At 38.2% G+C, this 288358-nt stretch overlaps 1 protein-coding gene across 1 annotated transcript; it reads left to right on the top strand.

Annotated features, from left to right (window-relative positions):
• Positions 1–1768: 1768 nt before the first annotated feature.
• LOC107810761 (transcription factor DIVARICATA-like) lies at positions 1769–3411 on the top strand. Its single transcript, XM_016635586.2, has 2 exons — positions 1769–2581; positions 2661–3411. The coding sequence occupies exons 1-2, from the start codon at positions 2211–2213 to the stop codon at positions 3112–3114; spliced, it is 825 nt and encodes a 274-aa protein (XP_016491072.1). The 5' UTR covers positions 1769–2210; the 3' UTR covers positions 3115–3411.
• Positions 3412–288358: the final 284947 nt, after the last annotated feature.

Here is a 288358-nt window from a genome sequence, read left to right as displayed (position 1 = left end):
TTTTGGGATCGGTTTAGGAGTCGCGCTCGGAGGGAAAAGCTTTTGTATGTACTTTTTAGAATCTAAGCCCTTTAATATCGGTGGTGCCCCGAGGATCTGATCAACCTTGGAGTTATATGTTTCCACTTTTTTGTCGTTTGTCTCGATCCTCCTTTCTCCTGACTCTATTCGTTTTGTCAGTTCTTCGAACATCTTAACAATTTCGGGATTAGTCCCCGATTCTTGCTCATTTGACCTTACTATAGCTGGCCCCATTTTGTGGGTGACTTCTTGGGGTGGACTGGGCTCGAGTCTGGTCGGTGCCTGGGTTTGGTTCTGCAACTGGGCTATTGCTACTTGTTGAGTTTGCAACATCTCGAAGATCATACGCAGGCTGATTCCGTTTTCCTCAGCGTTTTGGGTATTTCGAGCTGCAGACCGAGTTCCACCATGAATGTTGTTTTCAGGGTCTAAACGTTAGTTCGCCTCGATGGTCGCATGTGAATTGACGTCTATTGGCTCTTCGACCCGAGCTCCAACGAGATCGACGGGTGGCCTTCCATCCCCGGGGTTAAGTTGTTGTTCTCATCTTGAAGGCCAGCTTCGTTGTCGATAGGTAGGGTCATTAATTGAATATTCGTCGTTTTCAACCTGAAATCAAAGATACTTCCAAGAGCAAGTGTAAAATGGTGTGTTTTGTATTGATTCGTACCAAACAACCACTGTTATCCTTAGCCCCACGGTGGGCGCCAAACTGTTTACCCGAAAAACGGATAGAGTTGAATTTGTACGTAGTTCTAAGGGTACGTGGTATAACTTGACACAAATTATAAAAGTGGGTATAAATATGGAATATTGACCGTAAACAATGAAATACAAACAAAGGTAAAAGGGGAATGATTTATGAATAAGCAAGATGATTCAATGTATAAAGCTCAAAGGGATAATCTCTCAGAATGGGAGTGTATCAACAATATCTGAATTATATTCTATCTCACTGCCTTGATGGTCCCTTTTACAGAAATATATCCATCCCTCTTATAGTGGAGGGATCCTACTTTAGATATAATTTAAAATACATAGTTGGAACCCATGATAAATCAGTTTTTTTCTAATTCCCGCCAAGATTCTCTCCCTTAGTGCGGCTGTAACGGCTCTTGTTTATGAGCTCGATCTTGTTTGGACTTGATATTGATCGATCTCCAAATTTAGAGCTCGATATTGACTCAAGCTAGATATTGATTCAGGGCTCGGTATTTATTCGGGCTCGGTATTGGTCGATCTCTGGCTCTTAAGCTGGATAACACCGCTTCATATCAGAGTTCGATTTGGACTAGAGCTTGGTAATGACTTCGACCTCGGTATTTGATCGGTCCCTAAAACTCGAAACTTGGTAACCTGGCTTCAGACCTCATCTCGATATTATGAAGACGCTCTTCGGTCCATTAAGTTCCCATCTTGACCAATAGTACGAAGGTCGAAACTGGTTTTGACCGTATACACAACCCAAGGGAACTGAACGTAAGATTCACATTGAATCCGAACGAGTATAAAAATTCTGGTATCTTTAATTTCTGCACTTTAATTCTACTTTACTTTTATTCTGTTCTTATCTCTAGTCGACTAATTGATAAATTAGTCAACTACTTAGAATACAAAGAAGAAAAATCGACAATTCACTCATTCTTGTACTTTCATTACATGTATCGAATCTTATGACTGGTGGACACCAAGCGTCGTCCGGTGTCTCCTTTTTATTACGTATTTTCTAAGTTTTGTTCCACTCGTCATTTCATATAATACAACCACGATTCACTGATACATCACAAAATATGCTGCCACTGTCCCATCAGTTTCCTTCAAACTAATTTTCCTATTTTCTTCTCTCATTCTGTTGTCTGAAAGGTCTCAATTTCATTACATCTTCTTAAGTTCTTTTGAGGGCCATTAACCCCCTGCTTTCCAAGAAAATTCATTAGCTTTTAGCTTAAATTCTTTGTAGAGTTCTCAGTTGGCTTTTTTCTAATTATCCAAGATTCTTTTGAATCTGAAAAGTTGGATCTTTCACTAAATTCTCTAATCTATGATGCTGTTCAAAAGGGTATTCTTATTCCCAGTATACGATTCTGAATTAATACCTTTTGGGTGTCATAAAAATCTCATCCTCTAGTCATTTGCACATCAAATACTTGTACAAGATCTTATTGTCCTGTGTCTGATAAGCTCTGGAAATGGAAACTATATTTCCTATTTCATCAAGTTGGATGATGCAGCAGAACAAGAGCTCAATATGGACTAAAGAAGAGAACAAACTGTTCGAAAGTGCTATTGCGATATACGATGAGAATACTCCGAATAGGTGGTTTCAGGTAGCAGATATGATCCCTGGAAAGTCAGTGCTTGATGTGATGAAGCAATATCAGGAACTAGCTGCAGATGTTTGTGACATTGAAGCTGGATTGGTCCCAAATCCTGGTTATTTCGCGTCTTCTGTTACGTTAGAATTGGTCGATGATTGTGGATTACAAACATTTAGAAAGAGAGGCAGATCTTCTGATCAAGAGAGAAAGAAAGGTGTACCATGGACAGAGGAAGAGCACAGGTGCATATATATTTTGGTTTGTTCTTAGCACCCTTTTTTCTTAAATTGGTTAATAAAAGTTTTTGTTTATTTGATATAGGCGATTCCTAATGGGTCTAGACAAGTATGGAAAAGGGGACTGGAGGAACATATCCAAGAAAATGGTAATCTCAAGAACACCAACACAAGTGGCAAGTCATGCTCAGAAATACTACCAGAGACAGCTCTCAGGATGCAAAGACAAGAGGAGACCTAGCATCCATGACATTACGACTTTCCATTTCGTGGCCGACACATCTGGAAACAACATCAATTCTCTATCTAAAGAAAAGTTTTATTCAACCCCTTTGCAGAAATTCACAACTACAACAGATGTTGTGAACTACTGGAATAGCTCAAGTGATGAAGATCTGATGGATTTTGGATCATCTTATGGAAGTTCAGTTGTGGCATACCCGTCTGAGATTACTTCACAGTCTTGGGATGGACATGGAGCTAACGGTAATTCGCAGCTCCAGATCCAATCAACGAGATACGAGATATGGGATTCATGAGTGGCACCGTTGAAAAATGTCCATCTAGGATTCTGTTTTATGTTCTTGGTGTAATGTATATCAAGTTTAGTTTGTTATAGTGTAACGGTCTAGTTTCTTTGGTCATGCTTTCAGACTTCAAATGAAAATCTTCGACTAATTAAGTCTCCTGAATCTCAGTCTTCTTTCATTTGATCATGTAAACATATGCGTCTGCCCACAAAAGAACCGAGTGTCCTGCCCTTACATAGTCGCTGCGCTGCGTATGTTTGTAGTTACTACTGTTGTCATAGTTAATATATTTGGTTTTACAAGAAATGGATATTTAGTTTATTTTTCGAATAAATTTTGTGTTATTGAGCTTGATAAACATTTTATCTCTTGTGGTACAAGGATACATGACCTTGTTATTGTTAATGTCTCTCCTGAACTGAATAATGTTAGTCTACCTCATAAGAGAAAATATTTTTCAAAATTGAGTAGAGCTTATGTGTGCACCCGCATCTAAGTCATATTTATCTAGATAGGATATCAAGTTGATCAAGGATGGACCTTAAGGTTCATTGAAAGTAGAGGCACTGCCAACTTGTGGATCCTATTTAGAAGAAAATTTGACTAAAGAATGTTTCCCTTCAAAAAGAAATAAAGTTGGTGATAAGTTAGAATGTATCCATTCTGATTTGTATAGTTCAATGAACATACTGGTAAGAGATAGTTTTGAGTCTTTTTGTGATATTCATAAATGATTACTCAAAATATTTATATATTTATTTGATGCACCGTAAGTCTGAATGATTTGAGTAATTCAAGGTTTTTAAGACTTAAAATGGAGAAACACCAAGAAAATATATTAAGTTACTGCGATTTGATTGTAGTGGCGAATACCTCTTTAAAGAGTTCATATGTTATTTATCAGAATAAGAGATTACATCTCAATTGTCTATAACGGGAACTCCATAATAGAGAGGAATGGCAAAAAGAAGAATTAAGACGTTTTTAGACATAGATAGATTAACTGTTATTCAGATTTTCCTTGCTCTTTTTAGGAATATTCCCCGAAAACTGCAAATCACATTTTGAATTTAGTTCCTTCTAAGTTAGTACCTATGTCACCTATAGAACTGTGGACTGAATGTAAGTTCAGTCTGCGGCATGTTTAGATATAGGATTGTCTAGCATATGTGCTGAAAGAAAAAGCGAATAAGTTGAAATTAAGAATGGATAGGTGCATATTTATTGAATATCCAAGGAAATGAATAGATGTTTATTTTATTGTCCTAAAGAAATTAAGGCAATTGTTAAAATAAATGCCAGTATTCTAGATAAGGCCTGTCTAATAAACTATGTTCCTAGAAGTAAACTAGTTTTACAAGAACTGAGGAGCTAGGCAAAGAAATAACAAGATGTTCAAGAATATCAAAACTCACACTTAGGAATTGACGTTCTACTGCATTTAAGTAGTGGGAGAACGTTAATAGACATAATATGCCTTTATCGAGTGTGAGTGATGTTTGAACATTGAACACTATAGTAAGAAGTCACTAATATTTCAATGTTGTGAGGTAACGAAGATAATATTAGTAGTACTTCGTCGTAGTGGGAGAATACTAAGAAAAATCATAGTTCGGTGTACACTCTTGGGATAGTTTCGGTAACAGGATCCCTGAAGAGTTTAATACCAAACTAGATAGTTACGACAAAGCACTACTGGACAAAGATTGCATTAGAAAATAACTTGGCAAGATTCTTTGACAAAATTTTATTTGGCGAAAATTTTTAGTAGTCATATAAAAAGAATACATGAGAAAGTTGTAAATACATGGTTATAAGTCTAAGTGGGAGATTGTTAAGACAGATACTATTAAATAGTATATTCTAATAATTATCATGGTAATAGTCTAAGTGGGAGATTGTTGGGATATATACTATTAATCATGTGTTTGGTTTGGATATAGTATTTATTATGGAATAATTGTTTATTTAGTTTTAATAAAATTTTAAATAGATCCATATATTAGTTTGTATCCTTCGCTTATATAGTAGATGAATTAGTGCATAGAGTTTAGCTTATATACGGAAGATTAAATCATCGGTTCTTATAAGTTTAAAGTTTGAGTTCACAATCTAATGATGAGATTGGACAAACCAACAGGAATGATTGTAGCACAAGATTAAATTAAATTAAATTTATTTTAATTATGGGAATGGTTTAATTCTAACTTATTGTGCTAGTACATTTTGTATGTATTGAATGAACCAAGTAGAGATAAGTATTTTCTATTGATTTAATAAAATAAACTCTCTAGCCATTAAATGCACTTATACTCTTAATCTTAATATAATATTATTAGCTGTGTATATTATTATTGTTTTGATTTATTAAAAGGTGAGATTCTGTCGTGGGTCAATATGCCTGGTAAATTGAATAATAATAATGGCAAAGTAATAGTTAGTTGATGGAGTCCATGTCTCGGTTTAGAGATAGATGATACACCTTTATGAAAGTTTATAAGTTTTCATGTGTAAACCCGACCGGTGAATTCTGTATCTGACACATGAAATAAGTTAAGCGAAAGTCTAAAGAAAATAATCAATAAATTAAATTGTCAGTAATTTAATTTAATTGACTAGTATCTGAATCTTAATATGGGGCCTTAAATAAGATTTAATAGATGAATTTCGAAATTGAATAAGGAGTGCAATTGCGAATTTATAGTTAAATAATTCATAATTTATTATGATGGATATTAATTTAGAAAATTAGAAGTTAATTCCACAAGTGGAAGTCTTGTTAATTAAATTATGTGGTCCCTGCAGTGCCTAAATAATAGGAAATAAAGGAATTTGTTTTCTTTGTGTAAAAGAAAACCCAACAGGTTTTGGAAAAAGGGTTTTAACCCTTAAAACTTATACTATAAATACATAAGGTTTTCACCTAGAGAGAGATGAGAAGAGGGTAGCCGAATTTTAGGCCCTTATTCCTAGAATTTTTTTTTTTACACGAAATTACTATTTTCGGATGTTATTTGAGTAACACAGTAGAAGATCGTGGAACGTTCAAGAATCGTGATCGTGCTGATGGTGGAGATTTCACTGAGTTGTTGTGGAACTAGAGGCTCACGTGATAAAGGAGTTTTATCACGCTTCAAGAGGTAACCCGCGAAATTCCGTATGTGCTAGTTGTCTAAATTATATGTGATTTTGATACTGAAATTTTGCTTCCGCCGCTCATAATAATTCATCAAAACATATTTTCCCCGGTTTATTTCAGCATTGGAAGCTGGCAAAGATTCTGTTGCTCTCATTTTGTGTATGGAATGATGGAACTATTGGTTGTTGATTAATTTTTCTTTATTTTCCTAGCCAAACACAAAAGTGTAAAAAGTTTCTGTTTTCTTTTCAAAAATTTCCAAACAATTCCATATAGAACTTTCTGACAATTACTTCGGCTCTGGGTTTCCACTAGCTAATAATACTAGTACCACTTTTAGAATAGTGCAGGAACCTTTTTTTTTCTTTTTCTTCTTTTTATTAACTATTGGCAAAACGGGGACCTCTTGGCTTGTGTTGTGCATACATAGACCCTGCCCTTATTTTGTCCATTTCTTAAATCGACTCCAAAACAATGAAACATTAGGCAAGAAGCCATGTCAGTGAAAGCAGAGACCAATCCAGCTCACTCAGGCTATCTGTCACTTTGCATCATTTGAAACCGGAGAGGTAGCCCAAATGTACTCTTTACCATGGTACGATACTGTTCGATTTGAGTTAAAATCGCAAGGTTTTCTCTAAAGGTCTCATACTATCAAAAGAATTTGTATAGCTTATATAGCTTTAAAAAAAAAATCAATTTCTAATAAAATTTCGTTCAGACAACAACCAGTTGCTCCTTTCTCCTTTTTAGGTTGGGTTACGAAGTTAGGAAAAAAGATGCAATTTGCCAAGTTGACTGGGTTTGATCCTGCAAGTCACTTTTTCAGGCTGCTGTTGAGGTTGCATTCCACTAATTTCAGAATCACCCCTTTTTGTTCGGAATTATTTTGTTCACATTAGGATTTACTACTCAAGAGTATTACCATTACTGATTTCGTCCGCTTTTTCCTATTACTGCATCACGCAGTTTCTTGTACTATTATTCTTACGCTATATACCATTTGACATCTAGTTTAAACAATTATTTTGAAGAGTTGCCCTCAAATTCAAAGAAGAAACTAAGAAAATTAAATCTGTCCTTTGCAAGTTTAAATTCATAAACTTTGTTATATGTCAAAACGGAGCCTTTGAACAACGTTAAAGTTGTTTCTATGTAACATATAGGCCATGGATTCGAATCGTGGAATCAATCACTAACACATAGGCTGCCTATATAACACCTTCTTGGGATGTGGCCCTTCTCCGTACCCTGTGTGAGTCCGGGATCCTTCGTAAACCGGACTGACCTTATAAGTTATCTGGCGTATTACCCCTATAGAACATAGAATTAACGTCGCATAAATGTTAGGTAGTATTTACTAGTCAACACAATAAGATCTTACTTATAGGAGATCACCCTCTAACTAATGTTACTAATAAAGTTAAGGTCTCTTGCGAATTCCATATTATAAAGTAAGTTTAGCTCCACCAGTTGGGGAGATTCGTATCCAGGAAAGGTCCAATGATTCTGATTGATTGTCCATTACATTGATGGGTTCAATATAGACTACTCAACTTTGGTAAATGACAAGCGACGGAATACTATTACAAGAGCAGCACTTTTTGCAAGTTGCAAAATAAAGAAGCACAACAGGGAATTCCTTTTTAAATTTGATCAAATTTTTAAGGAGATTTAGACCCCATCATTTGGAAATAAATTCTCATACTTTTGCTTTCGTTTTTCCTTCAGGTAAAAGAATGGAAAGCAATCGGAAAAGAAACTTTTTTATTTCGCGTAAATTTCATAGGTGATATTCCCACTTATCATTTATTGCAGAGGAGTACCTAATCAAATTTTGTAACTAGAATATACCTAAACTATATCTATATACAACTAAAATTACAACTAACCGGAATCCAATTGATCTTGACTACTTATAAGCATTTTTTGTGTTTATGAAGTGCATAAATGAGCCCAAAAGCGCATATAAACTGATTTAATACACCCTTTAAGTATTTTTTGCAGTGCTGACCTCTCGATATAAACAGAATCTGCCTCTATTGATTGAGTCCAACAGGTAACTAGAGTTATAAACATTGCCTACAATGGTCGAAAAAAAGAAAGAGCCAGCAAGCACAAACACAACTAGACATAATTAAACGGAGAAACAATCAAGATAAATCAATAAAGAAAAGTTGATATTTGACACAATGCTTAAAAGGAACGCAAAAGCGATACCGCTAAAACAAAATCTGATCGAAAATCACACATGAAAAAGAAACAAAGGATGAAGCAGTGCAACCCAACCTAATTAGCTTTTAGAGATCGTACCATAAGATGCAAGAGAAGTCATAAACAACAATAACTAAGTAATGCAAGAGTATATTTGTCACGACCCCAATTTACTTTCGTAGGATGTCGTGACGGCACCTAGGTAAGCCTAACAAATATGTGGAAATAACCGAAACACTAATTTAAAAATCTCAAAACCCAACAACAAATATAAGGAAAAATCTCCACAGCCCTGTGTGTATACAATAGCCCAAAACCCGGTGAAATACAAGTCACATGCTCTATGCCAATATCAAAGTCTTCCCAATACAATTGTATCTAGTAAAGAAGAAAAAATATATAAATGGAACAAAGGTGACTCCGAGGCCTGCGGACGCGGGCAGGTGTACCTTGAAGTCTCCAAATGCGAACTCAGCTCACTGGTGCCGGGACTGATAGAAGGTACCTGGATCTGCACAAAAAGATATGGAGAAGCGTAGCATGAGTACACCACAACGGTACCCAGTAAGTGCCAAGCCTAACCTCGGTAGAGTAGCGACGAGGTCGGGTCAAGGCCCTACTTAAATAATAAGAAATATAACGAAAGATTTAACAATATATTAATAATGACAATGGAAATGAAATAAGGAGTATACCAAAATTTGACTACACAGAATAATTGCAAATAATATATCACGGAAGAAAACAAGGATTGACATATTAAGGAAACAAAACAACCAAAGGCAAGTACAACAAATAGAGAAAGATCAACAAGGGTTACTACCGAGGTACCGCCTCGTAGTTCCAAATCACAAGAATAACTCACAATCTTTCCTTATAGTTTTAAAAATTATTTTTCTGAAATAGCATCCCGCGTTTTAGTCCACCTTATCACACCGCATGACTTCTAGTAGTTCCCCTACTAGCCACGCGTATCAAGCCCACCTTATCTCACCGCATGCGTATCAATATCATAACGTATCACAAATCGCACCTCAAGTGCTCAATACCACAACTTGCCAGAGAAACCAAACAACAACAGTATTTTCATAGCAAAGAGTCCATGGCTCAACCACAATGTACACAGAAGTCTCAACAATAACAACCGGAAAAGAACAACTCAACATAATGGTATTTCACAACTTAACACTTTGCTTCAATGTGAATCACGGCCTTCATATCTCAATACCAATTTCAACAACCAGATATTCCATAATTTAACAGCTTCAAGTAAAGGAATCCACGATTAAGTAAGGAATACGGAATAAATGAGACTAGAACTTCAACTAAACATGTAGAGCAATTAGCAAGTAAGAGGTGAGACAAGTAGACATGTGAAAATATGCTAGAAATGATGACTATAACATGTTAAGGTAACTTAATTAAAGCATGAAAGGAATCTACATAGCTAAAACGAGTAATTTTCACATTTAGCCTTGCGTACACGGCTTTCACATATCATAATTATCACAACTAACTCAAATTCTAAGGGGCAATTCCCCCCCACAAGGTTAGGCAAGTCACTTACCTCGAAACATGCTAACTCAATCGACTAGAAGGCCTTTCCCTCGATTATCCAACTCCGAACGGCTCGAATCTAACCAAAACAACTTCATACAATAAATATAAACTATAGGAAACTAATTCGAACAATAAAATTACGATCTTTACAAAGAATTAAAAAGTCAACTCAAAAAGTCAACCCGGACTCGTCTCGGAACCTGACCAAAATTACAAAATCCTAATACCCATTCGATAACAAGTCCAACCATACAAGAATTACTCAAATCCGACCTCAAATCGCCTTTAAAATCTCAAAATTTTTGTCTAAGAAATTTCTACCGTTTTTTCCCAAATTTTCAACTCAAACCACTAATTAAATGATGAGATTAACAATAGGTTCATGTAAATTAACCAAAATGGAGTAAGGATTCCTTACCCAAAAAATTTTCTTGAAAAACCCTCGAAAAATCGCCTCCCACCGAGTTCTCTAAGTCCAAAAATGGATTATGAATCAAACCCTCGAATTTTCTTATTTCTTCTCTCTAAATATTTAGCAAACATTTGCAACAAATGAGTGATTTGAAATATAAGTTTCCAAGAACTTGCTTAACATGTAAGATCTTGAAGCTTGATCTTCTTTAACATCTTCAACTGAATCCTTCTTGTAGGAGATTCAACACAACAATCTAGTGCAACTTTCATGATTGATGCCACACAATCTAACTTCTGTATGAAATGATTATCCTCTTCTGTTACTAAGCTGGCATCTACAACATCCATTATAACTGCCGCTGGGAGTGAACAACTCACCCATTGCTTCAAGCTAAGATCTCATCAAATATTTCATTATTAGGCTTTGTCCTTATAAATATTTCCATCAACATGATCCCGTAACTATAGACATCATATTTCATTGTCACAAATTCGTCCCGTCCATATTCTACAAATAATTAATTATATATATACATATTTACAATTTCTTTGGCAGGTAAAGGAAAGAGAAGTCAATATTTACAACAAAATTAACCAAGGGTCTTACCTGGAGCAATATAATCCAATGTTGCCAAGGTTTTACTGTATGAGCCTATCTCATCTTCACCAAGTAGTTTTGAAGTACCAAAGTCACTAAGGTGCGTAATAATATTCTTGTCAGCAAGATGTTACTAGGTGATGATCCCATGGTGAAGGTATTCTAGAGTACATGTTGCATCTATCATTATGCTTATTCTCAGCATGATGTCTAAGAAGTAGTTTTGTGAATACAACCACTTATCGAAGCTCCCATTAGGCATGTACTCGAGTACTAAAGCCTTAAAGTCAAGATTGGAACAACTAGTGATGACTTTAGTAAGATTCCTATAGTCGAAGGTTGCGCAAAACTTCACATTCTGTATCAGAACTCTTAAAAGCTGCTTACAATTGCATATTAAACACTTTTACTGCAATAGGAGTTCCATTTCTAAGAATGCTTTGTAAACAAAGCCAAAACTCCCAAAACCAATCCTGTTACTTCTGATAAACGAATCGGTTGCTTGAAAAAGTTCATAATATAAAATTCTTCTACCTGTTGAGATTGACAATGATTCAGCTTGCTGAGGAACCTTTTCCCCTCTTTTATATCTTATCCATACAAACACTATAGTGATAGGAACCATTACAAGTGCAGTTCCCAATAGAAAGAGAATAAGTATTTTATTCCTCTTAGATCTATGCTTTGAAGATGTGTAGCATGTTAGGATTTTGCCCTGAATTTCTAAACTATTAGGACTCTTTTTCTTGAGGAGGGGAAAAGACTCCTAAAAGGAATAAATCTCCTTTATATGCCTTATCCTTTTCTTGGAGGAGAAGTTTTGTACTTCTATAAATTGACGTTCTCTTCTCACAACAAGAACAACAACAATAGCATTCACAATGTAGTCATTAAAGAGTCTTATTTAGGAGAGATTTTTCTCTCAATAATTTTTATACTTTTATACTAGTTTTTATATGTAGGTCAATTTACCAAACCCCATAATAATGTCATATTCTTTAGTGTATTTTTTTCTTGTCTGATTTATCGTCTACCAGCTTTATATTATTAGCTTTCGCATGCACCATGTTATTTCGATCCCCACAAGTGGTATCAGAGCCAATGGTTAAAGCAAGGTTGAAGATAAGTTCAAGGAGGATTCAGATCAAGCAACAATCAATTTGACGATAATGAAGATTTATCCAAAAAATAAAGTTTGAATGTGATGCTACATGTGGAGATAAATTTACAATCACAAGTATTCAAACCCCCTACTGGTGCATCTTTACAGAAATATAAACTCATTTTAACCCATATTTTGGCCACTTTTTAACCAATGCCAATTTTAACCCATATCTATTGTAACACATCGGCCGCAATGCCAGTTTAACTCATGCTTCTTTTTAATACACGAGCTTCTTTCAATCATGTCAGTTTTAACCTATGTTTAGTCTTAATGCATGGGCTCCTGTTAACCCATTTTTGGGCTTCTTTCAACTAATACCAAATTTTTTAAACCTATACCTATTTTTAATCATGTCAAGCAGCAGTGACAAAAATTATGTGAAGAAGTCGAATCAAGCTTTGTCAAGAAAATTCAGACCAAGGGGAGAATTGTTAGGATTTCACCCTGAATTTCTAACCTATTAGGACTTTTTTCTTGAAGAAAGGGAAAAAGACTCCTAAAAGGAATAAATCTCCTTCATATGCCTTATCCCTTTCTTGGAGGAGAAGTTTTTTACTTCTATAAATTGGCATTTTCTTCTCACAACAAGAACAACAACAATATCATCCACAATGTAGTCATTAAAGAGTCTTGTTTAGGGATAATTTTTCTTTCAATAGTTTTTATTTTTTTATACTAGTTTATATATGTAGGTCAATTGACCAAACCCCATTATAATATTATATTCTTTAGTATTTTTTCTTTCTTCTCTAATTTATGGTACACCAACTTTGCATTGTTAGCTTCCGCATGCACTATGTTATTTGGATCCCAACATAGCATGGGGTTGGGCCGCCTGGGGGACAAAAAATCTTGGAGAACCACGCAATGCCTTATTTAACGGGATTTCACAATATAACTTGTTGAAGGAGATGTTGAGATACTTGAGATTTTAAAGTTTCTCAAAAGACTTGGGAATCAATCGTGATATATTATTATGAGACATATCTAAAAATTTCAAACCTAGCATGTTGCTCATTGACTCAGGTATAGATCCCTGTAGCTTGTTGCATCTAAGAGAAAGGTGTTCCGATTTTTGCAAGCCTCCAATTTCTACGGAGATTCCATTTGAAAATTAATTGATTGATAGATCTATATGTATGGAAACCTTTAGACTTCCAATTTCTAGAGGTAAAAATCCAATGCCATGTAGTTTGCTGATAAGTCAAGCACCAAACGATCTTTGAGATTTCATAAGTTTGCTAGTATATTGGAGCTCAAATAATTGCAACGAAGATATATTTTTTGAAGGGAAGTAATATGCCCTAAGCAATTAGGAAGAGATCTTGAAAATTGATTCTGACCCAAGTACATCTAATCCAATTTCTGCAATTTACATAAACAATCTCCCATAGATCCTCAAAGTTTTGTTGTTAGTCTTGTTCAATCCTTGAAGGTTTCTCCAGTTGCTAATTATTGTGGGAATATATCCAATCAAGTCGTTATCAGAAATATTAAGATCTACTAAGCCACTTATGTTTTCAATTTTAATTTGTTGACCTAAGCTGAAAATTAATTTTGATGATTAACAAACAATTGTCTAAGAACCAGGTCTCTTGAAGAAAAGAATGCGTGATTTTCTAAAAGGCGAAGATTTGGAACTCTGGGACATTGTTGAGAAGAGTTCCAAGATTTTCATGGAAAAAGATGATAAAGGTGTTGTAACAAGCCCCAAGATCAGGGAGCAATACTCTAAAGAAGACGTCAAAAATATTCAAAAGAATGTCAAGGCCAAGAAGATTTTGATTTGTGGCATTGAACCGGACGAGTACAATCATATCTATGCATGTATTAATGCTAAGGAAATTTGAGATGTACTGTAGACTGCTCATGAAGGTAGAACCAGGTCAAACTAACTTTCGCTAAAGATTTTGATATACATTCTTCTATAGATATGAAAATAGAATGGAAATATAGAATTTTAAAAAACAAATTGAATAATAGGTCGATGGAAAAAATGGAACTCCCCAACTTGGAGTAGAAATAATATTTATTCTTTTGTCAACAAAAAGTTATTATTTAGTAAATAGAGGATTTACTAATTCTATTATTTTATCTATTAATCAGAAAAGTGAAGCGAGTTCTATTATATATTTATTGGTGAGCTAATCAAAATATGAAAGGAAAATTGTTAAATTATTCAGTTATTCTAAGATCGATATTCTCACAAGGCAGTATTTATGATCTTTTTAAGATGAAAGATGGGGAATCTCTCTAAGATATGCATATCAAGTTCACATAGATTACTAAAGAGTTAATCTCACTTGGATAATTTATTCTCATAAACTTTATAAGAAAAATTCTAAGTATATTGCCAGTCTCCTAGGAAGTAAAGTCAATGCTTTCTCTGAAGTAAAGAATCTTAATACAATGACTATTGATGATCTTATTGGAAATTTAAAAACTTATGAATTGAAAAAGGTTCAAGATTGCCAGATGACCGAGCACCGCAAGGAAAAGAACCTGGTTCTCAAAGCCAATAAGAAATTAAAACTTGATGATGATGAGATGGCACTACTGACATGTAGGTTCAAAGAGATGATTAGCAAAGGTGGATTTAAAATGAAAGGTAGTAGATCAAAAGCTAAAGATCTTGATAAGCACAACACTAATGAGTGCTACAAATGTGGTCGTCGAAATTACTTTATTAGGAATTGTCCAATGTGGGAGCTTGAATGGAAGAAAAACAACCCTGGCAAAGTGAAAGAGCATAAAAAGGATCGGGTTCCTGATAAAAAGATGACAGAGGAGAGCAGATAAGATTGTAAAAAAGGCTCTAACATCTATGGGTAATACCTCCAATAATGATTCTAACAATGATAGTGATGACGAAGATCAATCTTTGATGGCCAATGATGGCTCTAACTCAGATGATGAAGATCTTCTTGCTTTGATAGCCAACTCAGATTTTGATGTCAAAGATGATCAATCTGAGGTTAATTTTCATGACACTAAAGAAAACATTCATACTTAATCTAAAAAGAAACTGGTCTCATTGTCTAAGGTCTTAATTGATGCATATCATGCTCTCTGTACTGAAAAGGAACAACATGAATATGCTTCTCTTAAGTTGATAACAAAGACCTATATGTAAGTAAAGAAAACCTAGAAGACACTGTTAAAACATGAAGGACCAGATTCTCACACTAGGTAACGGAAAATTAGTTTTAGAACTTGAGAATAAAATACTTCTTGATGCACCTAATAAAGGAAAGAGACATGCTAGTGATATTCAGGAAAATCTAGAGTATGAATTGAAAAATATCAAAAGTAGTCTCTCTATTGAATGTAAAAATAATAGGGTGCTCCAAGAAAATATGAAGAAATTTAAGTATTAATTGGAAAAAATTCTAAAGTGGAACAAGTCCTCAGAGATGTTAACCGCCTTGCATGAAAACCATAGAATAAAATAAAATTAGAATATAAAAAGGTTAAGGCCCTGTACAATTCCAAAAGCATTCATGTCTTTATCCTTGATAATTATTTGTGCGCACACTGTAGAAATAACGGGCACATTTAAAGTATTGAAGATTAAGTTTTGATGATCAACAAACATGTTACCTGGTGGTTGTTCTTGCCCACCATAAAAATCCTAGTGAGGCTAGGGTTCACTTTCATGCTAGATGAGGATGTATTTCTACTATACTGACCTAGCAGCCACGTGATAATGTCAAAAACTTTTGGCAGATCTTTACGCCTTGATTTTAGGCCATGATTTAAGCAAGTACTTATATAAGTAAATTTTACTTCTTTAGAAGATCGCAGGAAAATCTTTTTACTTCTTTTATTTGCTAGAGTTAGGAGATTTGATTCAACTTGGTTAACACTCTATAACCTTGCACGTCTACTATGTATTTGTATATATAGTACAAGTTTGTTTTTGCAATTGTTACGCACCTACACACAAAATTGAGAGATCCTTTACGTGCGCAACAATTTTGCAACAACAAGAGGAAGACAAATTGAAGAACTAAGTTTCAACAATTGATTCAAGCCCAACTTAGTTTGTCTGGATCTTGTAATAGGTGATTGAGTTGTAATCTTACACATTGTGTTCTAGGAGCATTTTGGAAGAACTATTGAGTAACAATCCTTTGTTCTAGACTAAAAGATTAGTTTAGAGTGTGTAGCTATAATCATCTGGATTGTATGCTGTATGAGTGACTAGATTTAATCTTTCAGGTTATAACCTGAAACTGCTCGTTAATTTTAGTAAAATTGTGAGAAAAAAATTTCAGAGTTGGATTGTAATTTTTACTCCCTTGAGCAAGGAAGTTTTCCATGTAAAATTTTATCTTCTTTATTTTTCGTATTTATTAGTTACAGGAATTACAAGAACCAGTTGAAGAATCTGGTTCTAGGAAAAACGTAAAACTTATGCTAAAAAATTTTAGTTGATAGATACACTATTCACTTCCCCCTCTAGTGTATAATTGGCGCACTAAAACTAAAAAGTGGAATTAGAGCAAGCTCTCAATTACTAGGCTTACATCTTTGAGAGTTTCACTAGATGAGTGCACCACCTAGGATGAATGAGGGCCAGTCTACCACACATCCACGTTTGTTCAATGTCAAGTACTACAGCCAGTGGAAAGCAATGATGGAGAACTGCTTACATGCTGAAGATTACGAGTCATGAAAAATTATTCTGGATGGACCAAATATTCATATCAACCCTGATGCTTGAGGAAGAGAAGTTCCTAGGGAAAGAAGTGGATTTAATAATATTGATCGCAAATTCATGAAAAAAATGCTAAATCCAAGAAGATACTTATTTGTCGCTTGGGCCCTGATGAGTACAATTGAGTTTCTGTATGCACTGATGCAAATTATATATAGATACTTTGCAAACTTCACATAAAGGAACATCTCAAATGAAGCAATCCAAAAATGAAAGGCTCTTGAGAAACTATAAGTTGTTCACCATGAAAGACTATGAATCCAAGCTATAACCACTAGGTTCATAGTCATTATAAATAAGTTGAGATCACTTGGTAAGATCTTTACATCTGAGGTTTGGTGAGAAAAGTTCTCAAAATATTCCCTGCCTCATAGGAAAGCAAAGGAATTGAGCATAATCACCCTGCATGAACTAGTTGGAAATTTGAGAATATATGAGATGAGAAATATATAGTTAAATAAAGATGACTCCAAGAGGGACAAATGACTGTTACTCAACGCATCCGAAGAAGCTGGTTTTGATGAAGAAGAAGAAGAAATTGATGTAAGTCTATTGGCCAGACAATTCAAGAGGTTTTTGAAAAATTTAAAAGGAATCGGAAAGAGAGAAGCTCCTAGAAAATCAAAGGTTGTAGAAAAGACAAACTTCAGTTGCTACTATAAATTTGGGAATCTTGATCACATAGTCACGGATTGTCCATAGTGAAAAATTGAATGGAAAAAGTAATATGTCAAAAAACAGATGAAGGACCTAATGAAGGACCGTGGTCCTGGCTATAACGAACCAGCCAGTCGTTTTGAGTATTTGTATTTTCGTTCAGCTATTTGAAGTCTTCAGTAACATTGTATGATATATTATGACTTGTGTAAATCGCCGGTTTTTATTTTCAGGTTATTCGGAATTGATTTCGAAAAATAAATTTCATGATTGCAGCTTTAAAGTTAGAAAAGTTGACCAAGTTTGATATTTTAGTATTTGACCTCAGTTCAAAGTTTTGATGGTTCCGATAAGTCTAGATGGTAATTTTGGACTCGGACGTATGCCCAGATTTGCATTTGGATAATTCTAGAAGGTTTCGGCACTAATTGGCGAAAGTTAGAAACTTGCAGGTTTGGAAAGTTCATAAGTTTGACTGAGAGTTGACTTTGAGGATATCAGATTTGGATTCTAGTTTGGTAAATTGAAATAGTTTCGTTATGTCATTTGAGACTTGTGTGCAAAATTTGAGTTCATTTCGAGTGGATTTGATATGTTTCGGCGCAAGTTTTGGAAGTTGAAAGTTCAAAGTTTATTAAGTTTGTTTTGAGGTGCGATTCATCGTTTCAGTGTTGTTATGCGTGATTTGAGGCCTCGAGTAGTTCCGTGTTATGTTATGGGACTTGTTGGAATGTTCGGACGGGGTCCTGAGGGACTCAGGCATGATTCAGATTGTCTTCGGACCATTTATTTTCAAAATTGCACTACTGGTTATGCTGATGTCTGGTGCACCCAGTGTTCTTCGCGATCGCGAATTGAGGGATGCGATCGCGTAGGGGAAAATCTGGAGCTGAGTATTTCTTTTTCATGTTCGCGAATACTGGTCCACGTTCGCGTAGGTTACTGCAAATTGAGCATCCCGTTCGCGCAAGTGTGCACGCATTCGCATTGTAGAGTTGAGATGGGCAGGTCTTCATGGATTCTTCATCGCATTCGTGAGCCTGGGGCCGTGTTCGTGTAGAGACTTTTCGAGGCTGAGCAGTTTGTTCTTCGCGATCCCGAAGCTTGTTCCGTGATCGCGTAAAGTATTTCTTGGGCAGTTCATCTTTCTTCTTCACGAACGCGATGGTATTTTTGCGAACGCGATTCATTAATTCGTCCAGTGATTATAAGTACTCTATTTTCGGGGGTTTCGACTATTTTTGCATATTTGGAGCTATGGAGCTCAGATTGAGACGATTTTTGAAGCGATTTTGTCACGACCCAACTAGAGGGTCATGACTAGCACCCGAGCTATACTTGCCGAGCACCAACGTATATTTTATCTAACCTTCCTTATTATCTTTAAGGGCCGACAAGATCAATATAAATGGTAGACATGGATCATGAACATCCAACAATGAAAGATAATGTTATGAACCTACATAACATAGGACGACAAGACTGTCAAGAAACTATATATAAGGTACGAGCTACCATGAGTCGACACCTGTCTATGAGCCTCTAAAGGAACATAAGTTCTACAACATTGCCGGAACAGGGCCCCGACATACTCATAATGTCTATAACAAAAATGCAGACCAAGACCACGGCAAGTCCGGAGAAGGGATCTCGCCAATAACCGCTGAACTGGACAGCCTACTATGGTGGAGGAGCTGCGTCTACCCGTCTATCAGGACCTGCAGCACGACATTCAGCATCCACAAATAAAAGGGACGTCAGTACGAATAAAGTACTGAGTATGTAAGGCAGGAAAGCATAAGTAAGAATAGTAATGTAAACAGGGATAGGGAATATACAACCTGTGACATCTGGGTACCTCTGAGGGCTACTGACATGAAATACATGATACATACATATATATACATAAACTTTTAAAACATACGCCATTGTGGGCATCACCATCATCATATCGTACCTGACCGTAATAGGCTCGGTAAAATGTACCCGACCACGTGGAGCTCGGTAAAACCCGACTGATCAGTGGTTGCACAATAGGTGCCGTACCCGGCCGACTATAGCGCAGTTCGGTAGAGTAAAATAGATACATATATATGATGCATGCTGGACTCATTGGAATCACATTTTGAACCTTTCGGAGTGATGTAAGGTCGGTATCCTTTGTACACGTTATTAGGATTAACTCTTCATCAAGAATCTTATAAGAATCAGGAACTACCAACAACATTGATAATATAAGAATAAAAGAAGTAACATCAATATCAATCGTTTCATAAGAAGGGCAGCAATGTAAGTACTGTTAGCTTCTAAGAGTAGAGTATCTTTGGGAGCTCATTCATTACATTATGTACAATCGGAGTCGTGCAAAAGAATGAAGGGGATAGCCTCACATACCTTGTATATACTGCCCAACCTCAAGCTATGCAAATGTCACGACTCCTTAGTCTACAATAAGAGAAATGACACTATCATTATCGTTTAAGCGTCGTAACTATTATGTATCGACCGCAACCTATTTTACGATGAAACGGACAGCACCTCCCCTATTTATATGACTTCACACAAGTCAATACAATCACCAAACATCCCAAACAACATCATTAATAATCATATTGAGCCTCCCAAAATAGTCCACCAACCAACAACATTACTACCAAGCCTTTCGATATATATTTCACAAGTTCTAGCTTCAACGACTTAGCCACAACTTGGATAATATTAAATATATATATATAGAGTAAGAGGTTTCTTACCTTTAAACAGAAATAACAACTCCAATTTGACCTTAATTTTCCACGAAATATCTCTCCAATTCTGCCACAAGAACAAGGAAGCGAAACTAGCAATTAATTCGGGTTTTTCGGCACTAGAATTACTTTAGAAGACTTGACATCACCTAGGGTTGATATTAAAAACTTGAAGTAGTATTTACAAAACATAAAACACTTAAAACAACCTCCCACACGAGCTGGAACAACACAAAAATCAGCAACAACAAGAAGAACAAGAAACTTACTAGCGCCACGGGATTCCCGACATTTGATTTGTGTTGTTTGCCCTTTGTTTGGGTCTTGGATCATGAGAGAACCTTGAGAGACTGTTTTTAGGGTTATAAGGTCTGAATATACTGAAAAATAATGACTTAAAACGGGGTTGAGGTATCTTATATATATCCATATGTCTTAAACCGCCTATGTGGGCCCCATAGAGAGCTGCTTGGTGCACTCTCACGAAAATGCGAATATCTCTCTATTCCAGATCGTATCGATGAACGGTTTAATGCGTTGGAAACTAGACTCATAGATCTTCAATTTGATAGGTAGATCACCCCATAATTCCAAGCACATTGGGAGAAAAATGCAGTAACATTTAACCTAAAGTTTAAGTAGAATTATAAACCTAAGTTGCGACAACTTTTATCGACTTTTGTTTCATAACTCGCTTGACTTCAAGACTTATGATACGGATATTATATGATTCAAATACATTAAAACAAGACCTCTTGGGACAGTTAATCACCTCTAGTGTTACCCAAAAATACGGGTTACAACATCCTTGATTTGTTAACTACTCTTATACACCCTTGTATCGTTTAAGACCAATAGGATTAACTTCTTATCATCTCAAAGATAATCTCTTCTTGGATTTACGTCGACTAACTTACGGCGTGATCTATGGTATGCGAATTTGGGTTGTAACACCCTCTCCCCCTTAGGAACATTCGTCCTCGAATGTAAGGGTTTATGGGGTGTCTAACTCATCGTGGATTCCGACGGAAATTTCCGGCTGAGCTTCCCCTATAAAATGGACACTAGCCAAACTTGCAAGCAGTTAAACCCAACCTATGGCCTTACAAGACTATACAAAGCATTATGGATATGTACATTATCTGCATATCACCATTTTGTATTAAAAAAAGAGTATTCACAAGCTATTGCTTACCTCATAGAGCCGTTTCACCTTATAATGCGTCCTTCTTTCCCCCGGCATCCTCGTTATCTTCATTCTGGAGTAGGTAAGGGTATTTAGACTTCATCTCCTCTTCTGTTTCCCATGTCATTTCTTCTATATTCTTGTTCCTCCATAATACTTTCACGGAAGCTACATCCTTTGTTCTCAGCTTGCGGACTTGTCGATCTAATATAGCCACTGGCACTTCATCATATGATAGATCCTTTGTAACTTGTACATCTTTGATAGGGACGACCCGAGAAGGGTCTCCAATACATTTCCTCAACATAGATACATGGAATACCGGGTGGACAAATTCCAATTCAGATGGCAATTCTAACTCGTAAGCAACCTGTCCAATTCGTCGAAGAATTTTGTACGGCCCAATATACCGCGGACTCAACTTACCCTTCTTCCCAAAACGCATAACACCCTTCATCGGTGAGATCTTCAGGAAAACCCAATCACCAACCTCAAATTCCAGATCACGACGTCGGACATCGGAATAAGACTTTTGCCTGCTTTGTGCCGTCCTCAGTCGCTCTTGTATCACTTTCACCTTCTCAATGGCTTGGTGAATCAAATCTGGCCCATATAATTCTGTCTCACCGACTTCGAACCATCCAACTGGTGATCTACATCTCCTCCCGTACAGTGCCTCATACGGGGCCATTTTAATACTGGAATGGTAACTATTATTGTAGGCAAATTCTATAAGTGCCAGATGGTCATCCCAATTCCCCTTAAAATCTAGAACATATGCTCGTAGCATATCTTCAAGCATTTGGATGGTACGTTCAGCCTGTCCGTCAGTCTGCGGATGGAATGCAGTGCTGAGATTTACTTGTGTGCCTAAACCCTTTTGAAAAGACCTCCAAAAGTTAGTCGTAAATTGAGCTCCTCGGTCTGATATAATAGATACCGGCACACCATGAAGCCTAACAATCTCCTTGATATACAACTTCGCATAATCTGCAGACGTGTAAGTTGTCTTAACTGGTAGAAAATGGGCAGATTTTGTAAGTCGATCAACGATCACCCAGATGGAGTCAAACTTATGATAAGAGCGAGGTAATCTAATAATGAAGTCCATATTAATCACCTCGCATTTCCAGGTCGGAATATCTATATTTTGAATCAATCCACTGGGTTTTTGATGCTCGATCTTTAATTGTTGACAATTAGGACACTGGGCTATAAATTCTGCAATAGACTTTTTCATGTTATCCCACCAATACTGCTCCTTAACGTCATGATACATCTTTGTCGAGCCAGGATGGATAGAATATCGGGACTGATGAATCTCAATCATAATCTTCTCTCGCAGCCCTGCCACACTAGGCACACATAATCAGCCTGGTATCTCAGTGTCCCATCTCATCCGATCTTGAAAGCTGTAATCTTACACTGCTGAATTCCCTCTCTCAATCTTACTAAGGTAGGATCTTCATTTTGCCGTGCTTTTACCTCGGCTACCAAAGATGATTCTGCTGTATTCTATACAGTAACACCTCCGTCATCAGAGTCCAACAATCTGATTCTCATATTGGCCAGCTGGTGAAGCTCTTTGGTCAACCCTTGTCTACCTGCCTCAATATGTATTAAGCTTCCCATTGACTTATGGCTGAGAGCGTCTGCCACAACATTGGCTTTACCGGGATGGTACAATATCTCGACGTCGTAGTTTTTCAGTAATTCAAGCCACCTACGCTGCCTCAAATTTAACTCCTTCTGCTTGAAGATGTATTGTAAACTCTTGTGATCTGTGTAGATGTCAACATGGACGCCGTATAAGTAGTGTCGCCATATCTTCAAAGCATATATTACTGCAGCCAATTCCAAATCATGAGTCGGGTAATTCTTTTCATGCTTCTTTAATTGTCTTGATGCATAAGAAATCACCTTCCCACGTTGCATCAATACGCACCCCAAACCTATACCTGAGGCATCACAATATACCACATAACCTTCTGTTCCTTCTGGGAGAGTGAGCACTGGCGCGGATGTCAATCGATTCTTTAGCTCCTGAAAACTATGTTCACAAGCATCAGACCACTGGAACTTGGTAGTTTTCTGTGTTAACTTAGTCAATGGTGCTGATATAGAGGAAAACCCTTCTACAAACCGCCTATAATATCCTGCTAGCCCCAGGAAGCTGCGGACTTCTGACGGTGTTGTAGGTCTCGGCCAATTCTTCACTGCATCGATCTTCTGAGTGTCGACACTAATACCCTCATCAGATATCACATGGCCAAGGAATGCTACTGAGTTCAGCAAGAATTCACATTTAGAGAGCTTAGCATATAACTTATGATCCTGAAGGGTCTGGGCATAAGCCTGAATACGGGAAATATCCATGCCCTCTACCAAGGAGGCTGTTGTGCACTCATTTATCAGATGTGGTCCCAACCCGTTCACGAACAGGTGCACCCTATCACTCATCTCGGCCACCATATGGGGAGTATACCTTGCTAAAGAATCAAACTGTATACTATACTCTCGTACACTCATATTACCCTGTCGAAGGTTCAAGAACTTATCAACTGTAGCTCGTCGTATCTCAGCTGGCAAGTAGTGACGAAGAAAGGCCTCAGAAAATTCCTTCCACACGGCTAGAGGAGCGTTCGGACCCCTAGATCTCTCCCAACTATCATACCATAAAATCGCTAAATCCCGTAACCGATAAATAGCCAACTCTACTGCCTCCGTATCACTAGCATGCATAACCCGCAATGTACAATGAACCTGATCAATAAATGTTTGCGGGTCCTCCTTGGGGTCTGATCCGGTAAACACTGGAGGGTCTAGATTAATAAAATCACAAACTCTCGCACTAACCGGTTTATCAGCAGCACCGGTATTCTGCCTCTAAGCCTGAGCAGCTACCAAGCTAGTCAACAACTGCACCGCACTATGCATATCGTGGTCTGTAGTGCCAGACGGGGGAACTGGATGTACTGGGTGCTTCCTAATATCCTCTGGAGGAGATAGAGAGGTATGAGACGACATCTCACTCTGAGGCTCACTTTGGCCTGCTATGGCTAGAGGCACCTGAATGTTACCCTCTCCCACAACTGTATTAAGTCGTTTACTAATCGCTTGCTTCCTAGTCGATCGCGAAAAGAAAACAAGGTGAATATTCGATATGAACACTTACGACTCAACTCTATGCACGATCTAGATTCAGGAAGAAGGTAACAACCCTAGATGTCACGTAGCCTCCTGATTATAAATGTGGCGCGCTACACATCCATAATCAAAACTCTACTAGACACAGCTCATAGACAACCCCTAGGACAGACTTGCTCTAATACCAAGTTTGTCACGACCCAACTGGAGGGTCATGACTAGCACCCGGGCCATACTTGCCGAGCACCAACGTACATTTTATCTAACCTTCCTTATTATCTTTAAGGGCCGACAAGATCAATATAAATGGTAGACATGGATCATGAACATCCAATAATGAAAGATAATGTCATGAACATACATAACATAGGACGACAAGACTGTCAAGAAACTATATATAAGGTACGAGCTACCATGAGTCGACACCTGTCTATGAGCCTCTAAAGGAACATAAGTTCTACAACATTGCCGGAATAGGGCCCCGACATACCCATAATGTCTATAACAAAAATGCAAACCAAGACCACGGCAAGTCCGGAGAAGGGATCTCGCCAATAACCGCTGAACTGGACAGCCTACTGAAGTGGGGGAGCTGCGTCTACCCGTCTATCAGGACCTGCAACACGACATGCAGCGTCCACAAATAAAAGGGACGTCAGTACAAATAAAGTACTGAGTATGTAAGGCAGGAAAGCATAAGTAAGAACAGTAATGTAAACAGGGATAGGGAATATACAACCTGTGACATCTGGGTACCTCTGAGGGCTACTGACATGAAACACATGATACATACATATATATACATAAACTTTTAAAACATACGCCTTTGTGGGCATCACCATCATCATATCGTACCCGGCCGTAATAGGCTCGGTAAAACATACCCGGCCATCATATGGCTCGGTAGAATTATACTCGGCCACATGGAGCTCGGTAAAACTCAACTGATCAGTAGTTGCACAATAGGTGCCGTACCCGGCCGACTATAGCGCGGCTCTGTAGAGTAAAATAGATACATATATATGATGCATGCTGGACTCATTGGAATCACATTTTGAACCTTTCGGAGTGATGTAAGGTCGGTATCCTTCGTACACGTTATTAGAATTAACTCTTCATCAAGAATCTTATAAGAATCAGGAACTACCAACAATATTGATAATATAAGAATAAAAGAAGTAACATCAATATCAATCGTTTCATAAGAAGGGCGGCAATGTAAGTACTGCTAGCTTCTAAGAGTAGAGTATCTTTGGGAGCTCGTTCATTACATTATGTACAATCGGAGTTGTGCAAAAGAATGAAGGGGATAGCCTCACATACCTTGTATATACTGCCCAACCTCAAGCTATGCAAATGTCATGATTCCTTAGTCTACAATAAGAGAAATGACACTATCATTATTGTTTAAGCATCGTAACTATTATGTATCGACCGCAACCTATTTTACGATGAAAGGGACAGCACCTCCCCTATTTATATGACTTCACACAAGTCAATACAATCACCAAACAGCCCAAACAACATCATTAATAATCATATTGAGCCTCCCAAAATAGTCCACCAACCAACAACATTACTACCAAGCCTTTCGATATATATATTTCACAAGTTCTAGCTTCAACGACTTAGTCGCAACTTGGATAATCTTAAATATATATATAGAGTAAGAGGTTCCTTACCTTTAAACAGAAATAACAACTCCAATTTGACCTTAATTTTCCACGAAATATCTCTCCAATTCTGCCACAAGAACAAGGAAGCGAAACTAGCAATCAATTCGGGTTTTTCGGCACTAGAATTACTTTAGAAGACTTGAAATCACCTAGGGTTGATATTAAAAAATTGAAGGAGTATTTACAGAACATAAAACACTTAAAAAAACCTCCCACACGAGATGGAACAACACAAAAATCAGCAACAACAAGAAGAACAAGAAACTTACTAGCGCCACGGGATTCCCGACATTTGATTTGTGTTGTTTGCCCTTTGTTTGGGTCTTGGATCATGAGAGAACCTTGAGAGACTGTTTTTAGGGTTATAAGGTCTGAATATACTGAAAAATAATGACTTAAAACGGGGTTGAGGTATCTTATCTATATCCATATGTCTTAAACCGCCTATGTGAGCCCCATAGAGAGCTGCTTGGCGCACTCTCACGAAAACGCGAATATCTCTCTATTTTGAGATCATATCGATGAACGGTTTAATGCGTTGGAAACTAGACTTATAGATCTTTAATTTGATAGGTATATCATCCCATAATTGCAAGCACATTGGGAGAAAAATGCATTAATATTTAACCTAAAGTTTAAGTAAAATTATAAACCTAAGTTGCGACAACTTTTATCGACTTTTGTTTCATAACTCGCTTGACTTCAAGACTTATGATACGGATATTATATGATTCAAATACATTAAAACAAGACCTCTTGGGACAGTTAATCACCTCTAGTGTTACCCGAAAATAAGGGTTACAACATCCTTGATTCGTTTAACTTCTAATACTTGTTAACCACTCTTATACACCCTTGTATCGTTTAAGACTAATATGATTAACTTCTTATCATCTCAAAGATAATCTCTTCTTGGATTTACATCGACTAACTTACGACGTGATCAATGGTATGCGAATTTGGGTTGTAACATAGTTTTACCATATGGATTGGCGTAAGTATTCTCTACTCGATTTTAATTATATTTTATGAATCTATCCTCATTTTGGCAGTTAGTCGATGGTTTCAAAAGAGAAATTGGGGTTTTAGTCCAAAGTTTCATAGAGTGAATTTTTGACTTTTGAACATCGATTTAGAGTCAGATTTGAATAAAACTAGTAGGGTTGGACTCGTAATTGAATGGGTTGTCGAATTTTGTGAGTTTTATCCGGTTCCGAGGTGCAGTCCCGGGTTTGACTTTTTGGTTGACTTTGGGCTTTTGATTAAAGATTCGACCTTTATCAATTGGGTTTGTTTCCTTTGGTATTATTTGATGTTCTTGAGTTGCTTTTGGTTAGTTTCGAGCCATTTAGAGGTCGGTAGCGTGGGATGGCATTTTTGGAGCATTATTTGGCTTGCTCGGTATTGGATTTGGCTTGTTCAAGGTATGTAACACTTCTAAACTTGGTGCTGAGGGTATGAACCCGTGAATATACATGATATGTGTTTGGTATAGTGAGGCCGAGGGCCTGTTTGTGAGTGATATTTATGGGATCGGGCTGCACGCCGCATCAGGCTTTATTGATTCATGCCATGATTGGCTTATTATAGTGTTTGGGCTGGATATGCCCCTCCAGAGTCTGCACACCCCGTGTGAGAGCGGTTTATATTGATTCACGATGGGATCAGGCTGCGCTCCGCAACATGATTTATTAGCGTTTGGGCTGGATTTGCCATGTACAGTGCTGAGTGACTACGTGTGTTGAGTGATTGAGCGTGATGAGTGGGAGTGTGAGACAATGAGATTGAATACTCTGAGAGTGTGATTACATGAGTTCAATGACATGCATACTTGACATACAGGCATATAGATGCATTTCCTCATGCTACCCGGTTTTGGTGACATTCATGATTTCACGTGCACATTGACATATAGGCATAGAGAAGTAATTTCCTCATGCTATATGATAATGAAACATCTTATTTATTGTTGAAAGATTTTTGAAAAAATCATAGTTTCATGATATACTCACATTTTGGTGATTTTGGTGAAAGATTTGCATTCTTACTGTTATACCTGAAAAGCATGCCTATTTTCCGTAATCGTGGACAAGCTGAGCATCATATCTTTGAGTTATTACTTGAACTACTTTATTTATATTGTTACGAGTTGTTCATGGCTATTGGTGTTGGACTCTGACCATTGTCCATTCTCGTCACTACTTTCAACCTAAGGTTAGGTTTGTTATTTATTGAGTACACATGGTCGGTTGTACTCATCCTACACTTCTGCACCTTGCGTGCAAATTTTGGTTGCTGATGTTTCTGTGTATGGTGGGAGCTGGCATTGAAGATGTACTTGCATTCAGTCATAGCTGCCTCTTATTCTTGGTAGCTTTAGAATTATTAATCTGTTCATGTATATTTCAAATTGATGATGTATTTATTTCGTACCAGCTTTGTAAACTCTAAATCATAGAAGCTCATGATTTGTAGTACCAGTTCTTGGGAATTCTTTGTATAGAAGTTCAATTATATTAACTTATTTCTCTTAGTAAATCTCATTGGTATTGCATTTTTGTTAAATTGGCTTACCTAGCGGGTTGGGTTAGGTGCCATCACGTCTAATTGGATTTTGGGCCATGACAAGTTGGTATCAGAGCTCTAGGTTCATAGGTTCTACGAGTCATGAGCAAGTGTCTAGTAGAGTCTTGCGGATCGGTATGATGACGTCCATATCTGTCTTCGAGAGGCTACAGGGCATTTAGGATAAACTTTTCATCTTTCTTTCTTTATCGTGCGACATTGATTCAGCTTGAAATGTATAACTTTTAATTCCTTCCACTCACTCGTATGCGTATATGAGCGCTCGATATCAGCTGTGCATTGACGACTTATGATTCCATGGTTGAGGTGTGAGATCTGATTTCTGTGTGCTGATGATGGGCCAGTTTGGAGGACTTGAGGCCGAGTTTTGACTGTAGCCTGAGCACGACGATTTCGGTTGTTTGAGCATATGCTTTTGGACTTATATGTCTGGTAGTGTCCCTATGAGTGGAATTTGTGGCTCGATGAGTGGTTGGATGGATATATGATGAGTAAGATGTGACTGCAGGAAGTGTTCAGATGGTTTGAATGTGACGAAAAGAGTTTGCTTGAGATTAAAAAAGGACTATCGGGTGCTTCATTTCTGTGTTGATGTGACGTATTGATAACAACACGATAGGGGATTCAAGAATTAGTAAAGAAAAATAAGAAAAATCAAGAAATATGCGGAAGCTAAAAGAAAATAAAGAAACAAAAAAGAAGACAGAAATTAAAGATAGATTGAATTCAAGAAAGAGTTTCTTGAATTCAAGAAGTCTATTCTTGAAGTTAAATCCTAACAACAACAATTAGCTAACGAAGAACTAATCGCCTTTGGTAGAGACTTAAAAACAAGAGATAGATTGTGAAATCCGACCCTTTAGAATAACAAGAAAAACAATAAGCCTAAACTTATCACCTTTCTTGAATACCTAGAAGTGATCTAAGATTTCGAAGAATTCATCTTACCACCTTAAGTTGAGTCTTGAAGGTTGAAGAATAAATCCAAGAGTAGCCACACACAAGAGTGCAAGAAAAGTCTCACAATTTTTATTGATATTGTCTATAATAATCTAAAATCTAAAAACAAAGAAGACACCCCTTTATATATAGAGGGGGTCACGAAATTCCTTCCTAAAAACAAGGAAATAAAGTCCTAAACTACTTTGGATAATAAGTCCAAATACCTTAGGAAAAGGAAAAACACTAGGAAACAAAAACCAAGTCAATCGTGGAAAGTAACTCCAACAATCTTAGGAAAAGGAAAACATAACCTTAACTACCTAGGAAAGCAATAAATTCAGTACCAAAATATATGGAAATAAGTTATAACCAATCTAGGATAGAATCTTGAAAGTCTCAAACCAATCATGGATAGGATCTTGGAAATCTTGAAGGCAACTTGCAAGTAACTTGGCGGCACCAACTTGTACCCAACTTCCATCACGCCTATTGAACGTTTCTTGGGAAGCAAGTAAGTCCTTTTTATGTTATAAAAATATGGTTTCATGTAGGACTTATTGGGCTGAAAGTTTGGACACATTTTAGGTGCCAAATAGGTCCAACATTGCCCTAATTTGGACCTTCTTCAGAGGATGTCTCTTGGAATCTAATCCACCTCTTCTTGGACATGAATTTGGACCATAAAATAATTATAACACCTAGACAACTCATATTCTTTATCCTTGAGCTCTTCCTCCTAACTAATAATTTCTTTATTCACTCCTGAAGTCCAATGACCTTGTTTTGCAACCTTTTAGCTTGAGATCTTGTTAAAGGCCCTCTTCGAAATTCTAAAGCTTCATCCTTATTCTTGAATAGAGTTGAGCTTCCTAGGATGCTATCATTCCCCTCTTCTTGAAGAAAATTCGTCCTCGAATTTTGACCTTGCAAGAAAAAGAAGACAACCACTAGTAAATGGCATCCACTAATATGAAAAAATGGTAGGAATAAAACAAGATAGTGACCATGTGTCCACTTAATCCAGTTAAGCCTAATAGGTGTAAATACTCCTTTATAAAGCATATGGACATCATCATCCCAATAAAATTTATGCCTACTTAGAGTTGTCCAATAAAAACCTCTCTTAGATGCACTATGTAATAAAATTTGCAATGCGATCTTGTCAATAAGGTAGTCCAAACATGTGCATGCTAAAGAAATTATAAAATATTGGTCATGCATCTATTTAACACAAGTATCTCTGCCACATGTATCAAATAAGACACTTTTATGATATAGCCAAATATCAATTACAAATCCCATGGATTCTTCTACATCTAAGCTATTCAAAGAAGTACATAAATTCTCAAGAAGGTTAGAAGAACCCATAATTCCCAAAATAAAAGTTTAAATACATTCAAGCTCATGATTATAACTCTCCCTAATAATATCCCCAACATCAATGGATTCAAAACAATTGCTCAAGCTATCACAGAAAGAGTCATAGATAGGTTCATGAAAACGTATTTGATCACTAGCGTCACAACAATCATACATATCTTCATTACTAGTAGAAAACACTTTTACAAGATCACAATCAACATGACTTGAAGAATGACTCCCCATCACACAACAAAAATCATATTCTAGCAATTTATCGCATGAAAACTCATTAGACACTTGAATAAGAGAAGAAGAAATATTTAACTCATTCGCAAGCCTTTTCTCATAAATTTCATGTCTCTTTCCAACAAGTTGGAATATATAATCATCTATGTTATACTCAATTTCAAAAGGAAAAAAATTACTTTTGCACTTGAACTTAGATATTACAGTTAATGACTTGATATGCATCAAAATATCATCATCCACAAAAATAATAAAGTCACCAACATAAGAATTAAGAGCATAGTTCATTACCTCCAAAAATACCTTAGGTGTTCTAGAAAGGCCTAGAATGTGAATAAACCAATTGTAAATACCATACTTGGACTTATTTACTAATGGAACAATATCACCTTGTATTCTTTATGCAATGATTCCAGCTTAGCAATGGCTTTAGGAAATTCCATGTCATAAACCTGTAAATAAGAATTAAAATAGTCAAAAGGTTCAATAACAAAGAATTTAACCAAGCTTTTATCTTCCACCATCCAATAAGAATTGATTTAGCCTAATTCATGTTGGAATCCAATTGGATCCTTTGCCACTATTTCTCGCGCCTCACCTCCCCTTTCAAAAGGTCTTTCGACACATGGCTGCACAAAATCACAAGAACTAAAATAAGAATGAGTTAATGGGTTAGGAAGTAAAGAAATTTTGTTCTTGCTTACACTCTCTTTGGCTTTTATCACAAAATTAATTTTTTTCTCACCCTTAGCCTCTTTTCTCTCACTAAAGATTTTTTTTTCTTCACTCAAACCCTCTTGTTTTTTCTCTCTCTATCTCATAGACTTTTGTTATCTCATTTCCTTCTCTCTTTTCTTTTCCCTCAAGCTCACTCTTTTTCTCACTTGACATCCCATTCTCTTCACTCAACACAACCTCTCCTTTTTCCTCTCTTGGGATGTCGACATGCACTCCCTTACTCCTCTCATTATTTTATCTCTCATATTTTTTCATATTCTCTTTAACAGTCTTTTGATCTTAATAAATTTATGAGGGAGTCAAAGGTCCAAGAATGAGTTTCTTCCCGTTAACCTCAAAAGAGTATCTATTTTTTTTCATGCTATATGAAGATCTTCTATAGAAATACTATGGCTTTCCCAACAAGATATGATAATTATTTATGGGAATCACGTCACACCAAATTACATCCTCGTACCTATCAATTGAGAATAGTAATAACACTCTTTTATCTACCTTTACCCCTCTTAATATGTAGGGTTCAATATGATCAACACAAGGCAAGTTCAATTTCTCAACCATATATGTGCTAATTGAGTTATAGCAAAACTCTTTGTCAATTCTAAGGGCACAAATCGCAGACATCACTTTAGCTCTTGTTTGAAAAATAATTTTATCATTGTCTTCCTTGCACTCGGTCTGCAAGTTCGACTTTTCAAGTTGTTGAGTCATAGCTCGCCTCCTCTCTTACCCTTTTTCACTCAAAGCAACTCTTGGTCGTTAATCTTTAGATTTATTAATAAACCTAACAAGTCACAACCCGCAGTGATAAGAATAAGGAGTTAGAAAAAGAAAGAAAAGTGAATGACCAAACTTAGGAAGAATAGGAATTGGTTAGTAGGAAAAAAGAAGAAAGAAAAAAAAAAGAATTTAGGAAACCCAAAACCCACAAGAATAAGGAAAGAAGTTTTTTTTTAATCTTCAAGAACAAGGATCCCCTCTTCTTGTTTCCTTTCTTGACTTGGAAACCAAATAATACTTGAATTCTAAAAATAATAATGAGCAATAACACTTTTTTTTGTTTTTTTTTTTGCTCAAGAACCTCCCAAGATTATCAAGATTGAAATCTTGATTAACCTATGCTCTGATACCAATTGATAACAACACGATAGGGGATTCAAATTAGTAAAGAAAAATAAGAAAAATCAAGGAATATGCTGAAGCTAAAAGAAAATAAAGAAACAAAAAAGAAGACAGAAATTAAAGATAGATTAAATTCAAGAAAGAGTTTCTTGAATTCAAGAAGTCTATTCTTGAAGTTGAATCCTAACAACAACAATTAGCTAACAAAGAAATAATTACCTTTGGTAGAGACTTAAAAACAAGAGATAGATTGTGAAACCCGACCCTTTAGAATAACAAGAACAACAAGAAGCCTAAACTTATCACCTTTCTTGAATACCTAGAAGTGATCTAAGATTTCGAAAAGGTTTTAATCTTAACACCTTAAGTTGAGACTTGAAGAATAAATCCAAGAGTAGCCACACACAAGAGTGCAAGAAAAATCTCACAATTGTTATTGATATTGTCTATAATAATCTAAAATCTAAACACAAAGAAGACACCCTTTTAGATAGAGAGGGGGTCACGAAATTCCTTCCTAAAAACAAGGAAATAAAGTCATAAACTACTTTGGATAACAAGTCCAAATACCTTGGGAAAAGAAAAATACTAGGAAACAAAAACCAAGTCAATCTTGGAAAGTAACTCCAACAATCTTAGGAAAAGGAAAACATAACCTTAACTACCTAGGAAAGCAATAAATTTAGTACCAAAATATATGGAAATAAGTTAAAACCAATCTAGGATAGAATCTTGAAAGTCCCAAATCAATCATGGATAGGATCTTGGAATCTTGGAAATCTTGAAGGCAACTTGTAAGTAACTTGGCACCAACTTGTACCCAACTTCTATCACGCCTATTGAACCTTTCTTGGGAAGCAAGTAAGTCCTTTTTATGTTATAAAAACGTGGCTTCATGTAGGACTTATTGGGCTGAAAGTTTGGACACATTTTAGGTGCCTAATAGGTCCAACATTGGCCTAATTTAGACATTCTTTAGAGGATGTCTCTTGGGATCTAATCCACCTCTTCTTGGACATAAATTTGGACCATAAAATAATTATAACACGTAGACAAATCATAATACCTAGACACATAGATAATTATGTCACAACCCAATTTTCCCTCTAGGCAAGCCTAACATTTACTCAATAACAATAATAGATAACATCTAACAACCTTAGAAATAGAATTCTATATTAAATTTACAATTCTCAAAATCGGTAGTACAAGTCATAAGCCCTTCTAGGAGAAGTTTTACATAATGAATACGTCACTGTTCCGAAATAAGAGGAAACAATGGAAATAAATACAATAAAAGGTGACTTCGGAGCCTGTGAACGCCCAACAGGTGTACCTTGAAGTCTCCAACCTCACCGAGCATAAATCTCAAACCAACTTGATACAAAGTACCTGGCTCTGCACAAACAAAAGTGCAGAAGCGTAGCATGAGTACACCACTATGGTACCCAGTAAGTATCAAGCCTAACCTCGGTAGAGTAGTGACGAGGCCAGGTCAAGACACTCACTGAACATCTAAACCTGTGCAGGATATGACATAAAGCTAACAAGAAAGGAATATTCAAGAAATGTCAATAGCAGTAGAAATCAAATTACAAACAACAGTAACGATAAGGGAAACACGAATGGCAACGTGAATAATCAAATAATTGTGCGACAACATAGCTAGATACAGACAAGGGTTAATGTACTCAAGTAGGGAAAATGATGTTAACTCAACCAATCAAGTCATAACTAATACACGATCCCAATAATCTAAATTTTCGAAATCTCATACCATAAATCACATCCTTCAAACCTTTAACACGCACGGCACCTTGTGCCCACATCTTTCCATCTCATTTTACACGACAAACTCCACGTGCTACACAATACATAATATTCATGACAAATGCTAAATAGGATGTTCAAGAGATGTTATGTATATGTCGAAAAGTAAAACTACGACTTCTGAACAAGTATGAAGTCAATGAGAAAATGAGTTTATTTGGAAATCATTTGGTTAATGAAAATAACCTCTTTCAAATGAATGCAACCCCGGATAAGCTACTGAATTTAATATAGAATTTATTGAATTACAATATAATAACAATTCCTTTTAAAGTAAAATAAAACCTCAGACAAGCCAAGGAGGTTAAGTTGAGGAATCAATTGAAGTAAAATATGACAACTAGTAGAAATGATAAGTATCGAAATAAACGGCGGGTCCTAACCTAAAAGTCACACAAGACAGCGTGATATTAATTATTTTATTTATTTAAAATCACTATTTTACTAACAACTCAGCAGGAGAGGATGCAATGATTCAATGTAGTAAATTCACCTAGAAAATCAATTTACCAGAATAATAGTATTAGGAAAAAGAACTCAGGAAATGACGGCAAGGCGCTAAGTCAACGACAATAACTCAAATCCTCGGAAAAACAGTAAAGAACCTGGAATACAAATTCTCTGAATCATGTACGAAAGAACCGAACCAATGCGACAAAGCAGGGAAATACAAAGCACAAAGTATATTGCGGCGCGCGACCCGATCCCATCATATAATATCATTATCATAATTCACCGTTATTCCACCGTATCAATTCACCCTTATTTCACCTGTTGCGGCGTGCAACATGATCCCACCGTACAGTATCAATATCATGCCAATACACAAACATATGTTGCGGCGCGCAACCCGATCTCATCATATAATATCAATATCATAATTCACCCTTATTTCCTCATAACAGTCCACCCTTATTTCACATGTTGTGGTGTGCAACCCGATCCCACCATATAATAGCAATATCATAATATAAATATCCTCCCTTATTTCACCACCTCCTTTATTTCACCTGTTGCGGCGTGTAACCCGATCCCCCCTTACAATAATTCAAATCAACAATAACAATTCAATGACTTCATTTACAAGAATTTCTACAATCAAGGGTATCAGTACCCAACGACAAAGAAACCACATAAAACCTGGAGGAACACAACAATTATACAAAAATGACATGGCAGATAAGGTACGTGGTAACTAAGTATGCAATCATAATAATTAAGACAGATAGCAGATAAGTGCAAGACATGGAACAATTCAACAGTTAAGCGGTAACAAGACTATGAAGACAGTAACTTCAACTACGGCATATAAGGCCAAATAACGAGTGAGGAGTACAGTAGGTGTCAACAATGTCAGATAAAGCATGTAAGAGTAGACTAACAACGAGATACCACATATTATAACAATTCAATTAAATGCATGAAAAGACATTAGACAACCTAAATTGGTCAAATACCACATATAGACCGTGTACCCACTCCTCACCATGCATACACGACTTTCACATAACAAGATAGCACAAATAACTCAATTTCTAAGGGGTGGTTTCCCCCAAACAAAGTTAGGCAAGACACTTACCTCAGAGAAGACAAACCGATACTCTAAATAAACTTCTCGGGTGAAATGACCTCCGAACAGTCCAAATCTAACAAAAATAACTTCAAAGCACAAATAAAACTCATAAGAAACTACTCCGGATCATAACGTCTAAATCTTTATCAAAATCTAAAAGTCGGTCCAAAAGTCGACCCCCGGACCCGCACCTCGGAACCCGGTAAATTTCACAAAACCCAAACACCCATTCTGATACGAGTTCAACCACACTAAAATTACCAAATTCCGATACCATTTCGTCCCTCAAATCATGATTTTTCATTTTAAAAATTTTCTTCAAAAATCACCATTTTCCTCAACTCAAAACACAATTTAAATGGTAAAAATAAAGATAAGATCATGGAATATATTAAATTCTAGGTGAAGAACACTTACCCAATCGATTTTCTTGAAAAACCCATGAATAATCGCTCAAAACTGAGCTCTACAAGTCAAAATATGATAAAATTGGCCTAACCTTAGATTTGGAAAACTTATATTCTGCCCAGGTCTGAAAGCATCGCGAACGCGGAGAAAGGCTCGCATTCGCGAAGAAGGAAAGTAAGGCTGTCCAGAAAACCCCTTCGCAAACATGAGGGAAGGAGTGCGAACACGAAGAACAAGGGACAGAACCTACGCAAACGCGAGACGGCGAACGCGAACGTGAAGAAGAAATATGAGGTTGCCAGGAAGAGCTTTGCGAACGCGGGTGTCTAATCGCGAACACGGTGGAGAGGAAAAGCAAACCTTTGTGAACGCGAGAGGTTGAACACGAATGCATAGAAGGATCTCGAGTGGTCAGCAGAGACACTTTGCGAACGCAAAAGGAGCTTCGCGATCGTGAAGAAGAACACCAGAAAAACAGACCAGCAGTTCAAAAATAGGAGAAATTGACCCGTAGCCCACCCCGAACACACCCGAGGCCCCCGGGACCCTGTCTAAACATACCAACACGTTCCATAACCTAACACGGGCTCGCTCGGGGGTCTCATATCATATCAAACAACGTCGAAACTAGGAATCACACCATGAATCGAACTTATGAACTTTCAAATCTTCCAACTTCTAAAACTCGTGCCGAAACCTCTCAAATCAACCCGGAATGACATTAAATTTTGTAGGAAAGTCCCAAATAACATAATGGAGTTGTTCCAACTCTCGGAATTGCATTCCGACCTTGATATCAAAAAGTCCACTTCTAGTCAAAATCTCCGAAAATTCGACTTTCGCCATTTCAAGACTAAATCAGCTACAGACCTCAAATTCACCGTCCAAACACGCTCCTAAGACCAAAATCACCCAACAGAGATAACAGAACCGCCAGAACTTCATTCTGGAGTCGTCTTCACACAGTTCTATCTACGGTAAAAAAATCCTAAGACTTAAGCTTCCGTTTTAGGGACTAAGTGTCCCAAATCACTCCGAATCATCCGGTAACTAAATTCAACCCCGCACGCAAGTTAATACACATAATATGAAGCTGCTCAAAACCTTATACTGCCGAATGGAACTTAAAATCTTAAAACGATCGGTCGGGTCGTTACATCCTTCTCCCCTTAAACATACGTTCATCCTCGAACGTGCCCGGAGTAATTCCAAAGCCCTCAAATCACTGCATGAGCTCACCATACATACACTCGAGGGTGATTCCCCATCACCCAAACCTATGTAGGCCTGACAACTCCACTTAACTAAAGACCTCACTTCATCCTTAGTCCTCAACTCAAGACAGAACCCAACCCTTAACATCTAAAACTCCTCATAGGATCCGAATCTCGCATCATCACGTTGTACAAACTTGAACAAGATGAATCAAGCCACAATTTCAACCCAGGGCACGATCACATGATGTTCCACACAACTTAACTGACCATAGCAATATCCTCCGACCATCATACATGTCCAATAATAGTCTGGATGCCGGCGATATGCTTCTTATTAAATAAAACCTCGTTCTGGACCACCACGACGCTGACCAAGATACAAGAAACATGCAGAAATTCGCAACCACCCATGAAAGAAGCAAGCCAAGAAACTCTCCCGTCCCTCAAGAGCCATTGCCCAGATCTGAGCGGAAATAACATTATCTTTCCAACCACTCCTCACCCCCAATACGATAGTACAAATCTTAGGTCTAAGAACCCCTTCTCAGCCAATACCATCAACCCAGCTAACAACTCATCGCGGGACCACACAGATTCTCACAAAACAAGGTCCATAAACCAAACAGGCAATAACCCAGACATGTAGAAAAATAGAAGGAAAGCAAGGTACAAGGATTATCTAACAAGTGCAACAGATATAATGACAAAGTACAGTTTCATCAACTTATCCCACAGAAGGAAAACATAACACAATATAAACACAAGGAAAGGGTATCTCACATAACATCTGATGCGGGGTGCAGTCCGACCCAAAATATATCAATCCACATAGGGATACTCGTCGAGCCAAAATGCTCGGGTTCACTGATCACATGAATGCTGATATCCAACACAATAGGGTGCACAAGTATACTGTGGGAAATGAATAGAAATAGAACAACGTGGAGTAAAACAAGCACAACTAAGGTGCAATGAGCAAATCCACATCACGAGGGCCATCTTGCCCACATCGCCATAAGGCCCGAACGGAATTACACATGCGTAGAGAATAATTATACAACCTCACGGCATAAGAGAGTAGCACATAACATAGGCTAGAGGCACAAATAATATCCATAATGCCCGGTAGCATAACCATGATATCAACTTCACAAGAGTACCCAAACCTGATCCGATATAAAGTACACATTCTCGTTGGGCTTTCAAATAGCCCCCAAACCAAATCCTTATCATTCCCAAATAGGTAAATATCCCTCCATAAGTCCATAGCCACCTACCGACAACTTATGCCATTAGTTATCCCATTCTCAACATTTCCTCACAAGTCGCAAACAAGAAATAGTCCGCATATGAGGACATCCAGCCCCAAAACCTCAGGAATACCATAGTTTCCATATCCGATCTCAACTACGCTACCAGAATGGTTGATACATCACTCACACCCCATCATCTTACTGAAGCACCCATGTAGATTTACCGGCCGCGTAACAAAACCTGAACCTCAAGAAGCCTCAAAACCCAGAAATTACCATGCTACCAGCCGCACACCCGCAAATCAAAACTCAAGGTTCCTTCCTAAAATGTACGCTCTTCACATATGATACCCAACAATGCTAACATTTTATTAACTTTTGATACCCATCCGGGAGAAAACCATCATGTACAACATATTTCTTATGCCCATAGTAGACAGCCGACTCAAGCCGTGGCCGAAACCATCTAGAACTCTCTGAGACCCGCCCATACACAACTAAGCCATGGGGACTGCATCTTCCCAAACTCAACCGAGTCACACAAACTGTCCAACCCAAAAGTACTGCCACAGATGCCTATAGAGAATTCCCATTCAAAAAAGACCAATTACTTCCATTGCTATGCTGACCCATCACCATATAGCTGACCCATTTCTTCGAATACTCATCGACTTTCCTCTGGGGTAACACTTCTCTCTGTCGATACACAATGATCCCAACCAAAACCCAATGCAGAATATCCTAGCACGAACCACGTAGCCCAGAAGCTCATAAACCATTGTATTTCCTCTGAAGCACACCATAATGCCGAAACCATAATGCCCACACTGAATAGACCTCCTATGAATCTGAAGTTGTTTCTCCGACTACCTTTGATACTGAAATGTAGATCCATTAATGACGCAGAAACACCGCAAGACCCAAAATTATCTCATGCAAGATCTTAGATCTCAATCATATGCAAAATTCGGGGAACCGTCCAATACCCTATATATATACACATATCCGACCAAAACTGATGTAACACCTAACGCTTCTATCTGAATGCTGCTAGTGGACTCCCCCACTTGGCACGAAGCCATAGAAAACAACATCTGATGATCCACAAAACTAACATTCACAGCTCGTACAACACCAATCACAGGGTACTCTAATCATCTACTAAGCGCACGTCCATTCTCGTGACAGTCAAACTCGCTTCCTTCAGTGCCTTGAATGATAAAATGTACCTTCCACTAAGTAGAAATCCCATACGACCCACATAGTCTCCAATACCACCGACTATTCTCAAACCAACATCCACCTCGTGACCCTACCATGATCACGACGACTAGTTAGCCAATTAAACCTTCCCAAGCTCGTACTTATCAACCAGATGCCAGAACCTGCTGCACCTCCGCGTGAACAACTAAATAGTCTCTCAGTACCTCTACATCATCAGTCTGGATGACACATTGAGACAATGGTTGAGCATCCCTGGCCCTCTTGTAGCCCATCCACGTTATCACGAACCGTTGGGGCAGAGTTGATATCGAGTGCACAATATGATACATGAGTGGATGCGAAGGAACATAAGATATATGCTTCGAGCTGAATCAATGTCGCACGATAAGGAATGAAAGAGGTGGAATTTCCTAATAGTTTTAGTAGCCTCTCGAAGATAAGTACAGACGTCTCTGTACCGATCTGCAAGACTCTACTAAACCTTCTTATGACTCGTAGCACCTATGAACCTAGAGCTCTGATACCAGCTTGTCACGACCCAATTGCCCCCTCGTTGGGTATCGTGATCGCACCTAGTCTTAGGGACTAGGTAAGCCTAATATTTACTGAATAACAATAATAGATAACATCTAACAACCTTAGAAATGGAATTCTCTATTAAATTTACAATTCCCAAAACCGGTAGTAAAAGTCATAAGCCCTTCTAGGAGAAGTTTTACATAATGAATACATCATTGTTCCAAAATAAGAGGAAACAATGGAAATAAATACAATAAAAGGTGACTTTGGAGCTTGCGAATGCCCAACAGGTGTACCTTGAAGTCTCCAGCCTCACCAAGCATAAATCTCAAACCAACTCGATCCAAAGTACCTGGCTTTGCACAAACAAATGTGCAGAAGCGTAGCATGAGTACACCACAGTGGTACCCAGTAAGTATCAAGCCTAATCTCGGTAGAGTAGTGACGAGGCCTGGTCAAGACACTCACTGAACATCTAAACCTATGCAGGATATGACATAAGCTAATAAGAAAGGAATATTCAAGAAATGTCAATAGCAGCAGAAATCAAATTACAAACAACAGTAACGATAAGGGAAACACGAATGGCAACGTGAATAATGAAATAATTGCGCGACAACATAGTTAGATACAGACAAGGGTAAATGTACTCAAGTAGGGGAAACGATGTCAACTCAACCAATCAATTCATTACTAATACACAATCCCAATAATCCAAATTTCCGAAATCTCATACCATAAATCACATCCTTCAAACCTTTAACACGCATGGCACCTTGTGCCCACACCTTTCCATCTTATTTTACACGACAAACTCCACGTGCTACACAATACATAATATTCGTGACAAATTCTAAATAGGATGTTCAAGAGACGTTATGTATATGTCGAAAAGTAAAGCTACGGCTTCTGAACCAAGTAGGAAGTCAATGAGAAAATGAGTTTATTTGGAAATTATTTGGTTAATGAAAGTAACCTCTTTCAGATATTAATTATTTTATTTATTTAAAATCACTATTTTACTAACAACTCAGCAGGAGAGGATGCAATGATTCAATGTAGTAAATTCACCTAGAAAATCAATTTACCAGAATAATAGTATTAGGAAAAAGAACTCAGGAAATGACGGCAAGGCGCTAAGTCAACGACAATAACTCAAATCCTTGGAAAAACAGTAAAGAACCGGGAATACAAATTCTTAGAATCCCGTACGAAAGAACCGAACCAATGCGACAAAGCAGGGAAATACAAAGCACAAAATATGTTGCGATGCGCGACCCGATACCACCATATAATATCATTATCATAATTCACCCTTATTCCACCATATCAATTCACCCTTATTTCATATGTTGCGGCGTGCAATCCGATATCACCATATAATATCAATATTATAATTCATCCTTATTCCCTCATAACAGTCCACCCTTATTTCACCTGTTGCAGCGTGCAACCCGATCCCACCATATAATAGCAATATCATAATATAAATATCCTCCCTTATTTCACCACCTCCCTTATTTTACCTGTTGTGGCATTCAACCTGATCCCCCCTTACAATAATTCAAATCAACAATAACAATTCAATGACTTCATTTATAAGAATTTCTACAATCAAGGGTATCAGTACCCAACGACAAAGAAACCACATAAAACCCGGAGGAACACAACAACTATACAAAAATGACAGGGTAGATAAGGTACGTGGTAATTAAGTATGCAATCATAACGATTAAGACAGATAGCAGATAAGTGCAAAACATGGAACAATTCAATAGTTAAGCGGTAACAAGACAATAAGGAAGACTGTAACTTCAACTGCGATATATAAGGCCAAATAACGAGTAAGGAATACAGTAGGTGACAACAATGTCAGATAAATCATGTAAGAGTAGACTAACAACGAGATAACACATATTATGACAATTCAATTAAAGGTATGAAAAGATATTAGACAACCTAAACCAGTCAAATACCACATATAGACCGTGTACCTACTCGTCACCTTGCGTACATGGCTTTCACATAACAAGATAGCACAATTAGCTCAATTTCTAAGGGGTGGTTTCGCCCACACAAAGTTTGGTAAGACACTTACCTCAGAGAAGACAAACCGATACTCTAAAATGAACTTCTCGGGTGAAATGACCTCCGGACGGTCCAAATTTGACAAAAATAACTTCAAAGCACAAATAAAACTCATAAGAAATTACTCCAGATCATAAAGTCTCAATTTTTATCAAAATCTAAAAATCAATCCAAAAGTCGACCCCCGAGTCCGCACCTCGAAACCTGATAAATTTTACAAAACCCAAACACCCATTCCGATACGCATTCAACCATACTAAAATTACCAAATTCCACTACCATTTCGTCCCTCAAATCATGATTTTTCATTTTGAAAACTTTCTTAAAAAGTCACCATTTTCCTCAACTCAAAACACAATTTAAATGGTAATAATAAAGATAAAATCATGGAATATATTAAATTCTAGGTGAAGAACACTTACCTAATTGATTTTCTTGAAAAAATCACGAAGAAACGCTCAAAACCGAGCTCTACAAGTCAAAATATGATAAAAATGGCCTAACCCTCGATTTGGAAAACTTATATTCTACCCAGGTCTAAAAGCATCGTGAACACGGAGAGAGGCTCGCGTTCGCGAAGAAGGAAAGTAAGACTGCCCAGAAAAACCCTTCGCGAACGCGAGGGAAGGAGTGCGAATGCGAAGAACAAGGGACGAAACCTACGCGAACGCGAGACGGCGAACGCGAACCTGAAGAAGAAATATGAGGGTGCCAAGAAGAGCTTCGTGAACGCGGGTGTCTAATCGCGAACAAGGTGGAGGGAAAAAGCAAACCTTCGCGAACGCGAATGCGTAGAAGGATCTTGAGGTGGTCAGCAGAGACACTTCACGAATGCGAAAGGAGCTTAGCGATCGCGAAGAGGAACACCAGAAAAACAGACCAGTAGTTCAAAAATAGGAGAAATTAACCTATAGCACACCCGGAACACACCCGAAGCCCCCATCTAAACATACCAACAAGTTCCATAACATAACACGAACTCGCTCGGGGGTCTCAAATCATATCAAACAACGTCGAAACTACGAATCACACCATGAATCGTACTTATGAACTTTCAAATCTTCCAACTTCTAAAACCCGTGTCGAAACCTATCAAATCAACCCGGAATGACGTCAAATTTTGCAGGCAAGTTCCAAATAACATAAAAGAGCTGTTCCAATTCTCGGAATCGCATTTCGACCCCGATATCAAAAAGTCCACTTCCAGTCAAAATCTCCAAAAATTCGACTTTCTCCATTTCAAGCCTAAATCAGCTACAGACCTCAAATTCACCGTCCGGACATGCTCCTAAGTCCAAAATCACCCAACGGAGCTAACGAAACTGCCGAAACTTCATTCTGGAGTCGTCTTCACATAGTTCCATCTACGGTCAAAAATCCTAAGACTTAAGCTTCCGTTTTAGGGACTAAGTGTCCCCAATCACTTCGAATCATCCGGTAACTGAATTTAACCCCGCATGCAATTCAATATACGTAATATGAAGCTGTTCAATATCTTATGCTGCTGAACGGAACTTAAATTTTCAAAACGACCGGTCGGGTCGTTACATTGTCTATAATAATCTAAAATCTAAAAATAAAGAAGACACCCCTTTATATAGAGAGGGGGTCACGAAATTCCTTCCTAAAAACAAAAAAATAAAGTCCTAAACTACTTTGGACAACAACTCCAAATACCTTAGGAAAAGAAAAAATACTAGAAAATAAAAACCAAGTCAATCTTAGAAAGTAACTCTAACAATCTTAGAAAAAGGAAAACATAACCATAACTACCTAGGAAAGCAATAAATTCAGTACCAAAATATATGAAAATAAGTTAAAACTAATCTAGAATAGAATCTTGAAAGTCCCAAACCAATCATGGATAGGATCTTGGAAACCTGCTTGGTAGCAGGCTTGTGTGCGAGCTTGGTCCGGTTTCGATTCCTAAAGCCCACGGAGAAGGGTGTGGAGCCTCGCTTTCCATGCTGCTCCCCCTGCCAGTGTGTTGGCGTCGATGAAGGTTTAAAGCCTCTTTCCTTCAACACCGAAAAGCTAGTAATTTTATGTGTCTTCTTGAGCGAGGCTTCATGTAGGACTTATTGGGCTAAAAGTTTGGACACATTTTAGGTGCCAAATAGGTCCAACAGTGGCGTGATTTGGACCTTCTTCAGAGGATGTCTCTTGGGATCTAATCCACCTCTTCTTGGACATGAATTTGGACCATAAAATAATTATAACACCTAGAAAACTCATATCCTTTATCTTTGAGCTCTTCCTCCTAACTAATAATTTCTTTATTCACTCCTGAAGTCTAATGACCTTGTGTTGCAATCTTTTTTCTTGAGATCTTGTTAAAGGCCCTCTTTGAGACTCTAAAGCTTCATCCTTATCCTTGAATAAAGTTGAGCTTCCTAGGATGCTATCACGTATAGTCTCGAGTTATGAGTATGTTGAAGGATCTTTCATGTTGTTTAATTCTAGAACGAAATAGATTTTCATGTCTTGTTACGAGTTCAGACTCTGGAAGATTAAATGATTGCGTAGTAGTTGTGCCTGTGAAAGGGTATAGAGAGATGTCAGTTTGAGGTTAAGTAGGTAGGTTATAACCTGCGGGGTTATCTACGGATGTGTAATCCTTATGATGTTGTGTGGAGGGTTTTATTTTTTACCAGTGGGTTATAGGTATTACGATTTGAGTTTGGATTGGTTCAAAAAGTTGACCTGACTGTCACGAGGATGAATGAGTGCTTAACAGATGATTTGATGTACTGTATGATTTGTTTATAAGAGCTTATCGATTTAGTTGAATCTCACTGCAGTATTATGGCAGTAATAGAGTATGGGCATTGTGAGTTATCGAGTGTTTTGATCTATGAATTTGAGCCAAGTGGGGGAGTCTGCTATCGACTATTTGATTGCATGGTTACGTGTTGTGTTGGTTTCGATTTGAGGCATACTTGTGGATCGGTTATGACTTGTAGAGACTGGTTTTGAGGATGACTTAATCAAGGAAATTTCTAGATGCATTGTGTACTACCTGTTATGAATATATAGTAATCTTGGAATGATCCGGGTCTGTTGTTCGTGGTAGATGTAATGTACTAAGAAAATGGATTCACTCGGTTGCTTAGAGGTATAGATTACTTCTTTAGGTGTTGTCATGCTGATGGAGCACAGGTCATTCGGCCCATTTGGGTGGTATATTTGACATTTGAGCAGAGTAGATAACTCGCGAGAAGGTTCTAATAGATTCAAGAGTTATATGTAGCAATTGGAATTTTCAGGATTAGTATATGGCTAGAATCTGAGATTTACATTGGATGATGTTGAGACTCGTGGTACTTCTATATCATTATGGATTCTACATTTCAGTATTAGGGAGGTGAAGGAAACAACTTTAGATTCAGAGAAAACCTCTTCAGAGTAGGTGTCTCGGTTGTGGTACTTTTGGGGTGCTTAAGAAGGAATACAATGACTTATGGGCCTTAGGGCAGTGTGGTTTTATGCTAGGGTCTCGTGTTTCGAGTTTGGGTTGAGGATCGTGGTATTATGGCGAGGAGAAGTATCAACTTGAAGGCAATTCAAAAGAAACTCAGAGAAGTAGGACAACTTGATAGTAGGTTGGATCACCACAGTAATGTATATGATCGGTTTGGGTACTTATGATGTGGTGAGTCTCTACAGGTATTTTGTGGCAATGCTCTTGAGTTTTAACAACCTGCATGGCTTGGTTGAGTTAGAGGGATTCAGTTTCGATAGCTTGGTTATGTGCAAATAGATTCCAAAGTGTTCTCGATGGTTTCTACCACAGTTTGGGATATATATTTCCTACCGGTGTGAGGAGCATGTTGTGTATTGTGATTTTCTCCTAGATGGGATCAAATAGAAGGTTTCTAACTGATCGGGTATGTATTCTACTGGTGACTCAGAGTTGATTATGAGATTTTCATACTTTTCATATGATGGCATGATGGATGCGGTGTGTTTTGGGGGATTGAGATTTGCGTGTGGAAGGTCATAATTTAGTTTTGAAGGGAAGGTCATGAATCTTGAACAATATAGATGGTTTTAGATGTTTAGATGAATGCTACTACTACTTGGCATTGCTTGAGAAGGGTGCGCATTTCAGAAGGTGCACTGAGTTTTGACTTACAGATGCTTCATTGGCATTGCAGTACTCTTCTGGCTGATCGACTATTGATATTCAAATTTTTGCTATATGGAACAGAAGAATTATAGAAGTACTTCTCGTGGGATGATCGTGTATGAGAGATGTATTAGAAATTCGACCGTTGGAGTTGGGATCAACTATGGTGATTTATGTGTTCTATGCATTTGGAGACTGGGAGTTCTCAGAAGTAGATTGTTTCGTGGTTGTGGACCGTGGAGATGTGGCCAAAGCTAGCTAGATGATAGTATATGTTATGGTTAGGTCATTGTGGACTTTCGGAGGGTTAACTATCTATTTGTGGATGACCAGGGTTGACCTGGGGACTCATTGGTAGGCCTAATGAGGATGTGTATTCTACACCGGGTCGAATTGGTTGGCTCTGTCCTGCTATTATTGAGGGATGTGCCATTCGGTTAGAATTGATCTCATTCGTATATGGTATGTTCTATGTATTACTCTTCTATTCTACGAGGGGTTATGATTTGTTGGTTATATGCACACATGGTGTCGTTCTGTTTGGGCCTTGTATCGGAATCCGAGCGAAATGGTGATTGGGGTGTGGAATGGTCGATTGCGCCTTGGTTATGGCCTTTTTTCAGTTGTGATATATTGTGTTGTTTGCTTCTCCATGGTTATGGTTATGCACTTGTATACTTGGTGTCGAATTGCTTATGGTTGTTGATTTTGAGCATTGGGGCTCGAGGTATTTTATATGGATCGGTGTTTGGATGGGTCACGTATTGCAGCTGGGTTATGATGGGATATGATCCTTTGTGATAGAATCGTGTGTTTTAGTTCTACTGTGTGTGATGGGTTTTTAGCATTGCGTTGTGGTGGTACTTGTTGAGCTTGCGGAACAGTTCTCTCATTTGAGTCATTTTACATTTTTGGGTGAATTTGAATTGTTGCGTTATGGTGCACGTATTGCACAACTTGTGACTTGAGGTTGTATCAGTGTGGCATGTCAGTAGAGTGGTTGTATTTGATGAGATGAGGTCATTGGACCTAGAATGGGTGCTATCGAATTTGGTTACGGTACATTTGGAAGGATAGTGTCACCGATCGACTTAGAGATTGGCTATTGTTCTTGTCGAAGGAGGGGGAGCTCCATGACTTGTTGATCTAATGAGTGGTTATGAGTTTCCATGTGTTTCTTTCATCATCGGTAGTGTATGAAGGTTTTGAACAAGGTTTTATTTGAAATGAAGTTTACTACCGGTATCGAGTTTGTTTTGAGCAATTTCTGTGATTGGGAATTACTGATACGAGTATGCGAGTTGCGTGGTATATCATGTGATTATATCTTGAGTTATGGTTATGGCTTGATACAGCTTGTTCAGACTTATACAGTGTGTAGGGGCAAGATTCGGGTATTGTAAGGAATTCCGAATGTGGAAATTAGATTCTAAGTTTTACGGTCTAAGGTTGAAGTAATGATCTCCCGTTATGTTGTGTTGTCAAGCCTATATGGAATAGGGTGACGTGGGATCACCCCCGGGTATGTGCATGGTAAGGTGGCACGGTGATTTGATGGCTTTGGAACGATTCTTGGTACGTTCAAGGATGAACGTATGTTTAAGTGTGGGAGAATGTAACGATATAGCCGGTCATTTTGAGCATTTGCATTTCCGTTCAGCTATTTGAAGTCTTGAGCAACATCGCATGATGTATTATGACTTGCGTGAATCGCTGATTTTGGTTTTCAGGTTATTCGGAATTGATTTGGAAGAATTAATTTCATGATTGAAGCTTTAAAGTTGGAAGAGTTGACCAAGTATGACTTTTTAGTATTTCGATCCTGGATCAGAATTTTGATGGTTCCGTTAGGTCCGAATGGTCATTTTGGAATTGGGCATATGCCCGGATTTCAGCATAAATTGGCGAAAGTTGAAAATTTGAAGGTTTAGAAAGTTCATAAGTTTGACCGAGAGTTGACTTTAAGGATATCAGATTCAGATTGTGGTTCCGTAAATTTGAATAACTTCGTTATGTCATTTGGGACTTGTGTACAAAATTTGAGTTCATTCCGAGTTGATTTGATATGTTTCGACGCAAGTTTTGGAAGTTGAAAGTTTAAAAGTTCATTAAGTTTAATTTCGGGTGCGATTCATCGTTTCGATGTTGTTATGCGTGATTTGAGGCGTCGAGTAGATCCGTGTTATGTTTCTTCATAATTGCATTGTTGGTTCTGCTGATGTCTGGTGGACCCAGTGTTCTTCATGATCGCGAATTAATGGATGCGATCGCGTAGGGGAAAAATCTAGAGCTGGGTATTTCTTCTTTGCGTTCGCGAATACTGGTTCACGTTCACGTAGGGTACTATAGATTGAGCATCCTGTTAGTGCAAGTGTGCACACGTTCGCATTGAGAGTTGAGCTAGGTAGGTCTTCATGGCTTCTTCATCACGTTCGCGAGCCTGGGGCTGCGTTCCCGTAGAGACTTTTTGAGGCTGAGCAGTTTGTGCTTCGCGATCCTGAAGCTTGTTCCGTGATCGCGTAAATATTTATGCGGCAGTGCATCTTTGTTCTTCGTGATCGCGATGGTATTTCCACAATCGCAATTCATTAATTCGTCCAGTGATTATAAGTACTCTATTTTCGGGGGTTTCAGCCATTTTTGCATATTTGGAGCTATGGAGCTCGGATTGAGATGATATTTGAAGCAATTTACACCATATGGATTGGGGTAAGTGTTCTCTACTCGGTTTTGATTATATTCCATGAACTTATCTTCGTTTTTGGCATTTGGTCGATTGTTTCAAAAGAGAAATTGTGTTTTTTGTCCAATGTTTCATAGAGTGAATTTTTGAGTTTTGAAAATCGATTCGGAGTCTGATTTGATTAAAACTAGTAGGGTTGGACTCGTAATTGAATGGGTTGTCAAATTTTGTGAGTTTTGCCGGGTTCCGAGGTGCGGGCCCGGGTTTGACGTTTTGGTTGACTTTATGGTTTTGATTAACGATTCGACCTTTATCGATTGGTTTTGTTTCCTTTGGCATTATTCGATGTTCTTGAGTTGCTTTTGGTTAGTTTCGAGCTGTTCGGTGGCCGGTACGCGCGGGGTGGCTTTTTTGGAGCATCGTTTGGCTTGCACGATATTGGATTTGACTTGTTCGAGGTAAGTAACACTTCTAAACTTGGTGCTTAGGGTATGAACCCCTGAATATACGTGATATGTGTTTAGTATTGAGATGACGCACATGCTAGGTGACGGGCGTGTGGGTGTGCACCGTGTGAATTATGACTCGATTGATTCTGTGGTACTGTGTAGTGATCTAATCTTGTTTCTATTCATGAAATTTCTACGTGCTAGAGTAATTGAGGTACGATCCATGTTAGAAACCATGTTTAGGCTATATGCTTATTCTGTTGGGACCCACTCAGGTCATATCTGTTGTTGAAGTTATTTGCTTAAATTGTAGTTACATACTCAGTCATACTCATTCATTTGCATATCATATCGCAGTCTCTGTTGCTATTTATTGATACATTATATCATAATTTTTGGGCTAATTTTCATGACATTGTGAGCCCGAGAGACTGGAGAGATTGATGACAGAGTGAGGCCGAGGGCCTGTTTGTGAGTGATATTTATGGGTTCGGGGTGCACGCCGCAGCAGGATTTATTGATTCATGACATAATTGGCTTATTATAGCGCTTGGGCTGGATCTGCCCCTCCGGAGTCTGCACACTCACAGTGAGAGCGGTTGCTATCGATTCACGATGGGATCGGGTTGCGCGCCACAACAGGATTTATTAGCATTTGGGCTAGTTCTGCCCTGCACAGTTCTGAGTGACTGAATGTGTTGAGCGATTGAGCGTGATGAGTGGGAGTGTGAGTACATGAGTTCATCACTATGATACATTGTATTTGACATGCATACTTGACATACAAGCATAAAGATGCATTTCCTCATGCTACCCGGTTTTTGTGACATTCATGATTTCACGTGCACATTGACATGTAGGCATAGAGAAGTACTTTTCTCATGCTATCTGATAATGAAACATTTTATTTATTATTGAAAGGTTTTGTGAAAAGTCACATTTTTATGATATACTCATATTTTGGTAATTTCGGTGAAAGATTTCGGTTTTTACTGTTATACCTGAAAAGCATGCCTATATTTTGTAACCGTGAATGAGCCGAGCATCATATCTTTGAGTTATTACTTGGACTACTTTATTTATATTGTTACGAGTTGTTCCTGGATTTTGGAATTGGACTCTGACCTTTTTCCAAGCTCGTCACTACTTTCAACATAAGGTTAGGTTTGTTACTTACTGAGTACATGGCGTCGGTTGTACTCATACTACACTTCTTCACCTTGCGTGCATATTTTGGTTGTTGATGTTGCTGTGTATGGCGGGAGCTGGCATTGAAGATGTACCTGTGTTCTGGTCATAGTTGCTTCTTGTTCTTGGTAGCTTTAGAATTATTAATCTGTTCATGTATATTTCAAACCGATGATGTATTTATTTCATACTAACTTTGTAAATTCTAAATCTTAGAAGCTCATGATTTGTACTACCAGTCTTTGAGAATTCTTTGTATAGAAGTTCAATTATATTAACTTTATTTCTCTCAATAAATCTCATTGGTATTGGATTTTTATTACATTGGCTTACCTAGCGGGTTGGGTTAGGTGCCATCACGACTAGTTAGATTTTGGGTCGTGACATTAGCTCTGGTTACAATAAAGCTGGGGTAGCTAAAATGATGGTTGCAGAAGAGGCCATGAAGCAAGTCTTCCTGGCTGCATATGAAAATGTCAATGATGACAATTAGGATGGGATTCTTGTCCATCTGGATGGATAGAGGCCATTCAAATGTTGATTGCCTTTACAGCTTATATGGAGTTCAAATTGTACCAGATGAATGTGAAGAATGAATTCTTTAATGGATACCTCAAAGAGGAAGTGTATGTGTATGAACCTCCTAGATTTCAATTGCCAGGTATGGAAGAACATGTCTACAAGCTAGACAAGAATTTGTATGGGCTGAAACAAAATCATAGAGCATGGTATGAGAGACTGTCTAAGTTTCTTTTTGAATATGACTTCACTAGATGTAAATTTGATAATAACTTATTTCTTAGGAATAAAGGTAATAGTCTTCTGATTGTACAAGTATAAATTGATAACATTATATTTGGTGCCATTGATGAATCTTTGTGCAAGGAGTTTTCAGGACTGATGGGTAAAGAATTTGAAATGAGCATGATGGTGAGTTAAATTTTTTCTTGGGATTACAGAGTAAGAAAACTCCTCATGGAACTCTTATTCATCAACAAAAGTACATAAAAGAGTTAGTGAAAATATTTGAGATGGAAAATGCAAAACCAATTGACACACTCATAGCCACTACTAATAGACTAGGCATAAATGAACATGGAGAGACTGAAGATGAAAAATCATAGGTATCTTATACTTAACTGCTGGAAGACTAGAAAACTCCTCTTTGAAATCTCACATGAAAGTAATCAAAAGAATTCTCAGCTACCTAAAGGGGAGTTAAGACCTACGGTTGTGGTTCCCTAGAAGTGGGAGTTTTGAACTTGTTGGCTTTGCTGATACAAACTATGATGGGTATCTAGTTGAAAGAAAAAGTAAATATGGAATGACTCATTTTCTTGGTCCTTGCTAGTTTTTTGGGCTATTAAGAAATAGAACTCGATAGCTCTATCCACTACTGAAACTGAATATGTAGATGCTGCCTCTTGTTGTGCTCAACTTCTGTGGATCAAGCAACAAACATAGAGGATTATGGCATTTCATGTTGGTGCATACCTATCTATTGTGACAACATAAGTGCTATTAACATTGCCAAGAAACCTGTCAAACAAAAGAGAACAAACACATAGATATCATGCATCACTTCTTGAGGGATAATTTTGAAAAAGGCCTAATCTCTACGAAGTTCTGTAATACTGAAGATCAAATTGCTGACATCTTCACGTAAGCACTCAATGAAGTTGTATTTGAGAGGAATAGACTAGAGCTTGGTTGGTTTAACTTCTCTTGATTACTGGTGTGATTCCTCCCCAAATGATTGTCTAGAAAAAGAATTAAAAATGAACTAACTATTTATTGAATATTTTTTTTAGTCTTATTCTATAACAGGTATGCCTTCAAACCAAGGAAAGTATGTTCTTGTAAAAATCTAATGATATTACCCTTATGGTCAAGAATGAAGATTCTTTGCATAGTGGGACAAGACAGAGACCTAGAGTCTCCTAAGTACATATATGCATGCACTGTCTACTTAGCTGATGTCATATCCAGACTCATTTCTTGCTTAAATTTTACACTGCCCTAAGTTCTCTAAAATCTAACCATCCATGTGTCACTACCGTTGCTGTCAAATTAATTCCTTTCCAATAAAATAAAATAAAATCATCTCTCTCTCACTACCTCCAAAATGGAAAAAATATCCAATTCCACCCAACTACAACTTTCTTCCTAATTTCTCGCATAAACCTTAGCCCCTTTACTCCCATTAAATCGTCAATTAACATGCCTAGATCTTCAAAACCTAAATCTAAACCACGAGCACGTAGAATTGAAGCTTAAATTGTCCAAAACCCTTCTATCTCATCTGAATCTCTTGGAAGTCATTCAACAACAATGACAAAGAAATTGGTTGTCAAAAAGAAGCCTCTGATAGAGGAGGAAAAGTAACGTCTACGGGTTGAAGCCCAACAAAAAAGGGAGAAACGAGAAAAGATGATACAACTGGGAAAGGATCCAAATACTAGTTCAAGCACGGAAGACACTAAGGCGGAACCAAATTCTTCCAAATCGAATACTACGGTAATAACTGAACCTATTGTTAATTCATATGACGTACTTTCTTATTAGTCCATTCCAACAGAATCATACATTTCTATATTTAGAAACAATCTAACTTTAAACTTTTTATTACACCCTCTTTACCCTCAATGAGAAGTTTTTATAGCCACACAAATATCATGGCCCCACTAAACTTTTGTCCCTTAAGATTTTAGTATCACATGTTTCAAAAGTTTTCTTTTTTTTCTTAAACTTTGTTCCAAGTCTAACTATATCATCTAAATTAAAACGGAGGGAGTAAAAAATACATCTATGGGAATAACAAGTAGAGAAGAATATAGGGTTGTGCCTGAACAAAGTGTTAGTTAAAAAGGAAAAATATTGAAAAATCTAGGGTTGTTGGTATTGTGGAGGTTTTTGAAAAGGAAGGTGAGGAGACAATGAATGAAGGTGATGATGTAACTGAGTCTCTGGGTACTGATACTCGGGGGGAAGCAGGTGTGGAAGATGGAGCACCAGTTGATGGGGTACAAGGACCTACTTCTGGGAAAGTAAGAGAGGAGATAATAGAGGATATGTTAGGTTGTGATACAGAGAGGGAACCTACATAGGAATACATGGCACCAGCTGATGACCATGAGTCTAGAGTTGTTCCCTTGACTGATGATGAAGCAGCAGTGTGACTACCCAGCCGGTCGTCTTGAGAGTTATAGCCCCGATCCCCTATTAACTATTTTTTCCATATCTATTTCTGCTATTGTGACTTGTTGGGAGGTTTCGTTTTGGTTTTTGGAATGTTTTGGGACACTTAGTCCCTAAAACGGAAAGTTTAGGTTTTAGGATTCGGACCGTAGTTGGAATTGCATGAAGACAACTTTGGAATGGAGTTCTGTCAATTCTGTTAGCTCCGTTGGGTGATTTTGGGCTTAGGAGTGTGTCCGGATTGTGTTTTGGAGGTCTATAGCTCATTTAGGCTTGAAATGGCGAAAGTCGCATTTTTTAAGTTTTGGACCGGTAGTGGAATTTTTAACATCGGGGTCGGATTCCGATTCCGAAAGTTGGAGTAGGTCCGTAGTATTGATTATGACTTGTGTGTAAAATTTGGGTTAATCGAACGTGGTTTGATAAGTTTCGGCATCGGTTGTAGAATTTTGAAGTTTCAAGTTCTCTAAGTTTGAATTGGAGGGTGATTCGCGATTTTAGCATTGTTTGATGTGACTTGAGGGCTCAACTAAGTTCGTATTGTGTTTTAGGATTGGTTAGTATGTTTGGTTGAGGTCCCGGGGGCCTCGAGTGAGTTTCGGGTGCTTAACAGACTAGTTTTTGGAGTTGAAAGATAGTAGATTTCTGGTGTTTTTGTTGCAGACAATCCTTCATCGCGATCGCGTAGCGCATCTGGGAAAGGCAGTTGAGGTTGTTCTTTACGTTCGCGATGTCATTCCCGCATCCATGAAGGTATGGAACACTAAGGCTATGCGTTCGCGATAAAGACCTCGCGTTCGCATAGAGTCAACGGTCAGATGGGTTCATGTCACAAAATTGAATTGGGAGCTTGGTAGAAGACGCAATTTCGAGAGTTTTTCAAAGGGAGTCATTGGGTAATGATTCCTAACTCCTTTATGGTTATAAACCCACTAATCTATCATTAATTTTATCATTTAATTTCGGATTTGGGGTGAAAATTGGGAAAAATTGAGAAAAGTTCTTAGACCAAATTTTGGGGTTTTGATGGATATTTTTGTATCAGAGTTGAGTAAATTTGGTATGGTTAGACTCGTAAGTGAATGAGTGTTCGTATTTTGTGACTTTTACCCGATTCTGAGACGTGGGCCCAGAGAGTTTTTTTGGGCGTTTTTCTAATTTCTTGCCTTAACTTTGATTTCATTAGCTAGATTAGTTTCTTGTAGCTATATTTATGTTATGTAATTGGTTTTGGCTAGATTTGAGCCATTCAGAGCCGGATATTCGTGGAAAGAGCATTGTGACTGATTGATCTGAGCTTGGTTTGAGGTAAGTGGCTTACCTAATCTTGTATAGGGGAACCCCTCCCCCCCTCCAGGATTTGGTACTGTTTGATATGTGAACGCCGTGTACGTGAGGTGACGAGTACGTACACAGTCTATTTTTTTAAAACTCCATTTTTCTCTTAGTCATAACTTGTTTTCTCCTTAACTGAAACACACTAGCATATGTAAATATCTTGTTTAGACTAGAATAGCATGCCTACTTGTTTAACTGCCTATTTGAACTCTGTGCAGTATGTTTAGTGAAATTACCTACTTTCCTTGACCTGAACTTAGTCCAAACTGTAGGAATTCTTGTTGTAACTATTATTTCAGTGGGTTGTGCTGCATATATATTTTGGAACTACGGAACGTTATTCCGGGAGACTCGCCTGTACTGCATATTTACTTTGGGACTACAGAATGGTATTCCGGGAGATCCCCATGTTTTGCATATTTATTTTGCGACTACGGAACGGTATTGCGAGAGATCCCCCTGCACATTTATATTTGGGACTACGAGACGGTATCTCGGGAGATCCCCTATTGTTATCACTGTGTTCTGAGCTGTTGTCTTTCATTGATTCTTTTCTTGTTAGATTTTCATATTTATTTTACTACGATATTTCATTCTGTCTTATTTCATTATATTTATACCAGTAGGGCCCTGACCTGATCTCGTCAATACTCAACCGAGGTTAGGCTTGGCACTTACTAGGTACCGTTGTGGTGTACTCAAGCCCTTTCCTGCACATATTTTCGTGTGCAGATCCAGGTTCATCTTACCAGCCTCATCACTAGTTGCAGTCGCTGCTGCTTATTGGAGACTTCAAGGTACATCTGCTCGCGCCCGCAGATCCTCAGAGTCCCCCTCTATCCCCCTATGTTCATTTTTCCTTCTTTCTGTAGAAATGATGTGTAGAACGGTTAAGACTTCTTAGTAGCTTGTGACTTACGGTATTCCAGGTTTTGGGAAATTGTTTTGTACATTTTCAGAGGTGATAATTGTACATGCCGAGTGGCATTCAGTTGCTTAATATATATTTGTTACTGTTAGTAGTTAATGTTCATGCTTTAGTTCCACTTCCGCAAAATTGTTAGGCTTACCTAGTCGTAGAGACTAGGTGCCGTCACGACGGTTCATGAAGGAAGAAATTGGGTCGTGAAAAGTTGGTATTATAGCTCTAGGTTCATAATAGTCGTGAGTCACAAGCCGGTTTATTAGAGTCTTGCGGATCGGTACGTAGATGCTTGTACGTATCTTCGGCGGGGCTATGGAATTGTTAGGAACAAACATACTTCTTTTGATTCCTTGTCATGCGAATTATAGGCATCAAATTCTAAAAATTCTCTATTCTATTCTTTCTCGTAGATGGTAGGGACCGTACCAGGCACCAACTCCACCTACTAGAGCTGCCAGTGGCCGGGGCCTGGGTAGAGTACGACCATGCGGTGTAGTTAGAGCACCCACGCGAGTTGCGACAGAGGAGCTCCCCGTAGTTCTAACTGGAGGGCAGGCACCGGAGGTTCCTATTGCTGCACCAGCCCTCCAGGAGACTCTAGCATGTTCAACACCTTAGCTCAGGCTGGATTGATTCTGTTAGCTCCCGCAACATCTCAGGACGGGGGGAGGGGGGGGGGGGGGACAGACTCCCGCAGCCCACACTCCTGAGCAGAGGGTCCAGGTTGATCAGGCCCCAGAGTTCATTCCTATGCCGCTGGTATCCCCGGTTCAGCATGAGACTGAGCGGGATATGCGCTGCCGTTATCCTCATCTTTTCACAGCTTCAGGTATGTCTCTATACTCGTTCGAGGATGAACGATTATTTTAAGAAGGGGAGGATGTGACGACCTGACCTGTCGTCTTGAGAGTTATAGAGTCGATCCCCTATTAACTATTTTCCCCGTATCTAATTCTACTATTATGACTTGCCGGGAGGTTTCGTTTTGGTTTTTGGAGTGTTCTGGGACACTTAGTCCCTAAACGGAGAGCTTAAGTTTTAGGATTTGAACCATAGTGGGAACTTTGTGAAGACGGATCCGGAATAGAGTTTCGTCGATTCAGTTAGTTCCGTTGGGTGATTTTAGGCTTAGGAGCTTGTCCGGATTGTGTTTTGGAGGTCTGTAGCTCATTTAGGTTTGAAATGGTGAAAGTCAAATTTTTGGAGTTTTGGACCAGTAGTGTAATTTTTGATATCAGGGTCGGATTCCGATTTCGGAAGTTTGAGTAGGTCCATAGTGTTTATTATGACTTTTGTGTAAAATTTGGGGTCAATCAGACGTGGTTTGATAGGTTTCGGCATCAGTTGTGGAATTTTAAAGTTTCAAGTTCTCTAAGTTTGAATTGGAGGGTGATTCGTGATTTTAGCGTTGTTTGATGTGACTTGAGGGCTCGACTAAGTTTGTATGGTGTTTTAGGATTGGTTAGTATATTTGGTTGAGGTTCCGAGGGCCTCGGGTGAGTTTCGGGTGCTTAACGGACTAGTTTTTGGACTTGAAAGATAGCAAATTTCTGGTGTTTTTATTGCAGATAATCCTTCATCGCGTTCACGAGAGATGTCTCGCGATCGCATAGAGCATCTGGGAAAGGCAGCTGAGGTTTTTCTTCATGTTTGTGACGTCGTTCCCGCGTTCGCGAAGGTATGGATCACTAAGGCTACGCGTTCGCGATAAGTATCTCACGTTCGCGTAGAGTCAACGGTCAGATGGGTTCCAGGCATGATAACTTACGCGTTCGCGATGAGTGTTCCGCGTTCGCGTAGGGGTTAGGCTAATTGAGCTTCACGTTTGCGACCAGCGCATCACATTCGCGATGAGTATATTTTGGTCTGAAGCAGCTTGAGCTTCGCGAACGCGAGGCTTTGACCGCGTTCACGAAGAAGGGCATACCTGGGCAGAATTTAAAGTTCAAAAACGAGGGTTTTGAGTTCATATCACAAAATTGAATTGGGAGCTCGGTAGAAGACGAAATTTTGAGGGTTTTTAAGAGGGAGTCATTGGGTAATGATTCCTAACTCTTTTATGGTTATAACCCACTAATCTATCATTAATTTTATCATTTAATTTCGGATTTTGGGTGAAAAATTAGGAAAATTGAGAAAAGTTCTTAGACCAAAGTTTGGAGTTTTGATCATGATTTTTGTATCGGATTTGAGTGAATTTGGTATGGTTAGACTCGTGAGTGAATGAGTGTTCGTATTTTGTGACTTTTACCTAATTCCGAGACGTGGGCCCGGGGAGGCTTTCTGGGCATTTTTCTAGTTTCTTGCCTTAGCTTTGATTTCGTTAGCTAGATTAGTTTCTTGTCTATATTTATGTTATGTAATTGGTTTTGGCTAGATTTGAGCCATTAGGAGTCGAATATTAATGGAAAGAGCATTGTGACATATTGATTTGAGTTTGGTTCGAGGTAAGTGGCTTGCCTAACCTTGTGTAGGGGAACCCCCCCCTTAGGATTTGGTATTGTTTGATATGTGAGCGTCGTGTACGTGAGGTGACGAGTACGTACACGGGCTATTTGTTGTAAAACTCCGTTTTTCACTAAGTCATAACTTGTTTTCTCCTTAATTGAAACACACTAGCATATGTAAATATCCTGTTTAGACTAGAATAATATGCCTACTTGTTTAATTGCCTATTTGAACTCTGTACAGTATGTTTAGTTAAATTACCTTCTTTCCTTGAGTTCAACTTAGTCTAAACTGTAGGAATTCTTGCTGTAACTGTTATTTCGGTGGGTTGTGCTGCATATTTATTTTAGGACTACAGAACAGTATTCCGGGAGATCCCCCTGTACTGCATATTTACTTTGGGACTACAGAACGGTATTTCGGGAGATCCCCCTGTTTTGCATATTTATTTTGGGACTACGGAATGGTATTCCGGGAGATCCCCCTACACATTTACGTTTGGGACTATGAGACGGTATCTCGGGAGATCCCCTATTGTTATCACTGTATTCTGAGCTGTTGTCTTTCATTGATTCTATTCCTGTTAGATTTCCGTATTTATTTTATTGCGATATTTCATTGTCTTATTTCATTATATTTATACCAGTAGGGCCCTGACATGATCTCATCACTACTCAACCGAGGTTAGGCTTGGCACTTACTGGGTATCGTTGTGGTGTACTCACGCCCTTTCCTGCACATGTTTTTTGTGTGCAGATCCAGGTTCATCTTACCATTCTCATCACTAGTTGCAGTCGCTGCTGCTTATTGGAGACTTCAAGGTACATCTGGTCGCGCCTGCAGATCCTCGGAGTCCCCCTCTATCCCCATATGTTCATTTTTTCTTCTTTCTGTAGAAATGATATATAGAACGGTTAAGACTTGTTAGTAGCTTGTGACTTACGGTATTCCAGGTTTTGAAAAATTATTTTGCACATTTTCAGAGGTAATAATTATATATGCCGAGTGGCATTCAGTTACTTATTAGATATTTGTTACTGTTATTAGTTAATGTTCATGCTTTAGTTTCACTTCCGCAAAAGTGTTAGGCTTACCTAGTCGTAGAGACTAGACCGTCATGACGGTTCCCGGAGGAAGAAATTGGGTCGTGACAAGCTGTGAGGGAGACAGATAGATGAGGAAGATGATGATGATAACGTACCCCTGATATTTGTTTATGGGAAGAAACAAGGGAAGAAGGGAAAGAATAAAGAATTGAGACATGGTGATTCTACTCCAAAGATCTCAAAAAAGAGAAGATTAGTGAGGGGAACTAGAGAGCCTATTAGAATTGTGAACGCAGAACTTGCCTCTATGCCTTCCCGGTAGAAGGCCATACAGGGAAAGCAAGAACCAGGCTGAGGCTGAATCTCTTAAAGCACTTGAGAAGAAGAGGAAAGGAAAAAAGAAAGATAGATGAATCTGGTGCTGCTGGAGATCCTACTGAGGTACTTGATAAAGGTGTGAATGTTAGAGTAGTAAAGAAAAAGAAAGTTAAGAGCAAAAGAGGTGGAAAAAGATGGTAGTAGAAGACTGGTTCTAGAGAGAAAGGAGAAGAAAATGACAGTGTCTTGAGGTCTCCAAGGCCAAGGTGATGATTGTTTTCACTCGAGATGGAATGGTAGAACTGGTTGAGAAACTGGAGAAATAAGTTTAGAAGACCCTGTTTATAAAACAAGACAAGAGGCTCTGTCAAGAGGAGGTAGTGGAATTCTTTTATCCACTACAGTGTAACTGAAGGAGTAGTAACAAGCACCATAGGAGGCACAAATATTGTCTTTGATAATTAAAAGCTTGGTAATATGGTAAGGGTTTTTGCCACTGTTAATGTGAGTATGTTAAGGGATCTGGCCAAGTAAAGAAACAAGTATCACTCCTCAGTCCATCTCAAAGAAGTTCTCTAGGAAAGAGGATAAGAAATAGAGTAAGGCATAGGAGAGGGAGATAGCTCCTTTCCACAAAATGTTGTTTGAATTTGTGCATAAGCTCGTGCTGCGCAGGTTAGAGAGGAGACATAAGGCCAATGCTCTTGACATAAGCTATAGGGATATGTTGGAAAAGGGAAGATAAGATAACTTTACATGGGGTAATGATCAATCACATAGCTAGAGTGGTAGACATGTCCAAGAGTGCGCATCCAATTCTTTATGGTTGTCTGAGGTCATTGCTCATTATGCATCTCCTGTCAAGAAGTGGAAATCTGAAAAATATCTTGAAAGAATTTGAGGAAGAAATTTTGAACAACTGTGGATATAAAGAGGAGGCTAAAGAGGAACCGATTCCTGATGGTGGTTCTTCTAACACTGCTAATATTTTAATGCTTCAACAATAAGTGTTGGAACTACAACAGTAGGTGGAGATACAAGTTGCAGAGATTGCCAGAATAAAGACTGTAAATCAAAAGATGGAGGAGGACTTGACAAGAGAAAGGGAGCAGAACTCCAAAAATCTAGCTGCACTAGGTCCGCATTTCCATTTTGTCTAAACATTTTTTGAAAATGTAATTAATAGTTTATGACTTGGTTTTTATGGATTTATGATGCGGCCTTAACTGTTTTACCATTATTTCCTGGTGATTCCTGTGTGCATTGAAAATTGAAATGACTGGTGTAGGATGAATAGGCACGAAAGTGAATAGCATGTAAAATGAATAAAAAATTAAAATGACAGAATATTCTTTATCAGTTTGTAGATCATATGTTATGATGGAGGTTTCGTGTACATTTGTTTGTCCTGATCAAAAAAGGGAGAATCTTTTGAAAATTGAGTTTTGATGATCAACAAATATGTTACATGCTAAGTATTAGACCTTGGGTCTGGTGGTATTTCTTGCCCAATATAAAAATCTTAGCAAGGATATGATTCACTTTTAAGCCAAATAAGGATGTATTTCTACTATGCTGACCTGGCAGCCACGTGATAATATCAGAAAATCTTTGTAGATCTTTAGGTTTGAGTTTAGGCCAAGATTTAAGAAGTAATTATAGAAGTAAATTTTACTTCTTTGGAAGATCGCAGTAAAATCTTTTTACATCCTGTATTTGCTAGGATTAGGAGATTTGGTTCAACTTGGTTAACACTCTTCTATAACCACCCTGGCTGTCTACTATATTCGTATATATATATATATATATATATATATATATATATATATATATATATATATATATAGTACGAGAAAGTCAAAGTGCAACTATTACACTACACCCAATGGGACAAATATTAGTAGAAATTTTGCAACAACAAAAGCAAGACAAATTGAAGAACCAAGTTCCAGTAATTGATTCAAGTCCAACTTAGTTTATCTTGATCTTTTAATAGGTGATTGAGTTGTTTCTTACGCATTCTGTTCTACAAGTGTTTTGTAAGAATTATTGCGTGACAATCCTATTCTAAACTAATAGATTAATTTAGAGTATATCTACAATCATCTGAATATAGGTTGTGTGAGTGACTAGATTTTGTCTCTTAGATTATAAAAGAGTTTTGTAACCTAAAATGCTTGTTATTTTTAGTGAAGTTGTGAGAAAAAAATCTAAGAGTTGGCTCATGATTTTTACTTCCTTGAGCAGTGAGGTTTTTCACGTAAAATTCTTATCTTATCTATTTTTCTCCATTTATTAGTTACAATAATTGCAACCTCTAGTGTATAATTGGTGCACTAAAACTAACATAAAGCATTATAAAATTATTAAATATGTCGAGGAAAGAAAAGTTGATAAACTTGGTTTTTTATTGAAAAATACAACGCTGCTAGGTTTGGCCAAAAAGAATTTAAATTGTCCTTTTACCCAAAGAAAGCGACCCAAGCTAGTCTTGATTCTTAAAAATAACCATTAAATTATTTTGCAGGTTAATGTTAGGGGAAACAAGAATAGATAGTACGTGGATAGTGCTTTCTTTCAGCATATGATGGGTAAAAGAGAAATTTTCTCTCACCAAAAGCCTATCAAAGTGGAAGCGTGGGATTCGGTAACAGTAAGAAATGAGATAGTATCGGCATAACTAAGGTTGGTAAGTCCCACACCCATAATATTGGAAATATGTACTACATTAAAGGTTTGAAACATAACTTGCTAAATGTGTCTTAAATGTGTGATAAAGGAAAAATGGTAGAATTCACTTCTGATGCATGTATGGTTTCAAATCTCAAGTCTAGAAGTCTAGTTCTTAACGGAAAAAGACCCAAGACTATTTATAAAGTTGATATTATGACCACATCAGAAACTGAACTAACATGTTTTAGTGCACTCAATAATGATTCATTATTTTGGCACAAAAGGTTAGGACATGCAAGTTTCTCATTGTTGAATAAGCTAATTCTAAAAGACTTGGTTGTCGGCCTGCCCAAATCAAAATTCAAGGATGAAAATTTTTGTGATGGTTGTGAAATAGGTAAACATGTGAAGTCCTCCTTCAAATCAAATAAAGTGACAAGTACTACTAGACCCTTGGAACTACTGCATATGGATATGTGTGGTCCAATGAGGGTAGGTAGAGGAGAAAAGAGGTATGTATTTATGATTGTTGATGACTACTCTAGGTTCACTTGGACCTTGTTTCTTGTATCTAAAGTTTAAATATATAAGTTGTTTGTCATATTCATTAAGAAATTTCAAAGAAAAATGGATAGTCAATTAGCTAGCATTAGATCTAAACATAGTAATGGATTTGAGAATGCTAAACTTTTCTGTACCTAGGACTCCTCAGCAAATGGTGTTGTTAAAAGAAATAATAGAATTTTAGAGGATATGGCAAGAACCATGTTAACTACTAGTGGCCTATCTTAATCTTTTAGGACTAAGGCTGTTAACACTGCTTGCTACATAATCAATAGGTGTATGATTAGACCCCTACTCGAGAAGACCCCATATGAATTATTTAAAGGCTGTAAACCTAATATAACTCACCTAAGAGCATTTGATAGTAAATATTTTAGAAAAATGATATAAGAAAGATTGATGCAAAAAGTAATGAGGGTATCCTTTTTGGTAATTCTTCACATAGTAATGCTTATAAAGTATATAACAAAAGAACATTGTGTGTTGGAAAAAGTGCAAGTAATTTTTGATGCAAATTATACACTTGGTTGAGAAAGGTTCGCAAGATGATGATGCTGGTGAAATTGGGCAGACACAAGCATATGCTAATGGACCAGATCAAGGTATTCTGAAGAATACTGTTGTGCAAGCAAATATAGCAGAAGAACATGTTTCTCAGGAAACAATGCATGATGTACAACTGGTAGGGGGAATCAAACAAACTAATATTGGAATGACTGGTAACGATCAAACTGGTCCCTCTACTAATTACGAAGTGAATAGTGTAACTCAAGGCTAGCAAATAAATAACTGGAAGACACAAGAGTTCTCATTCAATTGAGAATATTCTTACCCATGTAGATTCTAGAATGATGACGGGATCTAAAGTAAGAAATACGTGTGCCTTCTCTATCTACTTGTCCATGATTGAGCCTAAGAACATTAAAGAAGCTCTACAAGATGTTGACTGGAATGTTGATATGCAAGAATAACTTTATCAGTTGAAGAGGAAAAAATATGGCATTTGGAACTTCGACCAAAGGATAGAACAATCATAGGAACCGGGTAAATTTTCAGAAATAAGTTGGATGATCAAGGTACCATCACAAGAAATAATAGAAGATTATTAATACGAGGTTACAATCAAGAAAATAGAGTAGAATATAATGAGACATTTACACTAGTTGCTAGAATGCAGGTAATACGGATTCTCGTTGCATTTGCATCTTACATAGGATTCAAATTTTACCAAATGTATGTTAAAAGTGAGTTCCTTAATGGGTATCTGAAGGAGGAAGTATTTGTATGTCAACCTCTAGGTTTTGAGACTAATGAATTTCCTGTTCATGATTACAAATTGAACAAGGCACTATATAGATTGAAGCAAGCACCTAGGGTATGCTATGAGAGATTGTCAAAATTCCTTCTAGAGAACGGGTTCTTAAAAGGTAAAATTGACAATATTTTATTTCTGATGAAGAAAAGTAGAAATTAGTTAATTGTCCAAATATATGTTGATGATATTATTTTCTGTAATACTAATGAATCTCTATGTAAGGGGTTTGCAAAGTTGATGGGAAGTGGTGAGCTAAACTTCTTTCTTGAGCAACAAGTTAAACAGACTGAGGATGAAACAATGATACATAAATAAAAGTATATCAAGGAACTACTCAAAAGATTTGAGATGGACAATGCAAAAACAATTGATACTCCAATATTGACTGCTACGTGACCGGATATAGATGAATTTGGTTCTCAGGTTGATGAAAAATTATTGTTACGACCCACTTTCCCTAATAGGCCGTGATAATGCCCATTGCCGCCGTCAGGCAAGCCAAAGAAAAATAACAAAACGATCCATACTTTATAACAGTTTTTAAATCAAGTAATGAAATAAATAAGCGGAATTTGGTATAGAAATCGTGATAAAATACCAACATCTTCGCCAAGATACGAAATATGAACAAAGTAATAAGATGAATATCATAACAATGATACAACCATAATAACTATAAAAAATCCCCAAAACCCGGTATCACTACTGCATGAGCATCTACTAGAATATACAAAACTGCTACAACTACTTTCTGGAATAAAAAGTAGACAGAATACAAAATATATAAAGGAAAGAGACTCCTGTGCCGCGAGCCGAAACATAGAAGGCAACTCACCACTAAGTCTTCCAACAAGTACGCCTACGCGCTCGTGTGACTACCAGAAGTACTTGTCTCGGCACCTGTAAAATTAGTGCAGAAGTGTAGTGTGAGTACGTATATTAACGCGTACCCAGTAAGTATCTAGTCTAACCTCGAAGAAGTAGTAGCGAGAGATCGACATCGACACTTACTAGTGGTCCAATAAATAATGTACATAAAATACAGTAGACATGTAAGAAAAATGGCAAGTAGCAGCAAAGTAAATAAATATGTACAACATGTATTTCATTAAAAGAAACAGGTACAAATCCGTCAAGATACTCAGGTACGCACAAACTAACTATCAAGATATTTCAAATAACCCTGCCAAAGCGAACTGCCGGGTCCTATAAGAATGGTCTTACACAATCATGCTTGGCCCAATTCAATAAGAATAGTATTACGTGATACTGTCGAGGCGAACATCCAGATACCGTAAGAGTATTGCCGAGGCAAATAGCCCCATTCCATAAGAATAGTATTTCATAGTACTGCCGAGGCAAACGGCCCAATCCCATAAGCGTGGTGAAACTTCCAACGGGTCACTGGCCCAACTCGTGAAGATATGTGCGAGTTAATAAGAGGAATCATAACTCTACAAATAATCAAGTATAGTCTCAAGCTAAATAATAAATTGGAGCATTTAAACAGATAAGAACAACTCAAGTAATACAGTTAAAGAATGGTGTAAGTCTAAGTCTACCCGAACATATCAAGAATCTAGCATACACACGAATGCTCGTCACCTACTACATGCGTATAGCTCCTATAACACATGGCATGTAGCAAATATAGCACCTACGGGGATAAGTTCCCACTTACAAGGTTAGGCAGGAGAATTACCTTGTACTGAAATCCGATAATCGGATCCAACGCCTCTCTAAAACCTCAAAAATCAATGCCAAACAATCCGAATCTAGCCAAAGGAACGTGCAAACCAATTAAAATATACTCAAGAACCCATTACTTAACAATTAGAAATAATTCTCAACCCTACACCAAAAGTCAACCCCGGGCCTACGCACCCGGATTCCAATAATTCTCGAAGATAAATATACTCATAGCATCAAGAACTACAATATATAATTTATTTTCAATTTCATGGTCAAATCCCTTTTATTTTTATTTTATACCAATTTTAGGTTTTCCAACAAAATCTCCCGATTTCTACTAATTTCATGTACAAATCCATATGCAATCCATGTGTTTAGCTTACAACAAGTAGAAATCACTTACTTTGTGTTAGTAGATGAAAATGGCTCCTCCAAATCTCCTTAGCAAGAGCGAAATGAGATAAAATGAGCCTAACCCCGAATTGCAAACTTATATTCTGCACAGGCGTCCCTCTTCGCGATCACGGAAATACCCTCGCGAAGGCGAAGGCATACACTACCTCTACCAAATTTCCCTCCTTTACGAATGTGAGGGACCTCACGCGATCGCTATCCATAACCAACCTATCCTACGTGAATGCGATCACGAAAGACCTCACGTGAACATGAAGAACAATTGCCAACCTAGGCCAGGCCTGCTAACCCATTGCATTCGCGACCCTTACCATGCGAACACGAAGCACAACTTGTCCATCAACTGCTTTGCGATGCCTCCTTCCACGATCGCGAAGAACAAGTCTTCCCTAACTTTACATAACACTCTGCGATGGTGAGACCTTTTTTGCGATCACGATGCACACCTGATAACAGCAAAATCTTCCAACTTCAGCATTGCTCCGGGTGGTCTAAAAGTCTCTCGAGTCACGTGGGACCTCGTCCAAATAGACCAACAAGTCCATAAACATAATTCGGACCTACCGAGGCCTCAAAACACGTAAAATAATATCACAACCAAGAATCGCACCCCAAACCAAGCTAATCAATCTTCCAAACCTTTAACTTCTTTCAACTAACTTCGAACGCGACGAATCATACTTCGACAGCTTGGAGTGGAACCAAATTTCACACACAAGTCCAATATGACAATACGAGCCTATCCATGGGCTCAGAATACCAAACAAGATCCGATATCACCAAAGTCCACTCCAAGATAAACTTAGCAAGGTCTAAAGCCTTCAAAATGCCAACTTCCAATAATAACGCCGAATTGCTCACCGACCACCTGAAACTCGATCCGAACATACACCCAAGTCCAAAATCACCATACGAACCTATTTGAACCTTCAAAGTGGAGACATAAGTCAAACTTGGCCACCTTAGGCAACTACGAGGGAACTAATCATTTCGAATTCAACCAGAACCCTTCCAAAATCAAACCAACCATCCCAATAAGTCATAAAATAGGAAAAGCACTTATGGTAACTCTTAAATAGGGAAACAAGGTTCTACAAAGCAAAATGACTGGTCGGGTCGTTACATTCTCCACCTCTTAAACAAACGTTTATCCTCGAACGAGTTTAGAACCATACCTGGAAGGTCGAATAAATATGGATATATGCTCCGTATGTCCTCCTCGTTCTCCCAAGTTGACTGGTTAACCACTCCACTGAACCTTCACAGCTGAAATCTCCTTAGACCTTTACTTGCGAACCTATCTATCAACAATGGCACATGGCTCCTCCTCTTACCTCAAACTCTCATCCATCTAAACTTTGCTATAATCCAACACATGAGACTTGTCAGCATGGTACTTCCAGATCATAGACACGTGTAATACCGGATGAAATCTCTATAGGGTAGGAGGCAAAGCAAGCATATATGTAACCTTACCAACTCACTTCAAAACATCAAATGGACTGATTAACCTCATACTCAACTTGCCTCTTCTCTAGAATCTCATGATACCCTTCATCGGCAAGGCCTTTAGAAGTACCTTCTCGCCCTCCATAAATGACAAATCACGTTCTGCGTAACTCTTTTGCCTGAACTGAGCTGTGTGAAGCGTCTCCTGAATCAACTTTACCTTATCCAAGGCATTCTTAGCAAATTTGTACCATACAACCTAGCCTCGTGGGGCTCAAACCAACCGATGGAGGAACGACATCGTTATCTATAAAAGGCCTCAAATGGAGCTATCTCGATACTAGACTAATAGCTGTTGTTATACGAAAACTCGGCCAACGGCAAGAATCGATCCCATTGCCCTCCGAAGTCAATCTCAAATGCCCTGAGCATATCCTCCAAAATCTGAATTGTTCGCTTCAACTACCTATCGGTCTACGAATGAAAGACCATGTTGGGCTCTACCCGAGTGCCCAACTCATCCTATACTGCCCTCCAGAAATGCAAAGTGAACTAGGTTGCTCGATTAGAAATAATGGAAATAGGCACGTCATGCAACCAGACGATCCCCTGAATGTAAATCTGGGACAACCTCTCTGAAGTATATGTAGTCATCACCGAAATAAAGTATACAAACTTGGTTAGTATATGGACAATAACCCAAACAATATTAAATTTCCTGAACATCCGTGGCAAACCAACCACGGAATCCATAGTGATGCGCTCCTATTTCCACTCTGGTATAACCATCTGATGAAGTAAATCACTTGGCCTCTTGCGCTCATACCTAACCTGTTGGAAATTAAAACACCTTGATACATACCCAACTATGTCCTTCTTCATCTTCCGCCACCAGTAACGCTGCCACAGGTCACGATACATCTTCGTGGCATCAGGATGAATAGAATAACACAAACTGTGAGCCACCTCCAGAATCAACTCTCTTAGGCCATCAAATAAGAACACATAAGTGACCCTGGAGTCGCGGAACACCATCATCACCAATAGTCATCTCCTTGACATCACCTCGTAATATCGTATCTCTAAGAACCAATAAGTGTGGATCATCATATAGACGTGCCTTAATCCACTCGAATAACAAAGACTATGCCACAACACATGCAAGAACTCGACTAGGCTCTAAAATATCCAACCTCACAAGTCGGTTAGGTAAGGACCGAATTTCCATAGCCAATGGCCTCTCCTCTGCTCGAATGAATGCCAAACTATCCATACTCTTGGCCTTTCTTCTCAAGGCATCCACGACCATGTTCGCCTTGCCCGGATGATAAACAATGGTGATATCAAAGTCCTTTAGTAACTCAATCCACATGCGCTGCATCGGATTAAGGTCCTTCTTCTCAAAACGAAGCTACAAACTGCGGTGATCAGTATAGATCTCACACGATACCCCATAAAGATAATGCCTAAAAATCTTAAAAGCATGAACTATTGCGGTCAACTACAAATCATGCACATGGTAATTATTCTCGTGGAGCATTAATAGACAAGAAGCATCAACAATCACTCGCAATTCCTGCATCAATACACAACCCAACCTAACGCGTGAAGCGTCACAATACAAAGTGTACATCCTTGAACCAGAAAGCAAAACCAACATTGGTGCTGTAGTTAATGCGGTCCTAAGCTTCTTAAAGATCGCCTCTCAATCATCCGACCACCTAAACTAAACACCTTTCTGGGTCAATCTAGTCAAAGGTGCTGCAATAGAGGAGAATCCCTCCACAAACCGATGATAATAACCTACTAGCTCCAAGAAACTTCTGATCTCAATCACAGTGGTAGGATGAGGCCAACTCTGAATTGCCTCGATCTTCCTAGGATCCACCTTAATATCCTCACCTGATATAACATGCCCTAATAAGGCCACATAATCTAACTAGAACTCACACTTAGATAACTTAGAGTATAACTTCTACTCCCTCAGAGTCTGAGGCAATACCCTCAAATGCTACTTGTGCTCCTCCATGCAATGCTAGTAGATCAATATGTCATCAATGAAAATTATGAAAAAAGAGTCAAGTTATGGCCTAAACACCTACTTCATCAAATCTATAAATGCCACCGGGGCATTAGTCAGGCCAAAAGATATTACTAGAAACTCATAGTGTCCATATCTAGTCTGAAAACCCGTCTTTCGAACATCCGAAGCACAAATCCTCAACTGATGGTGCCTAGATCTCAAATCGATCTTCAAGAACACCCTAACAGCCAGAAGCTAATCAAATAAGTCATCAATGCTCGCAACATATACTTGTTCTTGATGGTGGCCTTATTCAGTTAGCGGTAATTAATGCACATTCGCATATCTTTCTTCTTTAGAAATAATACCTGATGTAGCCCAATGCGACATAGTCGGCCTGATGAATCCATTCTCATGCAACTCCTGAAGCTGCTCCTTTAGCTTTGCCAACTCCAGAGGAAACTTACGATAAGGCAAAATAGAGATAGGCTAGGTGCCTGACGCCAAATCAATGCCGAAGTCGATATCATGATCCAGTGACATGCCTGGTAAGTCAACAGGAAATACATCGGAAAACTCCCTCACCACATGCACTAAATCTATAGTGGGAGTCTCCATAGTTGTATCTCGAACAAAGGCTAGATAGGCCAAACAATCCTTCTCAACCATATATTGAGCCTTAACGAAAGAAATAACCCGACTGGATGCGCTACTAGATGAACCTCTCCAATCCAGCCTAGGAAACTCTGGCATCACCAATGTAACAGTCTTGGCATGGTAATCAAGAATGACATGATACAGAGACAACTAATCCATGCCAAGGAAAATCTCGAAGTTAATTATATTGAGCAATAGAAGATCCGCTCTATTAAAATACCCACGAAAAGTTATAACATAGGGCCAGTAAACTCAATCCACAACAATAGAATCACCTACCAGCATAGACACATACACAAGACTACACAAGGACTCACGAGATACATACAGATAAGGAGAAAAATGAGAAGATCCATAGGAATAGGTAGACCATGGATCAAATAATACTGATGCATCTATATGACAGACATAAATAAATCATATGATCACAAAGTCAGAGGTTACTGCCTCTGGCCTAGTTGGAAAGGCATAAAATGTGGCCACAGCATCACCTGGCTAGCCTCAACCTCTAGGGAGACTCCTACCCACTTGCCCTCTGCCTCTGGTCGGCTAGCCAGGCACTGCGGTAGCTGGTGCTGTAATCATGGGCTGATGGACCAATTGTATTGCCTTGCCCCAAAGTCTAGGATGAAACTTCATTACGTGACCAAGCTCCCCGCACTCGAAAATACCTCTAGACGTGGGAAACTGCTAACTCTTGATTTGGACCTGGCAACCTATGTGCCCACTATGGGAATTGTGAATAGCTGGTGGATGGTAGGTACTCTTTGGAATGGCGCTAAAGTAAGGCTGCATTGGAGCACCCCAAATAGGCCGCGGTGCTGAATACATAGGCCTCCTAGGATGGCCCTCCCAAATTTTCCACTGCCTCTAGACAAGGTGCCGCTAAAACTTCTATAATATCGAGGCCATTTCACCCTTGACGTGACCTCTCTTCTCTAATAGTAGATACGCTCGATCCTCCAAGCTATCTCCACAGCCTGGTGGAAAGAAGTCCCAACTCTGCCTCTCAGGCCAAAGTAACCTTAATCGTATAGCGCAAGCCCGAAATAAACCTATGCACCCTCTCTGCCTTTGTGGGAAGTAATATGGATGCATGATAAGACAACTCAGTCAATCTCGTCTCGTTGTTAGTCATAGACATGTGACCCTGTTGGAGCTGCTCAAATTAAACCTTAACTCCTCCCTCCAAGAGGATGCAATATACTTGTCCAAGAAGATATGGGTGAACTGATCCCAAGTCAAGGGAGGCGAAGCTACTGACCTACCAGAAAATAAGACTGCCAACATCTATGGGCTTTCCCCTCCAACTGAAAAGTGGTGAAGTCTACCCCATTGGAATCCACTAGTCCCAAATTATGCAGCATGTCCCTGCAATGGTCAATAAAATCTCGTGGGTCCTCTAATGGCTCACCGCCGAAGTGGGGAGGACGAAGCCTAGTGAATCTGTCCAGCCACTTCTTCTCCTCGATAATCACGACTGGTCTAGTCTCTGCTCTAGCCACTGTAACCGACTGAACTCTGCCTGTAGGTAATACTCCTGGGTTTGATAAATAGCAATTACGTGACCTAGCACATAATCGGTATGGGTCTGGGCTCCTCTACGGCCTGAGATGTGGTCAGGTCTGCTGGAAATAGTGCAGCCTGAGTCATAGATTCCATCAACCGCAACATACGATCCATGACCTCCTGAAAGCCTTGTGTAATCCTGAACTCTGTCGGGGCCTGCTCAGCTGCAGGTATATCATCTTGCTCCTCAATAAGAGGATCTTCCACTGGATCCACTGGTGGTGTCGCTAGGGCTATTCTGGGACACCCTCGTCCCCTAGCAGGAGCTCTAACCCCCCTCGGCCTCTGCCTCTATCTTTGACAATCAATGGTGCAACCCCTCTACCGTCGGATAATGCCATCGCACGCGTTCTCACCATCTCTGAGAGAATAAGAAAAAGATTCGGACATAGAACAATATCGACAAATGAAGAAAGAGAAGTTTCCTAATACCTTATAGCCTCTCGAAGATAAGTACAGACGTCTCTGTATCGATCCACAAGACTCTACTAGGTTTGCTCATGACTCGTGAACCTAGTACTGTGATACTAAGCTATCACGACCCACTTTTCCCCATAGGTCGAAATGGCGCCCAACACCACTATGGCAAGCCAACGGAAAGCAACACAATGATCAATAGTTTATAACACATTTTAAATCAAGTAATGAAATAAATAAGCCAAACTTAGTTTAGAAATCATGATAAATACCAACATCTGTGCCAAGATACAAAATATGAACAAAACAATAAGATGAATGTCATAACAGTAATACAACCATGAACAACTGTCAAAATTCTCCAAAACCCGGCGTCACTAGTGTATGAGCATCTGCTAGAATATACAAAACTACTACAACTACTGTTTTAAATGAAAAGAGGACAGAATACATTAGATATAAAGGAAGGAGACACGGTATGCTGCGAGCCGAAACATAGAAGGCAACTCACCACTAAGTCTCCCAGTAAGTGCGCCTACGTGTCCATCTGACCACTAGAAGTACCTATCTCAGTACCTGCACAATTAGTGCATAAGTATAGTATGCGTAGATAAATTAATGCGTACCCAGTAAGTATCTAGTCTAGGCTCGAAGAAGTAGTAGCTAGAGGTCGACATCGATACTTACTAGTTTTCCAATAATCACTGTACATAAAAAATAGTAGACAAGTAAGAGACATGGAAAGTAGCAGCAAAGCAGATAAATATGTACAACAAGTATCTCAATAAAAGAAATAGGTACAAATCTGTCAAGATACTCAGGTACACATGGACTACATATCAAGATATTTCACATAACCCTGCCAAGGCGAATGGCTCGATCCCAAAAAAATGGTGTTAAACATTCCTGCCAAGGCAAATGACCCGATCCTATAAGAATATTATTACATGATACTGTGGTAACTATTACACCCTATATTTTCGTACGTAAAAGTGCGTCGTAAGCAAACTAATGTAGGACCAAAAATGAGATCATCTTTGGAAGTATATAAAGTACATTAATCATGTTACCTCAGAGGTTACAAATATTGAAGATCATGAACAACAAGTACAAAGAGGGTTGGGAGGTTCAGAAGCTAAAGGAATTGAAGAAAATAACATTTCGTCGAAAGTCGACAAGTTGGGAATGTTATAACATGTACTTTTGGGGTGAGACTAGGGTGATTAATATGATAAGGATGTTATGTTATGAGTTATTTTAGTAGTATGATAGTCGTATGTTATGTTTTGAAGTCAAGCGAGTTGTGGAACAAAAGTCGATGAAAGTCATCACAAGTTACGTTCAAAAGTTTTACTGAAATTTGGGTCAAATGTAACTGCGCTTTTCTCCCAATATACTTAGAGTTTTGGGGTGTTCCACCCATAAAATTAAATATCTATGCATCTATTTTCTAATGCATTAAACCGTTTGTCAATACGACATTGGAGAAGAGAGATATATGCATTTTTGCGAGACTGCACAAGCTGCTAGGTGACAAGTAGGTGTGTCACCTACTTGCTTAAATGAGAGTCCGAAAATGGGCCAGTTCGGGTCATCCAAAGAGACATTTTAAAGGCATTATTTCATTAATATAATACAATGATAAGAGGTCACAATAACCATACCTAAACCCCTGCAAACATCCTCTCAATAATTACACACAAACCCTAATTGAATTTCTCTCCTGTTCAAGTTCTAGTTGGAGGTAAAACCTAGAGTTTGAAGAACCAAGATAGGAGCTAAGTTATACAACAAATAAGGTAAGTTTACTTCTCTCTTTTATCCATTTTTTCTGCTGTAGATGTATGGAAAGTCGTTCTATAATTGTAAGAACTCACGGGACGGTGATAGGAAGCTGTGAGTTCGAGTTAATCACTTGTAGCGGATTGTTTGGTGGACTGTTTTGTGTTGATGTTTGATTGCATGTTTTACTACTGTTTTATGGAGTTTTGGATGAGGGAGGGTGTGGATAAATAACACATAAATGCAGGGTGGTGAGCTGGTCATTCGTCGTAATATTTTCGGGCTGTTTGACACTACTACGGTGGTCATTTTGTGTATGAAGAGATTGGGGTGTGTTGGGCCATTTTGTAATATTTTGTGGTGTATATAAGGTTGGAAAATAATGTATATATTTTGATATTGTTGTGTTCTTGTGTTTTTGGTATTATCTTGAATTTGGAGGAAGTAAGGATTATAGGGGAGATGCTGCCCGTTTTAATACAAAATAAGCTTGTCGTTCGTTGTGCAATAGTTGTACCTTTCGTAACTTAATGATAGTATTATTATCGTTGTTGTAGATTAAGGTGCGAAGAGGCGAGTTCAACTTGGTGATTGGAAAGATTGTGATAAGGTATGTTAAGGCTAAACCTTTCTTCATTTTGGCATGATCCCGTGACTACATGAGTTTGATAACGAGGCATAATGAGAAGTTCGTATTCCTGAACTTATGTATATTATCCTAGTCTCATAAGTTACAGTATTCTCCCTTATCGGGATTTTATATTCGCTTAAGTATTGTCTTCTTTCAGTCGAGAGAGCAGACTCTCTCTCTCTCTCTCTCTCTCTATATATATATATATATATATATATATATATATATATATATATATATATATATATATATATATATATATGTATATATACGGTATTTTCACCACCATCGAGCTATAATCGATGGGCAGGCCCTATTGGGCAACCTCTGATCAGATGGTAAGTTATATACTAAGCCTATTGTGGTCAAGCGCCTATGAGCGAGCCCAGAATAGCCGAGATACCTAGCCTAGTATAGATGAGCGCCTATGAGCGAGCCTACTACGGCCGAGCAGTTACACGTACCGAGCCTTATAGGCCTGGACATTTATTTTACTTACTATATTGAGAGAGTTGAGTCAGTATTAGCAGGTAAGTATATCTCCAGATCATCTTTGACTCCCAGTTACTTTTAGTTATTATATTATCAGTTCAGTTTTAGCTTTAAGTTATTTTATTGTCTTACATACTCGGTACATTATTTCGTACTGACGTCCCTTTTCTGGAGATGCTGCATTTCATGCGTGCAGGTTCAAATAGACACACGGGTAGACTTCCTCAGTAGGTGTTGCCCGAGTTCAGCTTGATCGGTAAGCTCCACGTCCTTCAGAGTTGCCGGATCTAGGGTTTTGTGTACATATTGTGTATATATGTATATATGTATATATGTTATGGGTAGGTCGGGGCCCTGTTCTGATCACAGTACATCCATCTGTAGAGGCTTGTAAACATATTACACCAGTTAGTGCAGCATTTTGGGCTTGTAGGCTTTGTATGTATATTTTGTTGGTTTGTCAGCTGTCGAAATTATGACGGCCTTGTCGGCCCAGTTTTATATTGATGTTTAGTTAAAGCTAGTTTCTGTTCTGTTTTATATTTTGCTTCACAAATTGTCTTTCAATGTGGCCCCATGGCAAAGTATGATATTGTATGTTCAAAGTCCCTCAGTTGCAAGTTGGTACGCTAGGTTAAGTGAGGCACCGGGTGCCGATATCGCCCCCAGGTTCGGGGCGTGACAAACTTGGTATCAGAGCAGTTCTTTCCTAGGGAGTCTACAAGCCGTGTCTAGTAGGGTCTTGTTTATAGATGTGTTATGCACCACATTAAATAAGCAGGGAACTACAGGGCATTTATGAGTTGGTTACCCTTCTTTCAAATCTAAATCGTGCTGTAGAGATGAGTTATAGGAAATTTGAGTCAAACTTACGTGTTGGTGTTTGCATACACAGATGACGATGACTAGGAAGACTACAGCTAGTTAGAGGGGAGACACAACAGTGGGTGAGGGGACTAGTAGGGTACCCCCAGTAGATGGGGCCTAGTCTGAAGCCTAGGGAGAGACCCTTACTCAGCCATTACCGACTCCTCCACCACTTGAGTAGATTCCTAGGGATATCGCACATCTAGTTCCCCATCCACTTCCATCAGATCAAGACTTGAGGAGTGTGATGCATTTGTTGACACGGTTGGTAGCTACCCAGTAACAGTCTAGGGCATCAGCTAGTGCAGGATCTTCTGAGGGGTCTGGCAGTTCAAGGGTCCGAGAGTTTATTCTTTTGAGTCCCCCAGAGTTCACGGGGACATATCAGAGGGAGTGTCACGCCCCAAACCTGGGGAGGCGTGGCTGGCACCCGATGCCGTACTGGCCCGAGCGAACCACTCTGTAACTCTTTTTTTTAACCATCATGGGCCAACATGGCCACATTTCATAATGTACAATTGTAAGTGAGCAAACACTGTATCAATGAACCATCATATTTAAAACATAAATATACAGGAGCCGTCAATCGGTGTCCGTAACCCGGACCAAATGGTAAATATATCCCTTATTGATCATCTTTGTGGCCTTAAGGTAAGAAATAAACCTATCCTTTGGCACTACATCATCACCCTTCCACTCAATAACTGGCTCATTTTAAAATTTGAACCTAGCAGTTCTGGTTCGTCAATCAAGCTTGGCAAAACATGAATAAAGCTAATCCATCCCCATTATCACATCAAAATCGGCCATTCTCAATTCAATAAGATCGGCCATGGTGCCCCGACCACGCAACATGACAACACAATCCATATAAACCCGCGTGACCAAAATAGACTCACCAACTGAAGTAGATACAGAGAACGACTCATAAAGCTGTTCTGGTTCTATCCCAAATTCCATAGCAACATAAAGTGTGACATATGACAAAGTGGAACCGGGATCAATAAAAGCATATACATCATGAGATTGGATGGTTAATATACCTGTGACAACATCTGGAGAAGCCTCTGAATTATGGGGACCCCTCATAGTATAGAAACGGCCAGATCCTCCCGAACTCTGTGCTCCACCCCTAGCTGCACCATGACCTGCGGGTGTTGGAGAGCCTCGAGCTGGAGGAGGTGCTGTGGATGTAGTAGCTATAGAATTAGCTGGTTGTGCCATGCCCATGCCCGTACCCTGGCGGGACGAACGACAATCCCTCTGAATGTGACCCCTCAATCCGCATCTGTAGCATATGGTTAAGTCCCTGTAGCATATTCATAGGTGCATCTTTCCACACCTAGGGCATGGGGGCTTTCTCTGCTACTGGAATCTACCACCATGATGACCCTGCTGATTGGATCCCCTGTTACCCTGACTGGGCCTGAAACGGCTCCACTGCTGCTGCTGACTAGGCCCTAATGGCGGTGCACTAGCCGAAGACTGAGCAAAGGACTGTGATGGCCTTGACGACCCTCCTCTAAATGTTGACTTGCCACAACCTGAAGAACCACCAAAGTTGCCCGTAGACCGGGCCTTATTACCCTCTCGCTCCATTCTGTTTCTTAATTTGCGGGTCTCTATGGCTTGAGCGAATGCCACCATCTTTCCATATTTCATATCAGAATTAAAAACAGTTGTAGCAGCCTCATTAATTACCAAGGGACTAAGGCCCTGCATAAATCGGTGTACTCTATCCTCCATAGTGGGCAACATGTAAATAGCATATTTAGACAGCTACGTGAATCTCATATGGTAATCCCACACACTCAGGTTACCTTGCCTCAAGTTCTCAAACCTAGCAGCACGGGCTGACTTAGTCTCGGCTGACAAGAAATGATCAATAAAGGCATCGGCAAACTCACCCCACCTCGCCGGAGAGCTCTCTTCTTCACGGGACTCCTCCCATAGTTCAAACCAAGAATATGCCACCTCTTTCGGGCAGTAGGAGGCCAATTCCACTTCCTATGTTTCAGTAGCACGCATAACTCTGAGAGTCTTATGCATCTAATCAATGAAATCCTGGGGATCTTCCTCTGGGTTAGTACCCGTGAACATTGGAGGATCCAACTGGAGAAACCTGTTTACCCTGGAACCAGTAGAATCCCCTAGCTGACTGAAAGAAATGGGTGCAACATTTGACCTTTGGGTCTGGGAAGCCACTATTTGAGCCAACATCTGTATGGCTCCCCTAAGATCAACATCAGAAACACCAGAATCGGAAGTTGAAACTGGAGGTGGAACTGGTATATCAGTTGGAGGAACCATTGCAACTTCAGTAGGTATAGGGACATGTGCGGTTTGATCAGTTGTAGTAGAGTCAGGCAGTGTAGTAGCTGGAGGAATATTCTCACTCCTCGGGTGCTCACCTGCATCATCAATTATACGACCAACTGTCACTCCTGGGGTGACATTGGCTCTTTGGCCAGTTCTTGCCTTCTTCTTAGGTGCCATGTACTGAAAATTAGAGCAACTCAGGAGTTAAAGGAGGAACAATCTTACAACAAGCTTTATCGCACGATCAAGAACATGAAAGAAGGGTATTATTCCTAAATGCCCATGTAGCATCCTAATTATAGATGTGGTCGACAACACACCGATAATAAGGACTCTACTAAACATGGCTCCAAGACATCCTAGGACACTTTAAAACCTTAGGCTCTGATACCAAGTTTGTCACGCCCCAAAACCGAGGAGCGCGACCGGCGCTTAACCGAGTGAACCTGACCGAGCAAGCATGTTAGATTTCATTCTACCCAAACTCATCCATGAATAGAGATAATACATATTATCATTAATTAGAGAAAAATGTGTTCATGTCTACAATACCCATTCATTTCCAATAGTTTCATCATTTTTAATGTCTTAAATGGACAAGTAATAGAATAACAACATAACATAGTTTGTCTTTCCCCAGCACCAATACACAACCCACACTATGTCAGCGGAGCCTCTACAGATAAAGAAGAGTACAATGATAATGCTGACAACAAGGCCCTGGCTATACCTCAAACCGAATATACAACGTACAAAAGATACATGACCCCGGAATGAAGTGGGGCTCACCAAGTCAGCTGGGAAGAAGGTGTACTGCTATCACTAATCAATATCTCCTGCTGTGGAACTACCTGCATCCATTTAAAGATGCAGCGCCCCCGGCAAAAGGGACGTTAGTACCGTCGAATAGCACTAGTATGTATAACTAAACAGTCTCTCAATAGAATGACAAATAATACAAACAAGATTATCATAATATCAATGACAGCCTTAATTAACATCAAACATCAATTTAGGATCAAGACAGTGTTCAAATTAATTCCCATAACTCACATTGGGAGATTTTTAGTATCGATATACCATTGTCCACAATACCATTATTCACAAAACCAGTACCACCGTACTCTTATCACGGAGTCCGATCACGACCCGACCGGCTATCAATTATGAATTATCGCATTTCGTATTACTTCACATATTTTCATTTCATTGGCACTAATGGCCATAATTATAAGATCATTCTTGGCACGTTGGACATATTTAGTATTTCATGCTCACCTTATCAATTTCAAATATTATTATCATCATCAACAACAAATACAACTCAAATCAAGGTGTGTAGTACACATGTGAGCAATTTAGAGTCTAAGGCACATAGAGATATTTCACAAAATTTGGCATAATAGCCTTCATTTGAACTTGACTTAAAGTCGAAACATTATTAATGCACAGCCCATATTTTAACACATCCTTAATTGGTAACATAAAATGAATAAAGCACTTGGGATGCTTGTTGAACATATATCTTTCAACCCAATCTTACTCGGAATAGCAGTTTCATAATGAATCACTCGGGACTTACATAATTTACATGAATATTGTGGGATTCAATTCTAAGAGAAGAGTTTAGCCAACATACCTCACTTGAGCTTCCTTAAACTCTAAAACGTTCCGGAATTCTTAGCAACTTCAATCTATTGTAAAAATATAACAATTTGAATCAAAATTTGGAAGATGATCATGGTTCTAGCTCACTTGAGCATTTTATCAAACACTAGGCGTGCTTAAGGTTTCAATGTCCTTTTTATGAAGGATTCCATCATCCCACAACCCAATCTTTACCATTTTTAGCTCAACAATCTTCCTACACCCTTTGATAACACATGCATGTAAAATAAACAACTCTCATGCACAAAAATTATTTTGCTAGTTACCCATTTTCAGAAGATTTCGAAATTAGGGTTTAGTGTGTAGAATCTTACCTCTAGGCTGAAGACCTAGTGAGCTTCCCTTCTTAATCTTCCAGAACTTGAGCAAGAATTGAAGAAAAATTATTGAAGAACACCTTCTCACTCTACGACACTCTCTCTCACTCTAAAATATCAAATTATGTCTCAAAAATGGCCCAAAGAGTGTATTTAACAAAATAGGGTCGGGTTTTAAAAACCCAAAAATGGAGCTCCGGAACAAGGTATGCGATCGCATAACCAATATTCGGACCGCATATCGGTCACATATTTGGTTACAAAATAGCCAAAAGAACTGTCTGTGTATGCGGTCATTATGCGGTCCGCATAACTGTTATACGGTCGCATAATACACTTCATAACAGTTATGCGGTTGCATAGTTGACCGCATAGTTGCTTCCAACTGACCCAATTAACTGCCTTACTCTGCGGCCATTATGCGGTCCGCAGAGTGGTTCTGTGGTCGCATAATGGTCCGTAAAGTGGTTCTGCGGTTGCATAATGGACCGCAGAAATGCACTCTTCTGCCAAAAATTTTCCTTTACATTCTGATGCCTTGTTCAACCCAAACAGTCCGAGCCAAGAATTTCTACAATCCTCAAACACATAAGCCTAGTCCGGCACCATGAAACATTGTTTTCTTTGTAAATTTTACCGGGCTTTACACTTAAGTTCTTCAAAATTTTTCGGCGTGTTACACTTATGAGGCTGGTACTTTTCTAACTGGCTTTATCGTAGAGCTGTTATAGAATATGGTTGTTGTACTATCTCTCTTGCACCTCTAATTTTTAAGAGTGATCCTGCGATGTTCTCAATCACGAGGTCTATAATTTTCTGGGTCCAATAATCAGACTCCTGATTTACATAGTTGATGCAACTCTTTTAGTGTCCTCTTTCCTCTGATCAGCCTGTATGTAGACTTAAGCTATCTTCCGATCTGCGGCTCATGATATTAGTTATTACTTTAGCCTTTCATGAGCTCTATGAAATATCCATGATACAATCTTCTAACAATTCAATCCTTTGTCTATGAACTGGACTCAATTCTTTCTTTTAACTTATACCGGAGTTTTCTACGGTTGTATGATTGTCAACATATATGCTGCATGGATAATACTCCGAAATCTTGAGTGCATTCATAATGTAACTAACTCTGGATTATCGATCGAATAATTCCTTTCGTTCCTCCTCAACTTTCTTTAAATGAAAGCAATTACCTTCCCTAGTCTTTCTGCCCCCCTTGTTGCGTGCATACTTAGCTTATCTTAGTTCTCATGCATGCCGAAGTTTTCGTGCAACTCATATGATCTCGAATCCTACTTTTGATTTTACTTCCCATTCATTAGCCACTGTAGGTGCCGCTTTCTTATAGAGTGCATACAATGTTGTAGTGAGACTGTTTTTACATGACCATTCCTTCTTCAAGTTACTTATGCTTAGGTTGAAGCCTTCTTCCTTATTTTCTCAGCTAGTCTTTCATTGTAGTACTTAGGGAGGACCCTCTTGATAGCATCAAGGACAAGGATAGAGTTTTGGAAGCTCCAAGGCCATTTACAAGATCTCAAGCTAAAGAGTTGCACTCTAAGGTTGCAGGATTTCAATGGCAAATAAAGAAGCTTTTATTGTAGAGGAAGAGCTCAAGCCCAAAGTAGATGAATTATCCAAGTTTTACAATTATTTGGTGATCCAAATTGAAGTCCAAGAGGAGGAATATTGGGCCACCAAATCAGCCCTTGAAGACCAAAGGGGCTCAAAATGAGCGTAATAGAGGTCCAAAATGATAACAACACGATAGGGGTCCAAGAATTACTAAACAAATCACGAAATGTGCGGAAGCTAAAAGAAAATAATGAAACAAAAAAACAACGGAAAATTAAAGATAGATTGAATTCAAGAAAGAGTTTCTTGAATTCATGAAGTCTATTCTTGAAGTTGAATCCTAACAACAACAATTAGCTAACAAAGAACTAATCGCCTTTGGTAGAGAATTAAAAACAAGAGATAGATTGTGAAATCCGACCGTTTAGAATAACAAGAACAACAATAAGCGTAAACTTATCACCTTTCTTGAATACCTAGAAGTGATCTAAGATTTCGAAAGAGTTTAATCTTACCACCTTAAGTTTAGTTTTGAAGGTTGAAGAATAAATCCAAGAGTAGCCACACACAAGAGTGCAAGAAAAATCTCACAATTTTTATTGATAATAATCTATAATATTCTAAAAATCTAAAAACAAAGAATATACCCCTTTATATAGAGAGGGGGTCACGAAATTCATACCTAAAAACAAGGAAATAAAATCCTAAACTACTTTGGACAACAAGTCCAAATACCTTAGGAAAAGGAAAAACACTAGGAAACAAAAACCAAGTCAATCTTGGAATGTAACTCCAACAATCTTAGAAAAAGAAAAACATAACATTAACTACCTAGGAAAGCAATAAATCTAGTACCAAAATATATGGAAATAAGTTAAAACCAATCTTGGATAGAATCTTGAAAGTCGCAAACCAATCATGGATAGGATCTTGGAAATCTTGGAGGCAACTTGCAAGCAACTTGGCACCAACTTGTACCCAACTTCTATCACGCCTATTGAACCTTTCTTGGGAAGAAAGTAAGTCCTTTTTATGTTATAAAAACTTGGCTTCATGTAGGACTTATTGGGCTGCAAGTTTGCACACATTTTTTAGGTGCCAAATATGTCCAATAATGGCCTGATTTGGACCTTCTTCAGAAGATGTCTCTTGGGATCTAATCCACCTTTTCTTGGACATGAATTTGTACCATAAAATAATTATAATACCTAGACAACTCACATCCTTTATCCTTGAGCTCTCCATCCCAATTAACAACTTCTTTATTTGCACTTGAAGTCTAATGACCTTGTTTTGCAACTCTTTAGCTTGACATTTTGTTAAAGGCCCTCTTTGAGATTTCAAAGCTTCATTCTTGTCCTTGAATAGATTTGAGCTTCCTAGGATGCTATCATAAAAGGGGGTATTTCAAAAGGAGCCGAATTGGAGTCCAAATCAATGGCCCAAACTAGCAGTTTTAAGGTCCAAATCTACCCCAAAGGGATTTGGCCGCTCCCCACCTAGTTGTAATGACTTTTCTTACTCCTTGGCAACCACCCTACCTAATTGTAATGACTTTTTATGCCTTATCAACCACCCAACCTAATTGTTAGGACTTTTTATGCCTTAGTACTCCTATAAATAAGGAGTTCTTCTCATTCATCGAGGGACTTGATTATTGATTAACTATATCATACTTTGAGAGTTCTTTTGAACCTTTTGTTACTTGTGCTTTGAGATTTATCTTTCAACCTTTACTAGTTCATAGTTCAAGGTAGTAAGATTACTTCTCTATTGTGATATCTATGATTCCTTTGTGGTATTCTTAGAAGGTAATTAATACTAGTTATTAATTGTTGTCTCAAGTTACTCGTAAAGCGGTCAAGATCCGAATCTATTGTTTTGATTTGCTTTTAAGTAAAGGCGTTTGATTTCTTCAATAAATCAAGACGTTGTTGCTTTGATCTTGTCAAGGCTATAGAACTTGCATTCTTGGAATTCTTTACTTGAATTTTCCCATATCCTTTATTTTCTACCCTTTAGTTCTAGTTGTTCAATTCCTTATTGTTATTGCTTCCGCATTTACTTTTTAAATTCTTACTCTAGCTTGGATTCCCGACCTAGTCGTTATTAAGTGGTATCAGAGCGGTTCTATCAAGGTTTCGTTCTTGATAATTCTGTGTATTTCTTGAATACTAAGAGCAAAAACAAAAAAGGTATAAAAAACGCAAAAAAAACGAAAATCAATTTTAAAAAAACAATTTCTTGCTCTCCGGGAACTTACTTTTGTATCTAATTTGTTTCCAAAAACTATCAAAGGAAACAAGAAGAGGGGATCCCAGATTTCAAAGATAAGACAAAAATTTCAATTTTTCTTACTCTTTCTAATCTAAATATATAATCATTTCCTTTTTATTCGTGTTTTGTTTCAACCGAGCCTAATAGTTCTAGGATTTGGTTCTTCTTTCATTTATTCCCTAAAAATCTATATTTTACTACTAAGAACTTTATACGAGTTGGGTTTAACTATAAATCTACAAAGTATTTTGTTCAAAGGTTATTTCGAGAGAGAAAAAAAGGCAAAGTGTGTGTGAGAGCAATTGAGGAAAAAGTCAATTTGTCTGATACAGTTTAATTATTTAAGATGTCACATACAGGTAGTGATGGTGAACGAAGGGTTCTTCAAGAAGCCGAAATCAAAGCAAGAAATGATTTTACCTTGCAAGCTATGCATCAACAATTCAAAAGATGGAATTTGCAACTCCAAGAGACGAGGGACACCATTGCTGAGCAAAATAATACAATAGCTGAACTTAGAAGGGAAACTAATGTTAGGACGAGCTAGGAGAAATGTACCCCTTGCTCCCATTGTAAATCAAGAAAACCCTATAGATGATTTTAATGATATTGATTTTGATAGGGTGGGAAGAGATAGGAGGGGACAAAGAGGTAGAGTAGAAGATGATAATATAAGCAGTATAAAGATGAAGATGCCATCTTTCATGGGAACAAGGGATCCAAACTTGTACCTTGATTGGGAGAGAAAGGTTGAAGCCATCTTTGACTGTCACAACTACTCTGAGGGTAAGAAGGTTAAACTTGCTATTGTTGAGTTTTCTGACTATGCTGCTATTTGGTGGAAAAAGCTTACTAGGGACATATTGCAATAAGGACAAGCACCAATTGCTACTTGGGCTGAGATGAAGAGGGTGATGAGAAAGAGATTCATACCATTACACTTTCAAAGAGAGCTACAACAACGTCTTCAAACATTGAAGCAAGGGTCCATGTGTGTGGATGAGTACTTTAAGGCTATGGATATGGCTATGATCTAAGCTAATTGTATGGATGAGTTATTTGATTTGTTTGTAAAGGTAGAAAATCAAAATAAAAGAAAGCAAACTAGCTCGTGGAAAGGTCAGTCAAACACAATCTCCAAGAAGCCATGGTCGAATCAAGAGATGAAGAGTTCTTCTAGACCTCAAGAAGACAAGGATAAAGGTAAATTTGAGAATAAAGAGGGAGGTAAAACCTTTAATCCTAAACCTTTAACACCTTCTAGTTCTATTCAATGTCATAAATGTAAAGGAAGGGGACATATGATGCATGAATGTCCAAGTAGAAGAAACATCATTCTTAGAGAAGATGGAGGATATGAGAGTTAAAAAAGTGAGGGAGAAGAAGAGGGAGATGTGAGTAATGATGATGATATAGAACTACCTAATGATGGCATGATTAGGGTAGTTAGGAGGATTATTGCTATCAATTTGGGAAGCAATAGTGAAGACCAAAGGGAGAATATATTCCATACTAGGTGTGGGATAAAAGGGAAAACTTGTTCTATGATCATTGATAGTGGTAGTTGTGCTAATGTGGTGAGTTCATACTTCATGGAAATATTGGGACTTGCACGCATGGAATACCCTACTCCCTATAGACTCCAATGGTTAAATGATAGTGGTGAACTAAAGGTAAACAGACAATGCATGATTTCATTCAATGTTGGTAGATATGAGGATGAGATTCTTTGTGACATAGTCCCTATGCAAGCTTGTCATATCTTACTGGGTCGTCCTTGGAAGTATGATAGGAATGTTTTTCATGATGGAAGAAAGAATAGATATTCTCTTGAGCTAAATGGCAGGAAATTTATTATGTTTGAAGATTAAAAGAGATTAAGGGAGACAATGGGAAAACCAAGGAGAGGGATAAAAAGTGAGCTTGAGGAAAAAGAAAAGAAAGGAGGCCAAGATTTAGAAAAAAAAAGATGGCAGAGAGAAAGAGAGAGAGGGCAACAATTTGAGAGAAGAGATTAAAAGGGGCTTGAATGAAAAAATAGAAAGTCTTGGCGAGAGGAAAGAGGCTAAGGAAATAAAAAAAAAGGAGTTTTTATATAAAAGCCAAAGAGTGTTTAAATGCAAGAAAATAGGGTTTGCCCATAATACTAATTACTTACAAAGAAGCTTTGATTAATTCTGAGTTACTAACTTCTTCTTTGCCAAGTAGTATTTCTTCTCTTTTGCAGGATTTTGAAGATGTCTTTCCTGAAGATATTCCTAATGGATTGCCACCTTTACGTGGAATTGAGCATCAAATTGATTTTGTGCCTGGATCACAAATCCCAAATAGGCCTGCTTATAGGAGTAATCCAGAAGAGACAAAAGAGATTCAAAGGCAAGTAGATGAGCTGCTTGAGAAAGGCTTTGTGAGAGAGAGCATGAGCCCTTGCTCTGTTCCCGTCCTATTGGTACCTAAAAAGGATGGAACTTGGAGGATGTGTGTGGATTGTAGAGCAATCAACAAGATAACGGTAAAGTATCGCCATCCTATTCCTCGTCTTGATGACATGTTGGATCAATTACATGGATCCAAAATCTTTTCTAAAATTGATCTAAAAAGTGGTTACCATCAGATTCGAATGAATCCTGAAGATGAATGGAAAACTGCTTTTAAGACCAAATATGGGCTTTATGAGTGGTTAGTTATGCCTTTTGGCTTGACTAATGCACCTAACACTTTCATGAGATTAATGAATCATATTTTAAAGGATTTTTATGAAAAATTTGTTGTGGTGTACTTCGATGATATCTTGATCTTTTCTAACACTTTAGAAGAGCATGTAGAACACCTAAAACAAGTTTTTGAAATTCTTAGAAAGTAACTCTTATTTGCTAATCTTAAAAAGTGTACTTTTTGGGTGGATCGTGTGATTTTCTTGGGTTTTATGGTTAGTTCTAAAGGAGTTGAGGTTGATGAAGAGAAAATTAAAGCAATAAAAGAATGGCCTAAACCTAAGAGTGTAACTGAAGTTAGGAGTTTTCATGGACTTGCTAGTTTTTATAGAAGGTTTGTGAGAGATTTTAGCACCATTGCTTCTCCTTTAACTGAAGTTATTAAAAAGGATAAGATTTTTACGTGGGGAAAAGAACAAGATGATGCTTTTAACTTGTTGAAAGCAAAGTTATTGTTCCATTGTTACAATTGCCTGGTTTTTCTAAATCTTTTGAAATTGAATGTGATGCTTCTGACAAAGGAATAAGTGTTGTTTTGATGAAAGATTCTAAACCTATTACCTACTTTAGTGAGAAGTTGAGTGGAGCCACATTGAACTATTCCACCTATGACAAAGAGCTATATGCTTTGGTAAGGGCTTTAGCCACATGGCAACATTACTTATGGCCAAAAGAGTTTGTCATTAAAACTGACCATAAATCCTTGAAATACTTGAAGAGTCAAGGTAAGCTTAGTAGAAGGCATACTAAGTGGGTTGAGTTCATTGAAACTTTTCCTTATGTAATTTCTTACAAACAAGGGAAAGAGAATGTTGTTGCGGATGCACTTTCAAGAACGTATGTTTTAGTTTCTACCCTAACTTCTAAATTGATGGGTTTTGATCAAATCAAGGGACTTTATGCTAATGATGTTGATTTTGGCAAGATTTTTGCAGATTGTAAGTTGGGTCCTTTTGAGAGGTTTAACCTCCAAGATGGGTTTCTCTTTAAGGAAAATAAGTTGTGTATCCCTAATTGCTCTTTACGTGAAGTATTTGTAAGGGAAGCACATTGAGGAGGGCTTATGGGTCACTTTGGAGTCCCAAAGACACTAGACATACTTGCTGAAAATTTCTTTTGGCCTGGAATGAGAAAAGATGTTGAAAGAATGTGTGCACAGTGTTTGGAATGTAAACAAGCCAAATCTAAAGTGTTACCACATGGTCTTTACACGCCATTACCTGTTCCTACTTCACATTGGATTGATATTTCTATGGATTTTGTGTTAGGTTTGCCTAGAACAAGGTATGGTAAAGATAGTATATTTATCGTGGTAGATAGGTTCTCCAAAATGGCTCGTTTTATTCCTTGTTTAAAGACTAATTATGTTTCACATGTTGCCAATCTTTTTGTAAAAGAAGTTGTTAAATTACATGGTATACCTAGAACTATTGTTAGTGATAGGGATGCTAAGTTTTTGAGCCACTTTTGGCGTGTATTTTGGGGGAAATTAGGTACTAAATTGTTGTTTTCTACTTCTTGTCACCCACAAACTGATGGACAAACTGAAGTAGTTAATAGAACCTTAGGAAACATGTTGAGGGCTGTTTTGAAAGGTAAATTAACTTCCTGGGAGGCTCACTTACCTATGATTGAATTTGCTTACAATAGAACAATCCGTTCTTCTACAGGTATGTCTCCTTTTGAGGTTGTTTATGGTTTTAATCCCTTCACTCCCCTTGATTTATTACCATTACCTACTAATGATATTGTTAATATTCATGGTAGGACAAAGGCTGAGATGATGAAAAAAATTCATGAACAAACAAGGCTTGCAATTGAGAAGAAAAATGAGCAAATTGCCTTCAGAAAGAATAAGGGTCGAAAACAAGTTATTTTTAAACCTAGAGATTTAGTTTGGGTTCACTTTAGAAAGGAGAGATTTCCCTCCATAAGGAAGTCAAAGTTGCACCCTAGAGGAGATGGCCCATTTCAAGTCCTTGAAAGGATTGAAGACAATGCTTACAAGCTGGACCTACCTGGTGAGTTCCAAGTAAGTGCTACATTCAATGTTGCTGACTTGTCTTTGTTTGATATAGGATCAAATTCGGGGACGAATTCTTTTCAAGAAGAGGGGAATGGTAGAATCAAGGACAAGGATAGAGTTTTGGAAGCTCCAAGGCCATTTACAAGATCTCAAGCTAAAGAGTTGCACTCTAAGGTTGCTGGACTTCAATGGCAAATAAAGAAGCTTTTAATTGTAGAGGAAGAGCTCAAGCCCAAAGTAGATGAATTATCCAAGTTTTACAATTATTTGGTGATCCAAATTGAAGTCCAAGAGGAGGAAGATTGGGCCACCAAATCAGCCCTTGAAGTCCACCAAAGGGGCTCAAAATGAGCTTAAAAGAGGTCCAAAAGGGGGTGTTTCAAAAGGAGCCCAATTGGAGTCCAAATCAATGGCCCAAACTAGTAGTTTTAAGGTCCAAATCTGCCCCAAAGGGATTTGGCCGCCCCCACCTAATTGTAATGACTTTTCTTACTCCTTAGCAACCACCCTACCTAATTGTAATGACTTTTTATGCCTTAGCAACCACCCTACCTAATGTTTAGGACTTGTTATGCCTTAGTACTCCTATAAATAAGGAGTTCGTCTCATTCATTGAGGGACTTGATTATTGATTAAGTATATCATACTTTGAGAGTTCTTTTGAACCTTTGTTACTTGTGCTTTGAAATTTATCTTTCAACCTTTACTAGTTCATAGTTCAAGGTAGTAAGATTATTTCTCTATTGTGATATCTTTGATTCCTTTGGGGTATTCTTAGAAGGCAATTAATACTAGTTATTAATTGTTGTCTCAAGTTCTCGTAAAGCGGTCAAGATCCGAATCTATTGTTTTGATTTGCTTTTAAGTAAAGGCCTTTGATTTCTTCAATAAATCAAGACGTTGTTGCTTTGATCTTATCAAGGCTATAGAACTTGCGCTCTTGGAAGAACTTGGAATTCTTTCCTTGAATTTTACCATATGCTTTATTTTCTGCCCTTTAATTCTAGTTGTTCAATTCCTTATTGTTATTGCGTCCGCATTTACTTTTCAAATTCTTACTCTAGTTTGGATTCCCGACCTAGTAGTAATCACTTCTGATTCTTGTAAATCTGCGAGCTCATTACATCGTATATTCGACGGAATTTTTGTTGTCCTTCCTCACTTATAATTATCTGTAGTTACTTACCTCCACGCCCTTGTGCTTGTAGGGTTTCTCCTGAACTGATATTTTGACTGTCTTCCTAGTGGTACTCTCTTTTATTTCCGTAATACTCATACGGTACCTTTAACTACCCCAACTCCTCTCTGAATATTTCTCAAGGATCACGATGTCATACCTACGAGACTGAATTCCCCATGTTGGGATTCACTATGTTTATCTTGCACGATCTGTTGATTTGTATGTATCCTTTTGTCTAGCCATAACTAGGCTCTTCCTGAATCAACTACTAACTATTCATTGGCCCATTCTCATATCAACATTCCGCGTAATATTTCTTGGGTTATTTCCTTTGTCTTAACTTATATCTCGCACTGGCTCCTTATCTATCAATAACATCTCGGGCAGGAACCCTTACTTCCTCTCCTTGATGTCATGTTTGCATAATGTTCAGAAATCGCAGCATATCTGTAGGATTTGAATAAGTGCAATCTCATCCCTTTTCTCATTTTTATCGCATTCTTCCTTCACCATTCCATAGTTACTAGAACCACTTAATTTTGACTTAATGCCACAACACTCCATATTCCCCCCCCCCCCAAGGGGAGTACTAAGATTTAATGCTACGATGATCTAGGTATAGATGTTTTACCTCTTCATCTTTGGCGTGTTTTCACATCATCGATGACCCTTACCCGCCTGCGGTAATCCTTCTGTACTAAGGATAACAAAATTCCTTACCCACGAGGGTGACACTTAGTGTAACTGGCACACATAGTCCCTTAAGCTTAACTTTGCTCACATTGCTTGCTTTAGGGAAGAGTCTTCCTGAATGACCTTTAAAGAGTATTCTTCTGTCGTCCATTCTATTATTGCCGGAATGCAATATCTGAAATTCTCATGATGCCAACTATTATCAAATCACTCAATCCCTAATTCATGTTTAGTTTATCTTGTTCACCAGCCCATACTGATTTTTATTACTCTGGGGTCTAACTTTTCCTTCTGGTAGTTGCGTTGGAGTCACGAACTTATTTCTCGAAATGAGGATATGACTTTATGGCCTATTCTCTTTTGTTATCTCAAGGCCTGTCACCTCTCATCTTTTCCTTCCCTTGACTATAGACTCTGTAATACTGTCATTTTTTTCTACCGTTGCCATCCATGTATCACATCTTACTCATATTGCTTCATTAACTCTCTTATTATTTCCCTGCTAACATTTTTGTCAATCACCTTATTCAGAAAACTTCAACAAGACATCCTTTTGCTTTTAGCTCCCCTTTGCTTCATCCACTAGCTCTTCGGATTGCCTAACATTCTTTCTCTACTAGGGACGGGAGCCACACTAAGATAATATTCATCCTTTCCAGGCTTCCAGTGCCTATCTTTGTAGTACTCATATCTAGTTGTACTATTTTAGAGTGCACCATTTGAGTGTCTCACAAGGAAATCTATTAGCACATTTGCAATATTCTTCAGAAATGTCAACTAACGCGAGCAATCCATCCACCATTTTGGGTTACTCTAACTCCAGCCGGATCCTGATATCCCGTCCTTCTCTTAAACCATATTTGTTAGCTCCCATAGGGCATAACTAAGATGGGTATGGCCGATTGTACATACATAGGTTATTGTTGAAGGTAACTCAAAAGGTTTATATTTCTCTTCCTGAATTGTAGATAATGATCATCTTCATTAACTAGGTACCTCGTACCCTTCTTCACCTTGCTTCTTTTACTTGTTGAAACTTGCATCTACCTTCTGAATCTCTCGTTGCTTTTTACCATATGGGTAGATATATATTCATGCCTTATGGCTCCTTTTCCAAAAGCTCACACGTCTTAGTACACACATGATCTGTTGGAGACCTTACATTTACTCATCATAAGCATGATGCAAAATCGAGTTCCTCTGACTCAACTCTTCCACAGCCGTATTCAATCCCTTACCAACCGTCTCTCTAGATATAGGCATCATCCTATTATGAATAAGATAGAATTTATGAAATTGAGTTCTTACAACCGAGCTCTACCACGTGATCTAGAGTAAGAAGAAAGAGTGACAGTCCTAAATGCCCTGTAGCTTCCTGCTTATAAGTGCGGTGCACAACACACCCATAAACAAGACTCTACTAGACACGGCTTGTAGACTCCCTATGACAGAACTGCTATGATACCACTTTTGTCCCGACCCAAACCGATGGGCCGCGACGGGCACCCGATACCTTACTCAAACGAGTACCAACGTAATGTATCTTTCGTATCATACTATCATAGGTAAGTGAGCCGGAGAGGCCGTCGTGAGATAAGTAGATTAAAACATGAGGAAATACTCAAAACATAGGCCGACAAGGCCATACAAGTATCCGTATACATGACATCTATCTACAAACCTCTAAGAGTACATAAATATCATAAAGGTCAGGACAGGGTCCCGCCATACTATTCAATACATGTCCAAATCATACTGACTAAATAAGCAACTTCGGAGCAAATGGAGCACACCAACATCTTCCGCTGAGCTGATATCCTACTTGGAGGACTCTCAACCTATCTATCGAGACTTGCGGGCATGAAACACAGCGTCCCCAGGCAAAAGGGACGTCAGTGCAAATAATGTACCGAGTATGTATGGAATAAAAATCAGTAAATAAAAGACATAGAGAAACATGGAGTAAAAGACTCACCATATAAGTCTGAATAGCTCTATGAATCATTTCATATTTATAATGTCATGCATATTCGTATATATGTCATACCATGCATAGGTATATGCGTTCATAACATCATCAAGCCTCTGAGGGTATCCCATTATATCATCTCGGCCACTGTGGGCAAAATCATCAACGTATACCAGTAGATCAGGTGGTGGTGTGTATATAACGTCGTAACCTTTTTCCATATCCCATATACATATTACATATATATATACGCATATATAACATCATCTGGTCATGGGTCAATGTAAATGAATGCAATGCATGAGAAGTACGTCAATAAAATTTCTCGGAATGTCATAAGACCATTATGCCTTTGATTAATATCATGAAATAAACTTTATCAATTCACGTATTTTCTGAGACCTATGAACAGACGATAGAATAATATAACATGGGAAATCAAGAACATAGGAACCTCTAGTATTTCTATGAATAGAGTCATTTGTGAAAATTGTGCATTTGCTCATTTCGTTTGTATCGCATGGATCATGCCAAAAGGAAAGAAGGGATAGCCTTAACATACCTGAACCGATTCTCTTGACAATCCCTCTAACACCCGTCTTTTTCGAAAAACGTGTAACGGCGGATCGAAGTAGGGAAACATTCGTATGATATTCTTGAGAAAGATTGTACCGTATTGATTAACATTGCAAATCTCACGCTACATTGTGTTATGAAATTTCAAATGAGCTATGAAGCTCCATCCGTTAGCATGGCCCTCATGTACAACGTTGATGATATTTTCCTAAAATGGTTAGCTTCTCCAACAATAATGTAATGAAATTTCTCAAAATGGTTGGTCTTTTTGTGGGCCCCACATGTTAGATGACTAAGCCGCATACTCCTCTAAATGTGCCACCTTTATGTGAACTTTAAGAGTCAAATTTTTTGGCTTTGTTGGCTGCCACGTTAAGGAATCCCTTGGTCTTATCCAAGGTTCTTAATTAATCATCTACTAATTCCTAATTAACTAGTTAATCTCCCATTAACTAATAATTAACCAATTACTCACATAATTAAGAATTATCTTAAATTACTTAACATACTACTTCCTTTTAACACAGTTTATACATCTTACTATCATAGTCATGTGGTACCTTGTATGAGACTAGTCCATAAATACCAGGTATTATAGCTCGGACCATATTTTATCCCAAATTGACAACCTTCGACGAAGCTCATTTTTTCCCACTCGTTTACCCTATGACCTTCAAGGCTTTACTTATCACTTGTTTGAAATAGAATAATACTTATAATCTCAAAATAATCTCATTCCCGAGCTTATGTCGATTAACTTATGAGGAAACTTTAACGTACGAAAATGCGGGATGTAACATCTCATTTCCGAGCTTTTATCAATTTACTTATGGTGTACTTTCACGTACAAAAATATGGGGTGTAACTGGTTTTCTTCGCATTAATTTCCTTAATTAATAAAACTCATGATTTCAAAAGTAATAAAATGAATAATTATGTTGATAGTTTACAGTTGGCTTGCCTAACGGCAACGTTGGGCGCCATCACAACCTATGATGGGAATTGGATCGTGACAATTATACTATAAGAATCAAGTCTCGTGGATAAGATACTATGTTGATAAACTAGTGTACAATTATGATATGGCGATATTAAGTGAACTAGGTTCATAGCAGAATGATGTCGCATACTGATCAGACGTGTGGAGATTTAACATGCGTACAAGTTGAGAAGTTAATTCGTGTGCAACAAAGAGATATTTTAGCTGAAGGAGTCCAAGTGCTAAAGGTATTTAAACAAATAAGGGATAACTTGCATGGAAGGAAAAAGTTGAGGAGGTGGAAACAAATAAGGAAACCAAGTCAAATTGGGAGAGATTTTTCTTAACTAAAATATTTTAGGTTTTTGAGCATTAATTGGAGAAGGATTTCAGCTACCCTCATACCTATATAAAGAGACCTATTGTTGCAGCCTATAATTAATGCTATTCACATAAATAAAGTATTTACTTTTGAAAATAGCAATTATGGCAAGAAGGTGGTCTCAAAGAATTCAAGCTGCTCAACTGAAGAACCTATTCCAGAAGATGAAGTTGCCTAGTTCTTTAGTTGTTAGGTTGAGTCTATTGTTCTTGATTTGTAACCGATTTGCTTTTGAGAAGTGTAATCATAGGTTAGCACAAAGATATTGAAGTTTTTATTTCGCTTTCTAGACTAGAGTTAGTTTGTAAAGGGTTCGTGTAATGACCGGGCCAGTCGTTTGTATTTGAGTCACGTTCTCCATATGTTTGATTGTTTTTCTATGACTTTCAGGGATGGTTGGTCTGGCTTCGGGAAGGTTTTGTAGGGAATTGGAACACTTAGTTCCATAGTTGGTAGCATAAGTTATAAGAGTTGACCAAGGTTTAACTTTTATATAATGGACCTCGGATTCGTGATTTGATGGTTCCAATAGGTTTGTATGGTTATTTTGGTTTTAGGCGTATGTTCGAATTCAGATTTGGAGGTTCCTAGTATGTTTTGGCTCTATTTGCTGGAAGTTGGCAACTTGAAGGTTTGGAGAGTTTATAGGTTTCATCGGGAGTTGATTTTGATGATATCAGAATGAAATTATGGTTCTGGGACTTGGAATAGGTTCAATTTGTAATTTGGGACATGTTTGAAATGTTTAGATGTAATCGAGATTGGTTAGGCTTGAATTAGACGCTTGGTTTGAAGTTTGGAAGTTCTTGCACTTAAGAGAAGTTCAATTTTGGTTTGACCTTCTATTTGTAGATGTGATGCTATTCTATGTTTTTGGTTACTTTTGATAGGCCCGAGTAGTGTTTATGGACTTGTTTGTATGATTGGACGGGGTCCTGAGTAGCTCGGGTGAGTTTCGGACCACCCGAAGCATTGTTGGAACTGCAGATTATTTGCTGGTGTGAGGTTCTTCTTAGCGATTGCGGAGGGAGAATCGCGATCGAGGAGTGTATTTTGAAGCTGGGGGAAGATTGTTCTTTGCGTTCGCGACAGTGGGGCCGCGTTCGCAAGCTTTATGGAAGATTGGCTTTCACGTTTGCATAGCAGTGAGGAAGGCTGGGAATTGGCAGGTGCTTGGCCTTTGCGATTGCGGGAGGGGGCTCATGTTCGCATATACTGGGCCGACTGTACATCGCGTTTGCGAGGGTGAAGCCATGTTCACCAAGGGTTATTTGAGGCAGCGGCATTTTGTGCTTCGTGAACGCGAGGCAGTGAACGTGTTCACGAAGGGTATCGCTGGGCAGAACACTTAAGTGCTATATTACGGGATTTTAATCCATTCTCTTATATTTTGAAGCCTAGACTTGGAGAGGGCCGATTTTCGAAGTGGATTTTCACACAAGGAAAGAGGGTAAGTAATTTATTCTTTATTTTAATATTATATTTTGCTTATCCATGGATTATTACACATAGATTATGGGATTTGAAAGAGAAATTTGGGGGTCTTGACTATAATTTTGGAGAGTGTAAATTGGGGATTTAGGGGTCTATTTGGACTCGGTATTGGAATCTAACCAATATTTGGACTCGTGGGGTTATGGGTAGTCATGATCTACCCCTCGTCTCGGGTTTTGACCATGTGTGCCATTTGACTTTTGTTGACTTTTGGGGATTTGATTAAAGATTGAAACTTGAATGTTTGGAATTAATTCTTATGGTTTTGTTTGATGTTATTGAGTTGTATTTGACTACATTTGACTCGTTTGGAGGTTTATTTGAAGGGAAGGCTATTTTGGAAGGTTAAAGATTGCCGGGTGGAGGTAAGTCTCTTGTCTATCCTTGTAAGAGAGACTTCTCCCCATAGGTGATTTATTTGCTACTTGTTATTCGATTTGGAGTCATGTATATGCGAGGTGATGAATGTATATACGTAGCTAGGTTGGCCATATTCGTTAAATGTTCGGAGTAAGATTATGCCTTATTTTGACTATGCAAATTTTTCATTTATGTTTTACTGATTCTATGACTACATGATTGTCATGACCCAAGCCCATGACATGTATTGCCCGCGTTTGTCCTAGGTCTGCACAAATTTGTCTTTTGAGATACGCCACCTCAAGCTCTTAAAGCGCGCATACCATATGAACGTGTGCCATGCCTTATAAGGAACTTCACTTTTCTCTCTCATTCCGATGTGGGATTCGCTTAAGGTGACATGTGCACCCCTTCTTCAGAAGCTTGCCAGCCAGTCCTGCTTGACCTGCCCTCATCGCCCCACGGCAATATGTTAGTTGACCTCACATGTCGTTCTCTGAAACTAAAGAGTTTTGAAATAAGGTTCATAGGGGTGAGACAATGTTCGCGTGACTTGTGTGTGATTGTGTATGTCAACAACTCGAAAGAAAAATGTAGTGACATTTTATAGAAAGCGGTAACAGATAATTGTGAGAAACATGTGATAGTATTTGTGATGACCCAATTCCCACCATAGGTCGTGATGGCGCCCTACGCTGCCGTTAGGCAAGCCAACAATAAATCCACACACCGATCAGTAGTTCATACCATATTTTGAAACAAGTGATGAAATAATAAGCGAAATCGTTCCATTTTTGTATTAACTACTGACATTATCTTCAAGGTTAGAATATGATCAAAATATAAAACCTAATATCGTAACAGAAATACAATCATGAACAATGGTTTAAAATCTCCAAAACCCGATGTCACAAGTGCATGAGCATTTACATACATAATACTAATCCAACACTGTCTGATATAGGAAATAGACATAATATAGTATATGAATAAGAAGGGGGACTCCATGTGCTGCGGATCGTAACATGGAATGCAGCTCAACACAAAGTCTCCTTAGCAGCTGCGCCTACGCGCTTGTATGACCACAAAATATACTTGCCTCAGTACCTGCACAATTAGCGTAGAAGTGTAGTATGAGTATGTAAATCAATGCGTACCTAGTAAGTATCTAGTTTAAACTCAAAGTAGTGGCTAGGGGTCGACATCAACACTTACTAGTGGTCCAGTAATCAAAGTACAATAAAAGTAGATAGGTATGAAGCATATGAAGTAACAACGAAAATAGATATATGTGTATAATATGATCCTCAATAGAAAAATAAATACCGAATACTACCTCATGTGGAATATATATCACCAATATCAGCTGCAAACATCAAATCTGAGGCAGTATACTTATATATGTGTTGACTACCTATCGAAATATTACGCACGATTCTGCCGAGGCGAGCCCCCGATCCCATAAAAGTGATTTACAATATCCCATCATGGTCGTATGACCCGATCCATAGATGCTTCTCAAATACTGCCGAGGGCCAAACAACTCGGTCCATAAGTGTATCTCATAATCCTGCAGAGGCGAACGACCCGCTCCCATAAGAATAGTGCTGAGGCGATCAACCCGATCCCATAAGAATAATGAAACTTTCGACGGGCCATCCGCCCAACTCGCTAATATACGCGTGAGTTAAGAAATCAAAAAACTTCCGGACAAATAAGTACAACACAGAGTATATTCGTAAAAGAAGGTATAATTTTCGCGGCTAATCAAGTAGCGTACTCTATATGACTCTAGTCTTAGAATAAAATATGAATTAAAGCATTTAACTATGCATTATTAGATAAAGTATCACAATAATCATGGTGTAAATCTAATCTACCCGGACGTGTCAAAATCTAGCATACGTACAGATACTCGTCACCTCGTACGTACATATCCTCCATAACACATAGCATGTAGCAAATATAGTACCTACGTAGCTAAGTTCCCTCTTACAAGGTTAGGCAAGAGACTTACCTCGCTCCGAAATTCGATAACCGGCTCCAACACCGCTCTAACACCTTAACCAATGCCGAACAATCCAAAACTAGCCAAAGAACGTGCGAACCAATCAAACATACTCAAGAACCCATAATTTATAAATAAGAAATAATTCCCAACCCCGCACAAAAAGTTAGCAAAAGTCAATCTCGGGCCCACGCACTTGGATTAAGAAAATTCTTCAAAAAAATATTAACCATAACTTATATAGTCTATATCCAGAAAATCATCCAATTTCGTCCATTAATTGACCCTCAAATCAAGGATTTACCATTTCTCAACTTTGGGGCTCAAAACCCCAATTCCTAAAATCCAAATATGGATAAAAATGAAAACAAATGGAAATAATCATCGAAAAATATCAAAATAAAGGCTAGATGTTTACCCCCTTTCGAAAATGAGAAGAACACCGTGAAAACCTCTCGAACATCGAAACCAACCATATACGCAAGTCATAATGTGTAATGATCCGGCCAGTTGTTTTGAGTATTTTAGCCCCGTTTCCCCTATTTGATGCTCTACTTATGTGTACTTTTGGTTATGGGACTTTCCGGGGTGGTTGTTTTGGTTTCGGGGATGTTTTGGGGTGAATTAGGACACTTAGTCCCAAGGTTGGATGCTTGAGTTGTAAGAGTTGACTGGAGTTTGAAATTTGTATAGACAAACCCAGAATTGTGTTTTGTTGGTTCCAATAGCTTCGTATGGTGATTTTGGACATAGGCGTATGTTTGGATTTGGATTTGGAGGTTCCTAGGTCATTTTGGCTTTAATTGGCGAAAGTTGGAAGGTTGAAGGTTTTTAAGGTTGATAGGTTAGACCAAGAGTTGACTTTGTTGATATCGGGTTCGAATTTTGGTTGTAGGAGATGGGATAGGTCCATTGTGTCATTTGGGACTTGCATGAAAAATATGAGGTCATTCCGAGTTGTTTAAGCATATTTGGCGTAATTTTTGATTTTTGGAATCTTGGATTAGCTCCTTAGGCTTGAACTGAGGTGTGATTTATAGTTTTGATATTGTTTTGGGTAATTTGAGGCCTCGAGTAGGTTCGTGATATGTCTTAGGGATTTGTTCGTGAGACTGAACAGGGTCCCGGGGTCCTCGATTGTGTTTCGATTTGATCTCGGATCATTTTTGGACTTGGTTGCATTGCTGAAGATTTCTAGGCTTCTAGTGTTTTCTCATCTACGGAGGTCAAGCCTTAAATGCAGAGCCATAGGTGCATCTGTTGTTGCGCATGTGCGAGGTTGGTTTGGCAAAGGGGGAGCCCTCATATGCGGATATTGTTCCATAGAAGCGAATGCACTTCTGCGAGGAGGTGGATGCAAAAGCGGAAGCGCATGTGCGCTGGTTGTGTCGCAGAAGCGGAAGGTAGGGTGCTTAGAGGGGATTGCAGATGTGGTCGTTTTACTGCAAAAGCAAAACTGTAGAAGCGGTTAAGTGTCCGCATATGCGGATTAACTGGGCAAGATTTAATATCGAGGGTTTGGTCATTTTTCTCATTTTTGGAGTTGTGGAGCTCGGCTAGAGGCACTTTTTGGAGGGCTTTTCATCACAATTGAAGGGGTAAGTGATCCTTATTTGATTTTGGTATTAGATATTAATTACCCATAGATTATTACACCTAATTTTCATGAATTTAAGGTGGAATTTAGTGGGTTTTTACTATGAATTTGGAGAGTGAGATTTGATGATTTGAGGCTCGATTTGAGGTTGGAATTGGATGAAGACATATATTTGGACTCCTATCGGAATGAGTGTTAGGAATTTGTGAGTTTTTTGGGTTCCAGGGGGGAGGGCCCAGGGTTGACTTTGCTTAATTGATTCAAGATCATAGCATTATCTTTTGGAATCGTTTCTTATGGATTTTAGTGATGATACTAAGTTATTTTGGCTAGATTCGAGCCGTCCGGAGGTAGATTCGCGCAGGAAGGGATTCTTAAAGTACTGATTTGGCTTGCTTGAGGTATGTATCTTACCTAAACTTGGTTTAGGCACTGGTTGCCTAAGTTATTTGTGACAGCTACGTGCTATGGGTGGTGCACATGTGTGTGGTTGAGCCCATGTGCGTGCAGGGGTATTTATCCAAGCTTGGGGTAGTGCTTAGGCTATGATAAGCCTTGAGTTGATTGCTAAGCTTCATGTTGTGATGTTTCTCCTATCTTTCGCCCCTTTTGTGAGCTTATTGTACCATGTTTGAGGTTATATAGAGGTTATTCTACTAATTGAAACTGGATTCATTGATCATTGATCATATACCAGCCCAAAAGGTTATTCTACTAAAATGTCACTTATACCAGCCCAAGAGTTTGAATTTGATGTTCATTGATCATATACATGTATTCTTGTATATCTGCTTTCTGTGTGATATGGATTGAACTGGTAGCCAGTTACCACGCCAGGCAGATTGTGATATTCAGTCTGTGACCACGCCGGGTGGATTATGATATTGAGCTTGTGACCACACCAGGCGGATTCTGATAATAGCACATGAGTTGTCCGTGCAGCACGTGTGTTGTCCATGCAGATCCGAGATATTGATATTATTGGCACGTGAGTTGTCTGTGTATCATATGAGTTGTTTGTACGGTTGATATTATTAACATGTGAGTTGTCCGTGCAACTAGTTAGTTATTCGTGCAGCATGTGGATATGGATTCATCCCCCTAGGGTCACTCTCTCATGTTCCTTCTTGATGGTGTACACACGGTTTGAGGAAAACTGATCAGTGGTTTGGTACGATTGTGGAAATTTTGAGGAAAAGCTGGCTAATGTTTGATTTGGTTATTGCATTTCACCTTTACTTGCAATTTCCTTGGTTGTTTACCTAATTTGTTGCATATCTTCTTTATATGCTGGATTGTTGACTAAGCGAAGTACATTAAGTTATTGTGTGCACCAAGGTGATTTTATTTGTCATTCATGACTTGATCATATTATTGTTCTGTACTTGTTAGATTTAATGAACTGTACAGGTGATTAACGAGTATCATTTATAATTCTTGCTTCTATTACCTCGCCGAGGTTCGTTATGATACTTGCTGAGTACATGATGAAAGTACAGGGGGGTGAATTCTCTATTGTTATATCTTTGATTCCTTTGTGGTATTCTTAGAAGGCGATTAATACTAGTTATTAATTGTTTGTCTCAAGTTACTCGTAAAGCGGCCAAGATCCGAATCTATTGTTTTGATTTGCTTATAAGTAAAGGCGTTTGATTTCTTCAATAGATCAAGACGTTGTTGCTTTGATCTTGTCAAGGCCATAGAACTTGCGTTCTTGGAAGTTCTTGGAATTCTTTCCTTGAATTTTCCCATATCCTTTATTTTCTACCCTTTAGTTCTAGTTGTTCAATTCCTTATTGTTATTGCTTCCGCATTTACTTTTCAAATTCTTACTCTCGTTTGGATTCCCGACCTAGTCGTTATCACTTACCCTCTCACCTTCAAAAATTTACTTATCACTTGTTTGAAGTAGCATAATACTTATAATCTCCAAACAATCTTGTCCTTGAACTGAGGTCAATTATCTTATGACAATTTCAACGTACAATACTACAGGGTGTAACATCGTCGTAATATAATACTACGGGGCGTAATATCAACGTAATACTGCGGGGCATAACATCATTCCCCTTTTGGAACATTCGTCCTCGAATGTTGACTGATGCACTTATCATTCTCATAATGTCACGTCCCAAACCGATGGGCCGCGACGGATGCCCTAGTCTGACCTGTCGAATACCCTTAAGCATGCATCTAAGATATAAACATGAATAGTGTACGTGAGGGGAAACCTGTCTAAAAGACATGTATACATAAACATGCGGAATATAGTGGGGCGAGCCAGCAAGGCTGCTATAGACAACTATATATCCAAAACTGGAAGCCGGCGAGGCCACATACTATCCAACTATACATACTGTCTACCGACCTCTGATAGAATATATAACTGTACAAGGATGGGATTGGGCCACGTCATACCCATACATGTTGATAGCAGCCTAGGAAGCTCAACTCTATTCAAGGACAAGGATGAAGCTTTGGAATCTCAAAGATGGTCTTTAATAATATGTCAAGCTAAAGAGTTGCAAAACAAGGCCATTAGATTTCAAGTGCAAATAAAGAAGCTTTTAATTGTGGAGGACGAGCTCAAGACCAAAGGAGATAAATTATACAAGTTTTACAATTATTTGGTGGCCCATATTGAAGTCCAAGAGGAGAAAGATTGGGTCCCGAACTCGGCCCTTGAAATCTAGCAAAAGCGCACCTAGAAGAGCCCAAAATGAGCTTAAAAGAGGTCCAAATTGGGGTGTTTGAAATGGAGCCCAATTGGAGTCCAAACCAAAGGCCCAAACTAGTAGTTTTAAGGCCCAAATCTGCCCCAAAGGCATTTGGCCGCCCCCTACCTAATTTTGTGACTTTTCTTATTTCTTAGCAACCACCCTACCTAATTTTGATGACTTTGTTACCCCTTAGCAGCACCTACCTAATTGTAATGAATTTTTATGCCTTAGGAACCACCCTACCTAATTTTAAGGACTTTTTATGCCTTAGTAATCCTATAAATAAGGAGTTCTTCTCATTAATTGAGACACTTCATTATTGATTAAGTATATCATACTTTGAGAGTTCGTTTGAACCTTTGTTACTTATGCTTTGAAATTTATCTTTCAACCTTTACTAGTTCATAGTTCAAGTTAGTAAGATTACTTCTCTATTTGTGATATCTTTGATTCCTTTGTGGTATTCTTAGAAGGCAATTAATACTAGTTACTAATTGTTGTCTCAAGTTACTCGTAAAGCGGTCAAGATCCGAATCAATTATTTTGATTTGCTTTTAAGTAATGGCGTTTGATTTCTTCAATAAATCAAGACGTTGTTGCTTTGATCTTGTCAAGGCTATAGAACTTGCGTTCTTGGAATTCTTTACTTGAATTTTCCCATATCTTTTATTTTCTGCCCTTTAGTTCTAGTTGTTCAATTCCTTATTGTTATTGCTTCCGCATTTACTTTTCAAATTCTTACTCTAGTTTGGATTCCCGACCTAGTCGTTATTAAGTGGTATCGGAGCAGTTCTATCAAAGTTTCATTCTTGATAATTCTGGGGATTTCTTGAATACTAAGAGCAAAAAAATCAAGTTAAAAAAACAAAACAAAACGAAAATTAGTTTTAAAAAAAACAATTTCTTGCTCTCCAGGAACTTTCTTTTGTATCTAATTTGTTTCCAAAAACTATCAAAGGAAACAAGAAGAGGGGATCCTAGATTAAAAAAGATAAGACAAAAATTCAATTTTTCTTAATCTTTCTAATCTAAATATATAATCCTTTCCTTTTTGTTTGTGTCTTGTTTCAATCGAGCCTAATAGTTCTAGGATTTGGTTCTTCCTTCATTTATTCTCCAAAAATCTATATTTTACTTCTAAGAACTTTATACGAGTTGGGTTTAACTATAAATCTATAAAGTATTTTGTTCAAAGGTTATTTCGAGAGAGAAAAAATAAGGCAAAGTGTGTGTGAGAACAATTGAGGAAAAAGTCAATTTGTCTGATACAATTTAATTATTTAAGATGTCACGTACAAGTAGTGATGATGAACGAAGGGTTGGGGTGTAGATCTTACCTCTAGGATGAAGACCTAGTGAGTTTCCCTTCTCAATCTTCCAAACCTTGGGCAAGAATTGAAGAACACCTTCTTACTCTAGTGAACCCTTTCTCAGTCTAAAATGTTAGATAATAGCTCAAAAATGACCCAAAGAGTGTATTTAACGAAATAGGGTCGGATTTTAAAAACCCAAAAATGGAGCTCCGGAACAGGTTCTGCAGTCGCATATGCGACTGCATAATGGTTATGCGAACCGCATATCGGTCGCATAATTGGTTACAAAATAGCCAAAAGAACTGCCTGTGTATGCGGTCACTATGCAGTCGCATAATGCACCGCATAGCAGTTATGCGGTCGCATAGTCGACCACATAGCTGCTTCCAGAATAGCCCTCTCCTGCTCACTTCTGCGGCTATTATGCGGCCTGCAGAGTGATTATGCGATCGCATAATGGACAGCATAAACACACTTTTCCGGCAAAAAATTTCCTTTACTTTCCTGTGCATTGTTCAGCCCAAAAAGTCCGAGCATAATTTCTATAATCCTCAAACACGTAAGCCTAGTCCGGCACCATGAAACATTATTTTTTTGCAAAATTTACCAGGCCTTAAACTTAAGTACTTTAAAATTTTCCGGGGTGGTGTCCCGACCACGCAACGTAACAACACAATCCCTATAAAACTGCGTGGCTAAAATAGACTCACCAACCGGAGTAGATACAAAGAACGACTCATAAAGTTGTTCTGGTTCTATCCCAAATTCCATAGCAACATAAGGCGTGACATATGAAAAAGTGGAACCGGGATCAATAAGAGCATATACTTCATGAGATTGGACAGTCAATATACCTGTGACAACATCTGCAGAAGCCTCTGAATTCTGGCGACCCCTCAAAGCATAGAAATGACCGGATCCTCCCGAACTCTGTGCTCCACCCCTAGCTGCACCATGCCCTGCGGGTGTTGGAGTGCCTCGAGCTGGAGGAGGTGCTGCAGATGTAGTAGCTACAGAACTGGTTGGCTGTGCCATGCCCCTGTCCGTACCCTGACGGGACGAACGACAATCCCTCTGAATGTGACCCCTCAGTCTGCATCCGTAGCATATGGGTAAGTCCATGTAGCATATTCCTATGTGCATCTTTCCACACCTAGGTCATGGGGGATTTCTCTGCTACTGGAATCTACCACCATGACGACCCTGCTGATTGGATCCCCTGTTGCCCTGACTGGGCCTGAAACGGCTCCACTGCTGCTGCTGACTAGTCCCTGATGGCGGGGCAATAGCGAAAGACTGAGCAAAGGACTGTGATGGCCCTAACGACCCTCCTCTGAATGTTGACTTGCCACCACCTGAAGAACCACCAAAGTTGCCCATAGACCGGGCCTTATTACTACCCTCTCTCTCCATTCTGTTCCTTAATTTGCAGGTCTCGGTGGCTTGAGCGAATGCCACCATCTTTCCATAGTTCATATCAGAATTCAAGGCTGCTGTAGCGGCCTTATTAATTACCAAGGGACTAAGGTACTGCACAAATCGGCGAACTCTAGCCTCCATAGTGGGCAGCATTTAAATAGCATATTTAGACAGGTACGCGAATCTCATATGGTAATCCCACACACTCTGGCTACCTTGCCTCAAGTTCTCAAACTCAACAGCACGGGCTGCCTTAGTCTCGGCAGGCAAGAAATGATCAATAAAGGCATCGGCAAACTCACTCCACCTCGTCGGAGGGCTCCCTTCTTCACGGAACTCCTCCCATAGTTCAAACCAAGAATATGCCACCTCTTTCAGGTAGTAGGAGGCCAATTCCACTGCCTCTGTTTCAGTAGCACGCATAACTCTGAGAGTCTTGTGCATCTCATCAATGAAATCCTGGGGATCTTCCTCTGGGTTAGTACTCGTGAACACTGGAGGATCCAACTGGAGAAACCTGTTCACCCTGGAATCAGTAGAATCCCCTGGCTGACTGGAAGAAGTGGGTGCAACATTTGACCTCCGGCTCTGGGAAGCCACTATTTGAGCCAACATATGTATGGCTCCCCTAAGATCAACATCAGAAACACCAGAATCGGAAGCTGGAACTGGAGGTGGAACTGGTATATCAGTTGGAGGAACTGTTGCACCTTCAGTGTAACACCCTGAAAAATTTCAAAGTACTTAAGTGTAAAGCCTGGTAAATATTTCCAAAGAAAATACTTTTTGGGTTGAACAATGCACGAGAATGAAAAGGAAAATTTTTGGCAGAAAAATGTAATTTTGCGGTCCGTTATGCGACCGCAGAATCACTCTGCGGGCCGCATAATGGCCGCAGAAGTGAGAAGGAGAAGGGCCAGTCCGGGGAAATTATGTGGTCGATTATGCGACCGCATAACTATTTTGCGGTGCATTATGCGATCGCATAATAGTTATGCGGACCGCATAGTGTCCGCATACACAGACAGATTTTTGGCCAACTTTGGACACCAATATGCGACCGATATGCGGTCCGCATAACCATTATGTGGTCGCATATGCGACCGCAGAACCTGTTCCGGAGCTTCATTTTTGGGTTTTTAAAACCCAACTCTACTTTGTTAAATACACGTTTTGGGCCATTTTTGAGAGATAATCTGACATTTTAGAGTGAGAATGTGTTCTCCAATAATTGTTCTTCAATTCTTGCCTAAGTTTTGGAAGATTGAGAAGGGAAACTCACTAGGTCTTCATTCTAGAGGTTAGATTCTACACCCTAACCCTCAATTTCGAATTTTGTGTAGAAATGGATAATATGCAAGATAATTTCTGGGCAAGAGGATTAGTTATTGTACATGCATGTGTTATCAAAGGGTGTAGAAATTTTGTTTAGCTAAAAATGATAAAGCTTGGGTTGGGGGATGATGGAATCCTTCTTAAAAAAGGACATTGAAACCTTATGCACATCTAGTGTTTGATAAAATGCTCAAGTGAGCTAGAACCATGATCCTCTTCCAAATTTGATTCAATTTGTTATATTTCTATAATAGATGGAAGTTGCTAAGAATTCGGAAACATTTTAGAGTTTGAGGAAGCTCAAGTGAGGTATGTTGGCTAAACTCTTCTCTTAGAATTGAATCCCACGATATTCATGTAAGTTATGTAAGTCCCGAGTGATTCATTACGAAACTGGCTATTCCGAGTAAGATTGAGTTGAAAGATATATGTTCAACAAGCATCCCAAATGCTTCATTCATGTTATGTTACCAATTGAGGATGTGTTAAAATATGGGTTGTGCATTAATAATGCTTCGACTTTATGTCAAGTTAAAATGAAGGCTATTATGCCATATTTTGTGAAATATCTCTATGCGCTTTAGACTCTAAATTGCTCACATGTGTACTACACACCTTGATTTGAATTGTATTTGTTGTTGATGATGATGATAATTGAAATTGATAAGGTGAGCATGAACTACTGAATATGGCCAACGTGCCAAGAATGATCTTATAATTATGGCCATTAGTGCCAATAAGATGAAAAGATGTGAAAGTAATACGAAATGCGATGATTAATATAAAAAGGTTGATGTCTCAAATAAGACAGCCTAGCCGGTCGAGTAGTGATTGGACACCATGTCGCACACATGGTGGTGATTGTGCTGGAAATTTATAATTTGAAATTGTAATTGTGGTCGATGTCCCTAATAGATAGCCTAGCCGATCGGGTCGTGATCGGACTCCGTGTTAAAGACGGTGGTATTGATATTGAGAGAAATTTTGGTTGATGTCTCTAATGATATGGCCTAGCCGATCGGGTCGTGATCGGATTCTGTGCTAAGAGTACGGTGGTACTGGTTTTGTGAATAATGGTATTGTGAATAATGGTATTGTGGACAATGGTATATCGATACTAAAAATCTCCCAATGTGAGATATGAGAATTAATTTGAACACTGTATTGATCCTAAATTGAGGTCTGATGTTTATTAAGGCTTTCATTGATATTATGATAATCTTGTTTGTATTATTTGTCATTCTATTGAGGGACTGTTTAGTTATACATACTAGTGCTATTCGACGGTACTAACGTCCCTTTTGCCGGGGGCGCTGCATCTTTAAATGGATGCAGGTGCTTCCACAGTAGGAGATATTGATCAGTGATAGCAGTACACCTTCTTCCCAACTGACTTGGTGAGCCCTACTTCATTCCGGGGTCATGTATCTTTTGTACTTTATGTATTCAGTTTGAGGTATAGCCTGGTCCTTGTCGCCGGCATTATCATTGCACTCTTTTTTATCTATAGAGGCTCCGTAGACATAGTGTGGGTTGTGCATTGGTGCTGGGAAAGACAAACTACGTTATGTTATGGTTGTATTACTTGTTCTAGTTAAGACGACTAAAAATGATGGAACTATTGGTAATGAATTGGTATTATGAACATGAACACCTTTTTGTCTAATTAAGGAAAACATATATTCTCTTTATTTATGAATGAGTTTGGGTAGAAGGAATCTAATAGGCTTGCTCGGTCGGGTTCACTCGGTTGAGCGCCGGTCGCGCTCCTCGATTTTTGGGGCGTGATATTCAGTAGGTGTAGGGACAGGTGCGGTCTGATAAGTTGTAGTAGAGTCAAGTAGTGTAGTAACTGGAGGAATATTCTCACTCCTCGGGTGCTCACCCGCATCATTAATTATAGGGTCAACTGTCACTCCTGGGGTGACATTGGCTCTTTGGCTAGTTCTTGCCTTCTTCTTAGGTGCCATGTACTGAAAATTAGAGCAACACAAGAGTTAAAGGAGGAACAATCTTACAACCAGCTTTATCGCACGATCAAGAACATGAAAGAAGGGTATTATTACTAAATGCCCATGTAGCATCCTAATTATAGATGTTGTCGACAACACACCGATAATAAGGACTCTACTAGACACGGCTATGAGATATCCTAGGACACTTTAAAACCTTAGGCTCTGATACCAAGTTTGTCACGTCCCAAAACCGAGGAGCGCGACCGGCGCTCAACCGAGTGAACCCGACCGATCAAGCCTGTTAGATTTCATTCTACCCAAACTCATCCATGAATAGAGATAATACATATTATCATTAATTAGACGAAAATGTGTTCATGTCTACAATGCCCATTCATTTCCAATAGTTTCATCATTTTTAAAGTCTCAAATGGACAAGTAATACGTCCATAACATAACATAGTTTATCTTTCCCCAGCACCAATACACAACCCACATTATGTCTACGGAGCCTCTATAGATAAAGAAGAGTACAATGATAATGCCGGCAACAAGGCCTGGGCTATACCTCAAACAGAATACACAAAGTACAAAAGATTCATGACCCCAGAATGAAGTGTGGCTCACCAAGTTAGCTGGGAAAAAGGTGCACTGCTATCACTGACCAATCATCGCATTTCAACCTTTTTATATCAATTATCGCATTTCATAATACTTTCACATCTTTTCATTTCATTGGCACTAGTGGCCATAATTATAAGATCATTCTTGGCACGTTGGCCATATTAAGTATTTCATGCTCACATTATAAATTTCAAATATCATCCTCATCATCAACAGCAAACACAATTCAAATCAAAGTGTGTAGTACACATGTAAGCAATTTAGAGTCTAGTGCACATAGAGATATTTCACAAAATTTGGCATATTAGCCTTCATTTGAACTTGACATAAAGTCGAAACATTATTAATGTACAACCCATATTTTAACACATCCTCAATTAGTAATATAACATGAATAGAGCATTTGTGATGCTTGTTGAACATATATCGTTCAACCCAATCTTACTCGGAATAGCCAATTTCATAATGAATCACTCGTGACTTGCATAATTTACATGAATATCGTGGGATTCAATTCTAAGAGGAGAGTTTAGCCAACATACCTCACTTGAGCTTCCTCACACTCTAAATGTTCCGGAATTCTTAGCAACTTCAATCTCTTTTAGAAATATAACAAATTGAACCAAAATTAGGAAGATGATCATGGTTCTAGCTCATTTGAGCATTTTATCAAACACTAGATGTGCATTAAGGTTTCAAGGTCCTTTTTAAGAAGGATTCCATCATCCCACAACTCAACCTTTACCATTTTTAGCTCAACAATCTTTCTACATGCTTTGATAACACATGCATGTAAAATAACCAACCCTCTTGCCCACAAATTATCTTGCTTATTATCCATTTCTACACAATATTCAAAATTAAGGATTAGGGTATAGAATCTTACCTCTAGGATGAAGACCTAGTGAGTTTCCCTTCTCAATCTTCCAAAACTTGGGCAAGAATTGAAGAACAATTATTGGAGAATACTTTCTCACTCTAGGGCACCATCTCTCACTCTAAAATGTCAGATAATAGCTCAAAAATGACCCAAAGAGTGTATTTAACGAAATAGGGTCGAGTTTTAAAAACCCAAAAATGGAGCTCCGGAACAGGTCCTGCGGTCGAATATGCGACCGCATAATAGTTATGCCGACCGCATATCGGTCGCATAATTGGTTACAAAATAGCCAAAAGAACTACATGTGTATGCGATCACTGTGCGGTCCACATAACCATTATGCGGTCGCATAATGCACCACATAACAGTTATGCGGTCGCATAGTCGACCGCATAGCTGCTTCCAGAATAGCCCTCTCCTGCTCACTTCTGCGGCCATTATGTGGCCCGCATAGTGATTATCCGGTCGCATAATGGACCACATAAACACACTTTTCCGGCAAAAATTTTCCTTTACTTTCCTGTGCATTGTTCAACCCAAAAAGTCCGAGCATAATTACTATAATCCTCAAACACGTAAGCCTAGTTCGGCACCATGAAACATTATTTTCTTTGTAAAATTTACCGGGCCTTACACTTAAGTTCTTTGAATTTTTTCGGGGTGTGACAGGGGGTGTTTGAAATGGAGCCTAATTGGAGTCCAAACCAATGGCCCAAACTAGTAGTTTTAAGGCCCAAATCTGCCCCAAAGGGATTTTGCCGCCCCCTACCTAATTTTGTGACTTTTCTTATTTCTTAGCAACCACCCTACCTAATTTTGATGACTTTGTTACCCCTTAGCAGCCCCCTACCTAATTGTAATGACTTGTTATGCCTTGGTACTCCTATAAATAAGGAGTTCTTCTCATTCATTGAGACACTTCATTATTGATTAAGTATATCATACTTTGAGAGTTCTTTTGAACCTTTGTTACTTGTGCTTTGATATTTATCTTTCAACCTTTACTAGTTCATAGTTCAAGGTAGTAAAATTACTTCTCTATTGTGATATCTTTGATTTCTTTGTGGTATTCTTAGAAGGCGATTAATACTAGTTATTAATTGTTGTCTCAAGTTACTCGTAAAGCGGTCAAGATCCGAATCTATTATTTTGATTTGCTTTTAAGTAAAGGCGTTTGATTTTTTCAATAAATCAAGATGTTGTTGCTTTGATCTTGTCAAGGCTATAGAACTTGCGTTCTTGGAAGTTCTTGGAATTCTTTCCTTGAATTTTCCCATATCCTTTATTTTCTGCCCTTTAGTTCTAGTTGTTCAATTCCTTATTGTTATTGCTTCTGCATTTACTCTTCAAATTCTTACTCTAGTTTGGATTCTTGACCTAGTCATACCCATACATGTATACAAGCATATCATACCAAAATCAAAAGCAGCTCCGGATCAAATGCAGCATGCCAACCCTCGCTGATCAAGGATCCTAAGAAGGGGGATCGTCGACTTGTCTACCTGCACCTGCGGGCATGAAATGCAGGCCCCGGGAAATAGGGCGTCAGTACGAATAATGTACTGAGTATGTAAGGCATAAAAATCAGTACATAAAAGACATAGATGAAACATGGAATAAAGAAATCCACCTATAAGACATAGATGAAACATTGAATAAAGAAATCCACCTGTAAGTCTGAATAACTTTGTAATCCTGAAATATTTCTAATGTCATGCACGTGCATATAAATGTCGTATCATGCATAGGTATAGGTGTACATAATATCATCAAGCCTCTGAGGGCATCCCATCATATCATCTCGGCCACAGTGGGCAAAATCATCGACATATACCAACTGATCAGGTGGTGGTGCGTATATAACGCCGTAACCTTTTCCCATATCCCATATAAATATTATACATATTTATGCATATATAACGCCATCTGGTCATGGGTCAATGTAAATGAATGCAATGTATGATAAGTACGTCAATAAAATCTTTCAGAGTGCCATGATAACAACACGATAGGGGTCCAAGAATTACTAAAGAAAATCAAAAAACGTGCGGAAGCTAAAAGAAAATAAAGAAACAAAAAAACAACGGAAAATTAAAGATAGATTAAATTCAAGAAAGAGTTTCTTGTATTCAAGAAGTCTATTCTTGAAGTTGAACCCTAACAACAACAATTAGCTAACAAAGAACTAATCGCCTTTGGTAGAGAATTAAAAACATGAGATAGATCGTGAAACCCGACCTTTTAGAATAACAAGAACAACAATAAGGCTAAACTTAGCACCTTTCTTGAATACCTAGAAGTGATCTAAGATTTCGAAAGAGTTTAATCTTACCACCTTAAGTTGAGTCTTGAAGATTGAAGATTAAATCCAAGAGTAGCCACACACAAGAGTGCAAGAAATATCTCATAATATTTATTGATAATAGTCTATAATAATCTAAAATCTAAAAACAAAGAAGACACCCCTTTATATAGAGAGGGGGTCACGAAATTCCTACCTAAAAAAAAAAGAAATAAAGTCCTAAACTAGTTTGGACAACAAGTCCAAATACTTTAGGAAAAGGAAAAATACTAGGAAACAAAAATCAAGTTAATCTTGGAAAGTAACTCCAACAATCTTAGGAAAAGGAAAACATAACCTTAACTACCTAGGAAAGCAATAAATCTAGTACCAAAATATATGAAAATAAGTTAAAACCAATCTTGGATAGAATCTTGAAAGTCCCAAACCAATCATGAATAGGATCTTGGAAATCTTGAAGGCAACTTGCAAGCAACTTGGCACCAACTTGTACCCAACTTCTATCACGCCTATTGAACCTTTCCTGGGCAGCAAGTAAGTCCTTTTTATGTTAGAAAAACGTAGCTTCATGTAGGACTTATTGGGTTTCAAGTTTGGACACATTTTTAGGTTCCAAATAGGTCCAATGGTGGCCTGATTTGGACCTTCTTCAGAGGATGTCTTTTGGGATCTAATCCACCTTTTTTTGGACATGAATTTGGACCATAAAATAATTATAACACCTAGACAACTCATAGTATTTATCCTTGAGCTCTCCATCCCAATTAACAACTTCTTTATTTGCACTTGAAGTCTAATGACCTTGTTTTGCAGCTCTTTAACTTGACATCTTGTTAAAGGCCCTCTTTGAGATTCCAAAGCTTCATTCTTGTCCTTGAATATATTTGAGCTTCCTAGGATGCTATCATTCCCCTCTTCTTGAAGAAAATTCATCTTCGAATTTTGACATAGCAAGAAAAAAAAGTCGCGCACTAGTACATGGCATCCACTAATCTGAAAAAATGATAGGAATATAACAAGATAGTGACCATGTGTCCACTTAACCCAATTAAGCCTAATAGGTGTAAATACTCCTTTATAAAGCATATGTACATCATCATCCCAATAAAATTTATGCCTACTTAGAGTTGTCCAATAAAAACCTCTCTTAGATGCACTATGTAATGAAATTTGCAATGCGATCTTGTCAATAAGGTAGTCCAAAGATGTGCATGCCAAAGAAATTACAAAATATTGGTCATGCATCCATTTAACACAAGGATCTCTGCCACATGTATCAAATAAGACACTCTTATAATATAGCCAAGTATCAATTATAAATCCCATGGATTCTTCGACATTTAAGTTATTCAAAAAGCACATAAATTCTCAAAAAGGTCAGAAGAACCCATAAATTCCAAAATATAAATTTCAATACATTCAAGCTCATGATTATAATGATTGCTCAAACTGTCACAGAAAGAGTCATAGATAGGTTCATGAAAGAGTATTTGATCACTAACGTCACAATAATCATGCATATCTTCTTTACTAGTAGCAAACACTTTTATAGGCTCACAATCAACATGACTAGAGAAATGACTTCCCATCAAACAACAAAACTCACATTCTAGCAATTTACATGAAAACTCATTAGACACTTGAATAAGAGAAGAAAGAACATTTAACTCATTAGAAAACTTTCTCATAAATTTCATGCATCTTTCCACCAAGTTGGAATGCATAATCATCTATGTCATACTCAATTTCAAAAGGAAGCAAATTACTCTTGCACTTTAACTTAGATATTACACTTAATGACTTGATATGCATCAAAATATCATCATCCACAAAAATTATAAAGTCACCAACATAAGAAATAAGAGTATAGTTCATTACCTCCAAACATACCTTAGGTGTTCTAGAAAGGCCAAGAATGTGAATCAACCAATTATACATACCATATTTGGACTTATTTACTAATGGAACAACATCACCTTTTATACGCTTATGCAATGGCTCTAACTTAGCAATGCCTTTAGGGAACTCCATGTTATAAACCTGTAAATAAGGATCAAAATAGTCAAAATGTTCAATAACAAAGAAATTAACCAAGTTTTTATCTTCCACCAGGCAACAAGAATTAATTTCGCTAAATTCATGTTGGAATCCGATTGGATCCTTTGCTACCATCTCTTGTTCCTCACCTCCCCTTTCAAAAGGTCTTTCTACATATGGCTGCACAAAATCACAAGAACTAAAACAAGAAAGATTTAATAGGTTAGGAAGCAAAGAAAATATCTCTTGCTTACACTCTCTTTGGCTTTTATCACAAGACTAACTTTTCCCTCACCCTTAGCCTCTTTTCTCTCACTAAAGTTTTTTTCTTCTTCTTTACTCAAACCTTTTTGTTTTTCTCTCTCTGCCTTAAAGACTTTTCTTATCTCATTGCCTTCTCTCTTTTCTTTTCCCTCAAGCTCACTCTTTTTCTCAATTGACATCCCATTCTCTTCTCTCAATACAACCTCTCCTTTTTTCTCTGTTGGGATGTCAACCTGCACTCCCTTACTCCTCTCATTCTTTTCCCTCTGATATTTTTTCATATTCTCTTTAACAGTCTTTTCATCTTCATAAATTTGTGATGGAGTCAAAGGTCCAAGAATAAGTTTCTTCCCGTTAACCTCAAAAGAGTATCTATTTTTTCAATATTATATGAAGCTCTTCTATAGGCATACCATGGCTTTTCCAACAAGATATGATAATTATTTAGGGGAATCACATCACACCAGATCGCATCCTCATACCTTCCAATAGAGAATAGTAATAACATTCTTTTATCTACCTTTAATCCTCTCAACATGTAGGGTTCAATATGCTCAACACAAGGCAAGTTCAATTTTTCAACCATATAAGTGCTAATTGAGTTATAGCCAAACTCTCTGTCAATTCTAAGGGTACAAATCGCAGACATCACTTTAACTCTTGTTTGAAAAATAATTTTACCATTGTCTTCCTTTCATTCGGTATACTGTAAGTTCGACTTTTCAAGTTGGTGAGTCATAGCTCGCCTCCTTTCACTATAACTACCTGTTTGAAACATCTTGAACAAAGATTAGAAGAATTATGTATCTCTCAAACTTTGGCTTTTTCCTGTAATGTTCTCGCCTCTCTTACCTTTTTCCACTCAAACCAACTCTTGGTCATTAAACTTTAGATTTATTAATAAACCTTACTAGTCACAACCCTTAGTGATGAGAATGTGGAGTCAGAAAAAGAAAAGAAAAGTGAAGGACCAAACCTTGGAAGAATATGAATTGGTTATGTAGAAAAAATAAGGAAAGAATTTAGGAAACGCAAAACCCACAAGAATAAGGAAAGAAGTTACTTTAATCTTCATGAACTAGGATCCCCTCTTCTTGTTTCCTTTCTTGACTTGGAAACCAAATAACACTTGAATTCTACAAATAATAATCAGCCATAATGCTTTTCTTTTGGCTAATTTTTGTTGTTTTTTTTTTTTGTTTTTTGTTTATTTTCTTTTTCTCAAGAACCTCCCAAGATTATCAAGATTGAAATCTTGATTAGCCTATGCTCTGATACCATTTGATAATAACAAAATAGAGGTCTAAGAATTACTAAAGAAAATCAAAAAACATGCGGAAGCTAAAAGAAAATAAAGAAACAAAAAAACAATGGAAAATTAAAGATAGATTGAATTCAAGAAAGAGTTTCTTGAATTCAAGAAGTCTATTCTTGAAGTTGAATCCTAACAACAATAATTAGCTAACAAAGAACTAATCGCCTTTGGTAGAGAATTAAAAACCAGAGATAGATTGTGAAAATCGACCCTTTAGAATAACAAGAACAACAATAAGCCTAGACTTATCACCTTTCTTGAATACCTAGAAGTGATCTAAGATTTCGAAAGTGTTTAATCTTACCACCTTAAGTTGAGTCTTGAAGGTTGAAGAATAAATCCAAGAGTAGCCACACTCAAGAGTGCAAGAAATATCTCATAATATTTATTGATAATAGTCTATATTAATCTAAAATCTAAAAACAAAGAAGACACCCCTTTATATAGAGAGGGGGTCACGAAATTCCTACCTAAAAAAAAGGAAATAAAGTCCTAAACTAGTTTGGACAACAAGTCCAAATACCTTAGGAAAAGGAAAAATACTAGGAAACAAAAACCAAGTCAATCTTGGAAAGTAACTCCAACAATCTTAGGAAAAGGAAAACATAACCTTAACTACCTAGGAAAGCAATAAATCTAGTACCAAAATATATGGAAAAAAGTTAAAACCAATCTTGGATAGAATCTTGAAAGTCCCAAACCAATCATGAATAGGATCTTGGAAATCTTGAAGGCAACTTGCAAGCAACTTGGCACCAAGTTGTACCCAATTTCTATCACGCCTATTGAGCCTTTCTTGGTCAGTAAGTAAGTCCTTTTTATGTTATAAAAATGTGGCTTCATGTAGGACTTATTGGGCTGCAAGTTTGGACACATTTTTAGGTTCCAAATAGGTCCAATAGTGGCCTGATTTGGATCTTCTTCAGAGGATGTCTTTTGGGATCTAATCCACCTTTTGTTGGACATGAATTTTGACCATAAAATAATTATAACACCAAGACAACTCAAATTCTTTATCCTTGAGCTCTCCATCCCAATTAACAACTTCTTTATTTGCACTTGAAGTCTAATGACCTTGTTTTGCAGCTCTTTAACATGACATCTTGTTAAAGGCCCTCTTTGAGATTCCAAAGCTTCATTCTTGTCCTTGAATAGATTTGAGCTTCCTAGGATGCTATCATTCCCCTCTTCTTGAAGAAAATTCATTCTCGAATTTCGACCTAGCAAGAAAAAAAAGTCACGCACTAGTACATGGCATCCACTAATCTGAAAAAATGATAGGAATATAACAAGATAGTGACCATGTGTCCACTTAACCCAATTAAGCCTAATAGGTGTAAATACTCATTTATAAAGCATATGGGCACCATCATCCCAATAAAATTTATACCTACTTAGAGTTGTCCAATAAAAACCTCTCTTAGATGCACTATGTAATGAAATTTGCAATGCGATCATGTCAATAAGGTAGTCCAAAGATGTGCATGCCAAAGAAATTACAAAATATTGGTCATGCATCCATTTAACACAAGTATCTCTGTCACATGTATCAAATAAGACACTCTTATGATATGGCCAAGTATCAATTATAAATCCCATGGATTCTTCTACATGTAAGTTATTCAAAAAGCACATAAATTCTCAGAAAGGTCAGAAGAACCCATAAATTCCAAAATATAAATTTCAATACATTCAAGCTCATGATTATAATGATTGCTCAAACTGTCACAAAAAGAGTCAAAGATAGATTCATGAAAGAGTATTTGATTACTAACGTCACAATAATCATGCATATCCTCTATACAAGTAGCAAACACTTTTATAGGCTCACAATCAACATGACTAGAGGAATGACTTCCCATCAAACAACAAAACTCACATTCTAGCAATTTACCTGAAAACTCATTAGACACTTGAATAAGAGAAGAAAGAACATTTAACTCATTAGCAAGCCTCTTCTCATAAATTTCATGCCTCTTTCCACCAAGTTGGAATGCATAATCATCTATGTCATACTCAATTTCAAAAGGAAGCAAATCACTCTTGCACTTTAACTTAGATATTACAGTTAATCACTTGATATGCATCAAAATATCATCATCCACAAAAATTATAAAGTCACCAACATAAGAAATAAGAGTATAGTTCATTACCTCCAAACAAACCTTAGGTGTTCTAGAAAGGCCAAGAATATGAATGAATCAATTATAAATACCATACTTGGACTTATTTACTAATGGAACAACATCACCTTTTATTCTCTTATGCAATGGCTCTAACTTAGAAATGCCTTTAGGGAACTCCATGTTATAAACCTGTAAATAAGAATCAAAAGAGTCAAAAGGTTCAATAACAATGAAATTAACCAAGCTTTTATCTTCCACCATCCAACAAGAATTGATTTCGCTAAATTCATGTTGGAATCCGATTGGATCCTTTGCTACCATCTCTTGTTCCTTACCTCCCCTTTCAAAAGGTCTTTCTACATATGGCTACACAAAATCACAAGAACTAGAACAAGAAAGATTTAATAGGTTAGGAAGTAAAGAAAATATTTTCTTGCTTACACTCTCTTTGGCTTTTATCACAAGACTAACTTTTCCCTCACCCTTAGCCTCTTTTCTCTCACTAAAGTTTTTTTCTTCTTCTTTACTCAAACCTTTTTGTTTTTCTCTCTCTGCCTTAAAGACTTTTCTTATCTCATTGCCTTCTCTCTTTTCTTTTCCCTCAAGCTCACTCTTTTTCTCAATTGACATCCCATTCTCTTCTCTCAATACAACCTCTCCTTTTTTCTCTGTTGGGATGTCAACCTGCACTCCCTTACTCCTCTCATTCTTTTCCCTCTGATATTTTTTCATATTCTCTTTAACAGTCTTTTCATCTTCATAAATTTGTGATGGAGTCAAAGGTCCAAGAATAAGTTTCTTCCCGTTAGCCTCAAAAGAGTATCTATTTTTTTCCATATTATATGAAGCTCTTTTATAGGCATACCATGGCTTTCCCAACAAGATATGATAATTATTCATGGGAATCACATCACACCAGATCGCATCCTCATACCTTCCAATAGAGAATAGTAATAATACTCTTTTATCTACCTTTACTCGTCTCAACATGTAGGGTTCAATATGCTCAACACAAGGCAAGTTCAATTTTTCAACCATATAAGTGCTAATTGAGTTATAGCCAAACTCTTTGTCAATTCTAAGGGCACAAATCGCAGACATCACTTTAGCTCTTGTTTGAAAAATAATTTTACCATTATCTTCCTTCCATTCGGTATACTGTAAGTTTGACTTTTCAAGTTGTTGAGTCATAGCTCGCCTCCTTTCACTATAACTATCTGTTTGAAACATCTTGAACAAAGATTAGAAGAATTATGTATCTCTCAAACTTTGGCTTTTTTCTCTAATGTTCTTGCATCTCTTGCCTTTTTCCACTCAAAGCAACTTTTGGTCATTAAACTTTAGATTTATTAATAAACCTTACTAGTCACAAGCCTTAGTGATAAGAATGTGGAGTTAGTAAAAGAAAAGAAAAGTGAAGGACCAAACCTTGGAAGAATATGAATTGGTTATATAGAAAAAATAAGGAAAGAATTTAGGAAACGCAAAACCCACAAGAATAAGGAAAGAAGTTACCTTAATCTTGAAGAACTAGGATACCCTCTTCTTGTTTCCTTTCTTGACTTGGAAACCAAATAACACTTGAATTCTACAAATAATAATGAGCTATAATGCTTTTCTTTTGGCTGATTTTCGTTGTTTTTTTTTGTTTTTTTATATATTTTGTTTTGCTCAAGAACATCCCAAGATTATCAAGATTGAAATCTTGATTAGCCTATGCTCTGATACCACTTGATAACAACCCGATAGGGGTCCAAGAATTACTAAAGAAAATAAACAATTATGCGGAAGCTAAAAGAAAATAAATAAACAAAAAAATAATGGAAAATTAAAGATAGATTGAATTCAAGAAAGAGTTTCTTGAATTCAAGAAGTCTATTCTTGAAGTTGAATCCTAAAAACAACAATTAGCTAACAAAGAACTAATCGCCTTTGGTAGAGAATTAAAAACAAGAGATAGATTGTGAAACCCGACCCTTTAAAATAACAAGAACAAGAATAAGCCTAAACTTATCACCTTTCTTGAATACCTAGAAGTGATCTAAGATTTCAAAATAGTTTAATCTAACCACCTTAAGTTGTGTCTTGAAGGTTGAAAAATAAATCCAAGAGTAGCCACACACAAGAGTGCAAGAAAAATCTCATAATTTTTATTGATAATAGTCTATAATAGTCTAAAATCTAAAAATAAAGAAGACACCCCTTTATATAGAGAGGGGGTCACAAAATTCCTACCTAAAAATAAGGAAATAAAGTCCTAAACTGCTTTGGACAACAAGTCCAAATACCTTAGGAAAAGGAAAAATACCAGAAAACAAAAATCAAGTCAATCTTGGAAAGTAACTCCAACAATCTTAGGAAAAGAAAAATATAACCTTAACTACCTAGGAAAGCAATAAATCTAGTAACAAAATATATGGAAATAAGTTAAAACCAATCTTGGATAGAATCTTGAAAGTTTCAAACCAATCATGAATAGGATCTTGGAAATCTTGAAGGCAACTTGCAAGCAACTTGTCCCCAACTTGTACCCAACTTCTATCACGTCTATTGAGCCTTTCTTGGGCAGCAAGTAAGACCTTTTATGTTATAAAAATGTGGCTTCATGTAGGACTTATTGGGCTGCATATTTGGACACATGTTTAGGTTCCAAATAGATCCAATAGTGGCCTGATTTGGACCTTCTTCAGAGGATGTCTTTTGGGATCTAATCCACCTTTTCTTGAACATGAATTTGGACCATAAAATAATTATAACACCTAGACAACTCATCCTTTATCCTTGAACTCTCCATCCTAATTAACAACTTCTTTATTTGCACTTGAAGTCTTATGACCTTGTTTTGTAACTCTTTAGCTTGACATCTTGTTAAAGGTCCTCTTTGAGATTTCAAAGCTTCATTCTTGTCCTTGAATAGATTTGAGCTTCCTAGGATGCTATCATGTCATAAAACCATTATGCCTCTGATTAATATCATGAAATAGACTTTATCAACTTACGTATTTTCTGAGACCCATGAACAAACGATAGAATAATAAGACTTATGGGAAAACAAGAATATACACATCTCTAGCATTTATACGAATAGAGTAATTTATGAAAGTTGTGCATTTGCATGTTTTGTTTGTGTCGTATAGATCATGACAAATAGAAAGAAGGGATAGCCTTAACATATCTGAGTTGATTCTCCAACACACGTTAATTGCGACAAAACACGAAACAAGTTATATGAAAAGATTGAAGCAATAACGTTGCTTATGCAAAGACCATCTTGGCTGAAATATTTCCTTAAGTAACTATAAAATGGGAAGCTTGAATGAAGCTCTTAGAAAATGACGTTACTGATGTTATGGAAAGTTTTGTTGAAATTCTTTCATAAGATATTATAGTTGTTATTCTCAACTTTTTAGGTGGCCCCACATAATTAATCTTGGTGTCACACTTATTTCTCAAAGTGTGACACCTTGCAACCTTTAATACTTAGTCATTAAATGGAAAGGGATGATTGCCACATTGGGGGGAGGGGTTAAATCTTATCCCACTCATTAATTAATTACCCAATAATTAATCAATTCCCCACATAATTAAGAATTATCTCAAATTACTTAAAATACTACTCACTTTTAATACATTTTATATACCCTACTATCATGGTCATGGGGTACCTTGTGTGGCACTAGTCTATAAACACCGGGTATTATGGCTCGGATCGTATTATATCCCAAATTGACCACCTTCGACGAAACTCATTTTCTTTGATTCGTTTACCATTTAACCTTCACGGCACTTATTTATCGCTCGTTATATATAGCATAAATGCATATAACCTCAAGATAATCTCATCTCCGAGTCTTCGTCGATTAACTAAAGACGAAACTTTAACGTACAAAAACGTGAGATGTAACATCCTAACCCGTAGCTCTTGCAAATATTTTTAAACTCTCCTTGCCATTTAGGAAACTGTTCTTTGAATAAATCCAAAGGTCAGGGCATTCCCCCTTTTAGGCCTCTTTCTCATACCATGACTTGTGGTCGGAATTCTTTCAATCTCGTAACTATTGCTACCTTCTATCATGTAGCTTGTACGACTCTGACCTTGTATGTGCGCCTACGTGACTATTCTCTCCTCTTTCCTCCAGCTTTTAGCCAATCTCTAGGCCTCACTTTGTGAATGTATACAAAGTTATGACAAGCTGTCCCTCTGGGCGTCATTAGCTTTACTACATCTAAGTAGGCCATACTATACCATAACTCTTACTTCGATTTATGTCACGACCCAAACTGATGGGCTGCGACGGGCACCCGACACCTTACTCAACCGAGTACCAACGTTACATATCATTCTTAACGTACTGTCATTGGCAAATGGGCCAAACGGGCCTTCATGGGTTAACCAGAAAAAACATAAGGGAATATTCAATATAAGACGACCCAATCCGATATAAAAACTTATACATGTGACATAGGGCCTATAAGACCAAAATTACACTGAACATAGGCCGACAAGGCCGTACAATCTTTCATGTACATGACACATGTCTACAAGCCTCTAAGGATACATAAATGTCATAAAGGTCGGGATAGAGCCCCGCCATACCAATCAACACATGTCCTAATCATATTGACCAATAGCAACTCCGGAGCAAATTGAGCGCACCAACATCTTTCGCTGAGCTGATAGCCTACTTAGAGGACTCTCGACCTGTATATCGGGACCTGCGGGCATGAAACGCAGCGTCCCCATGCAAAATTGATGTCAGTACAAATAATGTACCGAGTATGTAAGGAATAAAAATCAGTAAACAATAGACATGAGAAAAATATGGAGTAAAAGAATAGGTATATGTGTTCATAACATTATCAAGCCTCTGAGGGCATCCCATCATATCATCTCGGCCACTGCGGGCAAATCATCAACATAAACCAGCTGATCAGGTGGTGGTGCGTATATAACGCGATAACCTTTTTCCATATCCTATATACATATAATATACGCGTATATAACGCCATCTGGTCATGGGTCAATGTACATGTATAAATGCATGAAATGCATAAGAATTACGTTAATAGGATTTCTCGGAATGTCATAAAAATCAATATGCCTTTCGGATAAACTTTATCAAATACGTATTTTTCTGAGACCCATGAACAGAAGATATAATAATAATTCACATGGGGAATCAAGAATATAGACACCACTAATACTTCTATGAATAGAGTCAGTTATGAAAATTGTGCATTTGCTCGTTTCGTTTGTATCGTATTGATCATGCCAAAAAGAGAGAAGGGATAACCTTAACATACCTGAGCCGATTCTCTTGACAATCCCTCTAATACACGTCGATTGCACAACACGTAACGGCGGATCAAAGTAGGGAAAAATCTGTGTGATATTCTTGAGAAATATTATACCGTTCTCCATTAGAACTTGCAAATCCCGTTGCTATTACATAGTATAACTTCGTACTAAATTCTTGAAGCGATTTACGTTGCTATCATCTAATCGTGTATGAATTATGTGGCTCCTTGTTGCTTGACTTGGAAATTCTTTTATATAAGTTTGCTGGAGAGAATTCACGTTGCCATAAGCCTTATAAATCCATTTGTTTCTTTTGTAGTAAACATCTCCATAATGTAATTTAGAGGAGCTTTATATATTGGGGATTATTTTATACAAAACATCTCCTAACATGCCACCAACTCATGAAGACCAATGAGTCATTATATGGGCATTAGTGGGCTGCCACGTTTGTTATCAAGTCTTATCCAATAATTTCCCCATTTCCATAATAAATTATTAATCCCCCACGAATCCAATAATTAACCAATTATCCATATAATTAAGAATTATCTCAAATTACTTAAAATACTACTTATTTTTAACACACCTTCTACACCTTACTATCCTGGCCATGTAGTACCTTGTATGGCACTAGTCCATATATATCGGGTATTATAGCTCGGACCGTATTTTATCTCAAAATGTCACAATTTGACAAAATTCATTTTTTTCGATTTGCTTACCCCCTCACCTTCAAGAATTTACTCATCACTTGTTTGAAATAGCATAATGTTTATACTCTCAAGATAATCTCATTCACGAACTTATGCTGGTTAACTTACGACGAAACTTTAACGTACAAAAATGCGCGATGTAACATCACATTATTTGAACTTCCATCAATTTACTTATGGCATATTTTCACGTACGAAAATATGGGGTGTAACATTATTCCCTCCTTGGAAAATTCGTCCTCGAATGTTGACAGATGCATTTATCATTTTCATAGCTTATGTCTTCCGAATACGTTAGTACTCCCCTTGTCATCTAGGCGACTGTTCTGTGAATAATTCCAAAGGCTAGGGCATTCCCCCCTTTAGGCCTCTTTCTCACACCACGACTTGTGGTCGGAATCCTTTTAATCTTGTAAATGTTGCTACCTTTTATCATGCAGCTTGTACGATTCTAACCTTGTAAGTGCGCCTATGCGACTCTTCTTTCCGTTTCTTCCAGTTTTTTAGCCAATCTCTAGGCCTTACTTTGTGAACATATATAGAGCTTGACAAGATGTCCCTCTGGGCATCTATAAGTACACTTACATTCTTTGCTCGGTACTTTTTTGAACATACGAATATTGCTATATCTTATTTCATAGACCCGGTTATCCATCCGTATGCTTTTACTGCATCTAGGTAGGTCATACTATACCATAACTCTTACTTCGATTTATCGTTACTGAGGTCTGCTACCAAACTCCAGGTTACTCTCTCGCTGCTTATCATGTATGTATAAATCTAAGTCCTTTAATGCTTCTTCATTACTGTTTATCTTAAGAATGGCAACCTGATCTCATCTCATACTGTTGTAACATTTTTTTCCATCCATTGTTGATTCACCTCAATGTTGATCTACAATCTACCACTGATAACTTGAAACCTCTTACGTAATCACTAGGGCTCACGCTGCATCGAGGAACATTTGAAGTGATTTTCCGGACCCACCTGGGGGTGATACCAAACTTTCATAACCGTATTTTATAGCATCCCAACGTGATTCATCTTATAGGTGAGGGTATTCTAATCCCGTGTCGTCAACGAAATCAAATCATTACTCAATCGAAGGCCCAAACGTTATCCTTTACCTATCACCATTACACCCTTATTTTACTATGACGGCAGCATTCAATCTCTTCTAAATGCTATTAGTCTTAGAATCCTTTGAGTTCATTTAGGCTATACTGAGCTTTCTATAACTTAGAGAAACCATCAGCTCTCTTGTTTTCACGGGCTTAATCCCGAGGGCTTATCTATTCTCGTCACCTTCTCACTCGCCCTTTTAATTCCTTACTCATGACTTCCTAATACATTGTCGCTTTACCATACTTTAGCTTGCGACCCACACATATCTATTTATACTACTCGTAACCTTCCTTTAACTTGCTTACATCATAGATTTCCTTGTGTTATTCTAGAATATCAAGCGAGACATCACATCGTCTCTAACTCTTTTTTACTCTCTTGACTAGATCTCTTGGTGCTTGGAAACTATAGGCTGGAAGATATGCTACTTACAATACTGCTATCATTCCTGGATACTAAATTCCCAGCGCTTCTATACCTCTATCTGCAGTATGGATTATTCGCAACCTTCTGTATTTGAGTATCTCGTACGTTGTTCACCTTTACCTTATTTACCTTAAAATTTCGCATCACATCTTCTATCTCTTTCATGAACTTGCTTTCACACAGGTATAATTCACCTCCACAAGCTGAAGCTCTCTTATAATACTTGCACCTCTGGTGCATACACAATCCGGTGGGAGCTTTATACTGACTTCTTATGAGGCTGGTACTCTTCTAACTGGCTTTATCGTAGAGCCGTTATAGAATATGGCTACTGCAATGTTCTCAATCACGAGGTCTTTAATTTTCTGGGTCTAATAATCAGACTCCTGATTTACTTGGTTGATGTAACTCTTTAGTTTCCTCTTCCTGCTGATCAGCCTGTATGTAGGCTTAAGCTATCTTCCGATTTACGGTACCTGGTGTTAGTTATTACTTTAACCTTTCATGGACGCTATGGAATATCCATGATACAATCTTCTAACGATTCAATCCTTTTTCTATGACCCGGACTCAATTCTTTCTTTTAACTTATACCAGAGTCTTCTACGGCTGTATGATTGTCAATATATATGCTGCATGGATAATACTTCAAAATCTTAAGTGCATTCATAATGTAACTAACTCTGGATCATTGATCAAATAATTCCTTTCGTTCCTTCTCAGCTTTCTTTAATTGCAAGCAATTCCTTTTCCTGGTCGTTCTGTCACTTGCTGCATGAATACTTGGCTTATCTTAGTTCCCACGCATACCAGAAATTTCGTGCAACTCATATGACCTCTAATATTACTTTTGATTTCACTTCCCGTTCATTAGCCACGGTAGGTGCCACTTTCTTATGGAGTGCATACAATGTTGTTGTGAGACTATTGTTACAACACCATTTCCTCTTTCGGTCACTGTGCTTAGGTTGAAGCCTTCTTCCTTATTTCCTCTGCTAGTCTTTCATTATCGTACATAGGGAAGACCCTCTGACTCTTGTAAAGCTGCAAGCTTATTACATCGTATACCCGATAGAATTTTTGATGTTCGTACTTACCTATAATTATCCTTAGTTACTTACCTCCACGCTCATGTGCTTGTACGGTTGCTTCTGAACTGAAGTTTTGACTGTATTCCCAGTGGTACTCTATTTTATCTCCATAATACTCATACGGTACCTTTAACTACCCCAGCTCATATCTGAATATTTCTCAAGGATCACGATATCATTATATGCGAGACTGGATTCGCTATGTTGGGGTTCACTATGTTTATCTTGCGCGATCTGTTGATTTGTCTGTAACCTCTTGTCTATCCATAACTAGACTCCTTCTGAATCAACTACTAACTGATCATTGGTCCATTTTCATATCTGTATTCCGCGTAATCCCTCTTGGGTTATTCCCTTTGTCTTAACTTATGTTTTGCACTGGCTCCTTATTTATCAATAACATCTCAGGTACGAACCCTTACTTACTTTCCTTGACATCGTGTTTGCATAATGTTTTGGAATCATAGCATATCTATAGGATTTGATTTAGTGCAATCTCATCCCTTATCTAATTTTTTTATCGCATTCTTTTACCATTCCATAGTTACTAGAACCACTTAATTCTGACATAATGCCACATCACTCCATATTCCCCCCTTTAGGGGGTACTAAGAATTGGAGCTACGACGATCTACGTATAGATGTTTTACCTTTTCATCTTTGGCATCTTTTCACATTATCGATGATCCTTACTCTCCTCGCGGTAATCCTTCTGTACCAAGGATAACAAAATTCCTCACTCGCGAGGGTGACACTTAGTGTAACTGGCACATACAGTCCCTTGAGTTTAACTTTGCTCACCTTGCTTGCTTTCGGGAAGCGTCTTCCTGAATGACCTTTAAAGGGTATTCTTCTGTCCTCCATTCTATTATCGCCGGGATGCAATATCCGAAATTCTCATGATGCCGACTCAGTCCCTAGTTCATGTTTAGTTTATCTCGTTCATCAGTCCATTACTCTGGGGTCTAACTTTTCCTTTTGGTAATCACGTTGGAGTCACAAACTTATTTCTCGAAATAAGGATATAACTTAATGGCTTATACCCTTTTGTTGTCTCAAGGCCAGTCACCTCTCGTCTTTTCCTTCACTTGACTATAGACTCTGTAATACTATCATATTTTTGATCTACCGTTGTCATCCATGTATCACATCTTACTCATAATGCTTCATTAACTCTCTTCTTATTTCCCTGCCAACATTTCTGTCTATCACTTTATTCTGAAAACTCGAACAAGACATTCTTTTTCTTTTTAGCTCCCCTTGCTCCATCTACTGGCTCTTTGGGTTGCTTAACGTTCTCGCTCTACTAGGGACGGGAGCCACATTAAGATAATATTTATTCCTCCAAGGCTTCCAGTGCCTATCTTTGTAGTATTAATATCTAGCTGTACTATTTTAGAGTGCACCATCTGGGTGTCTCATAAGGAGATCTATTAGCACATATGCAATATCCTTCCGAAATGTCAACTAACTCAAACAATCCCTCCACCATTTTGGGTCACTCTAACCCCAGCCGTATCCTGATATCCGTCCTTCTCTTATACTACTTCTGTTAGCTTCCATAAGGAATAAATGAGATGGGCGTGGCCAATTGTGCATACCTCCGTTACAATTGAAGGTAACTCAAAATGCTTTTATTTTTCTTCTTGAATTGTAAATAATGATAATCTTCACTAACTGGGTACCTCGTACCCTTCTTCATCTTGCTTCTTTTACTTGTTGAAACTTGAATCTATCTTGTAAATCTCCCATTGCCTTTCACCATAGGGGTGGATAGATATTCCTGCCTTAAGGCTTCTTATCAAAAGGCTTACACGTCTTAGTACACACATGATCAACTGAAGACCTTACATTTACTCATCATAAGCATCATGCAAAATCGAGTTCTTCTGACTCAACTCTTTCACAGCCACATGCAATCTCTTACCAACCGTCTTTCTAGATGTAGGCATCGTCATATTCTAAATAAGAAAGAGTTTAGGAAATTGAGTTCTTACAACTGAGCTCTACCACACGATCTAGAGTAAGAAGAAAGAGTGACAGTCCTAAATGCCCTATAGCCTCCTGCTTATAAGTGCGGTGCATGTCACACCCATAAACAAGACTCTACTAGACACAGCTTGTAGACTCCCTAGGACAGAACTACTCTGATACCACTTTTGTCACGACCCAAACCGATGGGCTGCGACGGGCACCGGGCACCTTACTCAACTGAGTATCAACGCTATATATCATTCTTATCGTACTGTCATTGGCAAATGGGACAAACGGGCCATCATGGGTTAAGCAGAATAAATATAAGGGAATACTCAATATTAGACGACCCAATCTGATATAAAAACATATACATGTGACATAGGGCTTATAAGACCAAAATTACACTGAACATAGGCCGACAAGGGCTTACAATATTTCACGTACACGACACATGTCTACAAGCCTCTAAGGATACATAAATGTCATAAAGGTCGGGATAGAGCCCCGCCATACCAATCAACACATGTCCTAATCACAATGACCAATAGCAACTCCGAAGCAAATGGAGCGTACCAATATCTTTCGCTGAGCTGATAGCCTACTTGGAGGACTCTCGACCTGTCTAGCGGAACCAGTGGGCATGAAACGCATCGTCCCTAGGCAAAACGGACGTCAGTACAAATAATGTATCGAGTATGTAAGGAATGAAAATCAGTAAACAATAGACATGAGCTTCATCCATGTTATTCTAAAGGGTCGGGTTTCACAATCTATCTCTTGTTTTTAATTCTCTACCAAAGGCGATTAGTTCTTTGTTAGCTAATTGTTGTTTTTAGGATTCAACTTCAAGAATAGACTTCTTGAATTCAAGAAACTCTTTCTTGAATTCAATCTATCTTTAATTTTCCATTATTTTTTTGTTTATTTATTTTCTTTTAGCTTCCGCATAATTGTTTATTTTCTTTAGTAATTCTTGGACCCCTATCGGGTTGTTATCAAGTGGTATCAGAGCATAGGCTAATCAAGATTTCAATCTTGATAATCTTGGGATGTTCTTGAGCAAAACAAAATATATAAAAATACAAAAAAAAACAACGAAAATCAGCCAAAAGAAAAGCATTATAGCTCATTATTATTTGTAGAATTCAAGTGTTATTTGGTTTCCAAGTCAAGAAAGGAAACAAGAAGAGGGTATCCTAGTTCTTCAAGATTAAGGTAACTTCTTTCCTTATTCTTGTGGGTTTTGCGTTTCCTAAATTCTTTCCTTATTTTTTCTATATAACCAATTCATATTCTTCCAAGGTTTGGTCCTTCACTTTTCTTTTCTTTTACTAACTCCACATTCTTATCACTAAGGCTTGTGACTAGTAAGGTTTATTAATAAATCTAAAGTTTAATGACCAAAAGTTGCTTTGAGTGGAAAAAGGCAAGAGATGCAAGAACATTAGAGAAAAAAGCCAAAGTTTGAGAGATACATAATTCTTCTAATCTTTGTTCAAGATGTTTCAAACAGATAGTTATAGTGAAAGGAGGCGAGCTATGACTCAACAACTTGAAAAGTCAAACTTACAGTATACCGAATGGAAGGAAGATAATGGTAAAATTATTTTTCAAACAAGAGCTAAAGTGATGTCTGTGATTTGTGCCCTTAGAATTGACAAAGAGTTTGGCTATAACTCAATTAGCACTTATATGGTTGAAAAATTGAACTTGCCTTGTGTTGAGCATATTGAACCCTACATGTTGAGACGAGTAAAGGTAGATAAAAGAGTATTATTACTATTCTCTATTGGAAGGTATGAGGATGCGATCTGGTGTGATGTGATTCCCATGAATAATTATCATATCTTGTTGGGAAAGCCATGGTATGCCTATAAAAGAGCTTCATATAATATGGAAAAAAATAGATACTCTTTTGAGGCTAACGGGAAGAAACTTATTCTTGGACCTTTGACTCCCTCACCGCGCGAGTTTATAGGGATTGTGTTGTCACATTGTGTGGTCGAGACACCGTGGCCGATCTTATTGAATTGAGAATGGTCAATTTTGATGTGATAATGGGGATGGATTGGCTTTATTCATGTTTTGCCAAGCTTGAATGCCGAACCAGAACTATTAGGTTCGAATTTCCAAATGAGCCAGTTATTGAGTGGAAGGGTGATGATGTGGTGCCAAAGGGTAGGTTTATTTCCTACCTTAAGGCCACAAAGATGATCAACAAGGGATGTATTTACCATTTGGTCCGGGTTATGGATACCGATGCTGAGGCACCTACACTTGAGTCCGTGCCTGTTGTGAATAAATTTCTGGGAGTATTTTCGGATGAACTCCCTGGGATTCCACCAGACAGGGAGATTGATTTTGGGATTGATGTGATGCCAGACATGCATCCTATATTTATTCCACCCTACAGAATGGCACCGGCAGAGTTGAAGGAGCTAAAGGAACAATTGAGAGATTTGTTAGAAAGGGGTTTTATCCGGCCAAGTGTGTTGCCTTGGGCGTACTGGTCCCTTTTGTAAGAAAGAAAGATGGGTCACTGAGAATGTGTATTGACTATCGGCAACTTAATAAGGTCACAATCAAGAATAAGTACCCATTGCCAAGGATAGATAATTTATTTGATCAATTGCAAGGTGCCAGGTACTTCTCCAAGATTGATTTAAGATCCGGGTATCATCAATTAAAGATTAGGGAGCGGGATATTCCGAAAACAACTTTTAGAACCCGGTATGGGCATTTTGAATTTCTGGTGATGTCTTTTGGGCTAACAAATGCCCCAGCAGCCTTCATGGATCTTATGAATCGCGTTTTCAAGCCATTCCTCGATTCTTTTGTGATAGTATTTATTGACGATATTATTGTATATTCACACAATCGAGAGGACCATACCGGTCACCTCAGGGCAGTGTTGCAGACTTTGTATCAACACCAGTTGTATGCAAAATTTTTGAAATGTGAATTTTGGCTCGAGTCTGTCACATTCTTGGGTCATGTTGTCTCTAGTGAGGGGATTAAGGTTGATCCTCAAAAAATTGCGGCTGTGAAGAATTGGCTAAGGCCTACAACTCCAACAAAGATTCGCAGTTTCTTAGGCTTAGCTGGATATTACAGAAAGTTTGTGGAGTGGTTTTCTACTCTTGCCTCTCCATTGACTAAAATGACGCAGAAGGCAATTAAATTCCAATGGTTAGATGCTTGTGAAAAGAGTTTCCATGAATTGAAAGCAAGATTGACTACGGCGCCGGTGTTGACTCTACCAGAGGGTATAGAGGGATTTGTGGTGTATTGTGATGCTTCAAGAATCAGGCTTGGGTGTGTATTAATGCAACATGGGAAGGTGATAGCTTATGCTTCTAGGCAACTAAAGAATCATGAGAAGAACTATCCAACACATGATTTAGAACTTGCGGCAGTGGTATTTACATTGAAAATTTGGCATCATTATTTATATGGGGTCCATGTTGATATATTCACGCACCATAAGAGCCTTCAATATATTTTCAAGCAGAAGGAATTGAATCTGAGGCAGAGAAGATGGCTTGAGTTACTCAAGGACTACGACATTGATATTCTATATTATCCGGAAAAGGCCAATGTTGTGGCTGATACTCTTAGCTAGAAATCTATGGGTAGTTTGGCTTACTTGGAGGCATATCAGCTGTCATTAGCCAAGGAAGTTCACCGATTGGCTAGTTTGGGAGTTTGTCTTGCGGACTCTAGTGAATGAGGGGCAATTGTGCAAAATAGGGCTGAATCATCGCTTGTTGTGGAAGTCAAAAAGAAGCAATACAATGATCAGAGGCTCCGTAGACATAGTGTAGGTTGTATAATGGTGCCGGGGAAGTCAAACTCGTGTGTTGTGCTTGAATTACTATTTAAACTTCAGATTATGAAAAATGTGTTTGGAATTGAGACTTTAAAATAAAGTAACTGATGGTGCGAAATTGGTATTGCAACATGATCACTTTATTTGTTGATTAACGATAACATGTATATTCTCTTTATTCATGAATGAGTTTGGGTAGAAGGAAATCTAATAGGCTTGCTCGGCCGGGTTCACTCGGTTGAGCGCCGGTCGTGCTCCTCGGTTTTGGGGTATGACATTGGTACGATATGCTTGTACACATATATGGGTATGACGGGGCCCAGTCCCGTCCTTGTACAGTTGTATATTCTATTAGAGGTCTGTAGACAGTCATGTATAGTTGGGTAGTATGTGGCCTTGTCGGCTTCCAATTTTGGATATGTAGTTGTCTATAGCAGCCTTGTCGGCTGGCCCTACGTATTTCACACGTGTATATATATATGACTTTTGAACAAGTTTCCTTACGTATGCTACTCTCGTAGTTCAGCAGATGTTATTCATATTTATATCTTAGACGCATGCTTAAGGGTGTTCGATACGTAGCACTCGGGCACCAGTCGCGGCCCATCGGTTTGGGTCGTGAGATATTATTTTAGGTGAAGGTATCCAGGTTGATACACAAAAGATTGAGGAAGTAAAGACATGGCCTAGACTTACGACACCGACGGAGGTTCGTAGCTTTCTCGGTTTGGCAGGTTATTACAGGAGATTTATAGAGGGATTTGTCACGACCCAAACCGATGGGCCGCGACGGGCACCCGGTACCTTACTCAACTGAGCACCAATGTAACGTATCTTTTCGTATCATATTATTATAGGAAAATGAGACGGAAAGGCTTCCGTGAGATAACTAGAATAAAACATAAGGGAATATTTACTATAGGGTGACCCAACTTGATATACCGACTTATACATATGACGTACGGGGCCTATAAGGCCGGCATGATCCTTATTATACTCAAAACATAGGCCGACAAGGCCATACAAGTATCCATATACATGACATCTGTCTACAAGCCTCTAAGAGTACATAAATATCATAAAGATCGGGACAGTGCCCCGCCATACTAATCTATATATGTCCAAATCATACTGACCAAATAAGCAACACCGTAGCAAATGGAGCGCACCAACATCTTCCGCTGAGCTGATATCTTACTTGGAGGACTCTCAACCTGTCTATAGGGAGCTGCGGGCATGAAACGCAGTATCCCCAGGAGAAAGGGATGTCGGTACAAATAATGTACCGAGTATGTAAGGAATGAAAATCAGTAAACAATAAACATGAGAGAAACATGGAGTAAAAGACTCAACCTGTAAGTCTGAATAACTCTACGAATCATTAATATTTACAATGCCATGCATATGCGTATAAATGTCAAACCATGCATAGGTGTATGCGTACATAACAACATCAAGCCTTTGAAGGCATCCTATCATATCATCTCGGCCACTATGGGCAAAATCATCAACATATACCAGCTGATCAGGTGGTGGTGCGTATATAACGTCGTAACCTTTTTCCATATCCCATATCCATATAATATACGCGTATATAACGCCATCTGTTCATGGGTAAATGTACATGTATAAATAAATGAAATGCATAAGAAGTACATTTGTAAGATCTTTCGGTATGTCATAAAATCAATATGCCTTCGATTAATATCATGAAATAAAAATTATCAACTTACGTATTTTTTGAGACCCATGAACAGATGATAGAATAATAGGACACATGGGGAATCAAGAACATAGGCACTTCTAGTACTTATATGAATAGAGTCATTTATGAAAGTTGTGCATTTGCACGTTTCGTTTGTATCGTATAGATCATGCCAAAAGGAAAGAAGGGATAGCCTTAACATACCTGATCCGATTCTCTTGAAAATTCCTCCAACGCACTTTAATTGTGACAACGCACGTAACGGCAAATTGAAGTAGGGGAAATGCGTATGATATTCTTGAGAAAGATTGTACCGTACTCCCTTAGAATCACAATTTTCACGCTGCTATAATATTAAGTAGTCTCTTATGAATTTTGTAGCAATTCACGTTGCTATCATTTTGTATAAGTTGCTGAAGCAATTTACATGATAATCTCGTATGAATTCTTTGCTGAAGCCTCACCCGTTACTTAGTAGATGTAAAACATCGCCTTTCCATTTTGTGAATTAAAGAGAGGTCGTTTAATAGAATTCTTCAACAAGAATGAGATAAGATGCACGTACCTTTAAATTTTTTCCATCACCTCCTTAAGCACCTAATTAGATGGCAATTTGCTGCCACAATTCTACAATCCCACGTGGATGTGTTGTCCCCTAATGATTATCCAAAGTCTTACTTAATAATTATCCATAAACTTCTAATTTAATACCATAATTATCCCCACAATTAATCAATTATTCACATAATTAAGAATTTTCTCAAATTACTTAAAATACTACTTACTTTTAACACACTTTATACACCCTACTATCATGGTCATGTGATACCTTGTATAGTACTAGTCCATAAATACCAGGTATTATAGCGCGGACCGTATTTTATCCCAAATTGACAACCTTCAACGAAACTCATTTTCTTCGATTCTCTTACCCTCTTACCTTCACGAATTTACATATCACTTGTTTGAAATAGCATAATACTTATAACCTCAAAAATAATCTCATTCCCGAGCTTACGTCAATTAACTTAGGACGAAATATTAACGTACGAAAATGCGGGATGTAACATCTCATTTCCAAGCTTTTATCAATTTACTTATGGCGTATTTTCACGTACGAAAACATGAGGTGTAACATCATTCCCCCCTTTGGAACATTCGTCCTCAAATGTTGACTGATGCACTTATAATTATCAAAACCTATAGCTCTTGCGAATAATTTAGTACTCTCCTTTCCATCTAGGCAACTGTTCCGTTAATAAATCCAAAGTCCAGGGTATTCCCACATTTAGGTCTCTTTCTCACCCCCACGGTTTGTTGTCGGAATTCTTCCAATCTCGTAACTCTTGCTACCTTCTGTCATGTAGCCTGTACTACTTCTTCCTTGTATGTGCGACTATGCGACTCTTCTCTCCAGCTTTTTGCCAATCTCTAGGCCTCACTTTGTGAACATATACAGAATTTCGACAAGCTGTCCCTCTGGGTGCCTATGGTTTTACTACATCTAAATAGGTCATACTATACCATACTCTTATTTTAGTTTATTGTTACTGAGGTATGCTACCAAACTCCAGGTTACTCTCGTTGCTTATCCCATGTGTATAAATCTAAGTCCTTTAATACTTCCTTGTTACTGTTTATCTTAAGAATGATGGCCTAATCTCATCTCATGCTTTGTAACTTTTATCCATCCATTATTGATTTACCTCAATATTGATCTACAATTTTCCACTGATAACTTGAAACCTCTTACGTAATCACTTGGGCTCACGTTGCATCGAGGAACATTTGAAGTGATTTTCCAGATCCACCTGGGGGTAATACCATACTTCCATAATCGTATTTCATAGCATCCCAATGTGATTCATCTTAGTGGGGGGGGAGGGGTATTCTAATCCCGTGCCATCCGTGAAATCTCTTTTTTTTTTCCAAATCATTACTCAATCGAAGGCCCAAACATCATCCTTTTTCTATCATAATTACATCCTTATTCTACTACGAGGGCAACATTCCATCTCTTCTAAATGCTATTAGTCTTAGACTCCTTTGAGTTCATTCAGGCTATACTGAGCTTTCTATAACTTAGAGAAACCATTAGCTCTCTTGTTTTCATGGGCTTAATCCCGAGGACTTATCCCTTCTCGTTGCCTTTTCACTCGCCTTTCCTTATCCTTACTAATGTCTTCTTAAAACTTTGTCGCTCTACCATACTTTAGCTTGCGACCTACTATCTATTTATACTATTCGCAATCTTCCTTCAACTTGCTTGCATCATAGATTTCCTTATGTCATTCTGGAACATCAAGTGAGACATCACGTCATCTCTAACTCTTCTTTACTCTTTTAACTAGACCTCTCGAAACATAGAAACCATAGGCTGGAAAATATGCCACTGACGACGCTGCTATCATTCCCAGATACTGAATCCCAATGCTTCTAGCCTTCTATCCGAAGTATGGACGATTCACAACCTTCTGTATTTGAGTATCTCGTACATTGTCCACCTTTACCTTACTTTACCTTAAAATCTCGCGTCACATCTTCTATCTCTTTGATGACCTCCCTTCCATATAGGTATAATTTACATTGACAACTTGAAGCTCTATTATAATACTTGCACCTCTGGTGCATACACAATCCGGTGGGAGCTTCATACTGACTTCTTATTAGGCTGATACTCTTCTAACTGGCTTTATCGTAGAGCCGTTATAGAATATGGCTATTGTACTATCTCTCTTGTACCTCTAATATTAAGAGTAATTCCTCTATGTTGTCAATCACGATTTCTATAATTTTTTTCTGGGTCCAATAATTAGACTCTTGATTAACTTAGTTGATGTAACTCTTTAGTTTCCTCTTCCCTCTGATCAACCTGTATATAGGCTTAAGCTATCTTCCAATCTGCGGCTCATGTTATTATTATTAATTTAGCCTTTCATGGGTGCTATGGAATATCCATGACAAATAATTTAATCCTTTGTCTATGACCTGGACTCAATTCTTTCTTTTAACTTACACCAGAGTCTCCTACGGCTGTATGATTGTCAACATATATGCTGCTTGGATAATACTTCATCTTAAGTGCGTTCATAACGTAACTAACTCTGGATCATTGATCGAATAATTCTTTTCGTTCTTTCTCAGCTTTCTGCCCTTTGTTGCGTGCATACTTAGCTTATCTTAGTTCCCACGCATGCCGGAATTTTTGTACAACTCATATGATCTCGAATATTACTTTTGATTTTTACTTCCCGTTCACTAGCCATGGTAGGAGGCACTTTCTTATGGAGTGCATACAATGTTGTAGTGAGACTGTTTTTACAAGACCATTTCCTCTTCAATTTACTATGTTTAGGTTGAAGCTTCCTTATTTCCTCAGCTAGTCTTTCATTGTAGCACTTAGGGAGGACCCTCTGACTCTTGTTAAGCTGCAAGCTTATTACATCGTATACCCGATAGAATTTTGGACGTTCTTCCTCGCCTATAATTATCCGTAGTTACTAACCTCCCCACCCTTGTTCTTGTAGGGTTGCTTCTGAACTGATATTTTGACTATCTTCCCAGTGGCACTCTCTTTTATTTCCGTAACACTCATACAGTACCTTTAACTACCCCAACTCCTATCTGAATATTTCTCAAGGGTCACGATGTCATATCTGCGAGACTGAATTTCCCATGTTGGGGTTCACTATGTTTATTGTTATACCCCATGTTGTCGTACGTGGAAGTACGCCATAAGTAAATTGATATAAGCTCAAAAATGAGATGTTACATCCCGCATTTTCGTACGTTAAAGTTTTATCGTAAGTTAATCGACATAAGTTCGGGAATGGAATTATTTTGAGATTATAAACATTATACTATTTCAAATAAGTGATGAGTAAATTCGTGAAGGTGAGAGGGTGAGCGAATCAAAAATGAATTTCCTCGAAATTTTATATTTTGGGGTAAAATATGGCCTAAGCTATAATACCCCGTATTTATAGGCTAGTACCGTACAAGGTACCACATGACCATAATAGTAAGGTGTATAAAGTGTATTAAAAGTGAGTTACTATTTTAAGTAATTTGAGGTAATTCCTAATTATGTGGATAATCGGGTAATTATTGGTTAATGGGGGATTAACAAATTAATTAAGAGATTAAGTGGATAATCATTGAGTGGAAAATGTTCCCCAACGTGGCAGCCATAGCTAGCCATTAGGTGACTCTTAAATGAATTTGTAAGATGGCACCTTTTTAAGAGATAAGGAGTTTATGCCATTTGCCTAGAGAATGTTATCAACAAAGCCAACAATGTCACGGTCATAATCCTTGCACATAGTAGCAAACGTTCCATTTCCTAATCAATAATCTTGTTCATAAGCTTTAAAGAGGAATGCTTATATTTCCTAAGTCATGGATGAAGCTACAACAAATCCATGCGAGATTTCATAAGGTAATAGCGACGGGATTTTATGATTCTAAGGGAGTACGGTGCAATCTTACTTAAGAATATCATATGGATTTTCCCCTACTTCGATCTGCCATTACATGTTTTTGCAAAAGACGTGAGTTAGAGGAATTTTCAAGAGAATCGGTCCAGGTATGTAAGGTTATCCCTTCTTTCTTTTTGGCATGATCCAAATAATACAAATGAAACGAGCAAAATACGCAACTTCCATAAATGACTCCATTCATAAAAATACTAGGGGTGTCTATATTCTTGATTCCCCATGTGAATTATTATTATATCTTCTGTTCATGGGTCTGAGAAAAATACGTATTTGATAAAGTTTATCCGAAAAGCATACTGATTTTATGACATTCCGAGAAATCTTATTAACGTATTTCTTATGCATTTCATGCATTTATACATGTACATTGACCCATGACCAGACGGCATTATATACGCGTATATATATATATTATACATGTACATTGACCCATGACCAGACGGCATTATATACGCGTATATATATATATATATTATATTATCGGATTTAAGGAGTGGGCTGGCCGTGAGTTTCCATCTTTCTACAACTAGTTTGATTTATGATTCATCAATATGAATTCATATGTTGCCTTAAAATCCAAATTGAATCTCTTATAGAAGAGTGGCTGATCGTGAGCTCTTTAAAGAGCAAAACAAATCCGTACCAAGAATTGATAACGTTGGTTGATTGATTTTGTAAAGCGTAAATTGCAAATTCTACGAGAATAGATTCAGGTAAGTTAAGGCTATCCCTTCTTTCTTTTGGCATGATTTATACGACACGAACGGAATGAGAAAATGCACAACTTCCATAAATGACTCTATTCATAGAAATATTAGGGGTGTCTATATTCTTGATTCCCTGCGTGAATTATTATTATATCTTCTGTTCATGGGTCTCAGAAAAATACGTATTTGATAAAATTTATCCGACATGCATATTATTTTTATAACATTCCAAGAAAATCGTATTAACGTATTTCTTATGCATTTCATTCATTTATACATGTACATTGACCCATGACCAGATAGTATTATATACGCGTATATATGTATATTATATTTATATGGGATATGGGAAAAAGGCTACGACGTTATATACGCACCACCACCTGATCAGCTGGTATACGTTGATGATTTGCCCATAGTGGCCGAAATGATATGATGGGATGGCCTCAGAGGCTTGATGATGTTATGAACGCATATACCCATGCATGGTATGACATTTATATGCATATGTATGACATTATAATATTAAATGATTCACAGAGCTATTCAGACATACATGTTGAGTCTTTTACTCCATGTTTCTCTCATGTATATTATTTATTGATGTTCATTCCTTACATACTCAGTACATTGTTTGTACTGATGTCCCTTTTGCCTGGGGACGCTGCGTTTCATGCCCGCAGGTCCTGATAGACAGGTCGAGAGTCCTCCAAGTAGGCTATCAGCTCAGCGGAAGATGTTGGTACGCTCCATTTGCTTTGGAGTTGCTTATTTGGTCAGTATAATTAGGACATGTATTGATTGGTATGGCGGGGCTCAGTCCCGACCTTTATGATATTTATGTACTCTTAGAGGCTTGTAGACATATGTCGTTTACGTGAAAGATTGTACAGCCTTGTCGGCCTATGTTCAGTGTAATTTTGGTCATATAGGCCAGTATATCATATGTGTAAATTTGCATTCCCTCATGCTTTACTCCAGTTCATTTACCTATGATAGAATGATACGAAAGATACGTTACGTTGGTACTCGGTTGAGTAAGGTACCGGGCACCCATCGCGGCCCATCGGTTTGGGTCGTGACAGGAGATAAGGAAGAAGGCTTCAACCTAAGCATAGTAACTTGAAGAAGAAATGGTCATATAAAAACAGTCTCACTACAAAATTGTATGCACTCCAAAGGAAAGTGGCACATACCGTGGCTAATGAACGGGAAGTAAAAAATCAAAAGTAATATTCGAGGCCATATGAGTTGCACAAAAATTTCGGCATGCGTGAGAACTAAGATCAGCTAAGTATCCATGCAACAATGGTGCAGAAAGACCAGAAAAAGTAATAGCTTATGTTTAAAGAAGGCTGAGAAGGAACGAAAGGAATTATTCGATCAATGATCCAGAGTTAGTTACGTTATGAACGCACTTAAGAGTTCAAAGTATTATCCATGCAATATATATGTCGACAATCATACATCCGTAGAGGACTCCGGTATAAGTTAAAAGAAAGAATTGAGCCGAGGTCATAGACAAAGGATTCAATTGTCAGAAGATTGTATCATGGATATTACATAGCGCCCATGAAAGGCTAAAGTAATAACTAATACCAGGAGCCGCAGATCAGAAGATAGCTTAAGCCTACATGAAGGCTGATAACAACACGATAGGGGTCCAAGAATTACTAAAGAAAATTAAGAAACGTGCGGAAGCAAAAAGAAAATAAAGAAACAAAAAAAACAACGGAAAATTAAAGATAGATTGAATTAAAGAAAGAGTTTCTTGAATTCAAGAAGTCTATTCTTGAAGTTGAATCCTAACAACAACAATTAGCTAACAAAGAACTAATCGCCTTTGGTAGAGAATTAAAAACAAGAGATAGATTCTGAAACCCGACCCTTTAGAATAACAAGAACAACAATAAGCCTAAACTTATCACTTTTCTTGAATACCTAGAAGTGATCTAAGATTTCGAAAGAGTTTAATCTTACCACCTTAAGTTGAGTCGTGAAGGTTGAAGAATAAATCCAATAGTAGCCACACACAAGAGTACAAGAAAAATCTCATAATTTTTATTGATATTGTCTATAATAATCTAACTCTAAAAGCAAAGAAGATACCCCTTTATCTAGAGAGGGGGTCACGAAATTCCTACATAAAAACAAGGAAATAAAGTCCTAAACTACTTTGGACAACAAGTCCAAATACCTTAGGAAAAGGAAAAACACTAGGAAACAAAAACCAAGTCAATCTTGGAAAGTAACTCCAACAATCTTTAGGAAAAGAAAAACATAACCTTAACTACCTAGGAAAGCAATAAATGTAGTACCAAAATATATGGAAATAAGTTAAAATCAATCTTGGATAGAATCTTGAAAGTCGCAAACCAATCATTGATATGATCTTGGAAATCTTGAAGGCAACTTGCAAGCAACTTGGCACCTACTTATACCCAACTTCTATCACGCCTATTTAACCTTTCTTGAGCAGTAAGTAAGTCCTTTTTATGTTATAAAAATGTGGCTTCATGTAGGACTTATTGGGCTCCAAGTTTGGACACATTTTTAGGTGCCAAATAGGTCCATTAGTGGCCTGATTTGAACCTTCTTCATAGGATGTCTCTTGGGATCTAATCCACCTTATCTTGGACATGAATTTGGATCATAAAATAATTATAATACTTAGACAACTCATATCCTTTATCCTTGAGCTCTCCATCCCAATTAACAACTTCTTTATTTGCACTTGAAGTCTAATGACCTTGTTTTGTAACTCTTTAGCTTGACATTTTGTTAAAGGCCCTGTTTGAGATTCCAAAGCTTCATTCTTGTCCTTGAATAGATTTGAGCTTCCTAGGATGCTATCATTCCCCTCTTCTTGGAGAAAATTTGTCCTCGAATTTTGACCTTGCAAGAAAAAGAAGTCACGCACTAGTAAATGGCATCCACTAATCTGAAAAAAATGGTAGGAATAAAACAAGATAGTGACCATGTGTCCACTTAACCCAATTAAGCCTAATAGGTGTAAATACTCTTTTATAAAGTATATGGACATCATCATCCCAATAAAATTTATGCCTACTTAGAGTTGTCCAATAAAAACCTCTCTTAGATGCACTATGTAATGAAATTTGCAATGCGATCTTATCAATAAGGTAGTCCAAACACGTGCATGCCAAAGAAATTACAAAATATTGGTCTTGCATCCATTTAACACAAGTATCTCTGCCATATGTATCAAATAAGACACTCTTATGATATAGCCAAGTATCAATTATAAATCCCATGGATTCTTCTACATGTAAGTTATTCAAAGAAGCACATAAATTCTCAGAAAGGTCAGAAGAACCCATAAATTCAAAAATATAAATTTCAATACATTCAAGCTCATGATTATAACTTTCCCCAATAATCTTCGCAAAATCAATGGATTCTACATAATTGCTCAAACTGTCACAGAAAGAGTCATAGATAGGTTCATGAAAGAGTATTTGATCACTAACGTCACAATAATCATGCATATCCTCTTTAATAGTAGCAAACACTTTTACAGACTCACAATCAACATGCCTAGAGGAATGACTTCCCATCAAACAACAAAACTCACATTCTAGCAATTTATCACATGAAAGCTCATTAGACACTTGAATAAGAGAAGAAAGAACATTTAACTCATTAGCAAGCCTCTTCTCATAAATTTCATGCCTCTTTCCTCCAAGTTGAAATGCATAATCATCTATGTCATACTCAATTTCAAAAAGAAAGCAAATTACTCTTGCACTTTAACTTAGATATTACAGTTAATGACTTGATATGCATCAAAATATCATCATCCACAAAAATTATAAAGTCACCAATATAAGAAATAAGAGTATAGTTCATTACCTCCAAAAACACCTTAGGTGTTCTAGAAAGGCCAACAATGTGAATGAACCAATTATACATACCATACTTGGACTTATTTACTAATGGAATAACATCACCTTTTATTCACTTATGCAATGGCTCTAACTTTGCAATGCCTTTAGGGAACTCCATGTTATAAACCTATAAATAAGGATCAAAATAGTCAAAAGGTTCAACAACAAAGAAATTAACCAAGCTTTTATCATCCACCATCCAACAAGAATTGATTTCACTAAATTCATGTTGGAATCCGATTGGATCTTTTGCTACCATCTCTTGTGCCTCACCTCCCCTTTCAAAAGGTCTTTCTACATATGGATGCACAAAATCACAAGAACTAAAACAAGAAAGATTTAATAGGTTAGGAAGTAAAGAAAATATTTTCTTGCTTACACTCTCTTTGGCTTTTATCACAAGACTAACTTTTCCCTCACCCTTAGCCTTTTTTCTCTCACAAAAGTTTTTTTCTTCTTCTTTACTCAAACCCTCTTATGTTTGTCTCTCTACCTTAAAGACTTTTCTTATCTCATTGCCTCCTCTCTTTTCTTTTCCCTCAAGCTCACTCAATACAAACTCTCCTTTTTCATCTGTTGGGATGTCAACCTGCACTCCCTTACTCCTCTCGTTCTTTTCTCTCTCATTTTTTTTTTCATATTCTCTTTAGCAGTCTTTTCATCTTCATAAATTTGTGAGGGAGTCAAAGGTACAAGAATAAGTTTCTTCCCGTTAACCTCAAAAGAGTATCTATTTTTTTTCCATATTATATGAAGCTCTTCTATAGACATACCATGGCTTTCCCAATAAGATATGATAATTATTCATGGGAATCACATCACACCAGATCGCATCCTCATACCTTCCAATAGAGAATAGTAATAACACTCTTTTATCTATCTTTACTCCTCTCAACATGTAGGGTTCAATATGCTCAACACAAGGCAAGTTCAATTTTTCAACCATATAAGTGCTAATTGAGTTATAGCTAAACTCTTTGTCAATTCTAAGGGCACAAATCGCAGACATCACTTCAGCTCTTGTTTGAAAAATAATTTTACCATTGTCTTCCTTCCATTCAGTATAGTGTATATTCAACTTGTCAAGTTGTTGAGTCATAGCTCGCCTCCTTTCACTATAACTACATGTTTGAAACATCTTGAATAAAGATTAGAAGAATTGTGTATCTCTCAAACTTTGGCTTTTCCTCTAATGTTCTCGCCTCTCTTGCCTTTTTTCACTCAAAACAACTCTTGGTCATTAAACTTTAGATTTATTAATAAACCTTACTAGTCACAACCCTTAGTTATAAGAATGTGGAATTAGGAAAAGAATAAAAAAGTGAAGGACCAAACCTTAGAAGAATAGGAATTGGTTATGTAGAAAAAATAAGGAAAGAATTTAGGAAATCCAAAACCCACTAGAATAAGGAAAGAAGTTACCTTAATCATCAAGAACTAGGATTCCCTCTTCTTGTTTCCTTTCTTGACTTGGAAACCAAATAATACTTGAATTCTACAAATAATAATGAGCCATAATGCTTTTCTTTTGGCTGATTTTCGTTATTTTTTATTTATTTTGTTTTGCTAGGTAACCTCCCAAGATTATCAAGATTGAAATCTTGATTAGCCTATGCTCTGATAACACTTGATAACAATACGATAGGGGTCCAAGAATTACTAAAGAAAATTAAAAAAACATGCGGAAGCTAAAAGAAAATAAAGAAACAAAAAAACAACAGAAAATTAAAGATAGATTGAATTCAAGAAAGAGTTTCTTGAATTCAAGAAGTCTATTCTTGAAGTTGAATCCTAACAACAACAATTAGCTATCAAAGAACTAATCGTCTTTAGTAGAGAATTAAAAACAAGAGATAGATTGTGAAACCCGACCCTTTAGAATAACAAAAACAACAATAAGCCTAAACTTATAACCTTTCTTGAATACCTAGAAGTGATCTAAGATTTCAAAAGAGTTTAATCTTACCACCTTAAGTTGAGTCTTGAAGGTTGAAGAATAAATCCAAGAGTAGCCACACATAAGAGTGCAAGAAAAATCTCACAATTTTTATTGATATTGTCTATAATAATCTAACTCTAAAAGCAAAGAAGATACCCCTTTATATAGAGAGGGGGTCACGACATTCCTACATAAAAACAAGGAAATAAAGTCCTAAACTACTTTGGACAACAAGTCCAAATACCTTAGGAAAAGGAAAAACACTAGGAAACAAAAACCAAGTCCATCTTGGAAAGTAACTCCAACAATCTTAGGAAAAGAAAAACATAACCTTAACTACCTAGGAAAACAATAAATCTAGTACCAAAATATATATGAAAATAAGTTAAAACCAATCTTGGATAGAATCTTGAAAGTCGCAAACCAATCATGGATAGGATCTTGGAAATCTTGAAGGCAACTTGCAAGCAACTTGGCACCAACTTGTACCCAACTTCTATCACGCCTATTGAACCTTTCTTGGGCAGCAAGTAAGTCCTTTTTATGTTATAAAGACGTGGCTTCATGTAGGACTTATTGGGCTGCAAGTTTGGACCCCTTTTTAGGTGCCAAATAGGTCCATTAGTGGCCTGATTTGGACCTTCTTCAGAGGATGTCTCTTGGGATCTAATCCACCTTTTCTTGGACAAGAATTTGGACCATAAAAAGATTATAATACCTAGACAACTCATATCCTTTATCCTTGAGCTCTCCATCCCAATTAATATCTTCTTTATTTGCACTTGAAGTCTAATGACCTTGTTTTGCAACTCTTTAGCTTGACATCTTGTTAAAGGCCCTCTTTGAGATTCCAAAGCTTCATTCTTGTCCTTGAATAAATTTGAGCTTCCTAGGATGCTATCAAAGGCTGATCAGAAGGAACAGGAAACTAAAGAGTTTAATGAACTAAGTAAATCAGGAGTCTGATTATTGGACCCGGAAAATTACAGGAATCGTGATTGAGAACATAGTAGAATCACTCTTAATATCAGAGGTACAAGAGAGATAGTACAACATCCATATTCTATAATGGCTATACGATAAATCCAGTTAGAAGATTACTAGCTTAGAAGTCAGTATGAAACTCCCACCGGATTGTGTATGCACCAGAGGTGCAAGTATTATAATAGAGCTTCAAGTTGTGGATGTGAATTATACCTGTGTGAAAGTAAGGTCATGAAAGATATAGAAGATGTGATGCGAGATTTTAAGGTAAATAAGGTAAAGGTGAACAACGTACGAGATACTCAAATGCAGAAGGTTATGAATAATCCATACTGCAGATTGAAGGCTAGAAGCGCTGGGATTCAGTATCCAGGAATGGTAGCGGCATCGTCAGTGGCATATCTTCCAGCTTATGGGTTCTAGGTATCGAGAGGCCTAGTCAAGAGAGTAAAGAAGAGCTAGAGACGATGTGATGTATCGCTTGATGTTCCAGAATAACATAAGGAAATCTATGGTGCAAGCAAGTTGAAGGAAGGTTGCAAGTAGTATAAATAGATATGTGTAGGTCGCAAGCTAAAGTATGGTGGAGCGACAAGGTTTTAGGAAGACAGGAGTAAGGATAAGAAAAGGTGAGTGAGAAGGTGACGAGAATGGATAAGTTCTCGGGATTCAGCCCATAAAAACAAGAGAGCTGATGGGTTCTCTAAGTTATAGAAAGCTCAGTATAATAGCCTGAATGAACTCAAAGGAGTCTAAGACTAATAGCATTTAGAAGAGATAGAATGCTGCCCTGGTAGTGGAATGAGGATGTAATTGTAGTAGATAATGGATGACGTTTGGGACTTCGATTGAGTTATGATTTGAAGAAAAAACGGGGATTTCATGAGTTGTACAGGATTAAAATACCCACGTAAGGTGAATCACATTGGTATGCTATGAAATATGGCTATGGAAGCATGGTATCACCCCCAGGTGGATCATTCTAATCATTTCAGTTGTTCCCTGATGAGACGTGAGCCCTAGCGGCAGTGTTACATAAGAGGTCAAGTTATTAGTGGTAGATTATAGATCAATATTCAGGTGAATCAACAATGGATGGATAAAAGTTACAAAGTATGAGATGGGATTAGGCCGTCATTCTTAAGATGAACAGTAATGAGGAAGCATTAAAGGACATAGACTTATACATATAGGATAAGTAATGAGAGTAAGATGGAATTTGGTAGCAGACCTCAGCAACGATAAATCAAAGTAAGAGTTACGGCATAGTATGACCTACCTAGATGCAGTAAAGTCATACGGATAGATGACCGAGTCTCTGAGATAAGATATAGCAATATTCGTGAGTTCAACAAAGTACCGAGCAAAGAACTTCAGTATACCTATAGATGCCTAGAGGGACATCTTGTCAAGCTCTGTATATGATTACAAAGTAAGGCCTAGAGATTGGCTAACAGCTAGAGGAAAGAGTCATATAGGAATACATACAAGGAAACAGTTACAGGCTGCATGACAGAAGATAGCAAGAGTTACGAGATTGTATTTATTCACAGAACAGTTGCCTAGATGGCAAGGAGAGCACTAAAGTATTTGCAACAGCTATAGGTTATATTGATGATAAGTGCATCAGTCAACATTCGAGGACGAATGTTCCAAAGGTGGGAATGATGTTACACCCCATATTTTTGTACATAAAAGTATGCCATAAGTAAATTGATGAAAGCTCGAAAATGAGATTATTTTGAAGTTACAAGTATTATGCTATTTCAAACAGGTGATAAGTAAATTCGTGAAGGTGAGAGGGTAAGCGAATCGAAGAAAATGAGTTTCGTGGAAGGTTGTCATTTTGAGATAAGATACGGTCCGAGCTATAATACCCGATATTTATGGACTAGTGCCATACAAGGTACCATATGACCATGATAGTAAGGTGTATAAAGTGTGTTAAAAGTAAGTAGTATTTTAAGTAATTTGAGATAATTCTTAATTATGTGGGTAATTGGTTAATTATTGAATTAGTGGGGGATTAATAAAGTTGATTAAAGAATTATTGGGTGATTAATTCAAATCTTTGGATAAGGTTTGATGAACCCATGTGGCAGCAAGTAAAATGAGACTCAAAATCAATTTGTGACTCTTAAAATAGGTTCAAAGGTGGCACATTTAAGAGAATTATGTGACACCAAGTCTTGAAAGGTGGGGCCCACACCACCAAGACTTAAATCCCTTCTCTAATTCACAAATGAATATGTATTACATCTAAGTTAAAGAGAAAGGCTTCAGCAAGATGGGAATTTCATTAGCAACGTGAGTTGCTTCAATCTTCCATTCAAACGAGATTTCTTAATATTATAGCAACATGGGATTTGCGATTCTAAGGGAGTATGGTGTATTCTTCCTCAAGAACATCATACGGATTTTTTCCTACTTCGATCCGCCGTTACGTATTTTCGCAAAAGACATGTGTTAGTGGATTGTAAAGAGAATCGGCTCAGGTATGTTTAGGCTATCCCTTCTTTATTTTTGGCATGATCCAAATGATACAAACAAAACGAGCAAAATATGCAACTTTCATAAATGATTCTATTCAATCCCCATGTGAATTATTATCATATCCTCTATTCATGGGTCTCAAAAAAATACGTATTTGATAAAGTTTATCCCAAAGGCATATTGATTTTATGATATTCCGAGAAATCTTATTAACGTATTTCTTATGCATTTCATGCATTTATACATGTACATTGACCCATTACTAGATGGCGTTATATACGTGTATATTATATATATATGGGATATGGTAATAGGTTATGGCGTTATATACGCACCACCACCTGATCAGCTGGTATACATTGATGATTTTGCCCACAGTGGCCGAGATGATATGATGGGATGCCCTCAGAGGCTTGATGATGTTATGAACGCATATACCTATGCATGGTATGACATTTATATGCATATGCATGACATTATAATATTAAATGATTCACAGAGCTATTAAGACTTACATGTCGAGTCTTTTACTCCATGTTTCTCTCATGTCTATGATTTACTGATTTTCATTCGTTACATACTCGGTACATTATTTGTACTGACGTCCCTTTTGCATGGGAACGTTGCGTTTCATATCCGCAGATCCCGATGGATAGGTCGAGAGTCCTCCAAGTAGGCTATCAACTAAGCGGAAGATGTTGGTGTGCTCCATTTGCTCCGGAGTTGCTTTTTTGGTTAGTGTGATATGGACGTGTATTGTTTGGTATGGCGGAGCCCTGTCCCGACCTTTATGATAAGTATGTACTCTTAGAGGCTTGTAGACAGATGTCATGTATACGGATACTTGTATGGCCTTGTCGGTCTATGTTTTAAGTATACAATGGATCACATTGGCCTTATAGGCTCGTATGTCATAGGTATGAGTTTCTATATCAGGTTGGGTCATTCTATATCAGGGATTCTCTCATGTTTTCTCTATTTATCTCATGACACCCCATCTGGCCCACTTACCTATAATGATGTAATAAGAAAGATACGTTATGTTGGTACTCGGTTGAGTAAGGCACCGGGTGCCCGTCGCAGCCCATCGGTTTGGGTTTTGACATTAGTACTGATACTCCTACCGTTGGGTTTGTTCCGGTGGTGTGTGAGTTCCCATATGTGTTTCCAGCAGACTTATCGGGCATGTCACTCGACAAGGATATTGATTTTAGTATTAATCTAGTGTCGGACACTCAGCCCATCTCGATTCCACAATATCGCATGGCACCAGTGAAGTTGAAGGAATTGAAGGAACAACTTCAGGAGTTGCTTGATAAGGGTTTCATCAGACCGAGTGTCTCACCTTGGGGATGCTCTAGTTCTATTTGTGAAGAAGAAGGACGGTTCTTTGAAGATGTGCATTTACTACAGGCATTGAACAAGGTTACCGTCAAGAACATGTATCCATTACCGCGTATTGATGATTTATTTGATTAGCTTTAGGGTGCTAGGGTATTCTCAATGATTTACTTGAGATCAGGGTGCCATCAATTGAAGATCCAAGCTTAAAGTATTCTGAAAATAACTTTTAAGGCCCGCTATGGTCATTATGAGTTTTGAAAGGGAATAAAATCCCCCTACAAATCTCTTGTAATAACCTGCAAAACCGAGAAAGCTACGAACCTCCGTCGGTGTCGTGGGTCTAGGCCAAGTCTTTACTGCCTCAATCTTTTGTGTATCAACCCGGATACATTCACTCAAAATGATATGCCCAAGGAAAGCTACAGAGTTTAACCAGAATTCACATTTAGAGAATTTTGCATACAAGTTCCCTTTTTGTAGAACTCTGAGCAAACTACGCAAATGATCTGCATGCTCAGCCTCTGAACGAGAATACACCAAATATCTTATTTCATAGGCCCGGTTATCTATCCGCATGACTTTACTGCATCTAAGTAGGTCATAATATACCATAACTCTTACCTCGATTTATTGTTACTAAGGTCTGCTACCAAACTCCAGGTTACGTTCGTTGCTTATCCCAAGATGACTCACCTTACATGGGTATTTTAATCCCGTATAATTCATGAAATCCTCTTTAAGTCATTACTCAATCGAAGGACCAACATCATCCTTTATCTATCACAAGTACACCCTCATTCTACTACCAGGGCAACATTCCATCTTTTCTAAATGCTATTAGTCTTAGACTCCTTTGAGTTCATTCAGGCTATACTGGGCTCTCTATAACTTAGAGGAACCATCAGCTCTCTTGTTTTCATAGGCTTAATCCCGAGGACTTATCCATTCTCGTCACCTTCTCACTCACCTTTTCTTATCCTTACTCGTGTCTTCCAAAAACCTTATCACTCTACTATACTTTAGCTTGAGACCTATACATATCTATTTATATTACTCGCAACCTTCCTTCCACTTGCTTGCACCATAGATTTCCTAATGTCATCCTGGACATCAAACGAGACATCACATCATCTCTAACTCTTCTTTACTCTCTTAATTAGACCTCTCAATACTTAGAAACCATAGGTTGGGAGATATGCCACTCACGACGCCTCTACCATTCCTGAATATTGAATCCCAACACTTCTAGCTTTCTATCTGCAGTATGGATTATTCGCAACCTTCTACATTTGAGTATCTCGTACTTTGTTCACCTTTACATTGCTTACCTTAAAATCTTGCATCACATCTTCTATCTCTTTCATAACCTCACTTTAACAGACGTATAATTCACATCCACAACTTGAAGCTCTATTATAATATTTACATCCCTAGTGCATACATAATCCGGTGAGAACTTCATACTGACTTCTTATAAGGCTAGTACTCTTCTAACTGGCTTTTTCGTAGAGCCGTCATAAAATATGGCTGCTGTACTATCTCTCTTGTACCTCTGATATTAAGAGTGAATGTGTTATGTTCTCAATCACGATTCCTGTAATTTTCCGTGTCCAATAATAAGAGTCCTGATTTACTTAGTTGATTAAACTCTTTAGTTTCCTCTTCCTTCTGATCAACCTTCATGTAGGCTTAAGCTATCTTCAGATCTGCGGCTCCTGGTATTAGTTATTACTTTAGGATTCCATGGGCACTATGGAATATCCATGATACAATCTTCTGACAATTCAATCCCTTGTCTATGACCTGGACTAAATTATTTCTTTTAACTTATACCAGAGTCTTATACAACTATATGAATGTCAGTATATATGCTGCATGGATAATATTCCGAAATCCTAAGTGCATTTATAACATATCAACTCTGGATCATTAATCGAATAATTCCTTTCGTTCCTTCTCAACTTCCTTCAAATGTAAGCAATTACTTTTCCTGGTCTTTCTGCCCCCTTGTTGCGTGCATACTTAGCTTATCTTAGTTCCCACGCATGCCAGAGTTTTCGTGCAACTTCATATGATCTCGAATATTACTTTTGATATTTCTTCCCGTTCAGTAGCCACGGTAGGTGCCACTTTCTTATGGAATGCATACAATGTTGTTGTAAGACTGTTGTTACATGACCATTTCCTCTTTAGGTCACTGTGCTTAGGTTGAAGCCTTCTTCCTTATTTCCTGAGCTAGTCTTTCATTGTAGTACTTAGGGAGGACCCTCTGATTCTTGCAAGGCTACGAGCTTATTACATCATTTATCAGGCGGAATATTTTTTTTATGTTCTTTCTTACTTGTAATTATCCTTACTTACTTACCTTCATGCCCTTGTGCTCGTAAGGTTGATTCTGAGCTGATATTTTGATTGTCTTCCCAGTGGCACTCTCTTTTATCTCCGTAAACCTCATACGGTACCTTTACTACCCTAACTTCTATCTTAATATTTCTCAAGGTTACGATCTCATATATGCGAGACTGAATGCCTCATGTTGGGGTTCACTATGTTTATCTTGCATGATTTGTTGATTTGTCTGTATCCTCTTGTCTAGCCATAACTGGGCTTTTCCTGAATCAACTACTGACTTCTAGTTGGCCCATTCTCATATCAGTATTCCGCGTAATCATTCTTGGGTTATTTCTTTTGTCTTAACTTACCTCTTGCACTGGCTCCGTATTTATCAAAAACATCTCGGGCGGGAACCTTTACTTCCTCTCCTTGTCAGCGTGCTTGCATAATGTTCTGGAATCATATCATATCTGTAGGATTTGAGTAAGTGCAATCTTATCCCTTTTCTGATTTTTATCGTATTCTTTCTTTACCATTCCATAGTTACTAGAACCACTAAATTTTGTCTTAATGTCACATCACCTCATATTCCCCGATTTAGGGGAGTACTTAAGAGTTGGAGCTACGGTGATGTACCTATAGATGTTTTACCTCTTCATCTTTGGCATTTTTTCACATCATCGATGACCCTTACTCGACTTGTGGTAATCCTTCTGTACCAAGGATAACAAAATTCCTTACTCGCGAGGGTGACACTTAGTATAACTGAAACATACAGTCCCTTAAGCTTAACTTTGCTCACATTGCTTGCTTTAGGGAAGCGTCTTCTTGAATGACCATTTTGTGAATTTCTCATGAATCTTCTTCTGTTGTCCATTCTATCATCGCCGAAACGAAATCTGAAATTCTCGTGATGCCGACTATTATCAAATCGCTCAGTCCCTAATTCACGCTTAGTTTATCTTATTCATCAGTCCATGTTGATTTATTATTATTATGGGGTCTAACTTTTCCTTTTGGTAGTCGCGTTGGAGTCACGAACTTATTTCTCGAAATAAGGATATGACTTTATGGCCTATACTCTTTTGTCGTCTCAAGGCCTGTCACCTCTTGTCTTTTCCTTCACTTGACTATAGACTCTGTAATATTATCATCTTTTTGATCTACCGTTGTCATCCATGTATCACATCTTACTTCATAATGATTCATTAACTCTCTTCTTATTTCTCGCTAATATTTATGTCTATTACTTTATTCTGAAACTTGAACAAGACATTCTTTTGCTTTTAGCCCCCTTTGCTGCATCTACCGGCCCATCGGGTTGCCTAACATTCTTTCTCTACTAGGGACGGGAGCCACACTTAGGTAATATTTATCCCTTCAAGGCTTCCAGTGCCTATCTTTGCAGTACTCAAATCTAGCTGTACTATTTTAGAGTGCACCATCTGGGTGTCTCACAAGGAGATCTATTACCATATTTGCAATATCATTTGGAAACGTCAACTAACACAAACAATCCATTCACCATTTTGGGTTTCTTTTACCCCAGCCGGATCCTGATATCCATCCTTCTCTTATACTACTTTTGTTAGCCCCCATAAGGCATAAATGAGATGGGTGTGGCTAATTGTACATACCTCTGTTATTGTTGAAGGTGACTCAAAAGGCTTATATTCCTCTGCCTGAATAGTAAACACTGATATTCTTCATTAACTGGGCGCCTCGTACCCTTCTTTACCTTGCTTCTTTTACTTGTTGAAACTTCTATCTATATTCTATATCTCTCATTGCTTTTCACCATATGGATGGATAGATCTTCTTGCCTTAAGGCTCCTTATCAAGAAGCTTACACGTCTTAGTACCCACATGTTTTGCTGAAGACCTTACATTTACTCATCATAAGCATCCTAAAAATAAATCGAGTTCCTCTGACTCAACTCTTCCATAGCCACATTCAATCTCTTACCAACTGTCTTTCTGGATGTAGGCATCATCGTATTATGAATAAGATAGAGCTTAGGAAATTGAGTTCTTACAACTGAGTTGTACCACACGATCTAGAGTAAGAAGAAAGAGTGACAGTCCTAAATACCCTGTAGCCTCCTGCTTATAAGTGTGGTGCACAACACACCCATAAACAAGACTCTACTAGACACGGCTTGTAGACTCCCTAGGACAGAACTGCTATGATACCACTTTTGTCATGCCCCGAACCTAGGGGGCGAGATTGGCACCTAGTGCCTCACCCGGTACCTTACTCAACCGAGAACCAACATAAGGTATCTTTCATATCATTCCATCATAGGTAAATGAACCAGAGTTAAGCATGAGGGATTAAGCTTATACATATGACATACTGGCCTATAAGACCAAAACGATCACTCGTACACTGAATATTGGCCGACAAGGCCATACAATCTTTCATATACATGACATCTGTCTACAAGCCTCTAAGAATACATAATTGTCATGAAGGTCGGGACAGAGCCCTGCCATACCAAACAATACACATCTAAATCACACTAACCAACCAATAAACTCCAGAGCAAATGGAGTGCACCGACATCTTCCGCTGAGCTGATCGCCTACTTGGACGACTCTCGACCTGTCTATCGAGACCTGCGGACATGAAACGCAGCGTCCCCCAGTAAAAGGGACGTCAATACAAACAATGTACCGAGTATATAAGGAACGAAAATCAGTAAATAATAGACATAAGAGAAATATGGAGTAAAACTCGACATATACGTCTCAGTGAATCATTTCATTTTTTTAATGTCATGCATATGCATATAAATGTCATACCATGCATAGGTATATGTGTTCATAACATCATCAAGCCTATGAGGGCATCCCATCATATCATTTCGGCCACTATGGGCAAATCATCAAGGTATATCAGCTGATCAGGTGGTGGTGCGCATATAACGTCGTAACCATTTTCCATATCCCATATACATATATACGCGTATATAATGCCATCTGGTCATGGGTCAATGTAAATGAATGCAATGCATGAGAAGTACGTCAATAAAATCTTCCGGAGTGTCATAAGATCATTATACCTCTGATTAATATCATGAAACAAACTTTATCAACTTACGTATTTTCTGAGACCCATGAACAGACGATAGAATAATAAGACATATGGGAATTCAAGAACATAGGCACCTCTAATACTTCTATGAATAGAGTCATTTATGGAAGTTGTGCATTTGCTCGTTTCGTTCAAGAACATAGGCACCTCTAATACTTCTATGAATAGAGTCATTTATGGAAGTTGTGCATTTGCTCGTTTCGTTCATGCCAAAAAGAAAGAAGGGATAGCCTTAACATACCTGAGCCGATTTTCTTGACAATCCCTGTAACACATGCTAATTGCGACAACACGTAACGGCGGATCAAAGTAGGGAAAAATTCTTATCATATTCTTGAGAAATATTGCACCGTACTCCCTTATAATTGCAAAATCTCGCATTTTGAATTGTTGAAGATGCTATGAAAAGTCACGTTTTGAAGGAAATATTGAAGCAACCCACGTTGCTAAGATGATAAGGAATTATTTTGGTTGAATTCTTGGAGTCTCATCCGTAAGCTTTAGCATCCAAAAATGAAGCATAGCACTGTAAAATGAATTCTTCAAAAATGTTAGTTGGTAGGCTCCACTAATTTTGATGACTTAGCCCCCTTAGTCTTCCAAATGTACCATGTTGCTTCTTAATTCAAGAGCCATTCTTTTAGCTCTTATTGGCTGCCAGGTTAGGGGATTCAACCATATCCAAAGATTTTTATTAATTAATCTCCCACTAAAATTTATTAATTACCCAATTATCCACCTAATTAGGAATTATCTCAAATTATTCAAAATACTACTCACTTTTAATACACTTTGTATACCTTACTATTATGGTCATGTGGTACCTTGTATGACACTAGTCCGTAAATACCGGGTATTTTAGTTCGGGCCGTATTTTATCCCAAAATGTCAAACTTCGACAAAATTTATTTTCTTTAATTTGCTTACCCTCTCACCTTCACGAATTCATGTATCACTTGTTTTAAATAGCATAATACTTATAATCTCAAAATAATCTCATACCCAAACTTACGTCGATTAGCTTATGACGAAACTTTAACGTACGAAAATGCGGAATGTAACATCTCATTTCCGAGCTTATATCAATTTACTTATGGTGTACCTCCATGTACGAAGACATGGAGTGTAACATCATTCCCCCCTTTGGAACATTCGTCCTCGAATGTTGACTGATGCACTTAGCATTTTCATGACTTATGTCTTCCGAATACTTTAGTACCTCTCCTTGACATCTAGGTAACTATTCTGTGAATAATTCCAAAGGCCAGGGCATTCTCTCCTGTAGGCCTCTTTCTCACACCACGACTTATGGTCGGAATCCTTTCAATCTTATAACTGTTGCTACCTTCTATCATGCAGCCTGTACGACTCTGACCTTGTAAGTGCGCCTATGCAACTCTTCTCTCCTTTTTCCTCCAGCTTTTAGCCCATCTCTAGGCGTCACCTTGTAAACATATACAGAGCTTGAAAAGATGTTTCTCTGGACATCTATAGGTATACTAAAGTTCTTCGCTCGGTACATGGTCGAACTTACGAATATTGCTATATCTTTATTTCATAGGCCCGGTTATCTATCTGCATGACTTTACTGCATCTAAGTAGGTCATAATTGTCACGCCCCAAAATCGGGGAGCGTGACCGGCGCTCAACCGAGTCAACCCGACCGAGCAAGCCAGTTAGATTCCTTCTACCCAAACTCATTCAAGAATAAGGAGAATATATGTTTTCCTTAATTAAACAATAAAGTGGTCATGTCTACAATAACCAATTTCTTACCAATAGTTTCATCATTTTTAAAGTCTCAAATGGACAAGTAATACAACCACAGCATAACATAGTTTGTCTTTCCTCAACCCCAATACACAACCCACACTATGTCTACAGAACCTCTATGGATAAAGAAGAGTACAATAATAATGCCGGCAACAAGGCCCCGGCTATACCTCAACCATAATACATAAAGATCAAAAGATACATGACCCCGGGATGAAGTGGGGCTCACCAAGTCAGTTGGGCAGAAGGTGTACTGCTATCACTAATCAATGTCTCCTGCTGTGGAACCACCTGCATCCATTTAAAGATGTAGCGCCCCCGGCAAAAGGGATATTAGTACCGTCGAATAGTACTAGTATGAAAACTAAACACCAATTTAAGCTGTCATGTCGCCTCACCCCAATATATATGTGGGTGGAGGTGTATCACAATCACAATCTCTATACCATAATCCCCACACAAAGCGGTCATGCCGCCTTACCCCCAATGTATGCGGGTGGAGGTGTATCACAATCACAATCACTATACAACTTTGCATAATTACTTTCACATAAATCATGACTAGAAACTATTACATGTGGATACATAATCCATAGTTTGGGACACATCCTCAATTTATAATGCAATATGATAAGAGCATTTGAAACATAGATTGAACATATATCTTTATCACAGAACTTATCGGGATACTCGATTTATAATCAACATCTCGGAACTTACAAGGATAATGGGAATTCAAATTCTTAAAGAAGGGTTTAGCCAACATACCTCACTTGAGATTCCTTACACTCTAAAAGTTCCAAAATTCTTACCAACTTCAATCTATTTTAGAAATATAACAAATTAAACAAAAATTAGGAAGATGATCACAGTTCTAGCTCATTTGAGCATTTTATCAAACACTAGAGGTGCATTAACGTTTCAAGATCCTTTTATGGAGGATTCCATCATCCCACAACCCAACCTTTACCATTTTTAGCTCAACAATCATTCTACACCCCTTGATAACACATGCATGTAAAATAACCAACCCTCTTGCCCAGAAATTATCTTGCTTATTATTCATTTCTACACAAAGTTCAAAATTGAGGGTTAGGGTGTAGAATATTACCTCTAGGATGAAGACCTAGTGAGTTTCCCTTCTCAATCTTCCAAAACTTGGGCAAGAATTGAAGAACAATTATTGGAGAACACCTTCTCACTCTAGGGCACCCTCTCTCACACTAAAATGTCAGATTATAGCTCAAAAATGACCCAAAGAGTGTATTTAACGAAATAGGGTCGGGTTTTAAATACCCAAAATTGGAGCTCCAGAACAAGGTATGCGATCGCATAACCGATATGCGGACCGCATATCGGTCGCATATTTGGTTACAAAATAGCCAAAAGAACTGCCTGTATATGCGGTCCGCATAACTGTTTTGCGGTCGCATAATGCACCGCATAATATTTATGCGGTCGCATAGTCGACCGCATAGCTGCTTCCAGAATAGCCCACACCTGCTCATTTCTGCGGCAATTATGCGGCCTGCAGAGTGATTATGCGGTCGCATAATGGACCGTATAAATGCACATTTCCGGCAAAAAATTTCCTTTACTTTCCTGTAAATATCTTATTTCATAGGCCCGGTTATCTATCCGCATGACTTTACTGCATCTAAGTAGGTCATAATATACCATAACTCTTACCTCGATTTATTGTTACTAAGGTCTGCTACCAAACTCCAGGTTACGTTCGTTGCTTATCCCAAGATGACTCACCTTACATGGGTATTTTAATCCCGTATAATTCATGAAATCCTCTTTAAGTCATTACTCAATTGAAGGCCCAACATCATCCTTTATCTATCACAATTACACCCTCATTCTACTACCAGGGCAGCATTCCATCTTTTCTAAATGCTATTACTTTTAGACTCCTTTAAGTTCATTCAGGCTATACTGAGCTCTCTATAACTTAGAGGAACCATCAGCTCTCTTGTTTTCATGGGCTTAATCCCGAGGACTTATCCATTCTCATCACCTTCTCACTCACCTTTTCTCATCCTTACTCATGTCTTCCAAAAACCTTGTCGCTCTACCATTCTAAAGCTTGCGACCTACACATATCCATTTATACTACTCGCGCCCTTTCTTCAACTTGCTTGCACCATAGATTTCCTTATGTCATTCTGGGACATCAAGCGAGACATCACATCATCTCTAACTATTTTTACTCTCTTAATTAAACCTATCAATACTTAGAAACCATAGGTTGGGAGATATGCCACTCACGACGCCTCTACCATTCCTGAATATTGAATCCCAGCACTTCTAGCTTTCTATTTGCAGTATGGATTATTCGCAACCTTCTACATTTGAGTATCTCGTACGTTGTTCGCCTTTACCTTGCTTACCTTAAAATCTCGCATCACATCTTCTATCTCTTTCATGACCTCACTTTAACACACGTATAATTCACATCCACAACTTGAAGCTCTATTATAATATTTACATCCCTAGTGCATACATAATCCGGTGAGAGCTTCATACTGACTTCTTATGAGGCTAGTACTCTTCTAACTGGCTTTGTCGTAGAGCCGTCATAAAATATGGCCGTTGTACTATCTCTCTTGTACCTCTGATATTAAGAGTGATTCTGTTATGTTCTCAATCACAATTCCTGTAATTTTTCGGGTCCAATAATCAGACTCCTGATTTACATAGTTGATTAAACTCTTTAGTTTCCTCTTCCTTCTAATCAACCTTCATGGAGGCTTAAGCTATCTTCAGATCTGCGGCTCCCGATATTAGTTATTACTTTAGGCTTCCATGGGCACTCTGGAATATCCATGATACAATCTTCTGACAATGTAATCCCTTGTCTATGACTTGGACTAAATTCTTTCTTTTAACTTATACCAGAGTCTTATACAGCTGTATGAATGTCAGTATATATGCTGCATGGATAATATTCTGAAATCCTAAGTGCATTCATAACGTAACAACCCTGGATCATTAATCGAATAATCCTTTCGTTCCTTCTCAACTTCCTTCAAATGTAAGCAATTATTTTTCCTTGTCTTTCTGCCCCCTTGTTACGTGCATACTTAGCTTATCTTAATTCCCACACATGCCAGAGTTTTTGTGCAACTTCATATGATCTCGAATATTACTTTTGATATTTCTTCCCGTTCAGTAGCCACGGTAGGTGCCACTTTCTTATGGAGTGTATATAATGTTGTTGTGAGACTGTTGTTACATGACCATTTCCTCTTTAGGTCACTGTGCTTAGGTTGAAGCCTTCTTCCTTATTTTCCTGAGCTAGTCTTTCATTGTAGTACTTAGGGAGGACCTTCTGATTCTTGCAAGGCTGCAAGCTTATTACATCATTTATCTGGCGGAATTTTTTTTTTGATGTTCTTTCTTACTTGTAATTATCCTTACTTACTTACCTTCACACCCTTGTGCTCGTAAGGTTGCTTCTGAGCTGATATTTTGATTGTCTTCCCAGTGGCACTCTCTTTCATCTCTGTAACCCTCATATGGTACCTTTACTACCCCAACTTCTATCTTAATATTTCTCAAGGTTACGATTTGATATCTGCGGGACTGAATGCCTCATGTTGGGGTTCACTATGTATATCTTGCACGATTTGTTGATTTGTCTGTATCCTCTTGTCTAGCCATAACTAGGCTTTTCTTGAATCAACTACTGACTTCTCGTTGTCCCATTCTCATAACAGTATTCCGCGTAATCATTCTTGGGTTATTTCTTGTCTTAACTTACCTCTCGCACTGGCTCCTTATTTATCGAAAACATCTCGGAAAGGAACCTTTACTTCCTTTCCTTGTCAGTGTGCTTGCATAATGTTCTAGAATCATAGCATATCAGTAGGATTTGAGTAAGTGCAATCTCATCCCTTTTCTTATTTTTTATCGCATTCTTCCTTTACCATTCCATAGTTACTAGAACCACTAAATTTTGTCTTAATGCCAAATTAATTCATATTCCCCCTTTAGGGGAGTACTTAAGAGTTGGAGCTACGGTGATCTACCTATAGATGTTTTACTTTTTCATCTTTGGCATCTTTTCACATCATCGATGACCCTTACTCGACTTGCGGTAATCCTTCTGTACCAAGGATAACAAAATTCCTTACTTGCGAGGGTGACACTTAGTATAACTGAAACATACAGTCCCTTAAGCGTAACTTTGCTCACATTACTTTCTTTAGGGAAGCATCTTCCTGAATGACCATTCTGTGAATTTCTCTTAAATCTTCTTCTATTGTCCATTCTATCATCGCTCAGTCCCTAATTCACGCTTAGTTTATCTTGTTCATCAGTCCATGTTGATTTATTATTATTATGGGGTCTAACTTTTCCTTTTGGTAGTCGCGTTGGAGTCACGAACTTATTTCTCGAAATAAGGATATGACTTTATGGCCTATACTCTTTTGTCATCTCAAGGCCTGTCACCTCTTGTCTTTTCCTTCACTTGACTATAGACTCTGTAATATTATCATCTTTTTGATCTACCGTTGTCATCCATGTATCACATCTTACTTCAAAATGCTTCATTAACTCTCTTCTTATTTCCCGCTAACATTTATGTCTATAACTTTATTCTGAAACTTGAACAAGACATTCTTTTGCTTTTAGTTCCCCTTGCTGCATCTACCGGCCCATCGGGTTGCCTAACATTCTTTCTCTACTAGGGACGGGAGCCACACTAAGGTAATATTTATCCCTTCAAGGCTTCCAGTGCCTATCTATGTAGTACTCATATCTAGCTGTACTATTTTAGAGTGCACCATCTAGGTGTCTCACAAGGAGATCTATTATCACATTTGCAATATCCTTTGAAAATGTCAACTAACACAAACAATCCATTCACCATTTTGGGTTACTCTTACCCCAGCCGGATCTTGATATCCGCCCTTCTCTTATACTACTTTTGTTAACCCCCATAAGGCATAAATAAGATGGGTGTGGCCAATTGTACATACCTCTATTATTGTTGAAGGTAACTCAAAAGGCTTATATTCTTGTGCCTGAATTGTAAATATTGATATTCTTCATTAACTGGGCACCTCGTACCCTTCTTCACCTTGCTTCTTTTACTTGTTGAAACTTTTATCTATCTTCTGAATCTCTCATTGCTTTTCACCATATGGATGAATAGTTCTTCTTGCCTTAAGGCTCCTCATCAAGAAGCTTACACGTTAAGTACCCATATGTTTTGCTGAAGACCTTACATTTACTCATCATAAGCATCCTAAAAAAAATCGAGTTCCTCTAACTCAACTATTCCATAGCCACATTCAATCTCTTACCAACTGTCTTTCTGGATGTAGGCATCGTCGTATTATGAATACGATAGAGTTTAGGAAATTGAGTTCTTACAACTGAGCTCTACCACACGATCTAGAGTAAGAGAAAAGAGTGACAGTCCTAAATGCCCTGTAGCCTCCTGCTTATAAGTGTGGTGCACAACACACCCATAAACAAGACTCTACTAGATACGGCTTGTAGACTCCCTAGGACATAACTGCTCTGATACCACTTTTATCACGCCCCGAACCTGGGGGGGGGGGAGGTGGGCAATACCGGCACCCGGTACCTTACTCAACCGAGTACAAACATAACGTATCTTTCGTATCATTCCATCATAGGTAAATGAACCAGAGTAAAGCATGAGGGAATAAACTTATACATATGACATACTGGCCTATAAGACCAAAACGATCACTCTTACACTGAACATAGGCCGACAAGGCCATACAATCTTTCATATACATGACATCTGTCTACAAGCCTCCAAGAATACATAATAGTCATAAAGGTCGGGACAGAGGCCCGCCATACCAAACAATACACATCTAAATCATACTGACCAACCAAGCAACTTCGGAGCAAATTGAGTAAACCAACATCTTCCCCTGAGCTGATCGCCTACTTCACGAATTCACTTATCACTTGTTTGAAATAGCATAATGCTTATAATCTCAAAATAATCTCATTCCCGAACTTACATCGATTGGCTTACGACGAAACTTTAACGTACGAAAAAGGGGAATGTAACATCTCATTTTCGAGCTTATATCAATTTACTTATGGTGTACTTCCACGTACGAAGACATGGGGTGTAACAGCTTGTTTATGGTTTGGTGTTTATTATTTTTCCTTGTTCACGCTTTAATTTGTGGAATTAATGGTTGCAAACATTAGTTCATGCCTAATAGACTTAGTCTCTACTTGAGAAAGAGAGACTTAGTCTAGAAAAATTTGGCTAACAAGAAATTGGGTCAATCGAGATATTGATAATCCCAATTAAAGGGTTGAACCTAGAGATGGTAATAATCCGACTTGAGCTTTTATCAATCATTTCGTGCAATACCTATTTGGACTTGAGAAAGCCAAATTGGGCAAACTTACTCTCTGACCGAGAGGTATTGAGCGGGTAATTGAGAGTTGATAGCTATAATACACCCCGATCAATAAAAACAAGCATTAAGGTTTATATCCAATTAGGCAAACACCTAGGTGATGGTCATTGCCCTACGCTTTTTACTGTTACACCCCATGTTTTCGTACGTGGAAGTACGCCATAAGTAAATTGATATAAGCTCGAAAATGATATGTTACATCCCGCATTTTCGTACATTAAAGTTTCGTCGTAAGTTAATCGATGTAAGCTTGGGAATGAGATTATTTTGAGATTATAAGTATTACACTATTTCAAACAAGTGATAAGTAAATTCGTGAAGGTTAAAGGGTAAACGAATCAAAGAAAATGAATTTCATTGAAGGTTGTCAATTTGGGATAAAATACGACCCGAGCTAAAATACCCAAGATTTATGGACTAGTGTCATATAAGGTATATAAAATTTGTTGAAAGTTAGTAGTATCTTAAGTAATTTGAGATAATTCTTAATTATGTGGATAATTGATAATTATTAATTTCTAGTGGGAGATTAATTAAAGAATTTGGGTAAGATTAACCCCCCCCCCCACCCAAACCATGCGGCAGCAAACCACCCGAAGATTCATGACTCTTAAGTCATTAGGAAAAGGTGGCAAATTAAAGGTATGTGATTAAGCCACCACATCAAGTGGGCCCACACCACTATAATAAGAAGCCTCTCTAATTCATTTAATAGCGATATGATACAGATTTGCAATGGTAACGTAATTAGATACAACAAAAGGCTTCTCTAAAATCATAAAATGAAGATGGTCATATTCACTAAGTAACGGATGAAGCTTCAGCAAATTATACGAGATTATATCATGTAATAGCAGCGTAAGATTCAATTCTAAGGGAGCCCGGTATAATCTTTCTCAAGAATATCATACCGATTTTTTCCTACTTCGATCTGTCGTTACGTATTTTTGCAAAAGACGTGTGTTAGAGGGATTGTCAAAAGAATCGGCTTAGGTATGTTAAGGCTATCATTCTTTCTTTTTGGCATGATCAAAATGATACAAATGAAACGAGCAAAATACGCAACTTTCATAAATGACTCTATCATCATAAAATACGTAAATTGATAAAGTTTATTCCATGACATTAATCAAAGGCATAATGGTCCTATGACGTTCTGAGAGATTTTATTGACATATTTCATATGAATTGCATTCATTTATACATGTACATTGACCCATGACCAAATGACGTTATATACGCATATATTATATGTATATGGTATATGGCAAAAGGTTACGACGTTATATACGCACCACCACCTGATCAGCTGGTATACATTGATGATTTGCCCACAGTGGCCGAGATGATATGATGGGATGCCCTCAGAGGCTTAATGATGTTATGAACGCATATACCTAAGCATGGTATGACATTTATACGCATATGCATGACATTGTAAATGCTAATGAATCACAGAATTATTCAGACTTACATGTTGAGTATTTTATTCCATGTTTATCTCATGTCTATTATTTACTAATTTTCGTTCCTTACATACTCGGTACATTATTTGTACTGACGTCATTTTGCCTGGGGACGCTGGGTTTCATGCCCGCAGGTCCCGATAGGCAGGATGAGAGCCCTCCAAGTAAGCTATCAGCTCAGTGGAAGGTATTGGTGCGCTCTATTTGCTCCGGAATTGCTTGGTTGGTCAGTATGATTTAGATGTGTATTGATTGATATGGCGGGGCTCAGTCCTGCCCTTTATGACAATTATGTATTCTTAGAGGCTTGTAGACAGATGGCATGTATATGAAAGATTGTATGGGCTTATCAGCCTATGTTCAGTATACGAGTGGTCATTTTGGTCTTATAGGCCGTATGTCTTATGTATAAGTTGGTATTACATGTTTTATTCTAGTTATCTCACGGCAGCTTTTCCGTATCATTTTCCTATGATAGTATGATACAAAAAGATACGTTATGTTGGTACTCGGTTGAGTAAGGTACTGGGTACCCGTCGCGGCCCATCGGTTTGGGTCGTGACATTTACAAAACTTGAGAAACAACAAAAATAAATCTTTTAGTTTCATTTCTTAACTCTACAATCTTAGTTTAAATTAGACATAGAATCAACCCCAATTTGTGGAAGTGTAAATCGAGGTAGTTCAAACTCACGTACTACAATATATACGCCTAACTCCTATATATAACTCCCTGTGGAAATCGACCCCGACTCTTGTTGGATACTACTATTGCAATCGACCATTTCATAACCTTGAATTGAGGTGTGAAATTGGACGAGATCAATTTTTGGCGCCGTTGCCGGGGAGTTAAAAAATGGTATTAACTATATATTTAGGTGTGTTTTTGAAATATCTTATTTTCTTTCCTTATTACTAACGTGTTGAGAAATTGTAGGTGCAATCATGGCAAACAATGAGCTCGAAAACATAGCTCTGGGGGACGTGGACATTGAGGATGATCAAATGGATGAGGTCCCTCTTGAACCTCAAGCAAATAAACGAGGTAGAGCGCCTTATGACAATGTTCCCGCTCCACCCCCATCTCCACCAAGAGCGGCTCCACACCGGGTGTTGCCGAATGAAGGGTATGCAAGTTCTATAGTCCCTCTCCGTATTAGGGCGGGCAACTTTCAAATAACCAATGTGATGCTCACTTTGCTCGAGCAATGAGGGTTCTTCACCGGTGCACCAGGTCAAAATACATACAAACACTTGAAGGGGTTTGTAGATACTTGTTGGGGGAGTAAACAAACTAATATCTCCAAAGATGCTTTGAGTCTAAGGCTTTTTCCCTTCTCTCTATGAGGGAAAGCTTTAGATTAGTTGGAACGTTTACCAAATCATTCCATTCATACTTGGGATGAATTAGCGGAGAAATTTATTTATAAGTACTTCTCTCCCGGACACATAACTGTTCTTCGGGATGAAATTCTAGCATTCAAGCAAGAGCTCAATGAACCACTACACGAGATATGGGAAAGATATAGAACAATGGTGAAAGAGTGTCCCAACAATGATATGATGGAGAACATGATTCAACAAACTTTCTATCGAGGGATCAATACAACCAACCAATGTGTAGTGAATCAACTTGCCGATGGGAACTTTATGACTACGCCTTATGCGAAGGCGTGTGATATTTTGGATGAGATGGCGGATACTTCATCGGCATGGCAATCGTGGGCTAATGTTCCACAAAGGGATCCCAATGTGATTCACCTTCACAAAGAATTGCAGAACCATAGGGTAAGCCATAGCCGAATTGACCACCACCATGAACAATTGGAAAAGGCTCAACTTCAACAAGTGCAAAACCTGAGGCAAGTCAATGCAATGGAGGGAGTAATTATGATGGTGAACAAACGGAGAACAAAGGGTCCGCAAGTGAAACAAAGAGTAGAAACTTTTGTGCAAGAATATAATGGGTTTGAGCAAGAGGATTCCTACAATGACCAAGAAGAAGAGGTCCAATATGTGAACAACTTTCAAGGGCAAAGAAACAACCTCCAAGGCCCAAGCCAACAACAATGGAGACCTCAAAACAATTAAGGAAATTAGAATTCTCACAATCAAGGTAATTGGAGTGGTGAAAACAATCAAAGCAATTTGAATAATAACAACAATCAAGGCAATTGGAGTGGAGGCAATAACCAATGGAATTGGCATAACAACAATAACCAAGGCAATTGGGGAGGCAACAATCAAGGCGAGTGAAATAACAATCAAGGAAATCCGAGATGGTATGACATTTATACATATGCATGACAATATAAATGTCTCATGATTCACAGAGTTATTCAGACTTACATGGTGAGTCTTTTACTCCATATTTCTTTCATGTCTATTATATACTGCTTTTCATGCCTTACATACTCGGTACTTTATTTGTACTGACATCCCTTTTTACCTGGGGATGCTGCGTTTCATGCCCACAGGTCCCGATAGACAGGTTGAGTGTCCTCCTAGTAGGCTATCAGCTCAGCAGAAGGTCTTGGTACACTCTACTTGCTCCGGAGTTACTTATTTGGTCAGTATGCTTTGGACATGTATTTATTGGTATAGCGGGGCCCTGTCCCGACCTTTATGATGTTTATGTACTCGTAGAGGCTTGTAGACAGATGTCATGTATATGAAAGATTGTATGGCCTTGTCGGCCTATGTTCGGTGTACGAGTGATCATTTTGGTCTTATAGGCCCCGTATGTCATGTGTGTAAGTTTGTATTACATGTTGGTTCGTTATATGCCGAGTATTCCATTTTTTTTTATTTTGGTTATCTTATGACGACCCTTCTTGCCCATTTACCCATAACGGTATGATAAGAAAGATATGTTACGTTGGTACTCGGTTGAGTAAGGCACCGGGTGCCCGTCACGGCCCTACGGTTTGGGTCATGACAAAAGTGGTATCAGAGCAGTTCTGTCCTAGGGATCCTACAGGTCGTGTATAGTAGAGTCTTGTTTATGGGTCTGTTGTGCACCACACTTATAAGCAGGAGGCTATAAGGCATTTAGGATCGTCACCTTTTCTTCTTACTCTAGATCGTGTGGTAAAGTTCAGTTGTAAGAATTCAAACTCCTAAATTCTACTTTATTCGTAATACAACGATACCTACATCCACAAAGACAGTTGGTAAGAGATTAAATGTGGTTGTGGAAGAGTTTAGTCAGAGGAACTAGATTTTGCATCATGCTTATTGTCACGACGCAAACCGATTGGGCCGTGACGGGCACCCGGTACCTTACTCAACCGAGTACTAACATAATGTATCTTTCGTATCATACTATCATAGATAACTGAGCCGAAGAGGCTCCCGTGAGATAAGTAGAATACAACATGAAATACCAACTTATACATAAGACATGTGGGCCTATAAGACCAAAATAACCACCCGTACACTGAACATAGACCGACAAGGCCATTTAAACTTTTACGTACATGACATCCGTCTACAAGCCTCTAATAATATATAATTGTCATAAAGGTCGGGACAGAGCCCCGCCATACCAAACAATACACGTCTAAATCATACTGACCAAACAAGTAACTCCAGAGCAAACGGAGCGCACCAACACCTTTTGTTGAGCTGATAGCCTGCTTGGAGAACTCTCGACCTGTCTATCGGGACCTGCGGGCATGAAACGCAGCGTCCCCAGGCAAAAGGGACATCAATACAAATAATGTACAGAGTATGTAAGGAATAAAAATCAGTAAACAAAAGTCATGAGAGAAACATGGAGTAAAAGACTCAACATGTATATCTGAATAGCTCTATGACTCATTTAATATTATAATGTCATGCATATGCGTATAAATGACATACCATGCATGGGTATATGCGTTCATAATATCATCAAGCCTTTGAGGGCATCCCATCATATCATCTCGGCCACTGTGGGCAAATCATCAACATATACCAGCTGATAACGCCATAACCTTTTCCAATATCCCATATATATATATATATATATATACATATATACGCATGCGTATATAACGCCATCTGGTCATGGGTAAATGTACATGTATAAATGAATGCAATGCATGAGAAATATGTTAATAAAATCTTCCGGAATGTCATAAGACCATTATGCCTTTGATTAATGTCATAAAATAAATTTATCAACTTACATATTTTATGTGACCCATGAACAGATGATAAAATAATAGGACACATGGGGAATCAAGAATATAAGCATCTCAAACATTTCTATGAATAGAGTCATTTATGGAAATTGTGCATTTGCTCGTTTCGTTTGTGTCGTATTGGTCATGCCAAAAGAAAGAAGGGATAGCCTTAACATACCTGAGTTGGTTCTATTGACAATCCCTCTAATACATGTCAACTATGATAACATGTAATTGGCAAGATCGATGTAGGAAAAAATTTATATGATATTCTTGAGAAAGATTGTACCGTACTCTCTTAGAATCGCAAAATTCCGTTGCTATTACGTAGAATAATTTCGGATAAAACAATTTGCTAAAGCTAAATCACGTCAATCTATCTCACTTTGTAAAATATTTGTATGAAATATTGTTTGAGAATTTCCATCCGTTCCTACATGTATAAGCATCTCAATTTATGATTTTGAAAGGCCTTTTATATAAGTAGGTGTGGGCCCCACACTTTGTATGACTAAGCCACAAAGACTCCTCCAATCTTGCCACCTTATTAAGTGATCTTAAGAGTCACGTTAGGCTTGATTTAAGCCTTCATGCTTGCTTCCACGTTAGGGAGTTAATTCCTTATCCAATAATTTATTAATTATAAGTTAATTTCCCACTTAAAAATCCATAATTACCCAATTATTCGTGTAATTAAGAATTATCTCAACTTACTTAAAATATTGCTTGCTTTTAATATACTTTATACACCTTACTATCATGGCCATGTGGTACCTTTTATGGTACTAGTCCATAAATACCGGGTATTTTAGCTCGGTTCGTATTTTATCCAAAATGTCAAACTTCGACGAAATTCATTTTTTTCGATTTCCTTACCCTCTCACCTTCACGAAATTACTCATCACTTGTTTGAAATAGCATAATGCTTATAATCTCAAAATAATTTCATTCCCGAACTTACGACAAAACTTCAACATACGAAAATACGGGACGTAACATCTCATTTTTGAGCTTATATCAATTTACTTATGGCGTACTTTCACGTACGAAAACATGGGGTGTAACATCATTCCCCTATTTGGAACATTCTTCCTCGAATGTTGACTGATGCGCTTATCATTTTCCTAACTTATGTCTTTCGAATACTTTAGTACCCTCTTTGCCAACTAGGAAACTGTTCTGTGAATAAATCCAAAGGCCAGGGCATTCCCCCCCCCCCCAGTCCTCTTTCTCACATCATGACTTGTGGTCGGAATCCTTCCAATCTCGTAACTATTGCTACCTTCTGTCATGCAGCCTGTTAGACTCTGACCTTGTAAGTGCACCTATGCGACTCTTCTCTCCTTTTTCCTCCGGCTTTTAGCCAATCTCTAGTCCTCACTTTGTAAATATATACAGAGTTGATAAGATGTCCCTCTGGGCATATATGGGTATACTGAAGTTCTTCGCTCGGTACTTTGTTGAACTTACGAATATTGTTATACCTTATTTCATAGATCCGTTTATCTATCTGTATGACTTTATTGCCATAACTCTTACTTTGATTTATCGTTACTGAGGTTTGCTACCAAACTCCAGGTTACTCTTTTGCTGCTTATCATATATGTATAAATCTAAGTCCTTTAATGCTTCCTCATTACTGTTCATCTTAAGAATGACGGCCTAACTCACCTCATATTTTGTGACTTTTGACAATCCATTGTTGATTTACCTTAATGTTGATCTATCATCTACCACTGATAACTTGATCTTTTCTGTAACACTGCCGCTAGGGCTCACGTCTCATTAGGGGACATCTGGAGTAATTAGACTGATCCACCTAGGGGCGATACTATACTTCCATAACCGTATTTTATAGCATCACAATGTGATTCACTTACGTGGGTATTTTAATCTTGTACAATTCTTGAAATCCCTTTTAAAGTCATTACTCAATCGAAGGCCCAAACGGCATCCTTCATCTAACACAATTACACCTTCATTCTACTACCAGGCCAACATTCCATCTCATTTAAATGCTACTAGTCTTAGATTCCTTTGAGTTCATTTAGGCTATACTGAGCTTTCTATAACTTAGAGAAGCCATCAGCTCTCTTGTTTTTATGGGCTTAATCCCAAGGACTCATCCGTTTCTCGTTACCTTCTCACTCGCCCTTTCTTGTCCTTACTCCTGTCTTCCTAAAATCTTGTCGCTCTATCATACTTTAGCTTGCGATCTACACATATCCATTTATACTACACCTTCCTTCAACTTGCTTACACCATAGATTTCCTTATATTATTATGGAACATCAAGCGAGACATTACATCGTCTCTAACTCTTCTTTACTCTGTTGACTAGGTCTCTCGGTACCTGGAAACCATAGGCTGGAAGATATGCCATCAATGACACAGCTATCATTCCTGGATATTGAATCCCAACGCTTCTAGTCCTTTAGCTGAAGCATGGATTTATTCGCAACCTTCTGCATTTGAGTCTCTCGTACGTTGTTCACCTTTACCTTACTTACCTTAAAATCTCACATCACATCTTCTATCTCTTTCACGGCCTCGCTTTCACACAGGTATAATTCACGTCCATAACTTGAAGCTCTATTATAATACTTGACCTCTGGTGCATACACAATTCGGTGAGAGCTTCATACTGACTTCTTATGAGGATGGTACTTTTCTGACTGGCTTTATCGTACAACCGTTATAGAATATGGCTACTGTACTATCTCTCTTGTATCTCTGATATTAAGAGTGATTCTACAATGTCCTCAATCACGATTTCTATAATTTTCTAGGTCCAATAATCAGACTCCTGATTTACTTTGTTGATGTAACTCTTTAGTTTCCTCTTCTTTCTGATCAGCCTTTATGTAGGCATAAGCTATCTTCCGATCTGCGGCTCATGGTATGAGTTATTACTTTAGCCTTTCATAGACGGTATGGAATATCCGTGATACCATCATCTAATAATTCAATTCCTTGTCTATTGTTACACCCCATATTTTCGTACGTGAAAGTACGCCATAAGTAAATTAATGTGAGCTTGGAAATGAGATGTTACATTCCATATTTTCATATGTTAAAGCTTCGTCGTAAGTTAATCGACATAAGTTCAGGAATGAGATTATTTTGGGATTATAAAGATTATGCTATTTCAAATAAGTGATAAGTAAATTCGTGAAGGTGGGGGGGGGGGGGTAAGCAAATCGAAGAAAATAAATTTCGTCGAAGTTTGACATTTCGGAATAAAATACGGCCGGAGCTAAAATACCCGGTATTTATGGACTAGTGCCATACAAAGTACCACATGGCCATGATAGTAAGGTGTATAAAGTATGCTAAAAGTGAATAGTATTTTAAGTGATTTGAAATAATTCCTAATTATGTGAATTATTAGTTAGTGGGAGGTTAACAATTTAATTAAGGATTTGTGGATAAGCTTAATTAAGTTATTGGATTATCGTTATAAAGAGAAAAACGTGGCAGCCCACAAAGCCATGGATTGTGACTCTTAAGTTCATAAAATAGGTGGCACACTTGGAGTATTTTGTGGCTTAAACATCACAAAAGGGTGGGCCCCACAAATCTCAAAGATAAGAGATTAATACACATAAGTTAAGAGGGAAATACATAAGCTCGAAGCTTACAGATGAAAAAGCTTCAAGCAAAGATCACATTCTTCAAAACATGAGCCACATATCTATTTTTTAAGAAAGAGTCACTCACATATCCACTCCTAAAGAAAGGTCTTATATCAGAATGTTAGGCAACGGATATTCAGGCAAGAATTCAAGCAAGAAGTTCCTTAAGCCTCTTAGCAACGTGACTCTAAAGAAGCCCGGTATAATTTTTCTCAAGAATAACATACGGATTATTCCCTACTTTGATCTGCCATTATGTGTTATCGCAAGACTTGTGTTAGAGGAATTATCAAGAGAATCGGTCCAGGTATGTTAAGGCTATCCCTTCTTTCTTTTTAACGTGATCCATACGATACAAACGAAACTAGTAAACGCATAATTTTCATAAATGACTCTACCCATTGAAGTATTAGGGGTGTCTATGTTATTGATTCCCCATGTGAATTATTATTATATCTTTCGTTCATGGGTCTCAGAAAAATACGTATTTGATAAAGTTTATCTGAAAGGCATATTGATTTTTATGACAATCCAAGAAATCTTATTAACGTAATTCTTATGCATTTCATGCATTTATACATGTAGATTGACCCATGACCAGATGGCGTTATATACGTGTATATTATATGTAAATGGGATATGAGAAAAGGTTATGGCATTATATACGCACCACCACCTGATCAGCCGGTATACGTTGATGAATTGCCCACAGTGGCCGAGATGATATGATGGGATGCCCTCAGAGGCTTGATGATATTATGAACGTATATACCTATGCATGGTATGAAATTTATACACATATGCATTGTAAATATAAATGATTCACAGAGCTATTCAGACATACATGTTGAGTCTTTTAATCCATGTTTCTCTTATGTCTATTATTTTACTGATTTTTTATTTCTTACATACTCGGTACATTATTTGTACTGACGTCCCTTTTGCCTGGGGACGCTGTGTTTCATACCCGAAGGTCCCGTTAGACAGGTTGAGAGTCCTCCAAGTAGGCTATCAGCTCAGCGGAAGGTGTCGCTGCGCTCCATTTGCTCCGGAGTTGCTTGTTTGGTCAGTATGATTTAGACATGTGTTGATTGGTATGGCGGGGCTCCGCCCCGACCTTTATGACATTTATATATACTTAGAGGCTTGTAGACATATGTTGTGTACGTGAAAAACTATACGGCTTTATCGACCTATGTTCAATGAAATTTTTGTCTTATAGGCCCTATGTCACATGTATAAGTCTTTATGTCAGATTGGGTCGTCTTATATTGAGTATTCCCTTATGTTTATTCTGGTTAGCCCATGACGGCTCGTTTGGCCCATTTTCCAAAGACAGTACGATAAGAATGATATATAACATTGGTACTCGGTTGAGTAATACATCGTTGCCCGTCGTGGCCCATCGGTTTAGGTCGTGACAAAAGTGGTATCAGAGCAGTTCTATCCTAGGGAGTCTACAAGCCGTGCCTAGTAGAGTCTTGTTTATGGGTGTGTTGTGCACCACACTTATAAGCAGGAGGCTACAGGGCATTTAGGACTGTCACTCTTTCTTCTTACTCTAGATCGTGTGGTAGAGGTCAGTTGTAAGAACTCAATTTTCTAAACTCTATCTTATTCATAATACAACGATGCCTACGTCTAGAAAGACGGTTGGTAAGAGATTGCAGGTGGCCGTGAAAGAGTTAAGTCAGAGGAACTCGATTTTGCATGATGCTTATGATGAGTAAATGTAAGCCTCTTGATAAGGATCCTTAAGGCAAGAATATCTATCCACTCCTATGGTGAAAGGCAATGAGAGATTCAGAAGATAGATACAAGCTTCAACAAGTAAAAGGAGCAAGATGAGAAGGGTACGAGGTACCCATTGTAAGTTACCTTCTACAGTAACACAGGTATATTGGCCACACCCATCTCAGTTATACCCTATTGGAGGTATAGTTTAAGAAAAGGACGGGATATTAGGATCCGGCTGGGGTTAAAGTAACCCAAAATGTTGAATGGATTGTTTGTGTTAGTTGACATTTCCGAAGGATATTAAAAAATTGCTAATAAATATCCTTGTGAGGCACCCAGACGGTGCACTCTAGAATATTACAATTAGATGTGAATATTAGCAAGATAAAAAAAAATCAGAAGATAGGCACTGAAAGCCTGGAAGGGATAAATATTACCATAGTGTGGCTCGCGTCCCTAGTAGAGCGAGAATGTTAAGCAACCCGAAGATCCACTGGATGGAACAAAGGGGAGCAAAAAGCAAAAGCATGTCTTGTTCGAGTTTTCAGAATAAAGTGATAGACATAAATGTTAGCAGGGAAATAAGAAGAGAGTTAATGAAGCATTATGAGTAAAACGTGGTACATGGATGACAATGGCAGGAAATTTACTCTTGCACCTTTATCTCCTTCTCAAGTGTTTGAAGATCAAAAGAGATTAAGGGAAACAATGGAAAAACCAAGGGAAGGGATAAAAAGTGAGCTTGAGGAAAAAGAAAAGAAAGGAGGCCAAGAGTTAGAAAAAAGAGAGATGGCTGAGAGAAAGAGAGAGAGGGAAACAATTTGAGAGAGGAGATAAAAGGGGGCTTGAATAAAAAAATAGAAAGTTTTGGTGAGAGGAAAGAGGCTAAGGAAATAAAAAAGAGAGTTTTTATATAAAAGCCAAAGAGTGTTTAAATGCAAGAAAAGAGGGGTTGCCCATAATACTACTTACTTACAAAGAAGCTTTGATTAATTTTGAGTTACTAACTTCTTCTTTGCCAAGTAGTATTTCTTCTCTTTTGCAGGATTTTGAAGATGTCTTTCCTGAAGATATTTGTAACACCCCGGAAAATTTCAAAGTACTTAAATGTAAGGCCTGGTAAATTTTGCAAAGAAAATAATATTTCATGGTGCCGGACTAGGCTTACGTGTTTGAGGACCGCAGAACCTGTTCCGAAGCTTCATTTTTTGGTTTTTAAAACACGACCCTACTTCATTAAATACACGTTTTGGGCCATTTTTTAGAGATAATTTGACATTTTAGAGTGAGAGAAGGTGCCCTAGAGTGAGAAGGTGTTATCCAATAATTATTCTTCAATTCTTGCCCGAGTTTTGGAAGATTGAGAAGGGAAACTCACTAGGTCTTTATCCTAGAGGTAAGATTCTACACCCTAACCCTCAATTTCGAATTTTATGTGGAAATGGTTAATAAGCAAGATAATTTCTGGGCAAGAGGGTTGGTTATTTTACATGCATGTGTTATCAAAGGGTGTATAAAGATTGTTGAGCTAAAAATGGTAAAGGTTGGGTTGTGGGATGATGGAATTCTCCATAAAAGGACCTTGAACCTTAATGCACACCTAGTGTTTGATAAAATGCTCAAATGAGCTAGAACCATAATCATCTTTCTAATTGTGGTTCAATTTGTTATATTTCTAAAATAGATTGCAGTTACTAATAATTCCGTAACGTTTTAGAGTTTAAGAATGCTCAATCGAGGTTTGTTGGCTAAACTGTTCTTTAAGAGTTGGAATTCTCATTATCCTTGTGAGTTCCGAGATGTTGATAATGAATCGAGTATTCCGATAAGTTTTGTGATGAAGATATATGTTCAATTTGTATTTCAAATGCTCTTATCATATTGCATTATAAATTGAGGATGTGTCCCAAACTATGGATTACGTATCCACATGTTATAATTTCTAGTCGTGATTTATGTGAAAGGTATTATACCAAGTTGTGTAGAGATTGTGATTGTGATACACCTCCACCCGCATACATTGGGGTGAGGCGGCATGACCGCTTTGTGTGGGGATTATGGTACAGAGATTGTGATTGTGATACACCTCCACCCACATATATATTGGGGTGAGGCGGCATGACCGCTTTGTGTAGGGATTATGATATAGTGGGACTGCACCTCCACCCGCTTACATAGGGGTGAGGTGGTACGACCACTTTGTGTATAGATTTGGTATTGTTGTGGCACCACCACCCGTATACATTGGGGTAAGGCGGCATAGCCGCTTTGTGTAAGTTCTTAGTACTGTGGTTATATATCCACCCGCATACATTGGGGTGAGGCGGTAGGGCCGCTTGATTAGAGTTGTGATATTGTACGTACACCTCCACCTGCATACATCAGGTGAGGCGGCAGGGCCGCTTTGTGTGAAGATGGTTACATAGGATCTCATCTTAAATCCTATAAATGTTGTTGATAGCTTTTAATAAGCTTGCTATGGTTGAGACAGTTATATATATATTATTCTATTGTCGCACTGGTTCATCATAATTATCTTGTATTTCTAAATTCTTAAATTGGTGTTTAGTTTTCATACTAGTACTATTCGACGGTACTAACGTCCCTTTTGCCAGGGGCGCTGCACCTTTAAATAGATGCAGGTGGTTCCACGGCAGGAGACATTGATCAGTGATAGCAGTACACCTTCTTCCGAGCTGACTTGGTGAGCCCCACTTTATCCCAGGGTCATGTATCTTTTGATCTTTATGTATTATGGTTGAGGTATAGCCGGGGCCTTGTTGCCGGCATTATCATTGTACTCTTCTTTATCCATAGAGGCTCTGTAGACATAATGTGGGTTGTGTATTGGTGTTGGGGAAAGACAAACTATGTTATGTTATGGTTGTATTACTTGTCCATTTGAGACTTTAAAAATGATGAAACTATTGGTAAGAAATTGGTAATTGCAGACATGACCACTTTATTGTTTAATTAAGGGAAACATATATTCTCTTCATTCATGAATGAGTTTGGGTAGAAGGAATCTAATAGGCTTGCTTGGTCGGGTTCACTCGATTGAGCGCCGGTTGCGCTCCTAGGTTTTTGAGGCGTGACAATATTCCTAATGGATTGCCACCTTTACGTGGCATTGAGCATCAAATTGATTTTGTGCCTGGATCACAAATCCCAAATAGGCCTGCTTATAGGAGTAATCCAGAAGAGACAAAAGAGCTTCAAAGGCAAGTTGAGGAGCTGCTTGAGAAAGGCTTTGTGAGAGAGAGCATGAGCCTTTGCTCTGTTCCCGTCCTATTGATACCCAAAAAGGATGGAACTTGGAGGATGTGCATGGATTGTAGAGCAATCAATAAGATAACGGTAAAGTATCGCCATCCTATCCCTCATCTTGATGACATGGTGGATCAATTACATTGATCCAAAATCTTTTCTAAAATTGATCTAAAAAGTGGTTACCATCAGATTCGAATGAATCCTGGAGATGAATGGAAAACTGCTTTTAAGGCCAAATATGGGCTTTATGAGTGGTTAGTTATGCCTTTTGGCTTGACTAATGCACCTAGCACTTTCATGAGATTAATGAATCATATCTTTAAGGATTTTCATGGAAAATTTATTGTGGTGTACTTCAATGATATTTTGATATTTTCTAACACTTTAGAAGAGCATGTAGAACACCTAAAACAAGTTTTTGAAGTTCTTAGAAAGCAACTCTTATTTGCTAATCTTAAAAAGTATAATTTTTGCGTAGATCATGTGATTTTCTTGGGGTTTTGTGGTTAGTTCTAAAGGAGTTGAGGTTGATGAAGAGAAAATTAAAGCAATAAAAGAATGGCCAAAACCTAAGAGTGTAACTGAAGTTAGGAGTTTTCATGGACTTGCTAGTTATTATAGGAGGTTTGTGAGAGACTTTAGCACCATTGCTTCTCCTTTAAGTGAAATTATTAAAAAGGATAAGATTTTTACATGGGAAAAAGAACAAGATGATTCTTTTAACTTGTTGAAAGAAAAGTTATGTTCTGCTCCATTGTTACAATTGCCTGATTTTTCTAAATCTTTTGAAATTGAATGCGTTAGATGTTCAGGCCTTAGCCAGCCAGTTTGTGAGATTGGATATTTCTAAGCCGAGTCGAGTATTGGCTTGTGTGGTCTCTCGGTCTTCTCTTTATGATCGTATAAGGGAGCGTCAGTATGATGATCCCCATCTGCTTGTCCTTAAGGACACGGTCCAGCACGGTGATGCTAAGGAGGTCCCTATTGGGGAGGATGGTGCATTGAGGATGCAGGGCAGACTATGTGTGCCTAATGTGGATGGTTTGCGTGAGTTGATTCTCCAGGAGGCTCACAGTTTGCGGTACTCCATTTATCCGGGTGCCGCGAAGAAGTATTAGGACTTGAGGCAGCATTACTAGTGGAGGAGGATAAAGAAGGACATGGTGGAGTTTGTAGCTCGGTGTCTAAATTGCCAACAGGTTAAGTATGAGCATCAACGGCTAGGTGGATTGCTTCAGAAGATAGAGATTTCGGAGTGGATATGGGAGCGGATAACTATGGATTTCATTGTTGGACTCCCACGGACTCAGCAAAAGTTTGACACAATTTGGGTGATTGTGGATAGACTGACCAAGTCAGCTCATATCCTTCCTGTGATGACTAGCTATTCTTCCGAGCAACTGGCTCGAATTTATATCCGCAAGATTGTTAGACTTCATGGCGTACCGGTATCTAAGGTACAAATCAGGCCACTATTGGACCTATTTGGAACCTAAAAATGTGTCCAAACTTGCAGCCCAATAAGTACTACATGAAGCCATATTTTTATAACATAAAAGGACTTACTTGCTGCCCAATAAAGGTTCAATAGGCATGATAGAAGTTGGGTACAAGTTGGTGCCAAGTTGCTTGCAAGTTGCCTTCAAGATTTCCAAGTTCCTATTCATGATAGGTTTGGGACTTTCAAGATTCTATCCAAGATTGGTTTTAACTTATTTCTGTATATTTTGGTACTAGATTTATTGCTTTCCTAGGTAGTTAAGTGTAACACCCCAGAAAATTTTGAAGAACTTAAGTGTAAAAACCGATAATATATGCAAAGAAAATAATGTTTCATGGTGCCGGACTAGGCTTATGTGTTTGAGGATTGTAGAAATTATGCTCGGACTTTTTGGGTTAAACAATGCACCAGAAAGTAAAAGAAAAGTTTTGGCGGAATTGTGCATTTCTGCGGTCCATTATGCAACCGCAGAATCACTCTGCGGGCCGCATAATGGCCGCAGAAGTGAGCAGGTGAGGGCTATTCTGGAAGCAGCTATGCGGTCGACTATGCGATCGCATAACTGTTATGCGGTGCATTATGCGACCGCATAACTGTGATACGGACCACATAGTGACCGCATACACAGGTAGTTCTTTTGGCTATTTTGTAACCAATTATACAACCGATATGCGGTCGCATATGCGACCACATAACCTGTTCCGGAGCTCCATTTTTGGATTTTTAAAACCCGACCCTATTTCATTAAATACACTATTTGGGTCATTTTTGAGCTATTATCTGACATTTTAGAGTGAGAGAGGGTGCCCTAGAGTGAGAAGGGAAACTCATTAGGTCTTCATCCTAGAGGTAAGATTATACACCCTAAACCCTAATTTCAAAATCATCTGAAAATGGGTAATTAGCAAGATACGTTTTGGGCATGAGAGTTGATTATTTTACATGCATGTGATATCAAAGTGTGTACGAAGATTGTTGAGCTAAAAATGGTAAAAATTGGGTTGTGAGATGATTGAATCCTTCATAAAAAGGACATTGAAACCTTATGCATACCTAGTGTTTGATAAAATGCTCAAGTGAGCTAGAACCATGATCATCTTCAAAATTTTGATTCAATTTGTTATATTTCTACAATAGATTGAAATTGCTAAAAATTCCGGAATGTTTTAGAGTTTAAGGAAGCTCAAGTGAGGTATGTTGGCTAAACTCTTCCCACGATATTCATGTAAATTATGTAAGTCCCGAGTGATTCATTATGAAATTGGTTATTCCGAGTAAGATTGGGTTGAAAGATATATGTTCAACAAGCATCCCAAATGCTCTATTCATGTTATGTTACCAATTGAGGATGTGTTAAAATATGGGATGTGCATTAATAATGTTTCGACTTTAAGTCAAGTTGAAATAAAGGTTATTATGCTAAATTTTGTGAAATATCTCTATGTGCATTAGACTCTAAATTGCTCACATGTGTACTACACACTTTGATTTGAATTGTGTTTATTGTTGATGATGAGGATGATATTTGAAATTGATAATGTGAGCATGAAATACTGAATATGGCCAACGTGCCAAGAATGATCTTATAATTATGGTCACTAGTGCCAATGAAATGAAAAGATGTGAAAGTATTATGAAATGTGATGATTGATATAAAAAGGTTGATGTCTCAAATAAGACGGCCTAGCCGATCGGGTTGTGATCGGACACCATGCCGCACACATGGTGGTGATTGTGCTGGAAATTGGTAATGATAGTAATTGTGGTTGATGTCTCTAACAAGATGGCCTAGCCGATCGGGTTGTGATCGGACTCCATGCTAAAAGTACGGTGGCATTGGTATTGTGAACACTGGTATTGTGGACAATGGTATATCGATACTAAAACAATCTCCCAATGTGAGATATGGAAATTAATTTGAACACTGTCTTGATCCTAAATTGAGGTTTGATGTTGATTAAGGCTTTCATTGTTATCATGATAATCTTGTTTGTATTAATTTTTATTATATTGAGAGGGTGTTTAGTTATACATACTAGTACTATTCGACGGTACTAACGTCCCTTTTTCCGGGGGCACTGCATCTTTCAATGGATGCAGGTGGTTCCACAGCAGGAGATATTGAGCAGTGATAGCAGTGCACCTTCTTCCCAGTTGACTTGGTGAGCCCCACTTTATTCTGGGGTCATGAATCTTTTGTACTTGTGTATCCTATTTGAGGTATAGCCGGGGCCTTGTTGCCAGCATTATCATTGTACTCTTCTTTATCTATAGAGGCTCCGTAGACATAGTGTGGGTTGTGTATTGGTGCTGGGAAAATACAAACTATGTTATGTTGTGGACGTGTTACTTGTCCATTTGAGACTTTAAAAATGATGAAACTATTGGAAATAAATTGGTATTGTAGACATGAACACATGTTTGCCTAATTAATGATAACATGTATTATCTCTATTCATGGATGAATTTGGGTAGAATAAAATCTAACAGGCTTGCATGGTCGGGTTAACTCGGTTGAGCGCCGGTCGTGCTCCTTAGTTTTGGGGCGTGACATTAAGGTTATGTTTTCCTTTTCCTAAGATTGTTGGAGTTACTTTCCAAGATTGACTTGGTTTTTTTTTCCTAGTGTTTTTCCTTTTCTTAAGGTATTTGGACTTGTTGTCCAAAGTAGTTTAGGACTTTATTTCCTTATTTTTAGGTAGGAATTTCGTGACCCCCTCTCTATATAAAGGGGTGTCTTCTTTGCTTTTGGATTTTAGATGATTATAGACGATATCAATAAAAATTGTGAGATTTTTCTTGCACTCTTGTGTGTGTGGCTATTCTTGGATTTATTCTTCAACCTTCAAGACTCAACTTAAGGTGGTAAGATAAACTCTTTCGAAATCTTAGATCACTTCTAGGTAATCAAGAAAGGTGATAAGTTTAGGCGGGTCGGGTTTCACAATCTATCTCTTATTTTTAATGCTCTACCAAAGGCGATTATTTCTTTGTTAGCTAATTGTTATTGTTATGATTCAACTTCAAGAATAGACTTCTTGAATTCAAGAAACTCTTTCTTGAATTCAATCTATCTTTAATTTTCCGTTGTTTGTTTATTTCTTTATTTTCTTTTAGCTTCCGCACGTTTCTTGATTTTATTTAGTAATTGTTGGACCCCTATCGTGTTGTTATCAAGTGGTATCAGAGCATAAACTAAACAAGATTTCAATCTTGATAATCTTGGTAGGTTCTTGAGCAAACAAAAAATGAAAATCAGCCAAAAGAAAAGCATTATGGCTCATTATTATTTGTACAATTCAAGTATTATTTGGTTTCCAATTCAAGAAAGGAAACAAGAAGAGGGGATCCTAGTTCTTGAAGATTAAGGTAACTTCTTTCCTTATTCTTGTGGGTTTTGGGTTTCCTAAATTCTTTTTTATTCTACTAACCAATTCCTATTCTTCCAAGGTTTGGTCCTTCACTTTCCTTTTCTTTTTTAACTCCACATTCTTATCACTAAGGGTTGTGACTAGTAAGGTTTATTAATAAATCTAAAGTTTAACGACCAAGAGTTGCTTTAAGTGGAAAAAGGCAAGAGAGGCGAGAACATTAGAGGAAAAAAGCCAAAATTTGAGAGATACATAATTCTTCTAATCTTTGTTCAAGATGTTTCAAACAGGTAGTTATAGTGAAAGGAGGCGAGTTATGACTCAACAACTTGAAAAGTCGAACTTACAGTATACCGAATGGAAGGAAGACAATGGTAAAATTATTTTTCAAACAAGAGCTAAAGTGATGTCTGCGATTTGTGCCCTTAGAATTGACAAAGAGTTTGGCTATAACTCAATTAGCACTTATATGGTTGAAAAATTGAAGTTGCCTTGTGTTGAGCATATTGAACCTTACATGTTGAGAGGAGTAAAGGTAGATAAAAGAGTGTTATTACTATTCTCTATTGGAAGATATGAGGATGCGATCTGGTCTGATGTGATTCCCATGAATAATTATCATATCTTGTTGGGAAAGCCATGGTATACCTATAGAAGAGCTTCATATAACATGGAAAAAAATAGATACTCTTTTGAGGTTAATGGGAAGAAACTTATTCTTGGACCTTTGACTCCCTAACAAATTTATGAATATGAAAAGACTATTAAAGAGAATATAGAAAAATATGAGATAGAAAAGAATGAGAGGAGTAAGGGAGTGCATGTTGACATCCCAACAAAGGAAAAAGGAGGGGTTGTATTGAGTGAAGAGAATGGGATGTCAATTGAGAAAAAGCGTGAGCTTGAGGGAAAAGAAAAGAGAGAAGGCAATAAGATAAGAAAATTCTTTGAGGTAGATAGAACCAAATCAACATAGGGACCTCCAAATCCAGACATACACCTAAGTCCAAAATCACCATACGAACTTGTAATGACCCGGCCGGTCGTTTTGAGTATTATAATCCTGTTTCCCCATTTAATGCTTATATTGTGAATTTTAGTTGTTATTTGGCTTGCCGGGGGTAATTGGTTTGGGTCCGATGAGGTTTTGAAATGATTTGGAGCACTTAGTTCCAAGGTTTAGAATTTAAGTTGAAAAGGTTGTCCGGATGTTGACTTATGTGTAACGACCCCAGCAAAATTTTGCTATGGAAAATAAGGTTTGGTGGTGCCGAGGTAGATCAATTAGAATAAAGATTATAGAAATTTCTGGGTTGAACAATGCACCGATGTGTAAAGAAAAATTTTGTCGGAAAAAGGTCATTTCTACGACCACTATGCGGTCGCAGAATCACTCTGCGGACTGCTTAATGGTCGCAAAGTGGATCAGGAGAGGGTCAAGATTTGAGGAAAATATGCGGTGCACTATGCGACCGCAGAACAAGTATGCGGGCCGCATAATGACCGCAGACCGGGTCAGTAACGCCTAGCTTTGGAGGCCAAATTATGCAGTCGGTATGCGGACCACATAACTGCATCGGAGCTTCCATTCTTTTTAATTTTTGACCAGACCCAACTTCGATTTGTAGCCCTTGAAGCTCATTTTTGAGCCAAAATCTGATATTTTAGAGAGAAGTGAGAGCATTTTAGAGAGAGAAAGTGAAGACTTAGTGATTTATCCATCAATTCTTGTTCAAAGTTTGAGGATTTCACAAGGATCTTGCTAGGGCTTCAAAGAGGTAAGAATTTCTTTCCCTAATTCTTCAATTTCGGATTTGGAGTAAAGATGGGTGATTAATTGTATGATTCTTGGGTGTAGAGTATCATATATACATATCAATAAGGTTGTGGAAAGATTGTTAAGTTCAAATGGGTAAGGATTGGGTTGAAAATGGTAGAAATCTTTATAGACTTTAATTGAAGATTTGAGGGTCGAGTTGGTGTCGGATTTTGGTGAAATTTATATTGTTGGACTCGGGGTTGGATGGGCGTTCATATTCTGTAACTTTTGTCGGGTTCCGAGATGTGGGCCCTACGGGCAATTTTTGAGTTAATTTCGAATTTTATTGGAAATATTAGTATTTTCTTATGGAATTAATTACAATAATTTGTATTGACTGATTCGAATTAATTGTGGCTAGATACGATGCTTTCGGAGAAAAATTCTCGTGGCAAGGGCATAGCGAATTAAATAATTACACGGGTTGAGGTAAGTAACAATTATAAATCTGGTCCTGAGGGTATGAAACCCCGGATTTTGGTATCATGTGATTATTTTGGAGGTGGCGCTCATGCTAGGTGACGGGCGTGTGGGCGTGCACCGAGGAGATTGTGACTTGGTCCGTCCCGGGAAACTATAAAGTTGAATAATTTATTGTTAGCTATATGATCTCTATGTGTTGAAGAAACTTGACTATAAATCATGTTAGAAATCATGCTTAGGCTATGTTATAGTACTATTGAGACCTGTAGAGGTTGCGTACTTATTGAATTATTTGCTAATTGTTGTCTTGTACTCAGTCATGATTTTTCTTGTGTATTATACCTCAGTCTTTATGGATATTTATTGATATACTATGTTATCTTTGTTTGGGCTGATCTTTGTGATTTCTGAGAGCCCGAGAGACTTGAGAGGTTGAGTATTAAGTAAGGCCGAGGGCCTATCGGTGAGGTAAGGATATTATGGCACGTGAGTTGTCCGTGCAGGATATTATAGCACGTGAGTTCTCCATGCAGCACGTGAGTTGTCCGTGCAGATTATGGCGCCTGGGCTGTAGGAGCCCCTCTGGAGTCTATACACACCCCAGTGAGCGCGGGTACCCATTGAGTGTGAGTGCTAAGGGCTGAGAGCCGAGTGATTGAGTTGTTGTGATGAGCAGAGTGACTGTTGCCTGAGAGGTTGTACTTGCTTTGCATTTGTTGTTGCACTTAGCTGCTATCTGACATTGTTGTGAAAATTCTGAAAGAATATATATCCAGATTACTTGAAATTGAACTGTATAAATTGATTTGAGTTAAACTGCCGGATTTGATAGCATGTCTATTCTTTGCTGGAACTACTAAAAGTGAACTATGACTGTGTAGCTCGTCATTATCTTCAGCTCCTTAGTTATTATTGTTACTTGCTGAGTTGGTTGTACTCATACTATAACCTGCACTTCGTGTTCAGATGCAGGTGTTCCTGAACATAGCGAGTGTTGATCATTTCGCGCAGTTGACTTTCAGGAGATTTTGAGGTAGCTGCCGTGTTTCGCAGACCTTGTCTCTCCTTCTCTATCTCCTTGTTTATTGTATTTGGTCTCGGATTATTATAGACCGTATTTTCCAGACTTGTACTCATATTAGATGCTCATGTACTCAGTGACACCAGCTTTTGGGAGTGTTGTATCGGAAATTGCTAGATCTTTGGTATTGTATTAAACGTTACGTTTTTAAATTTAAAGGAAATCGTGGGTTATTGATGTTGTCGGCTTGCCTAGTACTGAGATAGGCGCCATCACGACAGGTTAGGATTTTTGGGTTGTGACAAGTTTATTGTAACCATCAAAACACTATTCTCGTGTCGTCTACACAAAAGTCAAATTTCGGTCAACTCTTACAACTTAAGTCTCCAACCAAGGGACTAAGTATCTCAATTTAATCCAAAACTCTCCCGAAACCAATCCAACCAACTCGACAAATCACATAATCACACATACACATATGAGGAGCTTCAAAAGGGAAAACGGGGCTAAGATACTCAAAACGACCGGTCGGGTCGATACATTCTCCCCCTCATAAACAAACGTTTGTCTTCGAACGAGTATAGAGACATACCTAGAGTGCCAAAAATGTGAGGATATCAGCTCCACATATCATGCTCATTCTCCCAAGTCGCCTCCTCGATCGATTGACCTCTCCACTGAACCTTCACCGATGCAATGTTCTTCGACCTCAACTTCCGAACCTGCCTTTTCAAAATAGCCACCGACTCCTCCACATAGGTCAAATCCTTATCCAATTGCACTAAGCTAAAATCTTACACATGTGGCGGATCATCATAGTACTTCCGGAGCATAGAAACATAAAACAGTGCGTGAACTCCCGACAAGCTGAGTAGCAATGCAAGTCTGTAGGCCACCTCACCAACTCTCTCAAGAATCTGAAAAGGACCAATATACTGAGGGCTCAACTTGCCCTTCTTCTCGAACCTCATCACACCCTTCATGGGCTAAACTCTGGCAGAACCCTCTCACCCATCATGAATGCCATATTATGAGGCTTCCTATCAGGATAACTCTTTTGCCTGGACTGTGTTGTCCGAAGACACTCCTGAATCAACTTCACCTTCTCCAAAGCATCACAGACCAAATCAGTGCCAACAATCAGAGAACGATATCGCCTCCCATGTAAGGCCTCATAAAGAGCCATCTGGATGCTCGATTGATAGCTGTTGTTATAGGTGAACTCTGCTAGCGGTAGAAACTGATCCCATCGACCCCCAAAATTGACACAGGCTCATGACATGTCCTCTAATATCTAAATAGTGCACTCGGATTGCCCGTCTTTCTGGGGATGAAATGTTGTAGCTCGACCTGTGTGCCCAACTCAAGTTGTACGGCACTCCAAAATTACGATGTGAACTGTGTGACTCGATCCGAGATAATTGATACGGGCACACCACGAAGGCGAACAATCTCCCGAATATAAATCTGAGCCAGCTGCTCTAAAGAATAGGTAGTTATGACTGGAATGAAGTGTGCAGACTTGGTTAGTCTGTCCACAATAACCCACACTGCTTCAAATGTCCTCAAGGTCCGTATAAGCCCAACTACAAAATCCATAGTGATGCGCTCTCACTTCGACTCTGGAATATCTATCCTCTGAAGCAAACCTCAGGTCTCTAGTGCTCATACTTAACCTGTGGACAGTTCAAACACTGAGCCACATACTGCATAATATCTTTCTTCATTCTTCTCCACCAGCAGTGCTGCTTCAAACATGGTACATCTTCGCGGCGCCAGGATGATTGGAATACTGCGAACTATGGGCCTCCTCAAGAATCAGCTCCCGCAAACCCAACCACATTGGGCACACAAATCCGGCCCCGAAGTCTTAATACCCCATCATCACCAATGGTCACCTCTTTGGCATCACCTTGATGCACCATGTCCTTAAGAACAAGCAAGTGAGGACTATCATACTGATTCACCTTGATGCACTCAAACAAAGATGACCGTGAAACCACGCAAGCAAGAACCCTGCTAGGCTACAAAACATCCAACCTCATGAATCTGTTGGCCAAACCTTGAACATTCAAAGCTAACAATCTCTCCCAAGCTGGGATAAAAGCAAGACTACCCATGCTCTCAGCCTTCCTATTCAAAGCGCCGACCACTACATTGGCCTTCCCGGGATAATAAAGAATGGTGATATCATAGTATAGTAGCTCTAACCATCACCGATGCCTCAAGTTCAGATCCTTTTGCTTGAATAACTGTTGAAGACTCTTGTGATCTGTTAACACAAGATGGCGTAAAGATAGTGCCTCCAGATCTTAAGAACGTAGACAGTGGTTGCCAACTGCAAATCGTGTACTCGTAGTTCTTCTCATGGTGATTCAATTGAAGCGAAGCATAAGCAATCACTCTACCCTCCTGCATCAACACACACCCAATACCAATATATGAAGCATCACAATAGATTGTATAAGAACTCGATGCTGAAGGCAAAACTAGAACTGGAGTTTTAGTCAAGGTAGTCTTGAGCATTTAAAAGCTCTCCTCACACTCGTCAGACCACCTGAATGGGGCACCCTTCTAAGACAATCTAGTCAAAGGAGCTGTAATAGACGAGAAACCTTCTATAAACAACGATAATACCTAGCCAAACCTAGAAAATTCCATATCTCAGTAGCGATAGAAGGCCTAGTCCAACTCTGAACTGCCTCATTCATCTTCGAATCCATCTTAATCCCCTCACTAGACACCACATGGCCCAAGAATGCCATCGAGCTAACCAAAACATGCACTTGGACAATTTAGCATATAACTTCTTCTCCCTCAAGGTCTGGCGCACGATCTTCATCAAGTGTTGCTCATGCTCCTCTCGGCTGCGAGAATAACCAATATATCATCAATGAACAACGATGATGAAGGAATCAAGATACGACTGAAACACGATGTTCATCAAGTGCATGAAAGTTGTTGGGGCATTTTTCAGCCCAAAAGACATCACCAGAAACTCATAATGACCATAGCGGGCCTTGAAAGTTATTTTCAGAATATTTTAAGCCCGGATCTTCAATTGATGGCACCTCGATCTCAAGTAAATCTTTGAGAATACCCTAGCACCCTGAAGCTAATCAAATAAATCATCAATACGCGGTAATGGATACTTGTTCTTGACGGTAACCTTGTTCAACTGCCTGTAGTAAATGAACATCTTCAAAGAACCGTCCTTCTTCTTCACAATTAATTGTTATGTGAATTGCATGTGAACGACGTATAGACGAGATGACGAGTGTCTATATGTCGTCAAATTAATTATTTGCCTGATTACTTGAAAAATCATAAATTAATTTAAATCATAAATTAATTATTATAATAATTGTTTCTCTCTTATTCTTTGTCAAATATTAATTCTTGATTTCCTGCATTAATTGTTACATGCTATTTGAATTATGTGCCTTAATTGTTATTTGACATTTAGCATATTAAATATTAAATTGCATATTTTCTCTCTGATTTCCATAATAATTTGCTATTTGCCTTGTTTGTTTCATAACTAAATCATAATTATTGTATGGTTGTTGTCTTATAATTTTATATTAATTGTTGCATTTATTGGGAAAATTTCTTCTATAAGAATTGGTAAATGAATATGTTGGAGGATCGGGTTGCACGCCGCAACAGAATTGATTATAATAAATATATTGGAGAATCGAGTTGCATGCCGCAACAGAATTAATGATAATGAATATATTGGAGGATCGGGTTGCACGCCGCAACAGACTTATTAAAAAGTCCATATTGGTGGATCGGGTTGCACGCCGCAACAGAGTTATTAAAAAATTCCATATTGGAGGATCGGGTTGCACGCCGCAACAGACTTATGAAAAAGTCCATATTGGAGGATCGGGTTGCACACCGCAACAAACTTATTAAAAGTCCATATTAGAGGATCGGGTTGTATGCCGCAACGGATTTATTTAAAAGTCGACATACATATATATATATTGGGGGATCGGGTTGCATGCCGCAACAGACTTGATTAAAATGAATATTTTGGAGGAGCGGGTTGCACGCCGCAACAGAACTGAATGTGAATATATTGTGAGAGTGAGTTGCACCCTGCAACAGAACTTAATGTGAATATAGTGTGAGAGTGGGTTGCACGCTGCAACAGAATTGAATATGAATATATTCAGTTACCTGATTTATTTCTATTATTGTTGTTGTTACTAATATTGCGTACAGGAAATATAATTGACCTGCCTTAGCGTCGTCACTACTTCGTCGAGGTTAGGCTCAGCACTTATCGGTACATGGGGTCGGTTGTACTGATACTACACTCTGCACTTCTTGTGCAGATTTATGAGTTGGTCTCAGTAGCGTATCATAGACTTGGTCGAATTTCAACTACTCAGAGGAAACTTGAGGTATTACTGCACGGCGTTCGCAGTTCTGAAGTCCCCATCCACTTTACTTTAGTTGTGTGTTTATTTCCAGACAGCTTTATTTTATTCAGACCTTTATTTGTATTTATTCTAGAAACTCGTGCACTTGTGACACCAATTCTGGGATATGGATTAATCACTATATTTTAGACCTCACTTCCGCGTTTATTTATTTGTTATTAATAAAAGTTAAAGATTGGTTAAAATTTTGTTAATATCATTCTAACGTTGGTTTGCCTAGTAAGTGAAATGTTAGGCGCCATCACGGTCCGAAGGTAGAAATTTCGGGTCGTGACACTTTAGTACTCTCCTTGCCATCTAGGCAACTATTTTGTGAATAATTCCAAAGTCTAGGGCATTTCTACCTTTAGGTCTATTTCTCACACCATGACTTGTGGTCAGAATTCTTCCAATCTCGTAACTATTGCTCCCTTCGGTCAGGCAGCCTGTATGACTTTTCCTTGTAAGTGCACCTATGCGATTCTTCTCTCCTTTTCCTCCAGGTTTTAGTCAATCTCTAGGCCTTACTTTGCAAACATATGTAGAGCTTGACAGGATGTCCCTCTGGGCATCTATAGGTATACTGAAGCTCTTCACTCGGTACTTTGTAGAACTTATGAATATTGCTATATCTTATTTCATAGACCCGGTTATCTATCCGCATGACTTTACTACCATAACTCTTACTTCGATTTATCGTTACTGAGGTTTGCTACCAACTTCCAGCTTACTCTCGTTGCTTATCCTATATGTATAAGTCTAAGACCTTTAATGCTTCCTAATTACTGTTCATCTTAAGAATGACGGCCTAATCTCATCTCATACTTGTAACTTTTATCCATCCATTGTTGATTCAACTCAATATTGATCTACAACCTACCACTAAAAACTTGAAACATTTTACGTAATTACTAGGGCTCACGTTGCATCGAGGAACATTTGCAGTAATGTCCATAACCGTATTTCATAGCATCCTAATGTGATTCACCTTACGCGGGTAATTTAATCCTGTACAATTCATGAAATCCCCCTTTTTCTTCAAATCATTACTCAATCGAAGGCCCAAACATCATCCTTTATCCATCACAATTATACCCTTATTCTACTACCAGGGCAGCATCCCATCGCTTCTAAATGCTATTAGTCCTAGACTCTTTTGAGTTCATTCAGGCTATACTGAACTTTCTATAACTTAGAGAAACCACCCGCTCTATTATTTTCATGAGCTTAATCCCGAGGATTTATCCATTCTGCTCACCTTCTCACTCGCCTTTTCTCATCCTTACTCCTGTCTTCCTAAAACTTTGTCGCTCTACCATACTTTAGCTTGCGACCTACACATATCTATTAATACTACTCGCAACCTTCCTTCAACTTGCTTGCACCATAGATTTCCTTATGTTATTCTGCAATATCAAGCAAGACATTACATCATCTCAAACTCTTCTTTACTCTCTTAACTAGGCCTCTCGGTACCTGAAACCATAGGCCGAAAGATATGCCACTAACGACGCTGCTATCATTCCTGGATACTAAATCCCAGCGCTTCTAGCCTTCTATCTGAAGTATGGACTATTCACGATCTTCTACATTTGAGTATCTCGTACGTTATTCACCTTTACCTTACTTACCTTAAAATCTCGCATCATATCCTCTATCTCTTTCATGACCTCCCTTCCACATAGGTATAATTCACATCCACGACTTGAAGCTCTATTATAACACTTTCACCTCTGGTGCATACATAATCCAGTGGGTGCTTCATATTAACTTCTTATAAGGCTTGTACCTTTGATATTACGAGTGATTCTGCAATGTTCTCAATCATGATGTCTATAATTTTCCAGGTCCAATAATCAGACTCTTGATTTACTTCGTTGATGTAACTTTTTAGTTTCCTCTTCCTTCTGATCAGCCTTAATGTAGGCTTAAGCTATCTGTAACACCCCGGAAAATTTCAAAGTACTTAAGTGTAAGACCTGGTAAAGTTTGCAAAGAAAATAATATTTCATGGTGCCAGACAAGGCTTACGTGTTTGAGGATTAAAGAAATTCTTCGCGGCGAGCTTGCTCGCCACGGCACAGACTATTTGGGTTGAACAATGCACCGGAAAGTAAAAGAATTTTTTTGGCGGAAGTGTGCATTTCTGCGGTCCATTATGCGACCGCAGAACCACTATGCGGATCGCATAATGGCCGCAGAGTGAGGCAGTTAATTGGGTCAGTTGGAGGCAACTATGCGGTCGATTATGCGACCGCATAACTGTTATGCGGTGCACTATGCGACCGCATAACAGTTATGCGGACCGCATAGTGACCGCATACACAGGCAGTTCTTTTGGCTATTTTGTAACCAAATATGTGACCGATATGCGGTTCGCATATCGGTTATGCGATCGTATACCCTATTCCGAAACTCCATTTTTGGGTTTTTAAAACCTAACCCTATTTCGTTAAATACACTCTTTGGGCCATTTTTGAGACATAATCTGACATTTTAGAGTGAGAGAGGGTGTCCTAGAGTGAGAAGGTATTCTCCAATTATTGCTCTTCAATTCTTGCCCAAGTTTTGGAAGATTGAGAAGGGTAGCTCACTAGGTCTTCATCCTAGATGTTAGATTCTACACCCTAAACCCTAATTTCGAAATCATCTGAAAATGGGTAATTAACAAGATAATTTTTGGGCATGAGAGTTGATTATTTTACATCCATATGATATCAAAGGGTGTAGGAAGATTGTTGAGCTAAAAATGATAAAGATTGGGTTGTGGGATGATGGAATCCTTCATAAAAAGGACATTGAAACTTTATGCACATCTAGTGTTTGATAAAATGCTCAAGTGAGCTAGAACCATGATCATCTTCCAAATTTTGATTCAATTTGTTATATTTCTACAATAGATTGAAGTTGCTAAGAATTCCGGAATGTTTTAGAGTTTAAGGAAGCTCAAGTGAAGTATATTGGCTAAACTCTTCTCTTAGAATTGAATCCCACGATATTCATGTAAATTATATAAGTCCCGAGTGATTCATTGTGAAATCGGCTATTCCGAGTAAGATTTGGTTGAAAGATATATGATCAACAAGCATCCTAAATGCTCTATTCATGTAATGTGACCAATTGAGGATGTGTTAAAATATGGGTTGTGCATTAATAATATTTCGACTTTAAGTCAAGTTCAAATGAAGATTATTATGCCAAATTTTGTGAAGTATCTCTATGTGCATTAGACCCAAAATTGCTCACATGTGTACTACACACTTTGATTTGAATTGTGTTTATTGTTGATGATAAGGATGATATTTGAAATTGATAATGTGAGCATGAAATACTGAATATGGCCAACGTGCCAAGAATGATCTTATAATTATGGCCACTAGTATCAATGAAATGAAAAGATGTGAAAGTATTATGAAATGTGATGATTGATATAAAAAGGTTGATGTCTCAAATAAGACGGCCTAGCCGATCGGGTCGTGATCGGATACCATGCCGCACACATGGTGGTAATTGTGTTGGAGATTGGTAATGATAGTAATTGTGGTTGATGTCTTTAGTGAGATGGCCTAGCCGATCGGGTCGTGATCGGACTCCGTGTTAAAAACGGTGGTATTGATATTGAGAGTAATTGTGGTTGATGTCCCTAATGGATGGCCTAGCCTATCGGGTCGTGATCGGACTCCGTGCTAAAAGTACGGTGGCATTGGTATTGAGAACACTGGTATTGCGGACAATGGTATATCGATACTAAACATCTCCCAATGTGAGATATGGAAATTAATTTGAACACTGTCTTGATCCTAAATTGAGGTTTGATGTTGATTAAGGCTTTCATTGATATTATGATAATCTTATTTGTATTAATTGTCATTCTATTGAGAGGGTATTTAGTTATACATACTAGTACTATTCGACGGCACTAACGTCCCTTTTGCCGGGGGCGCTGCATCTTTCAATGGATGCAAGTGGTTCCACAGCAGGAGATATTGATCAGCGATAGTATTGCGCCTTCTTCCCAGCTGACTTGGTGAGCCCTACTTTATTCCGGGTCATGAATCTTTTGTACTTGTATATCCTGTTTGAGGTATAGCTGAGGCCTTGTTGCCGGCATTATCATTGTACTCTTCTTTATCTATAGTGGCTCCGTAGACATAGTGTGGGTTATGTATTGGTGCTGGGGAAAGACAAACTATGTTATATTATGGATGTATTACTTGTCCATTTGAGACTTTAAAAATGATGAAACTATTGGAAATGAATTGGTATTGTAGACATGAACACATTTTCGTCTAATTAATGATAATATATATTTTCTCTATTCATGGATGAGTTTGGGTAGAATGAAACCTAATAGGCTTGCTCGGTCGGGTTCACTCAGTTGAGCGCCGGTTGCGTTCCTCGGTTTTGGGGCGTGACACTATCTTACGATTCGTGGCTCGTGGTATTAGTTATTACTTTAGCCTTTCATAGACGCTATGGAATATCCGTGATACCATCATTTAACAATTCAATCCCTTGTCTATGACCTGGACTCAATTATTTCTTTTAACTTATACCGGAGTCTTCTACGACTGTACGATTGTCAACATATATGCTGCATGGATAATACTTCTAAATCTTGAGTGCATTCATAACGTAACTCACTCTGGATCATCGATCGAATAATTCCTTTCGTTCCTTCTCAACTTTTTTTAAATGTAAGTATTACACCTCATGTTTTCATACGTGAAAGTACTCCATAAGTAAATTGATGAAAGCTCGGAAATGAGATGTTACATTCCGCATTTTCATACATTAAAGTTTCATCGTAAGTTAATCGACGTAAGCTCGGGAATGAGATTATTTTGAGGTTACAAGTATTATGCTAGTTCAAACAAGCGATAACTAAATTCGTGAAGGTAAGAGGATAAAAAATCAAAGAGAATTACTTTCGTCGAAGTTTGACATTTTGAGATAAAATACGGTCCAAGCTATAATACCGGTATTTATGGACTAGTGCCATACAAGGTACCACATGACTATGATAGTAAGGTGTATGAGGTAAGTTAAAAGTGAGTAGTATTTTAAGTAATTTGGGATAATTCTCATTATGTAGGTAATTGGTTAATGGGAGATTAACTATTAAACTAAGGATTTGGTGGGTGATTAATTTAGGCTTTTGATCAGCCTAATCCTCCCTTTAACGTGGCAGCCCAAGTAAAGACTCTTAGTCATTAAAATAGGTGGCATATTAGGGGCCTTTAGGCCAAAGCTTAGTCATCCTAAGTGGGGCCCACACTTAAAGGTTAAGGACAACCTTTCTAATTCACAAAATGAGAGGCTCACATCTACTAAGTTAAGAAAGAAAGCTTCAGCAAAGATGATAATTTGCTATAGCAACGTGATTGCTTCAAAATTCCTACGAGACGAATTAATATCTTAGTAACGTGAGAATTTGTGATTCTAAGGGAATACGGTGCAATCTTTCTCAAGAATATCATACAGATTTTTCCCTACTCTGATCTTGTCATCACGTGTTTTGTCGCGATTGTCGTGTGTTAGAGGGATTGTCAAGAGAACCGGCTCAGGTATGGTAAGGCTATCCTTTCTTTCTTTTTGGCATGATTCATACGATACAAACGAAACGAGTAAACACACAATTTTTATAAATGACTCTATTCATAGAAGTACTAGGGGTCTCTATATTCTTGATTCCCCATATGAATTATTATTATATCTTCTATTCATGGGACTCGGAAAAATACTAGTTGATAAAGTTTATCCGAAAGGCATATTGATTTTATGACATTCAGAGAAATCTTATTAACGTATTTCTTATGCATTTCATTCATTTATACATGTACATTGACCCATGACCAGATGGCGTTATATACGCGTATATTATATGTATATAGGATATGGGAAAAAGGTTATGGCGTTATATACGCACCACTACCTAATCAGCTGGTATACGTTGATGATTTTCCCACAGTGGCCGAGATGATATGATGGGATGCCCTCAGAGGCTTGATGATGTTATGAACGCGTATACCTATGCATGGTATGATATTTATACGCATACGGATGACATTATAAATATGAAATGATTCACAGAGCTATTCAGACTTACATGTTGAGTCTTTTACTCCATGTTCCTCTCATGTCTATTATTTATTGATTTTCATTCCTTACATACTCGGTACATTATTTGTATTGATGTCCCTTTGCCTGGGGAAGCTGCATTTCATGCCCGCAGGTCCCGATAGACAGGTTAAGAGTCCTCCAAGTAGGCTATCAGCTCAGCGGAAGGTGTTGGTGCGCTCCATTTGCTCTGGAGTTGCTTATTTGGTCAGTATGATAAAGGTCAGGACAGGGCCCCGCCATACTAATCAATACATGTCCTAATCATACTGACCACATAAGCAACTCCGGAGCAAATGGAGCGCACCAACATCTTCCGCTGAGCTGATAGCCTAATTGCAGGACTCTCAACCTGTCTATCGGGACCTACGGGCATGAAACGCAGCGTCCCTCGACAAAAGGGACGTCAGTACAAATAATGTATCGAGTATGTAAGGAATAAAAATCAGTAAATAATAGACATGAGAGAAACATGAAGTAAAAGACTCAACATGTAAGTCTGAACAACTCTGTGAATCATTAATATTTACAATGCCATGCATATGCGTATAAATGTCATACCATGCTTAGGTATATGCATTCATAACATCATCAAGCCTCTGAGGGCATCCCATCATATCATTTCGGCCACTGTGGGCAAATCATTAACGTATACCAGCTGATCAGGTGGTGGTGTGTATATAACGCCGTAACCTTTTCTCATATCCCATATACATATATATTCATATATATACCTGTATATAATGCCATCTGTCATGGGTCAATGTAAAGGAAAGCAATGCATGAGAAGTACGTCAATAACTTTTCTCGGAATGTCATAAGACCATTATGTCTTTGATTAAAATCATGAAATAAACTTTATCAACCTACGTATTTTCTGAGACCCATTAACATATGATATAATAATATGTCACATGGGGAATTAAGAACATAGACACCCCTAGTATTTCTATGAATGGAGTCATTTATGAAAGTTGCGTATTTTGCTCGTTTCATTTGTATTATTTGGACCATGCCAAAAGGAAAGAAAGGATAGCCTTAACATACCTGAGTCGATTCTCTTGACAATCCCTCTAACACATGTCAATTGCAGCAAAACACGTGATGGCAAGATCAGAGTAGGGAAAAATCCGTATAATATTCTTGAGAAAGATTGCACCGTACTCCATTAAAATTGCAAAATCTCACGTTGCTTAAGATGCTATGAAATATTTGTTTGAATTATTGAAGATCTGTACCTTAGAGTCATTAATTGTTGAAGATCACGTTGCTTAAAATTGCACCGTACGCATAATTGGATCTTGTATGATTTTTGTTGACTTATAGGAGTTTGCGGGAGCACTTCACTTTACTATGAAGATTGAAATGTGTCTCTCTTTGAATCTTTAAGATGTCTTTTACCTTAGTGGGTGTGGGCCCCACTAAGGTGATGAGATAGCCACAAAAGATCCTCTAATTGCCACCTATTTTAATGACTATGAGTCATTACTTGGGCTTTAAAATCAAGACCCCTTGGCTGCCACATTAGGAGATTAATCAACTTTATCCAAATATGCTTAATTAATTAGTTAATCTCCCACTAAAATTAATAATTACCCAATTATTCACATAATCAAGAATTATCTCAACTTACTTAAAATACTACTCACTTTTAACACACTTTATGTCCTCTACTATCATGGTCATGTGGTACCTTGTATGGCACTAGTCCATAAATATAGTGTATTATATCTTGGACCGTATTTTATCCCAAAATATCAAACTTCGACGAAACTCATTTTCTTCGATTCGCTTACCTTCTCACTTTCATAAATTTACTTATCACTTGTTTGAAATAGCGTAATACTTATAATCTCAAATAATCTCATTCCCGAGCTTACGTCGATTAGCTTACGACGAAACTTTAACATACGAAAATGCGGGATGTAACATCTCATTTCCGAGCTTCCATCAATTTACTTATGGCGTACTTTCACGTACGAAAACATGGGGTGTAACATCTTTCCACAAAAGGAAAGAAAATTACTATTGCACTTTAACTTAGATATTACAGTTAATGACGTGATATGCATCAAAATATCATCATCCACAAAAATTATAAAGTCACCAACATAAGAAATAAGAGTATAGTTCATTACCTCCAAAAACACTTTAGGTGTTCTAGAAAGGCCAAGAGTGTGAATGAACCAATTATACATACCATACTTGGACTTATATACTAATGGAACAACATCATCTTTTATTCTTTTATGCAATGGCTCTAACTTAGCAATGCCTTTAGGGAACTCCATGTTATAAATCTGTAAATAAGGATCAAAACAGTCAAAAGATTCAACAATAAAGAAATTAACTGATAGCATCCTAGGAAGCTCAACTCTATTCAAGGACAAGGATGACGCTTTGGAATCTCAAAGATGGTCTTTAACAAGATGTCAAGCTAAAGAGTTGCAAAACAAGGCCATTAGACTTCAAGTACAAATAAAGAAGCTTTTAATTGTGGAGGACTCACTCAAGGCCAAAGGAGATAAATTGTACAAGTTTTACAATTATTTGGTGGCCTAAATTGAAGTCCAAGAGGAGGAAGGTTGGGTCCCGAACTCGGCCCTTTAAATCTAGCAAAAGGGCACCCAAAATGAGCTTAAAAGAGTTCCAAAGGGGGGTGTTTGAAAAGGAGCCCAATTGGATTACAAACCAATGGCCCAAACTAGTAGTTTTAAGGCGCAAATCTGCCCCAAAGAGATTTGGCCGCCCCTACCTAATTTTGTGACTTTACTTATTTCTTAGCAAGCACCCTACCTAATTTTGATGACTTTTGTTACCCCTTAGCAACCCCCTACTTAATTTTAAGGACCTTTACTCCTATAAATAAGGAGTTCTTCTCATTCATTGAGAGACTTAATTATTAATTAAGTATATTATACTTTGAGAGTTCTTTTGAACCTTTGTTACTTGTGCTTTGAGATTTATCTTTCAACCTTTACTAGTTCATAGTTCAAGGTAGTAAGATTACTTCTCTATTGTGATATCTTTGATTCCTTGGTGGTATTCTTAGAAGGCGATTAATACTTGTTATTAATTGTTGTATCGTGTTACTCGTAAAGCGGTCAAGATCCGAAAATATTGTTTTGATTTGCTTTTAAGTAATGGCATTTGATTTCTTCAATAAATCGAGACGTTGTTGCTTTGATCTTGTCAAGGCTATAGAACTTGCGTTCTTGGAAGTTCTTGAAATTCTTTCCTTGAAGTTTTCCATATCCTTTATTTTTTGCCCTTTAGTTCTAGTTGTTCAATTCCTTATTGTTATTGATTCCGCATTTACTTTTCAAATTCGTACTCTAGTTTGGATTCCCGACCTAGTCGTTATCAAGTGGTATCGGAGCGGTTCTATCAAGGTTTCGTTCTTGATAATTTTGGGAATTTCTTGAATACTAAGAGCGAAAAAAAAAATAAGTCAAAAAAAAAAATCAAAAAAAAAACGAAAATCAATTTTTTTTAAAAAATTGCTTGCTCTCTAAGAACTTTCTTTTATATCTAATTTTTTTCCAAAAACTATCAAAGGAAACAATAAGAGGGGATCCCAGATTTCAAAGATAAAATAAAACTTTAATTTTTCTTACTCTTGATAAAACAAAACTTTAATTTTTCTTACTCTTGCTAATCTAAATATATAATCATTTTCTTTTTATTCGTGTCTTGTTTCAACCGAGCCTAATAGTTCTAGGATTTGGTTTTTCTTTCATTTATTCCCCAAAAATATGAATTTTACTACTAAGAACTTCATACGAGTTGGGTTTAACTATAAATCTATAAAGTATTTTGTTCAAAGGTTATTTTGAGAGGAAAAAAAAGGCAAAGAGAGGTGAGAGCATTATAGGGAAAAAAGCCAAATTTGAGAGATACATATTTCCCTTAATCTATGTCAAGATGTCTCAAACAGGTAGTTACAGTAGAAGGAGGAGAGCTATGACTCAACAACTTGAAAAGTCGAACTTACAGTATACCGAATGGAAGGAAGACAATGGTAAAGTTATTTTTCAAACATGACCTAAAGTGATATCAGCAATTTATGCCCTTAGAATTGACAAAGCATTTGGATATAACTTACAACAACAACAACAATAACAACAACCCAGTATAATCTCACTAGTGGGGTCTCGGGAGGGTAGTGTGTACGCAGACCTTACCCCTAACATGAGGTAGAGAGGTTGTTTTCAATAGACTCTCGGCATCCTTCCCCCCAAGAACTCCCCTTATTGCTCTTGGGGTGACTCGAACTCACAACCTCTTGGTTAGAAGTGGAGGTTGCTTACCATCAGAGCAACCCCTCTTGTCTATGGTTGAGAAATTAAACTTGCCTTGTGTTGAACGTATTGAACCCTACATGTTGAAAGGAGTAAATGTCGATAAAAGAGTGTTATTGCCATTCTCTATTGGAAGGTATGAGGATGTGATTTGGTGTGATGTCATTCCGATGAATAGTTTTCATATCTTGTTGGGAAGGCCATGGTATGTCTATAGAAGTGATTCATATAGTATTGAAAAAAATAGATACACTTTTGAGATTAATGGAAAGAAACTCATTCTTGGGCCTTTGACCCCCTCACAAATTTGTGAAGATGAAAAGATTGTTAAAGAGAATATGGAAAAATATGAGAGAGAAAAGAAGGAGAGGAGTAAGGGAGTGCATGTTGACATTCCAAGAGAGAAAAAAGGAGAGGTTGTCTTGAGTGAAAAGAGTGGGATGTCAAGTGAGGTAAAGAGTGATATTGAAAAAAAAGAAAAAAGAGAAGGTAATGAGATAAACAAAGTCTGTGAGGTAGAGAGAGGAAAACAAGAGGGATTGAGTGAAAGCAAAGAAAAACTCTTTAGTGAGATAAAAGAGGCTAAGGGTGAGGAAAACGTTAGTTTTGTGATAAAAGTCAAAGAGAGTGTAAGCAAGAAAAAAATTTCTATACTTCCTAACCCATCAACTCTTTCTTGTTTTAGTTCTTGTGATTTTGTGCAGCCACGTGTTGAAATACCTTTTGAAAAGGGTGGTGAGGCGCAGGAGATGGTGGCAAAAGATCCAATTGGATTCCAACATGAATTTGGCGATATCTATTCTTGTTGGATGGTGGAAGATAAAGGCTTGGTTAAATTCTTTGTTATTGAACCTTTTGACTATTTCAATTCTTATTTACAGGGTTATGATATGGAGTTGCCTAAAAGCATTGCTAAGTTGGAGCCATTGCATAAAAGAATACAAGGTGATGATATTCCATTGGTAAATAAGTCCAAGTATGGTATGTATAATTGGTTTATTTGCATTCTTGGCCTTTCTAGAACACCTAAGGTATTTTTGGAGGTAAGGAATTATACTTTTATTTTTTATGTTGGTGAGTTTATAATTTTTGTGGATGATGATAATTTGATGCACATCAAGTCATTAACTGTAATATCTAAGTTAAAGTGCAAGAGTAATTTGCTTCCTTTTGAAATTGAGTATGACATAGATGATTATGTATTCCAACTTGGTGGGAAGAGGCATGAAATTTATGAGAAGAGGCTTGTGAATGAGTTAAATATTTATTCTTCTCTTATTCAAGTGGCTAATGATTTTTAATGTGATAAATTGCTAGAATGTGATTTTTGTTATGTGATGGGGAGTCATTCTTCAAGTCATGTTCATTGTGAGCTTGAAAAAGTATTTGTTACTAGTAAAGATGATATGCATGATTGTTGTAACACTTGTGATCAAATACTCTTTCATGTAGAGGAATCCATGAGATTTGTAATTATAGATAGTTGGATATATCATGAAAGTATCTTCTTTGATACATATGGTGGATAAACTTATATTAAATGGATGTGTGGTCAATATTTTATAATTTCTTTGTCATGTATACCTATGGACTACCTTACCGACAAGATCGAATTGCAAGTTCCATTGCATGGCGCATCTAAGAGAGGTTTTTATTGTATTGATCTAGGTAGGCATAACTTTTATTGGGATGATGATGTCCATATGTTTTATAAGGGAGTATTTATACCTATTAAGATTAATTGGGTTAAATGGACACATGGTCACTATCTTGTATTATTCCTACTATTTTTTCATTTTAGTGGATGCCATTTACTAGTGTGACTTTTCTTTTTCTTTCAAGGTCGAAATTCGAGGACGCATTTTCTTCAAGAAGAGGGGAATGATAGCATCCTAGGAAGCTCAACTCTATTCAAGGATGTCACGACCCCAAATTATCCCTCCGTAAGGTGTCGTGATGGCACCTAGTCTTTACGACTAGGTAAGCCTAATATTGCTAAAAATATAAAGAAACACAATATTTTAAAGATAAACAACATATTATAAATAGCCAAGAGTAATACCACTCGGCATATACAAAATAATTTCCCAAGACTCGGAATATCGCTAAGTCACAAGCTGCTATAATTTATGTAGCTCTATACAAAATTCTGAAGATAATAAAGAAAAATCTCTAGATGAGGGAGTAGAAGGGGACTCCGAAGATCTGCAGAAGCAAGCAGAAATACCTTGAAATCTCCAAGAATCAGCAGCACGCGCTAACCCCAAGGCTGATAGCTCGTACCTGGATCTGCACACGAAAAAACATGTGCAGGAAAGGGGGATCTCTCGGTCAAGTAGTGACGAGGTCAGGTTAAGGCCCTACCGGAGTAAATATAGTAATTTAAACAGTAAAAGATATAAGTAAAATTTACCATAACACAGTTAAAAAGGGAGCCCTCAGCTCATAACAAGGTAAACACAGTGGGAAATCTCTCGGGATATCGTCTTGTAGTGCTGGGGAAATCTCTCGGGAAATCTCCCGAAATACGTCCGTAGTCCCAAAGTAAATATGCAGTGCTGGGGGATCTCCCGGAATACGTCCGTAGTCCCAATTTAAATATGCAGTACAGGGGGATCTCCCGGATTACGTTCGTAGTCCCTATTTAAATATGCAGTACAGGGGGATCTCCCGGAATACGTCCAGAATACGTCGAGTTATACAGTTTATACTGGACACAGATAAGGCAAATAAGGACATAACTAAACATGACGCACAGAATGTCAATTAGGCAGTTAAAACACGTAAGCATGCTTCTCTAGTGTAAGTTTCACAATTAAACAAATTAGTGCAATTTAATAAGGAAAAAATAACAATTTATGATTCAGAAAGGAAAAACGGGATTTTTGCAATAATAGCCCGTGTACGTACTCGTCACCTCACGTACACGGCGCCCACACACCAAATAATTTTAAGATATCCTAAGGGGGAAGTCCCCAACATAGAGTTTGGCAAGCCACTTACCTCGAACCGCTCAAATCAATCTGATATCACGTTCTTGCAACGAGTATCCGACTCCAAATGGCCCGAATCTATTCAAAACAGTACAATACCATCAATACGCGCTAATGGAATGAATCCCACAAGGAAAACTACAAAATTAGGCCAAAACTCGAAATTGGCTCAAACCCGGCCCACGGGGCCCACATCTCAAAACCTAAAAAAACTCACGAAACTAGGAAGCTCATTCACTCATGAGTCTAACCGTATCAAATTTACTAAAATCCGACACCAAATGGTCCTCCAATCCACAATTCAAACTCCCAAATCCCTAGTCTCCAACTTCAAATTTCCACTTTAAATACACATTAACTAGGGGGGAAAATACATGGCAAGGCAAGATTATTGACCAAAAATAAGCACAAGGAACTTACCGCAAGAAATGCCTCAAAAATGCTCTCAAAAATCGCCCTAACCCGAGTTTGCAAAGCCAAAAATGATAAACATCGCGAAGCCTTTCGGTTTTAATCACTGCCCAGGTATTTCCGCACCTGCGAAACCCAGGCTCGCACCTGCGGGTGCGCTTATGCAGAAAAACGTGCTCATCTGTGCAACTCACTTACCACCTCTGCCTTCGCACCTGTGACGGAAGGGCCGCACCTGTGCACTCGCGCCTGCGGACAACCTTTCCGCTTCTGCGCATCTTGCGCATTTGCGAACAGCCTTGTGCATTTGCAGGCATCGCTGATGCGGAACTTCCTCGCACCTGCGACCCCAGGCCAACTCTCGATTTTCTCGCATCTGCGCCTGCAAGCCACGATTATGCGAGGCCGCACCTCCGGACTCCCCACCGCAGGTGCGAAAACACCACCAAACATACTAACCAATCCTAAAACACCATACAAACTTAGTCGAGCTCTCAAATCCCACCAAATAACGCTAAAATCACGAATCACCCTCCAATTCAAACTTAAAGAATTTGAAACTTCAAAAGTCTACAACCGATGTCGAAACCTATCAAATCACGTCCGATTGACCTCACATTTTGTGCACAAGTTGTAATCAACATTACAGACCTACTCCAACTTCCAGAATTGGAAAAAGACCCCGTTATCAAAAATTCCACTACCGGCCCAAAACTGCAAAAAATTCGACTTTCGCCATTTCAAGCCTAAATGAGCTACGAAACTCCAAAACACAATCCAGACACGCTCCTAAACCCAAAATCATCTAACGGAGCTAACGGAACCAACGGAATTCCATTCCGGAGTCGTCTTCACATAGTTCCGACTACGTTCCAAATCCTAGGGCTTAAGCTCTTATTTAGGGACTAAGTGTCCCAAAACACTCCGAAACTCAAAACCAACCATCCCGGCAAGTCACAATAGCAGAAAAACATTTGGGGAAAGCAGTTAATAGGGTATCGGGGCTATTACTCCCAAAATGACCGACCGGGTCGTTACATCCTCCCCCTCTTAAAACAATCGTTCGTCCTCGAATGTGTATAAAGACATACCTGAAACTGTGAAAAGATGAGGGTACTGGCTGCGCATATCTTTCTCGGTCTCCCAAGTCGCCTCCTTAACCGGCTGACCCCTCTACTAGATCTTTACTGAAGCAATATTCTTTGACCTGAGCTTTCTGACCTGCCTGTCCAAAATGGCTACTGGCTCCTCAACATAAGATAGATCTTTGTCCAACTGGACTGAGCTGAAATCCAATACATGAGTCGGATCACCGTGATACTTTCGGAGCATAGACACGTGGAATACCGGGTGAACTCCTGCTAGGCTGGGAGGCAAGGCAAGCTCATAAGCAACCTCCCCAACTCGCCACAATATCTCAAATGGATTAATGAACCTTGAGCTCAGCTTGCCTTTCTTCCCGAACCTCATGACACCCTTCATAGGCGATACCCGAAGCAAGACCTGCTCACCAACCATAAATGCCAAATCACAAACCTTACGATCCGCATAACTCTTCTACTTGGACTGTGCTGTGCGAAGTCTCTCCTGAATCACCTTCACCTTATCCAGGGCATCCTGGACCAAATATGTACCCAACAATTGGGCCTCGCCCAGCTCAAACCATCCCACTGGGGACCGGCACCGCCTACAATACAAAGCCTTATACGGTGCCATCTGAATGCTAGACTGATAACTGTTGTTGTAAGCAAACTCTACAAGTGGCAAGTATCGGTCCCATGACCCTCCAAACTCCATCACACAGGCACGGAGCATATCCTCAAGAATCTGAATTGTGCGCTCGGACTTTCCGTCCGTCTGAGGGTGAAAGGTTATGCTCAACTCCACCCTAGTACCCAACTCCTGCTGTACGGCTCTCCAAAACCGTGATGTGAACTGTGTACCTCTGTCTGAAATGATGGATACTGGAATACCATGAAGGCGGACAATCTCTCTGATATAAATCTCAACCAAACTCTCCGAAGAGTATGTAGTCAGCACCGGAATGAAATGGGCTGACTTGGTCAGCCGATCCAAGATCACCCAAATAGCATCGAACTTCCTCAAAGTCCGAGGAAGTCCAACCACATAGTCCATGGTGATCCGCTCCCAATTACACTCTGGGATCTCCAACCTCTGAAGTAATCCATCCGGTCTCTGATGCTCAAATTTAACCTGCTGACAGTTGAGAAACTTGGCCACAAACCCAACCATGTGCTTTTTCATTCTTCTCCACCAATAGTGCTGCCTCAAGTCTTGGTACATCTTCGTGGCACCCGGATGAATGGAGTACCGCGAGGTATGGGCCTCCTCAAGAATAAACTCCCGAAGCCCATCTACATTGGGCACACATATCCGGCCATGCATCATCATCACACCGTCATCACCAATAGTCATATCCCTGGCATCACCTCGCCGAACACTGTCATGAAGAACTAGAAGATGAGGATCATCATACTGGCGCTCCCTGATACGGTCGTAAAGAGAAGACCGAGCAACCACACAAACTAATACCCGGATAGGCTCTGAAATAACCAATCTCACTAACTGGTTGGCTAAGGCCTGAACATCCAAGGCTAAGGGCCTCTCAGCTGCCGGAAGATATGCCAAACTCCCCAAACTCTCTACCCGGTGACTCAGGGCATCGGCCACTACATTGGCCTTCCCCGGGTGGTATAATATAGTGATGTCATAGTCTTTAAGCAGCTCCAACCACCTCCGCTGATGCAAATTAAGATCCTTCTGACTGGACAAGTACTACAAACTTCAGTGATCAGTGTAAATCTCACAGTGAACACCGTACAAATAATGACGCCAAATTTTCAGGGCTTGAACAATAGCTGCTAACTCGAGATCATGAACTTGATAGTTCTTCTCATGCACCTTCAACTGTCTAGACGCGTATGCAATCACCCTACCGTCCTGCATCAATACCGCTCCAAGGCCAATCCTCGAGGCATCACAATAGACATTGTACAACCCTGAACCTGTAGGCAATACTACTACTAGGGCTGTAGTCAAAGTTGTCTTGAGCTTCTGAAAGCTCTGCTCACACTCCTCGGTCCATCTGAACGGAGCACCCTTCTGGGTCAGCCTGGTCATAGGTGCTGCAATGGATAAAAATACCTCCAAAAAGTGACGGTAATACCCCGCCAAACTAAGGAAACTGCGGATCTCCGTAGCTGATGACGGTCTAGGCCAACTATGCACTGCCTCCACCTTCTTCAGATCTACCTTGATCCCATCACAAGACACTATGTGGCCCAAGAATGCCACTGAATCAAGCCAGAATTCACACTTAGGGAATTTTGCATACAACCTTTTCTCCCTCAAAGTCTGAAGCACGGTCCTCAGGTGTTACTCATGATTTTCCCGAGACCGGGAATATACCGGGATGTAATCAATAAACACAATGACGAAGGAATCAAGATAAGGCCGGAATACACTATGCATCAAATGCATAAAGGCTGCTGGGGCATTGGTTAGCCCAAATGACATGACAAGAAACTCATAGTGACCATATCTGGTCCTAAAAGCAGTCTTCGGGATATTCGGCTCTCGAATCTTCAACTGATGATAGCCAGAACGCAAGTTAATCTTGGAGAACACCCTGGCACCCTATAACTGATCAAATAAGTCATCAATGCGATGCAAAGGATACATGTTCGTCACTGTAAACTTGTTCAACTGCCGATAATCAATACACATACGCATAGAACAATCCTTCTTCTTCACAAATAAGACCGGAGCACCCCAAGGTGATACACTAGGCCTGATGAAGCCCTTATCAAGCAACTCCTGCAACTGCTCCTTCAAATCCTTTAATTCAGGAGGAGCCATACGATATGGAGGAATAGAGATGGGCTGAGTGCCCGGCAAGAAATCAATGCCAAAATCAATATCTCTGTCGGGCGACATGCCCGGAAGATCAGATGGAAACACATCTGGGAAGTCCCTCACTACTGGAACTAACTTAACTGTAGGGGTATCAATACTGACATCTCTCACATAGGCCAAATACGCATCGTACCCCTTCTCAACCATTTGCTGAGCTTTAAGAAATGAAACGACCCTGTGGGGAGAATACTCTAAGGTACCTCTTTACTCTAATCTCGGCAAACCTGGCATAGCCAGCGTCACGGTCTTAGCGTGACAATCAAGAATAGCATAATGGGGCGACAATCAGTCCATGCCCAAGATAACATCAAAATCTACCATACTGAGAAATAACAAATCGACTCTGGTCTCAAAACCACTAAGAGCAATCAAACACGACTGATATACGTGGTCCACAATGAGAGAATCTCCCACGGGAGTAGATACATAAACAGGGGAACTCAATGAATCCCGAGATATCCCTAAATGTGGGGCAAAATAAGAAGGCACATATGAATACGTAGAGCCTGGGTCAAATAATACTGATGCATCCCTATGACAGATGGGGACGATACCTGTGATAACTGAATCTGAAGCAACAGCCTCTAAACGGGCTGGAAGGGCATAGTACCTGGCCTGGCCTCCCCTCTCTAGGGCGACCTCGACCTCCCCGACCTCCACCTCGAGGTGGCTGAGGAGGTGGCGTAGCAGCTGGTGCTGGAAGAATGGCTGGAGGACCTAGTGGAGCACGTGGAGGTTGACAAGTCTGTGGAGGTGAACCTCTCCTAGATCTGGGGCAATCTCCAACCAGGTAACGAGTGTCACCACACTCAAAACAACCTCTCGGAGGACGCGGCAGCTGAGACTGACTCGGACCTGGCCTGCTGGACTGGCCGCTAATAACACCTCGAGTAGGAGGCATAGTGGATACCAGCGGTGCATAATAGGGCTCCTGAGGTCTAGGAGGAGCTGGGACACCGCTGGCTGCTGGAAGAGATGAATGAACAGAGCGACTCATAAAACCCCTACCATAGCGTGCTGCTGGTGCACGAGCTCCTGAATAATGACCAGTCTCTCGAGACCTCTTGGCCTCTCTCTCCTCTCGATCACGGGCGAACATGCCTTCTACTCTCCTGGCAATGCTTACCGCCTGCTGATAAGTGATGTCCATCTCCAACTCCCTCGCCATACTGGTCCGAATACTGGGGTGGAGTCCCTCAATTAAGCGACGAACCCTCTCTCTGACTGTAGCAACCAGAGCCGGTGCATGGCAAGCTAACCCACTAAAACGGATTGCATACTCCGACACAGTCATAGAACCCTGCCGCAACTGCTCAAACTCTGCGCACCAAGCATCCCTGAGGCTCTGAGGAACATACTCACGCAAGAACATCTCTGAAAAGTGAGTCCAAGTGAGTGAGGCTACCTCGTCCGGACTACTCAGCTCATAGGCACGCCACCACTGATATGCTGCTCCCCTCAGCTGGAAAGCGGTGAAAGAAACCCCACTCGTCTCCACAATGTCCATTGTGCGGAGAATACGATGACACTCCTCAAGAAAACCCAAAGCATCATCTGAAGCTAGTCCACTGAAAGTAGGTGGGTGGTACTTTTTGTACCTCTCAAGTCTGAGTTCTCTACCTCAGAAGCAGCTACCCTGATCTCATGCTGAACTGGAGCTATTAGAAATAGTCCAGCCTGAGCTAGAGTGATGAACATGCTCAAGAACTGAGCTAAAGTCTCCTGGGAGGGCTGGAGTAGCAATAGGGATCTGCGGCACTGGCCCTCCAGCTGGAGCTGCTGGGGGCTCCTCTAACATATCTCTCGCAGGTGCTCGGGCTGCATCGCGTGGTCGTCCTCTACCCCGACCCCGGCCTCTGGTGGCTCTGGAAGGGGGCTCGGGTGCCTGATCATCGGTCCTCCCATTGCGGGTCCTCACCATCTGTGAGAAAGAATAGAATAGAATCTTAGAATTTTTGGTGTCAATAACTCGCACGACAAGGAAATCAAAGAAATATGATTGTTCCTAACAGTTACAGAGCCTCCCGACGATAAGTACGGACTTCTCCGCACCGATCCGCGAGACTCTAATAAACCGGCTTGTGACTTGCGACTCCTACGAACCTAGTGCTCTGGTACTAACTTGTCACGACCCCTAATTATCCCTCCGTAAGGTGTCGTGATGGCACCTAGTCTTTACGACTAGGTAAACCTAATATTGCTAAAAATATAAAGAAACACAACAGTTTAAAGATAAACAACATATTATAAATAGCCAAGAGTAGTACCACTCGGCATATACAAAATAATTTTCCAAGACCCGGAATATCGCTAAGTCATAAGCTGCTATAATCTATGTAGCTCTATACAAAAGTCTGAAGATAATAAAGAAAAATCTCTAGACGAGGGAGTAGAAGGGGACTCCCAAGATCTGCGGACGCAAGTAAAAATACCTTGAAGTCTCCTAGAATCAGCAGCGCGCGCTAACCCCAAGGCTGATAGCTCGTACCTGGATCTGCACACGAAAAAACATGTGCAGAAAAGGGCATAGTGCCAAGCCTAACCTCGGTCAAGTAGTGACGAGGTCAAGTTAAGGCCCTATCGGAGTAAATATAGTAATTTAAACAGTAAAAGATATAAGCAAAATTTACGATAACACAGTTAAAATGGGAGCCCTCAGCTCAGAACAAGGTAAACACAGTGGGAAATCTCTCGGGATATCGTCCCGTAATATCAAATGAATATGCAGTACATGGGGGATCTCCCGGAATACATCCGCAGTCCCAAAGTAAATATGTAGTGCAGGGGGATCTCCCGGAATACGTCCGTAGTCCCAATTTAAATATGCAGTACAGGGGGATCTCCCGGATTACGTCCGTAGTCAAAATTTTAATATGCAGTACAGGGAGATCTCTCGGAATACGTCTGTAGTCCCAATTTAAATATGCAGTACAGGGGGATCTCCCGGAATACGTCCGTAGTCCCAATTAAAATATGCAATGCAAGATGAAATGGCAGGTATGGCATCGAGTTATACAGTTTATACTGGACACATATAAGGCAAATACGGACTTAACTAAACATGATGCACAGAATGTCAATTAGGCAGTTAAAACACGTAAGCATGCTTCTCTAGTCTAAGTTTCACAATTAAACGTATTAGTGCAATTTAATAAGGAAAAAAACAATTTATGATTTAGAAAGGAAAAACGGGATTTTTGCAATAATAGCCCGTATACGTACTCGTCACCTCATGTACACGGCGCCCACGCACCAAATAATATCAAGATATCCTAAGGGGGACGTCCCCAACACAGGGTTTGGCAAGTCACTTACCTCGAACCGCTCAAATCAACATGATATCACGTTCTTGCCACGAGTATCCGACTCCAAATGGCCCAAATCTATTCAAAATAGTACAATACCATCAATACGCGCTAATGGAATGAATCCCATAAGAAAAACCCGAAATTGGCTCAAACCCGGCTCTCGGGTCCCACGTCTCGAAACCCGACAAAATTCACGAAACTAGGAAGCTCATTCACTCACGAGTCTAACCAAATCAAATTTACTAAAATCCGACACCAAATGGTTCTCCAATCCACAATTCAAACTCCCAAATCCCTAGTCTCCAACTTCAAATTTCCACCTTAAATACACATTAACTAGGTGGGAAAATACATGGCAAGGCAAGATTATTGACCAAAAATAAGCACAAGGAACTTACCTCAAGAAATGCCTCAAAAATTCTCTCAAATATCGCCCTAACCCGAGTTTGCAAAGCCAAAAATGATAAAAATCGCAAAGTCTTTTGGTTTTAATCACTGCCCCGGTATTTCCGCACCTGCGGAACCTGGGCTCACACCTGCGGGTGCACTTATGCGGAAAAACCTGCGTATCTGTGCAACTCACTTACCACCTCTACCTTCACACCTGCGACGGAAGGGTCGCACCTGTAGACAACCTTTGCGCTTTAGCGCATCTTGCGCATTTGCGAACAGCCTTGCGCATTTGCGGGCATCGCAGATGCGGAACTTCCTCGCACCTGCGACCCCAGGCCAACTCTTGACTTTCTCGCATCTGCGCCTGCAAGCCATGCTTCTGCGAGGCCGCACCTGCGGACTCCCCACCGCATGTGAGAAAACACCAGAACCAGCAAAATTCAGAAATTTCTCTAAGTCCAAGGTTTCACCCGTTAAGCATCCGAAACATACCCGAAGCCCCCGGGACCTCGACCAAACATACCAACCAATCCTAAAACACCATACGAACTTAGTCGAGCTTTCAAATTCCATCAAACAATGCTAAAATCACGAATCACCCTCCAATTCAAACTTAAAGAATTTGAAATTTAAAAATTCTACAACCGATGTCGAAACCTATTCCAACTTCCGGAATCGAAAAACGACCCCGATATAAAAAATTCCACTACCGGCCCAAAACTCCAAAAATTTGACTTTCGCCATTTCAAGCCTAAATGAGTTACGAACCTCCAAAACACAATTCAGACACGCTCCTAAATCCAAAATCACCTAACGGAGCTAACGAAATTCCATTCCGGAGTCGTCTTCACATAGTTCTAACTACGGTCCAAATCCTAGGGCTTAAGCTCTCATTTAGGGACTAAGTGTCCCAAAACACTCTGAAACTCAAAACCAATCATCCCGGCAAGTCACAATAGCAGAAAAAATATTTGGGGAAAGCAGTTAATAGGTGATTGGGGCTATTACTCTCAAAATGACCGGCTGGGTCGTTACAAAGGACAAGGATGACGCTTTGGAATCTCAAAGATGGCCTTTAACAAGATTTCAAGCTAAAGAGTTGTAAACCAAGGCCATTAGACTTCAAGTGCAAATAAAGAAGCTTTTAATTGTGGAGGACGAGCTGAAGGCCAAATGAGATAAATTGTACAAGTTTTACAATTATTTGGTGGCCCAAATTGAAGTCCAAGAGGAGGAAGATTGGGTCCCGAACTCGGCCCTTTAAATCTAGCAAAACGACACCCAGAAGAGCCCAAAATGAGCTTAAAAGAGGTCCAAAGGGGGGTAAATACTGCCCCAAAGAGATTTGGCCGCCCCCTACCTAATTTTGTGACTTTTTTTATTTCTTAGCAACCACCCTACCTAATTTTGATGACTTTTGTTACCCCTTAGCAACCCCCTACCTAATTTTAAGGACTTTTACTCCTAAAAATAAGGAGTTCTTCTCATTCATTGAGAGACTTCATTATTGATTAAGTATATCATACTTTGAGAGTTCCTTTGAGCCTTTGTTACTTGTGCTTTGAGATTTGTCTTTCAATCTTTACTAGTTCAAAGTTCAAGGTAGTAAGATTACTTCTCTATTGTAATATCTTTGATTCCTTTGTGGTATTCATAGAAGGCGATCAATACTAGTTATTAATTGTTATCTCAAGTTACTCGTAAAGCGGTCAAGATCCGAATCTATTGTTTTGATTTGCTTTTAAGTAAAGGCGTTTGATTTCTTAAATAAATCGAGACATTGTTTCTTTGATCTTGTCAAGGCTATAGAACTTGCGTTCTTGGAAGTTCTTGGAACTTGTTTCTTTAGTTCTAGTTGTTCAATTCCTTATTGTTATTTGCTTCCGCATTTACTTTTCAAATTCTTACTCTAGTTTAGATTCCCGACCTAGTCGTTATCAAGTGGTATTAGAGCGGTTCTATCAAGGTTTCATTCTTGATAATTCTGAGGATTTCTTTAATACTAAGAGCGAAAAAAATAAGTTAAAAAAAAAACCAAAATCAATTTTTAAAAATATTTTCTTGCTCTCTAGGAACTTTCTTTTATATCTAATTTGTTTCCAAAATCTATCAAAGGAAACAAGAAGAGGGGATCCCAGATCTCAGAGATATGACAAAAGTTTAATTTTTCTTACTCTTTCTAATCTAAATATATAATCATTTCCTTTTTGTTCGTGTGTTGTTTCAACCGAGCCTAATAGTTCTATGATTTGGTTCTTCTTTCATTTGTTCCCCAAAAATATGTATTTTACTACTAAGAACTTCATACGAGTTGGGTTTAACTATAAATCTACAAAGTATTTTGTTCAAATGTTATTTCGAGAGGAAAAAAAGGCAAAGAGAGGTTAGAGCATTATAGGGAAAAAAGCCAAATTTGAAAAATACATATTTCCCTTAATCTATGTCAAGATATCTCAAACAGGTAGTTACAGTAGAAGGAGGAGAGTTATGACTCAACAACTTGAAAAGTTAAACTTACACTATACCGAATGGAAGGAAGACAATAGTAAAGTTATTTTTGAAACAAGAGCTAAAATGATGTCTGCAATTTATGCCCTTAGAATTGACAAAGTATTTGGCTATAACTCAATTAGCACCTATATGGTTGAGAAATTGAACTTGCCTTGTGTTGAACATATTGAACCCTACATGTTGAAAGGAGTAAATGTAGATAAAAGAGTGTTCTTGTCATTCTCTATTGGAAGGTATGAGGATGTGATTTGGTGCGATGTCATTCCGATGAATAGTTTTCATATCTTGTTGGGAAGGCCATGGTATGTCTATAGAAGTGCTTCATATAGTATTGAAAAAAAATAGATACGCTTTTGAGATTAATGGGAAGAAACTCATTCTTGGGCCTTTGACTCCCTCACAAATTTGTGAAGATGAAAAGATTATTAAAGAGAATATGGAAAAATATGAGAGAGAAAAGAATGAGAGGAGAAAGGGAGTGCATGTTGACATTCCAAGAGAGGAAAAAGGAGAGGTTGTCTTGAGTAAAAAGAGTGGGATGCCAAGTGAGATAAAGAGTGATATTGAAAAAAAAGAAAAGATAAACAAAGTCTGTGAGGTAGAGAGAGGAAAACAAGAGGGATTGAGTGAAAGCGAAGAAAAACTCTTTAGTGAGAGAAAAGAGGTTATGGGTGAGGAAAACGTTAGTTTTGTGATAAAAGCCAAAGAGAGTGTAAGCAAGAAAAAAATTTCTATACTTCCTAACCCATCAACTCTTTCTTGTTTTAGTTCTTGTGATTTTGTGCAGCCACGTGTTGAAATACCTTTTGAAAAGGGTGGTGTGGCGCAGGAGATGGTGGCAAAAGATCCAATTGGATTCCAACATGAATTTAGCGATATCTATTCTTGTTGGATGGTGGAAGATAAAAGCTTGGTTAAATTCTTTGTTATTGAACCTTTTGACTATTTCGATTCTTATTTACAGGGTTATGATATGGAGTTGCCTAAGAGCATTGCTAAGTTGGATCTATTGCATAAAAGAATACAAGTTGATGATGTTCCATTGGTAAATAAATCCAAGTATGGTATGTATAGTTGGTTTATTTGCATTCTTGGTATTTCTAGAATACTTAAGGTATTTTTGGACGTAATGAATTATACTCTTATTTCTTATGTTGGTGACTTTATAATTTTTGTGGATGACGATATTTTGATGCACATCAAGTCATTAACTATAATATCTAATTTAAAGTGCAAGAGTAATTTGCTTCCTTTTAAAATTGTGTATAACGTAGATGATTATGTATTCCAAATTGGTGGATAGAGGCATAAAATTTATGAGAAGAAGCTTGTGAATGAGTTAAATATTTCTTCTTCTCTTATTCAAGTGGCTAATGATTTTTCATGTGATAAATTGCTAGAATGTGAGTTTTGTTGTGTGATGGGGAGTCATTCTTCAAGTCATGTTCATTGTGAGCTTGTAAAAGTATTTGTTACTACTAAAGATGATATGCATGATTGTTGTAACACTTGTGATCAAATACTCTTTCATGTAGAGGAATCCATAAGATTTGTAATTATAGACAGTTGGATATATCATGAAAGTATCTTCTTTGATACATGTGGTAGAGAAACTTATATTAAATGGCTGTGTGGTCAATATTTTATAATTTCTTTGTCATGTATACCTATGGACTACCTTACCGACAAGATCGAATTGCAAGTTCCATTGCATGGCGCATCTAAGAGAGGTTTTTATTGTATTGATCTAGGTAGGCATAAATTTTATTGGGATGATAATGTCCATATGATTTATAAGGGAGTATTTACACCTATTAAGATTAATTGGGTTAAATGGACACATGGTCACTATCTTGTTTTATTCCTACTATTTTTTCAGTTTAGTGGATGCCATTTACTAGTGCGTGTTTTCTTTTTCTTGCAAGGTCAAAATTCGAGAACACATTTTCTTCAAGAAGAGGGGAATGATAGCATCCTAAGAAGCTCAACTTTATTCAAGGACAAGGATGACGCTTTGGAATCTCAAAGATGGCCTTTAACAAGATGTCAAGCTAAAGAGTTGCAAAACAAGGCCATTAGACTTCTAGTGCAAATAAAAAAGCTTTTAATTATGGAGGACGAGCTCAAAGCCAAAGGAGATAAATTGTACAAGTTTTACAATTATTTGGTGGCCCAAATTGAAGTCCAAGAGGAGGAAGATTGGGTCCCGAACTCGGCCCTTGGAATCTAGCAAAAGGGCACCCAGAAGAGGGCAAAATGAGCTTAAAAGAGGTCCAAAGGGGGGTATTTGAAAATGAGCCCAATTGGAGTACAAACCAATGGCCCAAACTAGTAGTTTTCATGCCCAAATCTTCCCCAAAGAGATTTGGCCGCCCCTACCTAATTTTGTGACTTTTCTTATTTCTTAGCAACCACCCTACCTAATTTTGATGACTTTTGTTACCCCTTAGCAACCCCCCTACCTAATTTTAAGGAGTTTTACTCCTATAAATAAGGAGTTATTCTCATTCATTGAGAGACTTCATTATTGATTAAGTATATTATACTTTGAGAGTTCTTTTGAGCCTTTGTTACTTGTGCTTGGAGATTTATCTTTCAACCTTTACTAGTTCATAGTTCAAGGTTGTAAGATTACTTCTCTATTGTGATATCTTTGATTCCTTTGTGGTATTCTTAGAAGGCGATTAATACAAGTTATTAATTGTTGTCTCAAGTTACTCGTAAAGCGGTCAAGATCCGAATCTATTATTTTGAATTGCTTTTAAGTAAAGGCGTTTGATTTCTTCAATAAATCGAGACGTTGTTGCTTTGATCTTATCAAGGCTATAGAACTTGGGTTCTTGGAAGTTCTTGGAATTTGTTTCTTTGAATTTTCCCATATCCTTTATTGTTTGCCCTTTAGTTCTAGTTGTTTAATTCCTTATTGTTATTGCTTCCGCATTTACTTTTCAAATTCGTACTCTAGTTTGGATTCCCGACCTAGTCGTTATCAAGTGGTATCAGAGCGGTTCTATCAAGGTTTCGTTCTTGATAATTCTTGGGATTTCTTTAAAACTAAGAGCGGAAAAAAAAAAGTTAAAAAAAACGAAAATCAATTTAAAAAAAAATTCTTGCTCTCTAGGAACTTTATTTTATATCTAATTTGTTTCCAAGAACTATCAAAGGAAACAAGAAGAGGGGATCCCAGATCTCAAAGTTAAGACAAAAGTTTAATTTTTCTTACTCTTTCTAATCTAAATATATAATCATTTCCTTTTTGTTCGTGTCTTATTTCAACCAAGCCTAATAGTTCTAAGATTTGATTCTTCTTTCATTTGTTCCGCAAAAATATGAATTTTACTACTAAGAACTTCATACGAGTTGGGTTTAACTATAAATCTACAAAGTATTTTATTCAAAGGTTATTTCGAGAGGAAAAAAAGGCAAAGAGAGGTGAGAGCATTATAGGGAAAAAGGCCAAATTTGAAAAATACATATTTCCCTTAATCTATGTCAAGATGTCTCAAATAGGTAGTTATAGTAGAAGGAGGAGAGCTATGACTCAACAACTTGAAAAGTCGAACTTACAGTCTACCGAATGGAAGGAAGACAATGGTAAAGTTATTTTTCAAACAAGAGCTAAAGTGATGTCTGCAATTTATGCCCTTAGAACTGACAAAGTATTTGGCTATAACTTAATTAGCACTTATATGGTTGAGAAATTTAACTTGACTTGTGTTGAACATATTGAACCCTACATGTTGAAAGGAGTAAAGGTAGATAAAAGAATGTTCTTGCCATTCTCTATTGGAAGGTATGAGGATGTGATTTGGTGCAATGTCATTCCGATGAATAGTTTTCATATCTTGTTGGAAAGGCCATGGTATGTCTATAGAAATGCTTCATATAGTATTGAAAAAAATAGATACACTTTTGAGATTAATGGGAAGAAACTTATTATTGGGCCTTTGACTCCCTCACAAATTTGTGAAGATGAAAATATTATTAAAGAGAATATGGAAAAATATGAGAGAAAAAAGAATGAGAGGAGTAAGGGAGTGCATGCTGACATTCCAAGAGAGGAAAAAGGAGAGGTTGTCTTGAGTGAAAAGAGTTGGATGCCAAGTGAGGTAAAGAGAGAAATTGAAAAAAAATAAAAGATAAACAAAGTCTGTGAGGTAGAGAGAGGAAAGCAAGAGGGATTGAGTGAAAGCAAAGAAAAACTCTTTAGTGAGAGAAAAGAGGTTATGGGTGAGGAAAACGTTAGTTTTGTGATAAAAGCCAAAGAGAGTGTAAGCAAGAAAAAACATTCTTTACTTCCTAACGCATTAACTCTTTCTTGTTTTAGTTCTTGTGATTTTGTGCAGCCACGTGTTGAAATACCTTCTGAAAAGGGTGGTGAGGCGCAGGAGATGGTGGCAAAAAATCCAATTGGATTCCAACATGTATTTGGCGATATCTATTCTTGTTGGATAGTGGAAGATAAAAGCTTGGTTAAATTCTTTGTTATTGAACCTTTTGACTATTTCGATTCTTATTTACAGGGTTATGAAATGGAGTTGCCTAAAAGCATTAATAAGCTGGAGCCATTGCATAAAAGAATACAAGTTGATAATGTTCCATTGGTAAATAAATCCAAGTATGGTATGTATAATTGGTTTATTTGCATTCTTGGCCTTTCTGGAATACCTAAGGTATTTTTGGAGGTAATGAATTATACTCTTATTTCTTATGTTGGTGACTTTATAATTTTTGTGGATGATGATATTTTGATGCACATCAAGTCATTAACTGTAATATCTAAGTTAAAGTGCAAGAGTAAATTGCTTCCTTTTGAAATTGTGTATGACGTAGATGATTATGTATTCCAACTTGGTGGAAAGAGGCATGAAATTTATGAGAAGAGGCTTGTGAATGAGTTAAATATTTCTTCTTCTCTTATTCAAGTGGCTAATGATTTTTCATGTGATAAATTGCTAGAATGTGATTTTTGTTGTGTGATGTGGAGTCATTCTTCAAGTCATGTTCATTGTGAGCTTGTAAAAGTATTTGTTATTAGTAAAGATGATATGCATGATTGTTGTAACACTTGTGATCAAATACTCTTTCATGTAGGGGAATCTATGAGATTTGTAATTATAGATAGTTGGATGTATCATGAAAGTATCTTCTTTGATACATGTGGTAGAGAAACTTATATTAAATGGATTTTTGGTCAATATTTTATAATTTCTTTGTCATGTATACCTATGGACTACCTTACCGATAAGATCGAATTGCAAGTTCCATTGCATGGCGCATCTAAGAGAGGTTTTTATTGTATTTATCTAGGTAGGCATAAATTTTATTGGGATGATGATGTCCATATGCTTTATAAGGGTGTATTTACACCTATTAAGATTAATTGGGTTAAATGGACACATGGTCACTATCTTGTTTTATTCCTACTATATTTTCAGTTTAGTGGATGCCATTTACTAGTGCGTGTTTTCTTTTTCTTGCAAGGTCGAAATTCAAGAACGCATTTTCTTCCAGAAGAGGGGAATGATAGCATCCTAAGAAGCTCAACTCTATTCAAGGACAAGGATGACGCTTTGGAATCTCAAAGATGGCCTTTAACAAGATGTCAAGCTAAAGAGTTGCAAAACAAGGCCATTAGACTTCAAGTGCAAATAAAGAAGCTTTTAATTGTGGAGGACGAGCTCAAGGCCAAAGGAGATAAATTGTACAAGTTTTTAAATTAATTAGTGGCCCAAATTGAAGTCCAAGAGGAGGAAGATTCGGTCCCGAACTCGGCCCTTGAAATCTAGCAAAAGAGCACCCAGAAGAGCCCAAAATGAGCTTAAAAGAGATCCAAAGGGGGGTATTTGAAAAGGAGCCCAATTGGAGTACAAACCAATGGCCCAAACTAGTAGTTTTAAGGCCCAAATCTGCCCCAAAGAGATTTGGCCGCTCCCTACCTAATTTTGTGACTTTTCTTATTTCTTAGCAACCACCCTACCTAATTTTGATGACTTTTGTTACTCCTTAGCAACCCCCTACCTAATTTTAAGGAGTTTTACTCCTATAAATAAAGAGTTCTTCTCATTCATTGAGATACTTCATTATTGATTAAGTATATTATACTTTGAGAGTTCTTTTGAGCCTTTGTTACTTGTGCTTTGAGATTTATCTTTCAACCTTTACTAGTTCATAGTTCAAGGTAGTAAGATTACTTCTCTATTGTGATATCTTTGATTCCTTTGTAGTATTATTAGAAGGCGATTAATACTAGTTATTAATTATTGTCTCAAGTTACTCGTAAAGCCGTCAAGATCCGAATCTATTGTTTTGATTTGCTTTTAAGGAAAGGCGTTTGATTTCTTCAATAAATCGAGACGTTGTTGCTTTGATCTTGTCAAGGCTATTGAACTTGCGTTCTTGGAAGTTCTTGGAATTCTTTCCTTGTATTTTCCCATATCTTTTATTTTCTGCCCTTTAGTTCTAGTTGTTCAAATCCTTATTGTTATTTCTTCCGCATTTACTTTTCAAATTCTTACTCTAGTTTGGATTCCCGAACTAGTCGTTATCGTTAACCAAGCTTTTTATCTTCCACCATCTAACAAGAATTGATTTCGCTAAATTCATGTTGGAATCCGATTGGATTCTTTGCTACCGTCTCTTGTGCCTCACCTCCCCTTTCAAAATGTCTTTCTACATATGGCTACACAAAAACACAAGAACTAACACAAGAAAGATTTAATAGGTTAGGAAGTAAAGAAAATATTTTCTTGCCTACACTCTCTTTGGCTTTTATCACAAGACTAACTTTTTCTTCACCCTTAACTTCTTTTCTCTCACTAAAGTTTTTTTCTTCTTCTTTACTCAAACCCTCTTGTTTTTCTCTCTCTACCTCAAAGACTTTTCTTAACTCATTGCCTTCTCTCTTTTCTTTTCCCTCAAGCTAACTCTTTTTCTCAATTGACATCCCATTCTCTTCACTCAATACAACCTCTCATTTTCCTCTGTTGGGATGTCAACATGCACTCCCTTACTCCTCTCATTCTTTTCTCTCTCATATTTTTCCATATTCTCTTTAACAGTCTTTTCATCTTCATAAATTTGTGAGGGAGTCAAAGATCCAAGAATAAGTTTCTTCCCGTTAACCTCAAAAGAGTATCTATTTTTTTCCATGTTATATGAAGCTCTTCTATAGGCATACCGTGGATTTCCCAACAAGATATGATAATTATTCATGGGAATCACATGGAGGGTTCAATATGCGCAACACAAGGCAAGTTAAAATTTTTCAACCATATAAGTGCTAATTGAGTTATAACCAAACTCTTTTGTCAATTCTAAGGGCACAAATCGCAGATATCACTTTAGCTTTTGTTTGAAAAATAATTTTACCATTGTCTTCCTTCCATTCGGTATATTGTAAGTTCGACTTTTCAAGTTGTTGAGTCATAGCTCGCCTCCTTTCACTATAACTACCTGTTTGAAATATCTTGAACAAAGATTAGAAGAATTATGTATCTCTCAAATTTGGCTTTTTCATCTAATTTTCTCGCCTCTCTTGCCTTTTTCCACTCAAAGCAACTCTTGGTCATTAATCTTTAGATTTATTAATAAACCTTACTAGTCACAACCCTTAGTGATAAGAATGTGGAGTTAGAAAGTGAAAAGGAAAGTGAAGGACCAAACCTTGGAAGAATAGGAATTGGTTAGTAGAATAAAAAAGGAAAGAATTTAGGAAACCCAAAACCAACAAGAATAAGGAAAGAAGTTACCTTAATCTTCAAGAACTAGGACCCCCTCTTCTTGTTTTCATTCTTGACTTGGAAACCAAATAACACTTGAATTCTACAAATAATAATGAGCCATAATGCCTTTCTTTGGGCCGATTTGTGTTTTTATTTTTTGGTTTTGTTTTGCTCAAGAACGTCCCAAGATTATCATGATTGAAATCTTGATTAGCCTATGCTCTGATATCACTTGATAACAACACGATAGAGGATTCAAGAATTAGTAAAGAAAAATAAGAAAAATCAAAAAATATGTGGAAGCTAAAAGAAAATAAATGAACAAAGAAGAAGACAGAAATTAAAGATAGATTGAATTCAAGAAAGAGTTTCTTGAATTCAAGAAGTCTATTTTTGAAGTTGAATCCAAACAACAACAATTAGCTAACGAAGAACTAATCGCCTTTGGTAGAGATTTAAAAACAAGAGATAGATTGTGAAACCCGACCCTTTAGAATAACAAGAACAACAATAAGTCTAAACTTATCACCTTTCTTGAATACCTAGAAGTGATCTAAGATTTCGAAAAGGGTTGAATCTTACCACCTTAAGTTGAGTCTTGAAGGTTGAAGAATAAATCCAAGAGTAGCCACACACAAGAGTGCTAGAAAAATCTCACAATTTTTATTGATATTGTCTATAATAATCTAAAATCTAAAAATAAAGAAGACACCCCTTTATATAGAGAGGGGGTCACGAAATTCCTACCTAAAAATAAGGAAATAAAGTCCTAAACTACTTTGGACAACAAATCCAAATACCTTAGGAAAAGGAAAAACACTAGGAAACAAAAACCAAGTCAATCTTGGAAAGTAACTCCAACAATCTTAGGAAAAGGAAAACATAACCTTAACTACCTAGGAAAGCAATAAATCTAGTACCAAAATATATGGAAATAAGTTAAAACCAATCTAGGATAGAATCTTGAAAGTCCCAAACCAATCATGGATAGGATCTTGGAATTCTTGAAGGCAACTTGCAAGCAACTTGGCACCAACTTGTACCCAACTTCTATCACGCCTATTGAACCTTTTTTGGGCAGCAAGTAAGTAATTTTTATGTTATAAAAACGTGATTTCATGTAGGACTTATTGGGCTGCAAGTTTGGACACATTTTTCAAATAGGTCCAATAGTGGCATGATTTGGACCTTCTTCAGAGGATATCTCTTGGGATCTTATCCAACTCTTCTTGGACATGAATTTGGACCATAAAATAATTATAACACCTAGACAACTCATATCCTTTATCCTTGAACTCTCCATCCCAATTAACAACTTCTTTATTTGCACTTGAAGTCTAATGACCTTGTTTTGCAACTCTTTAGCTTGACATCTTGTTAAAGGCCCTCTTTAAGATTCAAAAGATTCATTCTTGTCCTTGAATAGATTTGAGCTTCCTAGGATGCTATCAATTACCACTTGATCAGCTGGTATACGTTGATGATTTCGCCTATAATGGCCGAGATGGTATGACATTTATACACATATGCATGACATTATAAATATCTCATGATTAACATAGCTTTTCAGACTTACAGGTTGAGTCTTTTACTTCAAGTTTCTTTCATGTCTATTATGTACTGCTTTTCTGTCACGACCCAAACCGATGGGCCATGACGAGTGCCCGAGTCCTACATGTCGAACACCCTTAAGCATGCGTCTAACATACAATCATGAATAACATCTGCTGAATTACGAGAATAACATGCGTGAGGTAAACCTGTCCAAAAGACATATATACATATACGTGCGGAATGCGTAGGGCGAGCCGACAAGGGTGCCATAGACAATTATATATCCAACTATACATAATGTCTACAGATCTCTAATAGAATATACAACTGTACAAGGATGGGACTGGGCCCCGTCATACCCATATATGTATACAAACATATCGTACCAAAATCAAGAGCAGCTCCAGATCAAATGGAGCACACCAACTATCGCTGATCAAGGATCCTAAGAAGGGGGACTGTTAGCTTGTCTACCTGTACCTGCGGGCATGAAACACGGGCCCCGGGAAATAGGACGTCAGTACGAATAATGTACTGAGTATGTAAGGCATGAAAATCAGTACATAAAAGACATAGATGAAGCATGGAATAAAGAAATCCGCCTGTAAGTCTGAATAACTTTGTAAATTCTAAAACATATATAATGTCATGCATGTGCGTATAAATGCCTGTCATGCATATGTATAGGTGTACATAATATCATCAAGCCTCTGAGGTGGTGGTTCGTATATAACGCTATAACCTTTATCCATATCCCATATACATATAATATACGCGTATATAACGCCATTTGGTCATGGGTGTCATGACCCAAACTGATGCGCCGCGACGGGCACCCGGTACCTTACTCAACCGAGTACCAACGTAACGTATCTTTCGTAGCATTCTATCATAGGTAAATGAACCGGAGTAAAGCATGAGGGAATACAAACTTATACATATGACATACTGGCCTATAAGACAAAAATTACACTGAACATAGGCCGACAAGGCCGTACAATCTTTCACGTACACGACATATGTCTACAAGCCTCTAAGAGTACATAAATTTCATAAAGGTCGGGGCAGGGCCTCTCCATACTAATCAATACATATCCTAATTATACTGACCACATAAGCAACTCCGAAGCAAAACCAACACCTTCCGCTGAGCTGATAACCTACTTGGAGGACTCTCAACCTTTCTATCGGGACCTACGGGCATGAAACGCATTGTCCCCAGGCAAAGGGACGTCAGTACAAATAATGTACCGAGTACGTAAGGAATGAAAATCAGTAAACAATAGACATGAGAGAAACATGGAGTAAAATACTCGACATGTATGACTGAATAACTCTGTGAATCATTAATATTTACAATGTCATGCATATGCGTATAAATGTCATACCATGCTTAGGTATATGCGTTCATAACGCCATCAAGCCTCTGAGGGCATCCCATTATATCATCTCGGCCACTGTGGGCAAATCATCAACGAATACCAGCTGATCAGGTGGTGGTGCGTATATAACGCCGTAACCTTTTCCCATATCCCATATACATATAATGTACATATATATGCGTATATAACGCCATCTGGTCATGGGTCAATGTACATGTATAAATGAATGCAATGCATGAGAAGTACGTCAATAAAATCTCTCGGGACGTCATAAGACCATTATGCCTCTGATTAATATCATGAAATAAACTTTATCCACTTACGTATTTTCTGAGACCCATGAATAGATGATTGAATAATAAGACATATGGGGAATCAAGAATATAGACACCCCTAGTATTTCTATGAATATAATCATTTATGAAAGTTGCGTATTTTGCTCGTTTCATTTGTATCATTTGGATCATGCCAAAATAAAGAAGGGATAACCTTAACACACCTGAGTAGATTCTCTAGACAATCCCTCTAACACATGACAATCGCGACAAAACACGTGACGGCAATATCGGAGTAGGAAAAAATCCGTATGATATTCTTGAGAAAGATTTTACCGTGCTCTTTTAGAATTGCAAATCCCGTTGCTATTACACAGTATAATTTCGTATGAAAATTCTTGCTGAAGACCCGTCACTTAGAAGATGTAAATGTCTTCATTTTGTTGTGAATCTCGTTGCTAACACATTTTGTGTGAATCCCGTTGCTAACACATGTCTTGGAGATTTTGATGTAAGCATCTCCATTTTGTTGAAGATGGTATGAAAATCTCAGTTTACTTATCACATATGCATCTCTTTTTGTATGATACCTCTCTTTGCTATTTCATTAAGAAATCTCATTTGAATTTTGTTCAAGAAAATCACGTTGCTATGTAGATGAGATACAAGCATTTCTCAAGAAAATCACTTTGCTAAGCATCATTCTTTATGACTTTGAGAAGTCTTTTACCTTAGTGGGGGTGGGGCCCACTTAGGTGATGACTTAGCCAAGAGCTCCTCTAAGTGTGCCACCTTGTCTTGTGGGTAAGAGTTACTTAATTTAGGCATTAGCTTGCTTCCATGTTGGGGATGGTGTCCCCCTTAAACATTATCCACAAATTCAATTACATGTTAATCTCCCACTTAAAAATCCATAATTAACCAATTACCTACATAAGTAAGAATTATCTCAAATTACTTAAAATACTACACACTTTTAACACACTTTATACACCTTACTATCATGGTCATGTGGTACCTTGTATGGCACTAGTCCATAAATACCGGGTATTATTGCTCGAATCGTATTATATCCCAAATTGACAACCTTCAACAAAACTCATTTTCTTTGATTTGTTTACCCTTTCACCTTTACGAGTTCACTCATCACTTGTTTGAAATAGCATAATACTTATAATCTCCAACTAATCTTGTCCTTGAACTGATGTCAATTATCTTACGACAAATTCAACGTACAATACTACAGGGTATAACATCGTTGTAATAAAATATTGCGGAGCGTAACATCATCATAATATAATACTGCGGAGCCTATAATCATTGTAATATAATACTACAGAGCGTAACATCATTCCCTCCTTTGGAAAATTCATCCTCGAATGTTGACTGATGCACTTATCATATTCATAACCCATGTCTTCCGAATACTTTAGTATTCTCTCCTTGCCATCTAGGCAATTGTTCTGTGAATAAATCCAAAGGCCAAGGCATTCCCCCCTCTAGGTCTCTTCTCTCATACCACGACTTGTGTTCGGAATCCTTCCAATCTCGTAACTGTTGTTACCTTCTATCATGCATATTGTATGACTCTGACTTTGTATGTGTGCCTATGCGACTCTTCTCTCCTCTTTCTTCCAGCTTTTAGCCATTCTCTAGACCTTACTTTGTGAACATATACAGAATTATGACAAGTTGTGTCTCTGGGCGTCATTAGCTTTACTACATCTAAGTAGGCCATACTATATTAGCTTTACTACATCTAAGTAGGTCATACTATACCATAACTCTTACTTCGATTTATCATTACTGAGGTCTGCTGCCAAACTCCAGGATACTCTTGTTGCTTATCCTATATGCATAAAGCTAAGTCTTTTAATGCTTCCTCATTACCGTTCATCTTAAGAATAACGGCCTAATCTCATCTCATACTTTGTGACTTTTGTCCATCCATTGTTGATTCACCTTAACGTTGCATCGATTAACATTTGAAGTGATTTTCCTGATCCACCTGGGGATGATACCATACATCCATAACCATATTTCATAGCATCCCAATATGATTCACCTTACGTAAGTATTTTAATGTTGTACAATTCATGAAATCCCCCTTGGTTACTTGGGTATAACCATCCTACAATTCATTACTTAATCAAAGGCCCAAACGTCATCCTAATACCTTGTCACTTTACCATACTTTATACTACTCGCAACCTTCCTTCAACTTACTTTAATCGTAAATTTCCTTATGTCATCATGGAACATCAAGCGAGACATCACATCATTTCTAACTCTTCTTTATTCTCTTAATTAGACTTCTCGATACCTAGAAACCATAGGTTGGAAGATATGCCACTGACGCCGCCGCCATCATTCTTGGATATTGAATCCTAGCGCTTCTAACCTTTTATCGGAAGTATGGTCTATTCACAACCTTCTGCATTTGGGTAACTCGTACGTTGTTCACCTTTACCTTACTTACCTTAAAATCTTGCATCATATCTTCTATCTCTTTCATGATCTCCCTTCCACATAGGTATAATTTACATCCATAAATTGAAGCTCTATTATACAACTTGCACCTCTGGTGCATACACAATCCGGTGGGAGCTTCATACTGACTTCTTATGAGGCTGGTACTCTTCTAACTGGCTTTATCGTAGAGCCGTTATAGAATATGGTTGTTGTACTATCTCTCTTGTACCTCTAATATTAAGAGTGATTCAGCTATGTTGTCAATCACGATTTCTATAATTTTTTTGGGTCCAATGATCAGACTCCTGTTTAACTTAGTTGATGTAACTCTTTAGTTTCCTCTTCCCTCTGATCAGTTATATGTAGGCTTAAGCTATTTTCTGATCTGCGGCTTAGGGTATTTTCATGATCTGGCGCTATGGAATATCCATGATATAATTTCCTAACAATTCAATCCTTTATCTATGACCTGGACTCAATTCTTTCTTTTAACTTATACCGGAGTCTTCTACGGCTGTATGATTGTCAACATATATGCTGCATGGATAATAATCTGAAATCTTAAGTGCGTTCATAACATAACTAACTTAGGATCATTGATCAAATAATTCCTTTCGTTCCTTCTCAACTTTCTTTAAATGTAAGCAATTACTTTTCCTGGTCGTTTTGCCACTTGTTGCATGAATACTTGACTTATTTTAGTGCCCACACATTTTGGAATTCCATACAACCCATATGATCTTGAATATAACCTTTGATTTTTTTCTTCTTCTTCCCGTTCATTAGCCACGATAGCTGCCACTTTCTTATGGAGTGCATACATTGTTGTTATGAGACTGTTGTTACAAGACCATTTCCTCTTTAGGTCACTGTGCTTAGGTTGGAACCTTCTTCCTTATTTCCTCAGCTAGTCTTTCACTAAAGTACTTAGGGAGGACCCTCTGACTCTTGTAAAGCTGCGAGCTTATCACATTGTATACTTGACGAAATTTTTGATGTTTTTCCCCGCCTATAATTATCCGTATTTACTTATTTCCATGCCCTTGTACTTGTAGGGTTGCTTCTGAACTAATATTTTGACTGTCTTCCCAGTGGCATTCTCTTTTATTTTCATAACACTCATATGGTACTTTTAACTACCCCAACTCCTATCTGAATATTTTTCAAGGATCACGATATCATTTCTGCGAGACTGAATTCCCCATGCTGGGGTTCACTATGTTTATCTTGCACGATCTGTTGATTTTTCTGTATCCTCTTGTCTAGCCATAACTAGGCTCTTCCTGCTAGTTGGCCCATTCTCATATCAATATTCCGCGTAATCTTTCTTGGGTTATTTCCTTTGTCTTAACTTACGTCTTGCACTGGCTCCTTATCTATCTATAACATCTCAGGAAGGAACCCTTACTTCCTCTCCTTGACATCGTGTTTGCATAATGTTCTGGAATCGTAGCATATCTGTAGGATTTGAATCAGTGCAATCTCATCCCTTTTCCTATTTTTATCGCATTTTTCCTTTACCATTCCATAGTTATTAGAACCACTCAATTCTGACATAATGCCACATCACTCCATATTTCCCCCTTTAGGGGAGTACTAAGATTTAGTGCTACGATGATCTACGTATAGATACTATACCTCTTCATCTTTGTCGTCTTTTCGCATTATTGATGACCCTTACCCGTCTTGCGGTAATGTCACGACCTAAACCGATGGGCTATGACGAGTGCCCGAGTCCTACCTGTCGAACACCCTTAAGCATGCATCTAAGATATAAACATGAATAACATCTGCTAAATTACGAGAATAGCATGTGTGAGGGAAACCTGTCCAGAAGACATATATGCATATACGTGCGGAATGCGTAGGGCGAGCTGACAAGGCTGCATAGACAACTATATATCCAACTATACATACTATCTACAGACCTCTAACAGAATAAACAACTGTACAAGGATGGGACTGGGCCCCGTCATACCCATGTATGTATACAAACATATCGTACCAAAATCAAAAGCAGCTCCGGATCAAATGGAGCACACCAACTCTCTTTGATCAAGGATCCTAAGAAGGGGGACCATCAGCTTGTCTACCTACATATGCGGGCATGAAGCGCAGGCCCCGGGAAATAGGGCGTCAATACGAATAATGTATTAAGTATGTAAGGCATAAAAATCAGTACATAAAAGACATAGATGAAACACAGAATAAAGAATTCTGCCTGTAAGTCTAAATAACTTTGTAAAAACTGAAACATTTATAGTGTCATGCACGTGCGTATAAATGTCGTGTCATGCATAAGTATAACATCATCAAGTCTCTAAGGGCATCCCATCATATCATCTCGGCCACTGTGGGCAAAATCATCAACATATACCAATTGATCTGGTGGTGGTGCGTATATAACGCCGTAACCTTTTTCCATATCCCATATACATATATCTACATATATACGTGTATATAACGTCATCTGGTCATGGGTCAATGTACATGTATAAATGCATGAAATGCATAAGAAATACGTTAATAAGATTTCTCGGAATGTCATAAAATCAATATGCCTTTCGGATAAACTTTATCAAATACGTATTTTTCTGAGACCTATGAACAAACGATAGAATAATAAAACATATGGGGAATCAAGAACATAGGAATCTCTAGTATTTCTATGAATAGAGTCATTTATGGAAGTTGTGCATTTGTTCGTTTCGTTTGTACCGTATGGATCATGCCAAAAAGAAAGAAGGGATAGCCTTAACATACTTGGAGTAGGGAAAAATCCGTATGATATTCTTGAGAAAGATTGCGCCGTACTCCCTTAGAATCGCAAAATCCCGTTGCTATTATAATATGGAGTCTCATAAGAATTTCCAAATTCCCTCACCTTCGTTCATGGCTTTGCGTTTATGTATAAATCCCTTACCAAATGAATTTGTTGAAGATGCTAAAATTCTCACGTTACTAAGTTAGAGAGGCCTTCTAAGTAAGTTGGAATTGGATGATCTTCACGTTACTTAGAATGTCTCTTAAGTTTTGATATGTCTTATATATGGATGTGGGCCCCACTTTATGTGGTGGCTTAACCACATAATCCTTAATGACTTAATCTTGCCACCTAATGTATAATGACTTAAGAGTCCTAAGGGTTGGGGTGCTGCCACGTTTTGGGGGGGGGGGGTTAAACTTATCCCATAGTTTCTTAGTTAATTAGGTAATGTCCTATTACCCAATAATTAACCAATTACCCACATAATTAAAAATTATCTCAACTTACTTAAAATACTACTCACTTTTAACATACCTTATACACCTTACTATCATGGTCATGTAGTACCTTGTATGGCACTAATCCATAAATACAAGGTATTATGGCTCGTATCGTATTTTATCACAAACCAACAACCGTCAACGAAACTCATTTTCTTTGATTTGTTTACCCTTTATCTCTCACGGTTCTTACTTATTGCTTCTTATAAATAACATATATGCTTATAATCTCAAAAACATCTCATCCCCGAGTCCACGTCAATTAACTGAAGATGAAACTTTAAGGTACGAAAATGCGAGATGTAACATTTTTTCCCCCTTAGAAACATTCGTCCTCGAATGTTTAACTGCTCGGGATCCATATAAACTTTGGCAGAGTCGCCTTTGTAACAATACTACTATCAATCCTTCATGTAGAGAACTCAATAATTCAATGCCACATATTGCCACAATCATCACCCACGACCATGGCCTTACACGATGATAACGACTAGGTCGGGAATCCAAACTAGAGTAAGAATTTAAAAAGTAAATGCGGAAGAAATAACAATAAGGAATTGAACAACTATAACTGAAGGGTAGAAAATAAAGGATATGGGAATATTCAAGGAAAGAATTCCAAGAACTTCCAAGAACGCAAGTTCTATAGCCTTGACAAGATCAAAGCAACAACGTCTTTATTTATTGAAGAACTCAAACGCCTTTACTTAAAAGCAAATCAAAACAATAGATTCGGATCTTGACCGCTTTACAAGTAACTTGAGACAACAATTAATAACTAGTATTAATCGCCTTTTAAGAATACCACAAAGGAATCAAAGATATCACAATAGAGAAGTAATCTTACTACCTTGCACTATGAACTAGTAAAGGTTGAAAGATAAATCTCAAAGCACAATTAATAAAGGTTCAAAAGAACTCTCAAAGTATGATATACTTAATCAATAATGAAGTGTCTCAATCAATGAGAAGAACTCCTTATTTATAGGAGTACTAAGGCATACAAAGTCATTACAATTAGGTAGGGGGCTGCTAAGGGGTAACAAAATAATCAAAATTAGGTAGGGTGGTTGCTAAGAAATAAGAAAAGTCACAAAATTAGGTAGGAGGCGGCCAAATCCCTTTGGGGCAGATTTGGGCCTTAAAATTACTAGTTTGGGCCATTGGTTTGGACTCCAATTGGGCTCCATTTCAAAAACACCAATTTGAACCTCTTTTAAGCTCATTTTGGGCTCTTCTAGGTGCCCTTTTGCTAGATTTCAAGGGCCGAGTTCGGGACTCAATCTTCCTCCTCTTGTACTACAATTTGGGCCACCAAATAATTGTAAAACTTATATAATTTATCTCCTTTGGTCTTGAGCTCGCCCTCCACAATTAAAACCTTCTTTATTTGCACTTGAAGTCTAATGGCCTTATTTTGCAACTCTTTAGCTTGACATATTGTTAAAGGCCACCTTTGAGATTCCAAAGCTTCATGCTTATCCTTGAATAGAGTTGAGCTTCCTAGGATGCTATCATTCCCCTCTTCTTGAAGAAAATTCGTCCTCGAATTTTGACCTTAAAGCATATGGATATCATCATCCCAACAAAATTTATGCCTACCTAGATCACTACAATAAAAACCTCTCGTAGATGCGCCATGCAATGGAACTTGCAATTCGATCTTGTCAGTAAGGTAGTCCATAGGTATACATGACAAAGAAATTATAAAAGATTGACCACACATCCATTTAATATAAGTATCTCTACCACATGTATCAAAGAAGATACTTTCATGATATAGCCAACTATCTACAATTACAAATCTCATAGATTCCTCTACATGAAAGAGTATTTGATCACAAGTGTTACAACAATCATACATATCATCTTTACTAGTAACAAATACTTTTACAAGCTCACAATGAACATGACTTGAAGAATGACTCCCCATCACACAACAAAAATCATATTCTAGCAATTTATCACATGAAAACTCATTAGCCACTTGAATAAGAGAAGATGAAATATTTAACTCATTCACAAGCCTCTTCTCATAAATATCATGCCTCTTTCCACCAAGTTGGAATACATAATCATCTATGTCATACACAATTTCAAAAGGAAGCAAATTACTCTCGCACTTTAACTTAGATATTACAGTTAATGACTTGATGTGCATCAAAATATCATCATCCACAAAAATTATAAAGTCACCAACATAAGAAATAAGAGTATAATTCATTATCTCCAAAAATACCTTAGGTGTTCTAGAAAGGCCAAGAATGAAAATAAACCAATTATACATACCGTACTTGGACTTATTTACCAATGGAACATCATCACCTTGTATTCATTTATGCAATGGCTACAACTTAGCAATGCTTTTAGGCAACTCCATGTCATAACCCTGTAAATAAGAATGAAAATAGTCAAAATGTTCAATAACAAACAATTTAACCAAGCTTTTATCTTCCACCATCCAATAATAATAGATATCGCCAAATTCATGTTGGAATCTAATTGGATCTTTTGCCACCATTTCCTGCGCCTCACCACCCCTTTCAAAAGGTATTTCAACGCGTGGTTGCAAAAAATCACAAGAACTAAAAAAAGAAAGAGTTAATGGATTAGGAAGTAAAGAAACTTTTTTCTTGCTTACACTCTCTTTAGCTTTTATCACAAGACTAACGTTTTCCTCACCCTTAGCCTCTTTTCTCTCACTAAAGAGTTTTTCTTTGCTTTCACTCAATCCCTCTTGCTTTTCTCTCTCTACCTCACAGACTTTGTTCATCTCATTACCTTCTCTCTTTTCTTTTCTTTCAATATCACTCTTTACCTCACTTGACATCCCACTCTTTTCACTCAAGACAACCTCTTCTTTTTCCTCTCTTGGAATGTCAACATGCACTCCCTTACTCCTCTCATTCTTTTCTCTATTATATTTTTTCATATTCTCTTTAACAATCTTTTCATTTTCACAAATTTGTGAGGGAGTCAAAGGCCCAAGAATGAGTTTCTTCCCATTAATCTCAAAGGAGTATCTATTTTTTTCAATACTATATGAAGCACTTCTACAGACATACCATGGCCATCCCAACAAGATATGAAAACTAATCATCGAAATGACATCACACCAAATTACATCCTCATACCTTCCAATAGAGAATGGCAAGAACACTCTTTTATCTATCTTTACTCCTTTCAACATGTAGGGTTCAATATGTTCAACACAGGGAAAGTTAAATTTCTCAACCATATAAGTGCTAATTAAGTTATAACCAAATGCTTTATCAATTCTAAGGGCATAAATTGCAGACATCACTTTAGCTCTTGTTTGAAAAATAACTTTACCATTGTCTTCCTTCCATTCGGTATACTGTAAGTTCGACTTTTCAAGTTGTTGAGTCATAGCTTTCCTCCTTCCACTGTAACTACCTATTTGAGACATCTTGACATAGATTAAGGGAAATATGTATCTCTCAAATTTGGCTTTTTCCCTATAATGCTCTCACCTCTCTTGCCTTTTTTTTTCCTCTCGAAATAACCTTTGAACAAAATACTTTGTAGATTTATAGTTAAACCCAACTCGTATGAAATTCTTAGTAGTAAAATTCAGATTTTTTGGGGAACAAATGAAAGAAGAACCAAATCATAGAACTATTAGGCACGGTTGAAACAAGACACGAACAAAAAGGAAATAATTATATATTTAGATTAGAAAGAGTAAGAAAAATTAAATTTTTGTCTTATCTTTGAAAGCTGGGATCCCCTATTCTTGTTTCCTTTGATAGGTTTTGGAAACAATTAGATACAAAAGAAAGTTCCTGGAGAGCAAGCAATTGATTTTTTAAACTGTTTTTTCATTTTTTTTAACTATTTTTTTTTGCTCTTAATATTCAAGAAATCCCCAGAATTATCAAGAACGAAACCTTGATAGTATCGCTCTGATACCACTTGATAACGACTAGGTCAGAAATACAAACTAGAGTAAGAATTTGAAAAGTAAATTCGGAAGCAATAACAATAAGGAATTGAACAACTAGAACTAAAAGGCAGAAAATAAAGGATATGGGAAAATTCAAGAAAAGAATTTCAAGAACGCAAGTTCTATAGCCTTGACAAGATCAAAGAAACAACGTCTTGATTTATTGAAGAAATCAAACGTCTTTACTTAAAAGCAAATCAAAACAATAGATTTGGATCTTGACCGCTTTACGAGTAACTTGAGACAACAATTAATAACTAGTATTAATCGCCTTCTAAGAATACCACAAAGGAATCAAAGATATCACAATAGAGAAGTAATCTTACTAACTTGAACTATGAACTAGTAAAGGTTGAAAGATAAATCTCAAAGCACAATTAACAAAGATTCAAAAGAACTCTCAAAGTATGATATACTTAATCAGTAATAAAGTGTCTCAATGAATGAGAAGAACTCCTTATTTATCGGAGTACTAAGGCATAAAAAGTCATTACAATTAGGTAGGGGGCTGCTAAGGGGTAACAAAGTCATCAAAATTAGGAGGGTGGTTGCTAAGAAATAAGAAAAGTCACAAAATTAGGTAGGGAGCGGCCAAATCCCTTTGGGGCAGATTTGGGCATTAAAACTACTAGTTTGGGCCATTGGTTTGGACTCCAATTGGGCTCCATTTCAAACACCCCCATTTGGACCTCTTTTAAGCTCATTTTGGGCTCTTCTAGGTGCCCTTTTGCTAGATTTCAAGGGCCGATTTCTGGACTCTATCTTCCTCCTCTTGGACTTCAATTTGGGCCATCAAATAATTGTAAAACTTGTATAATTTATCTCCTTTGGTCTTGAGCTCGTCCTCCACAATTAAAAGCTTCTTTATTTGCACTTGAAGTCTAATGGCCTTTTTTTTGCAACTCTTTAGCTTGATATATTGTTAAAGGCTATCTTTGAGATTCCAAAGCTTCATCCTTGTCCTTGAATCGAGTTGAGCTTCCTAGGATGCTATCACACGACCAATGATAATAACTAATATAAGAACCCATACACGTACCTTAAGGCTGTGATGTATCAGTCGGATCCTTCTCTGGAAGAGGAAATAAGCGAGGATACCTAGACTTCATGTCTTCTTCGGCTTCCCAAGTCATTTCTTCCACATTTTTGTTTTTCCAAAGTACTTTCACCGAAGCTATGTCTTTAGTCCTCAATCTCCGAACCTGTCTGTCTAATACAGCAATGGGAGTTTCCTCATATGATAGCTGCTCTGTGACCCGAACATCGTCAAATGACACGACTCTAGAAGGATCTCTGATATATTTATGAAGCATAGACACATGAAAGACTAGATGTACAGACTCCAAGTCAGAAGGCAAGTCTAACCCATATGCTACATGACCTACCTTACGTATGATCTTATATGGTCCAATGTACCGAGGGCTAAATTTTCCTTTCTTTCAAAACCTCATAACGCCTTTCATCGGTGATACCTTTAGGAATACCTAATCGTCAACCTGAAACTCCAAGTCTCGTCGTCGATTATCCGTATAAGACTTTTGATGACTTTGAGCTGCTAATAGCCTTTCCTGTATAAGCTTAATCTTCTCGATTGCTTGTTGTACCAATTCTGGTCCTACTAACTTAGTTTCTCCAACATCGAACCATCCTATAGGCGATCTATACTTCCGTCCATAAAGAGCTTCATATGGAGCCATCTGAACACTGGAATGATAGCTATTATTATATGCGAACTCAATAAGCGGTAGATGATCATCCCAGCTACTCTTGAAGTCTATCATATAAACCCGTAACATATCCTCAAGTGTCTGAATAGTACGCTCAGCTTGTCCGTCTGTCTGGGGATGAAATATTGTACTAAGACTTACCTGAGTCCCCAATACTTTTTGGAAAGACCTCTAGAAATTAGTTGTAAACTGATCTCCTCTATCCGAGATAATAGATATAGGGACACCATGAAGTCGTACTATCTCCTTAATGTAAAGCCTTGCATAATCCTCTGCGGAATATGTAGTCCTAACAGGCAGAAAAGGGGCTGATTTTGTAAGTCTATCAACAATCACCCATATTGAATCGAACTTACGCTAGGTACGCGGTAAACCTACGATGAAATCCATATTGATTACTTCCCACTTCCAAGTCGGAATCTCTATTGCCTACAATAATCCACCGAGTTTTTTTTCATATTTTTTTGAAGCTCCATCTTAACCTGCTGACAGTTACGGTACTGAGCAACAAACTCCGCTATATCCTTTTTCATTTTGTCCCATCAATATATTTCCCTGATATCATGATACATCTTTGTGTGTATAGAATAATGATAATAGTGAGTTTCTCCCATAACCTGCCAGCGCAGCCCTGCAACATTAGGGACACATAATCGTCCTCGATATCTGAGGACCCCATCTCCTGTAATTTCAAATGGTGTCTTCTCCTTCAGAGGGGTTGTATCTCTATAATGAGCTAACACAAGATCCTCATACTGGCGTTCCTTGGCTTCAGTTACTAAAGAGGATGTTGATGTGTCCTGAATAGTAATTCTGGTATCACCTGAATCCAAAAAACGAACTCCAAGACTAGTTGGCTGATGAATCTCATGGGTTGATCTACAGCTGAGGGCGTCGGCTACTACATTCGCCTTCCCTGGATGGTATAAAATATCAACGTCATAGTCTTTAAGTAGTTTCAACCATCTCCTTTGACGTACATTCAATTCTTTTTGCTTGAAGATATACTGGAGGCTCTTATGATCCGTATAAATATCAACATGAATTCCATACAAGTAGTGTCTCCACATCTTTAGTGCATGAATCACCGCGGCTAACTCTACATCGTGGGTCGGGTAATTCTTCTCATGCTTTCTTAGCTGTCTAGAAGCATAAGCTACAACCTTACCATGCTGCATACACAACCCAATCCAACCCCCGAAGCATCATAATAAATAACATAACCATCGGTCCCTTCTGGGAGCGTTAGAACCGGTGCTGAAGTTAATCTATCCTTCAATGCCTTGAAACTCCGTTCGCAAGCATCAGTCCATTGAAACTTTGCTCCCTTTTGAGTCAACTTTGTCAAAGGTGCTGAAAGAGAAGAAAATCCCTCTACAAATCTCCAGTAATAACCTGCCAAACCGAGCAAACTATAGAGTTCAACTAGAATTCACATTTAGAGAGTTTGGTGTACAACTTCTCTTTTTGTAGAACTCTGAGCACCATACGCAAATGATATGCATGCTCAGCCTCTGAACGGGAGTAACCCAATATATCATCAATAAATAGAATTACGAACATATCTAAAAAGGGTCTGAACACACGGTTCATCAAATCCATGAATACTGATGGGGCATTAGTCAAACCGAATGACATAACACGAAACTCAAAATGCCCATATCTAGTCCTGAATGTTGTCTTCGGAATATCCTTCTCCTTAACCCTTACTTGATGGTACCCGGACCTTAATTCTATCTTCGAGAAACACTTGGCACCTTGCAACTGATCAAATAAGTCATCAATCCTTGGGAGCGGGTACTTATTCTTGATTGTCACCTTATTCAACTGTCTGTAATCAATACATATCCACAAGAAACTATCTTTCTTCCTCACAAATAACACAGGTGCTCCCCACGGTGATATACAAGGTATGATAAAGCCTTTTTCAAGCAAGTCCTTTAGTTGTTCCTTCAACTCTTTCAGCTCTACGGGGGCCATTCTATAGGGAGGAATAGATATTGGTTGAGTATCTGGCAATAGGTCAATAGCAAACTCAATTTCTCGATCTGGCGGAAGACCTGGAAGTTCATCGGGAAACTCATTAACCACAGGGATAGATTGGATGGTTGGTGACTCTACTTTCACATCCTTTACCCGAACTAAGTGATAAATGTAATCCTTTTCGATCATTTTCCTTTCCTTCAGATAGGAAATAAATCTACCTCTCGGCGATGCCACATTACCTTTCCATTCCGAAAACAGGCTCTCCTGGGAATTGAAATCGAACCATCTTTGATTTACACTCGATGTTAGCATAACAAAAAGCCAACCAATCCATACCCATTATAACATTAAGCTCTACCTAACCGAGCGCCACGTACCTTATCCTTGTTTATTATCAAACCTATCACGGGCCATTACAGGCCACATCCATATATATCAGTAACAATATTAGGACTTAACTCGCATAACTAATTCAGAAAAAGGTTTATATAGATACATAGGGGCCGACAAGGCCGTAGTCATGTCATACCAAAACTATACACATGATACTGTTTGCAAAACCTCTAAGATGACATATCTATAATTATATAAGTCGAGAAAGGGCTCCCTACATCCTCATATAACAACCTAACATATTCAGAACCCTGACTTGGTAATACACCAAGAAGAAGTGGAGCTTACCAACCAAAAGCTGACATCTGGAGGAAGTCTACAGTAGAGAGTCCTTGCCTCGTCCTATATGAGAGCCTCGATCAGACACACTTTGAAGCGGAATCTTCATATCCTTATCAGCTACCTTCCTCCTCTTGGCCCGACTACTATCCTCTTCCTCTACATATCCCATTATATACACAGACAAACCTTGATTGACGGACTCCCAAGACTGTGGACTATCTGGAACCTCAGAAGTACTGGTGTCTATAAATACCCTGACATAGTTTTGAGCCTGAGGGGAACCCAGTTGTGCCAATCCATGCACCACTCCCTTTATACCCCTGATCAACGAGCCCTGATAATGAAACTAAGGGCCTTGGTGAGGTCGGAACTCCTTTAACCCCATCTGCTGCTGGCGAGATCGAAACTATTCGAACGAATGACTCATATGGATTCTCGGAAGGATCCTCCTCAATAGAACCCATGATCTCCAATGGGTCTGACTCTATAGTGTAAATTACATCTCTTTCTAACACTTTCGTAGCCTTCCTACCCGTGCCAGTGGCTTGCGCCTGTCGTCTAGTAGTAACAGGAATCACTAAAAACATAAATAAGGTAAAGATTAGGAGTGGATAGTTACGACTCAGTTCTATCGCACAATCTAGATTAGAAAGAAAAGTAACCATCCTAAATATCTTGTAGCCTCCTATTTATAAGTGTGGTGCACAACACGCCCATAAACAAGATTCCACGAGACACGGTTTGTAGACCACCCTAGGACAGAACTGCGCTTATACCAATTTTGTCATGACCCAAACCGATGGGCCATGACGAGTGCCCGAGTCCTACATGTCGAAAACCCTTAACCATGCATCTAAGATATAAACATGAATAACATCTGCTGAATTATGAGAATAACATGCGTAAGGGAAACCTGTTCAGAAGACATATATGCATATACGTGCGGAATCCGTAGGGCGAGCCGACAAGACTGCCATAGATAACTATATATCCAACTACACATACTGTTTATAGACCTCTAACAGAATATACAACTGTACAAGGATGGGAATGGGCCCCGTCATACCCATGTACGTATACAAACATATCGTACCAAAATCAAAAGCAGCTCCGGATCAAATTGAGCATACCAACTCTCGTTGATCAAGGATCCTAAGAAGGGGGACCATGAGCTTGTCTACCTGCACCTGCGGGCATAAAACGCAGGCCCCGGGAAATAGGGCATTTGTACGAATAATGTATTGAGTATGTAAGGCATAAAAATCAGTACATAAAAGACATAGATGAAACATGGAATAAAGAATTCCGCCTGAAAGTCTAAATAATTTTTTAAATCCTGAAACATTTATAATATCATGCACGTGCGTATAAATGTCGTGTCATGCATAAGTATAGGTGTACATAACATCATCAAACTTCTGAGGGAATCCCATCATATCATCTCGGCCACTATGGGCAAAATCATCAACATATACCAGCTGAACAGGTGGTGGTGCGTATTTAATGCCGTAACCTTTTCCCATATCTCATATACATATATCTACATATATACGCATATATAACGCCATCTGGTCATGGGTCAATGTACATGTATAAATGCATGAAATGCATAAGAAATACGTTAATAAGATTGCTCGGAATGTCATAAAATCAATATGCCTTTCGGATAAACTTTATCAAATACATATTTTTCTGAGACCCATGAACAAACGATAGAATAATAAGACATATGGGGAATCAAGAACATAGGAAACTCTAGTATTTCTATGAATAGAGGAAGTTGTGCATTTGCTCGTTTCATTTATATCGTATGGATCATGCCAAAAACAAAGAAGGAATAGCCTTAACATACCTGGAGTAGGGAAAATCCATATGATATTCTTGAGAAAGATTGCACAGTACTCCCTTAGAATCACAAAATCTCGTTGCTATTATAATATGGAGTCTCGTATGAATTTCCAAATTCCCTCACCTTCGTTCTTGGATTTGCCTTTCTGTATAACTCCCTTACCAAATGAATTTGTTGAAGATGCTAAAATTCTCATGTTACTAAGTTAGAGAGGCCTTCTAAGTAAGTTGAAATTGGAAGATCTTCACGTTACTTAGAATGTCTCTTAAGTTTTGATATGTCTTATATATGGATGTGGGCCCACTTTATGTGGTGGCTTAACCACATAGTCCCTAATGACTTAATCTTGCCACCTAATGTATAATGACTTAAGAGTCATTACTGCAACATTTTTTTTTGGGGGGGAGGGGGTGAATCATATCCCATAATTTCTTGGTTAATTAGTTAATATCCCGTTACCCAATAATTGACCAATTACTCACATAATTAAGAATTATCTCAAATTACTTAAAATACTACTTACTTTTAACATACCTATACACCTTACTATCATGGTCATGTAGTACCTTGTATGGCACTAATCCATAAATACGGTGTATTATGGCTCGTACCGTATTTTATCCCAAACCAACAACCTTAAATGAAACTCATTTTCTTTGATTCGTTTACCCTTTATCTTTCATGGTACTTACTTATTTCTTGTTATAAATATCATAAATGCTTATAATCCAAAGAAAATCTCATCCCCGAGTCCACGTTAATTAACTAAAGACGAAACTTTAACGTACGAAAATGCGAGATGTAACAAGTAATCCTTATGTACTAAGGATAATAGATTTCCTTACTCGCGAGGGTGACACTTAGTACAACTGGCTCATACAGACCCTTAAGTTGAACTTTGGTCACATTGCTTGCTTTAAGAAAGTGTCTTCCTAAATGACCATTCTCTTAATTTCTCATGAATCTTCTTCTGTTGTCCATTCTATTATCGTCGGAACGAACTATGAAATTCTCATGATGTCGACCATTATCAAATCATTCAGTCCCTAATTCATGTTTAGTTTATCTTGTTCAGCAATCCATACTGATTTCTATTATTCTGGGGTCTAACTTTTCCTTCTGGTAATCACGTTAGAGTCACAAACTTATTTCTCGAAATGAGTATGTGACTTTATAGCCTATACTCTTTTGTTGTCTCAAGGCATGTCACCTCCCGTCTTTTCCTTTACTTGACTATAGACTCTGTAATACTGTCATTTGTTTTATCTACCGTTGTCATCCATGTATCACATCTTACTCATAATGCTTCATTAACTCTCTGCTTATTTCCCTGCTAACATTTTTGTCTATCACTTTATTCCGAAAACTTCAACAAGACATTCTTTTACTTTTAGCTCCCCTTGCTCCATCCACTGGCTCTTCGGGTTGCCTAACATTCTCTCTCTACTAGGGACGGGAGTCACACTTGATAATACTTATACCTTCCAGGCTTCCAGTGCCTATCCATGTAGTACTCATATCTAGTTGTACTATTTTAGAGTGCACCAACTGGGTGTCTCACAAGGAGATCTATTAGCACATTTGCAATATCCTTTGGAAATGTCAACAACGCAAACAATCCATCCACCATTTTGGGTTACTCTAATCCTAGTCGGATCCTGACATTCTGTCCTTCTCTTAAACTATATCTGTTAGCTCCCATAGGGCATATCTCAGATGGGTGTGACCGATTGTACATACATCTGTTATTGATGAAATTAACTCTAAAGGCTTATATTCCTCTGCTATAATGTTCATTAGCTGGGTAGCTCGTACCCTTTTTTTACTTGTTAAAACTTGTATCTACCTTCTGAATCTCTCATTTCTTTTCACCATATGGGTGGATAGATATTCTTGCCTTAGGGATCCCTATCAAGAAGCTTACACGTCTTGGTACACACATGTTCTGTTGAAGACCTCACATCTACTCATCAGAAGCATGATGCAAAATCGAGTTCCTCTGAATCAACTCTTCCATAACTATATCTCTTACCAACCGTCTTTCTGGATGTAGGCATCATCGTATTATGAATAAGATAGAGTTTAGGAAATTGAGTTCTTACAATTGAGCTATATCACACGATCTAGAGTGAGAATAAAGAGTGATAGTCCTAAATGCCCTGTAGCCTCATACTTATAAGTGTGGTGCAGAACAAACCCATAAACAAGACTCTACTAGACACGTCTTGTAGACTCCCTAGGACAGAATTGCTCTGATACCACTTTTGTCACGACTCAAACTGATGGGCCGCGACGTGCACCCGGTACTTTACTCAACCGAGTACCAACATAACGTATCTTTTTTATTACATCATCATAGGCAAGTGGGCCAGAAGGGGCGTCATGAGATAAACAGAGTAAATATGAGGGAATTACCCGACATAGAACGACCCAACCTGATATAAAAACTTATACACGTGACATACGGCCAACATGATCATTTGTAAACTCAAAACATAGGCCGACAAGGCCATACAAGTATCCGTGTACATGACATTTATCTACAAGCCTCTAAGAGTACATACTTATCATGAAGGTCGGGACAAGGTCCCGCCATACCAAACAATATACGTCTAAATCATACTGACCAAACAAGCAACTCCGGAGTAAATGGAGTGCACCAACATCTTCTACTGAGCTGATAGCCTACTTGGAGGACTCTCGACCTGTCTATCGGGACCTGCGAGCATGAAACGCAGCGTCCCCCGGCAAAGGGACGTCAGTACAAATAATGTACCGAGTATGTAAGGAATGAAAATCAGTAAACAATAGACATGAGAGAAACATGGAGTAAAAGACTCGACATGTATGTCTGAATAACTCTGTGAATCATTAATATTTACAATGTCATGCATATGCGTATAAATGTCATACCATGCTTAGGTATATGCGTTCATAACATCATCGAGCCTATGAGGGCATCTCATCATATCATCCCGGCCACTGTGGGCAAATCATCAACGTATACCAAATGATCAGGTGGCGGTGCGTATATAACGTTGTAACCTTTTCCCATATCCCATATACATATAATGTACATATATACGCGTATATAATGCCATCTGGTCATGGGTCAATGTACATGTATAAATGAATGCAATGCATGAGAAGTACGTCAATAATATTTCTCGGAACGTCATAAGACCATTATGCCTCTGATTAATATCATGAAATAAACTTTATCCACTTACGTATTTTCTAAGACCCATGAACAGATGACAGCATAATAAAACACATGGGGAATCAAGAATATAGACACCCCTAGTATTTCTATGAATATAGTCATTTATGAATGTTGCGTATTTTGCTCGTTTCATTTGTATCATTTGGATCATGCCAAAAGAAAGAAGGGATAGCCTTAACATACCTGAGTCGATTCTCTAGAAAATCCCTCTAACACATGACAATCGCGACAAAACACATGACGGCAAGATCGGAGTAGGAAAAAATCCGTATGATATTTTTGAAAAGGATTTTACCGTGCTCTCTTAGAATTTGCAAATCTCGTTGCTATTACACAGTATAATTTCGTATGACAATTCTTGCTGAAGACCCATCACTTAGAAGATGTAAATATATTCATTTTGTTGTGAATCTCGTTGCTAACACATTTTGTGTGAATCCCGTTGCTAACACATGTCTTGGAGATTTTGATGTAAGCATCTCCATTTTTTTGAAGATGATATGAAAATCTCACGTTACTTATCACATATGCATCTCTCTTTGTATGATACCTCTCTTTGCTATTTCATTAAGAAATCTCGTTTGAATTTTGTTCAAGAAAATCACATTGCTATGTATATGAGATACAAGCATTTCTCAAGCAATCACTTTGTTAAGCATCATTCTTTATGACTTTGAGAAGTCTTTTACCTTAGGGGGGTGGGCCCCACTTAGGTGATGCCTTAGCCAAAAGCTCCTCTATGTGTGCCACCTTGTCTTGTGGGTAAGAGTTACTTAATTTAGGCATTAGCTTGCTGCCACGTTGGGGATAGTGTCCCCCTTAAACATTATCCACAAATTCAATTACATGTTAATATCCCACTTAAAATCCATAATTAATCAATTACCCACATAATTAAGAATTATCTCAAATAACTTAAAATACTACTCACTTTTAACACACTTTATACACCTTACTATCATGGTTTGAGTCTCATAGTGAGATTCCATCTCAGACTTCACATACCCCTCCCTCTCCAGGAGAGCTCCAACGGGCACCAGCTCCAGCGCCCGCCCCTGTATGTTCAACCCCTCAGCCGGATGCACCGGGTCAGGATATGAGAGATGATATTCAGCTATTAACTCAATTAGCAGCCGCACAGGCTCAGCGTCAGGAAGTAGGTATTGGTTATGCAGATAGATCCGTCAGTGCGAGGGTTCGTGATTTCATTAATTTAGACCCTCTGATATTCACGGGGGCAGATCCAAACGAGGACCCTCAGGTATTTATTGATAGAATGTAGAGGACGTTGAGGGTAATGAAAGCCACTACGACTGAGTCAGTTGAGCTAGCTTCCTATAGACTCTAAGATGTTACATTTAATTGGTACGAGTCTTGGGAATTGTCCAGAGGTGAGGATACCTCTTCAGCAGTATGGCAGGAGTTTACAGAAGCTTTTCTTCATCATTATCTGCCACCAGAGCTTAGACGGGCCAGAATTGATAGGTTCTTGACCCTTCGGCAGGGTAACATGAGTGTTCGAGAATACAGTCTTCAGTTTGATTCATTGGCTAGGTATGCTTCCACTATTGTATCTAAGATGGAGGATCGGGTTCACTGGTTTGTGATGGGATTAGTGCTACACGTGCTTAACGATTGTATGTCGGTCTCACTTCAGCCAGACATGGATATTTCTCGTATTCAGGCATAGGCTGAGGGTGTAGAGGAGCGTAAGCAGAAGTAGAGGGCCAATCGTGAGCATGATAGGGCCTAGAATAAGAGAGCGAGGTCTTCGGGTCCTTCTGGTGAGTTTCAAGGTGGTCAAAGACCACAATCCCCAAGGTATCCAGCCTAGCCAGCGGCTAGCACGCCCCCTCAATTTTGTGGTAAGAGATTTGATCGTTCCATATATTCAGGGCCTGGTCAGAATTTTAGGGCCTCAGGTTCTTAGTATAGAGGTGAGTCAAGTCATATGAGGCCACCCTTGCCACGATGTGCTTAGTGTGGTAAGCAGCATGCCGGGCAGTGCCGTATGGGGTTGGGTGTTTGTTATACTTGTGGTTATCTGGGCCATATTATGAGGGATTGTCCGACGAGAGGTGATGCAAGTATAGCTCAGCCAGCGGGATCTGTACCTGGTTCGTCATCATCAGTACGCCCCCCTGAGCAAGGTTCACAAGCACTAATGGGTCGTGGTAGAGGCAGAGGCGGAGTATCTAGCTCGAGTGGTCCTTAGAACCACATTTATGCATTGGCAGGACGACAGGATCAGGAGTCATTGTCTGATGTTGTTACAGGTATATTATCAGTCTTCTCAAATGATGTATATGCACTGATTGACCCAGGTTCCACCTTATCATATGTTACTCTGTTGGTTGCTAGTACGTTTGGAATAAAACCTGAATTGGTTAAACCTTTTGAGGTGTCTACACCTGCTGGGGACTCAGTGGTAGCTAAGCGAGTATATAGGGGTTGTATAATAGTGGTTCATAGTCGATATACCGTAGCGGACCTAATCTAGTTAGATATGGTAGAATTTGATGTTATAATGGGTATGGATTAGTTGGCTTCTTGTCATGCCAACGTTGATTGTAGATCAAAGATAGTCTGATTTCAATTTCTAGGGGAGCCCATTTTGGAGTGGAAAGGTAATACGGCATCGCCGAGAGGTAGATTTATTTCCTATCTCAAGGTAAGGAAGATGATTAGAAAGTGTTGTATTTATCACATAGTTCGGGTTCAGGATGTGGAAGTAGAGTCACCAACCATTCAGTCCATCCCTGTGGTTAATTAGTTTCCCGAAGTTTTTCCTAATGAGCTTTCGGGTCTTCCGCCAGAGCGAGAAATTGAGTTTGCTATTGAACTACTACCAGATACTCATCCAATATATATTCCTCCCAAAAGAATGGCCCCCGCAGAGCTGAAAGAGCTAAAGGAAAAACTAAAGGACTTGCTTTAAAAAGGCTTTATCAGATTTAGTACATCACCGTGTGGAGCACCTGTGTTATTTTTTAGGAAGAAAGATGGTTCCTTACGGATGTGTATTGATTATAGATAGTTAAATAAGATGACAATCAAGAATAAGTACCCGCTCTCGAGGATTGATGATTTATTTGGTCAGTTGCAAGGTGCCAAGTGTTTTTCAAAGATAGACTTGAGGTCTGGGTACCATCAGGTAAGGCTTAAGGAGGAAGATATTCCGAAGATAGCATTCAGGACCAGATACGGGCACTTTGAGTTTCGTGTTATGTCATTCGGTTTGACCAATGCCCCAATAGTATTCATGGATTTGATGAATTGTGTGTTCAGGCCCTTTTTAGATCTGTTTGTAATTGTATTTATCGATGATATATTGGTATATTCTCGTTCAGAGGTTGAGCATGCAGATCATTTGCGTATTGTGCTCAGAGTTCTACAAAAAGGGATGTTGTATGCAAAATTCTCTAAATGTGAATTCTGGTTGAACTATGTAGTTTTCCTTGGGCATATCATTTCGAGTGAAGGTATCCGGGTTGATACACACAAGATTGAGGCAGTAAAGACTTGGCCTAGACCCACGACACCGACGGAGGTTCGTAGCTTTCTCGGTTTGGCATTTTATTACAGGAGATTTGTAGGGGGATTTTCTTCCCTTTTAGCACTTTTGACAAAGTTGACTCAGAAGGGAGAAAAGTTTCAATGGACTGATGCTTGCGAACGGAGTTTCCAGGCATTGAAGGAAACATTGACTTCTGCACCAGTTCTAACGCTCCCAGAAGGGACCGATGGTTATGTTATCTATTGTGATGCTTCAGGCATTGGATTGGGTTGCATGCTGATGCAGCATGGTAAGGTTGTAGCTTATGCTTCTAGACAACTAAGACAGCACGAGAAGAATTATTCGACCCACGATTTAGAGTTAGCTGCAGTAATTCATGCACTAAAGATGTAGAGGCACTACTTGTATGGCATTCATGTTGATATCTATACGGATCATAAAAGCTTCCGGTATATCTTCAAGCAAAAGGAATTGAATTTAAGTCAAAGGAGATGGTTGGAGCTACATAAAGACTATGACATTGATATTTTATACAATCCGGGGAAGGCGAACGTAGTAACCGACGCCCTCAGCCGTAGATCTATGGGTAGCGTGTCATATTTACAGCCAGAGAAAAGAGGGGAATAACCCATGAGATTCATCAGCTAGCTAGTCTTGGAGTTTGGTTATTGGACTTAGGTGATATTAGAATTACTATTCAGGAAACGGCAACATCCTCTTTAGTAACTGAAGTAAAGGAATGCCAGTACGAGGATCCTGTGTTAGTTCATTATAAGGAAACCAACCCTCAGAAGGAGAAGACACCATTTGAAATAATAGAAGATTGGGGCCTCAGATATCGAGGACTATTATGTGTCCCTAATGTCACAGGGTTGCGTTGGCAGGTTATGGGAGAAACTCACTATTCTCGTTATTCTATACATTCAGGATCAACAAAGATTTATCATGATATCAGGGAAGTATATTGGTGGGACGAAATGAAAAAGGATATAGCGGAGTTTGTTGCTCAGTGCCCTAACTGTCAGCAGGTCAAGATTGAGCATCAAAAACCCGGTGGATTATTGCAGGCTATAGAGATTCTGACTTGGAAGTGGGAAGTAATCAATATGGATTTCATCTTAGGCTTACCTCGTACCCAGCGTAAGTTCGATTCTATATAGGTGATTGTTGATAGGCTTACAAAATCAGCCCATTTTCTGTCCGTTAGGACTACATATTCCACAGAGGATTATGCAAGGCTTTATATTAAGCAGATAGTACGACTGCATGGTGTCCCTGTATCTATTGTCTCGGATAGAGGAGATGAATTTACAGCTAACTTCTGGAGGTCCTTCCAAAAAGGATTGGGGACTCAAGTAAGTCTTAGTACAACATTTCATCCCCAGACAAATAGACAGGCTGAGTGTACTATTCAGACACTTGAAGACATGTTACAGGCTTGTGTGATAGACTTCAAGGGTAGCTGGGATGATCATCTGCCGCTTATTGAGTTCGCATATAATAATAGCTACCATTCCAGTATTCAGATGGCTCCATACGAAGCTCTTTACAGACGAAAGTGTAGGTCACCTATAGGGTGGTTCGATGTTGGGGAAACTACGTTAGTAGGACCAGAATTGGTACAACAGGCAATCGAGAAAATTAAGCTTATACAGGAAAGGCTATTAGCAGCTCAAAGCTGTCAGAAGTCTTATGCGGATAATCGACAGCGAGACTTGAAGTTTCAGATTAATGAATGGGTATTCCTAAAGGTATCACCGATGAAAGATGTCATGAGGTTCGGTAAGAAAGGAAAACTTAACCCTCGGTACATTGGACCATATAGGATCATATGCAAGGTAGGCCAAGTAGCATATGAGTTAGACTTGCCTTTGGATTTGGAGTCTGTACGTCCAGTCCTTTATGTGTCTATGCTCTGTAAATGTCACGCCCAAAATCGAGGAGCGCGACCGGCGCTCAATCGAGTGAACCCGACGGAGCAAGCCTGTTAGATTTCATTCTACCCAAACTCATCCATGAATAGAGATAATACATATTATCATTAATTAGACAAAAATGTGTTCATGTCTACAATACCCATTCATTTCCAATAGTTTCATGATTTTTAAAGTCTCAAATGGACTAGTAATACGTCCACAACATATAACTGTTATGCGGTGCATTATGCGGCCGCATAACTGTTATGCGGACCGCATAGTGACCACATACATATGCAGTTCTTTTGGCTATTTTGTAACCAAATATGCGACCGATATGTGGTCCGCATATCGGTTATGCGATCGCATACCTTGTTTCGGAGCTCCAAGTTTGGGTTTTTAAAACCCGACCCTATTTCATTAAATACACTCTTTGGGTTATTTTTGAGCAATAATCTGACATTTTAGAGTGAAAGAGGGTGCCCTAGAGTGAAAAGGTATTCTCCAATTATTGTTCTTCAATTATTGCCCAAGTTTTGGAAGATTGAGAAGGGAAGCTCACTATCACTTCATCCTAGAGGTAAGATTCTACATCCTAAACCCTAATTTCGAAATCATCTGAAAATGGGTAATTAGCAAGATAATGTTTGGGCATGAGAGTTGATTATTTTACATGCATGTGATATCAAAGGGTGTAGGAAGATTGTTGAGTTAAAAATGGTAAAGATTGGGTTGTGGGATGATGGAATCCTTCATAAAAAGGACATTGAAACATTATGCACACCTACTGTTTGATAAAATGCTCAAGTGAGCTAGAACCATGATCATCTTCCAAATTTTTTTTCGATTTGTTATATTTCTACAATAGATTGAAGTTGCTAAGAATTCCTAAACGTTTTAGAGTTTAAGGAAGCTCAGGTGAAGTATGTTGGCTAAACACTTCTCTTAGAATTGAATCCCATGATATTCATGTAAATTACGTAAGTCCCGATTGATTCATTATGAAATTGGCTATTCCGAGTAAGATTGGGTTAAAAGAAATATGTTCAACAAGCATCCCAAATGCTTTATTCATGTTATATTACCAATTGAGGATGTGTTAAAATATGGGTTGTGCATAAATAATGTTTCGACTTTAAGTCAAGGTCAAATGAAGGCTATTATGCCAAATTTTGTGAAGTATCTCTATGTGCATTAGACTCTAAATTGCTCACATGTGTACTACACACTTTGATTTGAATTGTGTTTATTGTTGATGATGAGGATGATATTTGAAATTGATAATGTGATCATGAAATACTGAATATGGCCAACGTACCAAGAATGATCTTATAATTATGGCCACTAGTGTCGATGAAATGAAAAGATGTGAAAGTATTATGAAATGCGATGATTGATATAAAAAGGTTGATGTCTCAAATAAGACGACCTAGCCGATCGGGTCGTGATCGGACACCATGCCGCACACATGGTGGTGATTGTGTTGGAAATTGGTAATGATAGTAATTGTGGTTGATGTCTCTAATGAGATGGCCTAGCTGATCGGGTCGTGATCGGACTCCGTGTTAAAAACGTGGTATTGATATTGAGAGTAATTGTGGTTGACGTCCCTAATGGATGGCCTAGCCGATCGGGTCGTGATCGGACTCCGTGCTAAAAGTACGGTGGCATTGGTATTGGGAACACTGCTATTGTGGACAATGGTATATCGATACTAAAAATCTCCCAATGTGAGATATAGAAATTAATTTGAACACTGTCTTGATCCTAAATTGAGGTTTGATGTTGATTAAGGCTTTCATTGTTATTATGATAATCTTGTTTATATTAATTGTCATTCTATTGAGAGGGTGTTTAGTTATACATACTAGTACTATTCGACGGTACTAACGTCCCTTTTTCCGGGGGCGCTGCATCTTTCAATGGATGCAGGTGGTTCCACAGCAAGAGATATTGATCAGTGATAGCAGTGCACCTTCTTCCCTGTTGACTTGGTGAGCCCCACTTTATTTCGGGGTCATGAATCTTTTGTACTTGTGTATCCTATTTGAGGTATAGCCGGGGCCTTGTTGCCGGCATTGTCATTGTACTCTTCTTTATCTATAGAGGCTCCGTAGACATAGTGTGGGTTGTGTATTGGTGCTGGGGAAAGACAAACTATGTTATGTTGTGGACGTGTTACTTGTCCATTTAAGACTTTAAAAATGATAAAACTATTGGAAATGAATTGGTATTGTATACATGAACACATTTTCGTCTAATTAATGATAACATGTATTATCTCTATTCATGGATGAATTTGGGTAGAATGAAATCTAATAGGCTTGCTCGGTCGGGTTCACTCGGTTGAGCGCCGGTCACGCTCCTCGGTTTTGGGACGTGACAATATGCCATTGACGACGCCACTATCATTCCTGGATACTGAATCTCAGCGCTTCTAGCCTTCTATCCGAAGTATGGACTATACATAACCTTCTGCATGTGAGTATCTCGTACGTTGTTCACCTTTACCTTACTTACCTTAAACTCTGGCATCACACCTTCTATCTCCTTTATGGCCTTCCTTACACATAGGTATAATTCACATCCACAACTTGAAGCTCTATTATAATACTTGCAACTCTGGTGCATACACGATCCGGTGGAAGCTTCATACTGAATTCTTATGTGGATAGTACTCTTCTAACTGGCTTTTTCGTAGGGCCATTATAGAAAATGGTTGTTGTACTATCTCTCTTAAACCTCTGATATTAAGAGTGATTCTGCAATATTCTCAATCATGATGTCTATAATTTTCGGGGTCCAATAATCAGACTCCTGATTTGCTTCGTTGATGTAATTCTTTAGTTTCCTCTTCCTTCTGATCAGCCTTTGTGTAGGCTTAAGCTATCTTCCGATCTGCAGCTCCTAGTATTAGTTATTACTTTAGCTGCTATGGAATATCCGTGATACTATCATCTAAAAATTCAATCCCTTGTCTATGACCTAGACTCAATTCTTTCTTTTAACTTATACCAGAGTCTTCTACAGCTGTATGATTGTCAACATATATGCCGCATGGATAATACTCCAAAATTTTAAGTGCGTTCATAACGTAACTAACTCTAGATCATTGATCGAATACTTCCTTTCGTTCAATCTCAGCTTTCTTTAAACGTAAGCAATTACTTTTCCTGGTCTTTCTGCCCCCTTGTTGCGTGCATACTTAGCCTATCTTAGTTCCCATGTATGTCGGAATTTTCATGCAACTCATATAATCTCGAATATTACTTTTGATTTTTCTTCCCGTTCCTTAGCCACGGTAGGTGCCACTTCCTCATGGAGTGCATACAATATTGTAGTGAGACTGTTTATTTTTTTACTTGACCATTTGCTCTTTAGGTCACTGTGCTTAGGTTGAAACCTTATTCCTTATTTCCTCAGCTAGTCTTTCGTTGTAGTACTTAGGGAAGACCTTCTGACTCTTGTAAAGTTACAAGCTTATCACATCGTATACTTGATAGAATTTTTGATGTTCTTCCCCGCCTATAATTATCCGTAGTTACTTATTTCCACGCCCTTGTGCTTGTAAGGCTGCTTCTGAACTAATATTTTGACTGTCTTCTAGTGATATTCTCTTTTATTTACCTTTAACTACCCCAACTCCTATCTGAATATATCTCAAGGATCACGATGTCATATCTGTGAAACTGAATTCCCCATGTTGGGGTTCACTATGTTCATCTTGCACAATCTGTTGATTTGTCTATGTCCTCTTGTTTAGCCATAACTAGGCTCTTCTTGGATCAACTACTAACTACTCGTTGGCCCATTCTCATATCAATATTTCGCATAATCTTCTTAGGTTATCTCTTTTATCTTAACTTACGTCTCGCACATGCTCCTTATCTATCAATAACATCTCGGGCAGGAACCCTTACTTCTTCTCCTTTACGTCATATTTGCATAATGTTCTGGAATCGTAGTATATGTGTAGGATTTGGATAAGTGCAATCTCATTCCTTTCTCATTTTTTAATCGCATTCTTCCTTTACCATTCCGTAGTTACTAGAACCACTTAATTCTAACTTAATATCATATCACTCCATATTCCCCCGGAGAAGGGCCAGTTTGGGGGCAATTATGCGGTCGACTGTGCGACCGCATAACTGTTATGTGGTGCATTATACGATCGCATAACCGTTATGCGGACCGCATAGTGACCGCATACATAGACAGATGTTTTTGGTCGTTTGGTCTGTAATTATGCGACCATTTTGCGGTCCGCATATCCATTATGCGGTCACATATGCGACTGCAGAACCGTTCCGGAGCTCCATTTCTGGGTTTTTAAAACCCGACCCTATTTCATTAAATACACTCTTTGGGCCATTTTTTTAGCTATAATCTGATATTTTAGAGTGAGAGAGAGTTGCCGTAGAGTGAGAAGGAGTTCTTCAATAATTGTTCTTCAATTGTTGCCCAAGTTTTGGAAGATTAAGAAGGGAAACTCACTAGGTCTTCATCCTAGAGGTTCTCTACACCCTAACCCTCACTTTCGAATTTTGTGTAGAAATGGATAATTAGCAAGATAATTTCTGGGCAGAAAGGTTGTTTATTTTGCATGCATGTGTTATCAAAGGGTGTAGGAAGATTGTTGAGCTAAAAATGGTAAATATTGGGTTGTGGGATGATGGAATCCTCCATAAAATAGCCTTGAACCTTAATCCACACTTAGTGTTTCATAAAATGCTCAAATGATCTAGAACCATGAGCATCTTCCTAATTTTGGTTCTATTTGTTATATTTCTCTAATAAATTGAAGTTGCTAAGAATTTCATAACATTTAGAGTGTAAGGAAGCTCAAGTGAGGTATGTTGGCTAAACTCTTCTTTAAGAATTGGAATTCCCAATATCCTTGTAAGTTCCGAGATGTTGATTATAAATGGAGTATTCTGATAAGTTTTGTGATAAAGATATATGTTCAATTTGTGTTTCAAATGCTCTTATCATATTGCATTATAAATTGAGTATGTGTCCCAAACTATGGATTATGTATCCACATGCTATAATTTCTAGTCATGATTTATGTGAACGGTATTATGCCAAGTTGTGTAGAGATTGTAATTGTGATACACCTCCACCCGCATACATTGGGGTGAGGTAGCATCACCGCTTTGTGTAGGGATTAAGGTATAGAGATTGGGATTGTGATACACCTCCACCCGCATACATTGGGGTGAGGCGGCATGACTGCTTTGTGTGGGGATTATGGTATAGAGATTGTGATTGTGATACACCTCCACCCGCATACATTGGGGTGATGCGGCATGACCGCTTTGTGTGGGGATTATGGTATAGAGGTTGTGATTGTGATACACCTCCACCCGCATATATATTGGGGTGAGGCGGCATGACCACTTTGTGTAGGGATTATGGTATTATGGGACTGCACCTCCACCCGCTTACATTGAGGTGAGGCGGTACGACCGCTTTGTGTATAGTTTTGGTATTATTGTGGCACCACCACCCGCATACATTGGGGTGAGGCAGCATAGCCTCTTTGTGTTAGTATTGGTATCGTTGATGCATTTCCACCCGCATACATTGGGGTGAGGCGGCATAGCCACTTTGTGTAGGTTCTTGGTACTGTGGTTATACATCCACCCGCATACAATGGGGTGAGGCGGCAGGGCCGCTTGATTAGAGTTGTGGTATTGTACGGACACTTCCACCTGCATACATCGGGTGAGGCGGCGGGGCCGCTTTGTGTGAAGATGGTTACAGAGGATCTCATCTTAAATCCTATAAATGTTATTGATAGCTTTTTAATAAGCTTGTTATGGTTTAAACGATTATCTATATTATTCTATTGCTGCAATCACTGATCAGAATATTCATCTTGTATTCTGAATTCTTAAATTAGTGTTTAGTTTTCATACTAGTACTATTCGACGGTACTAATGTCCCTTTTTCAGGGGGCGCTGCATCTTTTAAATGGATGCAGGTGGTTCCACAGCAGGAGATATTGATTAGTGATAGCAGTACACCTTCTTCCCAGCTGAATTGGTGAGCCCCACTTCATCCTGGGGTGATGTATCTTTTGTTCTTTGTGTATTCTGTTTGAAGTATAGTCGGGGCCTTATTGCCGGCATTATCATTGTACTTATCTCTATCTATAGAGGCTCCATAGGCATAATGTGGGTTGTGTATTGGTGCTAAGGAAAACAAAATATGTTATGTTGTGATTGTATTACTTGTCCATTGAGACTTTAAAAATGATGAAGCTATTGGAAATGAATTAGTATTGTAGACGTGAACACCATTTTGTCTAATTAATGAAAATATGTATTTTCTCCATTTGTGGATGAGTTTGGGTAGAATAAAATCTAACAGGCTTGCTCGGTCGGGTTCACTCGGTTGAGCGCCGGTCGCGCTCCTCGGTTGTGGGGCGTGACAGTTGAAAATACCAATGATCTTCATTAACTGGGTACCTCGTACCCTTCTTCACCTTGCTTCTTTAACTTGCTAAAACTTCTGTCTACCTTACGATTCTCTTATTCCTTTATACCGTAAGAGTGGATAGACATTCTTGCCTTAGGAATCCTTATCAAGAAGCTTACACGTCTTAGTACACACATGATCTGCTGAATACCTCATATTTATCCATCATAAGCACGATGCAAAAATCGAGTTCCTCTGACTCAACTCTTCCACGGCTATATCTATTACCAACCGTCTTCCTAGATGCAGGTATCATCGTATTATGAATAAGATAGAGTTTAGGAAATTGAGTTCTTACAACTGAGCTCTACCACACGATATAGAGTAAGAAGAAAGAGTTATAGTCCTAAATGCCTTGTAGCCTCCTGCTTATAAGTGTGGTGCACAACACACCCATAAACAAGACTCTACTAGGCACGGCTTGTAGACTCCCTAGAACAGAACTACTCTGATACCACTTTTGTCACGACCCAAACCGATCGGCCGCGACGGGCACCTGGTACTTTACTCAACCGAGTACCAACATAACGTATCATTCTTATTACATCATCATATGTAAGTGGGCCAGAAGAGGCGTCATGAGATAAATAGAGTAAACATGAGGGAATTACCCGACATAAAACGACCCAACCCTATATAAAAAAACTCATACACGTGACATACATAAGGCCAACATTATCATTCATAAACTCAAAACATAGGCCGACAAGGCCATACAAATACCCGTACACATGACATCTCTCTACAAGCCTCTAAGAATACATAATTGTCTTAAAGGTCGGAACATAGTCTCGCCATACTAATCAATACATGTCCTAATGATACTGACCAAATAGATCCTCCGGAGCAAATGGAGCGCACCAACATCTTCCGCTGAGCTGACAGCCTACTTGGAGGGCCCTCAGCCAGTCTATTGGGACCTGCAGGCATGAAACGCAGTGTCACCATGCAAAAGGGACGTCGGTACAAATGATGTACCATGTATGTAAGGAATGAAAATCCGTAAACAATAGACATGAGAGAAATATGGAGTAAAAGACTCAACATGTATATCTGGATAGCTCTGTGAATCATTTAATATTATAATGTCATGCATATGCATATAAATGTCGTACAATGCATGGGTATATGCGTTCATAACATCATCAAGCCTCTGAGGAAATCCCATCATATCATCTCGGCCAATGTGGGCAAATCATCAACGTATACCAGCTTATTATGTGGTGGTGCGTATATAACACCATACCCTTTTCCCATATCCCATATACATATAATATAATCGTATATAATGCCATCTAGTCATGGGTCAATGTACATGTATAAATGAATGAAATACATATGAAATACGTCAATAAAATCTCTCGGAACGTCATAGGACCATTATGCCTTTGATTAATGTCATGAAATAAACTTTATCAACTTACGTATTTTCTGAGACCCATGAACAGATGATAGAATAATAAGACACATGGGGAATCAAGAATATAGACACCCCTAGTATTTGTATGAATAGAATCATTTATGAAAGTTACATATTTTGCTCATTTCATTTGTATCAGTTGGATCATGCCAAAAGGAAAGAAGGGGTAGCCTTAACATACCTGGACCGATTCTCTTGACAATTCCTCTAACATACATCTATTGCGACGAACACGTAACGGCGGATCGAATTAGGGAAAAATCCATATGATATTCTTTAGAAAGATTGCACCGTACTCCCTTAGAATCGTAAAAATCCCATTGCTATAACATTACGTAGTATAATTTCATATAAAGATTTCTTGGCTGGAGATCCGTTACATTTGTAGATATAGAACACCTCCATTTTAGTGAATTTGGTCACAATTTTGGATGGCTTTTCTTGCTGAAGCAAATCACGTTTTCCATTCCATATATTTGTGAATTTGAGACTTTTATGGCTTAGCCAAGATTCCTTCTAATGGTGCCATAACTTTTTCCTATTCTCTAAGTTATAAATGTTATCAACAAGTATTTAAAGAGTGACAAAAATTTGAGAATGTGAAATCAAAGTGATTGGGAAAGCATAAGAACAGTGGTGTTGGTTTGTAAGGAAATCTTTACGTCTCTCATGTAAAGATTTGTGAGCCTTGGTTCTTAATGCTAATTCCAACAAGGTTTTCTTTGTTTGCAGCTTTGTTTATCAAATAAAGAATTAAACCAAGGTTGTTATCCAATGGCTCTTACGTATAAAGAAGGCAATTTATGTCTCATGACTCATCTTGCCCATTTGTGCCACTTTGGTTTGGCTTAATGCCAAGTGGCAGCCTCTAAAAGGATCATTATCCACTTAATCCTTACTTAATACCACAATTATCTCCATAATTAATCAATTATCCACATAATTAAGAATTATCTCAATTTACTTAAAATACTACTCACTTTTAATACACTTTATACACCTTACTATCATGGCCATGTGGTACCTTGTATGGTACTAGTCCATAAATATCGGGTATTTTAGCTCGGACCGTATTTTATCCCAAAATGTCAAACTTCGACGAAATTCATTTTCTTCAATTTGCTTACCCTCTCACCTTCACGAATTTACTTGTCACTTATTTGAAATAGCATAATGCTTATAATCTCAAAATAATCTCATTCCCGAACTTACGTCGACTAACTTACGACGGAACTTTAACATACAAAAATGCGGGATGTAATATCTCATTTTCAAGCTTCCATCAATTTACTTATGGCGTACTTTCACGTACAAAAATATGGGGTGTAACAGTACACTATCGATGATGAAAGAAACATACAAAAACTCAGAACCACTCATCAGATCAACTAGTCATGGATCTCTCTCTCTCTCTCTCTCTCTCTCTCTCTCTCTCTCTCTCTTTCAACAAGAACCAAAGCCAAATTGATAGCATCAAGGACAAGGATAGAGTTTTGGAAGCTCCAAGGCCATTTATAAGATCTCAAGCTAAAGAGTTGCACACTAAGGTTGCTGGACTTCAATGGCAAATAAAGAAGCTTTTAATTGTAGAGGAAGAGCTCAAGCCCAACGTAGATGAATTATCCAAGTTTTATAATTATTTGGTGATCCAAATAGAAGTCCAAGAGGAGGAAGATTGGGCTACCAAATCAGTCCTTGAAGTCCACCAAATGGGCTCAAAATGAGCTTAAAAGAGGTCCAAAAGGGGGTGTTTCAAAAGGAGCCCAATTGGAGTCTAAACCAATGGCCCAAACTCGTAGTTTTAAAGTCCAAATCTGCCCCAAAGGGATTTGGCCGCCCCCACCTAATTTTAATGACTTTTCTTACTCCTTAGCAACCACCCTACCTAATTTTAAGGACTTTTTATGCCTTATTACTTCTATAAATAATGAGTTCTTCTCATTCATTGAGATTCTTCATTGTTGATTAAGTATATCGTACTTTGAGAGTTTTTTTGAACCTTTTTTATTTGTGCTTTGAGATTTATCTTTCAACCTTTACTAGTTCATAGTTCAAGGCAGTAAGATTACTTCTCTATTGTGATATCTTTTATTCCTTTGTGATATTCTTAGAAGGCGATTAATACTAGTTATTAATTGTTGTCTCAAGTTACTCGTAAAGCGGTCAAGATCCGAATCTATTGTTTTGATTTGCTTTTAAGTAAAGGCATTTGATTTCTTCAATAAACCAAGACGTTGTTTCTTTGATCTTGTCAAGGCTATAGAACTTTCGTTCTTGGAAGTTCTTGGAATTCTTTCCTTGAATTTTCCCATATCCTTTATTTTCTGTCTTTTAGTTCTAGTTGTTCAATTCTTTATTGTTATTGCCTCAGCATTTACTTTTCAAATTCTTACTCTAGTTTGGATTCCTGAACTAGTCGTTATCAAGTGGTATCAGAGCAGTTCTATCAAGGTTTCGTTCTTGATAATTCTGGGGATTTCTTGAATATTAAGAGCAAAAAAATAATTGAGTTTAAAAAAACCAAAAAAAAACACGAAAATAAATTTTTAAAAAAAATTGCTTGCTCTCCAGGAATTTTCTTTTGTATCTAATTTATTTCCCAAAACTATCAAAGGAAACAAGAAAAGGGGATCCCGGATTTCAAAGATAAGACAAAAATTTAATTTTTCTTACTCTTTCTAATCTAAATATATAATTATTTTCTTTTTGTTCGTGTCTTGTTTCAACCGAGCCTAATAGTTCTAGGATTTGGTTCTTCTTTCAGTTGTTCCCCAGAAATCTATATTTTACTATTAAGAACTTTATACGAGTTGGATTTAACTATAAATCTACAAAGTATTTTGTTCAAAGGTTATTTCGAGAGAGAAAAAAATAAGGCAAAGTGTGTGTGAGAACAATTGAGGAAAAAGTCAATTTGTCTAATACAGTTTAATTATTTAAGATGTCACATACAGGTAGTGATGATGAATGAAGGGTTCTTCAAGAAGCCGAAATCAAAGCAAGAAATGATCTTACCTTACAAGTTATGCATCAACAATTCGAAAGGTGGAATTTGCAACTCCAAGAGATGAGGGACACCATTGCTGAGCAAAATGATACAATAGCTGAACTTAGAAGGGAAAATAATGTTAGGCCCCAAGCTAGGAGAAATGTACCCCATTACTCCCATTGTAAATCAAGAAAACCCTATAGATGATTTTAATGATATTGATTTTGATAGGGTGGGAAGAGATAGGAGGGGACAAAGAGGTAGAGTAGAAGATGATAATATAAGCAGTATAAAGATGAAGATGCCATCTTTCAAGGGAACAAGGGATCCAGATTTGTACCTTGATTGGGAGAGAAAGGTTGAAGCCATCTTTGACTGTCACAACTACACTAAGGGTAAGAAGGTGAAACTTGTTGTTGTTGAGTTTTTTGACTATGCTGCTATTTGGTGGAAAAAGCTTACTAGGGATAGATTGCAAGAAGGACAAGCACTAATTGCTACTTGGGCTGAGATGAAGAGGGCGATGAGAAAGAGATTCATACCATCACACTTTCAAAGAGAGCTACAACAACTTCTTCAAACATTGAAGCAAGGGTCCATGTCTGTGGATGAGTACTTTAAGGCTATGGATATGGCTATGATCCAAGCTAATTGTATGGAGGAAAAAGAGGCTACAATGGCTAGGTTTTTAAATGGGTTAAATAAGGAAACAGCTGATGTAGTAGAATTACAACAATATGTAACAATAGATGAGTTAGCTGATTTGTCTGTAAAGGTAGAAAATCAAAATAAAAGAAAGCAAACTAGCTCGTGGAAAGGTTGGTCAAACACCATCTCCAAGAAGCCATGGTCGAATCAAGAGATGAAGAGTTCTTCTAGACCTCAAGAAGACAAGGATAAAGGTAAATTTGAGAACAAAAAGGGAGGTAAAACCTTTAACCCTAAACCTTTTACACCTTCTAGTTCTATTCAATGTCATAAATATAAAGGAAGGGGACATATGATGCATGAATGTCCAAGTAGAAGAAACATCATTCTTAGAGAAGATGGAAGATATGAGAGTGAAAAAAGTGAGGGAGAAGAATAAGGAGATGTGAGTAATGATGATGATATAGAACTACCTAATGATGGCATGATTGGGGTAGTTAGGAGGATTATGACTATCAATTTGGGAAGCAATAGTGAAGAACAAAGGGAGAATATATTCCATACTAGGTGTGGGATAAAGGGGAAAACTTGTTCTATGATCATTGATAGTGGTAGTTGTGCTAATGTGGTGAGTTCATACTTTGTGAAAAAATTGGGACTTGCATGCATGAAGCACCCTACTCACTATAAACTCCAATGGTTAAATGATAGTGGTGAACTAAAGGTAAACAAACAATGCATGATTTTATTCAATGTTGGTAGATATGAGGATGATATTCTTTGTGACATAGTCCCTATACAAGCTTGTCATATCTTACTGGGTCGTCCTTAGCAGTATGATAGGAATATTTTTCATGATGGAAGGAAGAATAGATATTCTCTTGAGCTAAATGGCAGGAAATCTACTCTTGCACCTTTATATCCTTCTCAATTGTTTGAAGATCAAAAGAGATTAAGGGAAACAATGGGAAAAACAGGGGGGATAAAAAGTGAACTTGAGGAAAAAGAAAAGAAAGGAGGCCAAGAGTTAGAAAAAAATAGAGATGGCCAAGAGAAAGAGGGAGAGGGCATCAACTTGAGAGAAGAGATAAAAAGGGGTTTGAAAGAAAAAATAGAAAGTCTTGGTGAGAGGAAAGAGGCTAATGAAACAAAAAAAAAGAGTTTTTATATAAAAGCCAAAGAGTGTTTAAATGCAAGAAAATAGGGGTTGCCCATAATACTACTTACTTACAAAGAAGCTTTGATTAATTCTGAGTTACTAACTTCTTCTTTGCCAAGTAGTATTGCTTCTCTTTTGCAGGATTTTGAAGATGTCTTCCTGAAGATATTCCTAATGGATTGCCACCTTTACGTGACATTGAGCATCAAATTAATTTTGTGCCTGGATCACAAATCCCAAATAGGCCTGCTTATAGGAGTAATCCAGAAGAGACAAAAGAGCTTCAAAGGCAAGTTGAGGAGCTGCTTGAGAACGGCCTTGTGAGAGAGAGCATGACCCCTTGCTCTGTTTCTGTCTATTAGTACCCAAAAAGGATGGAACTTGGAGGATGTGCGTGGATTGTATAGCAATCAACAAGATAACGATAAAGTATCGCCATCCTATTCCTCGTCTTGATGACATGTTGGATCAATTACATGGATCCAAAATCTTTTCTAAAATTGATCTAAAAAGTGGTTACCATCAAATTCGAATGAATCCTGGAGATGAGTGGAAAACTGCTTTTAAGACCAAATATGGGCTTTATAAGTGGTTAGTTATGCCGTTTGGCTTGACTAATGCACTTAGCACTTTCATGAGATTAATGAATCATATCTTTAAGGATTTTCATGGAAAATTTGTTGTGGTGTACTTTGATGATATCTTGATCTTTTCTAACACTTTAAAAGAGCATGTACAATACCTAAAACAAGTTTTTGAAGTTCTTAGAAAGCAATTCTTATTTGCCAATATTAAAAAGTGTACTTTTGTGTGGATCGTATGATTTTCTTGGGTTTTTTGGTTAGTTCTAAAGGAGTTGAGATTGATGAAGAGAAAATTAAAGCAATAAAAGAATGGCCTAAACATTAGAGTGTAACTGGAATTTGGAGTTTTCATGGACTTGCTAGTTTTTATAGGACGTTTGTGAGAGACTTTAGCACCATTGCTTCTCCTTTAACTGAAGTTATTAAAAAGGATAAGATTTTTAAATGGGAAAAAGAACAAGATGATGCTTTTAACTTGTTGAAAGAAAAGTTATGTTCTGCTCCATTGTTACAATTGCCTGATTTTTCTAAATCTTTTGAAATTGAATGTGATGCTTCTGGCAAAGGAATAGGTGATGTTTTGATGCAAGATTCTAAACCTATTGCCTACTTTAGTGAGAAGTTGAGTGGAGCCACATTGAGCTATTCCCCTTATGACAAAGAGCTATATGCTTTGGTAAGGGCTTTAGCCACATGGCAACATTACTTGTGGCCAAGAGAGTTTGTCATTAAAACTGACCATGAATCCTTGAAATACTTGAAGAGTCAAGGTAAGCTTAGTAGAAGGAATGCTAAGTGGGTTGAATTCATTGAAGCTTTTTCTTGTGTAATTTCTTACAAACAAGGGAAAGAGAATGTTGTTGCGGATGCACTTTCAAGAAGGTATGTCTTAGTTTCTACCTTGACTTCTAAATTAATGGGTTTTGATCAAATCAAGGGACTTTATGCTAATGATGTTGATTTTGGCAAGATTTTTGCAGATTGTAAGTGTAACACCCCAGAAAATTTCAAAGTACTTAAGTGTAAAGCCTAGTAAAATATGCAAAGAAAATAATGTTTCATGGTGCTGGACTAGGCTTACGTGTTTGAGGATTGTAGAACAATGCATGGGAAAGTAAAGGAAATTTTTTGTCGGAAATGTGCATTTATGCGGTCCATTATGCGACCGCATAATCACTCTACGGGCCGCATAATGGCCGCAGAAGTGAGCAGGTGTGGGCTATTCTTGTAGCAGCTATGCGGTCAACTATGCGATCGCATAACTGTTATGCGGTGCATTATGCGATCGCATAAAAGTTATGCGGACAGCATAGTGACCGCATACACAGACAGCTTTTTTGATCATTTTATTAGCAATTATGCGACCGATATGCGGTCGCATATGCGACCGCAGAACTGTTCCGGAGCTCCATTTTTGGGTTTTTAAAACCCGGCCCTAATTCGTTAAATATACTCTTTGGGCCATTTTTGAGCCATAATCTGATATTTTAGAGTGAGAGAGTGTCCTAGAGTGAGAAGGTGTTCTTCAATAATTTTCTTCAATTCTTGCTCAAGTTTTGGAAGATTTAGAAGGGAAGCTCACTAGGTCTTCATCCTAGAGGTAAGATTCTACACCTTAAACCCTAATTTTGAAATCATCTGAAAATGGGTAATTAGCAAGATAATTTTTGGGCATGAGAGTTGATTATTTTACATGCATGTGATATCAAAGGGTGTAGGAAGATTGTTGAGCTAAAAATGGTAAAGATTGGGTTGTGGGATGATGGAATCCTTCATAAAAAGGACATTGAAACCTTATGCACACCTAGTGTTTGATAAAATGCTCAAGTGAGCTAGAACCATGATCATCTTCCAAATTTTGATTCGATTTGTTATATTTCTACAATAGATTGAAGTTGCTAAGAATTCCGAAACGTTTTAGAGTTTAAGGAAGCTCAAGTGAGGTATGTTGGCTAAACCCTTCTCTTAGCATTGAATCACACGATATTCATGTAAATTATGTAAGTCCCGAGTGATTCATTATGAAATTGGTTGATGTCTCAAATAAGACGACCTAGCCGATCGGGTCGTGATCGGACACCATGCCGCACACATGGTGGTGATTGTGTTGGAAATTGGTAATGATAGTAATTGTGGTTGATGTCTCTAATGAGATGGCCTCGCCGATCGAGTCATGATGGGACTCCATGTTCAAAACGGTGGTATTAATATTGAGAGTAATTGTGGTTGATGTCCCTAATGGATGGCCTAGCCGATCGGGTCGTGATCGGACTCCGTGCTTAAAGTACGGTGGCATTGGTATTGTGAACACTGGTATTGCGGACAATGGTATATCGATACTAAAAATCTCCCAATGTGAGATATGGAAATTAATTTGAACATTGTCTTGATCCTAAATTGAGGTTTGATATTGATTAAGGCTTTCATTGATATTATGATAATCTTGTTTGTATTAATTGTCATTCTATTGAGAGGGTGTTTAGTTATACATACCAGTACTATTCGACGGTACTAACGTCCCTTTTGCCGGGGGCACTGCATCTTTCAATGGATGCAAGTGGTTCCACAGCAGGAGATATTGATCAGCGATAGCAGTGCACCTTCTTCCCAGCTGACTTGGTGAGCCCCACTTTATTCCGGGGTCATGAATCTTTTGTACTTGTGTATCCTGTTTGAGGTATAGCTGGGGCCTTGTTGCCGACATTATCATTGTACTTTTCTTTATCTATAGAGGCTCTGTAGACATAGTGTGGGTTGTGTATTGGTGTTGGGGAAAGACAAACTATGTTATGTTGTGGTTATATTACTTGTCCATTTGAGACTTTAAAAATGATGAAACTATTGGTAAGAAATTGGTAATTGCAGACATGACCACTTTATTGTTTACTTAAGGAAAACATATATTCTCTTTATTCATGAATGAGTTTGGGTAGAAAGAATCTAATAAGCTTGCTCGGTCGGGTTCACTCAGTTGAGCGCCGGTCGCGCTCCTCGGTTGTTTGGGCGTGACAAACTTGGTATCAGAGCCTAAGGTTTTAAAGTGTCCTAGGATGTCTCAGAGCCGTGTCTAGTAGAGTCCTTATTATCAGTGTGATGTCGACCACATCGATAATTGGGATGCTACATGGGCATTTAGGAATAATACCCTTCTTTCATGTTCTTGACCGTGCACTAAAGCTTGTTATAAGATTGTTCCTCCTTTAACTCCTAAGTTGCTCTAATTTTCAGTACATGGCACCTTAGAAGAAGGCAAGAACTGGCCAAAGAGCCAATGTTACCCCAGGAGTGACAGTTGATCGTATAATTGATGATGCGGGTGAGCACCCGAGGAGTGAGAATATTCCTCCAGTTACTACACTGCCTGACTCTACTACAACTAATCAGACCGCACATGTTCCTACACCTACTGAAGGTGTAACAGTCCCTCCAACTGATATACCAGTTCCATCTCTAGTTCCAGCTTCCGATTCTGGTGTTTCTGATATTGATCTTAGGGGAGCCATACATATGTTGGCTCAAATAGTGGTTTCCCAGACCCAGAGGTCAAATGTTGCACTCACTTCTTCCAGTCAGCCAGGGGATTCTACTAGTTCCAGGGTGAATAGGTTTCTCTAGTTGGATCCTCCAGTGTTCACGGGTAATAACCCAGAGGAAGATCCACAGGATTTCATTGATGAGATGCACAAGACTCTCAGAGTTATGCATGCTACTGAAACAGAGGCAGTGGAATTGGCCTCCTACCGCCTAAAAGAGGTGGCATATTCTTGGTTTGAACTATGGGAGGATTCCCGTGAAGAAGGGAGCTCTCCGGCGAGGTGGAGTGAGTTTGTCGATGCCTTTATTGATCATTTCTTGCCTATCGAGACTAAGGCAACCCGTGCTGCTGAGTTTGAGAACTTGAGGCAAGGTAGCTTGAGTATGTGGGATTACCATATGAGATTTGCGTACCTGTCTAAATATGCTATTTATATGCTGCCCACTATGGAGGCTAGAGTTCGCCTATTTGTGCAGGGCCTTAGTCCCTTGGTAATTAATGAGACCGCTACAGCAGCCTTGAATTCTGATATGAACTATGGAAAGATGATGGCCTTCGCTCAAGCCACAGAGACTCACAAATTAAGGAACAGAATGGAGCAAGACGGTAATAATAAGGCCCGGTCTACGGGCAAGTTTGGTGGTTCTTCAGGTGGTGGCAAGTCAACATTCAGAAGAGGGTTGTCAGGGCTATCACAGTCCTTCACTCAGTCTTCGGCTAGTGCACCACCATCAGGGCCTAGTCAGCAGCAACAGTGGAGCCGTTTCAGGCCCAGTCAGGGCAACAGGGGATCCAATCAGCAGGGTCGTCATGGTGGTAGATTCCAACAGCAGAGGAAGCCCCACATGCCCTAGGTATGGAAAGATGCACCTAGGAATATGCTACATGGACTTACCCATATGGTACGGATGCGGATTGAGGGGTCACATTCAGAGGGATTGTCGTTCGTCCCGCCAGGGTGTGGGCAGGGGCATGGAACAGCCAGCCAGTTCTGTAGCTACTACATCCACAGCACCTCCTCCAGCTTGAAGGCACTCCAACACCTGCAGGGCGTGGTGCAACTAGGGGTAGAGCACAGAATTGAGGATGATTCGGCCGTTTCTATGCTATGAGGGGTCGCCAGAATTCAGAAGATTCTCCAGATGTTGTTACAGGTATATTGACTGTCCAATCTCATAATGTATATGCTCTTATTGATCCCGGTTCCACTTTGTCATATGTCACACCTTCTGTTGCTATGGAATTTGGGATAGAACCAGAACATCTTTATGAGCCATTCTCTGTATCTACTCCAGTTGGTGAGTCTATTTTGGCCGCGCGGGTTTATAGCTCGTGTTGTCGCATTGTGCAGTCGGGACACCGTGGCCGATCTTATTGAATTAAGAATGGTCGATTTTGATGTGATAATGGGGATGGATTGGCTTTATTCTTGTTTTGCCAAGCTTTATTGCCGAACCAGAACTGTTAGGTTCAAATTTCCAAATGAGCCAGTTATTGAGTGGAGGGGTGATGATGTAGTGCCGAAGGGTAGGTTTATTTCTTACCTAAAGGCCACGAAAATGATCAACAAGGGATGTATTTACCATTTGGTCCGGGTTACGGACAGCGATGCTGAGGCACCTACACTTTAGTCTGTGCCTGTTGTGAATGAATTTTTGGGAGTCTTTCCAGATGAACTCCCTGGGATCCCACCAGACAAAGAGATTGATTTTGGGATTGATGTGATGCTAGACATGCATCCTATATCTATTCCACCCTACAGAATGGCACCGGCAGAACTGAACGAGCTAAAGGAACAATTGATAGATTTGTTAGAAAAGGGTTTTATCCGACCAAGTGTGTCGCCTTAGGGCGCATTGGTCCTTTTTGTAAGAAAGAAAGAAGGGTCACTGAGAATGTGTATTGACTATCGGCAACTTAATAAGGTAACAATCAAAAATAAGTACCCACTGCCAAGGATAGATGACTTGTTTGATCAATTGCAAGGTGCCAGGTACTTCTCCAAAATTGATTTACGATCCGGGTATCACCAATTGACGATCAGGGAGTGGGATATTCCGAAAATAGCTTTTAGAAACCGGTATGGGTATTTTGAGTTTCTAGTAATGTCTTTTGGGCTAACAAATACTCCAGCATCCTTCATGGATCTTGTGAATCGCGTTTTAAGTCATTCCTCGACTCCTTTGTGATAGTGTTCATTGACGATATTCTTGTATATTCATGAAGTCAGAAGGACCATGCTGACCATCTCAGGGTAGTTCTGCAAACCCTACATCAACACCAGTTATATGCAAAGTTTTCAAAGTGTGAATTTTGGCTTGAATCAGTCATATTCTTGGGTAATGTAGTTTCTAGTGAGGGAATTAAGGTTGATCCTCGGAAAATTTCAGCTGTAAAGAATTGGTCGAGGCCTACAACTACAACAGAGATTCGCAGTTTCTTAGGCTTAGCTGGATATTACAGAAAGTTTGTGGAGGGGTTTTCTACTCTTGCCTCTCCATTGACTAAATTGACGCAGAAGGCAATTAAGTTCCAATGGTCGGAAGCTTGTGAAAAGAGTTTTCGGGAATTGAAAGCAAGATTGACTATGGCACCAGTGTTGACTCTACCAGAGGGTATATATGGATTTGTGGTATATTGTGATGCTTCAAGAATCGGGCTTGGATGTGTATTAATGCAACATGGGAAGGTGATAGCTTATGCTTCTAGGCAACTAAAGAATCATGAACAAAACTATCCAACACATGATTTAGAACTTGCGGCGGTGGTATTTACATTTAAAATTTGGCGTCATTATTTATATGGGGTCCATGTGGATATATTCACGGACCATATGAGCCTTCAATATACTTTCAAATAGAAGGAATTGAATCTGAGGTAGAGAAGATGGCGTGAATTACTCAAGGATTATGACATTGATATTTTATACCATCCGGGGAAGGCTAATATTGTGGCGGATGCTCTTAGCCGGAAATCTATGGGTAGCTTAGCACACTTGGAGGCATATCGAAGGCCATTAGCCAAAGAAGTTCACCGATTGGCTAGTTTGGGAGTTCATCTTGCGGACTCTAGTGAAGGTGGGGTAATTGTGCAAAATAGGGCCGAATCATCGCTTGTTGTGGAAGTCAAAGAGAAGCAATATAACGATCCATTGTTGGCGAAATTAAAAGAGGGGATTCATAAACATAAGACCATGGCCTTTTCTCTTAGCATGAACGATGGTGCACTAAGGTACCAAGGGCGACTCTGTGTTCCAAATGTGGATGGTCTCCGGGAAAGAATTATGACTGAAGCTCACACTTCTAGGTATTCCGTGCATCCACGTTCTACAAAAATGTATCATGATCTTAAGGAAGTCTATTGGTAGAATGATATAAAGAGGAATGTGGCGGACGTTGTGGCAAGATGTCCGAATTGTTAGCAAGTGAAGGCCGAACACCAAAACCCCGGTGGGTTGGCACAAAACATAGAAATTCCAATATGGAAGTGGAAAATGATTAATATGGACTTTGTGGTAGGATTACCGCGCACTTCGCGCAAGTTTGACTCAATTTGGGTGATTGTGGATCGGCTCACGAAGTCATCACACTTTTTTCCGGTTAAGTATACCGACACAGTGGAGCAGTATGCTCAGCTGTATATCAAAGAAATAGTCAGGTTGCATGGCACCCCAGTTTCCATCATTTCTGATCGGGGGGCACAACTCACTACTAATTTTTGGAAGAAATTTCAGCAAGGTTTGTGTACCCAGGTGAATCTTAGTACAGCCTTTCACCCACAGACTGATGGGCATGCAGAGCGGACTATTTAGACTCTTGAGGATATGTTGCGTGCTTGTGTTATAGACTTCAAAGGTAGTTGGGATGATCATTTACCACTCATAGAATTTGCCTACAACAATAGCTATCATACTAGCATTCAAATGGCACCGTTCGAGGCTTTATATGGTAAGAGATGTAGATCTCCCATTGGGTGGTTCAAAATTGGGGAAGCAGAGTTGATAGGGCCATACCTCGTACATCAGGCCATGGAAAAAGGTTAAAATCATTAAGGAGCGGTTGAAGACTGCTCAGAGTCGTCAGAAATCCTATTCGGATGTTCGTCGTAGGGATTTGGAGTTCAAAGAAGATGATTGGGTATTCTTGAGAGTTTCCCTCATGAAAGGGGTAATGCGATTTGGTAAGAAAGGCAAAATGAGTCTGAGGTATGTCGGACCGTACAAAATCATTCAGAGGATCGGTGGGGTGGCGTACAAGGTTGAGCTACCACCTGAGATGTCATTAGTACACCCGGTGTTTCATGTGTCTATGTTGAAGAAAGTAGTTGGAGATCCGACACTCATTGTTTCGGTTGAGACCATTGAGGTAAATGAAAAATTGACTTACGAAGATATTCCGATTTCTATTATTGATCGGCAAGTCCAAAAATTGAGAAATAAAGAAATTGCCTCCGTGAAAGTGTTATGGCAAAACCAACAGGTTGAAGAGGCTACTTGGGAAGCCGAGGAAGAAATGAAGGAAAAGTATCCTTATTTGTTTGATTAGCCATGTATTTATAAAGTTGTGATCTATGAGAAATATTCTAATAGTTGCTTTCTATGAATTTTGTATCATTTGTACAATTGGCGTTAAGGGTGTTCCTTTCTGGAAATATATTGCTTGTGAGACCACAGTTGGTGTTATTTTGTATTATGTTACGTCGTTGGATTATGTATGTGCTGTTAGAATATGTTTCTGGGGCACTCTGACAGGTGGATAGGCCTAGTTACAAGGGAAACTCTGGCGAAATGTTTGGAGATTTTGGGAGTTAGTCAAATTTGGGGCTGCTCGAAAGTGGTATGAAACAAACTGAGTTACATAAGATGCTAATGACAGATTTTTACCCTCATTCAAGGATGAATGATCCTAAGTGGGGCAAAATGTAACACCCCAGAAACTTTCGGAGTACTTAAGTGTAAAGTCCGGTAAAATATGCAAAGAAAATAATATTTCATGTTGCCGGACTAGGCTTACGTGTTTGAGGATTGCAGAACAATGCATGGGAAAGTAAAGGAAATTTTTTGTCGGAAATGTGCATTTATGCGGTCCATTATGCGACCGCATAATCACTCTACGGGCCGCATAATGGCCGCAGAAGTGAGCAGGTATGGGCTATTCTGGAAGCAGCTATGCGGTCAACAATGCGATCGCATAACTGTTATGCGGTGCATTATGCAATCGCATAACAGTTATGCGGACCGCATAGTGACCGCATACACAGACAGCTTTTTTGATCATTTTATCAGCAATTATGCGACCGATATGCGGTCGCATATGCGACCGCAGAACTGTTCCGGAGCTCCATTTTAGGTTTTTAAAACCCGGCCCTATTTCGTTAAATACACTCTTTGGGCCATTTTTGAGCCATAATCTCATATTTTAGAGTGAGAGAGAGTGCCCTAGAGTGAAAAGGTGTTCTTCAATAATTTTCTTCAATTCTTGCTCAAGTTTTGGAAGATTTAGAAGGGAAGCTCACTAGGTCTTCATCCTAGAGGTAAGATTCTATACCTTAAACCCTAATTTTGAAATCATCTGAAAATGGGTAATTAGCAAGATAATTTTTGGGCATGAGAGTTGATTATTTTATATGCATGTGATATCAAAGGGTGTAGGAAGATTGTTGAGCTAAAAATTGTAAATATTGGGTTGTGGGATGATGGAATCCTTCATAAAAAGGACATTGAAACCTTATGCACACCTAGTGTTTGATAAAATGCTCAAGTGAGCTAGAACCATGATCATCTTCCAAATTTTGATTCGATTTGTTATATTTCTACAATAGATTGAAGTTGCTAAGAATTCCGAAATGTTTTAGAGTTTAAGGAAGCTCAAGTGATGGCTAAACACTTCTCTTAGAATTGAATCCCACGATATTCATGTAAATTATGTAAGTCCCGAGTGATTCATTATGAAATTGGCTATTCCGAGTAAAATTTGGTGGAAAGATATATGTTCAACAAGCATCCCAAATGCTCTATTCATGTTATGTTACCAATTGAGGATGTGTTAAAATATGGGTTGTGCATTAATAATGTTTCGACTTTAAGTCAAGTTCAAATGAATGCTATTATGCCAAATTTTGTGAAGTATCTCTATGTGCGTTAGACTCTAAATTGCTCACATGTGTACTACACACTTTGATTTAAATTGTGTTTATTGTTGATGATGAGGATGATATTTGAAATTGATAATGTGAGCATGAAATACTAAATATGGTCACCGTGCCAAGAATGATCTTTTAATTATGGCCACTAGTGTCAATGAAATGAAAAAATGTGAAAGTATTATGAAATGCGATGATTGATATAAAAAGGTTGATGTCTCAAATAAGATGGCCTAGCCGATCGGGTCGTGATCAGACACCATGCCGCACACATGGTGGTGATTGTGTTGGAAATTGGTAATGATAGTAATTGTGGTTGATGTCTCTAATGAGATGGCCTAGCCGATCGGGTCGTGATCGGACTCCGTGTTAAAAATGGTGGCATTGATATTGAGTGTAATTGTGGTTGATGTCCCTAATGGATGGCCTAGCCTATCGGGTCGTGATCTGACTCCGTGCTTAAAGTACGATGGCATTGGTATTGTGAATACTGGCATTGCGGACAATGGTATATCGATACTAAAAATCTCCCAATGTGAGATATGGAAATTAATTTGAACATTGTCTTGATCCTAAATTGAGGTTTGATGTTGATTAAAGCTTTCATTGATATTATGATAATCTTGTTTGTATTAATTGTCATTCTATTGAGAGGGTGTTTAGTTATACATACTAGTACTATTCGACGGTACTAACGTCCCTTTTGCCGGGGGCGCTGCATCTTTCAATGGATGCAGGTGGTTCCACAGCAGGAGATATTGATCAGCGATAGCAGTGTACCTTTTTTCCAGCTGACTTGGTGAGCCCCACTTTATTTCGGGGTCATGAATCTTTTGTACTTGTGTATCCTGTTTGATGTATAGCCGGGGCCTTGTTGCCGGCATTGTCATTGTACTCTTCTTTATCTATAGAGGCTCCGTAGACATAGTCTGGGTTATGTATTGGTGTTGGGAAAAGACAAACTATGTTATGTTGTGGTTGTATTACTTATCCATTTGAGACTTTAAAAATGATGAAACTATCGGTAAGAAATTGGTAATTGCAGACACTTTATTATTTAATTAAGGAAAACATATATTCTCTTTATTCATGAATGAGTTTGGGTAGAAGGAATCTAATAGGCTTGCTCGGTCGGGTTCACTCGGTTGAGCGCCGGTCGCGCTCCTCGGTTTTTGGGGCGTGACAGTAAGTTAGGTCCTTTTGAGAGATTTAACCTCCAAGATGGGTTTCTCTTTAAGAAAAATAAGTTGTGTATCCCTAATTGCTCTTTACGTGAAGTATTTGTAAGGGAAGCACATTGTGGAGGGCTTATGGGTCACTTTGGAGTCCCAAAGACACTAGACTTACTTGTTGAAAATTTATTGTGGCCTGGAATGAGAAAAGATGTTGAAAGAATGTGTGCACAATGTTTGGAATATAAACAAGCTAAATCTAAAGTGATACCACATGGTCTTTACATGCCATTACCTGTTCCTACTTCACCTTGGATTGATATTTCTATGGATTTTGTGTTAGGTTTACCTAGAACAAGGTATGGTAAGGATAGTATATATGTTGTGGTAGATAGGATCTCCAAAATGGCTCGTTTTATTCCTTGTTTAAAGATTAATGATGCTTCACATGTTGCTGATCTTTTTGTAAAAGAAGTTTTCAAATTGCATGGTATACCTAGAACTATTGTTAGTGATAGGTATGCTAAGTTTTTGAGCCACTTTTGGCGTGTATTTTGGGGGAAGTTAGGCATTAAATTGTTGTTTTCTACTTCTTGTCACCCACAAGTTGATGGACAAACTGAAGTAGTTAATATAACCTTAGGAAACATGTTGAGGGCTGTTTTGGAAGGTAAATTAACTTCTTGGGAAGCTCACTTACCTATGATTGAATTTTCTTACAATAGAACAATCCATTCTTCTACAGGTATGTCTCTTTTTGAGGTTGTTTATGGTTTTAATCCCTTCACTCCCCTTGATTTATTACCATTACCTACTAATGATATTATTAATCTTGATGGTAGGACAAAGGTTGAGATGATAAAAAAAATTCATGAACAAACAAGGCATGCAATTGAGAAGAAAAATGAGCAAACTACCTTGAGAAAGAATAAGGGTCGAAAACAAGTTATTTTTAAACCTGGAGATTTAGTTTGGGTTCACTTTAGGAAGGAGAGATTTTCCTCCAAAAGGAAGTCAAAGTTACATCCTAGAGGAGATGGCCCATTTCAAGTCCTTGAAAGGATTGGAAACAATGCTTACAAGCTGGACCTTCCTAGTGATTTCCAAGTAAGTGCTACATTCAATGTTGCTGACTTGCCTTTGTTTGATGTAGGATCGAATTCGGAGACGAATTCTTTTCAAGAAGAGGGGAATGATAACATCAAGGACAAGAATAGAGTTTTGGAAGCTCCATGGCCATTTACAAGATCTCAAGCAAAAGAGATGCAGACTAAGGTTGCAGGACTTCAATGGCAAATAAATAGGCTTTTAATTGTAGAGGAAGATCTCAAGCCCAAAGTAGATGAATTATCCAACTTTTACCATTATTTGGTGATCCAAATTGAAGTCCAAGAGGAGGAAGATTGGGCTACCAAATCAGTCCTTGAAGTCCACCAAGTGGGCTCAAAATGAGCTTAAAAGAGGTCCAAAATAGGGTGTTTCAAAAGGAGCCCAATTGGAGTTCAAACCAATGGCCCAAACTAGTAATTTTAAGGTCCAAATCTGCCCCAAAGGGATTTGGCCGCCCCCCCACCTAATTGTAATGACTTTTCTTACTCCTTAGCAACCACCCTACCTAATTGTAATGACTTTTTATGCCTTAGCAACCACCCTACCTAATTTTAAGGACTTTTTGTGCCTTAGTACTCCTATAAATAAGGAGTTCTTCTCATTCATTGAGACACTTCATTATTGATTAAGTATATCATACTTTGAGAGTTCTTTTGAACCTTTGTTACTTGTGCTTTGAGATTTATCTTTCAACCTTTACTAGTTCATAGTTCAAGATAGTAAGATTACTTCTCTATTGTGATATCTTTGATTCCTTTATGGTATTCTTAGAAGGCGATTAATACTAGTTATTAATTGTTATCTCAAGTTACTCGTAAAGCGGTCAAGATCTGAATCTATTATTTTGATTTGCTTTTAAGTAAAGGCGTTTGATTTCTTCAATAAATCAAGACGTTGTTGCTTTGATCTTGTCAAGGCTATAGAACTTGCATTCTTGGAAGTTCTTGGAATTCTTTCCTTGAATTTTCCCATATCCTTTATTTTCTGCCCTTTAGTTCTAGTTGTTCAATTCCTTATTGGTATTGCTTCCGCATTTACTTTTCAAATTTATACTCTAGTTTTGATTCCCGACGTAGTCGTTATCATATCCTAAGGGTTATTCCCTCACAATAAGATTAGGGAAGATACTTACCTCATCTAGGCCAGCCTTCAATCCTAAATTGTGTAAAATCTTGTTCTAGCCCTCCAATTATGCAAATCGAAGCCATTCATCAATCAAAAGTCAAATAATGCTATAGGAAGATCCCAATCCAAAAAGTCAACAAAGGTTAACCCCGACCAGTGTACTCGTAATTCAAAACTAATATCAAATCTTGATGACCCATAACCTGCTGAGTTCAAATATATACTTAATTTATAAATCTGGGTCCAAATCCGTGGTCAAATCACTACTAAAAATCAGGTTTTAGCGACGGACAAATTCTGTAGCTAAACAGAAAAATCCGTCGCTAATCTCATATAGCGACGGATTAGCAACAGATTATCAAAAAATTCTGCTAGCTACGAGCATTTTAGCGACAGATTAGCGACGATATTCGTAGTTAATTCCAGTTTTTTTATAGTAAATCCTCAAAATATACTCTCTTAAAGTGTGGACAAAATCCAAAGTTTTCTTTAAAATTTCATGTTCTCAGTGTATAAGTCCATGGAAAATTAAGATATATAATCAAGTCCAAATAGAAATTACTTACCCACAAAGTGGTACTGAAAATCTCCTCAAAAATTTCATCTTCCTGATCTCCAAAACTTTGTGAGAAAAAGTGACTAAATTCCGAAACAAGTAAAAGAATGCAGTAGTGTCCCAACTCAAATCAGATGCTAGATAATTCTAAACTCACCTTTGATAATTTCCTTGCGAGATTTCATCCAAGATATCCTTTTGAAACACTCAATTCGGTCTTTAAATGAGAGAGATATGATATTTTGAAGATTTAAAGGAAGTCTTAAATTTATGAACGAACTTAGGGATATAAGTGGTATTTTCGAAATTGTCACACTAGATTATTCAGCAGTTGCAAATCTTAGTTTTAGCACCTAAAATTTATCTGGAACCTCCCGAACACAAACCATATATGCATTTCAATCATAAAATACGCAACGAACTTGTTCGCGCACTCAAAACACCGAAAAAGGGTAGTTTTGACTCGGTGTTGACCGTGGTTAACTCTAAATCCTTAACTTAACTAGTCTCTCAGCCAGTGACCCAAAACATACTAGAGCCCTTCGAGACCCCGTCCAATCATATCAACAAGTACAAATACATTATCCAAACTTATCCAAACGCTCGAAGCACCACATATAACATCAAAATCAAGAATGGAAGATCAAATCATTCCCTTTAAGTTTAAAACATTCTAACTTTGCTAAATGCACCTGAATCACACTTCGATATTTCGAATCACAACCAAACTTTTCACACAAGATTCAATCAACTAAGTGAGCCAATCTAAGGTCTCAAAACCAAAATAAGAGTCAGCTTACACCGCAGTCACCTCCCGGTCAAACCTATGAACTCTTAAATTCTTCAAATTGCCAACTTCTGTCAAATAGAGCCAAAGCCTTCTAGGAATATCTATTTCAAATTCGAACACATGCCGAAATCCAAAAGCACCATAACGAACCTATTGAAATCATCTAATCCAGATTCCGAGGTCGTTTACTCAAAAGTCAAACCTTGATTAACTCTTCCAACTTTAAGCTTCCATAATGAAAATTACTCTTCTAAATCAATCCTGAAACTCTCGAACATCAAAACCAACCAGACACGCAAATTATAATGCATCATATGAAATTACTCAAAGTCTCAAATCGCCAAATAGAATGCTAAAACTCAAAACAACTGATCGGATCGTTATATATCCTCATTTTCTTCTGATTCTACTCTTCAATAAGAAATAAAAAAGAAGAATGAGTTAAGCATTTCCAATGTGCAAATATTCTTCTGAGCCTCCTTAATACTTAGTAAGAAAGAGTTTAATTGAGATCCCATATCAATCTCAAGGAGCTATTAAGTTACCATAAGGAGCTGTAATTTATTTAACCAATTATAATATGTTACTTGCTACTCCCTTCATTTCAATTTGTTTGAAACTTTTTCGAGTATAATGGTCAAATTTACTAATTTTCGATATGAATTCGGACATAGATACTTTAAGTTTTTTAAAATAGAATTTACATATTTAAAAATTACATAAAAGTGATATAGTCACAATAGTTAACAAATTAAAATAATTAAAAATTATTTGCAAAAAATATGATAAAATAATTTATTTGACTCCCCAAATAGTAATAGCTTTATTTTTTTATATGGAGGCAGTACCATTTATTCCAGGTTAGCAATATGATTATGTAAAGAACTTTACACTATCGATGCATAAAACCTAAACTCATCAATCCTAGAATTCATAACTTTAGTAAATCCAAGCATATATTAGTACTAAATCGATGATTAGAGATTAAAATACATCTTGATTGAGATGGGAAGTGAGGGGGTTCAGGTTCTTTGAATTGATTTTTTTTATTTTTTATTTATTTATGAAGAAGTGACAATAGATTGATTGAGGGGAATTCACGTTGTTTCAACGAAGGTCAAGGTGAGCGGTGGGTCGACTCTTTGAACTGATTATGCATGATTAATTGAGTACGAATTTGAAAATATAATTATTTTTATATTGTAATTACAAATAAATTTCTATGATTGTAACTATGAGTAAATTTCTATATTAATTGCCCTTACCAATTTCACTTTTTGAAAATTTATAGGAGTAACTAATTTTGCCATGGACAAGAAAGGGTTGATTAAGTGATTTTAAGGTTGTGAGTTTGACCCTAACAAAGTGAAGTAGTTCCTGGAAAGGGTTTTATTATAATAATAAATTAGCTTGGCCTCAATAAAGTAAAAAGAATCTTTATATTATGCGCGTATGCAACTTAAATTCAAAGCTCAAACCTATCGCCGCATATGGAAGACAATGGGACCGAAACACACTATTATAACTAATATATCAAAGAAAAAACACGAAAAAAGCCCAACTGTTATGAGATAAAATCACTAATGCACGCAACAAGATCAACGTAAAAAATCGACAACGCTCTACTGAAAACGCTAACACTAATCAAGATGAGAAAAATTTCCTACTCTATTATATAAGATCTTCTTCTCCTCACTTTAATGAGCAACGTTTTCAAACTAATAATTGCTGCCACCCTCATCTCAAGCCCAACAAGTTTCACAAGTTCAATGTCTTGATCTTCCTCGCGCTGTACGATCCGAGGCACTAAAATTGTAGCCCTTCCAACCACAACCTCTCCAGTAGAAGTTCCTGGATCGTCATAGTAGATTTTAACCTCACCAGTTCTTGGATTTTTGTAGTAACTTTGACGAACCACCATCAATTTCAATTTCTGACCAATTGGTAAGTTACTGAAAGATATCTCAAGAACCTCATTCCATGCTGGCACTGGCGTTCCCCTTCTTCTGGTTGTGGTGAATTCGCTCCCACTCTCGTCGCTCACTATCACGCGATAAGTCCCGTAAATGCCGTCCGAATAATATGGGAAAGTGCTATTGTGTAGATAAATATTTGAAGTTTTTCTGATAAATAGCTTCATCACATACTCTTCTTCCCAGTTATTGTTGTTGTCATAATAGTAAAAGTTATTGCTGTATTTTCTACGTAAAGTGGTTGTATCATCGTGATCGGGTGTTCTCGGACGGTAGAACCTTCTTCCTGAAAAATTCATCATGCATGAAAGAATTACTATAATTAATGGAGAGAGGAGAAAGAAAGAGACGGAGGAGGAGAGAGACTTCTTTAGGTATTTGGTTGTATATATAATTAATTTACGTATGTTCTAAGAGAATATTCAGAAGAAAGGTAAACACTTTTAAATAGGAAAGGTTTTATAGTTGGACTAATAATCAAATTATTAAGGTAAGTGTGTCTCTTTAAAATTAGTACTTTGTGGTAGCTTCAAGTACTATGTAACTGATCACACCCCTAAAAATTCGACTACGTAGTCAAAACCAGGTCGCATGGTTTCTCTATTTTATTTGTAATTGAACTCCTTAAAATCAGGAATTATAGGCTTCTCACTCTATCAACTTGGCGGGAGCAAGAGCATATTCCTTTCCTAAACATAGGATTTATTAAGTTATATATATTGATAGTGTAATTAATTTCTTATACCATTAATGTAATTTAATAATTATAATAGGTTACTTATCATATATTCTAGGTAGCAAATTAATGCTATTAAAAAGAATTATCTCTAATTACATTTAAGTGATTTAGTTGTACAAATATTTTTAGTACATAAAAGTTAAATTCATGAGATATTACCGTACTCTTTTTGTTTCATCATTTTGTATGCGGTTGTTCGACATTTATAGAGGAAATTTTATACTTGGAAAATCAAATTATAAGGTAAGTTTGTCTCTTTAATATCAGTACTTTAAGTAGTAGGTAACTGATCAGTCCTGAGACCGGGATTTCAAGATGATGAGTGTACTATTTTAAAGAAGTGAATTCAGAATTTATATTTGACGGGCTAAACTTTAGGTTTTTAGCGTGAACCTATTACACTTTTTAAAATATAGGTCTAAAATTATTTTCTTTTTAATTTTTAGTGATTTTCACACACAAAATTCGTGTTGAAAACAAGACCGTTCGGTGTGGGATTTGAACCACCAATTTTACTTGTAGAGATTCACCCAATAATTATTGTACCATAGGAATTTTTAAGCTTGGTGCAAACACATATATCTAAGTAAATTTAAAGAGTTATAACATTGTTATACATGATTTAGAAAGAGGAGCATGAGTTCATGTGAACCCATATCTCTTAAGCTAGATACGCACATGTGATCGTTCGCCCATAAATTCTACTACTACATGGTCAAATAGCGATCTGACCATGTGCGAAAGCCCGCAAGGTTTTTCTAGTTTATTTTTAATTGAACCCTTTAAACTAAAAAAACAATAGATTCGAGAGCCGAAAATATGCTTCGCGCTGTCAAAAAAATGCTTCGCTGAATAACCCGTATATATAGACAGCTCATGCTTGCTCCACATTAGTTCATTCTATCAAATTGACAAGCCATTTTTTACCTTTTATTTGATGACCTTTTTTTCTAGCTTGAGTATATTCTGATTGGCACGAACACAATTTCTACCAAGTTATTGACAGTAAAAATTATTGTAATAAGTTCGTTGCTCACTGAAAAAGAAATTTTCTTGAGTGAAAATAACCTCCCTAATGAGGTGAGAGGAATTATTAAAATGGACAGAATGCAAGTCTCTATCCTATGTAGCAGTTCACCTCTTTCGAATGTGCGAGCACATTGTAGTTTTAAGAGATTAGGTGTTACGACCCAAAAATTCCATGGCGCCTAACTTATTTGTTAGGCAAACCAACACCCAATAATAATATAGAAACTAGATTTATTAAATTATTAACAGAGTGATGATAAAACATAAAAGCAAAAATAGTCTCAAAACCAACATATAGATACAAATATTTGAGACATGGTCTAAACATGACCGCAATTGTCTAGCAAAGTCCAAAATTCGGTGTCACAACTGTCACGAACATCTAATAAAAGAGTAGACTATATCTGTCACGCCCCAAACTCAGGGAGCGTGACCGGCGCTCAACCGAGAGAACCCGGCCGAGTAAACCTATTAGACTTACTTCTACCCAAACTCATCCATGAATAAAGGAGAGATGTACTCCATTAATCAATCACTGAAAAGATTTTATTAACAACTTCCTTTTCATTCCCATTAGTAGCTTCATTCATAATTTTCAAAACATTACGAGTTTATAGAATTAATGAAAAATATAATTTCCAAGTACCAACATTTCTAGTTCAATTTCCAACATCAATCATAACCCACAACCTGTCTACGGAGCCTCTAAGTACAATAGAAGAGTAATATAGAAATACCGGCAACAAGGCCCCGGCTATACCTCAAAACACTGTACATGAGAAACAAAAAATACATGACCCCGAAATGAAGTGGGGCTCACCAAATTAGCTTAAAAGAGTGCACTGCTATCACCGATCAATGCCGCCTGCTGAAGAACCACCTCCATCCATTAAAGATGCAGCGCCCCCGGCAAAAGGGACATTAGTACTGTCGAATAGCACTAGTATGTATAGCTAAAAATCCTCTTTCAAAATAGAATGCCCATATAAGAAAAGGCAACACATAGAAACAGCAAGTCACAATCAACAATATCCAAACATCTATTTAAAACATAATAATTTTCAAAATACGAATTTCATATATAATTTTGGTTGAGAGATCATTAGCACCGATATACCACCGTCTTTGTTAGCACGGAGTCCGATCACGCCCGATCGGCTAGGCCATCTCCCCACGAACAATGTGGTTTGACATGTGATGCGAAAGAAGGTTGTTACCAAGAGTAGTACCACCATATACGCAATATGGCGTCTGATCTCCACCCGATCAGCTAGGCCACCTTCCCACATATGCCGTGTGGGTTAACTTTTCCAATCCGCAAAGGTTCTAGTTTTATCCCAATTAAGGGGAATAATATCACAAATTCCAAAGATTTCAATTTCATCCCAAATAAGAGGAATAATCTCAATCCACCCCTACACCGGCACGTGTAGTTTCAGGTGTGGGCCTTATGACCCACCCTTCCTCGGTATTGCTAATGATGCTCCCAAAAATAGTTTTAATTTGATTTGCAAACAGAAATATCATAAATACAATTGTACTCGCCTCAACATCTTTCACATTGTATGAATTCTCATTAGTAATTCCAGTCATTCACAACGATAATATTTCCTTGGCTCATTAGGCCATTCACAAGATTCTTTATTCCTGGCACGATGGCCGTATTTCATATTCCACACTTTCACCTCTTTCAAGTTCAAAGATCACCATCAAGTATCAATATATAGGATATTTCAGAAATCATATAATTCAAATCCATTTGAAATGGAAACTTCAAACACAAATGGTTTCTTCCCAAAGAATGAGGCATACCAACCAACAATGGAAACATACATGAAAAATCATAAACAGTCAATACACAATTTACTCTTGTAATACTCTTCCCCACAAATGACAATGTACAATTTTAACATATGAGTATATAGAACTCGAATCACACTGGATATATTTATAAATCAAAGCATTAGTTAAAGCAGCCACTAATGGGCATGAATTTAGTACAAAAGCTTTTAGATAATTCTATCTTCGAAGTCATTTTTAAACAACTGAGTCTAGGCTCATTTCACATTCTTTATCGCATCTTCTCAAATCATTTGCACTACTAGACACAATCATAACTTAAATTCTTGGCACGTTGGCCACACTCTATATCCCCAATTAACTTATTTCACTTCCAACCATCTTTATAGATTATCAACAATAAAACATTTCCAAATCAAGACTTTAGGTACACATAAGAGCAATTAAGAGTCTTAAGAATATTGAGATTTTCTCACACAATTTGGCATACTATCTTTCATTGAAACACTACTCAAAGCCATAACCTTTTAATACGTAACCCATACTTTGAAACTTATGGAAACATTATGGAATTCAATTCCAAGAGAGAAAGATTAGCCAACATACCTCAATCGAGCTTCCTTAACTCTAGAATGATCCGGAATTCTTAGCAATCCCGATCTATTTTGAGACATAACAAAATTGAACCATAATTAGGAAGATATTCATGGTCTCAGCTCATTTGAGCATTTTATCAGACACTATGTGTGAAAATTTAACCACAAGGTTCTCCTACAAGATTTCCTTCACTCCACAACCCAATCCTTGCTTATTTCAGTTCAACAATCTTTCCACAATTCTTATTGGTACATATATGTATAAATAATAATCTCATACCCATGAATCATACTCCTAATCAACCATCTTCTACCCAAATTCGAAATTGAAAACTAGAGTATGGAACCTTACCTCTTAGATGAAGAACTTGTGGGTTTTCCTTGTTAATCTCCCAAGATTTGAGCAAGACTTGATGAATAATTAGCCTAGGATTTTCCTCTCTCTAAAACACTCTCCCTTCTCTCTAAAACATCAGATTTTTGCTCAAAAATGACCCAAAGCGTGTATTTAACGAAGTAGGGTCGAGTTTTAAAAATCAAAAATGGAGCTCCGGAACAGGTTCTGCGGTCGCATATGCGACCGCATATCGGTCTCATAATTACAGACCAAAACGATTAAAAAGTTTTCCGTGTATGCGGTCACTATGCGGTCCGCATAAAATGTTATGCGATCGCATAATGCACCGCATAATAGTTATACGGTCGCATAGCCGACCGCATAATTGCCCCCAGACTGGCCCTTCTCCTGCCCATTTCTGCGGCCATTATGCGGCCCGCAGAATGATTATGCGGTCTCATAATGGACCGCATAAATAGGCTTTTCTGCCAAATATTTTTCTTTACTTTCCGGTGCATTGTTCAACCCAAAAAGTCCAAACCACGGCTCGCAAGCTCGCCGCGAAGATTTTATACCATCCTCAAACATGTAAGCCTACTCCAGCACCACGAAACCTTGAATTCACCTGCGAAATTTACGTGGCTTTACACTGAAATACTTCAAAAATTTTTGGGGTGTTACATTATCTAACAATATAGCATTATCTGGCTGAAAGAAACAAAGACATAAATAGGTAATCAAGAAATGGGGACTCCATGTGCTGCGGATTAAACAAGTAGACAGCTCACCACGAAGTCTTCAAGTGCAAGTCACTAAGCAGCTGAACAGGAATGACTGGTACGTACTGGCCTCGGAATCTGCACAAATGTGAAGAAGTGTAGTATGACTAATAAACTACAGTACTTAGTAAGTATCATGTCTAGCCTCGAAGAAGTAGTGATGAAGGGTCAACACTGACACTCACTAGCAGTACAATAAGCAAGTGAAAGCATTGAAGAGAATAGTAAACAAGACATGATACCATCAAATGGATTCAAAGGTTAAAGCACAGTATTAACTGATATCTAGGCGTGCTTTTCAGGCAAAAGAACCACAATACAAAGTCACATATCTCAATTACTTACAAAATCAGGATAAAACTGAATGATATATATAAATGAGTGCTACGACATGAATCTAGAATGTATATGCATACTTATGATCTAACTCAACACCTCACATTACCAACTATAAATCGGACACTGACCAAGTGTCTAAGCTAACATCAATTTGGGTGCCTGTGCTCACAGGGCCCAAAGTAACATGGGTAATCACCTGACTCCGGAGGCATAGATCCATATTAAAGTGTTGGTGTGGTGTGCAACCCCATCCAGTAGTAGTAATGAAGTCCATAATCAATATCTGCTCATAATATCCTTTGTGCCAAATTCTCAATTTTCCTTAATATCCAACTCCCTGCTCATGTATATGCGTATGAGATAATGTAATAAAGGCGCACCGTGACATAATAATAAAATACAGATGAACATTAACATGAATAAGAGATAGATATTGTCACGCCCCAAAACCGAGGAGCGCGACCGGTGCTCAACCGAGTGAACCCGACTGAGCAAGCCTGTTAGATTTCATTCTACCCAAATTCATTCATGAATAAAGAGGAGATGTACTCTGTTAATCAAGTAGTGAAGAGATTTCATTAACCGCTTCCATTTCATTCCCATTAACAGCATCATTCAATATTTTCAAAATAGTACGAGTTTATAGATTTAATGAAAAACATGTTGCCAAATACCAACAGTTCTAATCCAATTCCCAACATCAAATACCACCCACAACCTGTCTACGGAGCCTCTAAGTACAACTGAAGAGTAATATGGAAATGCCGCAACAAGGACCCGGCTATACCTCAACCACAAAGTACATGAGAAACAAAAGATACATGACCCCCGAAATGAAGTGGGGCTCACCAAATCAGCTGAAAGGAGTGTACTGCTATCACTGATCAATACCACC

The sequence above is a fragment of the Nicotiana tabacum genome, chromosome 13, assembly GCF_000715075.1.
Source record: "Nicotiana tabacum cultivar K326 chromosome 13, ASM71507v2, whole genome shotgun sequence".
Taxonomy (NCBI): Eukaryota; Viridiplantae; Streptophyta; class Magnoliopsida; order Solanales; family Solanaceae; genus Nicotiana; species Nicotiana tabacum.
This window is presented reverse-complemented; position numbering and strand designations above follow the sequence as displayed.

Coding starts and splice junctions, on each gene's coding strand:
- LOC107810761 (XM_016635586.2), top strand. CDS start 2,211: ATGGAAACTATATTTCCTATTTCATCAAGTTGGATGATGCAGCAGAAC. Junction 2,582..2,660: donor TGGACAGAGGAAGAGCACAG/GTGCATATATAT, acceptor TATTTGATATAG/GCGATTCCTAATGGGTCTAG.